This window comes from Salvelinus namaycush, chromosome 26, assembly GCF_016432855.1.
Source record: "Salvelinus namaycush isolate Seneca chromosome 26, SaNama_1.0, whole genome shotgun sequence".
Lineage (NCBI taxonomy): Eukaryota > Metazoa > Chordata > Actinopteri > Salmoniformes > Salmonidae > Salvelinus > Salvelinus namaycush.
Genome location: NC_052332.1, coordinates 1,054,122 through 1,342,479, shown reverse-complemented (window position 1 = coordinate 1,342,479; position 288,358 = coordinate 1,054,122). Strand labels below are relative to the sequence as shown.

The window sequence follows — 288,358 nt, the reverse complement described above, 5'->3', positions numbered from 1 at the left end:
AGACCTGCCTGCTGAGGAGATGAACTTGCCTGCTGAAAATTTGCCTGATGATCGTCCACCAAGTGCCTTTCCTTCATTAACTGATGCTGCTGAACCTGAGGAACCAGCCTACCAGCTGCCACAAAGAGAGACAGCCTCCAAGACGTATCACCTATGATCAGCTTGGTATCCCTTCCTGCTACAGTATCCAGCCACAGTTGTTCCCTGTCTACTCTGCACCAGGACTGGTTCCATGGCTGCCATCACTACAGCAATGTTACTTTCAGCCACTTTACATGTATGGGCTTCAGCAAACATGAGGCTACAGAGTTGACATGTTTGACCATGGACTACTGACTGATTTCACAGACTGTCACGAGACAATTTGCAGACGATGCATTGGGATCATTAAAATTGATGGACTGTTGATCAATAGTATGAGAAAGGACTGTTTATGTTATACAGCTGGTCAACAGATATGGACTGTGAATAACTTGTTAGTTATATTTGAACTGTGACCCTTGACCTCTGCTCAAGTACTACCTTACAGAAGAGGATTTTCGAGGTCCAGTGCATACAGACTGTTGAAGAAGACAATGTTGGTAATGTTGGGACAGCATTTATTTTGTCGGGGAGAGTGTGACAGGTTAAAGAAAATACTAATAGCCTGTTATACATTAAAAAGTATTAGTAAGTTCAAAGTATGTGAGGATCTTAAAACATCTAAGGTTAAGAAGATCATGCATTCAGTATTAGTTGATAGATTGATAACATTTATATAATTGTGTTAAAATCCGTCAAGCATACAAAGGGTACGAATTGTGAGAGGAATGTGTAAACGTTATGTTGATTACTTTATGTTGTCGTGGGTAAAAGTGTTAATCTGTGATGTACTAAATGCTCTTAATCTATGAGCCTGAGATCGATTGCTCTGGTCTCCACTCAAGTTCACGGAGAATTCGCGGTCTTTTTCTCATTGCACTAAAAGTTCTCAATGAGTAAACAGTAACCTATCACTCTCGTGATTCTTTCCCCCTTGTTCAGGGGTGTAACAATAGCCCATCAAGGTTGGATAGAATGATATAATTGTTCAATGAGCGTTTTGTACTCATAAATTCGTATTTCATGAATCTTGGCAAAACAAGTTTGTATAATTCACCATATTACATAACATTCACTCCATAAGCTGCCATGCCATGTCTTTAACATGAAACAATAACACAGTGCACCATCATTTGCTCATTATTCAGTTGATGAATTCATCTTTAATAGATGTTGGAGATGAACGTCACCAAACGCTCCATAAATATGTTTTACATATGACTATGACTGTCAACGTGTAACTGTTCAGCCTACAGGGAGGAAGTCAGAGACCTGGCAGTATGTTGCCAGGGCAACAATCTCTCCCTGTGAGCAAGACAAAGGAGCTGATCGTGGACTACAGGAAAAGGAGGGCCGAACAGGCCCCCATTAACATCGACGGGGCTGAAGTGGAGCGGGTTGAGAATTTCAAGTTCCTTGGTGTCCACACCACTAAGGATCTATCATGGTCCACACACACCAACACAGTTGTGAAGAGAGCACGACAACGGCTCTTCCCCCTCAGGAGGCTGAAAAGATTTGGCAAGTGCCCTCAGATCCTCAAAAAGTTATACAGCTGCACCATTGAGAGCATCTTGACTGGCTGCATCCGACCGCAAGGCGCTAAAGAGGGTACTGCGTACAGCCCAGTAAGTAACTGGGGCCGAGCTGAGCTCCCTGCCATCCAAGACCTCTATACCAGGCGGTGTCAGAGGAAGTCCCTAAAAATCGTCATAGACTCCAGCCACCCAAGTCATAGAATGTTCTCTCTGATACCGCATGGAAAGTCTGGAACCAATAGGACCCTGAACAGTTTCTATCAACTAGCCATAAGATTGATAAATAGTTAGTCCAGGTAGCATTTTGATTAACTATTTAACTATCTGCATTGACCCTTTTGCACTCACTTCTTGGACTCATCAGATACACTGCTGCTACTGTTTATTATCTGTCACTTTATTCCTAGGTATATGTACATATCTACCTCAATTACCTCGTTCCCCTGCACATCGACTCGGTTCTGGTATCCCGTGGATATAGCCAAGCTTCCGTTACTCATTGTGTATTTATTATTACTTTTATTATGTATTTTACTTTTCTACTATTTCTCTTTTCTTTCTCTGCATTGTCGGGAAGGGCCCGTAAGCATTTCACTGTTAGTCTACACTCGTTGTTTACAAAGCATGTGACAAATGCAATTTGATTTGACACTCACTACACCTCCACCGCTTGACTTGACCCTAGATGGCTGCACATTTTCAGCGATGACTTTTCCCCAATTCACAATTTGGATGTATTTCTTACATGAACTGAATAAACAGAATAATGACAGAATAAACCCCAACCCTGGGTGGCACCTCGTCATATTGCACACAGATTAGTTGGATGAGCTCAGCTGAACTCAGTGGCATCCACGGTAGTCCAATAGAACTGATGGGGTGACTTGTTTTAGTCAGGCATGTGGTGGCAGGTGTTGGGTTACATTTCAACAACAGAGGCTTAAAGATTCAAAGTCGAACAACGCAGAACTGCAGTGTTTCAGTTCATACTTTGCAAAACCCAGGAGAGGGGAGCTGACATGTTCCTACAGAACATCCCTGAAAGACAATGACAAAATGTGCCCGCCTATAGACCACGGCAGGGTTTCCCAAAAGCATCTTAAAAAGGCCAAGTTTATTGTCAGAAATGGTTTAAACGATGAACTTTAAGCCTTAAGATGCTTTTGGGAAACGCGGCCCAGGGCTCCTGGGTTTCATCTCTCCAGTAGCGTCTGTTGCTTTTAAGGGGCTTTTGTTAATATCATTCATTACCTAATAAATTGCCACCTTACCCCTCCGACTCCCCAACCCCTCCCTCCTACCCGAACAAACAGCTGTAGTGAGGGCAGCAGGTGTTAGGAAATTCCCTCTCACCCTCATGATACAGACAACATCTGGATGTCGGTCTGGTGCACAGCAAACGAGTTTGTCATGAAAGTGGCTTATCATGCTGTTACCTTACCAACCTGAAAACAATTGGTGTTCAATTATAATGTAAGGTTTGGTATTACTGTAACTGCTGGAGGTTGCTTTAGATTAGAAGGTGGAAAAAGTTTATGGAAAAACTGCTTGGTCCACCCAAGACGGCTACAGGCTCGTGCTGAGGTACAGTGCCATCAGAAAGTATTCACACCCCTCGACTTTTTCCACATTTTGTTGTGTTACAAAGTAGGATTCAAATGGATTTAATTGTCTTTTTTTTTGTCAACAATCTACCCAAAATAGTCTGTAAAAAAACAGTAAAATATCTTGATTTGATAAATGACTCAATGCATGTTAGAATCGCCTTTGGCAGCGATTACAGCCAAGAGTCTTTCTGGATAAGTCTTTAACAGCTTTTCACACCTGAATTGTACAATCTTTGCATATTATTCTTTAAAAAAAATGTTCAATCTTTGTCAAGTTGGTGGTTGATCATTGCTAGACAGCCATTATCTAGTCTTGCTATAGATTTTCAAGAAGATTTAAGTCAAAACTGTAACTAGGCCACTCAGGAACCAGGTTTTTCTCTAGGATTTTGCCTGTGCTTAGCTCTATTCCATTTATTTTTATCATAAAAAACCTAGTCATTGCCGATGACAAGAATTACCATAGCATGATGCAGCCCCACCACTATGCTTGAAAATACAAAGAGTGGTACTCAGTGTTGTGTTGGATTTGCCCCAAACTTAACTTCATGTCCTGAATACAAAGCGTGAACTTGCCACATATTTTATGTTTACTTTAGTGCCTTATTGCAAACAAGATACATGTTTTGGAATATTTTTTATTCTGTACAGCCTTCCTTCCTTTCACTCTACCAATTTGGTTAGTATTGTGAAATAACTGCAATGTTGTTGATCCATCCTCAGTTTTTTCTATCACAGCCATTAAACAGCCATTTCCTTCCTCTCTGGCAACTGAGTTAGGAAGGACGCCTGTATCTTTGTAGTGACTGGGTGTATTGCTACACCATTCAAAGTGTAATTAATAACTTCACCATGCTCAAAGGGATGTTCAATGTCTGTCTTTTATTTTTCCCACCGATAGTTGCCCTTCTTTGCGAGTCATTGGAAAAACTCTGTTTTTGTGGTTGAATCTGTGCTTGAAATTGAAATGGGCCTTACAGATAATTGTTTGTGTGGGGTACAGAGATGAGAGTCATTCAAAAATCATTTTAAACACTATTATTAAAACCATGCAACTTATTATGTGACTTGTTAAAACCTTTCAGTGATACCCATCCCGGATCCGGGATCCTCCTCATCAAAACAGCTGACTAGCATAGCCTAGCCTAACGGGACAGGGATATCATATAATATAATTTTCATGAAATCACAAGTCCAATACAGCAAATGAAAGATAAACAGCTTGTGAATCCAGCCATCATTTCCGATTTTTAAAATGTTTTACAGCGAAAACACTATGTATTTGTATTAGCTAACCACAATAGCCAAACACACAACCGCATATTTTCACCATGTTTCTACCGCATAGGTAGCTTTCACAAAACCGACAAAATAGAGATAAAATTAGTCGCTAACCAAGAAACAACTTCATCAGATGAGTCTTATAACATGTTATACAATACATTTATGTTTTGTTCGAAAATGTGCATATTTGAGGTATAAATCATAGTTTTACATTGCAGCTACCATCAAAAATATCACCAAAGCAGCCAGAATAATTACAGAGCAACGTGAAATACCTAAATACTCATCATAAAACATTTATGAAAAATACATGGTGTACAACAAATGAAAGATAAACATCTTGTGAATCCAGCCAATATTTCAGAATTTTTAAGTGTTTTACAGCGAAAACACAATATAGAATTATATTAGCTTACCACAATAGCCAAACACACAAACGCATTTATTCACCGCAAAAGGTAGCTTTCACAAAAACCAGCAAAAGATATAAAATTAATCACTAACCTTGAACAAATTCATCAGATGACAGTCTTATAACATCATGTTATACAATACAATTATGTTTTGTTCGAAAATGTGCATATTTAGAGCTACAAATCCTGATTATACATTGTGAATACGTAGCATCGATTCACCAGAATCTCCGGAGATATTTTGGACACTCACCTAATCTGACCAAAGAACTCATCATAAACTTTACATAAAAATACTTGTTGTATGGCAAATGAAAGATACGCTGGTTCTTAATGCAACCGCTGTGTTAGATTTTTAAAAATAACTTTACCATAACGGCCGAGAACAGGACTCAACATTTTACACAGAAATACGAAATAACATCATAAATGGTTCTTACTTTTGTTGAGCTTCCATCAGAATGTTGTACAAGGAGTCCTTGGTCCAGAATAAATCGTTGTTTGGTTTTAGAATGTCCATTTCTTCTGTCGAATTAGCAATCTTGGCTAGCCATGTGGCGCGAACATGCCCATCAACTCTTGGCGCAAAGAACGGAAAATTCCAAAAGTCCCAATAAACGTTGAATAAACTGATAAAACTCGGTTGAAAAAACCTACTTTATTATGTTATTATCACATGTATCAAATAAAATCAGAGCCGGAGATATTCGCCGTGTATACGTAACGCTTTTCAGAAGCCAATGTCGAGCCCCGCGGCGCGCCTTGGTAGACAAAGAAAATTCCTGACCTGCCACTCCAAAAGCTCTTGTTCGGCCTCAGATCAAGCTAGACACCCCATTCCACCTTCCACTGCCTGTTGACATCTAGTGGAAGGCGTATGAAGTGCATGCATATCGATAAATATAAGGCAATTGAATAGGCAAGCCCTGAAACAGAGCCTCGTTTTCAGATTTTTCACTTCCTGCATGGAAGTTTGCTGCAAAATGAGTTCTGTTTTACTCACAGACATAATTCAAACAGTTTTAGAAACTTCTGAGTGTTTTCTATCCAATAGTAATAATAATATGCATATTGTATGATCTAGAAAAGAGTACGAGGCCGTTTCATTTGGGCACGATTTTTTCCAAAGTGAAAAAAGTGCCCCCCTATTGACAAGAAGTGTTAAGCACATTTTGACTCCTGAACTTCTTTAGGCTTGCCATAACAAAGGGGATGAATACTTACTGACTCAAGATATTTCAGTTTTAGTTTTTATTATTTTGTAATAAGTTTTAAAAAAACATGACATTATGGGGTATTGTGTGTAGACCAAAACATCTAAATGTAATACATTTTTAATTCAGGCTGTAACAGATGAAAATGTGGAAAAAGTCAAAGGGTGTGAATACTTTCTGAAGGGCGGCAGTTAGCCTAAAGGTTAAGAGCGTTGGGCCAGTAACCAATGTAACCAATGGTTCGAATGCCGAAGCCGACTAGCTGAAAATCTGTTGTGCCCTTGAGCAAGGCACTTAAACTTCTTATGGCTGCAATCCCGTTAACAGGATGATATGACAACAGCCAGTGAAAGTGCAGGACGCCAAATTCAAACAACAGAAATCTCATAATTAAAATTCCTCAAACTTACATGTATCTTATACCATTTTAAAGGTAATCTTGTTGTTAATCCCACCAAAGTGTCCGATTTCAAAAAGGCTTTACAGCGAAAGCACCACAAACGATTCTGTTAGGTCACCGCAAAATCACAGAAAAACACAGCTATTTTTCCAGCCAAAGATAGGAGTCACAAAAAGCAGAAATAGAGATAAAATTAATCACTAACCTTTGATGATCTTCATCAGATGACACTCATAGGACTTCATGTTACACAATACATATATGTTTTGTTCGATTAAGTTCATATTTATATCCAAAAACCTCAGTTTTGGCATAGTTCTGTTATAATCTCCACCCGGCACAGCCAGAAGAGGACTGGCCACCCCTCATAGCCTGGTTCCTCTCTAGGTTTCTTCCTAGGTTTTGGCCTTTCTAGGGAGTTTTTCCTAGCCACCGTGCTTCTACACCTGCATTGCTTGCTGTTTGGGGTTTTAGGCTGGGTTTCTGTACAGCACTTCGAGATATTAGCTGATGTACGAAGGGCTATATAAAATAAACTTGATTGATTGATTGAGTTTACATTGGCGCCATGTTCAGAAATGCCTCCAAAATATCCGGAGAAATTGCAGAGAGCCACATCAAATAACATAAATATTTATCATAAGCTTTGATAAAAGATACATGTTTTACATAGAATTAAAGATTTAATGCAACCGCTGTGTCAGATTTCAAAAATCTTTATGGCAAAAGCACAATATTCAATAATCTGAGAACAGCGTTCAGCCACAAAAGTAAGCCATACAGTTACCCGCCAAATTGTGCAGTCAACAAAACTTACCTTTGCTGATCTTCGTCGGAATGCACTCCCAGGACTCCCACTTCCACAAGAAATGTTTGTTTTGTTCGGTAATGTCCATCATTTATGTCCAAGTAGCTACTTTTGTTAGCGCGTTTAGTACACATATCCAAACGCTCGTGCAGGTCCAGGATAACGTTGGACGAAAACGAAAAGTTATATTACAGGTCGAATAAACTTGTCAAACTAAGTATAGAATCAATCTTTAGGATGTTGTTATCATAAATATTCAATAACGTTCCAACCGAAGAATTCCTTTGTGTCTATAGAAGTAACCAGAACCTGGCTCTCCGCCAGACCAGTGACTCAAACAGCTCCCATCCGGCTCAACATCACAGTAGAAGCTTCATTCAATGTTCTACAGACTGTTGACATCTAGTTGGAAGCCGTAGGAAGTGCAAACAAATCCATATCCTACAGTGTTTTCAATAGACGATGAGTTGAAAATCAACCAACCTCAGATTTCTCACTTCCTGGTTGGATTTCTTCTCAGGTTTTTGCCTGCCATATGAGTTCTGTTATATTCACAGACATAATTCAAACAGTTTTAGTAACTTCAGAGTGTTTTCTATCCAATACTAATAATAATATGCATATATTAGCAACTATGACTGAGGAGCAGGCCGTTTACTCTGGGCACTTCTGTGCACCTTTCATCCAAGCTACTGCCCCTGCAGCCATAAGAAGTTAACTCTATTTGCTCCTGTAAGTCGCTCTGGATAAGAGTGTCTGCTAAAATGTTTAAATGAAGGCACTGACCTTTCATTGCACCCTTTGTGGCTTCCATTCAAATCCATACAGGGAACAGGAATATGTAACATTTACTTTCCTCCCACATACCGAGAACATACTGTACACAGTACAGAGTATTTGAGGCTTCAAATAATATGTGATAAGCACTATCCCCACTAACTCAGGCATCCTTTGGCAGATACAAGTAGGCCACACTTAAGACAAAGAATGTGCATACTGAAGGAAATCCTTCTAGGATCAATATTTATGCACAAAGAGCCCCAGAGATCTGCATTCTGCACACCTTGAGAGGTTGTACACAAACCTAGTAATTACACTGAGAGGAGAAATGGTTTAGCAGGAAGAGGATGCAGACGATGGAAGATGAGAGATAGATGCACCACTGTCAATACCTGCTTTTTACTAATACTAAGCTGCTTTTTAGTGAAGTAATGAATTGTTTGTCATTACAAAGATCTGTGCATTTGGTTTGGGTTCGCTTAAGTCTGTGGATCAAAGAGAACTTTGAAAGAATTCAGGTGGGAAACAAGACCAAAAAGTTTTGGAACAAATGCTGTAGTGTAGATTCATCCCAGGAGTGAACGTTCCAACAGCTTAAGGGAAAATTCCAATATTTTAAGAGCTTATGTTGCCAGACTACTCCAACAAATGGATCTATTTTGTAACCTTGACTTAAGTACGTATCCTGCTGCCAATGGCTTGATTTGTAAACTATATGTAAGTATCTCTTAAAGTGCCTTAAGCTTTAAGGTTCGGAATCTCCCTAATAAGTCTGTTGAAATGTGGAGATCTCTTACCTCTGAAAAATTATGGCATAAGAATGTAGACTTGTTGCCAAGTGCCAAGCTCCAGCAAAGCTCCTCTTAATCTTCAATTATCTGCACAAGCATCTACATGTTCAGATATCACTGATCACTAGATAACACTCTCAAAGTATCTCTCAAAGTGGAGCTGTCAGCGCTGCTTTGAACCATATTTCTTTCTCAATTGACAGGTTTTTTAAGGAGCATCGGCATGCTCCCTTTTCAATATACAGCATGTATGTGGCTTCCCTCTGACCGTTGATCTATGCTTTACCATGGTAACTCTTGTCTGTTTATCATTCAGTTAAAGTCAGCAAAGTCGTTTGAAAAGAAAGTGCAGACTCTTCTGTAGCACGGCTTAGTTGTTGATGAAGACTGCGAAAACTAGTTGGAAAGATAAGTGTCCCTCTCTCGGAGGACCTGAGCCCTAGGACCATGCTTCAGGACCACCTGGCCTGATGACTCTTTGCTGTCCCCAGTCCACCTGGCCGTGCTGCTGCTCCAGTTTCAACTGTTCTGCCTGCAGCTATGGAACCCTGACCTGTACACCGGACGTGCTACCTGTCCCAGACCTGCTGTTTTCAACTCTCTAGAGACAGCAGCAGCGGTAGAGATGCTATGAAAAGCCAACTGACATTTACTCCTGAGGTGCTGACCTGTTGCACCCTCGGCAACCACTGTGATTATTATTATTTGACACTGCTGGTCATCTATGAACATTTGAACACCTTGGCCATGTTCTGTTATAATCTCCACCCGGCACAGCCAGAAGAGGACTAGCCACCCCTCATAACCTGGTTCCTCTCTAGGTTTCTTCCTAGGTTCTGGCCTTTCCAGGGAGTTTTTCCTAGCCACCGTGCTTCTGCAGCTGCATTGCTTGCTGTTTGAGGTTTTAGGCTGGGCTTCTGCACAGCACTTTCTGACATCAGCTTATAAATACATTTGATTGACTATGTCGGAGAAAAATAGAGTCAATTAGTCAAATGAATATATTTAGCAGATGTTGTTGCAGGTGTAGCGAAATGCTTGCATTCCTAGCTCTAACCGTGCAGTAGTATCTAACAATACACACAAATCTTAAAGTAAAAGATTGGAATAAAGAAATATTTAAATATTAGGACGAGCAATGTCGGAGTGGCATTGACTAGAATACAGTATCTACAGTGCATTCTGAAAGTACTTCAGTTCCTGTACGTTATCACAATCACACCATGAGTAGTTAATCATGAAACATACACCTCCACCTTTCTTCTTCCTGGAGAGTTCTTTATTCCTGTCTGCGCAATGTACTGAGAACCCAGCTGGCTGTATGGACAGGGACAGTATATCCAGAGAGAGCCATGATTCTGTGAAACAGAGTATGTAACAGTCCCTGATGTCTCTCTGGAAGGAGATCCTCGCCCTGAGCTCGTCTACTTTATTGTCCAGGGACTGAACATTAGCGAGTAATATACTCGGAAGCGGTGGATGGTGTGCACACCTCGAGTTGGACTCAAAGTCCCCTCCAAATATCTATTTTCCGCCGTCGGCATCTTGTAGCAGCCTCTGGGATAAGTTCAATTGCCTTGGTGGGTACGAACAAAAGATCCAATTCGGATATGTCGTACTTCTGCTCGTAATGCTGGTGAGTTACCCCCGCTTTGATATCCAAAAGTTATTTCCAGCTGTATGTAACACAAACGTTCTGGGCTAATAATGTAAGAAATAACATACACAAAAAAAATAATACTGCGAAGTTGCTTAGGAACTAGACGCATAGTTGCCATGTCTGTCGGCACCATCTTCTTCACCATTGCCCTCTGTTCTGTTGGCGAACATGCAGTCACTGGAGAGCAAACTGGATGAGCTCTGTTCGAGACTATCCAATCAACGGGACCTAAAAAACTGTAATATACTAATATACAATATCTGTTTTTTTCTATGCATCATCAAGACCGGACTGCAGACTTGGGTAAGATGAATGGAGGGGTGTGTCTCTTTGTTAACAATAGCTGATGCACGATCTCTAATGTTAAGGAAGTCTCAAGTTTTTGCTCGCCTGAGTAATAATACCTCATGACAAGCTGCAGACCTTACTATTTATCAAGTTTTCATCTATATTTTTCATAGCTGTCTATTTGCCACCACAAACCGATGCTGGCACTAAGACGACACTCAACGTGCTGTATAGGGCCATAAGCTGACAAGAAAATGTACATTCATAGTCAGCGTTTCTTGTGGCTGGTAAATTTTCATGCAGGGAAACAGGTTGTACCTCATTTATACCAGCATGTCACCTGTGCAAATAGAGGCAAAAAACTCAAATCACCTTTACTACACACACAGAAACGCATACAAGGACCTTTGCTTGCCCTCACTTAACAAATCAGACCATAACTATCCTCCTGCTTCCTGTTTACAAGCAAAACGCACTCAATACAGAAGTGGTCCGATGAATTGAATGCTAAGCTACAGGACTGTTTCGCTAGCACTGGCTAGAATGTTCCGGGATTCCTCCAATAACATTGAGGAGTTTACCACATCCGTCACTGGCTTCATTAGAAAAGGCATCGGCGACGTCTTCCCCACAGTGACCGTACGTACATACCCCAACCAGAAGCCATAGATTACAGGCAACATCCACATTGAACTAAAGGCTAGAGCTGCCACTTTCAAGGAGCATGACACTAATCCAGGTGCTTATAGAAAATCCCGGTACAACCTCCGACGAGCCATCAAACAGGGAAAGCATCAATACAGAACTAAGATCAACTCCTACTACGCCGGCTCTAATGCTCGACGGATGTGGCCGGGCTTGCAAACCATCACAGATTACAAAGGGATACCCAACCGTGAGCTGCCCAGTGATGAGAGCTTACCAGACAATCGAAATGCCTTCTATGCTCGTTTCGAGGCAAGCAACACTGAACCATGCAGGAGAGCACCAGCTGTTCCAGACAACTGTGTGATCTCACTCTCTGTAGCCGATGTGAATAAGATCTTTAACTTCTCTAGGGTAGGGGGCAGCATTCGGACATTTGGATGAAAAGCATGCCCAAATTAAACTGCCTGCTTCTCGGGCCCAGAAGATATGCATATAACTGGTAGATTTGGATAGTAAACATTCTAAAGTTTCCAAAACTGTTAAAATAGTGTCTGTGAGTATAACAGAACTGATTTGGCAGGCGAAAACCTGAGAAAAATCCATTCGGGAAGTAGTTTTTTTTGTTGGTTTTGTAGTTTTCTATTCAATGCCATTACAGTATCCATTGACTTAGGACTCAAATTGCAGTTCCTATGCCTTCCACTAGATGTCAACAGTCTTTAAAAATTGTTTCAGGCTTGTATTCTGAAAAATTAGGAAGTAAGAGCAGTCTGAATGAGTGGACCCTAAAGTGTCACAGAGCTTTTTCATGCGCGCGACCGAGAGTGCCTTTCTTGTTTACCTTTTATATTGACAACGTTATTGCCCGGTTGAAATATTATTGATTATTTAGGCTAAAAACAACATGAGGATTGAATATAAACATCGTTTGACATGTTTCTATGAACTTTACGGATACAATTTGGATTTTTTTTGTCTGCCTGTTTTGACTGCGTTTGAGCCTGTGGATTACTGAAGAAAACGCGAACAAAACTGAGGTTTTTGGATATAAAGAGACTTTATCGAACAAAAGGAACATTTATTGAGTAAATGAATGTCTGCTGAGTGCAACCATATGAAGATCATCAAAGGTAAGGGATTAATTGTATCTCTATTTCTGACTTGTGTAACTCTTCTACTTGGCTGGTTACTGTTTGTAATGATTTGTCTGCTGGGCTATGTTCTCAAATAATCGTAAGGTATGCTTTCGCCGTAAAGCATTTTTAAAATCTGACACCGTGGTTGGATTCACAAGAAGTTAATCTTTAAACCCATGTAAAATATGTTTTGTTTTCGGAATTTTTATAATGAGTATTTCTGTATTTGAATTTGGCGCCCAGCAGTTTCACTGGCTGTTGAAGAGGTGGGACGCTAACGTCTCACGTACCCAAGAGAGGTTAAACAAGTTAACATTCGCAAGGCTGCGGGACCAGACAGAATACCAGGACGCATACTCAGAGCATGCACTGGCAAGTGTCTTCACTGACCTATCCCTGTTCTGGTCACTAATACCAACTTGTTTCAAGCAGACATAGTCCCCATGCCCAAGAACGCCAAGGTAACCTGCCTAAATCACTATTGCCCCGCAGCACTCACATCTATAGTCATGAAATACTTTGAAAGGCTGATCGTGACTCACATCAACACCATCATTCCAGACACCCTGGACCCACTCCATACCGCCCCGACGCAATCTCTATTGCACTCCACACAGCCCTCACACACTTGGACAAAAGGAATACCTATGTAAGAATGCTGTTCATTGACTACAGCTCAGCGTTCAACACCATAGTCCCCTCCAAGTTCATCACCAAGGTCACAACCCTGGAACTGAACACCTCCCTTTGCAACTGGATGCTGGACTTGCTGACGGGCTGCCCCCAGGCAATGAGGGTAAGCAATAACACATCCGCCACACTGGTCATCAACACAAGGGCCCCTCGTGGTTGTGTGCTTATTCCTGTACTCGCTGTTCACCAAGGACTGCATGGCTGTGCACGACTCCAACCCCATCATCAAGTTTGCTGATGACACAAAGGTGGTAGGACTGATCACTGACGACGATGAGGCAGCCTATAGTGGGGAGGTCAATGTGGTGCCAGGACAACAACCTCTCTCTCAACGTCAGCCAGACAAAGGAGCTGATCATGGACTACAGTGTCATGACTGTCCTGATCAGGTCAGGTTACAGGAGACCACAACCCTACAGATTATCTCTCAACCCCAACAGAGGAGGAGAGATCTAGGGGTCTGAAGATGTGGGGGTTTTATGACCCCTCACGCCCATGGTAAATCCTAGGCCACAGACAACATTCCTTTGTCCTCTCCTATGGAGAACCAGCCTCAGAACATTAAACATGCAATAAAGGGACTTTGGAACAATGGTTTCCGTCAGCTACAATGGTGGTCATGACGATAGATGGAATATGAAAATGTATGTCATTTTTGTTTTGTTATTAAAGGTTAATAGATGACGTTATTATGAAAACATTGTAACGTTAAGAGTTTTCCTCGTATATGTTTGATGTTTATACATTGTACGTTGTGTGGAAAATGTCCAAATCAAAGAGAATGTTTTGGTAAAGATGAAATGTGAAGCTAGTTGTCTAAAATTTGATTTGAGTCAAATCTAGACCTTGCCTTTTAACTTGGTACCCCCAGAGAATTGCCCTAAAGGCGGTTACGCCCACTTCTGACCCGAGGGTATAAAACCTGTGAGTGAAGAATTAACAGATCAGACTAAGTGACCCGAGCTGCAGCCAAAGGTCTAAAAAGTCAACAAACCCAAAACGCAACACAAAATAAATATTCTTCTACCCAAGCTACGGATGACTAGCTGTGTCTAAGCGGGTGAATTCAAGCCGAACCACCTAGCCTCCACTCCCCATCGAATCGTGGTATCTACACTGTTTCATTCCTACGCTGTGAGCTCTAAACACCACAGAGCTGTCTGTCCTCAGAAGATCCCTTCCAGAGCCAGGGCAAGGGAACAGGCCAGTAAGCCAAAAAGGACACTGACATCGTGAGGACAACTAGAGAGGTGCGTGCGCCGGAGAAGTGCGTCATTGAGCAGCCTGAACGGTCCACGCGGGAAATCCATGGAGACCTTCCACACGTAATTACATCATTATATTCTGACCCATAAGAGCGGCAGTTTGGGGCAAGATTAGGGTTAGAATGAATAAGCATAGCTGACAAATTCACACAAATGTATATTTCTCTCGTGTACTTTCTCTCTTTCTCTCTCTTTTAAATCCCCATTTTGGGTAACACGCGCCATAGTGTGTTGGCCCGTTATACTAAGTTCTAATCAATAACCTAGAATGTGTTTTTGTGTATGTGTATCTTTTATCATCATTTTAGCTTTCTAGTAAATAAATAATCAACTAAGATTGGTGTGGTACGAACTCATTGGTGAGACCCGGGTCCGTGCAGATTCTCGGATGATGCGACGTTCAGAACGAGACTGTAGAGGTAACTGATTAATTAGCGGCTGTTGTAAAATCGATATTCTTTGAGTTAATTTGGGAAATAGAAACTCAATAAAAACGTATTTTCCCATGGTGCCCCAGGTTAATGAGTTAATAATTGCGTGATTCAGTTAATCACGCAATTAGAAACTTTTAATCATTCGATGAGCAACAGTCGTCACATTAACTAATACAACGTCACGACAACAGGAAGCTTCAAGTTCCTCGGTGTCCACAAAGAACCACACAGTTGTGAATAGGGCACAACAGCGCCTCTTCTCCTTTAGGAGGCGGAAAAGATTTGGCATGGCATCAGATCCTCAAAAAGTTCTACAGCTGCACCATGAGAGCATCTTGACTGGCTGCCTCACCGCTTGGTATGGCAACAGCAAGGCACCTGACCGCAAGGCACTATAGAGAGTGGTAAGTACGGCCCAATACATCACTGAGGCCGAGCTCCCTGCCATCCAGGACCTCTATAACAGAGGAATGCCCAAAAAATTGTCAGACTCCAGCCACCTATGCCATAGACTGTTCTCTCTGCTACCATACGGCAAGCGGTACCAGTGCACCAAGTCTGGAACCAACAGGACCCTGAACAGCTTCTACTCCCAAGACATAAGACTGCTAAACAGCTAATCAAATAGCTATTACCTGCATTGACTCTTTTTTTGCACTAACTCTCTTGCACTGACTGTATGCACACAGACTGGATCTTACCCACACACTCACAAATACTTACACTGACACCCCAACACACACACACACACACACACACACACACACATACTACATGCGCCCACATACACACACACAACATGCGGTCACATGCTTACTGTTAGCAGTTGATGTTATTCTTCAATAACACAGACTCCAAAGCAAATCAGGGGGAGGAAAATAGGTTTATTCAAAGCAGACAAATCATGCTTGGAAGTAGATGGTAGATCATTTCTTCCCTGTCCTCAGTGATTCTCCCCAGTGATTAGCCTCAGTGATTCTCTCCACAGAACAAAGGGACAGGATGTAGTTTTATAACCCAGCCCTAGCCTGTGGTTGACCAATTAGAATTCCTTGCAATAAAACTGGGCCAATGGCCAAATCACAAGTATCCTATTTCAGGTTGGACCAATGAGGACATGCCACACGTAGCTATAAGTTCAGGACTGACATTCCTAACAGATATTGACTGAAAACCAACTATTTCCATTGAGGATTCCCTATTGACCGTTAGTACTGTTGACTTTTAGTACTTTAGACCTCTCGTCCTCTGCGGTGTGTATTTATCTTTGAAATATTCTTACACTCCACCTAGACCATTTTAAAAGAAATATACTTAAAATGTATTTTTAGAAAGCAATAGAAAACATTTTAAAAAAGACAGTATAAAAAACATTAGCAGTAAGCATAAAGTAATTCACATAAAACATCTTGCATTTCTATAAAACACAAAGGGCATATTGTACTTGCTGTTGAAATAAGAAATAGATTTCAAACAAAGTTATAGAAAATAAGTATTAAATAAGTATTAACAGGTGTAATGATGATGTCCCTTACGATTCCTACAACATCCTGTATTAGTAGGAAACTCGCACAAGACAATAATATTCAATATTCCTATTGGCAAGGTAATCATTCACCAAGTCCTTTAAAAGTGACCAGCTCTTCCACACTGGTATCAGTCCCACATAGATAACTATTAGAAATTATGTTCTGACAGTCTGCTGGTAGTGAGGAATTCTTCTTCCGTTCCATTCGTTGATAAGGACTTCTCTAATACACCAATAGAAATTGATAATGGTTTGGTCTGTTTCATATCTGCACCCCCCCCCCCCCCCCCCCCCACCATTTGGCATGCTGACTGCAGGAATGTCCACCAAAGCTGTTGCCAGATCATTTAATGTTAATTTCTCTACCATAAGCCTTTCTCTACATCGTATTAGAGAATTTGGGTGTGTGTCCAACCGGCCTCAAAACCGAAGTTCACATGTAACCACACCAACCCAGGACCTCCACATCTGGCTTCTTCACCTGCGGGATCGTCTGAGACCAGCCACCTAGACAGCTGATGAAACTATGGGTTTGCACAACCGAAAAATGTCTGCACAAACTGTCAGAACTGTCTCAAGGAAGCTCATCTGCGAGCTCGTTGTCCTCACCAGGGTCTTCGGCGTCGTGTGGGCGAGTGGTTTGCTGATGTCAACGTTGTGAACAGAGTGCCCCATGGTGGCGGTGGAGTTATGGTATGGGCAGGCATAAGCTACGGACAACGAACACAATTGGATTTTATTGATGGCAATTTGAATGCACAGAGATACTGTGACAAAATCCTGAGACCCATTGTCATGCCATTCATCCGCCGCAATCACCTTATGTTTCAGCATGATAATGAACTGGCCCATGTCTCAAAGTGCTGTGCACAATTCCTGGAAGCTGAAAATGGCCTGCATACTCACATGTCACCCATTGAGCATGTTTGGGATGCTCTGGATCTAAGTGTACGATAGTGTGTTCCAGTTCCCGCCAATATCCAGCAACTTCGCACAGCCATTGAAGGAGGCCACAATCAACAGCCTTCATATTTTCAAGCATGGTGGTAGCTGCATCATGTTATGGGTATGCTTGCCATAGGCAAGGACTAGGGAGTTTTTTAGGATACAAATAAACAGAATAGAGCTTAACAGAATCCAAGAGGAAAACCTAGTTCAATCTGCTTTCCAACAGACACTGGGAGACAAATTTACCTTTCAGCAGGACAATAACCTAAAACACAAGGCCAAATATATACTGGAGTAGCTTACCAAGAAGACATTGAATGTTCATGAGTGGCCTAGTTACATTTTCAATAAATTTGCTAAAATGACTAAAAACATGTTTTCACTTTGTCATTATGGGGTATTGTGTGTAGATGGGTGAGATTTTTTTTAAATTGCAATCCATTTTGAATTCAGGCTGTAACAAACATTTTTGGAATAAGTCAAGGGGTATGAATAATTTCTGAAGGAACTGTAGCTACCTCAATTACCTTGTACCCCTGCACATCGACTCGGTAGTGGTACTCTGTCACGCCCTGACCTTAGAGAGCCTTTTTATTTCTCTAATTGGTTAGGTCAGGGTGTGATTAAGGTGGGCATTCTAGGTTTTCTGTTTCTATGTTGGTGTGTTTGATTCCCAATTGGAGGCAGCTGTCTATCGTCTCTGATTGGGAATTAGATATAAGTTGTCAGTTTCCTTTTGGGTTTTGTGGGATCTTGTCTTTGTTTGTTGCATGTGTTTGCACTCCGAAGCTTTCCGTTCGTTGTGTTTTTTTGTTTTTTTGGTGGAACATTTAATAAAGAAAATGTACGCCTACCACGCTGCACCTTGGTCTGGTCATTTATCATCCGACGAGGAGCGTAACAGAAGATCCCATCACCAACGGACCAAGCAGCGTGCCCCGGAGTGGAGGACATCATGGACATGGGAGGAGGTAATGGCAGGGCATGAGAGCCTGCCGTGGAAACAGGCGGAAGCAGCGAGTGAGGAACGGCGACAAGACCAGAATTCACGGCTACAACGAAAGCACGAGAGGCAACCGGAGAGATTGGCGGAGTCAGGGTTTAGACCTGAGACAACTCCCCGTGCTTACCGTGGGGAGCGAGTGACCAGTCAGGCACCGTGGTATGCGGTGATGCGCACTGTGTCTCCAATGCGCATTCACAGCCCGGTGCGCTCTGTGCTAGCCTCCAGCGACGGTCCCCAGCTTACAGGGGGGGTTCCTAGCCTGGAGTCCCCGATGACGATCTACAGTCCGGAGGTCCCGGCGACGATCCCTGCACCAGAGGCGCTACCGAAGTGGGGGGAGCCTCAAGCGGATGTCTAGATGTCTAGATGTCAACCGTCTTTAGAAACTTGTTTCAGGCTTCTGCTATAAAAGGAGGGGGGAATGGGAGCTGAATGAGTCATGGGTCTGGCAGAGTGTCTCACGCTTGTGACGCACGCTCCCGACAGAGTTAGCTCTCGTTCCAGTGCTTTGCTACAGACAATGGAATTCTCCGGTTGGAACATTATTGATGATTTATGTTAAAAACATCCTAAAGATTGATTCCATACATCGTTTGATATGTTTCTACGACCTGTAACGGAAATTTTCGAGTTTGTCTGGACGTAGTGCTCATGAGATGGATTACTGGGCTGAATACGCTAACAACTAGTGGCTATTTGGACATAAATTATGGCCTTTATGGAACAAATCAGTAATTTATTGTCGAACTGGGATTCCTGGGAGTGCATTCTGATGAAGATCATCAAAGGTATTGGGATATTTATGTTATTTCTAACTTCTGTTGACTCCAATATGGCGGATATTTCTTTGGCTGGACTGGGCTCTGAGCGCCGTACTCAGATTATGCTTTTTCCGTAAAGTTTTTTTAAAATCTGACACAGCGGTTGCATTAAGGAGAAGTCTATCATTAATTCTGTGAATAACACTTGTATCTTTTATCGATGTTTATTATGAGTATTTCTGGGATTTCTGTGGCTATCTGCAAAAACACTGGATGTTTTTTAATCAAAACATTACTGCACGTAACGCGCCAATGTAAACTGAGATTTTTGGATATAAATATGCACATTATCAAACAAAACATACATGTATTGTGTAACATGATGTCATATGAGTGTAATCTGATGAAGATCATCAAAGGTTAGTGATTCATTTTATCTCTTTCTGCTTTTTGTGACTCCTATCTTTGGCTGGAAAAATGGCTGTGTTTATTTGACTTGGCTCTGAACTAACGTAGTCATATGATATGTATGATATATGATATGAAATCGGACATGATGGGTAGAATAACAAGACGTTTATCTGTCATTTGCTGTATTGGACTTGTTCATGTGTGAAAGTTACATATTTCTAAAAATATTTTTGAATTTCCTGCGCTGCCTTTTCAGCGGAATGTTGTCGAGGGGTTCCGCTAGTGGAACACCTGCGCTAGAAAGGTTAATAGTCTAGATTCTTATTTTGTCTTCTAAACCAATTATTCATTTACATGGTGGTAATTTGTGTGGTCCCTTTTTGAGAAAAATGGTTTTAGGAGCTTGGCAATTTTGAATGACGTGATCATGTGACCTTAATGGCCTTTTAACCTATTGCAAGTTCAAAAAATATATAACGGTCCGTCCAGCGTGATATTTTCTCGAATTCAGTTTTTTTTAAATTTTGCTATGCTGTAGCCCTAAATGCTTAAATATGTCACACCCTGATCTGTTTCACCTGTCTTTGTGATTGTCCCCCCCCCCCCTCCAGGTGTCGCTCATCTTCCCCATTATCCCGTGTATTTATACCTGGGTTCTCTGTCTGTTGCCAGTTCGTCTTGTTTGTCAAGTCAACCAACGTTTGTGTCAGCTCCTGCTTTCGCCAGTCTCTCTTTTCTCGTTCTCCTGGTTTTTGACCGTTGCCTGTCCTGACCCTGTACCTACCCGCCTGACCACTCTGCTTGCCCCTGACCCTGATCCTGCCTGCCGTCCTGTACCTTTGCCCCACCTCTGGATTACCGACCTCTGCCTGACCTGACCCCGAGCCTGCCTGCCGTCCTGTACCTTTGCCCCTGTTGCTGTAATAAACATTGTTACTTTGACACGGTCTGCACCTGGTTCTTGCATTGATTCCTGATAGTATGAACTGGCCATGACTGACCCAGCAGACCCGGGCCAGCTGCGCAACGCCATCTCCACACAGGGAGCCAACATCGGTATGCACAAGGAATTGCTTCGTGGCCTTGAGGAGGGGGTCCAAACGTTGGCTGAACACCATGACCGTGCGTTAGACAGTTTTCTGGAGCAATTCCACGGGTTACCTGGGAGGCCGCCTACCACGGTGGAAACCCCACAGCTCCTCAGCGACTCAGCTGCTAGCAGCGTCGTCTCATCGGTCACTCCACCTTCTCGGGAGCCCCGTTTACCTCCTACGGAACGCTTCAATGGAGAGCCGAGCACCTGTCGGGCGTTCCTAGCTCAGTGTGCCCTCGTCTTCAGCCCTCCTCCTTCCCCTCAGATCGCTGCAAGATAGCCTACCACATCATGCTGATGTCCGTGAGGGCTCTCACCTGGGCTACTGCCGTGTGGGAACAACAGCCTGTCATATGCGCTAGTCTGGAGGGGTTCGTGGGAGAAGTGAGGAAGGTCTTTGAAGCTAATCCAGCTTCGTCAGGACTCCCGCAGTGTAGCTGATCATGCGGTGGATTTCCGCACGTTGGCAGTGGAGAGTGCTTGTTATCAAGAGGCACTGTTCGATATGTTCCTGCATGGCGTCTCTGAGGTGGTCAAGGACGAGCTTGCAGCCCAGGAGTTACCAACCTAGCTCGATTCCCTCATCGCTTTGACCATCCGTATCGATGGGCGATTAAGGGAACGACGGAGGGAGAGGAAATTGGATTTCGCTCGCACGCCCAGGGATGCCACCATGCCGCCGAGTCATCCCGGAAGCTCCCGACGATCTCGTTACCGAGAGAACCCGAGGCTTCCCGACCTGCCCCGAGGGCTGCCGAGTCACCGCTTCCTGAGCCTATGCTACTAGGCAGAGCTGGGCTGTCGCCAGCGGAACGACAATACAGGATCGACACGAAGAGTTTTCTGTATTGCGAGACTCTTGGTCATTTTGTCCTTTAAAGAAACCAGGCTCATCGGTAGGAGCAAGAACTCTGGTGGGCCATATGGAGTAAGTTCCTGCTTCCCCTGCTCACACCCCTTTTCATGCCATTCTGCTGTGCGGAGACCAGTCCAAATCTCTCCGGGTTCTCATTGACTCTGGGGCTAACGAGCTTTTTGGACGCTAACCTGGCGTCCGAGCTGAACATTCCCACTCAGCCCCTCTCAATTCTCATGGACGTTAAAGCGCTGGACAGGCGCTCTGTAGGCAGTCACCCACAACACCCCTCCCATCAACCTACAGATGTCAGGGAACCACAGCGAGGCTATCCAGTTCCTGCTCATCAAGTCCCCTCTGATTCCCGTGGTATTGGGATTTTCCTGGCTCCAACGACATAATCCCCTCATTAACTGGTCTACTGGTGCCATCATGGGCTGGAGCCCATTCTGCCACGCCCGTTGCCTGAAGTAAGCACAACCTGCCAAAGGACGTCTTCCTGGGGGGCGCGGAAGGTGCCCCGGAACTCTCCGCCATTCCTGCGGAGTACCAGGACTTCCGGGAGGTGTTCAGCAAGGCCTGGGCCACGTCACTTCTGCCGCACCAACCCTATGACTTCGGGATTGACCTTCTCCCTAGCACCACGACTGTACTCTCTGTCGGGACCGGAGACCAAGGCTATGGATACCTACATTGGGGAATCCCTAGCTGCTAGATTTATCCATCCCTCTTCCTCCCCCGCCGGTGCAGGGTTCTTCTTCGTGGAGAAAAAGGACAAGATCCTGTGCCGTGCATTGACTACCGGGGACTCAATGACATTACGGTTAAGAACCGTTACCCGCTACCACTCATCTCCTCGGCCATTGAGCCGCTCCAGGGGGCCACTGTTTTCCAAACTGTATTTACGGAACGCCTACCACCTGGTGTGGATACGAGAGGGGGACGAGTGGAAGACAGCCTTCAACCCAGCCAGTGGCCACTACGAGTATCTGGTTATGCCTTTTGGCCTCACCAATGCCCCTGCTGTGTTCCAGGCTCTGGTGAATGATGTTCTCAGTGACATGTTGAACTGGTTTGTCTTAGTCTACATTGATGACATCCTTGTCTTCTCCCGCTCCCCTCAAGAACACGTGCTCCACGTCCGGCAGGTCCTTCAATGCCTCCTGGAGAATCAGCTGTTTGTGAAGGCGGAGAAGTGCGAGTTCCAGCGCTCCACCATCCCCTTTCTGGGTTACATCATCTCTGCTGGGAGTGTCCAGATGGATCCCGGGAAGGTGAGAGCAGTGATGGATTGGCCTCAGCCTACATCCAGGGTGCAGCTGCAATGTTTCCTGGGGTTGCCAACTTCTATTGCCGCTTTATCTGGGGTTACAGCACCCTGGCTTCCCCCCCTGTCAGCACTCACCTCGCCCAAGATTCCGTTCACATCATCTCCAGCTGCTGACCGGGCATTCTGGGACCTCAAACATCGCTTCACCACAGCTCCCATCCTGGTTCATCCTGACCCATCTCGTCAGTTCGTGGTAGAGGCCGATGCTTCGGATGTCGGCGTGGGGGCTGTCCTGTCCCAGTGTTCTGCCCTTGACCTCAAGCTACATCCCTGCGCCTTCTTCTCCCATCACCTCAACACCATGTAAAGGAACTACGATGTGAGGAATTGTGAGCTTCTCGCAGTGAAGATGGCGTTGAAGGAATGGAGGCACTGGCTGGAGGGGGCGGAACATCCATTCATCGTGTGGACTAACCACAAGAACCTGGAGTATTTCCGCACTGCCAAGCTCTTCATCTCCAAGCAAGCCAGATAGGCCCTGCTGTTCACACGATTCATCTTCTGCCTCTCATACCGTCCGGGATCCAAGAATGTTAAGCCGGATGCATTATCCTGCGGCTATAGCCCCACGACTACTACCCCGGTACCCGAGACCATCTTTCCCACTTCATGCCTGGCAACGGCACCCAGGTGGGGAATAGGGAAGCAGGTCCGTGAGGCGCAGCGTTCCCAGCCAAAACCCAGGGGGAGCCCCTCATAACCGGATGTTCGTTCCTGACTCCGTCCGCTCTGCAGTCCTAGAGTGGGCCCACTCCTTCAGGCTTACCTGCCACCCAGGCGCCCGTCGGACCCTGGCCTTTGTGCGACGGTGCTTTTGGTGGCCTACTATGATCCCTGACATGTCCGCATTCATTGCCGCTTGCACGGTGTGTGCACATAACAAGACTCCTCGGCAAGCTCCGACTGGTCTCTTCCAACCTCTGCCTGTCCCCCACCGTCCCTGGTCTCACATCTCCCTGGACTTTGTCACGGGTCTTCCCCCGTCTGATGGCAACACGGCCATCCTGACCGTGGTGGATAAGTTTTCCAAAGCCGCCCACTTCATTCCTCTCACCAAACCACCCTCTGCCAAAGAGACGGCCCAGCTCATGGTGCAGCACGTCTTCCAGATTCATGGACTGGCCGTGGACATGGTCTCTGACCGTGGTCCTCAGTTCCCGTCCCAGTTCTGGAAGGCGTTCTGCACCCTCATTGGGTCATCGGCCAGCCTGTCCTCCGGGTTCAACGGCCAGTCGGAGCGAGCCAACCAGGACCACGAAACTACCCTGCGCTGCCTGGCCATTGGACCCCGGCTCCCCGGTATCGTCTCGCAAAATGCCCCCCCGGTTTATCGTCCCTTTCCCCATCTCCAAGATCATTAACCCCTCTGCTGTCCGCCTTCTGTTGCCCAGTACCCTTCGTATTCATCCTACATTCCATGTGTCTAGAATTAAGCCCGTGTCTCACAGCCCTCAGGTGTGATGATGAGGGTCACTGTATAACTATTGTTTTCTAATATAAAGGGTCATGTTACATATTGGTAAATATTTATGGTTATAATATACGTTCAAGAAACAATCTTCTAACGTCTATTAGCAAAGTCTTAACTGAGCTGAAAAATAAATATTCAACAGAACATTAGTTGGAGTTGATTATAATGTTGCTCCTGATGACTGGATAGATAGGTATCCCACAAGGCATTCAGCCTATTGTTTTTATAACTTAATTCTTCATTTCTGCTCCAACTTTCAACTTTCCGATATTTGGCATTCTCAGAATCCAGCTTTAAAACAATTTTCTTGGTTTAACACTACAACTAGCAACAGACAATTAAAATCTAGAATTTATTATTGGTTGTATCTTCCACATCTTGTCAGTGAATGTAGTATTTCCTCAGTACCTCTGACAGACCATTGTTTCATCATTCTTTCTTTTTGTTTTGATACTGACAAATGTTCTAAAGCATACTGTAAATGTAACTATTTTCTTTTAAAGAATTTGTATTTTTGTTTATAGTCTAAAGATCTTATCAGAGAGACCTGTCGCGAATCTGCTACTAACAAATGAGAAATGATTAAATTCAGAATTCAATGTCATGCCATCACTACAAGTAAAATGTTAGCTTAAAAAATATTCTCCAAGCAGATGGCTATTATTGGTGATATTAACAGGCTGAGCAATAAACTTGATTTAAATGACAGACCTTGCTAAAGACCAAAGTGAACTGGATGACATATACAACGATAAAGCACATGGTGCATTCATCCACTCAAAGTCCAAATGGATTGAAAAAGGGGAAAAAAATACATCGTATTTCTTTAATTTGGAGACAAGTAGGCAGACTAGGAATAGTATTTCATCCATTTATGTTAATGACATATCTGATGATCCTGAAATGTTTAATAAGGATATACATTCTTTCTATAGTACACTGTATCAGTCTCATCTTTCGGAAGGAGACTTGGATTCCTTTTTTGATTCAGTTAATAACTCTGTTAAGCCTATAGAAGAAATGTTTAAGAAACTCTGTGATACTACTGAGTTTTTTAAAGTTACTAGCCCATTAAGCAAATGCCTATAGGTAAATCTCCTGGACCAGATGGCCTGACTCCTGAATTCTATCAACATTTTTGGCCTGATATTAGAGAGTGACTGCTTTGGGTCTACAAAGAGGGTATTGCTAATGCTCTCTGACCTCCTTCTTTGAGACAGGGACTAATAGTTCTTATACCCAAACCAAAGACAAACTCTTTACTTGGGCAGTTGGAGACCAATCATGCTGTTGGCAACTGACTAAGTTACTAGCCCGTGTCTATGCTAATAGGCTGAAAAAAGGCCTTGATGCTATAATCGGTGAAACTCAATCAGCCATTAAAGGAAGGAGTATTCATAACCGTATACGATTGGTATTAGATATTTTAGATTAGTGAGTTCATAGAAGATGGCTTTATATTGTTTTGACACTTTAGAGCACAACTTTTTATTTAGAACTATCTCTACTTTTGGTTAGGGGAGATTTGTATAATGATCAAGCAGTTTGGTGGCTATGAATAATGGAACATCCTCTTGTTTCTCTATTGCTAGAGGAATTAGACAGGGTTGTCAAATGTCCCCTATTTTATTTATTTTATCCACAGATTTATTAGCCGTATTTCATAACAAATCTGAGAATTTAAAAGGGATCCGTATTTTTTGATGATACTGCCATTTTCCTAAAGAATAGAGTGGCTATTCCCTTTGATATTGACAGAATCAAAAGATGTTCTATGGCCTTTGGGTTGACTCTCAACCTTGACAAATGACAATTCATTGCTGTGACTCCGTCAACATTGCCTCCAAATATTTAGGAATTGTTATCACTAAAAACATTTCAGATAGAGAATCTTTAAACATTGATAGTAGAATTAACTCCATGAGAGTTTCTTTAAGACAGTGGCTGCAACGTGATATCTCCATTTTCGGTCGTATTCTTTTGTCCAAGACTGATGGTCTATCTAGAATCATTTACCCAAGTCAGTCCCTTTTTCTTTCTTCTAATAACATCAAAAAAGTCCATTCTGGCCTCCTGAGTGGGGCAGCAGTCTAAGGCACTGCATCGCAGTTGTACGGCATTTCCTCCGTACGGCAGTTCATATTGGGGTTACAGCGATGGGACAAGACTGAAACTACCAATTGGGGAGAAAAAGGGGTAAAATAATTATATATTTAGATTTATTTTGAGAAATAAAACATTATATTTGTAAATCTCAATTAGTGAAAGACTATGATGTGGGGTGGCAGGTAGCCTAGTGGTTAGAGTGTTGGGCCAGTAACCGGAAGGTGGAGGTTTACAGGCTATTGATTTTGAGTCGTTAGTGGGTATTTTTAAGATCAAATGGTTGAAATTGTTTTTTTATCTAATCCTACCTCCTATGTGATATCATATCCCTAACAGTCTGTTTAATTAACTTGGTGGACTTGAATTTCTAATGAAATGGGATTTTGACCCTCAAATTACCTGTGAAATTTTCACCAGCATTTTTTTTCTTTTTCTGGAAAATGATATTTATGCACAATTTTTACACCCATAAAATAGTGATTTGGAATAATAGTTATTAAAATGAATAGGAAATCCATTTCAAAAGGCCTTTGGCTTGACAAGAGTATCAATTTTGTATGTGATTTGTTAGACAACACTGGGGAGTTTCTGTCGTTTGATTAGATCATTGGTACATTTCAGGTTAATATTACTCAGAGAATATATTAAGGTTTACAAAGTAAATCCACTTCCTTTACTTGGATTTATAAAATAATGCTTTGTTGTTTTATGTTGTTCCCACTTTTCCAAGTTTACAAATGAATGACTTGCCTGGTGTTTTATTATTTTGTATTTTTTCATTGTCTACACAGGAATGTCCCCGTGTAATATTGGTATTATTGTTGGAAGTTAAAAAATATATATATAATAATAATAATGAAAGTACAGTTGAAAATTAGGCCTACACATTAAACCTTACCATACACTTACAAAACACGCTCTTCTGCTGAGACTCAATCATAGTTCTTCCCATGCATCCCCAAAACAGTATATCGGTCTATCAACCCAATATTGATGATGGAGTTAGTAGTGCTGCAGTTAGTAGTGATCAAACCATGGTCCATTGATGTCTGCTTCTGTGTTATGAGTTAAAAACCTATACTTGAGTTCCTCAGACTAATATTGGCTTTAAAATCGGTCCTAGACCTTTCAGTAAAGTTTATATTTTTTATTATTATTATTTTATAATATATTAAATAGAAACTTTACTGAAAGGTCTAGGACCGATTTTAAAGCCAATATTAGTCTGAGGAACTCAAGTATAGGTTTTTAACTCATAACACAGAAGCAGACATCAATGGACCATGGTTTGATCACTACTAACTGCAGCACTACTAACTCCATCATCAATACTGCAATTTACTACAGCTACATTCTTTCTTTCATTGGTTTAGCCTGTTTTATCGTATCTGGCATCGGTCGCCATCGGTATCATAGTATATCGGTCTATCAACCCTCAATGAATGAAAGAGACTCAGTTTCTGGAATATAACTGATTGAGGATTTGTACGAAACCAAACACGCTCGTTCTCCCAGCATGTCACATTTTTGTTCCTTTGGCAAAACTGTTTAGGCCTATTGGCCTACTAAATAAGAATCTGATCCCTCAAATATAATGCAATCCTTTTCGATTTTATTATATCATATAATATTTTGAGCATTTTCAGACAAATCACTACGAATAAAGTGTGGAACAGTACAGGCTGGTGGGAGGATCTATAGGAGGACAGGCTCATTATAATACCTGGAATGGAATAAATGGAACAGAGTCATACATGTGGTTTCCATATATTACGGATACAGGTATCCTGTGTGTATGTATCCTGTGTGTGTGTATTTCTTTTCTCTCCTTCTCCCCTCACAGGTGGCAATCATCATTCCCCAATCAGTCATCAATCAGAAGACACACCTCCTGTTTCTATTACCCAATCACAACCCCTTTCCCTTGGTTTAAAAACCCATTCAGTTGTTCTCTCAGGAGCGCAATCTCTCTGTAGATCTCTTGTGTTTGCAACTACATTTCACTTTGTCCATTATCCTGTGAGTATTGGTTTTGTTATGGTGTTTGACTGTTTGTTTGATGGTGGGAAAGGGGGTACCAAGACAGGTTGCCCATGGGCATACACTACCCGTAGGAATACTTTGTCTAAATACACTAGTTAGAACTGGGCGGACCACCCTCTGTATTTTTGGTTAGCTAGCTGTTGTTGAAGCAGGTAGACTAGCTTAGGGGTGTTTTTTGAATGCTTATTATTTATTTCCTTGGGTCCAGCTCAGCCCCTTTTCCCGCTCCCCATTACCGTGTGTTTACAAATAAACCATGAGTGTTTGACGGTAATTTAGTTGTCTGTTTTTTTTCTTTTCACTATTATACTTTGCATGAGTTATGTTACGGGTCTCGTTACCATCCCCCCTAGACTGCCGGGCCAAAGGGATTCGTAACACCATATGTTTGATACCGTTCCAGGTATTCCATTCCAGCCATTACAATGAGCCCATCCTCATATAGCTCCTCCCACCATCCTCCACTGGTGTGGAAGATGTCCAAACTGATGCGTGAAGGCACACAGCTTTCTGTAAGCATGAGCAAGGCCACTTCCACTATTACAAATCATCCGGAATAAAACAAAGAGCATGAGTTGAGCCATTTCCCAACATGTGCAGTGGAGAAGAACGCAAACTGGTATTTCTCAGGCAGAGTTGAGGTGGAAGCTAGCATAGCATTAAAATAGAGGAGACAACATCAACGTCACAAGATAACGATGTCAAAGGTTATTTACAATACAACATTACATTACTATAAAAAGACAACGTATGTAAACCTCCATGCATAAAGATCAACCCTGTCCAGAGACATGTGTTGCACCATTACAGTGGTTCTTCCTTTAACATGTGCATAGTACTGCAGCACAGCTTGCGGGCTGCTGCAGAATTCTATGGCACGTTATTTAAGTGTAAGCCATTGTTGCCATTAATGCTAGTTAGTGCTAGTTTTACCACCAGAGGGCATCTTTGAGAATCATTTGACTGTTTTTAATATTGGCTGTACTAGAAAATGTAAAACCTTTTTTAAGAACATAGAATATGGGATTGATTTTAAATTTAGCTTACTTAATTTGATTAATATAATGGTGTTTCTATTCCAAGAAACTAAACCCTCAGGGTTTCCGTTAGGAAAATATGGCGATGTACAACGTGATCGGTGGGAGTAGGCTACTAAGTGACCGAGTGAAGAGCAAAATAATCCCAACATTTCAACACCCTAATTGTAGGCTAACCAATACCCAAACGGAGATTCAGTGAAAATAAAAATCTCATTGATTTATCAAGACCAGTCCCCATGCTTGTCTCGGAGCAGCGTGAAACGGTGCTGAAATAGTTGACCACAAGCAGGTAAGTTATTAGTACAAATCCTATTATAACATTTGGATGACTTTGGGTGTTCCAGTAAACAACAATTTGTTGCCATCATTAGCTGACTTTATTCCAATGTTTCTGTCATTCAATGATATTTATTCCCATTGTAATTTGTTATGAATCCATCCAGACGGGGCTAGAAAACAATGCATTTGGTGGACTCTGTCACACGAGTTGACGCTGGAGAGACGAAGCAGGTACGGGGAGTAAAACATTTAATAAAGACGGACATGGAATGAGACAGGAACAGCGTCAGCAAACTAATACTAAAGACAAAAACATCACAATGCAGCAGTGGTGAACAGAGCTGGGGAACTGACAAATATAGGGGAGGAAATGAACAGGTGATAAGTGAGTCCAGGTGAGTCTAATAACGCTGATGCGTGTGACGAGGGAAGGCAGGTGTGCGTGATGGACGGCAGGAGTGCGTGATGCAGGGCAACCTGGCGCCCTCAAGCGCCAGGGGGAGGGAATAGCGGGAGCAGACGTGACAGACTCGGTAAGAGTCTATTGTCCTGCTGATAGCCCATCAAGTGTGGATGGCTTATTTTGTATTCTTAAAAGAACTCCAGCACAGAGAAGAGAAAGGAGCCTTGAATAATTAAACATGTCGGTAAAATACTGTTAGACTTGGGGATTATGGTCACGGACAGTGCTATTCGTCTGTGTTACGCCGAACGCGAAGCCCAGGAAAATGAACAGGTACAGTAGGCTACAACACTATAAATAAAAATAAAAACACAGCATCTACAGTGGAACAAATATATTATTGAATTCGATAAAAAAAATAGAAACAAACATCATTTTCAATGTTGTACTAACAAGTGATTGCCATGGTGAATAATCCAATAATAATTGGTATGACACGGCTCTCTGAACTCAAGAGGTCGGCTTCTAAATGAAAATACTTGCAGATCAATAAAATATCCACGTAGATCTAATTCAATTTAGAGGATTGGAGGATTCAAAATTAATATCTAAGTGGCATTTTTTTGTTAGGGCAAATCTGGTCTGTGATATTGATTGAGAAATGTGAAACCTTACAGAGAATATCTAAAGGGCTTTTATATAATTATAATGCAGGGTTAATAATAGTAATCATTGGATAACAGATCGGCTCTTGGAACTCGTTAAAAGGCGGCTTCTGTCTTCAATATAATCATTAATTTAGAAGGTTAAACCCATAGGTTTTAGTCCTGATGTAGGTTATAATAATCCATGCCTTCTGGGAATGTTTAAAAGTGTCACGCCCTGATCTGTGTCACCTGTCCTTGTGCTTGTCTCCACCCCACTCCAGGTGTCGCCCATCTTCCCTATTATCCCCTGTGTATTTATACCTGTGTTCTCTGTCTGTTTGTTGCCAGTTCATCTTGTTCGTTCAAGCTAACCAGCGTTTTTCCTGTCAGCTCCTTTCGTTTCTCAGCCTCTCTTTCCTCGTCCTCCTGGTTTTTGACCTTTGCCTATTCTATTGTCTATTGTCCTGCTAATAACCCATCATGGGTGGATGGCTTCTTTTGTATTCCAATGTGAGGAGTACTGGAAAGGTGTGAATCCAGGATACAACAGATTGCTGATTGTCCTCAATTTGATTATGTAACAACATACTGTAGCACCATGACCAGGATCTCTATTAATTTACGTGAGCAGACTATGGCTTTCAGGAGCAACGGAAGTGCTGCGGATAGCGTGATCACACAGTCGGCCGGAACAGCTGGTGCTCTCATGAATGTTTCAGTGTTATTTGCCTCGAAGCAAGCATAGAAGTAGTTTACCTCGTCTGGTATGCTCGTGTCACTGGGCAGCTCTCAGCTGTGCTTCCCTTTGTAGTCTGTAATGGTTTGCAAGCCCTGCCACATCCGACGAGCGTCAGAGCCGGTGTAGTACGATTCAATCTTAGTCCTGTATTGATGCTTTGTCTGTTTGATGGTTTGTTGGAGGGCATAGCGGGATTTCTTATAAGCTTCCGGGTTAGAGTCCCGCTCCTTGAAAGCGGCAGCGGTCACTGTGGGGACGACGTCATCGATGCACTTATTGATGTGGCCAATGACTGATGTGGTGTACTCCTCAATGCCATCGGAAGAATCCCGGAACATATTTCTGTCTGTGCTAGCAAAACAGTCCTCTAGCTTAATATCTGCTTCATCCGACCACTTTTTTATTGATCTAGTCACTGGTGCTTCCGGCTTTAATCTTTGCTTGTACATAGGAATCAGGAGGATAGAATTATGGTCAGATTTGCCAAATGGAGGGTGAGGGAGAGGTTTGTATGCGTCTCTGTATGTGAAGTAAAGGTGGTCCAGAGTTTTTTTTCTCTCTGGTTGCACATTTAACACGCTGATAGAAATTTAGTAACACGGATTCAAGTTTCCCTGCATTAAAGTCCCTGGCTACTGGGAGCGCCGCCTCTGTGTGAGCGTTTTCTTGTTTGCTTATGGCGGAATACAGCTCATTCAATGCTGTCTTAGACCAGCCTCTGACTGTGGTGGTATGTAAAACAGCTACAAAAAATACAGAGGAAAACTCTCTAGGTAGATAGTGTGGTCTACAGCTTATCATGAGATACTCTACCTCAGGAGAGCAATAGCTCGAGTCTTCCATAGATATCGTGCACCAGCTGTTATTTACAAAAATATAGTCCGCCGCCCCTTGTCTTACTAGACGCCGCTGTTCTATCCTGCAGGTACAGCGTATAACCAGCCAGCTGTATGTTGATAGTGTTGTCGTTCGGCCACGACTCCTTGAAGCATAAGATATTACAGTTTTGAATGTCCTGTTGGTAGTTTAATGTCCTGTAGTTTAATCTTGCACGTAAATCAATTTTATTCTCCAAAGATTGCACGTTTGCTAGCAGAATGGAATGAAGTGGGGGTTTATTCGATCGCCTACGAATTCTCAGCCTGATTACCAACAATGACGAGACAGCCTACAGGGAGGAGGTGAGGGCCCTGGAAGTGTGGTGCCAGGAAAATAACCTCTCACCCAACATCAACAAAACAAAGGAGTATACAGTATTCTACTGTATCTAACTCTGACATTGCTCGCCCAATATTTATATATTCTTAATTCCATTCCTTTAGATGTGTGTATTGTTGTGAAATTGTTCAATATTACTGTTAGATATTACTGCAGTGTTAGAGCTAGAAACACAAGCATTTTGCTACACCCGCAATAACATCTGCTGTGTGACAAATAAAATGTTACTACATTTTTGGGGGGGATTTGACCACACTGCTCACGTCGCGTGCGCAAGCGTTGTAAAATAAATGTACGCATACATGTTATTCAATAATTGCACCCACACTGCTCGCACACGTCTGCATAGCCAGGCGCTAAAATAGAACTCCCCTCTCGCATCTCCTCATTGGCTATTAGGAGCATATACCCACGTAGGTGATTGAAAGATGAACTGAGGTCCACACTCCAACCGGTAGTGGTAATACCGTTGATACCGTTGGTTGCCAACCGCCATATTAAGTCGAAAGAAGAAGAAGAAGCCTGAAGGAGGAAAGATTACTAGAAACAAACTCGGTTTACCCTTTTATCTGTGGATTCATTGTCGAGTAGAGGAGCTTGTGCATTTCAGGTAAAATAACAACCCAATGTTTATATCCCAGGACAAATTAGCTAGCAACAACAAGCTAGCTAGCTAAATTGCCATAAATGGTTAATGCTTTTTGACCTGTCCCCAAATTAATATAGTTGGTTCGGAGTTTGTTGCGATATTTCAACCTGCGTGTCCTAATCGCATCTTGTGTGGGTGGACAAAATCAACACGCGTGCGTGCGGTCTGGCCAGCATGTAAGAAATAGGAGAAGTGACTTGTTCTCCAATTGGCTACAACATAATTCATGTCATACTGCTGGAGGCCTACCCTCATGTTGGGCTCATGCTGAGACACTCTTAATTCTTGCCCCATAAGTAGCAGTGTTCTATTCAGGTTCGACTTCTTCCCCCACATACCACTTTTTTCTACAGGAAGCAGCTCTCTGTCTATCATTGGGTGAAATGCACCTTGTCTAAATCTTGCGCTTAGTAGCGCAATCTTGTCACATACACTGAGTGTACAAAACTTTAGGAACTGCTTCCTAATATTGAGTTGCACCCCCTTTTGCCCTCAGAACAGCCTCAATTTGTCAGAACATGGACTCTACAAGGTGTCAGAAACATTCCATAAGGATGCTGGCCCATGATGACTCCAATGCTTCCCACAGTTGTGTGAAGTTGACTGGATGTCCTTTGGGTGGTGGACCATTCTTGATACACGGGAAACTGTTGAGCTTGAAAATCCCAGCAGCGTTTTAGTAAACACTGAGTTTACAAAATATTAGGAACACTCTTTCCTGCTCTTTCCATGACGTAGACTGACCAGGTGAATCCAGGTGAAAGCTATGATCCCTTATTGATGTCACTTGTTAAATCCACTTCAATCAGTGTAGATGAAGGGGAGGTGACAGGTTAAAGAAGGATTTTTAAGCCTTGAGACAATGGAGACATGGATTGTGTATGTGTGCCATTCAGAGGGTGAATGGGCAAGACCAAATATTTAAGTGCCTTTGAACAGGGTATGGCAGTAGGTACCAGGCACACTGGTTTGAGTGTGTGATACACGGGAAACGTGTATCACACACTCAAACCAGTGTGCCTGGTACCTACTCTTCATCTACACTGATTGAAGTGGATTTAACAAGTGACATCAATAAGGGATCATAGCTTTCACCTGGATTCACCTGGTCAGTCTACGTCATGGAAAGAGCAGGAAAGAGTGTTCCTAATATTTTGTAAACTCAGTGTACATAGTCACCTCCTACAATAGGCAAGCATTAAATTAAATGGAATAAGAAAAGCATTTCTCTTCAGAGTTCAGACCTAAGTATTTTTCCACCTGATTGGCCTGAAGCATTCCAAACCACTCCCACACTCCTTCTGTATAAATAACTCAAGATTCCTTATGTTATCTCTCTCTCAGCGAAGGGCCACTTCATGCTGTCATTAACTGTACACAAAGCCCAGCTCCAATGTGAAATCTGAGAGGCAAGTATTGTGTCTAGGGCTTCTCCTTTGTCATGTCTATCCACCAATTGAAAATATTGAGGGCTATCAAGGTGTAAAGGCTTGACCCAGTTTGTTACCATGTCATTAGTGTGTCACTAATGGTCTGTTACAAATCACTGGGAAAATAGGTTGCATCCTTAATTATTCATACATTGGCATACAATCTCTGTCAACATTCCACCAAGGTCACCCTCAGCTTCCCACACACACACACACACACACACACACACCTGTTCTCCTGAATATCTAAATCAAGCAGTGTAAGAAACCCATGTTTTAAGAGCACATGCATGGCCTTTGCATACTAGCGTTTTTCAGTACCAGTTGATTGACATGTAGCCTATAGCTGCAAATAATTTGAAAAAAATAATTTGCCATGAATACCTGTAAATTGCACAACAAAGTTACTGATTTACTAAAGACCTTCACAAGAAAATGGTGCGTGCATTGTGCACATTTATGCATGTGCTCTCTCTCTCCCTCTCCTTTTCTCTCTCTCCCTCTCAAAACACACACGGAGAGTGATTCTGGACCCACATACAGACTCCATAATATCGACTCATAAAACGCGACTGCTCTGCAAAATGTAAAGAATTCCACATCATCTGCATTTATATCGTAATTTACTCACCGCCACTGCTTTATACCTGTTGCTGGCTCTCCCCTCCAGTACTGGCATAGAATGAATGCAGAGCAAGAGGTGATATGCCAAGACGCTACAGTAAACCCAAGGAAGCAGCATCATCTTTTGATTCGGAGCAGACTCGCAGTTTGACTGGGCTGGAGCACACTTTGGGGGATAGCAAGGGCAGAAGAAATTAATGACGGAGAAGTGTCTCGCAGGGGGATTTTATACTCCCTCATTTCTTTGTTCTCTTTCTTCAAATTACATGTTTTTATGGGCCTAAGTGATAAATTCACAGGCGCCCACGTGATTTAACCCCTTGCCAGCTGCATCCATGTCCTCAAGCGCCTTGTGAACCTTCTCTTTTAAAATTCCTTAAGCGTGTGCTAATGTAGTCTCTAGGCTAACAGACCACTAGAGTTCAACCTGGTCTCAGAGCATTTCATATTATTCTGTACGTAAATCCGAGACACTCCATTTAGTATGATATGTTAGGTTTCGCATGGTATGTATTCATTTGAGACCACCATTTGTATAATATTTTACGAATTTGCAAAATGTACAATATGTTACAAATTTCAATTTGATGTTGCTAACGTTGGCTAGGTGGCTAACTTTAGCTGGCTGACTAACATTAGCTAGGCTAGGAGTTAGGGTTAAAGTTAATGTTAGGAGTTAGGTTAGAGGGTTAGGGGAAGGGTTAGCTAACATGCGAAGTAGTTGCAAAGTAGCTAAAAAGTAGGAAGTAGTTGCTAATTAGCTAAGATGTTGAAGTTGTTTTTGAGGAGATTTGAATATGCAAACTTTGGGCTGCTAGATGTTTGCATTATACACCCCGACAAACCATCATCCTTTTGATTTTGCCTTAAGTAACCTTCTGTCTTTAAGTAATCATAACAAACGTAACTATTCATACTCATTTGATTGTCCCAGATTTACATTTACTATGTTATGTTTAGTCTATGAGACCAGGCTGTAGAGTTTGATCAGTTGGAGACATGTTTTAATAACATGTTTATTACCCTTGATTTATAGATTACTTTGATGGAGATTTGTTTTTATAACTCAAGTTGTTTACTTGCAAAGATACTTTTTCCAGTTTTTAGGGTAGCCTATAAAATGTCCAATGCAGCCATTTTTATCTCAATATTAGATCATTTCTGTGTAACAATGAAGTACAGTACCTTACTGTGATTGAAAACAATTTAAATGGTCAAAAATAAACAAAATTGCTTTTTAGCAAAGCGCAATTTCTCAAGCAAGAACTTTGCTAGGGCTGTCTGAGAGTGGTCTGAGTCGGGAGGGGGAAACTGAAAACTAGTTGTTATTGGTAGAGAGGTATGGGACCCTCTTTCTTATTGGTCGATGAACTGCTTGGTGACATCACCAAGCAGGCTAAAACTCCATCCCTCCAAAACAGGCAGAAATTTCAGGCAGTCTTTTCAAACAACAACTTCTTATGGCTGCAGTCCCGATATCGGGACCAATATGACAACAGCCAGTGAAAGTGCAGGGCGCCAAATTCAAAAACCAGAAATCTCATAATTAAAATTCCTCAAACATACATCTGTCTTATATCATTTTAAAGGTAATCTTGTTGTTAATCCCACCAAAGTGTCCGATTTCAAATAGGCTTTTCAGCGAAAGCACTACAAACGATTATGTTAGGTCACCACAAAACCAAAAATAATCACAGCCATTTTTCCCAGTAAAATATAGCTTCACAAAAACCAGAATAGAGATAAAATGAATCACTAACCTTCGATTATTTTCATCAGATGACACTCATAGGACTTCATGTTACACAATACATGCGTGTTTTGTTTGATTAAATTCATATTTATATCAAAAAATCTGAGTTTACATTGAGGCTACAAGATTCACTAAATGCAAAAACATCAAGTGACTTTGCATAGCCCATCGTTTCAACATGAATACTCATCATAAATATAGATGATAATACAAGTTATACACATTGAATTATAGATAGACCTCTCCTTAATGCAACCGCTGTGTCAGATTTCAAAAAAACTTTACGGAAAAATAATTGCACGCTATAATCTGAGACGGCGCTCAAACTAGCATACCACAGCTGCAAAGATAGCGTCACTATAAACAATAAAATACATGATAAATATTTCATTACCTTTTGTTGATTTAGATCAGAAAGCACAGCAGGAATCCCAGGTCCACAATAAAAGTTTGTTTTGTTCGAAAAAATCCGTTATTTATGTCCAAATACCTTCTTTTGTTAGCGCCTCTGGTTTACATATCCAAACGCTAATTCTGGTCAGCGTTATATCGGACAAAAACTTCAAAAAGTGATATTACCGGTCAAAGAAACATTTCAAACTAAGTACTGAATCAATCATTAGGATGTTTTTAACATATAGCTTCAATAAAGTTCCAACCGAGAGTATCCTTCTTGTCTGCGTGAGCAATGGAACGTCAGTGACTTGCATGAGAAAGTGGCATGATTAGCGCATGGCTGCTTGATGGACACTTGACTGATTCTGCTCTCATTCTCTCCCACAACATCATAGAAGTCTCATTGGAAATTCTATTGATTGCTGACATCTAGTGGAACCCCTAGGTAGTGCAACCTCAGTCATAAGTCAATTGGATTTCTTTAGGGACTCTGGTGAATACAGACAACCTCAGATTTCTGACTTCCTGTTTTGATTTCAACTCAGGATTTTGCCTGCCAATATGAGTTCTGTTAATCTCACAGACATAATTCAAACAGTTTTAGAAACTTTGGAGTGTTTTCTATCCAATACTAATAATAATATGCAAATATTAGGAACTATGACTAAGGAGCAGGCTGTTTGAAATGGGCACCTTTCATCCAAGCTACTCAATACTGCCCCGCAGCCATAAGAAGCTCATCTGCGTGCTCGTCATCCTCACCAGGTTCTTGACCTGACTGCAGTTCGGCGTCGTCAGTAGGCAAATGCTCATCTTCGATGGCCACAGGCACACTGGAGAAGTGTGCTCTTCATGTAAGAATCCCGGGTTTCAACTGTACCGGTGTGAGAGAAAAATGACGTATTTACCTGATTTGTTTAATATTATTAGTTAACAATTATATGCTTACCTATAGTAAGACATTTCTATTCTACCAATAATGTGCTTCTGAGAAAGGATGGTTCCTGTCTTCCATGTTCACTCCCCGCAGCTGGTCTAGGCGTGTTGTCAAGCACATAGGATAAAGATAAACTTGACGAACAGAATAGACCTGCATTGTTTCCAATCTTGTGTTGCCCAATAGCCTGCTGGAATAGGTTACAGAGAATGGGGTTGTGTCACGACTTCCTGCCGAAGTCGGTCCCTCTTTGTTCGGGCGGCGTTCGGCGGTTGACGTCACCGGTCTTCTAGCCATCGCTGATCCACCTTTCATTTTCCATTGGTTTTGTCTTTGTTTTCTACACACCTGGTTTTCATTCCTCAATTACATGTTCATGAATTTAACCCACTGTTTCCCCCATGTTTTCTGTGCGTGATTTTTTCAATGGTCATTTCGTTTCATGAAGGCTGGTATTTCGACGGGTGCTGTTTTCACCCGTGCGTAATATATTTACCGTTTGTATTTGGTCAAGTGTATTTGTTACCTTGTGCCTTTATTTTTGAGTAAAGTACGTTGCTCACTCATTTTGCTCTCCTGCGCCTGACTTCATGCACCAGCTACACTCACCTTCTGACTGGTTGTCACGCCCTGACCTTAGAGATCCTTTTTATGTTTCTATTTTGGTTTGGTCAGGGTGTGAGTTGGGGTGGGTATTCTATGTTCTATTATTTCTATTTCTATGTTTTGGCCGAGTAGGGTTCTCAATCAGGGACAGCTGTCTATCGTTGTCTCTGAGAACCAGACTTAGGTAGCCCTTTTTCCCACTTGTCTTTGTGGGAAGTTGACTTTGTTTATGGCACATAGCCTTTAGCTTCACGGTTTGTTTTGTATTGTTTATTGTTTTGTCGGCGTCATTTCTAATTAAAAAGAAAATGTACCCTCACCACGCTGCACCTTGGTCCTCTTCCTTCAACAGCCGTGACACTGGTTGTAATTAAAATCACTGAATCAAATATTAATAATAATATGGATATGAACTGAATATATAAGCAGAAAGTGAATATCCAACAGAGGTTGGTAATAAAATATAGAATAACACTAATAATGAGAGAATTATCATGTTTGTTTTGTTTTATTTTCTAAACCTTACAAAGTGACAGTGGCAAAGACATTGATAGAGATGGTTGATGTGAACTTTTATGAGTGTTGACAGTATAGGAATGGTAATATGTTATTAGTGGTTTTTGGATAGCACTCAATAATAATGACATGTTTTAGTAAATTGAAGAAGCTGAGGTTTCCATACAAGGTTAAATGATGAATAGAGGGATTGAGCCTTGAGACTGACAAAATAGGTAAGCCGCAAGTGAAAGTGAGTAGTACTCACTGAACTCAAACAGACTGTAAGGGACAAAATGGGACATTTGGAGCAGAAGTATGAATTGATGAGTGGGAGATGAGGTTTTTTACAATTTCCAATTATTACTTCTCAATTTTATAGTTTGGGTAACACCACTGAATTTAAACAAGAAGGTAATGTCATTTAAAACAATCTATTTCCATTACGAGGAACAGTATTTAAAATTAAGGTAGATCCAAGTAAACGTTTTAGTACCGATGTTTTAAGCTGATAAACCAGCACCAAATTTTTTAAGGTTCTAACAGATTTGTTAAACAGGTTTGATTTTTTGACTACATTAATGCAACAGGTAAGAATAAGATTGGTATGATTACCATAAAGGGATTCTCTGATTTGTTTTATTTTTAAAGGTGTTTATTCCACTTGATGGAACACTGCATTATCTGATGTGTCTTAAACTTCTCTAGGATAGGGGGCAGCATTTTCACTTTGGATGAATAGCGTGCCCAGAGTGAACTGCCTCCTACTCTGTCCCAGATGCTAATATATGCATATTATTATTACTATTGGATATAAAACACTCTGAAGTTTCTAAAACTGTTTGAATGATGTCTGTGAGTATAACAGAACTCATATGGCAGGCAAAAACCTGAGAAAATATCCAAACAGGAAGTGAGAATTCTGAGGCTGGTCGATTCAACTCATCGCCTATTGAAATCCCAGTGGGATATGGATCTGTTTGCACTTCTCACGCCTTCCACCAGATGTCAACAGTCTGTAGAACGTTGAATGAAGCTTCTACTGTGATGTGGGGCCGGATGGGAGCTGTTTGAGTCAGTGGTCTGGCAAAGTGCCAGTTCCTGGTCATGTGCATTCCACATTATATCGACTTGCGTTCCATTACTTCTATAGACACAAAGGAATTCTCCGGTTGGAACGTTATTGAATATTTATGATAACAACATCCTAAAGATTGATTCTCTACTATTCTCTTCGACCTGTAATATAACTTTTTAAAGTTTTCGTCCAACGTTCGCCTGGATCTGCGCGAGCGTTTGGATATGTGTACTCTACGTGCTATCAAAAGTAGCTACTTGGACATAAATAATGGACATCATCGAACAAAACAACAATTTATTGTGGAACTAGGATTCCTGGGAGTGCATTCTGATGAAGATCAAAGGTAAGGGAATATTTATGATGTAATTTCGTATTTCTGTTGACTCCAACATGGCGGAGAAATGTTGTTTATATCTGAGCGCCGTCTCAGATTATTGCATGGTTTGCTTTTTCTGTAAAGTTTTTTAAAAATCTGACACAGCGGTTGCATTAAGAACAAGTGTATCTTTAATTCTATGGAAAACATGTATCTTTCATCAAAGTTTATGATGAGTATTTCTGTTATTTGATGTGGCTCTCTGCAATTTCTCCGGATATTTTGGAGGCATTTCTGAACATGGCGCCAATGTAAACTGAGATTTTTGGATATAAATATGCACATTATCGAACAAAACATACATGTATTGTGTAACATGATGTCCTATGAGTGTCACCACAAACGATTATGTTAGGTCACAGCCAAATCACAGAAAAACACAGCCATTTTTCCAGCCAAAGACAGGAGTCACAAAAACCAGAAATAGAGATAAAATGAATCACTAACCTTTGATGATCTTCATCAGATAACACTCATAGGACTTCATGTTACACAATACATGTATGTTTTGTTCGGTAAAGTTCATATTTATATCCAAAAATCTCAGTTTACATTGGCGCGTTGTTCAGTAGTTCCAAAAACATCCAGTGATTTTGCAGAGAGCCACATCAATTTCCATAAATACTCATAATAAACATTGATCAAAGATCAAGTGTTATACATGGAATTTTAGATCCACTTCTCCTTAATGCAACCGCTGTGTCAGATTTCAAAAAAGCTTTACGGAAAAAGCAAACCATGCAATAATCTGAGGTCGGCGCTCAGAGCCCAATCAAGACAAAAATATATCCGCCATATTGTGCAGTCAACAGAAGTCAGAAATAACGTTATAAATATTCACTTACCTTTGATGATCTTCATCAGAATGCACTCCCAGGAGTCCCAGTTCCACAATAAATGTTTGATTTGTTCGGTAATGTCCATAATTTCTGTCCAAATAGCTCGCTCGCTCTCACATGTTCAGCGCATGTTCAGGTCATGGTAGACCTTACTCAATCCCCTCTCATTCGGCCCCACTTCACAGTAGAAGCATCAGACAAGGTTCTAAATACTGTTGACATCTAGTGGAAGCCTTAGGAAGTGCAAAATGACCCATATCCCACTGTGTATTCGATAGGGGCTGAGTTGAAAATCGACTAACCTCAGATTTCCCACTTCCTGGTTGGATTTTTTCTCAGGTTGCCGCCTCCCATATGAGTTCGGTTATACTCAGACATAATTCAATTAGTTTTAGAAACTTCAGAGTGTTTTCTATCCAAATATACTAATAATATGCATATATTAGCAACTGGGACTGAGGAGCAGGCAGTTTACTCTGGGCACCTTTTCATCCAAGCTACTCAATACTGCCCCGCAGCCATAAGAAGTTAAAAGGATCCACCCCTTTTCCCCCTCCATTTTTGCCTAAAATGACATACCCAAATCTAACTGCCTGTAGCTCATGCCCTGAAGCAAGAATATGCATATTCTTGATACCATTTGAAAGGAAACACTTTGAAGTTTGCAGAAATATAAAAGGAATGTAAGATAATATATCACATTAGATTTGGTATAAGATAATACAAAGAAAAAAACAACCATTTTTTAAATATTGTTTTTGTACCATCATCTTTGAAATGCAAGAGAAAGGCCATAATGTATTATTCTAGCCCAGGTGCAATTTAGATTTTGGCCACTAGATGGCAGCAGTGTATGTGCAAAGTTTTAGACTAATCCAATGAACCATTGCATTTCTGTTCAAAATGTTGCATCATGAATGCCCAAATGTGCCTAATTTGTTTATTAATAACTTTTCAAAACAATAGCATGGTATTATTTCACTGTAATAGCTACTGTAAATTGGACATGCAGTTAGATTCACAAGAATTTAAGCTTTCTGCCAATATCAGATATGTCTATGTCCTGGGAAATTTTCTTGTTACTTACAACATCATGCCAATCGCACTAGCCTATGTTAGCTCAACCGTCCCTTGGATAGGACACCGATCCCGAAGAAGTTAACAATAATCATGTAATGCTTGTACCCTTACATTTTTTTATAAGAAACTGGGTTTCTTAAGAGGGGAATGTGAGAGAAAAAATATGTATTTACCTGATTTGTGTAATATTAATAGTTCACAATTATATGCTTAACAATAGTAAGACATTTCTATTCTACCAATGTTGTGCTTCTGAGAAAGGATGGTTTCCTCTCTTCCAAGTTCACTCCCCACAGCATGTAGTCATGAACATGGGATAGAGATTAACCTGAGGAAAAGAATAGACCTGTATTGTTTCCAATCATCTTTGCTTCTGAGTAACTTGGTCACACGGCATAAGACAAAGAGTCTCTGAGAGTGACCACAGTTCTTCAGCCCATCCTGTTCTTTTACTATCTTCCAAGGGAACAGCTGTGTGGAGATATGAAGAGAACAGAGGCTAGCTTGGGTAGGAGAAAGGAGTAACAGAACTGCCAAACTGCACTTGTTTCTGCACTATGACCTCACACACCCGATACTCATAGCCACAAGAAGAAAACAAGGTAGCTTATTATGCCCCGATCTACCGGGGAGGGGTGAAACCAACCAGTTTTTGGGTTTCTATATAAACCCCTTACGTTCTCTGTATTGTTGGGCTCGCCTACAGGGGGGGGGGGGGGGGGGGGGGGGGGCGTTGACCAGCTCCATCGTTGCAATAATGAATCAATATTAAGGTTGATTGTTTCAAGAAATTCGAAGTCTTTTCTCTCTTACTTGATTAGAATTTCCACGACACCGGGCAGATGGCAGACAACTTGTATAGCGTCGTGTGGATGAGCGGTTTGCTGATGTCAACGTTGTGAACAGAGTGGCCCATGGTGGCGGTGGGGTTAAGATATGGGCAGGCATAAGCTACGGACAATGAACACAATTGCATTTTATCGATGGCAATTTGAATGCACAGAGATACTGTGACGAGATCCTGAGGCCGATTCTCATCCCATTCATCCACCTCCATCACCTCATGTGTCAGCATGATAATGCATGGCCCCATGTCACAAGGATCTGTACACAATTCCTGGAAGCTGAAAATGTCCCAGTTTTTGGCCTGCATACTTACCAGACATGTCACCCAGTGAGCATGTTTGGGATTCTCTGGATCGACGTGTACGACAGTGTTTTCCATTTCCCGCCAATATCCAGCAACTTCGCACAGCCATTAAAGAGGAGTGTGACAACATTCCACAGGCCACAATCAACAGGCTGATCAACTCTATGCGAAGGAGAAGTGTCACGCTGCATGAGCAAAATGGTGGTCACACCAGATACTGACTGGTTTTCTGATCCACTCCTCTAACTTTTTTCCCCTGTATCTGTGACCAACAGATGCATATCTGTATTCCCAGTCATGTGAAATCCATAGATTAGGGCCTAATGAATGTATTTCAATTGACTGATTTCCTTTTATGAACTGCAACTAAATAAAATCTTTAAATTGTTGCACATAGTCAAAAGTTTGGACACCTATTTATTCAAGGGTTTTTCTTTATTTTTACTATTTTCTACATTGTAGAATAACAGTGAAGACATCAAAACTATGAAATAACACATATGGAATCATGTAGTAACCACAAAAGTGTAAACAAATTAAAATATATGTTATATTTGAGATTCTTCAAAGTAGCCACCCGTTGCCTTGACAGCTTTGTTGCACACTCTTGGCATTAGATCAAAGCATTCTTCAAAAGCCACAAAATACACCTGAATGGATTTCTGAAAATATGTAAATACCACAGGAGTTCTTATATTTGGGAACTTTACAGTCCTATTGATCAGTTCTACTCTCTCCCTCAGTTGTATATGAACATATAATGTTAGCCAGCGCGAGCCAAGCTAAAATCTAACAAGACAACAGTAGATAAGTCCTTGTAGTTGGCAGCCAAAATTGCACTAATAAACAATGGGGAATAGTAGCCTGCTCATTCTTCTGCAGACTGCCAGTCAATGCATGCTCGTCCCAACCCATGTTTTGACAACTGAATAGGAACTTGCCTGCCCACCCATTTGATAGATGCCAAATACATTTGATTGACAACTAAGATATATCCTAACTGTGGATGAAGTTCAGCATAGCTAGCTAGCAAAGTAATGGACATTTCTTGCTAGCTAACCAAATGACTGCATCTCTAGATGTAGCCACCGAAAAAAAATACGGGGGGGGGGAAAGTTGGCCCCTCACCCACTCATGACATCCACCCAGCAGCTAGCTAACGTTAGGCTCTGTGCTTTTAGGATGCTAAATAGCTACATAAAGATATAAGCTAGTCTATTAGCCACATTATGGCTGACTTGTGATCATTATCCTCGCTAAATTGATGTATTGACATTCCCAGCCTTAGATACATTAACACATTTTTGTCCAATATTAAGTATTTGAGACTGAAACGGTGCATCCCGAATGGCTAGAAACAGAAAACAATGAATGTACCAGGCCAGCTGTGATTTACAACACTGGTAGCAATTTTTTATTTAATTTTTTATTTCACCTTTATTTAACCAGGTAGGCTAGTTGAGTACAAGTTCTCATTTGCAATTGCGACCTGGCCAAGATAAAGCATAGCAATTCGACACATACAACAACACACATGGAATAAACAAAACATACAGTCAATAATACAGTAGAACAAAGAAAACAAAAAGTCTATATATAGTGAGTGCAAATGAGGTAAGATAAGGGAGTTATGGCAATAAATGGGCCATGGTGGCGAAGTAATTACAATATAGCAATTAAACACTGGATTGGTAGATGTGCAGAAGATGAATGTGCAAGTAGAGATACTGGGGTGCAAAGAAGCAAGATAAATAAATAAATACAGTATGGGGATGAGGTAGGTAGATAGATGGGCTGTTTACAGATGGGCTATGTACAGGTGCAGTGATCTGTGAGCTGCTCTGACAGCTGGTGCTTGAAGCTAGTGAGGGAGATATGAGTCTCCAGCTTCAGAGATTTTTGCAGTTCGTTCCAGTCATTGGCAGCAGAGAACTGGAAGGAAAGATGACCAAAGAAGGAATTGGCTTTGGGGGTGACCAGTGACATATACCTGCTGGAGCGCGTGCTACGAGTGGGTGCTGCTATGGTGACCAGTGAGCTGAGATAAGGCGGGGCTTTACCTAGCAGAGACTTGTAGATAACCTGTAGCCAGTGGGTTTGGCGACGAGTATGAAGCGAGGGCCAACCAACGAGAGCGTACAGGTCGCAATGGTGGGTAGTGTATGGGGCTTTGGTGACAAAACAGATGGCACTGTGAGACTGCATCCAGTTTGTTAAGTAGAGTGTTGGAGGCTATTTTATAGATGACATCACCGAAGTCGATATAGGAAGTCGATATAGGAAGCCGATTCTAGATTTAATTTTGGATTGGAGATGCTTAATGTGAGTTTGGAAGGAGAATTTACAATCTAACCAGACACCTAGGTATTTGTAGTTGTCCACGTATTCTAAGTCAGAGCCGTCCAGAGTAGTGATGCTGGACGGGCGAGCAGGTGCAGGCAGTGATCGGTTGAATAGCATGCATTTAGTTTTACTTGCGTTTAAGAGCAGTTGGAGGCCACGGAAGGAGAGTTGTATGGCATTGAAGCTCGTCTGGAGGTAACACAATGTCCAAAGAGAGGCCAGAAGTATACAGAATGGTGTCGTCTGCGTAGAGGTGTATCAGAGAATCACCAGCAGCAAGAGCAACATCATTGATGTATACAGAAAAGAGAGTCGGCCCAAGGATTGAACTCTGTGGCACCCCCATAGAGACTGCCAGAGGTCCGGACAACAGGCCCTCCGATTTGACACACTGAACTCTATCAGATAAGTAGTTGGTAAACCAGGCGAGGCAATAATTTGAGAAACCAAGGCTGTTGAGTCTGCCAATAAGAATGTGGTGATTGACAGAGTCGAAAGCCTTGGCCAGGTCGATGAATACGGTTGCAAAATAATGTCTCTTATCGATGGTGGTTATGATGTCGTTTAGGACCTTGAGCGTGGCTGAGGTGCACCCATGACCAGCTCTGAAACCAGATTGCATAGCGGAGAAGGTATGGTGGGATTCGAAATGGTCGGTAATCTGTTTTGTTAACTTGGCTTTCGAAGACCTTAGAAAGACAGGGTAGGACAGATATAGGTCTGTAGCAGTTTGGGTCTAGAGTGTCACCCCCTTTGAAGAGGGGGATGACCGCGGCAGCTTTCCAATCTTTGGGGATCTCAGCCGATACGAAAGAGAGGTTGAACAGGCTAGTAATAGGGGTTGCAACAATTTTGGCAGATAATTTTAGAAAGAGAGGGTCCAGATTGTCTAGCCTGGCTGATTTGTAGGGGTCCAGATTTTGCAGTTCTTTCAGAACATCAGCTATCTGGATTTGGGTGAAGGAGAAATAGTGGGGGCTTTCGCGGTTTGCTGTGGAGGGTGCCGGGCAGTTGACCGGGGTAGGGGTAGCCAGGTGGAAAGCATGGCCAGCCGTAGAGAAATGCTTATTGAAATTCTCAATTATAGTGGATTTATCGGTGGTGACAGTGTTTCCTAGCCTCAGTGCAGTGGGCAGCTGGGAGCAGGTGCTCTTATTCTCCATGGACTTTACAGTGTCCCAGAACTTTTTTGAGTTAGTACTACAGGATGCAAATTTCTGTTTGAAAAAGCTAGCCTTAGCTTTCCTAACTGCCTGTGTATATTTGTTCCTAACTTCCCTGAAAAGTTGCATATCACAGGGGCTATTCGATGCCAATGCAGAACCCCACAGGATGTTTTTGTGCTGGTCAAGAGCAGACAGGTCTGGAGTGAACCAAGGGCTATATCTATTCCTAGTTCTACATTTTTTTAATGGGGCATGCTTATTTAAGATGGTGAGGAAGGCACTTTTAAAGAATAGCCAGGCATCATCTACGGACGGGATGAGGTCAATGTCATTCCAGGATACCCCGGCCAGGTCAATTAGAAAGGCCTGCTGGCAGAAGTGTTTTATGGAGCGTTTGACAGTGATGAGGGGTGGTCGTTTGGTCGCAGACCCATTACGGATGCAGGCAATGAGGCAGTGATCGCTGAGATTTTGATTGAAAACAGCAGAGGTGTATTTGGAGGGAGAGTTAGTTAGGATGACATCTATGAGGGTGCCCGTGTTTATGGATTTGGAGTTGTACCTGGTAGGTTCATTGATAATTTGTGTGAGATTGAGGGCATCAAGCTTAGATTGTAGGATGGCCGGGGTGTTAAGCATGTCCCAGTTCAGGTCACCTAGTAGCATGAGCTCAGAAGATAGATGGGGGGCAATCAATTCACATATGGTATCGAGGGCACAGCTGGGGGCAGAGGGAGGTCTATAGCAAGCGGCAACAGTGAGAGACTTGTTTCTGGAAAGGTGAATTTTTAGAAGTAGAAGCTCGAATTGTTTGGTTACAGACTTGGATAGAAATACAGAACTCTGCAGGCTATCTTTGCAGTAGATTGCAACACCGCCCCCTTTGGCAGTTCTATCTTGGCGGAAAATGTTATAGTTAGCGATGGAGATTTCAGGGTTTTTGGTGGTTTTCCTAAGCCAGGATTCAGACATGGCTAGGACATCAGGGTTGGCTGAGTGTGCTAAAGCAGTGAGTAAAACAAACTTAGGGAGGAGGCTTCTAATGTTAACATGCATGAAACCAAGGCTTTTACGGTTTCAGAAGTCAACAAATGAGAGCACCTGGGGAGTGGGGCTAGGCACTGCAGGACCTGGATTAACCTCTACATCACCAGAGGAACAGAGGAGAAGTAGGATAAGGGTACGGCTAAATGCTATATGAACTGACCGTCTAGCACGTTCGGGAACCGAGAGTAAAAGGAGCAGGTTTCTGGGCACGATAGCATAGATTCAAGGCATAGTGTACAGACAAAGGTAAGGTAGGATGTGAGTACATTGGAGGTAAACCTAGGCATTGAGTAATGATGAGAGAGATATAGTCTCTAGATACGTTTAAACCAGGTGATGTCATTGCATATGTAGGAGGTGGAACAACATGGTCGGTTAAGGCATATTGAGCAGGGCTAGAGGCTCTACAGTGAAATAAGACAGTAATCACTAACCAGGACAGCAATGGACGAGGCATATTGCTATTAGAGAGAGGCATGAGTAGCCAAGTGAACATATGGGTCCAGTGAGTGGTTGGGCTGACTGGGGACACGGCGATTCAGACAGTTAGCAGGCCGATGCTAACAAGCTAACAGTTAGTAGGCCGGGGCTAAACAAGCTAGCAGTTAGCAGACCGGGGCTGGCAAGCTAGCAGTTAGCAGACCGGGGCTGGCAAGCCAGCAGTTAGCAGGGGCTAGCAGTTAGCAGACCGGGGCAGGCAATATTTGTTGGACTACCTGAGAAATGTAGCCTATTTGTGATTTATATGAATCATGCATTGAACAGCATCCATCTATTTTGCTGACAATTACTTACTTGTCAAGGTGTGGGTGTAGCTGGTGCATTGGAAGTCAGGTGCAGGAGAGCAGAGATGAGTGGACAAGGCACTTTACTGAGGCAATATATGAATAGAACGTAACCGTGACACAAAAACAAATGCTCTCAGAACAAGTGAGGCAGCACATAGTTCAAAAATAACAAAGTACAAAGTACAGGCTGTCAAAACCACGGGTGTAAAATATAACCCGGCGCAAAACAGCCGGAAGAGTGCCAACCTGACAATAAACAATTACACACACAGACATGGGGGGAACAGAGGGTTAAATACATGACAAGTAATGAGGGCAATGTAAACCAGTTGTGTGGGAAAACAAGACAAAACAAATGGAAAACGAAAGGTGGATCGGCGATGGCTAGAAGACCGGTGACGTCGACCGCCGACCGAACAAGGAGAGGAACCGACTTCGGCGGAAGTCGTGACATTACTCTACATCATGTAATTTTGAGTCAAATATAACCTATTTTTAAAACCTCTTATGAAGTTGATATTTTAGCATAATGTGGGAATTTGATATTTTGACTGATATTATGACTGTCTGTTTGTTTCATATCTGCAAAGTAGTTAAAACGCGGTCAGTTCCAATTTGAATGTGCAGTTGAAGTCAGAAGTTTACATACACTTAGGTTGGAGTCATTAAAACTTGTTTTTCAACCACTCCACAAAATTCTTGTTAACAAACTATAGTTTTGGCAAGTCGGTTTTGGCAAGTCGGTTAGGACATCTACTTCGTGCATGACACAAGTAATTTTTCCAACAATTGTTTACAGACAGATTATTTCACTTATACCTCACTGTATCACAATTCCAGTGGTTCAGAAGTTTACATACACTAAGTTGACTGTGCCTTTAAACAGCTTGGACAATTCCAGAAAATGATGTCATGGCTTTAGAAGTCTCTGATAGGCTAATTGACATCATTTGAGTCAATTGGAGGTGTACCTGTGGATTTATTTCAAGGCCTACCTTCAAAGTCAGTGCCTCTTTGCTTGACATCATGGGAATACCAAAAGAAATCAACCAAGACCTCAGAAAAAAGACCTCCACAACTCTGGTTCATCCTTGGGAGCAATTTCCAAACGCCTGAAGGTACCATGTTCATCTGTACAAACTATAGTACACAAGTATAAACACCATGGGCAAGGATGGGCAAGCAATGGAACAGGGATTTTTCAAAATAAAAGGCACTTCCGGGTTGGATTTCCTCAGGTTTTCGCCTGCAAAATCAGTTCTGTTATACTCACAGACAATATTTTGACCGTTTTGGAAACCTTAGATTGTTTTCTATCCTAATCTGTCAATTATATGCATATTCTAGCATCTGGGCCTGAGAAATAGTCCGTTTACCTTGGGAACGTTATTTTTCCAAACATAGAAATAGTGCCCCCTAGCTGAAAGAGGTTAAAAAAGGTATAATCTTTGTAAATTATATCATAAATAGGACTGGTGTAGTTGTCACACATGCAGCTAACAAAAATATATGGAAATATCGGCTCTCCCAAAGTTACAATCAACTAATTGCAGTATTACCGCAAAAATGGAAGAGGCAAGTGGGGGGGGGGGGGGGGGGGGGGGAGTAAGGAACTTGTCTGGCAGGCCCTGCATTAAAGACCAAAATTGGTTAAAGAAAATTGTGATAAATAAAAAAGTATACCAGTTTAATTTAAGGACCAAAACATTAACAGCCGTGCCATATAGACGCCGCACTCAAAATTTATAATTTTTCAATTTAAATGATTATACAAAATTCTTGCAACCAATAGAATGCTATATATTTGTGGGATATAACCATCCCAGCTCTGCAGATTTTGCTGTGAAGACACAGAATCAATATAAAATTTGTTTTGGTACTGTCCATACAGTGCATTCGGAAGGTATTCAGACTTGTTGACTTTTTCCACATTTTGTTACGTTACAGCCTTATTCTAAAATGGTTTAAATCCTCATCAATTTTCACGTAATATCCTATAATGACAAAGTGAGAACAGGTTTTAGACATTTTTGCAAATCCATAATATAAAATACAAAAATCATATTTACATAAGTATTCAGACCCTTTACTCAATACTTTGTTGAAGCACTTTTGGCAGCGAATACAGCCTCGAGTCTTCTTGGGTATGACGCTGCAAGCTTGGCACACCTGTATTTGGGGAGTTTCTCCCATTCTTCTCTGCGGATCCTCTCAAGCTCTGTCAGGTTGGATGGGGTGCGTCGCTGCACAGCTATTTTCAGGTCTCTCCAGAGGTGTTCGATAGGTTTCAAGTCCGGGCTCTGGCTGGGCCCCTCAAGGACATTCAGAGATTTGTTCTGAAACCACTCATGCGTTGTCTTGACTGTGTGCTTAGGGTCGTTGTACTGTTGGAAGGTGAACCTTCGCCCCCAGTCTGAGGTCCGGAGCGCTCTGGAGCAGGTTTTCATCAAGGATCTCTCTGTTTTGTCATACCCATGGTATGCGGTCTCATATACCACGGCTGTCAGCCAATCAGCATTCAGGGCTGGAACCACCCAGTTTCTATATGAATACACTACCGTTCAAAAGTTTGGGGTCACTTAGAAATGTCCTTGTTTTTGAAAGGAAAGCTAAAAATTTTGTCCATTAAAATAACATCAAATTGATCAGAAATACAGTGCAGATATTGTTAATGTTGTAAATGACTATTGTAGCTGGAATCGTCTGATTTTTAATGGAATATCTACATAGGGGTACAGAGGCCTGTTATCAGCAACCATCACTCCTGTGTTCCAATGGCACATTGTGTTAGCTAATCAAGTTTATCATTTTAAAAGGCTAATTGATCATTAGAAACCCCTTTTGCAATTATGTTAGCACAGCTGAAAATTGTTGTTCTGATTAAACACAACACTTCTTAAACTATAAGAAATACTACAGTATTTCATTTGCATATACCTCCCCTCCCCCATATCACCATTTGTGCCACCATTAAGTGAGAAACCTACAGGTAACAGCCAAAATATAGCAAAGACCGATATAACTGGCAGCTTCAATAACTTCTTAGGGCTCCTTTTTTCTCAATTTCCACCTGAATGACGTTCCCAAAGTAAACTGCCTGTTGCTCATGCCAGGATATGCATATAATTGGTACCATTGGAAAGAAAACACTTTGAAGTTTGTAGAAATGTTAAAATAATGTAGGAGACTATAACAGAATAGATATGGTAGGAGAAAATCAAAAGAAAAACCAACCAGAATTTTGTTTTTGAGGCCGTGCTCATACAATGGAAAGTATAGGTGCATTCGGAAGTCTAGCTCCCAGGATGCAATTCCTATGGCTTCCGCAGGGTGTCAGCAGTCTATGTTCAAGGTCAGGCTTGTAACTTCCAAAACAAATAAGAAATATGAGTTTTAGTACAAGGACACAGTCTTGGAAATTCGTGTTTGGGCGTGTGATGAAGACAAGACGCACCTGCTAAAATCGGTTTCCTATTGAACATATGTCTTTCTGTAAGAAATATTATAGTTTAATTACATTTTAGGGTATCTGAGGAGTAAATAGAAATGTATTTTGACATGTTGAAACAAAGTTTAGCGGTAGATTTTGGGATTCCTTTCTCTGCATGTTGAACGAGTGGATTACTCAAATCGATGGTGCCAACTAAATTGACTTTTTGGGATATAAAGGATTTTATCTAACAAAACGACACTACATGTTATAGCTGGGACCCTTTCGATGACAAATCAGAGGAAGATTTTCAAAAAGTAAGTGAATATTTAATCGCTATTTGTGAATTTATGAAACCTGTGCCGGTGGAAAAATATTGTGATGTGGGGCGCCGTCCTCAAACAATCGCATGGCATGGTTTCGCTGTAATGGCAACTGTAAATCGGACAGTGCAGTTAGATTAACAGGAATTTAAGCTTTCAACCGATATAAGACACTTGTATGTACCTAAATGTTTAATATCCATAATTTGTATGATTATTTATTTGAATTGCGCGCCCTCCAGTTTCACCGTAAGTTGTCCCGCTAGCGGGACGTCATTAAATAGTACCCGCAAAACACCAGTCTCAACATCAACAGGAAAGAGGCAACACCGAGATGCTGGCCTTCTAGGCAGAGTTCCTCTGTCCAGTGTTCTTTTGCCCATCTTAATCTTTAATTTTTGGGGGGCCAGTCTGAAATATGGAACTTTGCAACTCTGCCTAGAAGTCTAGCATCCCAGAGTCGCCTCTTCACTGTTGACGTTGAGACTGGTGTTTTGCGGCTACTATTTAATGAAGCTGGCAGTTATGGTGGTCTTTCCTTTATTTTGGCAGTTACCTGTAGGTTTCACACTTAATGGTGGCACAAATTTTGATATGGGGGAGGGGAGGTATATGCAAATAGAATACTGTAGTATTTATTATAGTTAAAAAAGTGTTGTGTTTTTGCAGACATTACTGTAGTATTTACTTCAGTGGTTTTTTTGGATAATAAGGTACTATTTACTCTGGTATTCTACATTAAACTACAAAATTATATAGTAAGTACTACACATGATCGAGGGATACTATACATTATACATTATAATAATAATAATACATATATAATATAATACAAAATGTTACAATATAATTCTATGGGTTTCTATAAACAAGACAAGTTCTCCAGTACTTTTGTAAACTTTTTAGTCAGTAGTTCTGAAAGTAAAAAACATATTTAGTAGTCGCAAAGTTGGGGAACATGTCAGGACATATTAAAGTTGTGCAGTTGAAGTATTCTTGCCACCACGTGCTGATTGTTGACTCGACTGCCTCTGCATGATGATGATATTCCTTTCAATTAAGGTTTTACAGAACTCACAGATTTGTTTAATTGTTTAGTTAATTAGTTGTCTATATAAAAATAAATGATAATTAACAACTGATGGGAGTTATTATATAACAGAAAAACTTTGAAATGTAATCTTCATTCTAATCATAGTTCGATAAATTGCTGAGGGTTGACTTATTTTCTGATGGACTTTCACCGCCATCAAGTGGCCAAAGGCAATACATCAGCGAGTGACCGACAGATATTGGTAGAACATTGTCATATTTTTCTACAATTTATCTGTTGAAATGTTACATGTAGCAAGATACTTTGTTTGTTACGGAATAAAATGTTGACCATTGGCAGTCCAACAGATATTTGGGGACACTGGAACGTCACTGAAAGATTGTCATGCTTGCCATCGTATTAGTCAGAGAAATGTCTAGTAAAACATTTTCATAATCTGTTTACCGTTCTCTAAAACTGATGTCAGTTTTAGAATGAACAAACTACATATTTTGTTTGTTTTGTGATAAAAAAAAACGTACTGAACTTCAGTAAATAGGTAATCGCCTCTACGCATGAGTGAGAATTTACAGGTATGTTTGCGCATGCGCAATCCACACAAGGTCATTGGCACGTGTGCATGCTGTCATACGATCTATTTGCGTTACAAGAGGCTTCAGAAGAGGATAAGACTATCCTGGCAGAAACAGTTTGAAGTTGTAAAGAACATATTATCTGCATAGAAAATGCCTAGAGGAAGTCGCAGTGCCAGTCGTTCTTCGGCACCACCAACTAGGTAATGTGTTTTGAACGATTATGCAACTAGGTCAGATGCCGGTTTATTAAAATGTTAACAGCCTCGTTTGCATAGCAGTTAACTGGTTATAGTGCTCATATGCATAATTGTAATTGAATGACACACGGCTGTTTTAGAAACACAGCCCTAAAACTACTGCCATATGACTGACACTTTTCCTAATAGTTGTCTGCATCACAAAGGTCCTTAGCTAAATTTGTGGGTCATTTTTCAGTTCTTGACCCCAAGGGCAGTGGGTAGAAGGTCAGCATTTGCTAGAAAAGTTAGCATAAACCAAAGAACAAATTATGCCATCAATTTAAATAATTGCTGTTTCTTATTGTCAGTCAGACTGTTTTCCTGCGCATATTCGTTCTTGGTGATAATAATCTATGTGGAGGTATAAGATTTAGAGATCAGCTGTTTACTAACCAATAGAGGCCAAGTCTTTGAATGCATGCATCCTCTGAAGATGGAGAGGGACAATTCATGGCTTGATCAGAGGAAGGTGGTGGTCAGGAAGATGGTTGATGAAGAGTCTGGTGATGATCATGTAGATCAGTGGTTCCCAGGTTTTAAACTTACTCTTGAAAGTTGTCATAGTAGAATGCACAAGGTGCAATTTTTAAATTGGGTAGTGCGTCATCAGTTATTTTTGTCATGTTAGTCATTGCATATCTTAGAGCTATTTATAACTTGTCCGAAATTTCCAGATCAACTAGCCCATGTTAGCTAAACATTTTTGTTTCGTTTTTTTTAGTTTTTAAATTAGACATTGCAAAATGTATAGATTTGCAAGAAAATTTGCTTTAAAACTGCAACATTTTCTTTGCACCCCATGACAAAATGTGTAGAATTGCAGGAAATAAGCTTTAAACCTGCAATACATTTCTCCACCAACAAGAGGGGTGTGAACAGTTTGTGTCATGAACAGTGCTTTCCCCATAGAAATAGACATGTTATGTGTGCGGGGGGCGTAGGATGTTCCCCAATGCTGAAGGGGGGCCCCCGGGTGAAAAAGTTTGGGAACCCCTGATGTAGATAATGTAATGTATCAGGTAATGCAAGGCTGTCTGATTTAACAAAATAACAATTGTAGTCAGTGCAAGTGATGTCAGAGCAAAACTATGTTACATCAGTCTGACCCCCCTCCCCCTTAGGTATGTTGATGTTCCATTTTAGAGGCCATGTTCTCTTCATTGTGTGCTCTTTTATATTTCCAGCTCATCCCCGGCCCATCATGCCCCGGCTGCTCCACCCCCGTCAGCCCTCGCCGCTCCTGCCGCGCCCCAAGGGCCCGGCCTCATGGCCCAGATGGCCACCACCGCAGCAGGGGTTGCAGTGGGCTCTGCCATGGGCCACGTCATGGGCAGTGCCCTCACAGGCGCCTTCAGTGGTGGCAGCAGCGCTGAATCAGCCACACCCGCCGCCAGCACATACCAGGTGAGCAGGGCAGGGGGCCCAGTGAGAGCCTGTGAATGGAAATAGGCCATTTTCCAATACTTCTAAATGGCTTCCTCTTCTTCAAGAACATTGACAGGTGATAGGGATTGATAGATTTTCACCATAGGTTATTCCATTCACCAGAACAGTGGACAAGGTGATTTATGTTGGGCCGTTGTACTGGCAAAGCCTACCTGAACTCCTACCTAAATTCGATTCACCTGACAATGAGTGTCTTGTCTGAAAAGAACAACAGCCAAAGAAAGATAGGTTGTTCTGACAGTACTAAATTGGTGTGGATTGTTGGACAGCAGAGGATGTCTCTGACTTTGGCAGCACTGGAGAGATAAGCTACTGCCCTAAGGGGTTTGACTTCTCAGCTTTCAAATTTACATTTTAGGAAACAGAATTGGACCTAACGACATTGTTTGACACTCAGTATTGTGCCATTGAAAAAGAGAACTCTCTCTGTTATGTGCCCAAAACACAGAGGCAGGGATTTGGGGTATTTACAGATGTGACGTCGCAGTTTGATATATCACAGTTTGATTTCTTGATAGCTTTTCTGAAAATGGAACTAGACCTGTCCTAGAAAGCCCAAACTCCTCCCTTCAGCTAAGTGAGGTCATGCAAGCGACCCATTCACTCACTAAGAAGTGTCACATTATACTCCTTGATGTCAGACATTGACTCTACACGATGACTGAGGCAATTTAATCTAGCGCTGACAGTATTACAACAGCTAGAAAGAGTTCTATTAAAGGATTGTCTGGCCCATGGGATGTCTGAAAAGTGGCATTACTCCAACAAGATTAGTTCTGGTATTTATACAATTATGGTTGATGAATGTGATCACTTAGTATTATATCATGTAAGCATGCCATTTTTGAAAGCAGAAGATCATGTAGCCTAGCCATAGCAATAGAATGCCCTAGATGCAGTAAACAAGGAACATAAAAGATAGCTTGTCGATACTGTTCTATGAAATCTCTGCAGAACTAAATCAAAAGGTGCATTATGCAGAAATGTATCGATAATTTAAATTTGCCATGAATTTCCATGAAAGTATACAGCACGGTACTTGGAATGGCCAAACCAGACATTCGTCAGTAAACAAGCAACATTATGCAACTTTGAAATCTTCTATCAAGAAATTGCACTCCTTTACTACCAGGATATCAACCTCTCCCTCAACGTGATCAAGACAAAGGAGATGATTGTGGACTACAGAAAAAGGAGGGCTGAGAATGCCCCCATTCTCATCAACGGGGTTGTAGTGGAGCAGGTTGAGAGCTTCAAGTTCTTTGGCGTCCACATCACCAACAAACTATCATGGTCCAAACACAACAAGACAGTCGAAGAGGGCACGACAATGCCTATTCCTCCTCAGGAGACTGAAAAGATTTGGCATGGGTCCTCAGATCCTCAAAAAATTCTACAGCTGCACCATCGAGAGCATCCTGACTGGTTGCATCACCGCCTGGTATGGCAACTGCTCGGCCTCTGTGACACAAGGCACTACAGAGGGTAGTGCGTACGACCCAGTACATCACTGGGGCCAAGCTTCCGGCCATCCAGGACCTCTATACCAGGCGGTGTCAGAGGAAGGCCCAAAAAGGACTCCAGCCACCCTAGTCATAGACTGTTCTCTCTGCTACCGCACGGCAAGCGGTACCGGAGCACCAAGTCTAGGTCCAAAAGCTTTCTAAACAGCTTCTAACCCAAAGCCATAAGACTCCTGAACAGTTAATGAAATGGCTACCCGGACTATTTGCATTGTCCCCACCCCCATTTTTACGTTGCTGCTACTCTCCGTTTATTAGCCATGCATAGTCACTTTACTTCTACCTAGATGTACATATTATCTCAATTACCTCGACTAACTGGTGCCCCCGCACATTGACTCTGTACCGGTACCCCCTGTATATAGCCTCGCTATTGTTATTTTATTGTTGCTCCTTAATTCTTAGTTATTTTTCTTCATTTTTATTTCTTTATTTTTTTTTAACTTCAGTTTATTTTAGTAAATACTTTAACGCTTTTTTTCTTAACTGCATTGTTGGTTAAGGGCTTGTAAGTGAACACTTCATTGTAAGGTCTACACCTGTTGTGTTTGGCGCATAGGACATAAAATTTGATTTGTTATGTCAAAGATATAAAGGACAGGTGGGAATGTTGCATAATGTATCTGAGCTAGCATGGAGATAATGACTGTCACACTGAAGTCAAATCAATACTTGTTTACAGTAGTGCAGATGTCTACAGTATATTTGACAAGTGTGTGTGTCTGTGCCATTACAGGAGGCCGCTCGACCTGTCTCCTCCCAGCCGGGCCCATGCATGTTTGAGGTGCGACAGTTCCTGAACTGCGCCACCACTCAGGCAGACCTCAGCTTGTGCGAGGGCTTCAATGAGGCGCTCAAACAGTGCAAAGGCTCACATGGTAAGGTACTCATTAATGATTGGTAGTTATGAACACCCAATTGTATCACTGGGTTAAATTAGTGATGTAGAATAAATAGACCATAGCTGTGTTCGAATACTCGTACTATTTGTGACGGGAATTGAGTATATAGTATGCTTATTGGTCATAGTATGGATATAGTTAGTATGCCAAAAGTTCCCGGATGTCGTACTAAATTTGCCAAAATATGATGTATACACGCAGAGGACACTATTTCTGTACTTTAGGGCCCAAAATGCAATTCTTCAGGAAATGGGAGTGGCTTCACATCTTTTACAGATTTGAAGGAAATGGCGGAAAATATGCAGTCGAAGTACAACTAGAGCAGATACAAATTCATTCCTTTAACTAATTGACAAATGTTAAGAAAATGTTGAGCAATGTAATAAAGTAATGACTTTTCAAATAAGTTACCTTACACGTTATTGGCTGACAATTTGTTAGCTACGCTGTCCTTACGAACCACATAGCGTATCATTACAGCAGTATGTACTGGTATGTTAGCTAGCTACTTATACATCAAACTTGCCAGGATATTAACTATAGGCTATCTAACGAACCACCCAACGTTTATTGACTTGATTATTCTCGCCATTCTTAGCTTAGCTGGACATTCGGGTGCTTTCGTAAATTCGCTCTGGCTATCTACTCCGATTTAAGAGCACTATCGTCTGAGTGTACCAGAGCGCAGAATAATGAATTTACGAGCGCTCAACACCCATTGAATATGGCCGGTATCAGTAAATGTCGTCAAAAAAGCATAATTAAATTGTTGCCAGCAGCAGTTAGTCACCAACGCTCTGGATAACATGAAAACAGCCTAACCAGCTCTGCTAGGGCAAGTAAAATGGTCAGAGTGGTCTCATTTGTGTCTGGAAGTAGCTAGCCAACGTTAGCTTGGGTGCTTGACTGCCGTTGTTAGGTCAGAACGCTCAAATCAACCCTACTCCTCGGCCCGAACGTCCAGTGTGCGCTCCGAGAGCGAAACGCTCTGAATTTACGAGCACACTCTGGCACTCCAGATTGAATTTAAGAACACACCCAACGTCTTAAAATGTCTAACCAGTCATTTGTTATGCTAGCAAGAGGTTGCATAGCAACAGCATCAACTTCCGGAAGACAGGCAAAGAGCTAGTGCGCTCAACTGAAAGCATACTGTTCCTTTACAGTATACTAAAATGAACTAATAGTATGTAGTGTATATACTCATTAAGTATACAGTATGTTAGTATGGGTATTCAAACACAGCTCATGAATGTCTACAAAATTTCTGCTCAAGGGAGTGATCTAGAATTCTGTGGTATAACCAGAAGATATTTACATTTTTGTTCTATTTTTATTATGCTATTGGGAATGCCATTTTGATATTTATCAGATCTAGAAGATTAGGCTTGGTTATGCACATTTACTTGACTTGGCTATGCATATTTCAACACACCACACAATACATGGATGTGCATGCTTTGTTCAGTGTAATGCTTTTTCTCGTTTGTGTATATTCTTTAGTATTTATCCTTTTCCGAGCCCTGACTGTTTTTAGAATATGATTTGCAGATAGTTATTTTATGAATCAATTGACCATGTCTTGTTTTTCCTGCAGGTATAACATCACTGGTTTGATCAAGGATGTTAGGAGTCAAAACAAGACACTGTTTTCAGATAAACACATCAGATGTGCCACTCGGTCATGAAATAAACTCTATTCAACTCTCCACTGTAACAAGAAAGAAATTATGTTTGTTCACTGTTGATATGTCACGAAATGTATGATTATTTTTTTTTTTTTTTGGTAATGTATATGAGATTGTGAAATAAAGAGCTGCTATTTACTTTCTGCTGGATTCCTCTGTTCAGCATTTTTATTGTCTGTCACGTTTAACAACCTAAAGGATGGTTAAATAGTTTGCTTGTCCATCCTCAAAATGACCCTTGGAATGTGTGCTTCAGATGAGAGAAATTAAACATGTAGGTATCCAAGTGAGAATATTGAAAGAAGAGAAATGCGTAATGAATCTTGTGTGCTCTGCTTTACTCTTTCGTGTAGAAAAAATATATTCACTATATTGTCAATTAAACTCTTAATGATCTGACCCTTTTTTTCCATTTCTGCCTAAAATGGACCTGAAGCAAGGATATGCATATTCTTGATACCATTTGAAAGGAAACACTTTGAAGTTTGTGGAAATGTAAAATTAATGTAGGAGAATATAACACATTACATCTGGTAAAAGATGATACAAACAAATGTGTTTTGTTTTTTTTCATCTTTGAAATGCAAGAGAAAGGCCATAATACAATATTGCAGCTTAGGTGACATTTAGATTTTGACCACTAGGTGGCAGCAGTGTTTGCGTAAAGTTTCAGATTGATCCAGTGGAGCATTACAATACTGCACAGTATTTTGTATAAAGTCTGTCAAAATGTGCCGAATTGGTCAATTGATACATTTTCAAGGACATAACTATAGAAAACATACAAAAATGATATGGTAAAACATTTCAGTTTACACACTCCCAGGAATGTCATACATGATGGAACATTAGCTTATACACTAACTTTCACACATCTAGATGGCCGGGCGGGTTGGGTGTGGAGCCAGAGACCGCAGGGGTTCAAACTGTAGAACCCAGTTCCTACATTTGAAAATAAAAATAGATTTTATCAAACAAGACTATGCTACATTTTATCTCTCTAGTCATTTACAACGTCTACACTGTATTTCTGATCAATTTTTGAACAGTAGTGTGAATTTTTTTAAATGACAATTCATAGGACCAATATTGTCCACAATGTTTTTATTTTTTTATCATATGCCATGGGATGCTATCTAATATGATAATGGCCAATCCTCAAATAGTTTTAGTTCTTGAGACACCCCTACCGGAGGTATCTCTAAGGTCACCCATATATGAAATGGATGGTTGTATAAAACCATTTGACTGTAAAAGTGGTTAAGTTAATAGATATTGTGACCCCCCCTTAACTCAAACAGTGTATATCATCTATGAATATTTGTGTTTAACAGACAACTTACCGAGTCAAATGTTCTCTCATTCAGTGCAGTATGGTCATGTCTGACAGAAATACATACAGTAACATGTTTCTTGATGATGTGGCTCTTGCAATTTGCTATATGGAAAACAGAATAATGCCTGGCTGGAGGGAGGGAGGTGGGCCACATACTCATGTAACCCAAAATTGCACTGTCTGATATTACTAAAATGTGGAATACACGTAGTCAGTTGTCTGCTTTACATACACAAACAAACAGCATTAGGATATCTTCATGCATCTTGGAAATATAGACCTGTAAACTCACAGATACAATAGGCAGAAATATCTTCACTTTTTGCTAGCTGTTACATAGATAACTTTCCAAGTCAAATTTGATCTCATTCAGTGCTGTATGGTCCTGCCTGACAAAAATGCATACAGTTACAAGTTTTTTTTAATGTTGTGGCCATTGTAATCAGCTCTAAGGCAACTGGGCTCAGACACTGAAAACTGTAATTTTTTCCAGTCAAAGGTTTCTCTGTGGATTTTATATGTTCAGCCTCTACCGTTGCAATTACTTTACCCCCCCTCCTCCCTAGATTTGACTCCAAATCCAATATGGCTGCCACAGTACAATTAAATGGTGGTTTAATAAACTGTATTATGTACACACTAAGTGAAATACATTTTTCAGATGTGTGTACTGCACTTACGACCTGTACTCAAGGCTATTTTTGTGTACTTCAACTATGTGAGGAATCCAATGTGCTCACCATATACACTAGAACAGTTTTGTCTGGATATATAAAAAGGCAGCAGACTGCTTGGATTGGCAACACCAAGAATTCCAATTCACCCTCTCTCTAGCTCTACAACTTGCCCCCACTGTGGTATAACTTGCGCCTTAAAGATTGGGCTCTTCAGTCACCTCCTTATCAAAGTAAGCTTTGATTCATTGCTAGTCCAATACATCTGCCTGAATCCAATAACCTTCTGCTGGATCACTGTATTTGTGATGCATATTGGGATGTTCCGGTGCACTCTTATCCTATTTGAGTTGAGCTGGCACATTGCTTCTTCCAGACAATCATGTCCACCATCCTGGCTGTCTGCTCCGGAGTTGCCTTATACACTATATATACAAAAGTATGTGGACACCCCTTCAAATTAGTGGATTCTGCTATTTCAGCCACACCCGTTGCTGACAGGTGTATAACATACACAAGCCTAAGATCACCATGCACAAGCGTCAGCTGGGGTTGTGTAAAGCTCGTCCGTCATTTGACTCTGGAGCCGTGGAAACGCTTTCTCTGGTGAGATGAATCACGCTTCACCATCTGGCAGTCTAACGAACAAAGCTGGGTTTGGCGGATGCCAGGAGAACGGTATCTACCCCAATGTATAGTGCCAACTGTAAAGTTTGGTGGAGGAAGAATAATGTTCTGGGGCTGAACTTGACTGGCCTGCACAGAGCCCTGACCTCAACCCCATCGAACACCTTTGGGATTAATTGGAACGCCGACTGCAAGCCAGGCCTAATTGCCCAACATCAGTGCCCGACCTCACTAATGCTTTTGTTGCTGAATGGAAGCAAGTCCCGACAGCAATGTTCCAATATCTAGTGGAAAGCCTTCCCAGAAGAGTGGAAGCTGTTATAGCAGCAAAGGGGGGACCAATTCCATATTAATGCCCATGATTTTGAAATGAGATGTTCGACAAGCAGGTGTCCACATACTTTTCGTCATGTAGTGTATGTTGACTTGGTGACATTATGGTGTATGGGGAGGATGCAACCACACATGACAAGCTGGGGTGACTCATGCATTGGTCTGGGAAATTGTGCTAATACATCCCTATAAGGACATATGCCATTTTGGCAAACAAAAGGCACCTTAGGATGGTAAAACTTGCTGTATGTGATCGTTTATGGTGGCTGGGGATTGACTGTTAGATAGTGGTCTCTGTGCACCATGCTTGATCAGCTCTACCTCCTCTGCAACCCTTTTACTGTCCATCAAAGCCCAAGGATGTGTGTGTCCCTCTATGTCCCTCACAACCAATGCTTCTTAGTCATAGTCTATGACCTAGGTACACTAACTAACCTGAAGTCACCCTCACAGGTTCTGTCACTCTCTACAACTCCTGCATGCGTGCCCCAGTCCATTATCAATGCCAACCACCCACAGTTAATATTGGCCAAATGATCATCCTACCCGACTTCGAAAGGAATATAAAGAAATATGTAGGACGTGACCTGCAGGACTTTTTGCCACATTCAACGTACAAAACATAGCAACAGTCATCAAAATTGTTCAAAGGTTTTAAAAACAATCATAATGAATGCAACAGTTGAACAATGAATGAAGATGCTCTAAACTTTTAGAATTTTTATAATCCATCAGATATTGACTTATAGCACCTAAAAACATTTTACTGGCATGTACAAAATAAGTTCAAGGATTTTGGTGGGAATTCAGGTATTACATTAAAAAAATTCCTAGAATACACTCATATATAAATGTTCTTATTTGATCAGGTATTTTTTAAATGTTTTGTTCAAATAAAGAAAATGATATATGACCTATTTGCATAAATAGGCTGGCTGTATTTGTATACACAGTTGAAGTCGGAAGTTTACATACACTTAGGTTGGAGGCATTAAAACTCGTTTTTCAACCACTCCACAAATTTCTTGTTAACAAACTATAATTTTGGCAAGTCGGTTAGGAAATTTACTTTAGAAGCTTCTGATAGGCTAATTTACATAATTTGAGTCAATTGGAGGTATACCTGTGGATGTATTTCAAGGCTTACCTTCAAACTCAGTTCCTCTTTGCTTGACATCAGAAAAAAAATTGTAGACCTCCACAACTCTGGTTCATCCTTGGGAGCAATTTCCAAACGCCTGAAGGTACCACGTTCATCTGAACAAACAATAGTACGCAAGTATAAACACCATGGGACCACGTAGCCGTCATACCGCTCAGGAAGGAGATGCGTTCTGTCTCCTAGAGATGAACGTACTTTGGTGCGAAAGTGCAAATCAATCCCAGAACAACAGCAAAGGACCTTGTGAAGATGCTGGAGGAAACAGGTACAAAAGTATCTATATCCACAGTAAAACAAGTCCTATATCGACATAACCTGAAAGGCCGCTCAGCAAGGAAGAAGCCACTGCTCCAAAACTGTCAGTTATATTTCCTGTTAAGGCACGGGCTGATTTTAAGGTTTTACTGCTAACCTACAAAGCATTACATGGGCTTTCTCCTACCTATCTTTCCGATTTGGTCCTGCCGTATATACCTACACGTACGCTACGGTCACAAGACGCAGGCCTCCTTACCGTCCCTAGAATTTCTAAGCAAACAGCTGGAGGCAGGGCTTTCTCCTATAGAGCTCCATTTTTATGAAATGGTCTGCCTACCCATGTGAGAGACGCAGACTCGGTCTCAACAAAGTCTTTATTGAAGACTCATCTCTTCAGTAGGTCCTATGATTGAGTGTAGTCTGGCCCAGGAGTGTGAAGGTGAACGGAAAGGCACTGGAGCAACGAACCGCCCTTGCTGTCTCTGCCTGGCCGGTTCCCCTCTCTCCACTGGGATTCTCTGCCTCTAACCATATTACAGGGGCTGAGTCACTGGCTTACTGGTGTTCTTCCATGCCGTCCCTAAGAGGGGTGCGTCACTTGAGTGGGTTGAGTCACTGACGTGATCTTCCTGTCCGGGTTGGCGCCCCCCCTTGGGTTGTGCCGTGGCAGAGATCTTTGTGGACTATACTCTGCCCTGTCTCAGGATGGTAAGTTGGTGGTTGAAGATATCCTTCTAGTGGTGTGGGGGCTGTGCAAAGTGGGTGGGAGTATATCCTGCCTGTTTGACCCTGTCCGGTGGTATCGTCGGATGGGGCCACAGTGTCTCCCGACCCCTCCTGTCTCAGCCTCCAGTATTTATGCTGCAGTAGTTTATGTGTTGGGGTGCTAGGGTCAGTCTGTTATATCTGGAGTATTTCTCCTGTCTTATCCGGTGTCCTGTGTGAATTTAAGTATGCTCTCTCTAATTCTCTCTCTTTCTCTCTTTTTCTCTCTTTCTTTCTCTCCTCTCTTTCTTTCTTTCTTTCTCTCTCTCGGAGGACCTGAGCCCTAGGACCATGCCTCAGGACTACCTGGCCTGATGACTCCTTGCTGTCCCCAGTCCACCTGGCCGTGCTGCTGCTCCAGTTTCAACTGTTCCGCTTGCGGCTATGGAACCCTGACCTGTTCACCGAACGTGCTACCTGTCCCAGACCTGCTGTTTTCAACTCTCTAGAGACAACAGGAGCGGTAGAGATACTCTGAATGATCGGCTATGAAAATCCATCTGACATTTACTCTTGAGGTGCTGACCTGTTGCATCCTCGACAACCACTGTGATTATTATTAGTTGCTGACCCTGCTGGTCATCTATGAACATTTGAACATCTTGGCCATGTTCTGTTATAATCTCCACCCGGCACAGCCAGAAGAGGACGGGCCACCCCTCATAGCCTGGTTCCTCTCTAGGTTTATTCCTAGGTTTTGGCCTTTCTAGGGAGTTTTTCCTAGCCACCGTGCTTCTACACCTGCATTGCTTGCTGTTTGGGGTTTTAGGCTGGGTTTCTGTACAGCACTTTGTGACATCAGCTGATGTAAGAAGGGTTTTATAAATGAAATTTGATTGATAGTCACGTGATTTACATCAAATATGACCAGTCCCTGCTCACTTATTGACGTATGCCTAATTAGTGCGGTCAGATGCCGCCCGCCAACTCCAAGTCGAAGTCACGGTGATGCCAGGCAGGTAGCTAGCTAACTTTGTAGCCAGATTCGTTCTTAAGTTGTTCTTAAGTTGTGTAGTCAATAGCTGCATTAATGAGTGAAGGGAAGGATACAAAAAAAATGAAAATGTATAATTTCCACAAGAAATGGGAGGAGAATTATTTTTTCGTGTCAAACTCAAAATGTGTGTGCCTCATCTGCCATAATAGCATCGCAATCCCAAAGTAACATAGAACAACATTTTAAAACCACACACAAAACCCAGGAAAGAGATTTTCCAGTAAAGACTGAATTACAAAGAAGAAAGGTACAATAACTAAAAAATGTACTGGCAGCGCAGAAGTCAATTTTCACAACATCTGTGACCAAAGGGAATGCGGCAACAATTGCACCTTATTGTGTGAGTCACATTCTTGCTAAGCATAAAAAGTTGTTCAAAGATGGGGAGATGATCAAGGAAGCATTTATTGAGGCTGAACACTCGCTGTTTAAGAATAAGACCGAAATTATGGCTGCCATCAATGACATTCAGTTGTCCAGAAATACGGTGATAAGAAGATGTGAGGGAATAGCGGAGAACCTCGAGGATCAACTGAAAAAGGATATAGACAACTGCAAGTGTTATTCCCTCCAGTTTGACGAGTCCACAGATATGGTAGATGTGGCACAGTTATGCATTTTCATCAGAATGGTATTTGACAACATGAGTACAATGGAGGAACTACTCGCCATTTTGCCACTGTAAGGACATACAAGGGGCAAAGATATTTTTCAAGCTTTTATGGAGTTTGCTAACAAATTCCAATGATCCTTTGTTAAACAAAGGAAGAGCACACAGCTGACCTGCTGCTGCACACGGTATGCGGTGGCTGAGCCGAGGTACATTTTTAGGGAGATTCAGTGAGATGTTGCCTGAAATCAACAGGCTGGCAAATGAAAAAGTAGATCTCACGTCAAAGAAGGTTGGGCACACCTGCTTTAATGGTTCAAACAGCAGACCAACAATCAGCCTGTTATTGGTGCTTAGTAAACTTTTGGAAAAAATTGTGTTAGAACCAAATACAATGTTATTTTACAGAAAACAAATCAACAACAGACTTTCAGCATGCTTATAAGGAAGGGCACTCAACATGCTCGGCACTGACACAAACGACTGATGATTGACTGATGACTCGACTCCTCTGACGTCAAAAACTACAGACCGGTATCCCTTCTTTCTTTTCTTTGCAAAACACTGAGCATGCTGTCTCTGACCAACTCTCTCGCTATCACTCTCAGAGCAACAAGTCAGGCTTCAAGACATGTCACTCAACCAAGACGGCTCGTCTCTGTGTCACGGAGGCTCTCCGCACTGCCAAAGCTAAATCTCATCCTCCTAGATCTATCTGCTGCCTTCGACCTTGTGAACCATCAGAGACCCCCCCCCCCCCCCCCCACACTACCCTCTCAGGGTTGGGAGTCTCAGTCTGTGCACACTCTTGGTATTGCATCCTACTTGGCAGGCCATTCCTACCAGGTGACGTGGAGAGGATCTGTGTCTGCACCACGTACTCTCACTAGTGGTGTCCCCCAGGGCTCGGTTATAGGCCCTCTACTCTTCTCTCTATACACCAAGTGACTTGGCTCCGTCATATCCTCGCATGGTCTCTCCTATCATTGCTATGCGGATGACACTCAACTACTTTTCTCCTTCCCTGTTCTGGCACCCAGGTGGCGACACGTATCTCTGCATCCCTGGCAGATATCTCAGCTTGGATGTAGGCTCAACACCTCAAGCTCAACCTCGACAAGACAGAGCTACTTTTCCTCCCGGGGAAGGCCTGCCCGCTCCAAGACCTCTCCATCACGGTTGACAACGCCACGGTGTGCCCCTACCAGAGTGCAAAAAACCTTGGCGTGACCATAGAAAACACCCTGTCGTTCTCTGCAAACATCAAAGCAGTGACTCACTCCTGCAGGTTAATTCTCTACAACATCCGTAGAGTATGACCCTACCTCACACAGGAAACAACGTAGGTCCTAATCCAGGCACTTGTCATCTCCCTTCTGGACTACTGCAACTCACTGTTGGCTGGGCTCCCAGCTTGTGTCATCAAACCCCTGCAATTTATCCAGAATGCTGCAGCTCGCCTGGTGTTCAACCTTCACAAGTTCTTCCATGTCACCACGCTGTTCCGCACACTCCACTGGCTTCTTGTCGAAGCTCGCACCCACTACAAGACCATGGTACTTGCTTACGGAGCAGCAAGAGGAACTGCCCCTCCCTACCTTCAGACTATACTCAAACCCTACACCCCAACCAGAGCACTCTGTTCTGCCACCTCTGGTCTCTTGGCCCTCCCACCCCTACGGGAGGGCAGCTCCCAAACTCTTCTCTGTTCTGGCACCCCAATGGTGGAACCAACATCCCCCTGAAGCTAGGACAGCAGAGTCCCTGCCCATCCTCCGAAAACATCTAAAACCCTACCTCTTCAAAGAGTATCTTACATAATCCCATTTTTCTGGTAGCTACATCATTGATGAAAAATGTACTTACTATGACTGTGATATGTGGTTGTCCCACCTAGCTATATTAAGATGAATGCACTAACTATAAGTCGCTCTGGATAAGAGCGTCTGCTAAACGACTAAAATGTAAATAGATTAATAAGAAGATTGTGGGAGCTGTTTTGTTAGACTTTAATACAGCCTTTGATATCATTGATCATAACATATTGCTGAAAAAACGTAGGTTTTATGGATTAACTTCCTCTGTCTTATCATGGATTGGCAGTTACCAAAGTCAAAGGAGGGATTGACTGCATCACTATTTGTCTTTGTGCGAGGTGTTGAAGGTACCAAACTGACACTCATCGGTATCACAAAAGGTCCAGAAAAGAGGCTGGGAAACACACAGTATTAAATAGAGCCATGACTTAATGGAACTCTCTGCCACCCTAGGTAACTCAAGCTAGTAATAAAACCAGATAAAATAACACCTTACAACCCAGTGAAGACAGTGAAGAGAAGCACAGATATTTTTGTGCATTTTGCATTGTAGTATGTATGTGATACGTGGTTGGAATACAACTTTGATATGTGGTTGTCTCACCTGGCTATCTTAAGATGAATGCACTAGGCGTGGGTCGCTCTGGATGGCTAAATTGTAATGTAAATGTAGTGTTATGTATTTGTATTTTTATTGACCCTTTATTTAACTAGGCAAGTCAGTTAAGAACAAATTCTTATTTACAATGACGGCCAAGCCCTAACCCGGACAACGCTGGGGCAATTGTGCGCCACCCTATGGGACTCCCAATCACGGTTGTGATACAGCCTGGAATCAAACCAGCGTCTGTAGTGATGCCTCTAGCACTGAGATGCAGTGCCTTAGACCGCTGCGCCACTGGGGAGCCCGAGTGTATGTATGTGTATTTATGTATATTATGTGTTTTATTTATTGTATTGTTTCCTGTTTGGACCCCAGGAGGAGTACCCGCTGCCTCTGCAGCAGCTGATTCGGGATCCTAATAAAATATTAAATACGTCATGATGAGCGTGGGTTTCAAAGTGCAAGGACTGTCTGGTGCGCATCCACGTGGTGGGTTTATACACGGAACAAAAATATGAACGCAACATGTAAAGTTTGGTCCCATGTTTCATGAGCTGAAATAAAAGATCCCAGAAATGTTCCATACTCACAAAAAGCTTATTTCTCTCAAATGTTGTGCTCAAATTTGTTTACATCCCTGTTAGTGAGCATTTCTCCTTTGCCAAGATCATCCATCCACCTGACAAGTGTGGCATATCAAGAAGCTGATTAAACAGCATGACCATTACACATGTGCACCTTGTGCTGGGTACAATAAAAGGCCACTCTAAAATGTGCAGTTTTGTCAGACAACACAACGCCACAGATGTCTCCAGTTTTGAGGGAGCATGCAATTGGCATGCCTTTTTTAAGGTATCTGTGACCAACAGATGCATATCTATATTCCCAGTCATGTGAAATGGATAGATTAGGGCCTAATTTATTTATTTCAATTGACTGATTTCCTTATGAACTGTAACTCAGTAAAATCTTTGAAATTGTTGCAAGTTGCGTTTATATTTTTGATCACTATAGTTAGTTTACAACTGCACATTCATATTAGTACAGCATTTTTCTTTATTTGAACTAACAATAGATAGCTACCAAGCGGCTGGACCAGTTTTCCCCAGTGACTGATGTGTAACGTAAAGTTTTGCTTACTAGCCAGCCACTAACATCAATGCCTCTGTCAGGCCAATACTACTAAGTTTACTTTAATGAAATATATGAAAATGATCATGACTAGATTTAATCTCATTTCCATGTCATGGTTCGTCAGCATGCAAAATACCTGTATACTGTCTATCACTGAGATCAATTATTTGCATTTAAATTAACAAAATCAGATTAACTAGCGAGTCCAGCCTACCCTTTCTCACTCATTTTCAGTGACTGTACTACAAAAAAATGCAGACCAATACAACAATGATCATGCCTAAATACATTGATATGGTATGATATGTGAGTTGTACAGTAGTAGACCTAGCTACAAGCTGTATGTGTGTGAACATCTCTCTCTCCCTATACTTCACAATATGTACTTTTTAGCTACTTTACAACTACATAGCATGTTAGCTAACCCTTCCCCTAACCAGAACCAGAACCCGAACTTTAACCCTAAACATTAGCCTAACTAACATTAGCCACCTAGCTAACGTTAGCGTTAGCCTCCTAGCAACCTAGCTACTGTAGCGTTAGCCACACATTGGAATTCATAACATACCATACGTTTTGAAAATTCGTAACATATTGTATGTTTTGCAAATTCATAACATATTGTACGAATTGCATTTCGTAACATATTGTATGAATTGCAATTCGTAACATATACGAATAATAATTTGTAACATATCATATGAAATTGTCCTTCATAGGCAAATTTTGTCATCAAACTTTGTCATCTAAGTCTGGCATTCTCTGTATTTATGGTGCTTTCAAGACAACAACAAAAAAAGGTTGAATCACGATGACGTCAGTGACCTTCAGGTCAGAGCTCTAGAAAGAATCCCGAGTTCCCGACTTGCAATACCGAGTTGGATGACCGTTCAAAACGTATTTTCCCAGTCGGAGCTCGTTTTTTCGCGAGTTCCCAGTTTTCTTGAACTCACTGAAATCAGATTTCCCAGTTCTGAGTTTCCAGTTGTTTTGAGCGTGGCAGAAGTCATGCTGGATTGACAGCATGGCCAATGTTGAATGTTTATCCTTTAAAGCTTGGAAAAGAGACCCTTAAACCCAGACTTGGAACCACACACCCAGTCCACTGAATAGCAGGCTAGTGATTGCTTTGCAATGCTTGCCGTTAGCCACTGAATCCTTCCAAACCACTCACTGTTGAATTTGCGATTTCCAACTTGTTGTGTAATGTTTATGTCCAATGGCCGATGAGCACCGATACGTTTCATCTATAATTTCTCTTCATTATTTCTCTTCATATGACCAGGAATTAAAGGATTTGCCAGTAGATTGTCGACTTGATTCATGATGATGACTGCTACATAATTTTAGCTGTGGCCAATGACCTTGAGTCTTCTTGGATGGGCACTTCTAACGTAACTCTATGGCAGAATTTTCGAGCTCTACCCTTAGATTTGGCGGTGACTTAGTGTACCCATGAGTGACAGAACACTGAGCCAATCATGGCGCAACTAAAGAACATTACCAATCCTTATGCTCCGTATATTCCACTGGCTGCCCCACCACTGCAGAAAGCACTGAGCTAGGCTGAAGCACATTATGAGGTTAAGAAATGTTTTTTCAACAGAATCGGCAGAATGAATACACCCCTGATCACACGAAAACACAGTTCACTTTCATAACAGTCACATACTAACAGCATGATCCCTTTGATCGTTGTATAATTACTTCTCGTATCTACGCGCTCTCCTCCTCTCACCTTTTCCCTTAGCTTGTGGACTTCCAGCTGTCTGTGATCAGCTGTCTGTGACCAGGCAAAAAAAACTTTCCAACCCAAACTATCATATCATAACCACTAACGGCTACACACAGCCTACATTGTTGTCACCATGTTAATGTCATGGTCAACATACTACTAGAACTAACGCATTAGTAAACTCGCTACAATCATGCAGTATAGTGTACAGTTAACAGCAAGCAGTTTAGCAGTTACACCGGCGGGCACCGGTGGCAATAAATTAATAAAACCAAAAGCTTACCTTTACTAGGAAGAGTTCCCGTGTTGGATAGCCATAGCCAGCTAGCTAACATAGAATCCCTCTCTGTTGAGCCGGGTGTTTGAGTAGGCTAAACTACCTGTCTGCATTCGCTAGCTAAGAATGAAGAAAAAATACAACTAAATATAGCTAACTCTCTCTCTCTCTCTCGCTTGCTTCTCCTTCATTCTTTAAGAAATGTATTTGTTCAAAACTGTTCAACCATTGTCTTTCTCTCTTTGAGTCAGCTACTCACCACATTTTATGCACTGCAGTGCTAGCTACCTGTAGCTTATGCTTTCAGTACAATATTCATTCTCTGATTCTTTGATTGGGTAGACAACATGTCAGTTCATGCTGCAAGAGCTCTGATACGTTTGAGGACGTCGTCCGGAAGTTGTCATAATTACTGTGTAAGTCTATGGAAGGGGGTGAGAACCGCGAGCCTCCTAGGTTTTGTATTGAAGTCAAGGTGCCCAGAGGAGGACGGAAACTAGCTGTCCTCCGGCTAAACCATGGTGCTACCTTACAAAGTGCTGTTGAGAATACTGTAGACCTTCATTGCAAAACACACCCATTGTCATTACTTTGGGTGAATTGATATATCAGAATTTTTAAACAATGTCAAATTTGAATACAAAATCATTGGTTTAGCTTCTATCTATTCTGTGGCTGCATGAAATAGCAAACATAACGTGAATTCAGTGAAGACATTACTTCATCTTTGTGGCTCCCTGATGAAACGGTAACATCCATGACTGTAGTTAGGCCACAGATAAACAATGAACTAGTTAATGGGTTAGTTATAAAAATCTTGAGCAAGTGCTAGGCTCCTTCTCGACGCTGTGTGCGCATATATACACTCTGAAATCTACGCCCATCGTGAAGTAAATCTACGCCCGCCCGTGACAAGAGTGTGTCCCTTGTCACTAGCCTAGCTGAGCAAGGAGTTTTTGTATGGAGGTCAATGAGAGTGTCGAATTTGATCAACAAAAACATTTATGGCTTATCTGCTATGTGAGGTTTATTTGGTCAAATAGAAGTTTTGTAATGCTTAATTAAGTGCTTAGGAGTGCACTGATATAAGTAGGACATGTGACATCCTGGCAACTTTGAGAAAAATAGTTTATATCGGGGTCGCCTCAAGATGGCTATGCATATTCATGGCATGAGGCTAGTAGCATAGCATCTCTATCTATTGAATATAGGCGGTTGACGTCAACAACCCTCATCAAATATTCAAAAAATGATTACAATAATGAGATGTATCCACCAATCCAAAGAAAAGATAGGTGGGAGCTAGACAGCCCGCCGTGCCGCTTTGTGGACAACATATCCCATTGTTAGGGCGTAGAGACATGCATCCTGTCAGTATATTCATAATATTTGGCCAAGAGGATAAAAGGAATTTACTAAGTGGGAACCTGAGGTGTGAACTGTGGGAACCAACAAATCACAGCTTGTGAGATATTAACGTCATGGCAGCAATGTTACTGTCCCGGCAGAAACATCAAGACTTACGGTTTTCAGATTATTATTTAAAAAAAAATTTACCCCCTTTTCTCCCCAATTTTCGTGGTATCCAATCGCTAGTAATTACTATCTTGTCTCATCGCTACAACTCCCGTACGGGCTCGGGAGAGACGAAGGTCGAAAGCCATGCGTCCTCCGAAGCACAACCCAACCAAGCCGCACTGCTTCTTAACACAGCGCGCCTCCAACCCGGAAGCCAGCCGCACCAATGTGTCGGAGGAAACACCGTGCACCCGCCCCCCCTGGTTAGCGCGCAGTGCGCCCGGCCCGCCACAGGAGTCGCTGGAGCGCGATGAGACAAGGATATCCCTACCGGCCAAACCCTCCCTAACCCGGACGACGCTAGGCCAATTGTGCGTCGCCCCACGGACCTCCCGGTCGCGGCCGGCTGCGACAGAGCCTGGGCGCGAACCCAGAGACTCTGATGGCACAGCTAGCGCTGCGATGCAATGCCCTAGACCACTGCGCCTCCCGGGAGGCCCTGGTTTTCAGATTTTACCATCAAAATAAAATGTCTGTGGTAAAACACTATGTGTATGATAAGAAATCAATCATTTTTGCAGCTTTGTCCATAATGCATAATGTTAAAATAATGTTACAAAAAATCTAAACCGTAGTGCCGGAAGACGTGGGTAAAAAGGGCCTCCGCAGTCTGCAGGGCCGTAGGGAGACCGGGCAACGGGAGGAGACGGCAGGATTTCGAAAACCGATCCACAACGACCAGGATCGTGGTGTTCCCCTGAGACGGGGGAAGGTCGGTGAGGAAGTCAACCGACAGATGTGACCAAGGCCGTTGTGGAACGGGGAGGGGCTGTAACTTCCCTCTAGGCAGGTGTCTAGGAGCCTTACTCTGAGCGCACACCAAACAGGAGGAGACATAAAACCTCACGCCACCAGTACCTCCCCCTAAGGCCCCGCACCGTCCTCTCAACTCCCGGATGACCCGAGGAGGGTAGCGTGTGAGCCCACCGGATCAATCTGTCACGAACACCAAGCGGCACATACTTCCGGCCCGCTGGACACTGTGGTGGCGTGGGTTCTAACCGTGACGCCCGCTCGATGTCCGCGTCCACCTCCTATACCACCGGTGCCACCAGACATGAGGCCGGAAGTATGGGAGTAGGATCGATGGACTGCTCCTCGGTATCATAGAGATGGGACAGTGCGTCGGCCTTAGTGTTACGGGAACCTGGTCAAAAAGAGATGGTAAAACGAAATCTGGTGAAAAACATGGCCCAACTTGCCTGGCGAGGATTCAGTCTCCTCGCTGCCCGGATATACTCCAGATTACGGTGGTCAGTCCAGATGAGAAAAGGGTGTTTATCCCCCTCAAGCCAATGTCTCCACACCTTCAGAGCTTTTACCACAGCCAGCAACTCCCGGTCCCCCACGTCATAGTTTCGCTCCGACGGACTGAGCTTCCTCGAAAAAAAAGCGCAGGGGCGAAGCTTCGGTGGCGTGCCCGAGCACTGTGATAGCAAGGCTCCAACCCCAGCCTCGGATGTGTCCACCTCCACCATGAATGCCAAAGAGGGGTCCGGATGAGCCAATACGGGAGCATCGGTAAACAGCGCCTTCAGACGACTAAACGCTCTGCTCGCCTCCGCTGACCACCGCAAACGCACCGCCCCCCCCTTCAGCAGTGAAGTAATGGGAGCAGCCACCTGGCCAAAACCCCGGATAAACCTCCGGTAGTAATTGGCAAACCCTAAGAACCGCTGCACCTCCTTTACCGTGGTCGGAGTCGGCCAATTACACACGGCTGCAACGCGGTCACACTCCATCACCACCCCAGATGTGGAAAGGCGATACCCCAGGAAAGAGACGGCTTGTTTGGAGAACACACATTTCTCAGCCTTGACGTACAGGTCATGCTCCAACAGTTGCCCAAGTACCCTGCGCACCAGAGACACATGCGTGGCGCGTGTGGCGGAATAAATAAGTATGTCATCGATATAAACCACCACACCCTGCCCGCGCAGGTCCCTGAGAATCTCGTCTACAAAGGATTGAAAGACGGCTGGAGCATTCTTCAACCCATACGGCATGACGAGGTACACATAATGGCCAGATGTGGTACTATACGCGGTCTTCCACTCATCTCTCTCCCGGATATGCAGCAAGTTATACGCGCTCCTGAGATCCAGTTTTGTGAAAAAGCGTGCTCCGTGAAATGATTCCACCGCCGTAGCGATGAGAGGTAGCAGGTAACTAAACCCCACTGTGATGGAATTTAGACCTCTATAATCAATGCAAGGACGCAGACCTCCCTCCTTCTTCTTCACAAAAAAGAAATTCGAGGAGACGGGTTGCATGGAGGGCCGAATGTACCCCTGTCCCAGAGATTCAGTGACATATGTCTCCATAGCCACCGTCTCCTCCTGTGACAGCGGGTACACGTGACTCCTGGGAAGTGCTGCGTTTACCTGGAGGTTTATCGCACAATCCCCTCGCCGATGAGGTGGTAATTGGGTCGCCTTCTTTTTACAGGAAGCGACAGCCAAATCGGCATATTCTGAGGGAATGCGCACAGTAGAAACCTGTTCTGGACTCTCCACCGTCGTTGCACCGATGGAAACTCCTATACACCTACCTGAACACTCCTCTGACCACCCCTTTAGAGGCCCCTGTTTCCATGAAATCTTGGGGTTGTGAATAGCCAACCAGGGAATCCCCAGCACCACTGGAAACGCAGGAGAATCAATGAGGAAGAGACTAATCCACTCCTTATGACCCCCCTGCGGTACCATGTCCAGTGGAACCGTGGCCTCCCTGACCAGCCCTAACCCTAACGGTCGACTATCTAGGGCAGGGGTCGGGAACCTTTTTGACTAAGAGAGCCATGAAAGCAAAACATTTGGAAATTTATTTCAGTGAGAGCCATATAATATATTTTAAAAGTGAATTCAACTAAATGTCAGTATAATAAGCCTCTGAATTTATTCTTAAATAATGTTGTTATAATACTCACCATTAATGCGACTTCTGGTGCTGCATGGATTTGCTGATGTCTTTGTAGTCTGGTTGGTACTTGGTGAGGTTAAGCTTCATGCAAGCGTTGAGGCTTTCATCCGTTAAACGTGATCGTAGGTTGGACTTGATGTTTTTAAGATGTGAGAATGACTGCTCACATGCATACGTAAATCCAAACATGGTCAATACAGCAATACTCACACGCTGCAGTGTGTGGTATGTGACAGGAAGCGCGTTCCAAGTTTTGAGAATCAGCTGGTCTTCGGGTTGAAGTTTTTTCATTTCTGTCCACATGTGCTTGCTCGCCAACTCCGCTTTCTGTCGTGTGATTCTTTCCAAATCTTCATTCAGTGACTTGAACTTATTCACCCACATGTCTGAGGCCTTCAGGTCAGCCACTTCTGCTTCAAAATCTCTGACGGAGACACCAGGAATGTAACTCAGGTCGGCTGTGTTCAGTGAACACTCGTTTGGAAGGGTGATGAACTTAAAAAGACGAGTGTGCTCACGAAATTCTCCAAAGCGTGCTTTGAAGGACTGTAGGAGACTGGATGTGCAGCGAGCTAGCTGGTGGAGATCAAAGTTTTGAATAGGCTCACTTGCTGTGCATGCATCTTTAAATTGGCTCAGTTTTTCAAAATGTAGTAAACGACCTGTTTCAAGATCCATGATGAAAAGTTCTAGCTTGTTTTCAAAAGCAAACACAGCTTGTTGAAGGGATAACACTGTATTTCCAATGCCTTGCATTTTCACGTTCAGCTGGTTCAGATGTTCAGTCATATCTACGAGATAGTAAAACTTGAAGAGCCACTCAGTTTCGGCTAGCTCAGGATGCTCGATGCCTTTCATTTCAAGGAAAGTCCGGATTTCTTTCAGGCAAGCCGCAAAACGGCTAAGCACCTTCCCTCTTGACAACCAACGCACATTGCTGTGCAAAAGCAGACCAGGATAGTTATTTCCAACTTCATCCAGCAGTGTTTTAAACTGGCGATCATTTAAGGCTCGAGCAACAATAAAGTTGATCACACGAATGACCAGCGACATCACTTCCCCAAACTGCCTGTCACACATCTGAGCACAAAGTGCCTCCTGGTGTAGAATGCAATGGAAACTTAGGATGGGTCTATTTTCATGTTCACGGAGAAGCGCCACAAATCCTTTTTTATTCCCCACCATACACGGAGCACCATCAGTACACACTGAGAGAAGTTTATCCATAGGTAGATTTTTTTCTTGAGCAAACTCCATGAAAGACTTAAATAAATCCTCACCTCTTGTGGACCCTTTTAATGGCAGAACTGCAAGACTTTCTTCGCGCAGTGTGTCACCAACAGCATATCTTGCAATCACGCTGAACTGCGACAAATGGCTCACGTCTGTTGACTCATCCAAAGCCAGGGAAAAGAACTGCGCTGCATTTATGTCCTTCACTTGCGTTTCCTCCACTTTGTTTGCCATCACGATGGTACGATCATGAACAGTTCTTGCCGACAGAGGCATGTCTTGTATCCGTTTAATTATCTTGTCTTTGTTCGGAAGATCATCAAAAAGTTCATTGGCTACATCCAGCATGAACGTTTTAGCATACTCGCCATCTGTGAATGGTTTTCCGTTCCTCACTATTGCTAAAGATCCAGCAAAGCTAGCGGAATTATAGTCACCTTGCCGGGTCCATACGCGGAGTTGCTGCTGGCTAGCTTGCACCCTGCTCAGTAGCTCTTGGCACGCTTTCTTTCTGCTGTCTCCCGCAGGGTATTTTGATGCAAAGGTAGCATGGCGCGTGTCGAAGTGCCGCTTTACATTCGACCGTTTCATCGATGTAATTTTGTCATTGCAAATTAGACACACCGCAGAACCTGCTCTCTCCACAAAGGCGAATTCTTCGGTCCATTCGTCCTGAAATGTACGATACTCGTCATCTTTTTTTCTTTTCGCCATCTTCTTCGTCGAAGGGTTAGCTTTGAGCTAATGACCGAGCAGACTGATTCAAAGGAGGCGTTTACCTGTTTTACCTAGCAACGGCCAACGTAGGCCAGTATCATTTAATTAAAAATAATGGACAATTGCTCCTGCAGCCCTGAACAGGACATGAGCAGTGAAAAATCGATGGATGGATTAAAACAAGTGAGAATATTTTGTTTTATCTGCGAGCCAGATGCAATCATCAAAAGAGCCACACCTGGCTCGGGAGCCATAGGTTCCCGACCCCTGATCTAGGGAGTGCACGGGGAAGGGTTGGCCTATCTGCACCAACGGAATCCCTAACCTATGCACTAAACCGTGGTCCATAAAACTCCCAGCTGCACCTGAATCGACTAGCGCCTTATGCTGGGAAGAGGGGGAAAACTCAGGAAAAGAGATTAGTACAAACATATGACCAACAGGGAGCTCTGGGTGAGTCTGGTGCTGACTCACCTGGGGTGTCGGAGCAGTGCTATGCCTGCCCTCTCGACTCCCAGACGAGCTCCTCCAGCACCGGTCGGCAGTGTGCCCTCTCCGACCACAACTGGTGCAGGAGGAGGCTCCTCCTCCGGTCGCCATAGATGCAGCACCCCCTAACTCCATGGATGTTGGAGCGGGAGTGCTGGAGGGTGGAACAAACAGAACCCTCTCTGCACGCCCGCGAGCAGCTAGCAGGTTGTCCAGCCGGATTGACATGTCAATCAGTTCGTCTAGTGTGAGGGTGGTGTCCCGACAAGCTAGCTCCCTGCGGACGTCCTCCCGGAGGCTACACCGGTAGTGGTCCTTCAGGGCCCTGTCGTTCCACCCCGCTCCAGCGGCCAGGGTCCGAAACTCCAGCGAGAAGTCCTGCGCGCTCCTCGTCTCCTGCCTAAGGTGGAACAGCCGTTCACCCGCCGCTCGACCCTCCGGTGGGTGGTCGAACACAGCCCGGAAACGGCGGGTGAACTCAGGGTAATGGTCCCTCGCTGAATCTGGACCCTCCCAGACCGCGTTTGCCCACTGCAGGGCTCTGCCCGTCAGGCAGGAGACGAGGACGCTCACACTCTCCTCTCCCGAGGGAGTTGGGCGAACAGTAGCCAAGTAAAGCTCTAGCTGGAGCAAGAACCCCTTGCACCCAGCAGCCGTTCCATCGTACTCCCTCGGGAGCGCGAGCCAAAGAGCGCTGGGTCCGGACGACGCCGTAGAAGTAGGCAGCGCAGGCTGAAGAGGAGCTAGAGACGAAGTAGGGAGGCCGCTCCTCTCCATTCTCTCCATCATCTGATCCATCGCCGTCCCAATCCGGTGTAGGATGGCTGTGTGATGGAGGACACGCTCTTTCATGGAGGGGAGGGGGGGTGCGGCTGCTCCTGCTGACTCCATGTTCTGGTGCGGGCTTCTGTCACGGATTTCTAGGAGTGGTGGGTGTAGAGTCAGGCGCAGAGAGCAATACTTCCAAATGAATGCCTTTATTGTGCTTGGTCTCGCCAACAATCAGGCAATGACCATGAATCCCGTATGTCTCCAAAAACCAGGAAAAGAACATAAAACAAATACGCAGGCGAAAAACAACTTCACCACTGACAGTAAGGATAAGCCCGCACAAAAGCAGGCGGGCACTAGAAGTTTAAATAGACTGTAAATGAACCAAAATAAGCAACAGGTGAACACAATCAAGACAAAACCAACAGAAAAGAAAAAGGGATCGGTGGCAGCTAGTAGACCGGTGACGACAACCGCCGAGCGCCGCCCGAACGGGGAGAGGAGCCACCTTCGGTGGAAGTCGTGATAGTTATAGTGTTATAGTGTTATACCAAAGAAGACTTGAGGCTGTAATAGCTAACAAAGGTGATTCAACAAAGTACTGAGTAAAGGGTCTAAATAGTTATGTAAATGTGATATTTGCATTTTTTAAATATTAAATATTAAATATAAAATTTATAAAAACCTGTTTTTGCTTTGTCATTATGGGTATTGTGTGTAGATTGGTGAGAGGGGGAAACTATTTCATCCACTTTAGAATAAGGATGTAACGTAACAAAATGTGGAAAAATTGAAGGGGTCTGAATACTTTCCGAAGGCACTGTATCTCAACATGACTTTGTCAGATAAAGACAAAGTCACTTCAAACCTCAAAAGGACAGACAGTGTCTGCTCAGTTTTACCACGCTCGCCACTGGGTCTGGGTATCACCAAACAGTGGGCGTCTTAGGGAATCTTCAATTTCATTTGCGTCACCTCAACGCCACCCTATTAATCACTCCTTTCGAAGGCGCCCTGCTCCGTAGAGCAAAGCACGTCACAGGACTTGTCGTGACGAGCAACCCCCTCCCTCTAGGCAGAAGTAACACAGAAAATCCTCACAAGTCCACTTCAAGCTACCTTCACCTATTTAACAGTACCCGCATTTTTACCATTATTTAGCTAGGCAAGTCAGTTAAGAACAAATTCTTATTTACAATGACGGCCTAGGAACAGTGGATTAACTGCCTTGTTCAGGGGCAGAATGACAGATGTTTACCTTGTCAGCTCAGGGATTCAATCTAGCAACCTTTCGGTTACTGGCCCAACGCTCTAACCACTAGGCTACCTGCCGCCCCAGCCAGAGACTACATGTGGGTCAGCTAAAAGGCAGGGATCCACTTTCTCCAAAAATGTCACTCCCACTGGTCCAGAATCATCCTTTGCATGACCATCGGGGTGAGGCTCGGACTCTTCACCGCCATCTCAGGTAATTCATCATCACTCTCGTCGGGTTCAATTTCTTAGCCATCAGAGACAGGAAAGGACAGTTTATACTTGGCGCCATTTTTCCTCAGCACACATATTTCCTCTGCACTCGGCTCTTCTTCTTCCACGCTATCCATAACCACGTCTATCCGTTCACCACGCTCTTGCCACGCATTCTTCCGCTATATTGGTTGCAGAACACGCACTGATGGCCTTTCTCCAATACCCAACTTCTGTTCCGTAGCCCAATTTACTAGTCTGGCTATCTCTGGCCTCAACATGCTTGTAAAAAGTGGGATACTCTTTATCTGAGAGCAGTGTCCTCATCTTGATATATCAAAGTTTGTTGATGTTTTTTGAAGAAACCCGCCATCTGAGATTTCTAAACAACACTTCCACTCTGGCCAGGTCCACAAGTTGAATTACAGCAGTGCAGACACCAAGTTGGACACCCAGCAACAAAGTAATGTAGCGACCCGCACAGACAGCTGTGTGTTATGTGTTAGGCTATTAGTTGGTTGTGTTGTACTTACCAGTACCCAGTGTTCACGGGGTCCGACATGCCAATCAACCTGCTATTGGAAGTTAAGATCAGATTTAGCCATTGTTCTTCCTCATACGTCTGGGTTTCACAATAGAAGGTCACGGCTGGTTTGTGGGGTATCATTCATGCATTTGGCGTGGGCAACGGCCAAACAGTAGCCTGTGTAAAGTTGGGTTAATAAACCGTCAATTCGTAAACTCAAGCCTCTGTCTGGACAATTGTTCCTTTGTGATCTAGCCCGGTAATTACAGTAATAAACCCAGTTTATTAGTAGTCTAACCTTAACCTCACTTCTAACCTTATACCTAACCCTACATTTTTGTTTTCATACATTTTTATGATCTAGACAATTTTGGCTGTTGTAACTAGTGGAAACCGGTAAACACTTCCTCGAGTGGAAATTATGCGATTACTCGTTCTGTCTGGGGCGGAGTTTTTTCCCCCTACTTTCGGAAGGCGCGTTCTGGCAAGGGTGTGTGTGCATGAGCAAAGCCTCTCTTGTTCACGACACGCGCGTTATTCGCACTCTCCACCATTGAAGGTGGAACGTAACTTTTCTCTTTCCCGAGGAGACATCTGAACAACTGGGAATATATATTCTGTCTCAAACATCTAAGGTGTTCGAGAATCATGTCAGCCTCGGCGGCGAAAGTCGGTAGAAAGGAGAACTCGAATCATGATGGAGCGGACGAGACCTCCGGTAAGAAATGGCGGCCTCCTGTAATGTTACAACGCCATTTTCAGTTGTTTTTATCTGGCAATAGCCATGGCGTATTCATTTGTTTTAGCTATCACTCGTTTAGTTAGCCTGAAACGAAATGCTTCTTGATGAAGGTTTTAGCCAAATAATTTTGATTGCTCGCACAGGACTAGTGAGAATGGATCTGCGACCTAACGTTAGCTTACTGACTAGCCCGTTATGCTAACGTTACAACGTTGGAGGCCATGTTGTGCTTTGCACAAGCTCATTGTGCCACGCATGTTTGGGAGGGATTCGCGCGTTTACTTACAAGTTAAAGTAACTAACTTGTTAAGGTTAACTACATTGTACATGTTACATTGTTGTACACGTTTTTTTTGTTATCTAACGTGAGTTGTTTACGAACTAGCCAGTTAATAAACTAACAAATGCGCTGACTAGATAACGTTTGTTTTCGTGAGGCCCAACATTCATTGTTGCTCCGCCATTGCGGTTTGCACACACGAATGGAAATAAATCAAGAAATTTGCAGTATTAGGACGGGCACGGAATCAAAGATAACAGCTAAATATTGCGTTATTAAAATACTAGTATCATCCGCTAGAATGTAACAGGCTGTCGGTGAGGGGCGAAAACAGTCCCAAGCGTGCGGCCCCCCTTCATTCAAACCACGCGGCCTTGAGAAACTGCAGGAAGCTGCATCAGTGCTTTGGCTACCTTAGCTAGCGAGCTAACTTCTTGATAGCTCAAGATACTACGAAATATGTTGGAATGCTTAGCTACTTATCTCATGGGTACCACATGCTGAAGTTTTTATGTACCAGACAGATTGCGTGGTTACACTGTTTATTTACAGCCAGCAATATTTTCTGCACATCCAATTTAGTCATTGTCTTTGAACAAAATTAAGACGGAATTTCATCTCTCTTCAGAAAAAGAGCAACAGGAAGCTATTGAACACATTGACGAAGTACAGAATGAAATTGACAGGTGAGTTCATTATCCTCACACATTTTCAAGACTGCCCTTGTACCGTATGACTATAATCTTAAGTATATTTTTTTGCATGATTTTCTCCCCTTTAGATTGAACGAACAGGCCAGTGAGGAGATTTTAAAAGTAGAGCAGAAGTACAATAAATTACGCCAGCCATTCTTCCAGAAGCGGTCAGAACTCATAGCAAAAATCCCCAACTTCTGGGTCACAACATTTGTTAACCATCCACAAGGTAAATGCCGATATTATACTCTTTTACTACTTCATGTTCTTGACGAATGAAGACTTATTGTACATGGTGGGATTCTGCACACACATTTTTGTTGCCCACCAACCATCATTATCGCAGTCTGATGGTTAAGCTGTTGGTATACAAACTTCTGCTGTCCACTGACAAACGTTCTATGGTTGTATTCGTGTTGTCAGTTTCAGCCCTTCTTGGTGAGGAGGATGAGGAGGCACTTCATTACCTTACCAGGGTGGAGGTGACTGAGTTTGAGGACATCAAGTCGGGTTACAGAATAGATTTTGTGAGTATTTTAAGCTTCGTAGGAATTGTGCATGTTATATAAACAGAACAGTGCATTAGTTAACCAGGTTCTTGGTTTATTTCTCAGTACTTCGATGAGAACCCGTACTTTGAGAACAAAATTCTCTCCAAAGAGTTTCACTTGAATGAAAGTGGGGACCCATCTTCAAAGTCAACTGAAATCAAATGGAAGGCTGGAAAGGTATGTTTACACATCTGCAACCTAAAAAGTAAATGGTCTATAAAACAAAATGTACATTTCAATTGCTGTATGTCATGCTGCAGGAAATCAAAGCAAAATGTATGGTGTTGCTGCTTGTGATTATTTTGTGTTTTCCTTTGATCTCAGGACTTGACGAAGCGTGCCAGCCAAACGCCAAACAAAGCGGGTAAGAAGAGGCAACACGAAGAACCAGAGAGCTTCTTTACCTGGTTCACAGATCACTCCGACGCAGGGGCAGACGAACTAGGAGAGGTCGTCAAGGATGACATCTGGCCCAACCCGTTACAGTATTACCTGGTATGATTCCATGCTATTGTCTATAGTTCTTTGTTGACTCCCATGGTGTCAACCTAGTCTTGCTCTGGTAGGCCAGGTAGAGTATTCACTGTTTCTTAGTTATCCAAAATATATTTGCATTAGGGCCATGGAATTAGACAAAAGGGTGATCTGTAATAGGTGAAATTTGATTTTTTTTTAATAAATGGTGTTGAGGGTCATTTCAGAAATGTAGTGTATAGAATGACCATAGATAATAAAATCGGGTTCAAATGAACATGACTGACAACCATATCCAGCCACCTAGACATCTCAACTGGATGCCTCAATTCCAAACTGAAGATCAGCTCATGCCTACATCGTTGTTAGTTTGTGCTGTGTTTGGAACTCATTAATATCATCTCTCAACTCTACCAGGTCCCTGACATGGATGACGAGGAAGGGGAAGGCGACGACGATGATGATGACGAAGAGGGCTTGGAAGACATCGATGAGGAAGGAGATGAGGATGAAGGCGAGGAAGATGATGAAGAGGATGGAGAGGTATGGTAGATTTCAGTCACCCCCTTAAACATTTTTTCCACAATTGTAAAACTGTCCCTGCCTTTTTTATAAATGTTTATGTAGTGGAAGACTGCCACTTGTAATGTAAGGTGTGTCTGCCACTTGTTTGGAATGTTAGTATTTATAGGTTATGCGAGTAAATGTGTGTCTCTTCTACAGGATGACGGCGAGGATGATTAAGGTTGAAAGGAACATTCCAACCTACACCTTTCCCTGTTCTATCCTTTCAATCATCCTTCAACCCTTGGGAGCAAGAATATTTGTTTTCATTTTATTTTTGTATTTTGTGCTCTCCTGTTCTACAAGTGTCCGCCTGTCCATACCATGTCTATAGATGCGTTAATTTCCAGGCCATGCCCACATCAGAAAGCTAGTGGCAATCTCTGTCATAACTACTACACGTGTCTCCGAAGACAAATAAAATAAAAGTACTGGCATTCTGCACGTCGTCATATAGACAAATAATTTCTAATAGCAATTTATATATGTATGATATATAAATAAGGTTTCTGTTAAAGTTGTGAGTTGAATAAAGAGGAGTCATGGTGCAGTGATAATAGCATCTCTAGACACTTTTTAAAAAATATATATACATTTTCTTTAACGCAGCGTTTGGGGGGCCTCCTGGAGTTGACAGCTTTTTTGTTTCGTCATGTGTTGTACTAATGGAAAGCATCAGCTTCTTCCTGTCAACTGTTGTAAATGTTTTGGGGTCGATATCTTGGTATGACAGTTATTGTAGACAGTTAAATGGGGTTTGGTGGGTCGAGTGGGCATTTGACACATTTGGGTTTGTTGATTGACTTTTCATTGTAATGTTTTACAGACACCCATGCGGTTTGAAAAATACTACGATAAATTTTTTTAATAAAAACAAAACAAAATTTCCTCTTGTAATTTTGAGCTTGGCTAATTAACAGGTTATTTATAGAGAAAATAAAGACCATGTATAATCTCATATGGAATCTACACTGGTGTTCTTCTCCACCTTTTCTACTGGAAAACTTCATGTTAACATTTAAGTGTACCAATTGCTTTGTAACTATAAATAAATGTAATACATTCATGCGTAGGGTAGTGTCTGAGCTTATCGACAATTTGTGTTGTGTAGGAGTAAAATATCAACTTTACGCTCATCGGTAAAGAATTGGGTGGTAGGTAGCCTAGTGGCTAAGAACGTTGGACCTGTGGCTTAAAGTTGGCCGGTTTGAATCCCGGGCCAGGCGTAATTGATCTGGCAACTAGAGGGCTACTAGGTTCACTTAGGACATTCACCTACCGTTTGGGCCCTTGAGCCAGGTCCTTAAATGGGAAGTTCACTATTACAACTTGATGTTGGATGGTTCCTCACCCAGTTTTCTTTTAAAATGCCATTACAAACTTCATCTAACATTAGCTACCACTAGCAAAAAAATGTATGGAGGTGATGTGGGGCATGTGAGCATGTATAAAATAAAACGTTTTAAATCAACTTCAGATTTGGTTTGTTAAAGGTCATCTGGCCATTTTAACCAAAAATTATTAGCATGCCCCCATCACTTCCACTGATTTTTTTGTGTTGCTAGCGGCTGCTGAAGTTATCAATGGCTGTTTAAAGAACTGTACTATGGATTACAGTTTTCATGGCTCTTTCATGGCTCAGACTATTTTCAGGGTGAGGAACCATCTAACATCAAGTTGTAACATGGTGAACTTTAACCCAACAACATATTCTCCATAGAGGGGCAGCTTGTCTCAACTAATGTGTTGTATTATGTGACTGACTGTCCAGAACCTTCTACTGATAATCATATATTTTCAAGATCATTCTAACAATGAAAATGCAATTTCAAGCATTATTTTATAGTTAAGAGACAGCCAGTTTGTCCACTTCAAAGGGTACCTTTAATACTGGGTTTGAATGGGGGATCATTCGTTTTCAAAAGGATCTTTGTCTACTAAAAAATATTTACTGGGGGGGTCCAGAATAGAGGGTTAAACTTATTTTATTTATTTTTTGCTTTGAGGGGGTGTGTTTTCTGGGGGGACACGAGGGTATTGTGTTTTTTCCCTGGTTTACGTTTGCTCTTCTGCTCGTATTTTCCCTATAAACAATGGCTTGACTTACTTTTTATATTACCCTAATAAAGTTTAGAAAAGTTTGTGAGGGTATGGTGTGGCTATTATTAAGCTTTAGCTAATGCAGCCTATGATATGAAGGCATTGTGCCCCAGTGCTCCAACTGACTCCGACAGTTGAGCTTGAGGTGAGGAAGACTGTTTCTAGCCTATCAGAGTTACTCCTATAATCTAACAATATTATGCTTATCTTTGTACAAAATATTCAGATAGAAAATTTATGAATTTACCCTCCTTCTGTACGTCTATATCTGTATAGTAGACGCAGTAGCCATCTGACAAAGAAATGCATGTTGGAGTCATAGCATGCCACCGGCATATATCTATCTCTGGGGTTAGCCCTAAGCTTCTCTCCCTTTATATAGGATATATGTACTGAATTAAAATATAAACACAACATGCAACAATTATGCTGAGTTACAGTTCATAAACTCAGCAAAAAAAAGAAACCTCTCAGTCAACTGTTTATTTACACTTAACGTGTAAATATTTGTATGAACATAAGATTCAACAACAGACAAACTGAACAAGTTCCATAGACGTGACTAACAGAAATTGAATAATGTGTCAAAATCAAAAGTAACAGTCAGTATCTGGTGTGGCCACCAGCTGCATTAAGTATTGCAGTGCATCTCCTCCTCATGGACTGCACCAGATTTGCCAGTTCTTGCTATGAGATGTTACCCCACTCTTCCACCAAGGCACCTGCAAGTTCCCAGACATTTCTGTCCGATCCAACAGGTCCCAGACGTGCTCAATGGGATTGAGATCCAGGCTCTGCTGGCCATGGCAGAACACTGACATTCCTGTCTTGCAGGAAATCACACACAGAACAAGCAGTATGGCTGGTAGCATTGTCATGCTGGAGGGTCATGTCAGGATGAGCCTGCAGGAAGGGTACCACATGAGGGAGGAGGATGTCTTCCCTGTAACGCACAGCGCTGAGATTGCCTGCAATGACAACAAGCTAAGTCCGATGATGCTGTGACCCTCCACCTCCAAATCGATCCCGTTTCAGAGTACAGGCCTCGGTGTAACGCTCTTTCCTTTGACGATAAACGTGATTCCGACCATCACCCCTGGTGAGACAAAACCGTGACTCGTCAGTGAAGAGCACTTTTTGCCAGTCCTGTCTGGTCCAGCGACTGTGTTTGTGCCCATAGGTGACTTTGTTACCGGTGATGTCTGGTGAGGACCTGCCTTACAACAGGCCTACAAGCCCTCGGTCCAGCCTTCCCAGCCTATTGCGGACAGTCTGAGCACTGATGGAGGGATTGTGCGTTCCTGGTGTAACTCGGGCAGTTGTTGGTTAAAGTGAACGTATTGTGGTATCCCAGGAGGTCTACCCCGGGGGATGGTAATAGAGGGGAGGTACGTGAGGCGACGTTGGCTCCCTCTGCTGGGAATACGGGAGCTGGGCACCCCGAAACGGACAACTAAGTGGAGGTAATTAGAGGAAAGTGCCCCTGGAGGCCATATAAAAGGAGCACGGTGGCACACCGCGGGAAAGAACAGGGAGAGACCGACACCAAGCCACAGCAGAGGAGAAGGACCGAGCTAAACCTAAGTGATTTTATTTGTTATGTTTATTTTCTGTCTTAGTAAAGTTGTTTTTGCGGACTAAAACCTCCCTGTCTCTGTGTCAATCTCTGCACGCTCAACCCAACACCCCACGGTTCACCACAGTATATAACGATGTCCCTGTAGTCGGCTGCTACAGACTGCACTCGGCTTCGGGAGATGCACTTAACTCGCTGATGTCCTGCACAAGCTAAATTACTCTGAATTCATTCGATTAGGAGGCAAATGGCATCTTAAAAGCAGCATTGTGCTGCTCTATTTGTTGTTTTATCAAATGCATTTGATTCAATTGACCATGAATGGTTGCTAGCTAGACTCAGTAACATTGGTCTCAGTGAAGGGTCAGTAAATTGGCCTAGGAGATCTCTTTCTGACAGAACACAATGTGTATATGCTGACAATCGTAAATCTAGTTTTCTTGAGATTAATAGAGGTGTGCCCCAGGGTTCCATTTTAGCTCCTGTGTTCTCAATTTTTATTACGGATCAGGGAAATGGGATACAACCGTCAAAGTTGCATCTATGTACAGCTGGTAGTCATATATTCTCCTTCTCTGGTTCAGGCTGTTGAAGAGCTCCAGACTGCTTTTCAGTCACTGCAGGCCTCCCTTTATGGTCTCAAACTGGTCTTGAATGTAAAAAACTAAAATTCATGACCTTTACCAGAGCTCGCACTCAGCCAGAGAAGGTTAGCATTGTCACATCTGATGGCTTATCCATTGAAAAAGTGTCATCCTATAAATACCTAGGTGTACGGTTGGATGACAAGTTGTCCTTTAAAGTTCATATGGATAATCTTGTGAAGAAGCTTAAATTGAATTTGGGTTTTTATTTTCGTAATAAGGCTTGCTTCCCACTTATGACTAGGAAGCTTGTTCGGGCCACTTTTCTCTCTAATTGAATATGGTGACTTGTTGTATATGCAGGTGGGCTGTCTTACAGAGACTGGACTGTTTATCATGCATCCTTGCGCTTTATTACAAATGCCAAGTCACTCACCCACCATTGCACCTTGTACCAAGTGGTGGGTTGGACTTCACTTTATATGCGCAGAAAGCTACATTTGTACACGTTCATCTACAAAACCCTTTTGGGTAAACTCCCTCGGTGGTCTGGTCTCCTTCACCACCAGCAGTTACCATACCCGGTTTGCTAGCTGGTTGCTTATATTCCCCAGGACATTTACAGTATTAGGCAAGACTGCGTTCACGTCTTGTGCACCAGAGGCATGGAATAGTCTACAACTAGATATGTTAGTGCCACTGAATGAATACATTTTTTTGATGGAATAGTGTAAATGTTTTTTTTTAGGCTGGATCATGTTTGATTGTTTCTGCCTTCTTGGCCAGGTCTCCCTTGAAAAATAGACTCTGGGTCTCAATGGGCTTTTCCTGGTTAAATGAGTTAAAATGCTTTTGAGATGGTGAAACATCAAATGTGTATTTATTTATTACTTCATAGGTACTGAAGACTGGTTATTCAGATCTCCATTGATTGTTACACTGAACTAAAACAAAAGTGAATTCATGTTGTAATAAAGAGGTACAGAGAAGACGTTTCCAGTTCTAACCAGTAGCGTTTATTAAGCACACAACAGTCCTTATTGTGATGTTACAGCAGACCATCTATGGGTTATTAAATCCAGCGAAAGCACTAAAACATTCAAATGCAGACAGATTCACTAGGCAGCGAAGCACAAAGAGTGAGAGCTATAACTATGGAGTATTCTAGTGTCAGAATCATGCCGTTTCAGACGTGTATTTGTGTGTGTGCGGCAAACGCATCCCGATTGGTTACTGGCAGGCAAGGGATCAGTTGACGAAAAGCGAGCGGGTGAATTCAACAAAGTCGAAGGCAGAGGGCATTTCCCGGCCCTTGCTGTCTAGGTAGGGCTTCATGTGCGAGATGCAGTAGTCTGCCTGTTCCTTGCTCAGGTTCTAAAAAAAGGGGAGCAACAAGAAGAGATTGTAAGTTAGGAGATGGGCAGGTATTTCTTCACTCAGAGGTTTTATGCACTTTTAAGTTATTTAAGAGCCATTTATAAATGCACAACTTTTATGGCTGCAGCTCATATTCATAATGATTATTCTGGTCCTATTCAATAGCCTCTTTTCCATAGCCACTGTGACTGAGAAACAGCCTGGAGTCAGAATGTGGTGTAAGGAAGGTCGGCGTATAAGTACCTGGTAGAGCTCCTCCTTGGTGACGTAGGGCTTGGCATCGACGCTGAGGGCTCGGAAGGCGCTCTCAATCTCCTCGCTGGACTTTACGTTCTCTGTTTCGCGGCTGATCATGAAAGCCATGTACTCCTGCAAGGACACGTTGCCATCCCTGGAACACACACACAAAACCAGTTAGCCATAATAAAGCAGCTGAAGAAAGGAAGCCATAACCCAAAGAATCAAAGAAATATAAACATCAAAACCACTAACACACCCATTCTGAGTAATAATAAAGTAACATTCTTGGGAAGGTTGAACTTTTTTAGGATAGGGGGCAGCATTTGGAATTTTGGATGAAAAGCGTGCCCAAATTAACTGCCTGCTACTCAGGCCCAGAAGCTAGGATATGCATATCATTTGTAGATTTGGATAGAAAACACTCTAAAGTTTCTAAAACTGTTAGAAATATGTCTGTGAGTATAACAGAACTTTTTTGGCAGGCGAAACCCAGAGCACAAACCATCCAGGATTATTTTGTTTGTTGATGTGGATCTAGATTTCTAAGGCACTTGCTTGCAGTTCCTATAGCTTCCACTGGATATCAACAGTCTTTAGAAATTGGTTGATGTTTTTCTTTTGAGTAATGAAGAAGTACGGCTGTTCAGAACGAGGGTCGAGTCTAGTGTACTGTTGTGGTTGGGGCGCACGACCTGAAAGCTCGCTCCACTTTGTTTTCGTCCGGTATTGAACACAGTTTATCCCGTCTTAAATTTGATTGATTATTTATGTAAAAAAATACCTAAAGTTGTATTAGGAAAGTTGTTTGAAATGTTTGGATCAAGATTACAGGTAACTTAGATATTTTGTAATCATGTTGCGCGAGTTGGAACCGGTGTTTTTCTGAATCAAACGCGCCAAATAAATGGACATTTTGGAGCTATAACGACGGAATTTATCAAACAAAATAACCATTTATGATGTTTATGGGACATATTGGAGTGCCAACAGAAGAAGATCTTCAAAGGTAAGGCATGAATTATATCGCTATTTCTGAGTTTTGTGTAGCGCATGGCGGGTTGAATTATGACCGTCATGTGTTTGTTTGATGGCGTGGTGTCCTCAGATAATAGCATGGTTTGCTTTCGCTGTAAAGCCTTTTTGAAATCTGACACGGTGGCTAGATTAACAAGAAGTTAAGCTTTAATTTGGTGTATTGCACTTGTGAATGTATGAAAGTTAAATATTTCTTTTTTTTGTTGTTGAATTTAGCGCTCTGCCATTTCACCGGATGTTGTCGAACCCCTAGCCGTAAAAGGTTAATTGTTTTTCAAATAGTATTCCAACAAGTGATTGGCTTGATGAAAACCCCCAAGTAAAGTTGACTGAATCTGCATAGAGCTCGGGTTCCTGACCTGTTGGGATCGACCGTGTCGAGGATGGACTCAAACTCGGGGTCTGGTTCTCCCTCTTCCACCATTGGCAGGTCGTAACCCAGCGAGCGCAGACACGACTTGAACTCCTGATGGTTTAAACGGCCAGACTTCTCTTTGTCAAAATGCCTGGGGAGCAAAGGGAAAGAGAAAATGGTTGAGGTTATTAAGTTCCTTCACCTAACTAAGCGCAAAGGGAGAGCTTCTGTGCATTTCAGCCTTGCAAGCTCCCCCCCTCCCCCCCCCCCCCCCTACACTGTCCTGTTCCTTCACCTAAGCTACTTGGTATGACCAAAAGGTACAGTGAAAATGGCCACCACTCACTTGAACATCATGCTGAACTCCTTCAGGGCATCCTCTGTCACTCCAGTGGTGTTCCTGCAGTGAACAGATATGACCAGATTAGGAATGAAGGAACGCTTGGGCCAAAATAGGTTTACTGATTGAACATCTATAAGGGCTATCAACATGGGAGTGTAGTGTGTAAGAATGTTTTTGTGTGTGTCTCCCTCTCTCTGACCTAGCCTGGATCTGCTGCTCCAGGTTGTGCTGCATCCTCATGCCTAGTTGGTCTAGCTGGTCCCACTGCTGGGCCAGGCCCACCGTGCTGTGTTCTGTGTACTTGTTGTCCAGGATCAATGCTTCCTCCATGGCCGCTCCCAAGTCCTCTATCTTCTTCAGCTGGCTGCGCATGGCCCGGATCTCCTGGTGCTTACGCTACAGAGTGCGAGAGTGACACAGGTGAGGCTATGCAATGAAATAGCCAAAATGGTTGTCTACAGCATAAATGACAAGGGTTTCTTTCTTACCTTGGTTGCCTCAAGCTGTGATTCCAAGGTTCCGGACTCTTCTACCATACAGGACCTAGATGTATATACACAAGTGTCAGGGGAGAGGAGAATTCTAGGCTGATGAAATATTGGGATAAACAACATGCCATAGCCATCAAGATCAGGTGATCCAGTCAGTCACACACGCAGTCTCAGACAAATTCAGACAAATGCACACGCACCAATTTGGTAGTAGGAACCAGTAGTGTAAAGTACTTAAGTAAAAATAAAGTACTACTTAAGTAGTTATTTTGGGTATCTGTACTTTACTTTACTACATTCCAAAATAAAAAATAATGTACTTTTCCCTCCATACATTTTCCCCTGACACCCAAAAGTACTTGTGAATTGGACCATTTTCCTGTCAAAATGTAACAAGAGAACATCCCTGGTCATCCCTACTGCCTCTGATCTGGCGGACTCACTAAACACAAATGCTTGGTTTGTAAATTATGTCTGAGTGTTTGAGTGTGCCCCTGGCTATTCGTCAAAAAAATTACATTTGTGTCGTCTGGATTGCTTAATATAAGGAATTTGAAATGGTTCATACTTTTACTTTTGATACTTAAGTATATTTAGCAATTTAATTTACTTCTGATACTTAAGTATATTTAAAACAACACTTTTAGACTTTTACTCAAGTCGTATTTTACTGGGTGACTTTCAGTTGAGTCATTTTCTATAAAAAAGGTATCTTTACTTTTACTCAAGTATGACAATTGAGTACTTTTCCCACCACTGGTAGGAACCCTTGGATTCTTAACCACAGATCCAACTTCATTCCTACTCTATGATTCATTCTCATTTTGATAATAAGATCAAATTCCTACATTTGAATATACCAGTGGCGTTTCAAGAGATTCCAAACAAATCTTGTAATTTACTAATTGAAACAAATAACCGGTGACTTTTGTAAAGAAGCAAAGTAAATGTTTTTATGAAACCATCTTCAAATTTCAGAGAACATAAGGCTGGAAACATTTGGTAAATTAAAAAAAGTAGGGAAACAGAAGTACAAAACAGGAGTACAAAGAACAACCGTTTCCTTACACTCAAAATGTTCAAAGCCATCCATTTCCCTAGAAATGTCACTGGACTTACCTCAAATGGTGGGAAAATGACTCAAAAAGTACAAAGAAAAACTACAAGAAATTCCAAAATACACTGGCCTTTGCACAAAGCCAATCAATCCATGCCAAAGAAGCCAACTGATAGCTGTGGTAATCTATACCATGGAGGTTAGGGCTACAGTGCACAGGGCTGGAAACGACATTTTACTCTGAATCTGTTGCGAATGAAGTAACAAATTCAGCTCAGAAAGAAATTACAATGTTTCAAGTACAGTGTCCAACAACACGTTTTGCCGTTTCCACCCCTGAATTTGGTGAAATAAAAAAAAAAATCCCCAAAAGATGGTGAAAGTCACTCCTTTAAAAACAGTGCTCAATGTAGTCAGACTTGAAAAGAGTATGCAGACCAATGAGGTTGATCTTCGTTTCAGCGAGCTACATTGCAGTCAAGTTAGTAGAGATGAAACTGAGCACACCGAGCCCAAATGGTGGGTTTTAAAAGAGCATGAAGACACGCAATCCAGAGTGCATGATGGAAGTAATGATAGGAGAAAAAGGAGAAAGGAAAAGACCTTCCGGAAAGATCATCACTGACTTCATACTGAAAGACACGGACAACCCGTCGATAAGCTATGCTATTCAGAGAAGGAGGATATAAAAAGAGAGTAAATAATAATAGATAAGAAAAGGGAGCACCATACACAAGGAAATTATACAAAGATGAAAACATTTTACAAAAAAGGACAAGGCATACACAAAATATAGATTCCCTAAAGTGAAAGTGGTCCAGTTTTACCTTCAATTTCTTCACGTTGTGACAGTTACCTGGTGGTTCTATGTAAACAACATGTATGATGCAACATTTTGCCACCGACTTGATACCAAACCTGCAGTGGCTCATCAACAAACCTGATTTGTGAAAAGCGCCATCACTCCAATCTACCCATCTTTCAGATCTTGATTTCATCATCTTCGCATTATATTGATTTGACCCCACACACACACACACACACACGAGACAATAAAATGTGATATTAACCCATCCAGAAGATATGTCCTGATAAGCGAAGTGATTCCCAAGCATCAGCGAGGTAGCAGCAAGAGAGGGAAAAAGTGGGAAAGGGGTGTGGGGGGAGAGAGAAAGAGACAATGGTTAGAAACACTAGGCAGGGGCACAATGGTCATTGCGTGATTGCCCTCTAACACACACAGAAATACAGTGTGAGCACAGGTACATCCTCAGTACGATCCGTTTTCAGTTTGAAACATTCACAGATCACTTGTGTGGTTGTGTAGAAGTCGTAACAGTGCTCCCCATCCACCCACAACCCAAAATACACAAATAATGCTTTGCCTGTGGCCTATTCAGTGAGAAAAAACATTCAGAGCATTGCAGACAGAAGTGTGTTGTGTACAATAGACAAAAAAACTGTCTCTGGTGGAGTAGAGCATCACGTCAGTTTCATACAAATCTATCTGCAACTGTTCACTCGTCGCTCCGATGAATAGCACCATGTTCTCTATGGCCAGAGAACAACAGTGGTAGAGAAAGACAGGACATACATTTCGGAGCAGCATGCACATTTAAAGTCCAGGTAGCTCCATTGATTTCTTATTGGGTAAGGTGATGCATGTACATTTATTTGGATTTTAAAATGGAATGATATTAACAGTCTCCCATCCTATTCCTAGAATATACCAATATATCAAATAGCGAGTGCACTGCCTTCCTAGCACAACAGATCCAGACCCTACCTGGTCTCCTGCAGCCACTGGTGGAATGCGTTGGCATGCTGCGCAAACTCCTGCCGCAGCTTGTCGTTCTCCTCCTGCCTCCTCTGCTCCTTCTGCAACTCTAGCTCTCGTTCCTATATAGATGGATGGATGGATGGATGAAGTGCTTCCCAGACAAAATGCAGATTCCCCCCTGTATTAAAATAAAAGTCCCGCCAAAGTGGCTACTGAAAATCTACCTACATTTGACAAGTGTTAATTTCCCACCCTGTTGGAGATACAGCACAAACAGATCTGGGACCAGGCTACCTCCCACCCCTCTCCCCTCATCACCTTGATGATCTTCTGCAGGTTTCTCCAGGTCTCCTCCAGGGCCTCCATGGTGAACCAGGTGTAGGGGTTGGACACCACCTGGTAACTCTTAATCTGCCGGTCCAGCTCAGCCAGCTGGTTGAAGTCGGCCTGCGCCGAGCTCAGCGACGAGCGGAAGGCCTCGTGGGCATCGCGCAGAGCCCGGATCTCCTCCAGCGAGTTGCAGCGCACCGGGTCCGTCAGGTCCTCCTCTGCATTCTCAAACCAGCTATTGAAGGCCGATGCCTTCTTGGCAAAGGTCAGGAACAGGTCTTCCACCTGGGGGGGGGGGGCTCGATTCAGTGAGGTTTGATGGACCATAATATGAACACCAATGATAAAAATCTATGAATTGTAGTCATTAAGATATCCTACCTTCCTGAAGTGATCCTGGGCCTCCAGCAGCTTCTTCTTGCGAGCCTGTGAGTTGTCTAGCAGCTGGTTCCAGCGCTTCATGAGGGCGGCGTGGCGGGCCTCAATGGCCTTGGACTGGACGTGCTTGGCCGCCAGCAGCTGGTCCTTGAGGGCCGTGATGTTGGTTATGCCCTCCTGCTGGAAGGCCTGAAGACCAGCGTCAAACGTCTCCTGTAGACCCGCGGAGGGAAGAAGGAACATGAGGCACGGGAGAATGTGTCTAGCTGATGCGTGGTGAGCTTTCTGGCAGAAAATGGCGGCCGTGGCATCACTCATTTGGGAGATACACATTGCTACACCGTACCTGCTTAGTGAGCAACGTCTGCACAGAGGAGAGATCTCGTCCGTAGTCATCAGTCTTCAGGCTGTTCTCCTTCTCACCTGCACAAACAACCAGACCGTACAGATTGAATAATGCACTCAAACACACATCCTTTCATCTTTTGTGAAAACTTCTGAGTTAGTTCACCCTCAAGAAACTGATGAGTTTAAAGACTCAACACAACAGTATTGTTGAGAACCCCCCCTCGCGTACCGATCCAGGACTCCACCACGTCGGCCTTCCAGTTGAACTGCAGGAAGGCAGAGTTCTCGTCCAGCTTGGCTTTCCTCATGGCAGCGGCCCTCTCCAGCTCAGACACCTTGCCCCGCAGGGACGTCATCTTGGCTGAGATGCTGTCCACGTGGTGGTTGTTCTAATTGAGGGACAGGGACACAGACACACACAATATGCATTTAAAATCAGTCTGGGACAACAGCCAGTCTAGTGAAAGTGTAAATTGTAAAAAATAAATAAAAGTGTCAACACGTTCAGTTGGTACCTGGTCTCTTAGTCATAACATATCATTTGTACGGTCCGTGTTTGGCTGAGACGTACCTTGTTGATGAGCTCGTCTCCGTTGGAACACACATCATTCACTCTGTCCCTGTGCACGGTGAAGTCAGTCTCAAACGCCTCATGCTTCTTCAACAGGCCCTGCACGGCGGCCAGGGTATCCCCGTAGTCTTCGCTTCCCACCAGATTCAGCTTCTCGTTAATCCAGGCTTCCTCCTCTTCAACATTCGCAACAAACTGCTGGTATTCCAGCGACTCCTCCAGCCTCTGTCCCCTGATCACACGTACAAAAAAAAAACATCAATGAATGCCTAAGATAATGGTGTTTCACCTGTGTGTGGTGTGCATGTTCATTTGTGTTTGTATCAGATTGTGCTGGGACGATACCAGTATTGCGATAGTATCAGAATGTGTGTGTCAGAATGTGTGCGCGTTAGTCAGAATGTGTGTGTGTTAGTGTATGTGTATCAAAATGTACCTGTGTGTGTGTGTCCAGTCTCACCTTGCTGCAGCCAGGTCCTTCAGCTCCGTCCAGTGCTCCTCAAACTGGCCCAGCCTCTGCTCAATCTCCTCCTGGCCGATGGTGTTGTCATCAGACAGCTTCTTCCCAGTGTCCTGCACAGACTGGATGGCTGGCTCGTGGGCCCCCAGCTCAGCCTCCAGCCTCTTGTGTTTCTTCCTCAGATTCTGCACTCCTGTCAAATCACGTCCATAGTCTTCCGAACTCACTAGCAATTTCTTTTCTCTGAATGGAGATTAAAAAGACGAAGAGAGAAAGAAAAAAGAGAGCGAGTGTGTTAGTAATTTACCTCAATGTCTCAACACCTCCAAGACATTGTCTTGCATCCATTCCTCCACAACTCCAGGGGGCGCTCTTACTTTATCCAAGACTCCTCATCGTCCAGGTCCCTGAAGAACTGGTGCAGGCGGTGAGACTCGTTGAGCTTGGCGCGGCGGCCGGCAGCCATGCTCTTGATCTTGGCGAAGCGTCCGTTGACGGCGTTGCGCTTGTCCTTGACCTGGGTGGGGTCGAAGGCTGTGCTGGCCGTTAGGCTGTCGGCCTGGCCGTTCAGGTCCTTCAGGCGATCCTGTAGACAGACGGAAATACATTCAACGCAAAGCACAAGCCCGTACTGGTGGATATCGTTAGTGATTTGTACAAAAAACATTAAAAGACAGACGTTATGTAAGAATGATAAGTTCAATAGGCGACGCTTGACCAAAGGTTTCAATGTCAAACCAAACTGAGGCAGTGTCACCTTCAGCCAGTTATCATTTAACACGGAAGTGTATAGATAACGGATTTCACATATAGCATTTCTCACATTAAGTACATCAAGGACCCCAGCTGAGGCCAGACTATCATTCAGCCATTTTCAGACGAGGCCTTCCCCTGGTCCAACTGAAGAAGCTCAGTCCCATGATGGTGGTGGCTGTAGTTCAACAGTGAGATATGTGGACATAGGATACATTACCTCATGAGCAGAGATGTCGGCTTCCAGAAGCTGGTGTTTCTTCAGCAGGTTGTTGACTGAGGCCAGGTCTTTGCCATAGTCCTCAGACGCAAGAAGGGCCTCGACCTGCAGAGAAAAACAAGAGGAAACAAAAATAATTTAATGAACGGTAGTTCATCGTCTTTGTTTTCAGAGAGCATTTCCCCCAAAATGATTTCTCAGCATCTTTTATTTTTTCAATAGCACAGGTAGGTGAACGAGTTAACGTGTCAAATCCAACTATTTTAAGCACATTTAAAATCTGTTTAACATTAACTAAATGGCTGGAAACAAACTCAAGAGGTGATGTCTTTTTGGGTGTCTGTTCAGCAAATCAAACCTCTCCTTTTCTAATCTTACTGACTATCTGTGCAGGTCTCAGATAAATCCTATTAAACATCAGGGTTTTCAGTACATGATTTCTCATGATAAACCAAATATCAGCATCTTTAACTTCTGAGAATTGTGTGGTGGATGGGAACCTTTCACGAAAGTGATCTAATTTTTACATCTAGATTTTTAAATAATTTTATTGTCATTTGTTTTTACCTCAGATAGCCAGAAGTCAAAGTCCTTGATGCCAGTGTTGAAGTTCTGCTGCTTGTTGGCTTCCTTGAGCTTCTGGCTCTTCTCTGCTGACTTGTTCACCAGGAACTGCCACTGCTCATCCAGGGCACCGAGACGCGACTAAAGAACACATGCACAGGTTTGATACCCTGTTTTGAACTACTGACAAAAACAGTAGATGTTGAACTAGGCAATAATCAGTTCACGTTGCTTGAATGGCATAGAAAGATAATGTATTTAACATTTGTTTGCAATGTGATCCCCGTGTTTTTCTCAAAGGCTTTTGTCCTTGAAGTGGCTTTGTATGTAAAGAACATTTTTATACTTACAATTATAAGGTGTGTGTATAGGACAAGTAAGATGTTTAAAAACTGTGTGGGTACCTGAACTGCGTCCTCACTGCCGGCGCAGGCCCCTCTCTGGATGAGGGCGTTTCCTGTGTCGATGACCCCACGGATGCGGTCTGCGTTGGCGTGCAGCTCCGCCTCAAAGGCCTGGTGCTTCTGGTGCTTACTCTGTGAGCGCAGGCAGGGGAAGGAGGGAAGAGACGGGGGAGAACGAGGGAGTGAGAACCATGGCGTATAGAGAGCCAGTGGGTTGGTGCTGGATGGGTGACATCTTCCCTTGGATTGTGTGAAAACACAATCCGGTAGGCTACTTAGATACGTGTTGGTAAGGGTTGATGTACAATTGAAAAGGCAATTTAGTCATTTAGCAGATGCTCTTCTATAGAATAAGTGCATTCAAATAAAGAGGCAAAGTATACAGTGAATTTGGAAAGTATTCAGACACCTTGACTTTTACCACTGTTACGTTACAGCCTTATTCTACAATGGATTCAAATGTTTTTTCCCCCCCGCTCATCAATCTACACACAACACCCCATAATGACAAAACAAAAATAGCTGACCTTTTTTCATTTAAAAAAATATATATATTTTAAACATTTACATAAGTATTCAGACCCTTTATTCAGTACTTTGATGAAGCACCTTTGGCAGCAATTACAACCTTGAGTCTTCTTGGGTATGACACCACAAGCTTGGCACACCTGTATTTAGGGAGTTTCTCCCATTTTTCTCTGCAGATCCTCTCAAGTTCTGTCAGGTTGGATGGGGAGCGTTACTGCACAGCTATTTTCAGGTCTCTCCAGAGATGTTCGATCGGGTTCAAGTCCGGGCTCTGGCCGGGCCACTCAAGGACATTCAGAGACTTGTCCCGGAGCCAGTCGTGCGTTGTCTTGGATGTGTGCTTAGGGTTGTTGTCCTGTTGGAATGTTAACTTTCGCCCCAGTCTGAGGTCCTGAGCGCTCCGTAGCAGGTTTTCATCAAGGATCTCTCTGTACTTTGTTCCGTTCACCTTTGCCTCGATCCTGACTAGTCTCACAGTCCTTGCGTCTGGCCACTCTACCATAAAGGCCTGATTGGTAGCGTGCTGCAGAAATGGTTGTCCTTCTGGAAGGTTCTCCCATCTCCACAGAGGAACTCTAGAGCTATGTCAGAGTGACCATCGGGTTCTTGGTCACCTCCCTGACCAAGGCCTTTCTCCCCGATCGCTCAGTTTGGCCGGCTCTAGGAAGAGTCTTGGTGGTTCCAAACTTCTTCAATTTAAGAATGATTAAGGCCACTGTGTTCTTGGGGACCTTCGATGCTGCAGAAATGCTTTGGTACGCTTCCCCAGATCTGTGCCTCGACACAATCCTGTCTCAGAGCTCTACGGACAATTACTTTGAATTGGTTTTTGCTCTGACAACTGTGGGACCTTATATAGACAGGTGTGTGCCTTTCCAAATCATGTCCAATCAATTGAATTTACCACAGGTGGACTCAAATCAAGTTGCAGAAACATCAAGGATACATGCACCTGAGTTCAATTTTGAGTCTGTTAGCAGAGGGTCTGAATACAGGGCCTGTTGTATTTTATTTGTAATAAATTTGCAAACATTTCTAAAAACCTATTTCACTTCATCATTATGGGGTATTGTGTGTAGATTGCTGAGGATTATATATATATTTTTTAATTCATTTTATAATAAGGCTGTAAAGTAACAATGTGGAGAAAGTCAAGGGGTCTGAATACTTTCCGACGGCACTGTATATATTAGAATGGCACTTTTTACAAGATGCTTCATAAGTGTCAGTCCTTTTTCACACATGTTTATGTTTGTGACTGGAGAGTGAATATCTCCTATTTGGGGCTATTGATTATGCAGGGCTCGACATTAACGCTTGTCCGCTTGCCTGGGGCAAGTAAAATAAAATGTTGGACTAGCAGATTATAGATTTCAGTTTGAACAAGTATAAAAAAATACAGAAAAAATAAATTAAAAAAGTCACAATATCAAACAATTAGGCTACTCCGATCATAACTGGATGCGATGTTTTGCTCATTGTCCTCCCAATCTCTGCAGATCGCATTGGAGTATAATTATTGTAGGCCTGCATTGACAGGCACGAGCAGTCTTTCAATCAAGCATTCACGAGATATGTTTTTGAGATCAAAGCGAGCTTAGCTGCGTTTGCACATTTGTTGATAATAATAGCTAGTGAGTTATTTGCCCAGTTACAGATAATTTTTGGTCAGCAATGAAAATCATGAAAAAGTAATGGTGTGTGCCAGTGGGCCGTTGCCACAGGAGAGAAAAAGCGCGCTAGAGAGTAAATTGCTCAGCAGGTAAAACAGACTAACTAGATAGCCAGTTCAAAAAACTGTGTGGTTTTGACTGGTTATCTCGTTAGTTAACTATTAGCATGCATTAATGTCATTGTCATGTATGATGTCCTAAAGTAACTTTCCACCAGCAAATGGCCAAAACGCAGTTGATACGTGTATGCAGTTGATGAAACCAATGCTACATTTTCCAGTTGTAAAAAGTCTCTCAAGGACTCAAAATTGGCTATGATTCTCCTCTATTCAATACTGGCCATGTAATTCTGACAAGGTAAAAAAAAAAAAAGTTCAAACACCACCAAACGAGGACAGACAATGTGTCGGACTGACTTCTACAGGACAAGACACACCAAGGTGACAAACAAAATGGAGATGGAACGGATCCACAACGGGGCCGCGACAAAATATGTTTTTGAAGATACCTACCAGATGAGGGTCTTTTAAAAACTAATTCCACACTTTGTTTTTACATAACCGGAGATTGAGAGAGGTAGAGAGCAGACAAACACTTATGCGAGGTGTCGGCGCTATCCTCGATGTCACTGTTTGCGGCTAAAGTGTGGTTTTTGGTTACAACCATGAATGCGGCGAGCTTACAAAAAGGCAAGGCACATCAATCTCTCTCTCTCTCATGTTTAAATACATTTGGCAAGATTTATAGGACAATTTTTTTTTTTTTAAGCAACAATATGTGGAGCAAGTTTGAAGATGACCTAACCGCAGACAAACAAACAAAAAATATAGAAGCCACAACCAGCAACAAAAAGAAGTAACATTTGCTAAAATGGAAACAACTGCAGTCATATACAAACATGTGCATTGATGGCACAAGATGGGGTAAAATGAAGACATGTATGAAACCCATACAACAACAAAAAAAAGCGGGCACTTGCAAGTGCAGATGAACACGTAAAATACGGGATGGCATTCTACACACGTGTCTACAACAGACAAGGCGACAGAAAACCTACTTTGGGTGTTAGTTTAGCAGACACACTACTCAACTTACCAGCAGCTTGGACAACTATAAACAAGACAAAAACAGAGGAGAGATTCAGTCCCATATAGACACACATGGGGGTTGGTTCAGTAGGTACAGGTAAGGGGGCATTGTAGTCATTAACAGGGAGCAACAATACATTTACACAGTATTAAACTGCAGTATTGAAACCACTGACAAGTTAGATGTAATTTAACTTATATTAAAAAAACTCACCCACCCTCCCCCAAAATCGGTTTACCATCTTTTGAAACCAAAATAAAATGCCTTATAGGCCAGGTTGTGGAGGAATTACAGTGGGGTTGCCAACATAAAAAAAAAAATAATTACAGTACAGAATTATGGCAACATACAAATGTTTGAGAAAGATCATTTGAAAAAAAAAAAAATTATTAGAGTAAATGTATTTATTGGTTTTAATTATGAATTCAAGGTTATTCGTTGATGTAAAAATCGACATTTATCAATTTTAAGGTTAAACCGTTAGATTTGGGGTGGGGTCACCAGAAATTCTGAAAAAAGGGTGTTTCAAGTCATTATTTGATCATGACCTTTGATCAAGTCAAAGTATTTCATCTGACAAGAATTTTAAAAAGTTGCCCCTAACCACTGACAGAGGATCAGATATTTGTTATCCTACTAATAGTTATGGGGTAGGGTAAACTGAGCCTAGATCAGTGGTTAGGGGGCTTAGGGGAAGCCCATAGAGATGGTTAGAGGGTGTACGTCCCATGCTGAATGCCCTCCATGGCGCTACCGATTGCTATCTGTCTTTTGTGGCAAGTGTGCCCACAATCCATATCTATGGTTCAGCCTTGAAACTCCAAGGATAGAGCCTGTCATTGTGATATTCTTAGCCAATCCTGTACCTGGATGTTGGTGGGGTCCTTGTAGGACTCGTCGGTGGCCGTCTGCAGCTTCTCGCTGATCCAGGCCTCAATCTCATCCACGTCACGGCTGAACTGCTGCAGGGTCTGGGACTCGCCCAGCTTGGAACGCTTGTCAATCATCTGGGCCTTCAGACGGCGCCACCTACAGACCGGGAGGACAAACGCAGGCAGGCACAGTTACACTAGGGCAGGCAGTTACACTATGGCAATTCCATGGTAACGGAATTACGCTGAGACTTTAAAAAGTATGCCAAACAAAAACAATTGTTTTCAAAGTTTAACAAACCATATATTTTAAAGTCTCAGTGGCCAACTCCATGGTAACGGAATAACGCTAACAGATACGCACATGCAAAGTTGCACAGATGGTCATCTAAAGAGAAAGCTAGAGTGACCTGTCCAGGACTTCGTTGCGACGTTTGAAGATCTCAGGCTTGGCGTAGTGGTCAGCGCCGACCAGCTGGTCAGCAAAGGACTGCAGGGCAGCGATCTTCTCCTCCTGCACATTGATGGCCTTGTCAAAGTCCTCGTGTTTCTTGATGAGGGCCTCCACGCTGTCCAGGGAGTCGCCCTTGTCGTCGCTGGCCAGGAAGGCCTCGCGCGCTGCCATCCAGTTCTCAGCCTGCTCACAGTCACGGTTGAACAGCTGAGGGAGGAGAGGAGAGATTACTCACTAGGATAAGTTGTATACTGGCTAGGCTAGTAATTGACGTCGTCTCGAGGTTGTGTGTAGTATAATTATTACACTTTTATTCCATGGGTTGGCAGCACACAAACTAGATTAGGCCTAGTTCATCAAAGGCACACTGTCAAGTCTGGAGCAAAGGAACCTAAACTAACGTAGACACACCAACATGTCCTTAAGTTTAAATAACCAAAAGCCACTGAGACGAGGTGTTTGTTTTTGCAAGGCTTAAGGAATGATCTGCCACCCTTTCGTGCCCCAGAAGGTAAGCAAACAGGGGGGTTTCTAAGACTGCATCGTTTAAAAAATATATTTTTATTGAGGTTTTATGCTGTGTAATTTCATTTACTTAAATTAAGTTATAGTTCAATTACGGTCAAACATTGCCGATTTGCGAGCTTGGTGTGTGTGCTGTGTCCCTGTATGGAGCCAAGCACCATTTCATAGCTTGTTCTACAGTGTTAATGATTGAATGAATGTGTCTGTCTGTGTCTGTGTGCGCGCATGTTTGTCTCCAACCTGGAGCTCCAGGCACTGGTCGAGCATCATGCGTCTCTGGACCCAGGCCTTCTCCAGGTCGGCCCTCTCGTGGTCCAGGGCCTCCAGCTTCTGCTGGATCTCCGGACTGGCGTAGTGGCCACGTGCCAACAGCTGCTGGCCAAACTGCTCAAAGGCCTGGAAGGTGCCCGCACGGGCGTCGATCTCAGTACGGTGCTCCTGGAAAGAGGGAGAGAGGATGGTAAGATTACAGGTGTATATTGGATGGACTAGATGTTTGTGTGTGTCCATATGTGGAATCGGGTTCACCTGGTGTGTCCACAAGATACAGGGGATGGATGGTACAAGTGCTTGTGTGTGCATCTATGTGTGCTCATATACCAGTACCTGGTGTCTCTCCAGCAGGGCCTCAGCCCCGGTCACATCTTTGGCCAGTTCCTCTGAGGAGACCAAGCTTCGGATGCCGTTAATCCAGGACATCAGGTCCCTGAAGTCGGAGAGGAAGCGCTGCAGGTCGTGGGAGTTGCCCAGCTTGTCCTTGCGCTGGTCGGCACGCGCCACTAGGCTGCTCCAGGCCGTGTTGAGCTCTGTGCACTTCTCCTGGATGTCGTCCACAGCCTCCGGGTGGGACTGGATCAGACGCTCCGCCGTCTCCCCCAGAGACTTCACCTGGAACAGGAAGGCAAAGATCCGCTAAGGGTTATTACATTCTTCAACCTTTTTTCAGTCCCTGTGTGTTTGGATGGTCCTGCTCTTACTGAGACGCAGTATCTTCTTGAAGAAGGACGATCGACACAGTAGATAAATGCATGCACGTGTGTTTCTGCTCACCTCATCTTCAAGACTTTGATCAATACTGACCATCCGCTGATCTAAATGGCAACTGAAAGTGTGTGTGTGTGTGTGTGTGTGTGTGTTTCCGCTCACCTTGTCTCCCAAGGCGGCCAGGTCTCTCTCAAAGCCCTCATGTTTGCGCTGCAGAGCCTGAACGCTAGCTAGGTCGTGGCCGTAGTTTTCTGTGTTCAGGGCCTGGTTCTTCTCCTCGATCCACTCCTTGGTCTCATCCGCATCCCTGAGGAAAACAAGCAGCCATTTCGTTTTTCATTTCACACCAGCCATTTTGTTCAGTGTGTTAAAATATTAATGTCCACCAACTTTCTCTTTGAGGTGTTCTTGGTCTTCATCAGGAACCTACATGGGCTAATACATGTGTCACCTTAAACACAGATGTGTGTGTGCAGACTTTAATGTGCAGGTTTTTTCTGCATCTGTTTGAACATAGTGTGTATGTGCACTTCATATGCCTTCTGTGGATGTGTGTTGTGTGTACCTGTGGAACCTCTGCACCTCATGGGCACTCCCCAGCATGTTGCTTCTCTCCTCAGCCAGCTGCTGCAGGGACCTCCAGCGGTTGTTCAGCTCCTACAAACACACCACCGTTATCACCCAATCACAGAGCTAGACAGAGCTTCTCCGGGATACAATTAACTCCCATGAGGCCTTTGCCAAGGTTTCTTGAACCCAGTGCTCCAATTTAGCCGATTTAAATTAAAAATGTTTTAATGAATTGATAAATGACTTATTTTCAGGATATTATTTGATATATAGACTCTTGGTTGCATATCCTTCCAGGTTGGGATAAATTCCATTTCAACTCAATGAATCAAAACAAATTCATCTAATAAATTAACTCTTCTCTGAATTGACTGAGTTACAATGGAGTCCAGTGGAATGGAGCCCAATCCTGGTAATCTTGAGCAATGAGGGTCTTAAACTGATATCAGTTGTGAATATAAATTGTGAATCAGTAAAGTGCTCATTGATTCAGGTTGTGCTCCATGTGTGTTTGACAGACAGACTGGTGTAAAAGGAGGCGGTTGGATAAAAGGGGTTGGTAATGAGGAACATGGAAAGTCAGACTGGGAGATGGATGAATGTCAATGACGATACACAGGATGGAGAAACAATGGAGAAAGAAATGGCAAAACGCTAGGGTAACAAAATATGGTGTTGAGGCATATTTCAATGCCTTTTGTACCAGCCATCCTTAATTTCGAAAACAAATAATGGTTAAAGGAGAGCGGGATGAGACAAATGAAAATAGGAATGAGGGACAAGGCCATCCAATGACATCGGCGACATGATGAGAACAAAAATAAAACGTAAGGACTGTAGACAGAGAGTCCAGACCGATGATGGACAAGACAATGGAACCACAGGATGACCACGTTGATGAAAGGGTTAGTCTCCAGAACGAACACGATGCAGGTATGAGACAAGCCAGGAGGACATAAATGCGAGGGAGGAGGAGGGCGGGATTTGGGGGGGCTAGTCTTTAAAAAGCTTACCTTGATAGTATTAAAGTTAGCTGTCGTTTGAACAGCCACGCGTACATTCTACAATCAAAGGTGAAAAAAGAGCAGAAAGGGAGGACAGGAAAAGGGAGGAGGAAGGGAGGGGGATTGGGACAAAAACACCACACCAGTCAAGAGAGGAACTATATTAGCACAGCAGGGGGTAAAGACAGACCATGTCTTTACACTGTTGCCCAAAAGACATCAACATGGCGATAGAAGACCAGCAGGCCAAAAACCACCAAAAGGACCACCATCACCGTACATGCAGTGGAGACGGAAACTTAAGCGCTGACTAAGTTACTACAGCTCAAGGCAAAAGTTAATAATTGGGTTTATGTGTAGGCTGCGTCAACAAAGATGCATATAATACCGTCTTCTAGCTAAATCCATCTATGGGTGTGTCAACATGTGTCTGATATGTGTTTTCACCTGTTTTAGCAGTAATGAGAAAGGTCAAAATTACCTTTAACATTTTTGTTTACCCAATGAAACTAATACCTTATAAACAAGTAGCTAGAGTAAACAAGTAAACAGGTTCACTAGAGTAGCTAGTGAACAGTAGGGTACTTAGAATATATTGAATGGTAAGTGCCAGGTCTTCCATTCATTTGTTTATCTCTTGTTTGTTAACAAGTACGTCTTACATTAACTGATGTAAGGTCCTATGAACAAGGCTGAACTAGTGTACATGAATCCAAGATTCAAATTCATTCAAATATTTTTGACAGTGTCAAAACCCCAATGCAGTTCAATCATGCTCAGGTTCAAATGACGACAAGTCCAGATTGACAGGCTACATGCTGTCCAATCTTATATGGAGGAAGAAAGAAAAAAAAAAGACATGGTCAGACTAAAAGGATATAGTTTGGGAGACAAAATGCTTTGTTTGGATATCCATGAGACTATGTTGATTGGTCAAGACTTTCTTACCTTCCATGGTGAAGCATTTTTGGAGTCGGTATCATCCTGTTGGAACAAAGAGGGGAATTTGGGTTACATACGTGACAGAAATAAACATTCTAGATACATTATACTGTTAATGAAATCAAAATGTATTGAAACTCAGGAGTCGTCTTTACCTTGCCAGGAATGGAACCCACCATTACTTGTTCCTGGAGAAAAAAGAAAAGTAAAGTTGTGCTAAAAATGTTTTACACTGGTATCCCTGGAAAGTGAATACCTTTGCTATATTTCAAACAATGTAAAATACTTTCACACAAATACTCACGCAATAACAATTGCTTCATAGGCTTTCATCTTTGACAAATGAAATATCTCTGCATTAGCGGGCTACATTACCTGAGCTTGGACCATGTGTGCCTCCTCTGCCATTAGGCCCTCAGACTCCAGCTCAGATGCCACCTTGTTGATGTCCCTCAGACGAGACTCGTTGGCCTTCAGGTCCTGGTGGACACGCAAGGAGAAGAAAGACCGTCACTACACAACTCACACACCACCAAGGTTCACCAAGGTACTGGTCGAGATGGGTATGGTATAAACTAAGAAGGACTGCAGTGCACGTCACATTCCCATGTGTTCTAGTATGCACACGTTATTAATGGCTCTGCAACCGGAATATGGAAGCTAATTGGAGTCAAATCAAATTTTATTTGTCACGTGCGCCAAATACAACAGGTGTACAGTGAAATGCTTACTGGCAAGCCCTTAACACTTATTTTTCTTAAAACTGCATTGTTGGTTAAGAAAGTATTTACTCAAATAAACAAAAACAAATAATTAAAGAGCTACAATAAAATAACAATAGCGAGGCTCAATACAGGGGGTACCGGTACAGAGTCAATGTGCGGGTGCACAGGCTAGTCGAGGTAATTTCGGTAATATGTACACTACCGTTCAAAAGTTCGGGGTCACTTAGAATGTCCTTGTTTTTGAAAGAAAAGCAACATTTTTGTCCATTAAAATAACATCAAATTGATCAGAAATACAGTGTAGACATTGTTAATGTTGTAAATGACTATTGTAGCTGGAAACAGCTAATCCAAGTTTATCATTTTAAAAAGGCTAATTGATCATAAGAGAACTCTTTTGCAATTATGTTAGCACAGCTGAAAGTCGAGGAAGGCCAGTTTATTTGAGTATCTGGGGCATCAGCATTTGTGGGTTCGATTACAGGCTCAAAATGGCCCAGAAACAAAGAACTTTCTTCTGAAACTCGTCAGTCTATTATTGTTCTGAGAAATGAAGGCTATTCCATGCGAGAAATTTCCAAGAAACTGAATATCTCGTACAGCGCTGTGTACTACTCCCTTCACAGAACAGCGCAAACTGGCTCTAACCAGAATAGAAAAGGTGGGAGGCCTCGGTGTACAACTGAGCAAGAGGACAAGTGCATTAGTGTCTAGTTTGAGAAAGAGATGCCTCACAAATTCTCAACTGGCAGCTTCATTAAATAGTACTCGCAAAACACCAGTCTCAACATCAACAGTGAACAGGCTCAGGGAAGATTGACCCCAAACTTGTGAAAGGTAGTGTACATGTAGGTAAAGTGACTATGCATAGATAATAAACACAGAGTAGCAGCAGCATAATGCAAATAGTCTGAGAAGCCATTTGATTAGCTGTTCAGGAGTCTTATGGCTTGGGAGTAGAAGCTGTTTAGAAGAATCTTGGACCTAGACTTGGCGTTCCGGTACCACTTGCTGTGCGGTAGCAGAGAGAACAGTCTGACTAGGGTGGCTGGAGTCTGACAATTTTGGTACCCCCCTCTTGCATCACCTGGTTTAGAAGTCTTGGATGGCAGGAAGTTTGGCCCCAGTGATGTACTGGGCCATACGCACTACCCTCTGTAGTAGCTTGCGGTCGTAGGTCGAGCAGTTGTCATACCAGGCAGTGATGCGACCAGTCAGGATGCTCGATGGTGCAGCTGTATAACTTTTTGAGGCTCTCAGGACCCATGCCAAATCTTTTCAGTCTCCTGAGGGGGAATAGGCGTAGTCATGCCCTCTTCAAGATTGTCTTGGTGTGTTTGGACCATGATAGTTTGTTGGTGATGTGGACACCAAGGAACTTGATGCTCTCAACCTGCTCCACTACAATCCCGTCAATGAGAATGGGGGCGTGTTCAGTCCTCCTTTTCCTGTAGTACACGATCATCTTTGTCTTGATCACATTGAGGGGGAGGTTGTTATACTGGCACCACAGTGCCAGATCTCTGACCTCCTCCCTATAGGCTGTCTCATCGTTGTTGGTGATCAGGCCTACCACTGTTGTGTCGTCAGAAACTTGGTGTTGAAGTCGTACTTGGCCATGGGTGAACGGAGTACAGGAGGAGACTGAGCACGCACCACCGAGGGGCCCCCGTGTTGAGAAACAGCGTGACAGATGTGTTGTTGCCTACCCTTACCACCTGGGGGCGGCCCGTCAGGAAGTCCAGGAACCAGTTGCAGAGGGAGGTGTTTAGTCCCAGGGTCCTTAGCTTAGTGATGAGCTTTGAGGGAACTATGGTGTTGAACGCTGAGCTGTAGTCAACAAATAGCATTCTCACATAGGTGTTCCTTTTGACAAGGTGGGAAAGGGAAGTTGAGTGCAAAAGGGATAATGGTGTTGAAGTGAGCCATGACCAGCCTTTCAAAGCACTTCATGGCTACAGATGTGAGTGCTACGGGTCAGTAGTCATTTAGGCAGGTTACCTTGATGTTCTTGGGCACGGAGACTATGGTGGTTTGAAACATGTTGGTATTACAGACTCGGTCAGGGACAGGTTGAAAATGTCAATGAAGACACTTGATCAGCGCATGCTCGGAGTACACGTCCTGGTAATCCGTCTGGCCCTGCGGCCTTTTGAATGTTGATCTGTATAATATTAGACTTCGTGCACCAGCTGTTATTTACAAATAGACACAAACCGCCACCCCTTGTCTTACCAGAGGCAGCTGTTCTATCTTGCCGATGCACGGAAAACTCAGCCAGCTGTATGTTATCCATGTCGTCGTTCAGCCACGACTCGGTGAAACGTAAGATATTATAGTTTAATGTCCCGTTGGTTGGGTAGTCTTGATCGGAGTGCATCCATTTTAATATCCAATGGTTGCACGTTGGCTAATAGGACTGATGGTAGAAACGGATTACCGACTCGCCATCGGATCCTTACAAAGCACCCCGACCAACATCCCCGATATCTCTCTTATTCATGTCAATTATGGGGATGTGGGCCTTGTCCAGTGTCTGAAGTTAATTTTTCGCGTCCGACTCGTTAAAGAAAAATCTTCTTCCAGATCGAGGTGAGTAATCACGGTACTGATATCCAGAAGCTCTTTTCGGTCATAAGAGACAGTGGCAGAAACAGTATGTACAAAATAAGTTACAAATAATGTGAAAAAACACCAATAGCACAATTGGTTAGGAGCCCATAAAAAGTCAGCCATCTCCTCCGGCGGCATTCAGCTCCCATACATAACATTTTAGTTTTTATGATTGACCGGCACAAATACTCACAGATCAGCAGTCTAACGGTTGCTAGGAACTACCAGGCATGGATGGGATTCTTATGCGAAAATACCTCATACTGTCTAAAATATAGTACAGTGCGTTCAGAAAGTATTCAGACACCTTGAATTTTTCCAAATTTGTTACGTTACAGCCTTATTCTGTTGGGATGTTTTTCAGTGGCAGGGACTAGGAGACTAGTCAGGATCGATGCAAAGATGAACGGAGTAAAGTACAGAGAGATCCTTGATTAAAACCTGCTCCAGAGCGCTCAGGACATCAGACTGGGGGCGAAGGTTCACCTTCCAACAGGACAACAACCCTAAGCACACATCCAAGACAACGCAGGAATGGCTTCGGGACAAGTCTCTGAATGTCCTTGAGTGGCCCAGCCAGAGCCCGGACTTGAACCCGATTGAACATCTCTGGAGAGACCTGAAAATAGCTGTGCAGCGATGATCTCCATCCAACCTGAGCTTGAGATTATCTGAAGAGAAGAATGGGAGAAACTCCCCAAATACAGGTGTGCCAAGCTTGTAGCGTAATACCCAAGACTCAAGGCTGTAAAAGCTTCCAAAGGTGCTTCAAAGTACTTAGTAAAGGGTCTGAATATTTATGTAAATGTCGTATCAGTTTTCAAAATTTGCAATACATTGGCAAAAAAAAAAGTTTTGCTTTGTCATTATGGGGTATTATGTGTCGATTGATAAGGGAAAAAAACGATTTAAATACATTTAAGACTAAGGCTGTAACATAACAAAATATGGAAAAAGCCTAGGTGTCTAAATACTTTCCAAATGCACTGTATATCCTACAACCACTAACTTGTCTCTTACAAGTGGAGTGCACTTTAAACAGAGTTCAACTAACAGGCTTTTTGGTTCACTAAAGCCTAGGGCTAGGAATTGCCAGGGTCCCCACAATAGGATATTATCACAATACTTAGTTGAAGTCGTAAGTTTACATACACCTTAGCCAAATACATTTAAACTCAGTTTCACAATTCCTAAAATTTAATCAGAGTAAAAATTCCCTGTCTTAGGTCAGTTAGGATCACCACTTTATTTAAAGAGAATGTGAAATGTCAGAATAATAGTTGAGAATGATTTATTTCAGCTTTTATTTCTTTCATCACATTCCCAGTGGGTCAGAAGTTTACATACACTCAGAAGTTGGTAGCATTGCCTTTAAATTGTTTAACTTGGGTCAAATATTTTTGGGTAGCCTTCCACAAGCTTCCCACAATAACCTGGGTGAATTTTGGCCCATTCCTCCTGACAGCTGGTGTAACTGAGTCAGGTTTTTAGGCCTCCTTGCTCGCACACGCTTATTCAGTTCTGCCCACAAATTTTCTATGGGATTGAGGTCAGGGTTTTATGATGGCCACTCCAATACCATGACTTTGTTGTCCTGAAGCCATTTTGCCACAACTTTGTAAGTATGCTTGGGGTCATTGTCCATTTGGAAGACCCATTTGCCACCAAGCTTTAACTTCCTGACTGATGTCTCGAGTTGTTGCTTCAATATATCCACATAATTTTCCCTCCTCATGATGCCATCTATTTTTTTAAGCGCACCAGTCCTTCCTGCAGCAAAGCAGGAGAGATGGTGAGATGGTATTCTTCGGCTTGCAAGCATCCCCCCTTTTCCTCCAAACATAACGATGGTCATTATGGCCAAACAGTTCTATTTTTGTTTCATCAGACCAGAGGACATTTCTCCAAAAAGTACAATCTTTGTCCCCATGTGCAGTTGCAAACCGTAGTCTGGCTTTTTTATGGCGGTTTTGGAGCAGTGGCTTCTTCCTTGCTGAGCAGCCTTTCAGGTTATGTCGATATAGAGGTGTTGCAATTTTTTATTTTTTATTATATTTTTGTCTTTTGAGCTTCTAGTCATGAAATTTATGCAGCCTACTCAATACCTTTTTATAGCTAATGTTTAAAAGGCCTCCTGGGCCATATACAGCATTCCTCACTGAGTTCCCTGAATTCCTATCGGACCTTGTAGTCATAGCAGATAATATTCTATTTTTTGGTGACTTTAATATTCACATGGAAAAGTCCACAGACCCACTCCAAAAGGCTTTCGGAGCCATCATCGACTGTGTGGGTTTTGACCAACATGTCTCCGGACATACTCACTACCACAGTCAGTCATACTCTGGACCTAGTTTTGTCCCATGGAATAAATGTTGTGGATCTTCATGTTTTTCCTCATAATCCTGAACTATTGTACCACAATTTTATTACGTTTGCAATCGCAGCAAATAATCTGCTCAGACCCCAACCAAGGATCATCAAAAGTCGTGCTATAAATTCTCAGACAACCCAAAGGTTCCTTGATGCCCTTCCAGACTACCTCTACCTACCCAAGGACGTCAGAGGACAAAAATCAGTTAACCACCTAACTGAGGAACTCAATTTAATCTTTCGCAATACCCTAGATGCAGTCGCACCCCTAAAAACATTTGTCATAACTAGCTCCCTGGTATAGAGAAAATACCCGAGCTCTGAAGCAAGCTTCCAGAAAATTGGAACGGAAATGGCGCCACACCAAACTGGAAGTCTTCCGACTAGCTTGGAAAGACAGTACCGAGCAGTATCAAAGAGCCCTCACTGCTGCTCAATCATCCTATTTTTCCAACTTAATTGAGGAAAATAAGAACAATCCAAAATGTATTTTTGATACTGTCGCAAAGTTAACTAAAAAGCAGCATTCCTCAAGAGAGGATGGCTTTCACTTCAGCAGTGATAAATTCATGAACTTCTTTGAGGAAAAGACCATGATCATTTGAAAGCAAATTACGGACTCCTATTTAAATCTGCGTATTCCTCCAAAGCTCAGTTGTCCTGAGTCTGCACAACTCTGCCAGGACCTAGGGAGACACTCAAGTGTTTTAGTACTATATCTCTTGACACAATGATGAAAATAATCATGACCTCTAAACCTTCAAGCTGCATACTGGACCCTAATCCAACTAAACTACTGAAAGAGCTGCTTCCTGTGCTTGACCCTCCTATGTTGAACATAATAAAACTGCTCTCTATCCACCAAATGTGTACCAAACTCACTAAAAGTGGCAGTAATAAAGCCTCTCTTGAATAAGCCAAACCTTGACCCAGAAAATATTTAAAAAACTATCAGCCTATATCGAATCTCCCATTCCTCTCAAAAAAAAATGAAAAAGCTGCAGCAACTCACTGCCTTCCTGAAGACAAACAATGTATACGAAATGCTTCAGTCTGGTTTTAGACCCCATCATAGCACTGAGACTGCACTTGTGAAGGTGGTAAATTACCTTTTAATGGCGTCAGACCGAGGCTGTGCATCTGTCCTCGTGCTCCTAGACGTTAGTGCTGCTTTTGATACCATCGATCACCACATTCTTTTGCAGAGATTGGAAACCCAAATTGGTCTACACGGACAAGTTCTGGCCTGGTTTAGATCTTATCTGTCGGAAAGATATCAGTTTGTCTCTGTGGATGGTTTGTCCTCTGACAAATCAACTGTACATTTCGGTGTTCCTCAAGGTTCCGTTTTAGGACCACTATTGTTTTCACTATATACATTTTACCTCTTGGGGATGTAATTCGAAAACAATGTTAACTTTCACTGCTATGCGGATGACACACAGCTGTGCATTTCAATGAAACATGGTGAAGCACAAAATTGCCCTCGCTGGAATGGAAGCATGTTTTTCAAACATAAGGAGGTGGATGGCTGCAAACGTTCTACTTTTAAACTCAGACAAAACAGAGATGCTTGTTGGGCTTGCTCCTAACCATCTTTCCGATGTGGTCCTGCCGTACATACCTACACGTACGCTACGGTCACAAGACGCAGGCCTCCTAATTGTCCCTAGAATTTCAAAGCAAAAAGTTGGAGGCAGGGCTTTCTCCTATAGAGCTCCATTTTTATGGAATGGTCTGCCTACCCATGTGAGAGACGCAGACTCGGTCTCAACAAAGTCTTTATTGAAGACTCACAGGTCCTATGATTGAGTGTAGTCTGTCCCAGGAGTGTGAAGGTGAACGGAAAGGCACTGGAGCAACGAACCGCCCTTGCTGTCTCTGCCTGGCCGGTTCCCCTCTCTCCACTGGGATTCTCTGCCTCTAACCCTATTACAGGGGCTGAGTCACTGGCTTAATGGTGCTCTTCCATGCCGTCCCTAGGAGGGGTGCGTCACTTGAGTGGGTTGAGTCACTGACGTGGTCTTCTTGTCTGGGTTGGCGCCCCCCCATGAGTTATGCCGTGGTGGAGATCTTTGTGGGCTATACTTGGCCTTGTCTCAGGATGGTAAGTTGGTGGTTGAAGATATCCCTCTAGTGATGTGGGGGCTGTGCTTTGGCAAAGTGGGTGGGGTTATATCCTGCCTGTTTGGCCCTGTCAAGGGGGTATCATCGGATGGGGCCACAGTGTCTCCTGACCCCTCCTGTCTCAGCCTCCAGTATTTATGCTGCAGTAGTTTATGTGTCGGGGGGCTAGGGGTCAGTCTGTTATATCTGGAGTATTTCTCCTGTCTTATCCGGTGTCCTGTGTGAATTTAAGTATGCTCTCTCTAATTCTCTCTTTCTCTCTCTCTGAGGACCTGAGCCCTAGGACCATGCCTCAGGACTACTTGGCATGATGACTTCTTGCTGTCCCCAGCCCACCTGGCCGTGCTGCTGCTCCAGTTTCAACTGTTCTGCTTGCGGCTATGGAACCCTGAACTGTTCACCGGACGTGCTACCTGTCCCAGACCTGCTGTTTTCAACTCTCTAGAGACAGCAGGAGCGGTAGAGATACTCTCAATGATCGGCTATGAAAATCCATCTGACATTTACTCTTGAGGTGCTGACCTGTTGCACCCTCAACAACTACTGTGGTTATTATTATTTGACCATGCTGGTCATCTATGAACATTTGAATATCTTGGCCATGTTCTGTTATAATCTCCACAAAGCACAGCCAGAAGGGTTGTGGTTCCTATGTTTCTTCCTAGGTTCTGGCCTTTCTAGGGAGTTTTTCCTAGCCACCGTGCTTCTACACCTGCGTTTGGGGTTTTAGGCTGGGTTTCTGTACAGCACTTTGAGATATCAGCTGATCTAAGGGCTATATAAATACATTTGATTTGATATAGGACTCGTTTTACTGTGGATATAGATACTTTTGTACCCGTTTCCTCCAGCATCTTCACGAGGGCATTTGCTGTTGTTCTGGGATTGATTGCACTTTTCACACCAAAGTACGTTAATCTCTAGGAGACAGAACGTGTCTCCTTCCTGGGCGGTATGGCGGCTGCATGGTCCCATGGTGTTGCATACTATTGTTTGTACAGATAAACGTGGTACCTTCAGGCGTTTGGAAATTGCTCCTAAGGATGAACCAGTCTTGTGGAGGTCTTTGCTGATTTATTTAGATTTTCCCATGATGTCAAGCAAAGAGGCACTGAGTTTGAAGGTAGGCCTTGAAATACATCCACAGGTACACCTCCAATTGACTCAAATGATGTCAATTAGCCTGTCAGCTGTTTAAAGGCACAGTCAACTTAGTGTATGTAAACTTCTGACCCACTGGAATTGTGATACAATGAATTATAAGTGACAATCTGTCTGTAAACAATTGTTGGAAAAATTGTGTCATGCTCAAAGTAGATGTCCTAACCGACTTGCCAAAACTATAGTTTGTTAACAAGAAATTTGTGGAGTGGTTGAAAAACGAGTTTTAATGACTCTTCCGAACTTCAACTATAGGTCCCGATACGATATGTATTGTGATTCTGTATGCATCACGATTTATCACAATTCTATATTTATTGCGATTTCGATACTGCTACAAAGGGGAAAGAGCCATGACAAAACGAGTTTTGATCAGTCATAATGAAAACATGTCGGCTCACCAAGATTGAGGCCAAGCCCCAGAAATACCAGAGTTTTGACAGCCGACTAGCGCAAGCTGATATTACCCATCTAGCAGAGAATCGATACTTGCAATAATATTTTTGACGATATATTCTGATACTCTACTGTATCGATTTTTCCCCTCATCACTACTAAAGCCTAAAAGGATGACGTACAGTAAGTCAGCTAGTGCCCTCTCCTACTCCCCGGCAGCCACGTTGTGTGCGGCGTACCTTCTGGAAGTCGTCAAACTTCTTCTGCAGCACCTCCACCTGCTCCAGGTCGGAGCCCACCTCCTCGTTGGTGAGGGCGCCCTCCTTCTCGTTGATCCACTGCTGCAGTTCGTTAGCCTCGCGGAACAGCATGAACTTCTTGCAGCTCTTTCCTAGCATGTCCTTGCGCTTCTCGCCCAGCTCCAGGAGAGTGCCGTACCTAAAATTACATGATGGAGATTTTAGAATCCCCTTTGTGTTGAGAGAGAGAGAGCGAGCACTGGAACCAGTCACAAGGACCACGACATTGAAATGGGTACTGATTGAGGGAGTGGCAGGAATGGCAATGGCTGCGTTGCTCGTGGGAATGCGTGGTGGCTTCAAACACGACACCTAGAGGGACACTCTGGTCCTACTCACAGTTCCTCCACCTGCTTCATGCGTACAGACACACTGCACGTCTCCTTTGCCCCCGGCCTACTCAGTCACAAACATGACATGCGCAGGCAGGCATTAGCAGTTAGGGAGGGAAATAGAGAAACAGACAGAGAGAGAGACAAAGGCAAGGCCGTTAGTGACAGAAAAGCTTAAGTGCTACTGGCTCACTGGACTGTTATGATAAGGAAGAGACTAAAGGGAGACTAAGAAAAACAGACTGAAAATTTGAGGGAGGGGGAGAGAGAGAGAGAGAGACTGGGACATTGAAGAGGTTAATTGCTAATTAGCTAGGCTAAGATAGGAACGTACATTTGTTTTTAAAAAACAGTTAATCAAACCAGTCGGGTCAACAGGTTAAGTTCTAAGTTAGAGGTAAAAAGGTGGTAAAGAACTACAGGAGTGTACTGAAGATGAGTACTAGGGCATGTAAGAGCAGAAGTCAGAAATTACAGTGGGAAAGGGATGGTAATTTGGAAGTGGGTTAGGTAGAAAGTGGGTTAGGTAGAAGGAGGCCCTTACTGGTTCTCGATCTGGTCCTGGCGGAGGCCGATGCTGCCCTGCTCGTCCAGCAGGTTCTCCCTGGAGGAGGACTGGGTGGGGTCTAGCTTCTTGACGTAGGCTGCGGGCACAAAGCCCTGGCGGTCGTTCACCTCCACCTTCCACCAGTCCTTCAGCAGGCAAGAGAGGTCAGGAGAGAAGACACACAAGACAAACATGTTATTTTTGTCCCCCATAAGGGATGAACATGCATCCCATTCAGTTCATACTATCTTACTTATACCTATCAAATTATTTCCGTTCTACATCAGGTGCCTGATCATGGGTATGGGCTAGCAGCAGTTATTTGTGGACCTGGCCCTGCTTGGAGCAAGGCTTTTGTTCATCTCGCTAAGATGGTAACTTTCTTTTGTTATACAATTTGTGTGCACACACACACACACACACACACACACACACACACACACACACACCTTGTTGGTGCTGTTGAGCAGGGTGAGGATGTCTCCCTTCTTCATGGTGACCTCACGGGGGCTCTTCTCCTGGTAGTCATAGAGGGCCAGCACCAGCTCCTTGCCAGTCTCATCATCGGTGGGCGCAACTTGTTGCTGCAGGTGGAAAGGAAAAAAAGTCTTAAAAAGGTGCAATCTAGACAATAGCAACATGAAAATATCCGTTTGTGTCTATAATAGACCAGGAGTAGTAAAGAAATTACTGATTTGTTGGTACTCTGGTTCTCAGATGTTTGCAAAGACGGGAAAATAGTTGAATTGTTCATAGAATGTTAGCTAGCTAGTTTAGGCATTTATAAAAGTTGTAAAATGGTGCACATTCATTTGACGATAAGACTAAAGATGCAATGTGGGTTCGAGACTTACCCTGCAGGATTGGGCCTGCTCCTTCAAAGCCTGGATGCTGCTGCCATAAGCACTCAGGTCAGACATCAGGGCTTCGTGCTTCTTCAGCAGGGCCTCAGCCGAATCCTCATCCTTGCCGTAGTCGGGACTGCTCACGATGGGCTCTTTCTCCCTCATCCAGGACTCTGCCTCGTTGGCGTCGGCGAAGTACTGCTGTGCCTGCAGTGAGTCCTCCAGGTCCTGCCTGCGCTGCCCGGCCTTGCCTTTAAGGGTGTCCCAGCGGCCGTTCAGCTCCCCCAGCTTCACCTTAACCTCCTCCCCAGCAAAGTGGCCTGGTGAGGACCACAGGGAGAGGGGGGGTTGTTTATTTGCAGCGACTTCAGAAAGTATTCACACCCCTAGATCTTTTCCACATTTTGTTGTGTTACAAAGTGGGATTAAAATGGATTGGTCATTTTTTTGGTCAACAACTAACATTTGAAAAACATTTATGAAAAATAAAACATCTTTGTTAGATAAGTATTCACAGCCCTGAGTCAATACCTTTGGCAGCGTTTATAGCCGTGAGTCTTTCTGGGTACATTTCCAAAAGAGCTTTTCACACCTGGATTGTACAACATTTGCCCATGAATCTTTTCAAAATTCTTCAAGCTCGGTTAAATTGGTTGTTGATCATTGTTAGACAACCCTTTCCAGGTCTTGCCATTGGTGGCAACCCACCTGTTTTAAGCCCCACCTGTTTAGCAAACAAATAATAATAAATAAATACATCTTTGAGTCAATAAAGACGCATACAAACATGGTCTCTTTTTTGCTTTCTTGAGTAAGGCAGCTCCAAAATGCAGGTGTTTCAGCCTAGCTCAGGGCTTTCTGTGGTGGTGGGGCAGCCAGTGGAATATACGGAGTGTAGGGATTGGTCATGTTCTCCAGTTGTGCCACTCATGAGGACACTACATCACCACAAAATCTACTGGGAGAGCTTGATAATTCAAGCCACTTGGGTGCTGCCTGCCATATATTTACATTAGAAGTGCCCATCCAGGGCCTCCCGGGTGGCGCAGTGGTCTAGGGCACTGCATCGCAGTGCTAGCTGCGCCACCAGAGTCTCTGGGTTCGCGCCCAGGCTCTGTCGCAGCCGGCCGCGACCGGGAGGTCCGTGGGGCGACGCACAATTGGCATAGCGTCGTCCGGGTTAGGGAGGGTTTGGCCGGTAGGGATATCCTTGTCTCATCGCGCTCCAACGACTCCTGTGGTGGGCCGGGTGCAGTGCGCGCTAACCAAGTGGGCCAGGTACACAGTGTTTCCTCCGACACATTGGTGCGGCTGGCTTCCGGGTTGGAGGCGCGCTGTGTTAAGAAGCAGTGCGGCTTGGTTGGGTTGTGCTTCGGAGGACGCGTGGCTTTCGACCTTCGTCTCTCCCGAGCCCGTACGGGAGTTGTAGCGATGAGACAAGATAGTAATTACTAGCGATTGGATACCACGAAAATTGGGGAGAAAATGGGATAAAATGTATTTAAAAAAAATAAAAAAAAGAAGTGCCCATCCAAGAAGGCTTAAGGTCATTGGCCACAGATCAAATGGACGTCAAATCATGTTATATCTACCGTAGCTTTGATTGGACTGATCATGTGAACGTCATACTTTCAAAATCTTAGCTAGCAAGCTAGACACGCAGTCATCATGAATCAAGTTGGCAATCTTCTGGCAAATTCTTTTGAATCCCTGTAATATTACATAAAACGTATCGGTGCTCATCAGCCATTATACATAAACATTACACTAAGTAACTAGAGAGTGTTTTCTATCCAATAGTAATAATAATATGCATATTGTACGAGCAAGAATTGAGTACGAGGCCGTTTGAAATGGGCACCTTTTATCCAGGTTACTCAATACTGCCCCTGCAGCCCAAACAGGTTAATGAGTAGGTGTGTCCAAACTTCTGACTGCTACTGTAGTTATATAGACTGTTTGTCCTAGCACGCTCATTAATATGTCTTAATCAAAATTAGGGACTCCCTCTTATCAGCTCATTGTTCCCTTATGACATAGCTTGTACATCTCAATTGTCAGTAGAAACCACATTTGTTTAAGTCAGGCATAAGCTATGTTTTTTTAAAGGCAATAAATGAGGTTGAATGAAAGGCTTCGCTGATAGCCAGGTGTAGCAGTGGTAAGGATTCACTGCATGGTGCTGAAAAGAAAGCTCTGCTGTTGGGACAGCTTTATGTAGGCCTTAACATATTGTGGGCACCGTTTGTCACCGTTATAGTGCAATTAATGTATTGTTTAGTGGCTTTGCTGGCATGCATCTAAAAAATGTTTTTTATGTTTGCCCCATCAAGATTTACATGCTAAAATCGCCACTGCTTGCCATAGATTTTCAAGCAGATTTAAGTCAAAACTGTAACTCGGTCACTCAGGAACATTCACTGTCTTCTTGGTAAGCAACTCCAGTGTAGATTTACCCTTGTGTTTTAGGGTTTTGTCCTGCTAAAAGGCGAATTCCTCTCCCAGTGTCTCCATGAAAGCAGACTGAACCAGGTTCTCCTCCAGAATTTCGCCAGTGCTTTGTTCTGTTCAGTTTCTTTTTTATCCTGAAAAACTCCCCAGTCCTTAACAATTACAAGCATACCCATAACATTATACTGCCACCACTATGCTTAAAAATATGAACAGTGGTACTCAGTAATGTTTTGTATTGGATTTTCCACAAACCTAACAAATGTTTGGCTGTATTACTTTAGTGCCTTGTTGCAAACAGGATAATTTTTTTTGGACAGGCTTCCTTCTTTTCACTCTGTCAATTCGGTTAGTATTGTGGAGTAACTACAATGTTGTTCAACCATCCTGTTTTCTCCTATCACAGCCATTAAACTCTAACTGTTTTAAAGTCACCATTGGCATCATGGTGAAAGGGCTTGGACAATTCATTTCAATTCAGTCAATTCAGGAAGTAAACTATAATTAACTGAATTGAAATTGACCCAAACCTGCTAGATAGTGAAAAGGTGAACAGTTGAAAAAAGGTGACAGTAGGACCTATTCACGTTTCTACGAAACAACTCACCTTCCTCCACCATAGCCTCTCCTTTCTGGGTGACGGCCTTGATGCGGGGCTCATGGCCGGCGATCTCCGCCTGCAGGGCCTGGTGCTTCTTCAGCAAGTTCTGGACGCCGATCAGGTCTTTTCCCCGGTTGGTGGAGGCGGCGATTGGCTCCTTCTCCCGGACCCAGGTCTCCTCGTCCTCCACGTCCCTGAAGAGCTGCTGCAACCGCAGGGAGTCTGACAGCTTCTGCTTGCGGGCGGCCATGGGGTCGCGGAGGGCATCGTAGCGCGCCACCAGCGCCTCCTGCTTGCGCTTGATGTTGTCGCCGTCAAAGTGACCGGCTTCCTGGAACTGACGCGCCTGAATGGTGATGCCGTCGATGCGGTCCTGGAGAGAGAGGGAAAGTCAGTCAGTCAGTCAGCCAACTAACTTCCTGGTGGCAGTTAAGGCTTCGGATCTGAAACAGTTCATGCATATAGTATGACGACATTGTGACTTTTTTGTTCGTTTTGGTCTTCGGCAAGGGTTTTCTCAGCTGTTCTCGCACACTACATTTTTTTCTTGAGGGATGCCGAAGTATGTAGCAGAAGTCTACATCCCTTCGTCGGTGATTGGTCAACAGTAGGGATACTTCAATGAAGTGTGTTGACATTCAACGATAGACTAATCGTTCTCATGCAACTGTTTTCAATTTAGAAATACTATACCCATCATAGCTGTAAAATTGTGCGACAAAGATCTCCTCTCCAAAAACGTCAATGAATGAGACGCTATGGCGTCTCAAGACGAAGAAACAGTACTATTGACGCTTTTCTCGTTTTTAAAGGGAAGGTAATTTTAAGGGAGTTTGCGAGCACACTAGTTCAGTCCGCCTAGGTGTCAGCCGAACCAAATCATGCCGACGCCTTAAGTCAGTCAGCCAGTCTTACCTTGTGCGCAGCCAGACCGCTTAAGTCAACACAACTATTTGAATGCCTGAATATTATAGACCATAATGATGTCACTGCAACCAGGCTATGGAGACTACTTGGAGTGGCAGCTCCCATGCATAGAATCTGAGTTTATTTGTGCCTGTCAATCAAAGACACACAGATCAGCTGTCGCTTGAAACCACCAGGCATGGATGGGATTCTTATGAGGAGATACACTGTCTAGCAGCTGGTCCCAGAGGTAAATGCAACAGTGTCTAAGTAGTTCACTTTATGGGTCTGAAAACATCTGACCTGGAGGCTACTAGTGATGTTGTTCTCCAGTTACCTGGTAGCTGTCAGTCAGTTATCTTGTGGTGATATGGAAGTCACTGAGCGCGTTCGAGCAGATCAAAACTGTGGTGCATCGTGGGTAAATTGTGACTTACTGACCTACAAATTATAATAAGTAGCTATATATGATGCAAGGCGACTTGTAGATCAGTCAGCAGTTGCCTGCACTGTCGACTGCAATGTCAAACAAGCCCTTTACCTGGTGGGCAGCCACGTCAGCCTCCAGCAGGGCGTGCTTCTTCTGCAGGTTCTGGACGCTGGTCAGATCCTTGCCGTAGTCATCTGACGCCAGGTGGCCCTCAACCTCATACAGCCACAGCTCAATGTCCTCCACGTTTCTGTTGAACTGCTGCTGCTGGTTGGCCTCGCGCAGCTTGATGCCTGGGGGAGAGGAGAGCATGGTGAGGAGAGGTTTAGGAGTGGTTGAAATTAAGATAGAAATACCCTTCCTCCTTAAAAAAAGGTTCAAAGATTTTGTTTCAAATCTTGGGGCGCCAAAATTACCTTGTCTAGTAACTAACAGCTAGTCAAATTACAAGATAACAAAAGCACCTTCACTTTGAAACGTTACTCTCCAATAGATGCGGTAGAAGTCAATGAAGCTCATCCAAAATAATGTAAATGCCATGGAAATGTGTGTGGGAAAGATCCCAAATCTCCTCATTGCCCCCACAGAAAAATGAGCCTACATATAGGCTATTGTTAATATGTGTATTTCACACTATGAGGTAACAATCGGAGTATAATGCTTGTATGGATGTCAACCCCAATACATGTTCATGTCATCGTCACCAATCAACTGCATTAGTTAAAAGCGACTTACCACCACCGATTTCTCTAAGCTAGCTAGTTGCACAACTGAATGCATTCAACCAAAAATGGGTCTCCTGCATTTAACCCAACCGCTCTGAATCAGAGAGGTGCGGGGGGCTGCCTTAAATCGACATCCACGTCACCGGCACCCGGGGAGCAGTTGTTAATGGAGGTTAACTGCCTTGCTCAAGGGAAGAATGGCAGATTTTTCCACCTTGCCAGCTCGGGGATTCGAACCAGCAAACGTTCGGTTACTGGCCGAACACTCTTAAGAGCTTAGCTACCTACACGAACGAGTGTTAGCATTTAGCAGTCACTTCTTCTAAACCTGAAAAGTGACTACTTTTAAAATGTTATGCAGAAAAACCAGCCAAATATATCCAAACCAGATTTTAGTAACCACATTGTGGGCGTGTTACAAGGCATCAATCACGACGGATTTGACGAATAACCACTTTGTTAGATCAGACTTGTTGAATGTGCACCAATCTGGCGTCCTTCATATATCCTCCACGATCTGCATTCCATTGACCTTTTTACCGCGTCTATTCACTAGCATTGCCGCCATTTTGTACTACTTCCACTTGAGGGAAACACAAAATGGCGATCGCTATAATAATAGCCACACACTTCATCCGAACTTCACCTCTCCTCCACTCTCGTCGTCTCACCTTTGAGTTCGGTGGCCTCCAGCAGCTTCTTCCACTGGGAGCTGACCTCGTCCATGCGTACAGACACCTCGTCGGCGGCGTAGTGCTTCCCGTCTAGGAGCTCCTGGCCAGACTTCTGCAGAGCATCGATGCGGCTCTGGTTGGCTGACAGCTCCGCCTCGAAGGCCTGGTGCTTCTGGACCTTGCCCTGCAGGTTGGACGGGTCCTGGGGACAACAGAGAGAGCAGAGAGATGGTGTAAGGAACGTGTTGCTATTTGGCCAGAGTACTGTGAATAAGAATCTGTGTGGTTCACGGTGGTACTGCATCCTAATGGGATCTCGTAGCAGTCTAGGAGAAAGCCATGTTGAGCATTGAAACTCCATTATAAAAGTAGCTAGCTAACTAGCTAAAGTATACCACTATAAAGTAGCTAGCTAAAGTAGCTAGCTAAGAAACATTGGTTCCAACCGTACCTTGTAGGCTTCGTCGGTGGCCGTCTTCATCTTCTCATTGATCCAGCTCTTGAGTTCGTCCGAGTCACGGAAGAACTGCTGCAGGTGGAAGGAGTCCTCCAGAGCGGCGCGGCGTGACTGAGCACGCTCGTGCAGGGCGTTGCGGCGGCTCAGCAGCTACAGGGGGAAACACAGATGTGTATAAAATGTCATCCCTAACACCCAGAATATGATATAAACAGACAGTGCTGCAAAGTGCTGCAAACATAGGACACATTACGGTCCTTATCGTATTCATGTGTATGTGCAGATTGTTTCCTGTCTGTACTTACAGCATCTCTACGAGTAGCAACATCCTCCTTGGCATAGTGGTTGTTCTGGATCAGTTTGGTGGCAAATTCATCCAGGGCCTAAAGAGAAAGAGGTCAGTGGTTAAGTTTAAGATTTGAGGAATGAAAGCGGATTCTAGATCTATGGTTATGGCTAGGACAGGTACTCACAGTGATCTTCTCCTCCTGGGCGCTGAGGGACTTCTCAAAGTCCTCGTGTTTCTTAAGCAAGGCCTCCACGCTGTCCAGAGAGTCACCAAGGTCCTCGTTCAGAAGGAAAGCCTGGACATACACAAAAAAAGCATACTTACTTATTAGGATCACACACCCCACCATTTGAGAATAATATTTGGGTGAGTATATTGTTTATTATTATTGTGTGTGGATGGATATACCTCTTGCTTGCTCATCCAGTTGTCGACCTGCTCTGTGTCCCTGTAGAAGAGCTGCAGGTCCATGCACTGCTCGTACTGCTGCCTGCGCACCTCCCACAGCTCCAGCAGAGACTCCTTCTCTTCAGTCAGGACACCCAGCTACACATAAAAATAAACAAGGTAAAAGGAGGATCAATGAATCTGTGTGGAAATCCATGTTAAAAGTATGAAGCCAAAACCAAGGACAGAAACAACGGGAGACAGAAAGACCAGTCCTACCTTCTCCTTGACCTCCTCTAAGGCGTAGTGTCCGGTGTTGAGCAGGGCCTGACCGGCTTCGTCCGTGGCTTTGAAGCTGTCCTCATGGGCATCAATCTCACCCTAAGGACCACACACAGTAAACATCAGCAACACTGGAGGAAAAACGAGCATCACCGATTGAAGATCTAAGAAAATGTACTTTTCAACTGCTAAAATAAAGTTAATTAATTTCAGTGTGTTTCTGTACCTTGTGCTCCTGGTGGCGGTCGAGGAGAGCCTCGGCTCCGGCCACGTCATTGGCCAGCTCGTCAGCGTTGATCAGGGCCTTCATCTCCGTCACCCAGCTGGTCAGGTCACGGAAGTCTGCAGTGTAGCGCTGCAGCCTGCAGGGGGCCAAACACACAGACAGTCAGAGAGGGTTCTACATACTTTCAACTAAACAGGGCCCAAATGGCTGATATAGGAGTTGTTTGACCATGCTATTGTTGGGTGGTCGCTGTGTAGAGCACAGTGGTGTTACAATAACGGTATGGTAGTGACATAGTAACGTTACGGTGTTGACACAGTAAAGCTACAGTGTTCGCTGTTAGGGCAGCCAGAGTGGTACCAACCTGTAGGAGTCGTTGAGGTGGGCGTGGCGCTCAGCGGCCAGCGTGCGGATCTGCTCCCAGTTGGTGATGAGCTCGTCCCTCTTCAGGTGGATCTGGGAAGCGTTCTGGGGGTGGGTCTGCTGCAGACGTTCAGCCTCTCCCCCCAGAGTGTTGACCTTGTCCTCCAGGGCAGCCAGGTCTCTCTCCAGGCCCTCGTGCTTGCGCAGCAGGGCCTGAACGCTGGCCAGGTCCCGGCCAAAGTCATCGGACGCCATGAGCTGCTCCTTCTCCTTGATCCAGCTGATGGTCTCGTCCACATCCCTGGAGGCCACATAACACATACACCCAGTCAGAAATCAACATTTCTTGATTCTCTCAGGTCTTTTGTGGCTTCTCTATCACAGACACCCACACTCCAAAAAACTCACACAACAGTCAGTCCTGGACATACCTGTTGAAGCGCTGCACCTCGGCGGCTCCAAACAGCCTGCCCTGCCTCTGCTGCGCCAGGCCCTTGAGCCTCTGCCAGGCGGCGTTCACCTCCTCCTGCTTGCGGACGATGAGCTCCGCCTCGGGGTGAGACTCCTGGCTCAGCTTGCCCGCTAGCTGGTTCACTTCGTTCACACGCTCCTCGTGAGCCGCCAGGTCCGTCTGGAACTCCTCAAACTTCTTCTGGAGCACCTCCACATGCTCCAAGTCCTGGCCCAGCTCCTCCGAGGTGGCCATGGCCTCCTGTTAAACACGGCTTTGGATTAGGATAGGTTATCTAGTAGGATCCTGTACACATGGTTTAGGGAGGCTAATGTTTAGGATAGGTTGTCTTTAGGGTCCTATGGCAATGGTCTCCTGTTGGACATGATTTAGGGTAAGGCCATGTTGTCTATTAGGGTCCTGTAGACATGGTTTAGGCCATGGCCTCCAGTAGATATGTGTGTGTGTGACTACAGGTTGAGACACTGACCTTGTCACAAATCCAGTCCAGGGCATCCTCACACTCGCGCAGGTACTGCACCAGCTTCTGGGCCTGCAGCAGACGAACACCTTTCTCCTTGGTCTTCTGCAGCAGAAGGTCCCAAAGACGGTGCAGCTCCTCCAGACGAGTCTGTTTGGGCAGAAAGGGAGACAATTTGCACCATGGAATGGAAGCTGATCCAAGACCAATAATCAGCCTCTCAGAGTAGGCCGTGCTGATCTAGGATCAGGTCCCCTCTGTCAATATAACCTTATACATTATGGGAAATCAGGGCCTGTGTTCATAACGCATCTCACGGAAGGAGTGCTGACCTAGGATCAGGCCACCCTGTCAAAGTGATCTTGTTCAATATGATCCAAAAGTTCAAACTGATCCTAAATCAGCACTCCTACTCTTTATGAATATGGGCCAAGTACTTGCTGAGGTTGTAGTTTGAGACCAAGATAAGTGCTTATCAATGGAACAAAATGTTCCTTTTAGGTCACACAAATCATGCACTTTTCATTAGGTATTCTTAAATATCGCATAACCACACAACAAACAGAACAGAACAATGGATCTGACAGAAGTGGAGTGGAACCTAAAAGTGAGAGAAACAGAAGAGCCAGGAGGTCGACAGCACTCAAGCACCTACTTTTATATACTCCGCCATATTGAAACTTGAGACTATGGGTCTCTGGAAAGTCCGGTAGGGCGTGAAGGACTGAACCAGACATGATTGGGTTAAAAAGGGTAGATTGTGTAGTTCCATCTTGGTTAAGCATATAGCTCAGCGGACTGTGTGTATGTGTGTGTCTTACGCGGATGGTTTCAGAGGCAAAGTGACCCTCGGAGATCATGAGGTTGCCAGTCTCGTCAAGCTTGATGATGGCCCCAGCGTTGGCCTGCACCTCCGCCTCGAAGGCCTGGTGTTTCTGGAGCTTGCCCTGTGGGGGAGGAGGCAAGTTAGCGTGGCACAAAGACTAGTGGACAGGACAGACATACCTGGCCAAGGGTCACAGCAAAGAGGGTTTTATGACGACTGATAATTCTGTGTGTGTGGTTTTATGGCCACGCTGTTTCGTTTTGAATGGCCACTGGCAAGCCTTAAAGCCAGTAAATTCACAACAAGTGGCTTGTGCATCATAAAGGTCAATCAAATCAGGATCTTAACTTCAGTATTCACTTTTTTTCTATGCCCTGTTTACAGCTCCACCCAAGTCCAAGTCATAATTTATTTTATTAGCCTCAACTGGCTTCCTATCCATCAGCACTGACCTGGAGGTTGGTGGGGTCCTTGTAGTTCTCATCGGAGGCGATCTGCAGCTTCTCCTGGATCCACTTCTCCAGCTCATCGGCATCGCGGCGGAAGAACTGGAAACGGTAGGAGTCCTCCAGCTTCTGCCGGCGCACACCCGACAGCTCCTTGAAGCGCCGGTAGCGGTCCAACACCTGCTGCCGACGCTCCTGGATGTCATCGGCAGACTCCAGCACTTTCCCACCACTGGTATCCATTCTCTGATGACACAGAAAGGGGGAAATTAGGATTTAGAACTTTTTATAATATTACAGGAGTAGCCCATTGTTATCCATATAAAATAGAATTACTGATGGGCTTTGCCTGTTCTAGTAATTATATTTCCGTTGTAGGCTAATCATTAATACTACTTTCTATTTGCAACAATGTTTCAGCTGCAACTTTTGTTTTCTAGTTGTCAACATTAATAGTTCCTACAATTGGGATGAGTGGATGAGAATGTTAAGATGGCTGCCACCATTTGTCCATCCCTTTGAATAGAACAAAAATAAAATGGTCCAACTGAGCCTGCCATGGTTACGCTAGCTTGATCACATTGAGTATTAGTTATTTTATTTACCCCTTTTTCCACCCCAATTTTGTGGTATCCAATTGGTAGTTACAGTCGTCCCATCTCTGCAACTACTGAACGGACTCAGGAGAGGCGAAGGTCGAGAGCCGTGCGTCCTCAGAAACTCAACCCAGCCTGCTTCTTGACACAATGCCCGCTTAACCCGGAAGCCAGCTGCACCAATGTGTCAGAGGAAACACTGGCGACCGAAGTCAGCATGCACTGTGCCTGGCCCGCCACAGGAGTCGCTAGAGCGCGTTGGGACAAGAACATCCCTGCCAGCAAACCCTCCCCTAACCCGGACGACGCTGGGCCAATTGTGCGCCGCCCCATGGGTCTCCCGGTCGCGGCCGGCTGCAACAGAGACTGGACCCGAACCAGGATCTCTAGTGGCACAGCTAGCACTGCGCCACTCAGGAGGCCCACATTGAGTATTTCTACTTGCCTGATTTCTCTCATCTTTAGGCTTTTAAAAACACAAGAGATCGTAGAAACACAATAGCTGTGGAGGACTTCCAAAAGGAGTTCCAAATATCACACAGTGCAGTTCATTCTTTTCTCTTTCCCTGGGGGCATTTGAACACAGTGCAGCACTTTATGGATCGCTACTCACCACACAAGAACGGATCTAGAGGAAATGCCACGTAACTTTGTGGAAGAGAACCAGACAAGGGTAACTATGCTATGAATTGACAAAAACTCCCCAGTGAAGTAGCCAGCTCCTCTCCAGTCAAGCAGCTAAGATGGCAAGAATGTCATGGGGGGAGGGGAAATAGGCAGAAATTTCACACAGCTCTGAACAAACAGTAACCAGGCCCCCATGCACAATAGGACTGTGGCTGTCAGCCCACACAGTGGCCCTCACCCCCTCTCACACCCTGCCTATACACCCCAAACCCCACCCATCCAACCATACACCAGGGGAGAGTGGAGGCCTGTAGGGAGATGAGTAGGGTGAGGTCAACAGACAAGGTCAGTGTCACCCACCCTGTATTCTTGTCCCCCAGCCTGGATAGCAGAGGGGCTGTTAGAGGACCACACTCTGGGTGGCTGTTACTCAGTCGCTGCAAGGCAGGCACACCCCAAATGCTTCCTCTCACACATTAATGGGAATGTGGGGGGTGGGCTACACATGTGGTGCTATTTAAGGAGTGTGTGTGTAACACCACAAATTATTACCATCCAACGATTTAGGCCTTTGAGGCTGATGTAACAGTGAACTGTATCAGCTACATTGCATTCAAAATGGCAAGTTGGACCATTTTCCATCACTGAATATTTTAAATAGACAACATTTTGTTTTAGCACGTGAGGCCTCAAACCATGAGAACGAGAAGCATGAGAAGCAAAAATATACAGTACCAGTCAAAAGTTGACACACTTTCTCATTCAAGGTCTTCTTTTTTTTAAACTATTCTCTACATTGTAGAATAATAGCGAAGACATCAAAACAATGAAATAACACATGGAATCATGTAGTAAACAAAATAGTTATTTAAAGTAGCCACCCTTTGCTTTGCACACTCTTGGCATTCTCTCAACCAGCTTCATGACAGTCACCTGAAAGGCTTTTCCAACAATCTTGAAGAAGTTCCCACATATGCTGAGCATTTGCATCTGCTATTCCTTCACTATGCGGTTCAAATCATTCAACCCATCTCAATTGGGTTGAGGTCAGGTGATTGTGGAGGCCAGATCATCTGATGCAGCACTCCATCACTCTCCTTCTTGGTCAAATAGCCCTTACACAGCCTGGAGGTGTGTTGGGTCATTGTCTTGTTGAAAAATAAATGATAGTCCTACTAAGCCCAAACCAGATGGGATGACGTATCGCTGCAGAATGTGGTAGTAGCCATGCTGGTTAAGTGTGCCTTGAATTCTAAATAAATCACTGACAGTGTCACCAGCAAAGCACCCCCACAGCTCTTCCTCCATGCTTCAGTGGGAACCACACATGCGGAGATCATCCGTTCACCTTCTCTGCGTCTCACAAAGACACGGCGGTTGGAACCTAAAATCTTACATTTGGACCAAAGGACAGATTTCCACCGGTCTAATGTCCATTGCTCGTGTTTCTTGGCCCAAGGAAGTCTCTTCTTCTTGATGTCCTTTAGTAGTGGCTTCTTTGCAGCAATTCGACCATGAAGGCCTGATTGATGCAGTCTCCTCTGAACAGTTGACGTTGAGATGTGTCTGTTACTTGATCCCTGCGAAGCATTTATTTGGGCTGCAATTTCTGAGGCTGGCAACTCTAATGAACTTATCCTCAGCAGCAGAAGTAACTCTGGGTCTTCCTTTCCTGTGGCGGTCCTCATGAGAGCCAGTTTCATCATAGTGCTTGATGGTTTTTGTGACTGCACTTGAAGAAACTTCTTGACGTTCTTGACATTTTCCAGATTGACTGACCTTCATGTCTTAAAGTAATGATGGACTGTCATTTCTGCTTTTTTGAGCTTTTTTTTTTTGCATAATATGGACTTGGTCTTTTACCAAATAGGACTATATTCTGTATACCAACCCTACCTTGTCACAACACAACTGATTGGATCAAACGCATTAAGGAAAAAAATCCACAAATTAACTTTTAAGAAGGCACACCTGTTAATTGAAACGCATTTCAGGTGACTATGTCATGAAGCTGGTTGAGAGAATGCCAAGAGTGTGCAAAGCTGTCAAAGGCAAAGAGTGGCTACTTTGAAGAATCTCAAATATATTTAGATTTTTTTAATTATTTTTTTACTTCTTAGGGATAGGGGGCAGTATTTTCACTTCCGGATGAAAAGCGTGCCCAAAGTAAACTGCCTGTTACTCAGGCCCAGAAGCTAGGATATGCATATAATTATAGCAAGGTAGCATTGGATAGAAAACACTCTGAAGTTTCTAAAACTGTTACAATAATGTCTGTGAGTATAACAGAACTGATTTGGCAGGCAAAACCCCGAGGACAAACCATCCAGGGGGGAAAGAAATTGAGGTCATAGTATTTCCTAATGGTTTTCTATAAGAAGCCCTATTTAATAGGAACCTGGTTGCAGTTCCTATGGCTTCCACTAGATATCAACAGTAGTTAGTAATTGGTTGATGTTTTTCTTTTGAGAAATGAAGAAGCATGGCTGTTCTTTGTAAGTGTCACTCCATGTGGACTCTACTGTTTGGTGCGTGTGAACTGGAACGCGCTTCACGTTGTTTTTATCCGGTATTGGAAACAGTTTACCCCGTCTTAAATTGTATCGATTATTTTTGTTTTAGGATACCCGAGGTTGGATTAGGAACGTTGTTTGAAATGTTTGGACCAAGTTTACAAGTAACTTATTAGATACTTTGTAGTCATGTTGGGCGAGTTGGAACCGGTTTATTTCTGAATCAAACGTGCCAAATAAACGGATATTTTGGGGATATAAAGAAGGACATTATCGAACAAAAGGACCATTTGTGATGTTTCTGGGACATTTTGGAGTGCCAACAGAAGATCTTCAAAGGTAAGGCATTTATTATATCGTTATTTCTGACTTTTGTGTCGCCACCTGCCTGGTTGAAAATTATTTTCATGTGTTTGTATGCGGGGCGCTGTTGTCAGATAATCGCATGGTCTGCTTTCGCCATAAAGCCTTTTTGAAATCTGACACTGCGGCTGGATTAACAAGAAGTGAAGCTTTATTTTGATGTATTACACTTATATTTTCGTGAATCTTGAATATTGATATTTCTGTAGTTTGAATTTGGCGCTCTGCAATTTCACTGGATGTTGTCAAATCGATCCCGCTAAAGGGATTGGCGCGCGAAGGGATCACTAACAGGTAACACTTTTTTTACGTCATCACTATTCTACAATGTAGAAATGTTTACTATTTAAGGAAAACCCTTGAATAAGTAGGTGTCTCTAAACTTTTGACTGGTACTGTAAATTCAAATTAATTCTATGTCGCCCCAGCCCTACATCTGGAGTCTTTCTCAGGGCGGCGTTACCTACACTGTGGCTTATCAGGTCACTGTGACCTCTGATACACCCTGACCAGGCCATGGTGGAGGGAGGCCAGGCCAGCTGAACACCATAGCTAGAAAACTCACAGCCCCCTTCATCTCAGGTCAGGACTGTGTGAGCATGAGTCTCTCACCCAGTTCCAATAGACCATCTCATACCGCTTTCATACACTGGCTTAAGACATTCTCAAAATAAATAGTCTTAACCATTTTACTTCCAGCTTGTTATCAACTGCTTCCATAATTAAAGATACAGATATGGTGTCTCACAACAGACATGAATAAGACAATGAAAGTAATTAGGATTCACGTTTCACTGAATTCTGTTTATTGTCAACATATCACATTAAGGAGGGACAGAACATTGATCTGTCAGTGAACACCATGAGTAAAGGGGAACACACAGAGAGACAAAGACAAAATATCACTGACAGTCAATCAGTCAAATGGGGACGGGGGACGACTGCTAGACCAGATGAGAGGCCCACTGTTAGAGCACAGCCAGCACAGCTCCCATTCAGACCGAGAGAAAGAGTGATGAGAAATAGATGGAAGGTGAAAGAGTGAAATGGTCCATATCTGACAGTAGGATTAGTGGTGTCAGCAGTATGGTGGCTTTCCATTCAGCAGATCCAGGAAAAACTGCCTGGTCCACAAAGGGGCTTCTGGGCTGGCTGGCTCTCCTCAACACGCAACAGACCAGTTTGTTGCCCGATTCCATTTCTCCCAAAACAACCTCCATCCATCCATCACACCATTAAGCTAACCCACGGAGGAGACACCACCAGCGCTAACATAGGAAACTGGTCATTGTTCTGAATAGCTCTTGGGAGTACATGGCCACTGCCATCGAAACAAATACAGCTACATAGAGATAGAAATGGCAGAAATAACTGACTAGATTGTGAAAAACAACAGGAGTCAGGCTGTCTGACTAAGCTTATTACTAGCCTCTCTACACTGGCCCATTTTCTGTAAAAAGCAACCGACTAGTTAATATCCCCCCCCCCCCCCCCCCCCCCCACATCCCCTAACACCAGTCCCAATTCACTGATGGCTTAAATCATCCCAGAATTTAGCTAACCGCGACCCGTTCTGCTCTGATATCTGCCCGAGAGTATAAATGCACACACTTCTTGACTAGTCTGCTAACTGTGCTGAGGGACAGCTCTCTGGACCAATGAGAAAACAGTCTTTGGAACATGTGTCTTTGGGGCACCGGCCTCTCCTGGAAGAGACTGTGCTGCTCTTTGACACAATGCGCCAACGTTATTGTAGAAGGAGTGACGCAAAACAATATCTGTAAAATTCACTGCTTTGGTGTAAACTTGAAAACACACAACCTGCAAAGAGTTTGGCCTCTTGACGAGTGGCTTAAAAGTCAATTGAATCTGTGTGCAGTTCCAGGTGTCAAGTAAATGGTTACATTACAGACCAAAATACATTTGGTAGTATTTATCAATTTACATGAATTAACTTGTGGAGGGAGGAGGCCATTTCATAGTACAGGTTGTATCTTCGACCGCCAGAAGGCCCTCTAGCACAGTGCTTCTGCAATAGCAGATAGCACTCGATTCCAAATGGTGCGAATGGTGTGAATGGTAGATAACACCAACCACCTCCATCTACCACCACCCTCTCTATGACACTTTCCCTCCTCCACTCCCTCAACCACCTCCCACACACCACTACTAAACAGCAGAGCGGAAGACTTCCTAGAAGCTCACTGTTTATGTAACCCTTGCTCTCTCTCCAACAAGCACATTCAATTTTAGTGTTAAGAGGAGGAGACTATGAGAAACACCATGCACAAATTCCATCCGCATGGCGATAGGTTAGTCAAAGTCCAACCACCTGATTTCTAAACCGTGCAAGCAGCAATTTATTTTAAAAATGCTCCATGGTGGTTAAGACTTCAAACTAACAGTGTTTAGGACTGGCCTACTGTACACATAGAGAGGTTGTTTATTGAGGTGGTGGACCCACATCCTGTTGTGGTGAGGCCACTAAACACACAGTACTAGACCACATGAAGGACGGATCGTCTTGCTAACTATAGGCCTAGATACCAGGAGAGATGTATGGGTTAAATACTGACACTGGTAGCTAGGCTAAATTGCCACTTCAGTACCAAGTTCATAAGACATCTTTTGAAAAACAAAGACATTGTCAGTACTCAAGCACAGGCCGGCACACTTGAAGCGTTATGTAATCTTAGCTGTTTCAAGGTTCTCTAGAAGCCTCTTCGTTTCCTCAGTCCTCCCCTTCAGTCATTTAGCTGTGTTTTTCATTGCAAATCAAATTTTATTTGTCACATGCGCCGAATACAACAGGTGTAGGTAGACCTTAGAGTGAAATGCTTACAAGCCCAATGCAGTTAAGAAAATAGAGTTAAGAAAACATTTACTAAATTAAAAGTTTTTTTTTAAAGTTACAATGAAATAACAATAACGAGGCTATATACAGGGGGTACCGGTACCGAGTAAATATGCAGGGGTACAGATTAGTCGAGGTAATTTGTACATTTAGGTAGGGGTAAAGTGACTATGCATAGATATTAACAGTGAGAAGCAGCAGTGTAAAAACAATACAAATACTTCAGATGGCAATTTGATTAATTGTCCAGCAGTCTTATGACTTGGGGTGGGTAGAAGCTGTTAAGGAGCCTTTTGGACCTAGACTTGGCGCTCCGGTACCGCTTGCCGAGCAGTAGCAGAGAGAAAAGTCTGACTTGGGTGACTGGAGTCTTTGACAATTTTTTGGGCCTTCCATTGACACCTCCTAGTATAGAGATCTTACTGGGAGGAAGCTTAGCCCCAGTGATGTACTGGGCTGTACACACTACCCTACACAGCGCATTACGGTCAGATGCCAAACAGTTGCCATACCAAGCGGTGATGCAACCAGTCAGAATGCTCTCGATGGTGCAGCTGTAGCACTTTGAGGATCTTGGGACCCATGCCAAATCTTTTCCGTCTCCTCGTGCCCTCTAAATGACTGTCTTGGTGTGTTTGGACCATGATAGTTTGTTGGACACCAAGGAACTTGAAACTCTCGACCCGCTCCACTACAGCCCCGTCAATGTGAATGGGAGCGTGTCCGGCCCTCCTTTTCCTGTAGTCCACGATCAACTCCTTCGTTTTGCTCACGTTGAGGGAGAGGTTGTTGTCCAGGCACCACACTGCCAGGTCTCTGACCTCCTCCCTATAGGCCGTCTTATCGTTGACGGTGATCAGGCCTACCACCGTTGTGTCGTCAGCAAACTTGACGGTGTTGGAGTCGTGCTTGGTCACGCAGTCATGGGTGAACAGGGAGTACAGGAGGGGACTGAGCACGCACACCTGAGGGGCCCCCATGTTGAGGATCAGCGTGGTGGATGTGTTGTTGCCTACCCTTACCACCTGGGGGCAGCCCGTCAGGAAGTCCAGGATCCAGTGCAGAGGGAGGTGTTTAGGCCCAGGGTCCTTAGATTAGTGATTAGCTTTGTGGGCACTATCGTGTTGAACGCTGAGCTGTAGTCAATGAACAGCATTCTCACGTAGGAGTTCCTTTTATCCAGGTGGGAAAGGGCAGTGTGGAGTGCGATTGAAATTGAGTCATCTGTGGATCTGTTGGGGCAGTATGCGAATTGGAGTGGGTCTAGGGTTTCCGGCATTATGGTGTTGTGAGCCATGAACAGCCTTCAAAGCACTTTATGGCTACCGACCTGAGTGCTTCGGGGCAGTAGTCATTTAAGCAGGTTAGGCGTTCTTGGGAACAGGGACTATGGTGGTCTGCTTGAAACATGTAGGTATTACAGACTTGGTCAGGTAGAGGTTGAAAATGTCAGTGAAGACACTTGCCAGTTGGTCCGTGCATGCTCTGAGTACACGTCCTGGTAATCCGTCTGGCCCCGCTGCCTTGTTGACCTGTTTAAAGGTCTTGCTCACATCGGCTACGGAGAGCATGATCACAGTCATCCGGAACAGCTGGTGCTCTCATGCATGCTTTAGTGTTGCTTGCCTCGAAGCGAGCATAAAAAAGGTATTTACCCTGTCTGGTAGGCTCGTGTCACTGAGCAGCTCGCGGCTGGGTTTCCCTTTGTAGTCAGTAATAGTTTGCAAGTCCTGCCACATCCGACGAGCATCAGAGCCGGTGTAGTAGGATTCAATCTTAGTCCTGTATTGATGCTTTGCCTGTTTGGTGGTTCATTTGAGGGCATAGCGGGATTTCTTATAAGTGTCCGGATTAGTCCCCCACTCCTTGAGAGGCAGCTCTAGCCTTTAGCTCAGTGCAGATGTTGCCTGTAATCCATGGCTTCTAGTTGGGATGTGTACATATGGTCACCGTGGGGACATCGTCGTCAATGTACTTCTTGATGAAGCCGGTGACTGAGGTGGTATACTCCTCAATGCAATTGGATGAATCCCGGAACATATTCCAGTCTGTGCAAGCAAAACAGTTCTGTAGCGTAGCATCAGCGTCATCTGACCACTTCCGTATTGAGGGAGTCACTGGTACGTCCTGCTTTAGTTTTTGCTTGTAAGCAGGAATCAGGAGGATAGAATTATGGTCAGATATGCCAAATGGAGGGCTAGGGAGAGCTTTGTATGCGTCTCTGTGTGTGGAATAAGTTTTAACGGAGGTTGCCGTTCTGTCTTGCTGATACACGAAAAACCCAACCAACTGCATATTATCCGTGTCGTCCTTCAGCCACGACTCGGTGAAACACAGTTTTTAATGTCCCGTTGGTAGGATAGTCTCAAACAGAGCTCATCCAGTTTATTCTCCACTGATTGCACATTGCGGCCCCTGTATCTCCGTCTTTTCTTAATGCAAATGACGGGGATTTGTGCCTGGTCCGGGAGCAACAGTATATCCTTCACGTCAGACTTATTAAAGAAAGCTTTGTCCAGTTCGAGGTGAGTAATTGCTGTTCTGATATCCAGAAGCTATTTTCAGTCATAAGAGACGGTAGCAGAAACACAAAATAAGTTAAAGAATACGGAAAAAATATATAAAAATAGCACAATTGGTTAGGAGCCCGTGAAACGGCAGCCATTCACTCCGGCGCCTGAATGAAGGGAATCAGCATTATCCTAAACGAATAGCCTATTATTTTGCTATTCCTCATAACATTAACTCAAAAGCAAATATTTTCACATAGTTACTGTCTGCCATAGCTCTTCGTCACTGAAGTAACCACCACACACACTACCTTTTCAGACATAGCTAATGTTATGAAGGCATATTATATAAAAGATATGATCGGGCAGGCTTAAACAGCTTGCTGAAAAGGGGTTGGGGTGAGGACAAGATGGTGGAATGGGCTATATCTGGTCTAGAGTGATATGATCTTTCTCCTAGTAATGGAGGACAGGAGACAAGGAAGGAGCAAGTCTCCAAATGAGGTTTGGCTATTATCTCTGTATTATAGAGATGTCTGAGCCTCTCGAGTGGCGCAGCGGTCTAAGGCACTGCATTGCAGTGCTAGAGGCGTCACTACAGACCCGGGTTTGATCCCAGGCTTTGTCGCAGCCGGCCGCGGCCAGGAGACCCATGAGGCGGCGCACAATTGGCCCAGCATCGTCCGGGTCCGGGGAGGGTTTGGCCGGCCGAGATGTCCTTGTCCCATCGCGCTCTAGCAAATCCTTGTGGCGGGCCGGGCGCATGCACACTGACTTCGGTCGCTAGGATGTACGGTGTTTCCTCCGAGACATTGGTGCGGCTGGCTTCCGGGTTAAGCGAGCAATGTGTCAAGAAGCAGTGTTTCGGATGATGCATGACTCTCGACCTTCTCCTCTCCCGAATCTGTACGAGAGTTGCAGCGATTAGACAAGTCTAACTACTAATTGGATATCACAAAATTGGGGAGAAAAAAAAAAAAATTGAGTCTCATATTCCCACCACGGCAGCGATGCTTTGACAATACAGTATCTATTCCCACCCTCTCAACATTTTAAAATCAGATCTTCCTCATAAAAGACATGCCACAGATTCCATTTGAGGAGGCCAGAGATATTTTTAGAGCCCTGTGTGGCTCCCATCGCTGCCCAAGTATGCAGAGAGAAATCGCTCTACGGAGAGAGAATGCAAAAAAGTGAGTGAATGAGAAGGAGGGGAGGCGAGGTGTATCGATTTGCTCCATTAGAATTACTGCCACGCATAGTACCACGACCTAGATAATGAATTTGAGCGCTGCGAAGTCCTCGCTGGCTTCCTGGCATAAATGTATTAATTTTGATGGAGAACAAATAAGAATTCTACCGAGGAGAAAAAAATGTTTTCACAGTTTCACTTTGACATCCCTACCTTATATATTCGAATTTCCACTCGAGGTCCAGGTTATGGAAAATCTTTTTTTTTCTTAATTCTTGACAATGTAGGCCTGACTTGTCCAAATGATTTGATTACAGAATGAGGAATGAAGTTAAGCTTGGGTGTAACGTTGAGAATAAACAGTCCAACACAAGAACCCTTGCCAAATGAACTCAGAAAAGCACCATTCGGTAGAGTAGTAGAGCACTCTATCCTAAAGGCCCAGTCTCATTCCAAGGGAATCCTGAGAGACAGTGGAAAACCGATGAAGTCACATAACAGCCCCTTCCTGGTTCCCATGGAAACATAGCTTCTCACTAACATATGCCAAACTGGGAGGATGCTGGCCGGAAGAATTTACAGGAAACGGTAGGGCGCTCCCACAGTACAGGCAGAGTTTCTAAACCCAGAGGTGCAACATCGCGAGACTTCCAGGAATGCTTGCAAAGCAGACTCGGCAGACTTGGGGTTTTGCAAGCCAATGGGAGAAGTGAAAAATGTGTCCTTAGGTTTTGTATTTAGATGTTGAGAAAGTTAACTAAAAATTGGAACCAATGTCTTAAGTAGCTGAAACTGTCATTACTACAACCTTGTGAAAGTGACCAACACGTTTTCATCAAAAACAACTTTATGTCAAAGGAGTGCCTTTGATTTGAAGGCTTTCAAATGCGGAGTTCAGCATGACACGGTCGTTAGATCTGATAACATGTTTCTGCGAATGAGCTAACATTGCCATGACATCACCTACAAGCGTGATCAGGGATTTCGATTGGAGAAGCAGATTCTGCCCATCTTCATACTGTGTCATCTTTGGTACATAGGTCGTTCCATATGTAGTCAATTAACTGCACCCCTCTTAAATTTGAACGAAACCTTGCATACATGTTTGCCCATGTTAGAAGTGGTCAGAAGGGACTTTTTGGACCTGAATGCCAAAACAAGGTGCTCAAAGTAAACCCATTTTGCATACCGCAGCCTAACACGAGACAGCCATGTCTTCATCACTGAAAAAGATAAAAAGTTTAATGTAATTTGAAAGCTTACAAAGGTTGTCAAACTGATGTTTGCTTGAAAAATATTTTTTGCTTAGACCCTATTTTACATCATCTGAGGTGTTTGTGTTGTGCCTGCCATTGGTTGAGACACCGGATACTTCAATACAGGGTGTCATGTTTTGGCTGATAAATATTTTCATTTTAGTCATTCAGCAATGTTATCCAGAGCGACTTACAATTAGTGCATTTATCTTAAGATCGCTAGGTGAGATAACGTCACAATCATATGTACATTTTATTTCGTTGGAGGCGCCGTGAGAGTTATTTAAGTTAATCAAATCGGTAAGGTTTCAGACGTTTTCGAAAGATGGGCAGGGACTCCGCTGTCCTGACTTTAACTTTAAGGGGAAAGTTTGTTCCACCACTGTAGTAAAATGTGAATAAAGTTGAAATTTCAACTTTCAAAATGGTACCAAAAAGATGGTTGGAGGTCCACACAAACAATGTTGACTTGAGTGGGAATATCCACTGTTATAAAGGGAACTGTCAAATAGGAAACCTATTGAATCATAGAAATACAGATAATAGAATAGACATACCCATTCAAGTTGACATTCGAGGGTGGGTGGACCGGCGGCCATTTTACTGGTAGTAATTGCATGTTGACGATTCAACTAAATGTAAACGTCAAAATGGTGTAACCAGCTACATTGCAGGGTTCTGAAGGGTTAAGTCCATTGTACGAATTATATTTCTATGATTTAAATGACACCCTGCATTTTTAGATAGACATTAAAACTTAATGTCAATTTCTTCATGAACTTTTCAAGAAATTATAGAATAGTTTGACAACCATGTTTGTAAGCTTTCAAATGATATCAAACTCAACCGTTTATCTTTCTCAGTGATGAACACATTGGAAGTCTCATGGAAGGGTGGGGTACGCAAAATTGGTCAACTTTGAGCACCTCTATCTCCTGAATGCTTCATGAAATGTAACTCCGTGACCACTTTTACTATGGGCAAACATGTTTGAAAGGTGTTATTCAAATCAAAAGGGGTGCAGTCAGAAAGTGATTGAAATCATATAGAACGATACACATTCCAGCTGGGGGTGCAAAGAGGAAAAGCAGAGCAGCAGAAAGGAAAAGGATATGGGCCCAACAATGCTTCAGTTCCCTTCCCTCTTGAGTGAACCTTGACCTCTTACAGCTCCCTCAGAGTCCTGGCCGATCGACAGCATGCCCAAGGGGGGATTCGAGTTCATTCGCAAACCAACCATCCACTGTTAAAACTATCTACAAGACTGAGATTAGGCTACATGACAAAATATTGAGCTCTATTGTTAATCTTTTTTTCACAAATCATCACACAACAGTCATACAAGTCCCAAATCCTACTCTGGAACATTACCAAAACAATCATGTCTGGATTAGGCTAAATCAAAATGGCTGTCATCCAGTCAATGACGCATTGGAAAGCCTGTGTCAAAAAATTTGATATCTGTGGAGGTTTACCATGCCAAATGCAAACCTGATTCTCTTGCATGTATTATTTTTCATAAATAACGGTCAGTGACATTAATTTAATCCAGCTCAGTTCAAGTAACACAAACCCTCGGTTTCATGAACGCAACCACACAAATCCAGTCGCACAACGCAAGCAGTACACAGGCCTGAATTCAGTGATTCAATTACCATGGAGTCCAGTTAAAACCAATCAAATTACCAAATTAACCCAGTCCTTCAAGACAAGAAAACATTTTCTTAAACACAAACAACGCATGCAGTAAACGCATGCCGGAATTCAGTGACTAATTACCATGAAAATAAACTAAAACCAATCAACTAACCAGAGTTAGATTAACAGTCCACCATATCCAGCTACTCAATTAGAAACTCTCAAAATGACAGGACATAGGCTAACCAGCAAACTGAAACCCAACGTTAGTTATAATCAGCGAGTCAAGGTATTCTAGGCTCCTTATCCAGAGCCTTGTTCTGTCCAACTGTCTTTGCTATGTCCTATCAGTACCTGAGGAGAGGTGGTGGCCATCGTCTCCCTAGGCAGACGCTGTTGCCCTAGGTCTTGGATTTCCATGGTGGCCATGAAGCCAGCAGCAGTCACTGCGGTCTAGGCTCCAGATACAAATCTCAACTGATAAAGGAAGAATGAGAAACTGACCGCCTCTTATTCTCTCTCTCTCTCTCTCTCTCTCTCTCTCACTCTTCCGCTCTCTGCAGAGCAGACAGACGCATTGCCCCTGCAGTGGCTCGGCCGTGTCGGGAGCAAGCCAAGATAACGCCCAGCCCTTGCGTCTTTCCCTCTCCCTCCCGCCCTCGCTCCTCATGGCCTCCTTTCTCTCAAACAGTCCCCCTGACTACTCTCAGCATTCTAGAAACTTCGATGAACACCCCAGCACACCCTTCTGATAGGAAAACAAACAGCAATGCGCACACCATGCACACACACATAGTAGTGACACACGTTAACTTCAGTTTTGTTTTAATAAACTGGGACATGATGACAGGTGTCTGTGCTAAAGTACACAACAGTGAGCATACACCACAGTTTCATGTCAGATCAATGGGTTACTTTCAAATCATTCAAAAATAGATCATTCAATTAACATAACTTGACATTATGATAAAAGACAATTGTGATGCATTAGAAGAATATAAATTCAGTCACATGACAAAGTGTCCGTTATTTGCTTTGTGTCGAGTGTGCATGCCCAAAGTGTAAGGTGAGTTAGGACAGTCAGCCAGCAGCCTGACAGGACAGAGGCCAGGGTAACAGCATTGTCATGACAACCAGAAAAGGGAGACTCCTCAGTGTGTCGACCTTTAATTAACATCTCCAGGCCTCCATGCATACAAGCCACTGATGCGCACCTTTGGAACATCTACATTTAACAGTCTAATAAATCAATGTAATATACATCACAAGACATCCATTATTTATTTATGTCAGGTCTAAAGAAACATGATATGAAGAAAATGTATTTCCGAATAACAGAATGTGTTGGCCTACCGTATGTTATCTAGCTATGTTCCATGCCATAGGCTGTAGGCTTGTTCATTTAGCAGACAAGATATGCTTATAAGTCCTGTGCCATTATTTTATATACATTTCATAGTTAGAAGAATAGAACTAAACTTTGCTGAATGAAATAGAAAGGATATTTTTACCTTAGTGCGCATATGAAGTGGCTACGCTGAGCATAATATGTATCATTTGAAACGGGTCCCATTTACTATATTTAAGAGTTATTTGGCAACTTTAGTTGTGAATGATACAAACCTTAGAATGTCTTAGAAATCAAAACATATAATGGGCTAAATGATGCGACTATATGCTATTGAGGAGTTGAAAAAGTCGTAATAAAAGCTCGCCTCAGGCTGCACAGCTGTTCTCTCATCAAGTGATCATATTTTCACGCATCAGACTATTGTTCTTCCTCTGTCAATCATGGTTACCTGCAAGGAAACACGTGCCGTCATCATTGCTTTGCACAAAAAGGGCTTCACAGGCAAGGATATTGCTGCCAGTAAGATTGCACCTAAATCAACCATTTATCGGATCATCAAGAACTTCAAGGAGAGCGGTTCAATTGTTGTGAAGGCGGCTTCAGGGCGCCCAAGAAAGTCCAGCAAGCGCCAGGACCGTCTCCTAAAGTTGATTCAGCTGCAGGATTGGGGCACCACCAGTACAGAGCTTGCTCAGGAATAGCAGCAGGTAGGTGTGAGTGCATCTGCACGCACAGTGAGGTGAAGACTTTTGGAGGATGGCCTGGTGTCAAGAAGGGCAGCAAAGAAGCCACTTCTCTCCAGGAAAAACATCAGGAACAGACTGATATTCTGCAAAAGGTACAGGAATTGGACTGCTGAGGACTGGGGTAAAGTCATTTTCTCTGATGAATCCCCTTTCCGATTGTTTGGGGCATCCGGGAAAAAGCTTGTCCGGAGAAGACAAGGTGAGCGCTACCATCAGTCCTGTGTCATGCCAACAGTAAAGCATCCTGAGACCATTCATGTGTGGGGTTGCTTCTCAGCCAAGGGAGTGGGCTCACTCACAATTTTGCCTAAGAACACAGCCATGAATAAAGAATGGTACCAACACATCCCCCGAGAGCAACTTCTCCCAACCATCCAGGAACAGTTTGGTGATGAACAATGCCTTTTCCAGCATGATGGAGCCCCTTGCCATAAGGTGAAAGTGATAACTAAGTGGCTCTGGGAACAAAATATCGATATTTTGGGTCCATGGCCAGGAAACTCCCCAGACCTTAATCCCATTGAGAACTTGTGGTCAATCCTCAAGAGGCGGGTGGACAAACAAAAACACACAAATTATGACAAACTCAAAGCATTGATTATGCAAGAATGGGCTGCCATCAGTCAGGATGTGGCCCAGAAGTTAATTGACAGCATGCCAGGGCACATTGCAGAGGTCTTGAAAAAGAAGGGTCAAACCTGCAAATATTGACTCTTTGCATCAACGTCATGTAATTGTCAATAAAAGCCTTTGACACTTATGAAATGCTTGTAATTATACTTCAGTATTCCATAGTAACATCTGACAAAAATATCTAAAGACACTGAAGCAGCAAACTTTGTGGAAATTAATATTTGTGTCATTCTCAAAACTTTTGGCCACGATTATATTGTACAAGGCAGAGTCATAATTACATTTATCCCCCCCCCCCCCCCCTCCCAGGGTAAGGCTCATAAGCCTATGCATTAGCTCTAATATGTGTATGGTGTTTTGAACTAATCACCACCTTAGAAATCGCTCTCCGTTGTGTTAGGCTTTGAAACATCCACAATGACCATGTTTTACACTCAGTTTCAACCTGCTGTTGAACTTCTTTCTTCAAATTGATCATCACATTGAGGTGAGTTTTAAAAGCAGGATACTGTTTCGATGATAAGTGTTTCATGTAATTATCTATTTCCTTTGCATTGATGTTAGAGTGGTTAGAGGGACAATAGAGTCCTGTGAGTACCAGGCCATTAAGGGCCTGATGGTCATTAGCAAGTTGGGTACTACCAAAGCATGTCCAGAGTGCATAAAAGGAGATTACCATGACTCAACGGTCACGTGGAGTTTTACTGAGGTCATGACTCATGACTGCCGGTGTGGTGGTAATACAGTCACCGCAACAGCCCTACTCCTTCCCTCTGGTGACACCAGTGATGACCTCAACCTTGTTTTTGATCCCATCAAGAATGCAAAACATAAACACACACACCAGCAATAATGTAAAACACAGACATGCCAGGAGGAACGTCGGTGTTTAAAAGTCTTATGGTTGGAGCAGTTTGATGTCGAGCCACACCCAAACTGTCAACCATCAGTAGAAACACAATGTGCAACAGCTATGAAGGGAAGTGGGTGGTGGTGGGTCGATGGGCTTAGAAAATACAAATTTCTGTGCATTAAAGCCCAACCGATTTATCAGTTGACCGATATTAAAAATATATATAGTTAAAAAAATAAAAATAAAAAAAATTACTAAAAATAAATTGAAAAAACTAAATACATTTAAAAAATAATTCGCCAGATATTAGCCTTTTAAGAATGTATTTGCGTCATCATTTAATCCACCGAAAAGGACCAATATAAGATGCGGGGAAAACGCTCTGAAAAAAATGTGTTCAATGAATTTGACATTTTTTGGGGCATTTCATTATTTGTCTGAAGAGGGCGCTCTTTACATGGCTATTAGCCTATTTTGCCTTGGCGCTATAGCAAGACTGGACACGATCACCCAACGCAACTACACCAGTCGGAGAGGAAAGAACTACTATGAACTAAAGTGTTACTGCTTCTACGGGGAGTGTTGAGTAGATAAAAGCTTGCCAGCTCAAACAATGGATGCTATGCCCAAATGTAAAGCAAGTGGCATTCAACTCTGTGGTTACGGTAACGTTACAGCCTATTAGTGAAGCCCGCGAAATCTGGTGTGTTAAATTTGCTCTTTGCGAAGTCTATTCCTCAACCTCTGTCATTCAAATGTTTTCAGAGACATAAAAAAAAATAGCAGGTTAAAAAGTAGCGCTTTGTAGCTACGTTTTTATTCATTTATTTAACCTTAATTTAACTATGCAAGTCAGTTAAGAACAAATTCTTATTTTACAATGACAGCCTACCCCGGCCAAACCCTAACGACACTGAGCCAATTGTGCGCCGCCCTATGGGACTCCCAATCACGGCCAGTTGTGATACAGCCCGGGATCAAACCAGGGTCTGTAGTGATGCCTCTAGCACTGAGATGCAGTGCCTTAGACTGCTGCACCACTCGGGAGCCCAATAATTTTGATGTATGGCTTGTCACTAGTCAGTGACTGGTCCAAATTCACATTTTGCCACCCTCATTTCCATCACGAGTGCTAGCTAGCTAACCTTAACCTAACCCAAACCTTAACCCTCACCATTTAAAATGTAAACGGGGTAGGGACGTCCCAAGGATTCCGGATAGTAAGAACCATTCACTTTCAAGTGACAACTATCAGAATTCAGTGGCTACAGTCCTACAATTGATGAAAATATAGCTAAATACCAATACATTTTTTAAATGTTTTATTCCAGCTACAAAAATAACAAATAATCAGCAAATATTGGTTATTGGTGAATATTTCCACTCCAAAATCGGATCCAAAAATCCCATATCGGTCAGACTAAGGATGGTGGATGAACTACCTTGACATATGCACACAGTGCTAATGAAATGAGTTCATTTTGGTTCCTTCCTGACCCCTTCCAATAGCTATATGTCCAGTGACTACATAATTGAAGAGATAGAGACAGACAGAAGCATTGGGATTGCTCCACCAGAAGCATTGAGCTTCCTTCCGCCATGTTGCTCTTCTACAATCCTTTCAGATCTGTGCATAGGGTCTGTAGTGATGCCTCTAGCACTGAGATGCAGTGCCTTAGACCGCTGCGCCACTCGGGAGCCCAAATGCAACAATGCACATGCAACAATGTTGATTTTCACTTTGCTTCTTAATATAAATCCACTAGCGTTCTATAACTACACTATTAGTTTGTGTTTCTTACATCTGCAAACAGCTAGTTGGTATTTTATTAGCAAGTTGGGCCTAAATCTTGTTAGCCGCTAATGCGGCCTCGTTTCCTACCCTCTCACAATAACTCCTCCCTGACATTTTTAATTTGTTGTCATGTCAAACACTGTATTCAAAGTGCCCACTATCATATTCTAACTAAAAAATTTGAATAATCATTCTATTTCCATGATTCCAACAATTCACCCAAGTGTTTTGCTCTAAATCGCAAGTCAAATCGCAATTGCAACATTTGGTTAAAAATAAGGCCTAGATTGTTTGCCCATTGAAGTTGAATAGAACAGTATACAACAGAATGGATAAAGCAAATTTAGAACATTTCTTATTCAAAAACCCAAAATACCGTCAAATAACTTTTTTGCATACCGTGATACTTAACTGAAAAACACATGTAATTTTAGAGAGAAAAAACATCTGATTTTATAAGGCTCCCCTTAGAGTTGTTTATTAACCATTATTTTACCAGGTATATTGGCAGAAACCTTGTGTAAAAGAGAAAGTAGTGCACGAAGGACCTGGGAAAGAGTTGCAGGAGAAGAGAATGTGCCTATTTGAAAGCTAGGGAAAAAATGAGTAGCTCACGACATGTTATTTTTTTTTTTTTTAAATAGCTCTCATGCTAGAAAAGGTTGGAGAACACTGCCCTAGCAACTCCAGACTCCACAGACACAGCGTGCTTCAGAGCCTGTACTGTTCTTCCTTCAGCAGAATGTGCCAAAACTTTGTTCATTTGCACGTGTCTGATTCACATTCGCTTGTAAATGTCTAAACTCATCCAAAATAAAATTCGGAAGCTTCTATCTATATATGTAGAATTTTATGAGCTGAATTGCCTGTCTTTGCAATTTCTTTATTAATACTGTATATGCCAGGTTGATTGTCTGAAAATCTGGATACTGCCCAACTCTAGTCTCCAACTGTTTGAACAACATGCCAGCCTGTCCACACGTTGAAATCAAGTGGACTAGCTTATTTCTCAGAATGAGAACGAGTTGCCAATTCCTTATATAAATTGTGGTTTATGGTTATTGCACATTTATAAAGCAAAGAGTTGCAACATTAAGCTCACCAGTCAACCTGTGTATTGAACATTCATATTGCAATGTACAGCCTAACCTATGGATTCTGTGTACACATTATAAGACACTAATATTTGTGTAAACTATTCGCAGTTGTGTTCTGTGAGTGTCACGGAGTAGGCTGATACCCCATTTCATGGGTGCACAATCCATAGGTTAGGCTATACAGTAAGGGATGTGACAAATTGACAATTTTGCTTAACGTTTAAACTGCATTTTTTTTTTTCATTGGTTTTTCCCGTTAAAAGAAATTACAGCAGATTAAAAACTGTTCGTGAATTGCAGTTTATTTATTGTTTAGGCTAATTGTTCAAAGCTCCCTTTTATGTAATTTGACAACTAAAATGCTTGATTACATTTCAAAGCATGAATGTCTCGTATGCTGTGTGATGGCATGAACGAATGCATGACTGCTTGATTGATACAGTAGCCTATATATTGAAATAGAAGCCTAAATAAGTTACGATATTAAAACTAAACAGGATGTGCTCTTAGGCCTACAGCTCGATGGTGGTTATACAAGGATACTATACAAAGCCTCCTAATGATAACGACATCACTTATTATAAAGATAATCATAATAATAACAAGATAATAACAAGATCAAGACAAAGGAGGGAATAGGAGCGAGAGCTGCGCGCATATTAGGCTGTGTGAGACAAACAGGTGCTGTTAGATTACAATAATATTTTACTGCCTTGCCTGTTTGGAACAGTGTAAACGACATTAAATGAATGATAAGTAATAACTGTCTGTTCTAACGAAAAACAATTGTAAAGCCTTTATTACAGCATAGCAAAGATTAAAAACAGCCAAATCTGTGAAATTGCTTTATCTGACATTTTGCCGTTGCATGAGGCTTGGTGCTCACGGAATCAGTAGGCTACTAATAAACCAATTAGGCACATTTGGGCAGACTTGATACAACATTTTGAATAGAAACGCAATGGTTCATTGGATCAGTCTAAAACTTTGCACATACACTGCTGCCATCTAATGGTCAAAATCTAAATTGCGCCTAAACTGTACAATACAGTGTGGCCTTTCTCTTGCATTTCAAAGATAGAACAAAAAAAACGCATGTTTCTTCTTTGTATTATCTTTTAGCAGATTTAATGTTTTATATTCTCCTACATTAATTTCACATTTCCATTTCCTTTCAAATGGTATGAAGAATATGCATATCCTTGCTTCAGGTCTTGAGCTACAGGCAGTTAGATTTGGGCATGTCATTTTAGGCGAAAATTGAAAAAAAGGGTCCGATCCTTAAGAGGTTTTAAACAAACACTCAAACAGGCAACAGAAGCAAGATCTGTTTTGTTTCTGTAGACATATGGATGATTTATAAAGCCAGGCACATGTAACAGTTAGGCTATGGATTATAGATCTAATGAAGTTGAGGTTTGACAATTTGGCTAAGGGACTAGGATTACTAGAGAACGTTGGTTATGTAATTATTACCCCAGAATGTCCGTTATTCCAGAGGACGATTCAGACGGGAGTACTTTTTATTTTTTTTAACTGCCCCGTCATACTTCATTTTTTTACAATAAATGAACAGTTATGACGGAAGCCTGGATGTTGAAATATCTCCACGCCTAGAAAAAAACAAGTCCAGGCGATAACAGGGCTACACTGATAACTCGAGCTTGGCTTAGAGGTCGTCAATCGGCATGGCCGATTATTTAGGGCCGACTTAAAGTTTTCATAATCGTTAATCGCCTTTTTGGATGCCGATTATAGCCGATTACATTGCAATCCACGAGGAAACTGCGTGGCAGGCTGACCACCTGTTATGCGAGTGCAGCGTCAAAAGGACCTTGTGGCTGCAAGGAGCCAAGATAAGTTTAATGCTAGCTTGCGATTTATCTTATAAAAAACAATCAATCTTCACATAGTCACCTAGCAATATTATTTTTTTATATATTTTTTTACCTTTAATATCATCAACCATGTGTAGTTAACTAGCTTTTCATGCGTTCCATATAATCAACGCGGTGCCTGTTAATTTATCATCGAATCACATCCTACTTCAACTTTGCCAAACGGATGATGATTTAACAAAAGCGCATTGCCGGAAAAAGCACAATCTTTGCACAAATGTACCTAACCATAAACATTAATGCCTTCATTAAAATCAATACACAGAAGTATATATTTTTTCAACCTGCATATTTAGTTAAAAGAAATTCATGTTAGCAGGCAATATTAACTAGGGTAATTGTGTCACTTCTCTTGCGTTCAGTGCAAGCAGAGTCAGGGAATATGCTACAGTTTGGGCCGCCTGGCTCGTTGTGAACTGTGAACTAATTTGCCAGAATTTTACATAATTATGACATAACATTGAAGGTTGTGCAATGTAACAGCAATATTTAGACTTAGGGTTGCCACCCGTTCTATAAAATACGGAACGTTTCCGTATTTCCCGGAAAGAATAAATGTTTTGTTTTCGAAATTATAGTTTCCAGATTTGACCATATTAATGACCAAAGGCTCGTATTTCTGTGTTTATTATATTATAATTAAGTATTTGATATTTGATAAAGCAGTCTGACTGAGCGGTGGTAGGCAGCAGCAGGCTCGTAAGCATTCATTCAAACAGCACTTTACTGCGTTTGCCAGCAGCTCTTAGCAATTGCTTGATGCGCAGCTCTGTTTATGACTTCAAGCCTATCAACTCCCGAGATTAGGCTGGAAATACTAAAGTGCCTATAAGAACATCCTATAGTCAAAGGTATATGAAATACAAATGGTATAGAGAGAAATAGTCCTATAATTCCGATAATAACTACAACCTAAAACGTCTTATATTGAAGAAGACATCCGCCGCATTGTTCTCAATCCCAATATGCTGGTTAATTTTGCTATTATGCACATTGCAACATAGGGAAAGGCGCCAATTCTACGGCGCACCGAAGATTGTTTCAGAACCATGGACAGCAACCATATCCAACGCGGGAGAAAGCGCATTTGTTATAAAATAATATTTGATTTATTAGTGTTGCACAATTATTTTCCCGTAATATAACCATATACAATTTCAGTATCACATGTCTTAGAGTGATGGACTGTGCCATCCCCGTGGCCTACGCAATGGATTAGTCCACTGAGACTGTCACGAAACAGACAGGTGTCTTGTACACCATGAAAAATAAATAAATACGGCTGCTCAACTAAAGAAATCTCGGCCGACCAACAGCCTATCGACCAAACAATCGACCAGTTGACTAAATGGAGTCAGCCCTACACATTATCTAGTCCAATTGTGGCACGTTTTCCATTAGCATCAGTTTCAATGGGGACCCTTATTTTGAAGGCGAACCATCAGTTCACTATTGTTGCTAATGTTGTTCACAACACACTGGTAATTTAATCAATGGCATTCCACCAAAATATATTTAAGCAATAAGGCCCTAGATGGCAAAAGGCTGTTCTTATGCACGAAGCAACTCGTAATGCCTGGACACAGCCCATAGCCGTGGTATATCGACCATATATCACAAACCCCGAGGTGTCTTATTGCTATTATAAACTGGTTACCAACATAATTAGTGCCGTAAAAATAAATGGTTTGGCATACCCATGGTATATGGTCTGATATTGACATACCCATGGTATATGGTCTGATATACCACGGCTGTCAGCCAATCAGCATTCAGGGCTCAACCCTCCCAGTTTATAATGGTGGTTCGAGCCTTGAATGCTGATTGGCTGACAGTTGTGGTATATCACGGGTATGACAAAACATGTATTTTTACTGCTCTAATTAAGTTGGTATCCAGTTTATAATATCAATACGGGACCTTGGAGGGGTAAATGGCCAATATACTCACCGTTGCCTCGTGCTTAAGAAAAGCCCTTAGCCGTGGTTTATTGGCCATATACCACACCACCTCAGGGGTACTATTGATTCAATAACTAACCCTTCTTACCAGTTCTGTCTGTGATTCCACTATCATATTGCCGTGATGCCGGGCGGGTCCTTCGGCTATGGCCGACAACATATGGCTGGCGTCGACAGAATATACTACCATGTATTAAAATGTGCCATTGATTTATAAAGATTTAATAGCTGCACATTTTGCTGTTGAATGGGTGGTTGTGTGACCTCACGCTGTCAATGTCAGCGCAAGAAAGCTTGTTGACTTAGCCAGAGATGCTACAATGAGTCAGGGGTTAATAACACTGATACCTAAGCCTAAAAAAATAAGTGCTGCTCATCGATAACTGGCGTCCAACTTGTCTTCTTAATAATGACTATAAGATATTAGCCTTGCTACTTGCAAAAATAATTAAAGAAGTCCTGGATGCAATCATTGATGAAAAAAAATAAAAATAAAAAGACAGCCAGAGATGGTTTATGGCTCAGCGAATGTAGCTAGTTAACTAGCCTCCTCCAATAATAAGGTTTTGGCTCAATAAGATATGCAAGCTTGTTTTCAAACGGGGATGAGATGACGGTGCCCTGACAGTTATGTTGTCGATGCAAGTAGCTACGATGCAAGTAGCTTGCTAGTTAGCAGGGGGATGGTGAGGCTAGCTGTGAGTGACGAAATGCTAGCTAGTAGACCCTACACAAGTTACTTTAAAAGCAGAAAGTGCAAGTTAGTAAAGCCGTTTTTATTCAAACCCACCATGTGCAAAATAACTGTTCTAAATAGCACGCTTACCTCTACTGTGCGGTGAGCTTGGGTAGCTTTCTAGAACTGGATCGAAAACGGAGCCAACCTCCCGGAATGAAATAGCTGTCGCGCTTTTTCAACCATCGTCTCGTCAGCAACACTAAGACAGATCACGGAATTTCGAAAATGTTAAAAAATAAAAGTTTCCCACGTAATAGTAGAAGTATCATTACCTGTATTTATTCATGATATGGAAAATTGTGTAAACATTAACAATGATTCATATTTGTTCATATTTAATTGACATTTACATTAAATGTGGGTTTTAAAACATGTTCCAAGGTAAAATATATGCCCCCAATACAATACACTATATGAAAACACTGGATATACCAAACATTATGAACACCTTCATAATATTGAGTTGCTCTATGCTTCAAACAGCTGTCTCAAGTTGGTTGGATGTCCTTGGGGTGATGGACCATTGAAATCAAATTTTATTTGATTCACCACGGACTAGCAGAATCCTTTTTCTTCTTTCACGACTCTGACGAGCCCATCGTGGAGGATATACGGCTCCCTTGGGAACAGGCCCTGACCCCAGTGATTTGCGTGAAGAGCAGGCAGAGAAAGAGAGGCCGACAGGCAGGCTGCCTTCTGAGGAGTAGGAGGCGATCGAATAAACCCCATCTCCCCTCAATTCTGCTCGCAAACATGCAATCTTTGGACAATAAAATGGCCAAGTTATTGGGAAGATTAAACTCCCAACGGGGCATTAAAAACTGTAACATCTTATGCTTCACGGAGTTGTGGCTGAACGACGACAATATCAACATACAGCTGGCTGGTTATACGATGTACCGTCAGGATAGAACAGCGGCGTCTGGTAAGACAAGGGGCGGCGGTCTACGTATTTTTGTAAACAGCAGCTGGTGAACGATATCTAAGGAAGTCTCGAGCTATTGCTCGCCTGAGGTAGAGTTTCTCATGATGAGCTGCAGACCACATTACCTACCAAGAGAGTTTTCATCTATATTCGTTGTAGATGTTTATATACCACCACAGTCAGAGGCTGGCACTAAGATAACATTGAATGAGCTGTATTCCCCCATAAGCAAACAAGAAAACACTCACCCAGAGGCGGTGCTCCTAGTAGCCGGGGACTTTAATGCAGGGAAACTTAAATCAGTTTTACCTAATTTCTATCAACATGTTAAATGTGCAACCAGAGGGTAAAGAACTCTGGACCACCTTTACTCCACACACAGAGATGCATACAAAGCTCTCCCTCACCCTCCATTTGGCAAATCTGACCATAATTCTATCAACCTGATTCTTACAAGTACAAATTAAATCAGGAAGCACCAGTGACTAGATCAATAAAAAAGTGGTCAGATGAAGCAGATGCTAAGCTACAGGACTGTTTTGCTAGCACACACTGGAATATGTTCCGGGATTCTTCCAATGGCATTGAGGAGTTCACCACATCTGTCATTGACTTCATCAATAAGTGCATCGATGACGTCGTCCAAACAGTGACTGTACGTACATACCCCAACCAGATACCATGGATTACAGGCAGCATCCGCACTGAGCTAAAGGCTAGAGCTGCCGCTTTCAAGGAGCGGGACTCGAACCCGGAAGCTTACAAGAAATCCTGCTATGCCATCCGACGAACAATCAAACAGGCAAAATGTCAATACAGGACTAAGATCGAGTCGTACTACACTGGCTCTGATGCTCAACAGGTGTGGCAGGGCCTACAAACCATTACAGACTACAAAGGGAAGCACAGCCGAGAGCTGCCCAGTGACACGAGCCTACCGGATGAGCTAAACTACTTCTATGCTCGCTTCGAGGCAAATAACACTGAAACATGCATGAGAGCATCAGCTGTACTGGAAGACTCTGTGATCACGCTCTCCGCAGCCGATGTGAGTAAGACCTTGAGACAGGTCAACATTCACAAGGGCCAGACGGATTACTAGGATGTGTACTGCGTGCATGCTCTGACCAACTAGCAAGTGTCTTCACTGACATTTTTAACCTCTCCCTGTCCGAGTCTGTAATATCAACATGTTTTAAGCAGACCACCATAATGCCTGTGCCCAAAAACACTAAGGTAACCTGCCTAAATGACTACCGACCCGTAGTACTCACGTCTGTAGCCATGAAGTGTTTTGAAAGGCTGGTCATGGCTCACATCAACACCATCATCCCAGAAACCCTAGACCCACTCCAATTTGCATACCGCCCCAACAGATCCACAGATGATGCAGTCTATTGCACTTCACACTGCCCTTTCCCACCTGGACAAAAGGAACACCTATGTGAGAATGCTATTCATTGACTACAGCTCAGCGTTCAACACCATAGTGCCCTCAAAGCTCATCAATAAGCTCAGGACCCTGGGACTAAACACCTCCCTCTGCAACTGGATCCTGGACTTCCTGATGGGCCGCCCCCAGGTGGTAAGGGTAGGTAACAACACATCCACCACGCTGATCCTCAACACAGGGACCCCTCAGGGGTGCATGCTCAGTCCCCTCCTGTACTCCCTGTTCACTCATGACTGCACGGCCAGGCACGACTCCAACACCATCATTACATTTGCAGATGACACAACAGTGGTAGGCCTGATCACCGACAACAACGAGACAGCCTATAGGGAGGAGGTCAGAGACTTGGCCGTGTGGTGCCAGGACAACAACCTCTCCTTCAACGTGATCAAGACAAAGGAGATGATTGTGGACTACAGGAAAAAGAGGACTGAGCACGCCCCCATTCTCATCGACGGGGCTGCAGTGGAGCAGGTTGAGAGCTTCAAGTTCCTTGGTGTCTACATCACCAACAAATTAACATGGTCCAAGCACACCATGACAGTCGTGAAAAGGGCACGACAAAACCTATTCCCCCTCAGGAGACAAAAGATTTGTCATGGGTCCTCAGATCCTCAAAAGGTTCTACAGCTGCACCATCGCGCGCATCCTGACTGGTTGCATCACTGCCTGGTATGGCAACTGCTCGGCCTCCGACCGCAAGGCACTACAGAGAGGGGCCAAGCTTGTGGGGCCAGGCTTCCTGCCATCCAGGACTTCTAAACCAGGCGGTGGTTCACTGGAAGGCCTTAGAAATTGTCAAAGACTCCAGTCTCCCTAGTTCTCTCTGCTAGCGCACAGCAAGCGGTACCGGAGCGCCAAGTCTAGGTCCAAGAGGCTTCTAAACAGCTTCTACCCCCAAGCCATAAGACTCCTGAACATCTACTCCTGAACAAATGACTACCCAGACTATTCATATTGACCCCCCTCCACACCACTGCCACTCTCTGTTGTAATCTATGCATAGTCACTTTAATTAACTCTACCTACATGTACATAAACTCATCAAAAAAAGAAACATCCCTTTTTCAGTACCCTGTCTTTCAAAGATAATTCGTAAAAATCCAAATAACTTCACAGATCTTCATTGTATAGGGTTTAAAAACTATTTCCAATGCATGTTCAAAGAACCATAAACAATTAATGAACATGAACCTGTGGAAGGCTCGTTAGACACTAACAGCTTACAGACGGTAGGCAATTAAGGTCACAGTTATGAAAACTTAGGACACTAAAGAGGCCTTTCTACTGACTCTGAAAAATACCAAAAGAAAGATGCCCAGTGTCCCTGCTCATCTGCCTGAAGTGCCTTAGGCATGCTGCAAGGAGGCATGAGGACTGCAGATGTGGCCAGGGCAATAAAATGCAATGTCCGTACTGTGATGTCCGTACTGCCGAAGACAGCGCTACAGGGAGACAGGACGGACAGCTGATTGTCCTCGCAGTGGCAGACCACGTGTAACAACACCTGCACAGGATTGGTACATCCGAACATCACACCTGCGGGACAGGTACAGGATGGCAACAACAACCGCCCGGGTTACACCAGGAATGCACAATCCCTCCATCAGTGCTCACACTGTCCGCAATAGGCTGAGAGAGGCTGGACTGAGGGCTTGTAGGCAGGTCCTCACCAGACATCACTGGCAACAACGTCTCCTATGGGCACAAACCCACCATCGCTGGACCAGACAGGACTGGCAAAAAGTGCTCTTCACTGACGAGTTACGGTTTTGACTCACCAGGGACGATGGTCGGATTCGTGTTTATCGTAGAAGGAATGAGCGTTACACTGAGGCCTGTACTCTGGAGCGGGATCGATTTGGAGGTTGACTCTGCACATTGACTCTGTACCGGCACGCCCCTGTATATATATATATATATATATATATACACTGCTCAAAAAATAAAGGGAACACTAAAATAACACATCCTAGATCTGAATGAATGAAATATTCTTATTAAATACTTTTTTCTTTACATAGTTGAATGTGCTGACAACAAAATCACACAAAAATTATCAATGGAAATCAAATTTATCAACCCATGGAGGTCTGGATTTGGAGTCACACTCAAAATTAAAGTGGAAAACCACACTACAGGCTGATCCAACTTTGATGTAATGTCCTTAAAACAAGTCAGTAGTGTGTGTGGCCTCCACGTGCCTGTATGACCTCCCTACAACGCCTGGGCATGCTCCTGATGAGGTGGCGGATGGTCTCCTGAGGGATCTCCTCCCAGACCTGGACTAAAGCATCCGCTTTGTGCAACGTGGCGTTGGTGGATGGAGAGAGACATGATGTCCCAGATGTGCTCAATTGGATTCAGGTCTGGGGAACGGGCGGGCCAGTCCATAGCATCAATGCCTTCCTCTTGCAGGAACTGCTGACACACTCCAGCCACATGAGGTCTAGCATTGTCTTGCATTAGGAGGAACCCAGGGCCAACCGCACCAGCATATGGTCTCACAAGGGGTCTGAGGATCTCATCTCGGTACCTAATGGCAGTCAGGCTACCTCTAGCGAGCACATGGAGGGCTGTGCGGCCCCCCAAAGAAATGCCACCCCACACCATGACTGACCCACCGCCAAACCGGTCATGCTGGAGGATGTTGCAGGCAGCAGAACGTTCTCCACGGCGTCTCCAGACTCTGTCACATCTGTCACATGTGCTCAGTGTGAACCTGCTTTCATCTGTGAAGAGCACAGGGCGCCAGTGGCGAATTTGCCAATCTTGGTGTTCTCTGGCAAATGCCAAACGTCCTGCACGGTGTTGGGCTGTAAGCACAACCCCCACCTGTGGACGTCGGGCCCTCATACCACCCTCATGGAGTCTGTTTCTGACCGTTTGAGCAGACACATGCACATTTGTGGCCTGCTGGAGGTCATTTTGCAGGGCTCTGGCAGTGCTCCTCCTGCTCCTCCTTGCACAAAGGTGGAGGTAGCGGTCCTGCTGCTGGGTTGTTGCCCTCCTACGGCCTCCTCCACGTCTCCTGATGTACTGGCCTGTCTCCTGGTAGCGCCTCCATGCTCTGGACACTACGCTGACAGACACAGCAAACCTTCTTGCCACAGCTCGCATTGATGTGCCATCCTGGATGAGCTGCACTACCTGAGCCACTTGTGTGGGTTGTAGACTCCGTCTCATACTACCACTAGAGTGAAAGCACCGCCAGCATTCAAAAGTGACCAAAACATCAGCCAGGAAGCATAGGAACTGAGAAGTGGTCTGTGGTCACCACCTGCAGAACCACTCCTTTATTGGGGGTGTCTTGCTAATTGCCTATAATTTCCACCTGTTGTCTATTCCATTTGCACAACAGCATGTGAAATTTATTGTCAATCAGTGTTGCTTCCTAAGTGGACAGTTTGATTTCACAGAAGTGTGATTGACTTGGAGTTACATTGTGTTGTTTAAGTGTTCCCTTTATTTTTTTGAGCAGTGTATATATCTTTTTTCTGCTCCTCTTTAAGTACTTGTTACTTTTATCTCTTATTCTTATCTGTAATTTTGAAACTGCACTGTCGATTAGTGGCTCGTAAGTAAGAATTTCACTAAGGTCTACACCTGTTGTATTCGGCGCATGTGACTAATAAAATTTGATTTGATTTGATTTAGACATGCACTGAATACAACAAATGTAGACTTTACCGTGTACTGGGCCGCATGCACTACCCTCTGTAGCACTTTGCGGTCGGATGCCAAGCAGTTGCCATACCTTGCCATATTCTTGATACACACAGGAAACTGTTGAGTGTGAAAAACCCAGCAGCATTGGAGTTCTTGACACAAACCGGTGCCATACCCTGTTCAAAGGCTCTTAAATATTTTGTCTTGCCCTTTCACCTTCTGAATGGCACACAAACTATGTCTCAATTGTCTCCTCCCCTTCATCTATACTGATTGAAGTGGATGTAACAAGTGACATCAATAAGGGATCATAGCTTTCACCTAGATTCACCTGGTTAGTCTGTATTTAAAGTTTCCATTTTTTATGTTACATGCACATTTACAGTGAAATGCCTTTCTTGCAAACTCAAAGCCCAACAATGCAATAATCTATAACAATGTATTACTAGGAAAAAAATGAGAAATAAGAATAAGAAATATGAAATACACAATAAAGTATTTACAGTAAGTAAGCATACTATATACAGCAAATATTGAAAAAGTCCGTTCCAATACCATATCTACATGTGCAAGGATACTGGAGTGATGAAGGTAGATATGTATAGGGGTAAGGTGACTAGGCAACAGGATATAAGATAAACAGAGTAGCAGCAGCTTGCATGTGCGTGGGTGTGTGGGTGTGTAGAGTCAGTGTAAATGTGTGTGCATATTATGTGTGAGTGAGCAATTTATGGAGTGAGTGTGTGTTGGAGTGACAGTGTGTGTGTGAGTGTGCATAGAGACAGTGCAAATACTGAAATAAAAGGTCAATAAAGGTACAAGGTCAACTCAGTCCGTGTAGCAATGTCATGGAAAGAGCAGGTGTTCTTAATGTTTTGTATACTCAGTGTACATATTGGTTTACAGAGAGAAAACTATTCCAGGTGTCGAAGTAAAAGTTGGGGTTGGGATTACTCACTACGGTCTGTAGAATCTATATATGGTGTTATTTCATTATAGCCTATATAGTAATGATTTAACAACAATATAATGGAATAAAATAGAATCAATTAGGGAAGGGAGTTGGTCACAGAGGTCTGGTGTTGGTGGAGGGACTTGTAAAGGGTGGACCTAGTGCTATGGTGGGAGTTGTCTGTGGTGATAGAGTTAACTGTGGTGTTGACCTACTAATAAATGCATAGAACACAATAATTTGACACAACCGCTGATAAATGAAAAATAATGCTGCTGAACAACCAAATCTGAAGCATAAATTGGATGGGAGTGGCGGGAATAATGGGGATAATCATGCTATTTTAATGACAATACATTCCGTTATGCAGCATAATGAACATTTTTATTTCCAATTTTGGGAGGAAGTTGACAAAACTTTGTAATGGCCAATTGGAAAACCCATTGTCACTAAACGTAGTGTCCAAAATCTTATGAATATGAGGGACAAGAATAGAGATAACATTATTGTTAATCAGCTTGAGGAACAGGTTGAGTTGACCAGCCCCCAACCCATATGCAATGGGATGGGAGATGAGGATGACACCACAAACTTAAATCAGTGCAACACAGTCAATAAACAAATGTAAACAAATTCACCAATCAAAGACAGAGTGGGTAGGGGAAATGCAGTGAAACGTAAATGGTGAGGAATGGGTCACACAGCCCAAGAAACCCGAAACACTCTTTCCTTTCTGTAAATGACCAAATAACATTGAACAAGCAATGCTAGCATGTGATATCTGTGCAAAATGGTATCACTTTCATTGTGTTGGCCTATCTCCAGATAGTCAAACGGATGTAGAATATGCTACGTTTCTATGCAACGCAGAATTATGTTGAGTTCAAGTACAGCCATTGCAAAACTGATTTAGTCTTAAAAGAGGACTTTGACACATTGATACAGTACATTCTACTGCTAGTGACAACATGGTTAAATGAAACAAAATGGTACAAACAGAGAATGTAAATGAGGCTCAGGTACAAAACCTATTGCCTGTGGAGTGTTTAAATGAGGGAATGTCAACTGCTCAGAGAAGACCTTCAGACTGCCAACTTAATTTGATAAACGTACAAACCTTTGAGGATAAAGAACCTGTTTCTGATATTCATCCTGATGTAGCCAAAAGTTCATATGATGGAGTGTCGATGGTGCAGCCCAATCAAATCTCAGACACCCAAGATATTGGGAATTAATACTACCACTTAGAGACAGAAAGTTGTGTGTAGAGGTTTATCAGATGAGGAATTCGTAATCTCTATGAAAACTGAATCAGATGAACAGCATGTAACTGGAGAGGTTGACATCAAAATTCGCAATTCGCATACACTGAAGTGTGTTTAGTCAGATGAGGCAATTAGGGTGTTTACGTTGTCTCATGACGAATGGGAGAGGGTCCATTCAGAAAGAAGTGGTAGATATTTAAAAAACGTTCTCATGGGTCGGCCTATTTGCACCTCCGAGAAGAGGGGTCCTGAAAAGTTGGATCCACAGCCTCTGCCTTTTAGAAAACAGGTAGCAGTTGTGGTGTTTATGTGTGCTTGTTCTCTGATGCAGTCTTTTTATTTTTAGTGTACCGTTATTTAACCAGGTAGGCTAGTTGAGAACAAGTTCTCATTTACAACTGCGACCTGGCCAAGATAAAGCAAAGCAGTGCGACACAAACAACAACACAGAGTTACACATGGAATAAACAAACATACAGTCAATAATACAATATAAGAAAAAAGTAAATATACAATGTGTGCAAATGAGGTAGGATAAGGGAGGTAAAGGCCATAGTGGTGAAATAATTACAAATATAGCAATTAAACACTGGAGTGATAGATGTGCAGAAGATGAGTGTGCAAGTAGAGATACTGGGGTGCAATAACAGTATGGGGATGAGGTAGTTGGATGGGCTATTTACAGATGATCTATGTACAGGTGCAGTGATCTGTGAGCTGCTCTGACAGCTGGTGCTTAAAGCTAGTGAGGGAGATATGAGTCTCCAGCTTTAGTGATTTTTGCAGTTCGTTCCAGTCATTGGCAGCAGAGAACTGGAAGGAAAGGCGGCCGAAGGAGGAATTGGCTTTGGGGGTGACCAGTGAAATAGACCTGCTGGAGCGCGTGCTACGGGTGGGTGCTGCTATGGTGACCAGTGCGCTGAGATAAATAAAATAAAATAAAATGTATTTATATAGCCCTTCTTACATCAGCTGATATCTCAAAGTGCTGTACAGAAACCCAGCCTAAAACCCCAAACAGCAAGCAATGCAGATGTAGAAGCACGGTGGCTAGCAAAAACTCCCTAGAAAGGCCAAAACCTAGGAAGAAACCTAGAGAGGAAACAGGCTATGAGGGGTGGCCATAAAGCGGGGCTTTACCTAGCAAAGACTTACAGATGACCTGGTGGGTTTGGCGTCGAATATGAAGCGAGGGCCAACCAACGAGAGCATACAGGTCGCAGTGGTGGGTAGTATATGGGGTTTTGGTGACAAAACGGGTGGCACTGTGATAGACTGCATCCAATTTGCTGAGTAGAGTGTTGGAGGCTATTTTGTAAATGACATCGCCAAAGTCAAGGATCGGCAGGATAGTCAGTTTTACGAGGGTATGTTTGGCAGCATGAGTGAAGGATGCTTTGTTGCGAAATAGGAAGCCGATTCTAGATTTAATTTCGGATTGGAGATGCTTAATGTGAGTCTGGAATGAGAGTTTACAGTCTAACCAGACACCTAGGTATTTGTAGTTGTCCACATATTCTAAGTCAGAACCGTCCAGAGTAGTGATGCTGGACGGGCGGGCAGGTGCGGGCAGCGATCGGTTGAAGAGCATGCATTTAGTTTTACTTGCATTTAAGAGCAGTTGGACGCCACGGAAGGAGAGTTGTATGGCATTGAAGCTCGCCTGGAGGTTAGTTAACACAGTGTCCAAAGAAGGGCCAAAAGTATACAGAATGGTGTCGTCTGCGTAGAGGTGGATCAGAGAATCACCAGCAGCAAGAGCGACATCATTGATGTATACAGAGAAAAGAGTTGGCCCGAGAATTGAACCCTGTGGCTCCCCCATAGAGACTGCCAGAGGTCCGGACAACAGGCAAACTGATTTGACATACTGAACTCTGAGAAGTAGTTAGTGAACCAGGCGAGGCAGTCATTTGAGAAAGCAAGGCTGTTGAGTCTGCCAATAAGAATGTGGTCATTGACAGAGTCGAAAGCCTTGGCCAGGTCGATGAATACAGCTGCACAGTATTGTCTCTTGTCGATGGTGGTTATGATATCGTTTAGGACCTTGAGCGTGGCTGAGGTGCACCCATGACCACCTCGGAAACCAGATTGCATAGCGGAGAAGGTACGGTGGGACTCGAAATGGTCAGTGATCTGTTTGTTAACTTGACTTTCAAAGACCTTAGAAAGGCAGGGTAGGATAGATATAGGTCTGTAGCAGTTTGGGTCTAGAGTGTCTCCCCCTTTGAAGAGGGGGATGACCGCGGCAGCTTTCCAATCTTTGGGGATCTCAGACGATATGAAAGAGAGGATGAACAGGCTAGTAATAGGGGTTGCAACAATTTCGGCGGATAATTTTAGAAAGAGAGGGTCCAGATTGTCTAGCCCGGCTGATTTGTAGGGGTCCAGATTTTGCAGTTCTTTCAGAACATCAGCTATCTGGATTTGGGTGAAGGAGAAATGGGGGAAGCTTGGGCAAGTTGCTGTGGGGGGTGCAGGGCTGTTGACCGGGGTAGGTGTAGCCAGGTGGAAAACATGGTCAGCCGTAGAAAATTGCTTATTGAAATTCTCAATTATCGCGGATTTATCGGTGGTGACAGTGTTTCCTAGCCTCAGTGCAGTGGGCAGCTGGGAGGAGGTGCTCTTATTCTCCATGGACTTTACAGTGTCCCAGAACTTTTTGAAGCTTGTGCTACAGGATGCAAATTTCTGTTTGAAAAAGCTAGCCATTGCTTTCCTAACTGCCTGTGTATATTGTTTCCTAACTTCCCTAAAAAGTTGTATATCACGGGGGCTATTCGATGCTAATGCAGTACGCCACAGGATGTTTTTGTGCTGGTCAAGGGCAGTCAGGTCTGGAGTGAACCAAGGGCTATATCTGTTACTGGATTAAATTTTTTGAATGGGGCATGCTTATTTAAGATTGTGAGGAAAGCACTTTTAAAGAATAACCAGGCATCCTCTACTGACGGAATGAGGCCAATATCCTTCCTGTCGATTAGAAAGGCCTGCTCGCTGAAGTGTTTTAGGGAGCGTTTGACAGTGATGAGGGGTGGTCATTTGACCGCAGACCCATTACAGACGCAGGCAATGAGGCAGTGATCGCTGAGATCCTGGTTGAAGACAGCAGAGGTGTATTTGGAGGGCAGGTTGGTTAGGATGATATCTATGAGGGTGCCAGTGTTTACGGATTTGGGGTTGTACCTGGTAGGTTCATTGATAATTTGTGTGAGATTGAGGGCATCTAGCTTAGATTGTAGGACAGCCGGGGTGTTAAGCATGTCCCAGTTTAGGTCACTTAACAGCACAAGCTCTGAAAATAGACGGCGGGCAATCAATTCACATATGCTGTCCAGGGCACAGCTGGGGGCAGAAGGTGGTCTATAGCAAGCGGTAACGGTGAGAGACTTGTTTCTGGAAAGGTGGATTTTTAAAAGTAGAAGCTCGAATTGTTTGGGCACAGACCTGGATAGTAAGACAGAACTCTGCAGGCTATCTCTGCAGTAGATTGCAACTCCGCCCCCTTTGGTAGTTCTATCTTGTCCGAAAATGTTATAGTTAGGGATGGAAATTTCTGGGTTTTTGGTGGTCTTCCTAAGCCAGGATTCAGACATGGCTAGGACATCCGGATTGGCAGAGTGTGCTAAGGGAGTGAATAAAACAAACTTAGGGAGGAGGCTTCTAATGTTAACGTGCATTAAACCAAGACTTTTACGGTTACAGAAGTCAACAAATGAGAGTGCCTGGGGAGTGGGAGTGGAGCTAGGCACTACAGGGCCTGGATTAACCTCTACATCACCAGAGGAACAGAGGAGGAGTAGGATAAGGGTATGGTTAAAGGCTATAAGAACTGGTCGTCTAGTACGTTCGGAACAGAGAGTAAAAGGAGCAGGTTTCTGGGCACGGTAGAATAGATTCAAGGCATAATGTACAGACAAAGGTATGGTAGGATGGGAATACAGTTGAAGTAAACCTATGCATTGAGTGACGATGAAAGAGATATTGTCTCTAGAAACATCATTTAAACCAGGTGAGGTCACTGCATGTGTGGGAGGTGGAACTAAAGGGTTATCTAAGGCGTATTGAGCAGGGCTAGATGCGCTACAGTGAAATAAGGCAATAATTACTAACCAAAACAGCAATGGACAAGGCATATTGACATTAGGGAGAGGCATGCGTAGCCGAGTGATCATAGGGGTCCAGTGAGTGGCTCAGGCGGGCCGGAGACACGGTGATTCAGGCAGCTAGCGGGCCGGGGATAGAAAGCTAGCAGAAAGGCCTTAGAGGGACGTCGCGACGGAAGAAGTCAGTAGTAGCCCCCTCGTGCTGTAACGTCGGCAGACCAGTCGTTGTGGATCAGCTGGGCTCCGTGTGGTGAAAGGGTCCAGGCCAATTGAAAAAATAGATATAGTGGCCAAAGAATTTGTCCGATGGGCCTCTTAAGCTAATGCTCTAGACAGCTAGCGGGCCGCGGCTAGCAGGCTAGCAGATGGGCATTCAGGGGACGTTGCAACGGAGGAGCCAGTTGAAAAAACCCTCGGTCGAATTACGTCGGTAGTTCAGTCATGATGGGTCGGTGGGGGGTCCAGGCCAATTGGCAAAATGGGTATTGTAGCCCAAGGAGTGGCTGATGGACCTCTTCGGGTAGCCGGGAGATGGGCCTCGCAAAGGCTAGCTTCAGGCTAATTGGTTCTTGCTTCGGCACAGAGACATTAGCCAGGAGTGGCCACTCGGATAGCAGCTAGCTAGCTGCAATGATCCAGGTGAAAAGGTTGAGGTAGGAATCCGGAGATATGGAGAAAAATCTGCCGATTTGCTCTGGTTTGAGTCGCGCTGTGCAAACTGGCGAGAGTTGTCCGGGCTAAAGATGACCACTAGCAGTGGCTAGCTGACTACTAGCTTGTTAGCTGGCTAGCTTCTGTTGGGGGTTCCGGTTCAAAGTAAATAAAATAGCAGATCCATACCACATTGGGTGAGACGAATTGCAGGAGAGTATGTTGAAGTTGGGGTTAAGAAAAATATATGCGAAGAAAAAAGATATATACACAATTTATACACGGGACACGACTGTCACGGCCGTCGTTGAAGGAAGAACTGGACCAAAGCGCAGCGTGGTAAGCGTACATGACTTTTTATTTCAAAATGTCACCAACAAAACAACAAACGAAAAACAACCGACCGTGAAGCTTAAGGGCTATAGCGCCACAAACAAAGACAACTACCCACAACGAAAGGAGGGAAAAAGGGATACCTAAGTATGGTTCCCAATCAGAGACAACGATAGACAGCTGTCCCTGATTGAGAACCATACCCGGCCAAAACATAGAAACACAAAATCATAGAAAACAAAACATAGAATGCCCACCCCAAATCACACCCTGACCAAACCAAATAGAGACTTAAAAAGGCTCTCTAAGGTCAGGGCGTGACAACGACAAGATGAGGACAAAAAGGATCTGACTGCTACGCTATCTTGGATCTAATGTGAGGGCAATGTGAATACGCTTTTTCACAATGGCATGCAAGACTATGTTTGACATGAGTTATCAAAGAGGAAATTACTTAGTTGAAAGAAGTTAAGGTTTTAAGCTTGAATGATACAGCAGATTGATGAAATTAGGCTATATGCTTAATAATTAAATTATATTTAAATAAACAGCGCCAGTCAAAGGTTTGGACACACCTACTCATTCAAGGATTCTTCTTTATTTTTACTATTTTCTACATTGTAGAATAATAGTGAAGACATCAAAACTATGAAATAACACATATGGAATCATGTAGTAACCAAAAAAGTGTTAAACAAATCAAAATATATTTCAGAATTTAGATTCTTCAAAGTAGCCACACTTTGCCTTGATGACCACTTTGCACACTCTTGCACACTCTTGACTCTCCTTGGTCAAATTTACACATTTACACACCCTTACACAGCCTGGAGGTGTGTTTGTGTCATTGTCCTGTTGAAAAACAAATGATAGTCCCACTAAGTGCAAACCAAATGGGATGGCGTATCACTGCAGAATGCTGTGGCGGCCATGCTGGTTAAGTGTGCCTTGAATTCTAAATAACTCACCAACAGTGTCACCAGCAAAGCACCCCCACACCATCACACCTACTCCTGCTTCACGGTAGGAACAACACATGCGGAGATCATCCGTTCACCTACTCTGTGTCTCACAAAGACACAGCGGTTGGAACCAAAAATCTAAAATTTGGACTCATCAGACCAAAGTACAGATTTCCACCGGTCTAATGTCCATTAATCGTGTTTCTTGACCCAAGCCAGTCTCTTCTTCTTATTGGTGTCCTTTAGTAGTGGTTTCTTTCTTTGCAGCAATTTGACCAGGCCTGATTCACGCAGTCTCGTCTTAACAGTTGATGTTGAGATGTGTCTGTTACTTGAACTCTGTAACGTTTATTTGGGCTGCAATTTCTGAGACTGGTAACTTTAATGAACTTATCCTCTGCTGCAGAGGTAACTCTGCGTCTTACTTTCCTTTTGTGGTCCTCATGAGAGCCAATTTCATCATAGTGCTTGATGGTTTTTGGGACTCACTTGAAGACACTTTTAAAGTTCTTGAAATTTTCCGGATTGACTGACTTTCATGTCTTAAAACAGTGGTCGCCAACCAGTCGATCGCGATCGTCAAGGCATTCCTAGTCGATCACCAAATATTTCTGTAGAAAAGCCAACGAACGATAAAGGTTTACGCTCCTTTTTTAAAATCGCGTTGAGCTGTTGCCGGTAGGTGCACTTGATTCAAAAGTCCTGCGCACCAGGTAAGCAAAGTGTTCCCATGAAACAAACTCCGCCTACCCTGCAGACAAGGCAAATCTGTGACTAAATCGAGAGCACCTACTGCGCTGCCCAATCGGATATCTCAAATCACCGTGGCTACAGAGCTTCGATGACCCTGGCCACAGCCAAGTTTAATAGATTGAATGACTTTTAAAACCATGACCACAGAGAGACTGTCAACGAATACAGCAAATAGATGCTGTTATTATGAGTGAGTTCATGTTTATATTCAGCACTGTCACTGTTTGTATTCAACACTATTACAAAACGTGCTTCTTCGTAACGTTACTTCTGCTCGGGCTGATGCTGCAATGAATGAGTAGCCAAGTATCGATAGCCCTGCGTTTTATTATTATTAGCAGCTAGTCGTGTCGATTTTAATATGAAGGAATATTTAACTTTATCTGGTCATAGGAACAACATGAATTTGTGCATGAGGCAGATGCTCGAGTTTCGCCGTCAGGTGGAAGACGGTGTCCCCTCTCTGGTCAGTCTCACCGGAGAAAAGGAAGGAGAGAGCAGGGACCGTGAGAGGCGGTTGGGAAAAATTGTTTTGAACGGTCATCCAACTCGGAATTCCAAGTCGGAAACTGGCATCTTCTAGAGCTCCGACTTTTCGACCTGAAGATCACTGACGTCGTGAATTGACCTCGTTGACCATCAGATGCAGGTACCATCAGTCCAGTAAAATAAAAATGCTAATTATTTCAATTCATTCTCCACAGTGTCGCAAAGTACTAAACCAACTGATCTATTTTGTTATCAAAGCTCGAGTTTTGAAATATGATATGGTCTGATTAACAATATTGGCAGGCCAATCATATAGCCAATATGCTGTGATAATGTACTGGCCAAACCTCATTCCTACAAAACTGTTTGTGTGAGGGTAATTCATGTAAAAAAAAAAATCTGAGCAGTAGATCTCAGCTTGCTTTTTGACTGATCTTAACTCAGAAAAGGTTGGTGACCACTGTCTTAAAGTAATGATGGATTGTCGTTTCTTTTTGTTTATTTGCGCTGTTCTTGCCATAATATGGACTTGGTCTTTTACCAAATAGGGCTATCTTCTGTATACAACCCCCACCTTGTCACAACACAACTGATTAGCTCAAATGCATTAAGAAGGAAAGAAATTCCATAAATACATTTTTAACAAGGCACACCTGTTAATTGAAATGTATTCCAAGTGACTACCTCATGAAGCTGGTTGAGAGAATGCCAAGAGTTTGCAAAGCTGTCATTAAGGCAAAGGGTGTCTACTTTGAAGAATCTTAAATGATTCCATGTGTTATTTCATAGTTTTGATGTCTTCACTATTATTCTACAATGTAGAAAATAGTAAAAAATAAAGAAAAACCCTTGAATGAGTAGGTGTGTCCAAACTTTTGACTGGTACTGTAAATGTGTTATTCATTTAATGTAGTGGTGGGCACCAATATTGATCATTTGATATGATATCGATACCGTTTGATATTGATACGAGCAAGGTATATTGTGGTTTTGGTTTATTCTTCCCGTTAACCTACACTATTCTGTAAAAAAGCTTACATTACTGTTACATTGAATTCTGATTTGCCACTAATAAACACTGACAACAAAAATATTGTGTTGTTGTTATTTTTATGCTGATTATTAATAATTATAATAATAATAATTAAAGATTAACCCCGAAAAGATATTTGAGGAACCATTAAAGGGGGTTCTTTGAAGAACTTATAGAGGTTCCCCAACACACTCTAAAAATCAAAGGTTCCTGGAGTATCCATTAGGGGTTCTTCAAATTGAAACTGCAGGGGAACCCCTATAAATTCTTTGAAGAACCCCTTTTAATGCATCCTCGAATAACCTTTTATAGAAACTTTTGGACTAATCCCTTTCTCTTTTTTCCCCTTTAAAAAAAATCTTAAACAACTTTGTCGCCTACAGCAGACAATTACAGGTAGGTCTACATGTTCTTGCTGGATTAGGCTGTGTAGGTAGGGCTGTATTTTTTGTGCAGTTACTGAAAGCTAAAGGCAAATGCAGTGAACATTCCTTGTGGAAGAAAGGCCAGATTTATATGTCAATCATTTGTGTTGAAATTAGATGCAGAACTTTTTTTATGCTTTTCACGCAGGAACTGCGTGAACAGGCTAGAACAACTGCATGAATAGAACAACTGCATGAACAGGCTAGAATGCCTATCCTGAGAAGAACTGTTTGTGAATCTCAGAACAATGCTATGCCAGGCCATGGTGACACTGCTCTTGTTGGCCAACCTATTGCCCCCATCAGCATTCGCCTATGAGATGCCGGCAAAAATGGAAAAACAGCTTTCTTAGGCAGTTGGCGACGATAACACAGCAACGTGACAAGTACAAGAACAAAGCGAGAAAAGACAAAGCTACGGCATTGGCCGTGCAGCATTTAGAGTGATACTGCCTCTGTAGAAGGCAGGGCATTTATACTACTTTCGCTTGGCGGAGCAACGCAGAGCTGTTGTTAAGGAAGTTGTCAAGGAAGTGAGTTTGTGTTTATACATGACCTCCCGCCCCCACCTACCGTCAACCAATCATGTCAATGCGGAGCCATACGGAGTCCTGCGCATTGTGACATAATTTGAGAGGCGCTCGGCGATACTGTTCAGGGCTTGATTTGGCCTCTGCATGCCCCCGTAGGCTCCGCAATTGCATCACATTTTCAGATCAAGAACAAATGATCCTTAATAAGAGACATCGGAGTTACCGTAATCTCGGCAATCCAGAAGAACCAAATACCGTGTGACCTCAGGCCAGCTACTTGATTTGGGTCTGAAACTGGAGGATGTGATGTTGGGACTAGTGTGTGGCAAGAAAAGGGTAGTTATTTTATGCCAGGTGATTTGTAGTTGACTGCTATGCAGTCGATGTTGAACAGGTCCACAGTCTTATGACAAGCGTCTGTCATAATGAAAATATTCATTCAATTCCATGCATAACAAATACCATGCAAAATACTCTTCTATACCATAGACAATATTTCATAAAGAAATGATACATTTCTTTGCCTTTTATCAATATTAAAGTGGATGATGATACTACAAGAGTGTAGGAGGCTATAACCAGAAAGAAATACATATTCTTGATGAAATTGCTTTATTGCAACTCAATACACATTCAAGGTATATAAAATGGCCATTACAAATATATATCTCCTATTTCATAATTAAAGCAGAAATATTTAAATTATTGACAAGAGCACAACTCCTTCAATGTTGATTATTCTCATGGGTATCACATTTTAGACAAATACTGACACAAATAAACAGCAAACAACCCAAACGAAATAATTGGATTCATTGATATGGCTTTGTTTAGCAGACAGCACCAATCAGTAGCCTGGGTACCAGTCTGTTTGTGCCATCATGCCACTCCTTGTCATTCCAAACAGGAGTTGACATGATAGCGCAAACAGATCTGGGACTAGGCTAACCAATCATAGCACCATTGGAACAATTCCCGTAATATGATAAGATGAAAAATAGACAAGATAACACTAATATGATAAGTCCCAGATCTGTTGGACAGCTATGTTTTGGTAGATTACATTTTTTAGGTGGTGGCTACATGCTGTTGTACAGTAAGGTACAGAATGATACAGTATGCCGAGACATCATTAACAGTAGAACTGAAAACATAATGAAGTCAGAAGGACGTGAACAACTATAGGACAACTGTAATTAATGCAGACAAGCCTGAAGTAAAGTCTGTGTAAACTATTGATGTCTTATATTGTAACCTTATTGATATTGTATAATTGGAACCATATTGATATCATGTATAATTGGAACATATACACCCACAAAATCAACATTGAATATAGATGAAAAGAGCACTGAGTATAGACCTGGATAATGATGTGTGTGATCAGAGAGAATCTTTAGGGAAGACTTCCCTCAAATGGGGTGTGTGTATTTGTGTGTGTGTGTGTATGTGCGCATGCGTGCATAATTGTAGGTGTGTGTTTTCTGAGAGAATCTTTGGGGAGAGTCCCCTCAGATGGGAGAAGGGGCCCGCAGAGTGCTGGTGAGGGCGGAGTCTCCGAACACGTTGGCATAAGAGGCTTTGAGGAACTGGACGTAGTTCTGCAGACTCCTGTTGGTGCTGTCCGACTGCTCCAGACGATCCTTCACATCCTGAAGACGGGACTGGTACCGCCGCTCCGCCTGAGGGTGGCGGAGGTGCACACACGCAGACAGATAGACACACACCACAGCAATTCTATTATTAAAATGAAATATTCTTTGATTTCTAAAGTGTGTGTGCCAAGATGTGTATTGTTATGATTCACTATGTCTTTGACCGCAATAGTTTTAGAGATGATGAGAGATTTATAATCAGAGTTGACGCTAGAGATGTGTATTTCTAAAACACTCTCCCTCACCTCTTCTTTGCTGCGGCGGAGGGTGGTGAGTTCTGTGGTGGTCCTGCTTAGCTGGGTCTCCAGGTCCACCACCTTGGACTGGGTGGAGCGCTCTTTGGTGATCGCACGTTCCCGGGTCTGGGACACCTAATATAATAATAATATATGCCATTTAGCAGACACTTTTATCCAAAGTGACTTACAGTCATGCGTGCATACATTTTATGTATGGGTGGTCCAGGGAATTGATCCCACTATCCAGGAGTTGCAAGCGCCATGCTCTACCAACTGAGCTACAGAGGACCACCTATACACCAGGACCGTGATACTCCATCAGACAGAGCAACTGACTTGTTACAACAAGCATAAATCAAAATGGCTGTGCACCCCAGGGAAGAAAATTACAAAGTCAGTGTAAACTAATGTTGTTCTGTGAGTATTCACAATGCTAAAACGTAAAACAACCAAATCACTCAATTCAATACTTGCATCTCAATTTTACAATGTCCATGCAAAAAACAGTAATAATTTTTGCGACTTTTAAATGACCAGTGATTGGTTCAGATTTCTAAACTTTAAATATTGTTAATCATCAGTTATACTAGAGACATGAGGAGTGCCATAGTCTGGTTTTTAAACCAGGAGTTAATGGGTATCTGTAGGAGGAATGTATATGGTGGAGGCATTTAAGCTTGGAATGTACTGAGTGAAGGAAAGACGATCACATCTTGGCAGGCACTGCTAAGGGTGGAGAGAAGTGGTTTAGTGAGGAAGGGGGCCGAGGTCAGGTCAGGTCATGTTAAGGGAGAAGGAACAGTTTATTGCCCGCGTCACTTAATTTCCTGCCTAGCAACAAAGATGTAATGTTTAGAGAGAAGGAGGAGATTCCACCCCAAATTGGGGTGTATATATACTACCACTTGTGGAACCATGTATTTGTCTTATGCAGCTGTATGACCCAATGGGGGAATACACTTGGTTTAAGCTTTACTAATCATCCGTGAGTTTTAATAGGTTCATTTAGAACCTAACACCAGTGAACATAATCTGATGCACATATTGATCTCAAGCTGCAATGCTCCCTCCCACCACCTATTCCCCTACCCAGTTATTCCCCAAGTAGCCAATGCCCAGGTGCTCCAGACAGACCTGGCGTCGGGCATCATCCAAGGCCTCCTCCAGCTGGCAGGTCAGGTGCGTGCACTCGCGGGACTTCTCCTCCAGCCGGAGCTGATTGCCATGGATGGTCTCCTCCCGCTTGGCGATCACCCCCACCAGGTCTCTGTTCTGACAAGTGGCCTCCTCTAGCTTCCTGTAAGGGAGAGATGGGATGGGAAAGATGGATGGGCTCTCAATCCCAGGTATGTTCACACATATACACACACCATACAAACACGGTATACATAAACACACACACACACACAGGGGGTCACATGTATCTGCCAGGTCACAAACTAACAACGTACTAAAAGTTGGATAAAAGCGTCGGTATATATTATGTATCATACTACGCACGTACACACACACACACACTCTCTGTTCAGCGCGTTATGATATTGGCTCTGGATTGGCCGTGACCGTCTGACCTCTCCAGACTCTCCACACGGTGCTGCAGCTGTTTGTTCTCCTCCAACAGGACAGACTTTTTCTGTCTCAGCAGCTCCACCTGGCTGCCCTGCTGCTCCACCTAGACACAAAACATTAACAATTATACTATTATTATCATATTATTAAATTGATAAAGCCACAGTTTGGAAGATGTGCATACCATCACATTGTGTACAGCACACATACACCACCCTCCCCACCACACACAAGCACGTCCCACCCCACACAAACTTCCCCCCCAACCCCCACACCTTCATGCGCAGGTCAGCCAGGACGGTACTCAGCTCAGTGCTACGTCTCTCCTGGGCGTGTTCTCTGTCCTGAGCTTCTTCCAGTAGGACCTCAGAGCGCCGCAGTGCCTCAGGAAGAGGCTCCAGCTCCGTCAGCCGGCCCAGCAGCTCCCTGCGCACCACCTCCACTTCGCTCTCCAGCTGGTCCCGGACCTCCCGCGCCTCTCGCTCTGCTTGTCCCAGCCTGGCACAGTACTCGTCTGCCTCCGCCCGTGTCTTCACCACCTGGGTGGTGGGTAGCGTTACACAGAAGCACAGAAAACACATGAGGCACGCACGAACAACATACACACACATTGTAATTTATGGACTATAATTCTCCTTTTCATTTAGCCTATTATTGCATGTTTGCTTTCAGCACATTAAGAGTCTGTATGTGGGTACAGCGTGTGTGCATACCTGTGTGTGTGTGTGTGTGTGTGTGTGTGTGTGTGTGTGTGTGTGTGTGTGTGTGTGTGTGTGTGTGTGTGTATTTACCTGGGTCTTGTAGCTGTCCACTAGGCTCTCGTATTGCTTCACAGAGGCTTTGACCTGTTGTACCTCTGACTGGGACAGAGTCAGCTTCTCCTCCACTGCAGACAACATGGCCTGAAAGAGGGGAACGTATGCCTGTCAGCCTACAGTACAGAACTGTGTCCAGAATAATCTGACCACAAGACCATGTTATGATGCAATAAAGCAATCCAATATCTGGTCGGCTAAATCTATGTATATTGAATTACTTTCAAATCTTTGTAATGTACTAGAACCAGAACCACCTACTATTTGGTACTGGGTACAGATGTAATTCTTGTAAATGACAAAAGACCACATAATTGGATTATTTCCCAGGCACAGATTAAGCCTACTGCATGATTTAAAAAGTATGCTCAATGAAGAATATCCATTCAAAGTGATTTTTTTGTCCAACTAAAATTAATCTGTCTGGGAAAACTGGCCTAATAATTCCAAGAGTTAGTCCATTGTCATCACTGACCTTGAGGCTCTGGTTCTCTAGCTTGGCGTGGGTGCCCTCTGTGGTGAGGCTGTGCAGGCGGTCCAGGAGCCCCTCTCTCTCAGCCCGGGCCTTGTCCTCTGTCCCATGGAGTTTCTCTGTCAGGTCTGACACTCGGCTGCACGCACAGGGTATGGTCAGGATTATAAAGGTTTTTAGGTCAGCTGGGCTTTATGTTAGACCATAAATGTACAACTTGACCATATTCATGATTGCTCATGATGCTGTGTTCCCTATTATTCTGAGAAAAACTGAAGCAACTCTCTCACCTGTTGAGGACTGAGACCTCCATATCTAGCTGAGTCTTGTCCTTCATTTCCTGGGCGTGGCGACCACGCCAATTCTCTGCTGCTGATAGGGCCTCTGCCATCTGGTTCTCCTGTGTAGGTAGCAACATCATCCAATAGATGTGAAAAGTATTTAAACCTGGTCCTGGTGAGCTACATGGTACATCTGGCTATTGTTCTAGCCCATTACTAACAAACGTAATTCGACTAAGCATCAAGAAGTTCTTCATTGGAACATCTTGTTCCTAAGCATTGATGAGATGTTCCATGTCATTTCAGCAAGCCATGACAACCACCATCTCAGATTGTTCTGAAATTGTTTCTGTAGTTAGACTGAACAAAAATATAAATGCAACAATTTCAAAATGTTTACTGAGTTACAGTTCATAAGGTTATCAGTCAATTAAAATAAATGCATTAGTCCCTAATCTATGGATTTCACATGACTGGGCATACAGATATGCATCTGTTGGTCACAGATACCGTAAACAAAAGGTAGGGGTGTGGATCAGAAAACCAGTCAGTATCTGGTGTGACCACCATTTGCCTCATGCAGCGCGACACATCTCCTTCGAATAGAGTTGATCAGGCTGTTGATTGTGGAATGTTGTCCCACTCCTCTTCAATGGCTGTGCAAAGTTGCTGGATATTGGCGGGAACTGGAACACGCTGTTCAATCCAGAGCATCCCAAACATGCTCAATGGGTGACATGTCTGAGAATGCAGGCCACGGAAGAACTAGGACATTTTCAGTTTCCAGGAATTGTGTACAGATCGACGTCTGCCATCTGCCCGGTACAGTTGAAACCGGAATTCATCCGTGAGGAGCACACTTCTCCAGCCTGCCAGTGGCCATCAAAGGTGAGCATTTACCCAGTGAAGTCATTTACGACACCGAACTGCAGTCAGATCAAGACTCTGGTGAGGACGACGAACACGCAGATGAGCTTCCCTGAGATGCTTTCTGACGGTTTTAGCGGAAATTCTTTGGTTGTGCAAACCCACAGTTTCATCAGCTGTCTGGGTGGTTGGTCTCAGACGATCCCACAGGTGAAGAAGCTAGATGTGGAGGTCCTGGGCTGGCGTGGTTACACGTGGCCTGCGGTAGTGAGGCCGGTTGCACGTACTGCCAAATTCACTAAAACGACGTTGGAGGTGGCTTATGGAAGAAAAATTTACATTAAATTTACATTATTCTCTGGCAACAGCTCTGGTGGGCATTTCTTCAGTCAGCATGCCAATTGCACGCTCCCTCAAAACTTGAGACATCTGTGGCATTGTGTTGTGTGACAAAACTGCAGATTTTAGAGTGGCTTTTTATTGTCCCCAGCACAAGGTGCTCCTGTGTAATGATCATGCTGTTTAATCAGCTTCTTTATATGCCACACCTGTCAGGTGGATGGATTATCTTGGCAAAAAAGAAATGCTCACTACCAGGGATGTAAAAAATAAAATTGTGCACAAAATTTGAAAGAAATAAGCTTTTGGAACATGGGCTCTTTTATTTCAGCTCATGAAACATGGGACCAACACTTTACATGTTGCATTTATATTTTTGTTCAGTGTAAAAACTGATAAGATTAGCATTCCTGCAACATTATTTTGTTTAAATATAATTTGATCCAAGCTAAATTAAGCTAATTGATTTGCATCCAAATTGGCCATATTAATGTATAGGATAACATTCAATAAATATAATACCCAACATCCAATTTTGGACCAAAGAAATTGTAAAAAGCCACCCACGGAACCTCCACGCCAATCCAAACCTAACAACGAGTATACAGTATCAGTTCTCTATGTCTGACAAGTAGTATGGAGCTGCGGTTTGGAGTATTGTTTCTTCATCCTATGTAATGAATTCTCAGTTAATTTAGTGATTTCTTTCCTCTGTTCAGTGAAATTAGTCATTCAAGTTGATGTCCCAGTCGACATCCTGATATTACCAGATTCTGACCACTTCATGGTGTTGTTCCTGCCATTAAGTGATAAAAATATATAATCCCCCACCTTCCCCCAAGCATTACAAGCATTTCGCTACAACAGCAATAACATCTTCTAAATATGTGTATGTGACCAATTACATTTGAGTTGATCGGGGCGGCAGGTAGCCTAGTGATTACAGCGTTGGGCCAGTAACCGAAAGGTTGCTAGATCGAATCCCCGAGCTGACAAGGTAAAAATCTGTCGTTCTGCCCCTGAACAAGGCAGTAACCCACTGTTCCTAGGCCGTCATTGTAAATTAGAATTTCTTCTTATCTGACTTGCCTGGTTAAATATACCCATTTTAATTAAATAAACCAGTTAAAAGGATAATTCACTCAAATTACAAAATTACTCTGTAAACAGTCTATGGACAAGATGACAGCAACCCATGCAAATCCAATTCAAGTCAATGGTACCTATATTACCATTTTTGCGCTTCATTTCCAAATCATTCACAAGTAACATTGAGTTAAACAATACATTTTTTGATAATTTAAGATGATTTGAAAATGAAGCGTAATAATGCTAATATGACTTGCAATGGATTTGTACAAAAATGCAAAAAAGAAAGCAATTGAAACAGTGGCCAACAAAACGAAAGCATGGGTTACTGTCATACCTTGTCAATAGACGGCTTATAGGGTAAGGAAACCAATGTAATTTTGTAATTTGGGCGAAGTATCCCTTGAACAATCTTCCAACTTTTTTCACCTAATGACAGGAACAGCAACATCTCGTGGTCAGAACCTGGTAAATTCAGAATGCAGGATGAGGCATGAAGCTAACAACTTCAATGACTAATTTCTCTGAACAGGGAAAACACCATCACCAAATTCACTGGCAATACAATACAAAGGATGAAGAATCAATATTTTCAAGCCGCAACGCCATAGTACATGTCAAACATAGAGGACTGATACTATACAGTGCATTCGGAAAGTATTCAGACCCCTTCCCTTTTTCCACATTTTGTTACGTTACAGCCTATTTCTAAACTTCATTCAAATCAATTTTTCCTCATCAATCTACACACAATACCACATAATGACAAAGCAAAATACGTTAAAAAAAATTTGGGGTGCAAATGTATAAAAAATTAAAAACAGAAATACCTTATTTACATAAGTATTCAGACCCTTTGCTATGAGACTTGAAACTGAGCTCAAGTGCATCCTGTTTCCATTGACCATCCTTGAGATGTTTCTAGAACTTGACTGGAGTCCACATGTGGTAAATTCAATTGCTTAGACATGATTTGGAAAGGCACCCACCTGTCTATATAAGGTCCCACAGTTGACAGTGCATGTTAAGAGCAAAAACTAAGCCATGAGGTTGATTGAAGGTCCCCAACAACATAGTGGCCTCCATCATTCTTAAATGGAAGAAGTTTGAAACCACAAACTCTTCCGATAGCTGGCCGACCAGCCAAACTCAGCAATCGGGGGAGAAGGGCCTTGGTCAGGGAGGTGACCAAGAACCCGATGGTCACTCTGACAGAGGTCCAGAGTTCCTCTGTGGAGATGGGAAAACTTTCCAGATGGACAACCATCTCTGTAGCACTCCACCAATCAGGCCTTTATGGTAGAGTGGTCAAACAACGACACTCCTCAGTAAAAGGCACATGACAGCCGGCTTGGATTTAGCCAAAAGCGACCTAAAGGACTCTCAGACCATGAGAAACAAGATTCTCTCTTCTGATGAAAACAAGTTTGCACTCTTTGGCCTGAATGCCAAGCATCAGATCTGGACAAAACCTGGTACCAGGATTGAATAAAGGGTTCGAATACTTATGTAAACGTTGTAATAAAACCTGTTTTTGTTTTGTCATTATGGGGTATTGTGTGTAGATTGATGAAAAACAATTTAATCAATTTTAGAATAAGGCTGTAACATAACAAAATGTGGAAAAAGTCGAGGTCTGAATACTTCCCAAATGCACTGCAAATGTATTGAATATTATATGAATCCTATACACTAAATTGCCAATTTGGATGCAATCAATTATCTTAATTTCTCAGAGATAAATTATATTTCAACAAAATAATGTTGCAAGAATGCTAATCTTATCTGTTTCTAGCAATAGAAAAGATTTCAGAATAATCTGAGATGCTGGGTGTCAAAATTCTCTTTCTTGTCCTTTTTGAGTTGAAACGAGGATTAGACAGAACTGGTCCTAGACCTGTTCTAAGAGGTAGGGCACCATCTCCCTTCTTCCACCTACCATGTCCAGTAGCTGAGCTCTGAGCTGACCGGCGATGTCTTCACTGCGCTCTGCCCGGTGTTTCTGGGCCCGCGTAGCCCTCTTCAGGGCCTCTTTGTTGGACTCTGCCTGAAGTTTCAGACCCCGCAGCTGCTCCAGCAGGTGATCCATCTCTCCCTGCTGCTGGTTAGCCGCACGCTCCAAGTTCTGGACCAATCAGAAAGGAGTGGATAACAAACAGGAATATCTTTTTTTTGCAGAGCCTAAAACTAACAATACATTTTGTATGCAAAGAAAGAGAAAAAAAATAAGTGAGCCTCCACCACCAATCTCCTTCCCCATTCCCCCAACCCCACGTCTCCCTACAACCACCCACCTCCTGCCCCCCTCTTGGAAACCATGTTTTCAACTCCTTCCCATCCCCCCAGTACCCCTTACCCTTGGGCCTGAAAGCAAAAATATATATAATAATGAAAATAGGTAAATACTGTATATTTTGTTTATATGTTTGGGCTTTATAGATTGTTTATTTGTATGTGTTGGGCTTTAGCTGAGATTATTCTTTACATAGTCAAGTGTACTTTTTCAGGCCTCAATTCTTTTTTGACATTCATTCTCGCTGTCGATAATTCTAAAGTTATAACTTCTAATAGTAACTGTATTCACTGGCGAATTGGGAGAGAGTGAGATGATCGCCATCTAAGAGCCAACATATTTTTTTGCGGCAGTGCTACCTGGCAGCAGTAATCGTCTCTCTGATTTATTGTGAGATTCAAGGAGCTATCATCGTTAAGTAACATAGTAGATGCAAAGAATTGAATATTTACATTCATGCACTTCTAAATTATTTGTCCCAGAAGCATTTAACTGAAGGGCACTCCTACATCATATGAAACAGGATGCACCGGAGCTCAATTTTGAGACTCATAGCAAAGGGTCGGAATACTTACAGTACCAGTCAAAAGTTTGGACATGAGTTCATTAGAGTTACCAGCCTCAGAAATTGCAGCCCAAATAAATGCTTCACAGAGTTCAAGTAACCAGACACATCTCAACATCAACTGCTCAGAGACTGCGTGAATCAGGCTTTCATGGTCGAATTGCTGCAAAGAAACCACTACTAAAGGACACCAAGATGAAGAGACTTGCTTGGGCCAACTTTGTTACAAAGAGTAGGTGAACGGACTATCTCTGCATGAGTGTTTCCCACCGTGAAGCATGGAGGACGAGTTGTGATGGTGCTTTGCTGGTGACACTGTTGGGGATTTATTTAGAATTCAAGGCACACTTAACCAGCATGGCTACCACAGCATTCTGCAGCGATACGCCATCCCATTTGGTTTGCGCTCAGTGGGACTATCATTTGTTTATCAACAGAACCAGAACCCAACACAAGAAAGAGAGTGACGGAGTGCTGCATCAGATGACCTGGCCTCCACAATCACCCGACCTCAACCCAATTGATATGGTTTGAGATGAGTTGGACCACAGAGTGAAGGAAAAGCAGCCAACAAGTACTCAGCATATGTGGGAAGTCCTTCAAGACTGTTGGAAAAGCATTCCTCATGAAGCTGGTTGAAAGAATGCCAAGAGTGTGCAAAGCTGTCATCAAGGCAAAGGGTGGCTACTTTGAAGAATCTAAAATATATTTTGATCTGTTTAACCGTTTTTTGGTAACTACATGATTCCATATGCGGTATTTCACAGTTTATGTCTTCACTACTATTATACAATGTAGAAAATAGTAAAAATCCTTGATTGAGTAGGTGTGTCCAAACTTGTGACTGGTACTGTACGTAAATAAGGTATTTCTGTTATTTATTTTTAATACATTTGCAAAGAATTCTAAAACCTTTTTTTGATTTCTCATTATGGGGTATTGTGTGTAGATTGATGAGGATTTTTTAAATGTATTTAATCCATTTTAGAATAAGGCTCTAATGTAAAAATGTGGAAAACGTCGAGGGGTCTGAATACTTTCTGAATGCACTGTATAAGTTGGTCTGCTTCATTGGTCTGCTATATGTGCAAAAGTGCTATCTGACAACTCAATAAAACCTTCACTCTTGCGCAGACATTTAGAAACAAAACATGCCAATTTGAAAAATTTCCAAAGGAGTTTTTGGAGCAAGAATTAAGACGACTTTCGAGTAGTAAGACATGTATAAAAGCAACAGATACCATTTATAAGAAGGGGCTAGAAGCGTCATATGGTGAGCTAATGAGTGGCTAGGACAGGCAAGCCCCACACTATTGTGGAGGACTTAATTCTTCCTGCTGCCGTGGATATGGCTGGGACAATGCTTGGGGAAAAGGCCAAAAAATTTATACAAACAACACTGTTTCATGAATTATCAGTGACATGGCAGGAGATGTTTTGAAAAAATTACTGCTTCGCATACAAGCCAGTGAATTCTATGCGTTACAGCTGGATGAGTCAACAGACGTGGCGGGCCTGGTGCAGCTCCTGGTATATGTCCGTTATGTTTATGGGGGTTCAATTAAGGAAGACATCATCTTCTGCAAACCACTGGAAATCAGGACAACAGGAGAGGATATTTTTAAAGTACTGGACAGCATTGTGACATCAAATGGACTTTGGTGGTCAAGATGTGTTGGTATCTGTACTGATGGCGCAAAAGCTATGACAGGGAGACATAGTGTGGCGGTAACGCGCTTGCAAGCAGTTGCTCCCGACGTCACTTGTGTACACTGCAGCATCCACCGAGAGGCTCTTGCTGCCAAGGGAATGCCTGACAGCTTGAAAGACACTACAGTGAAAATGGTTAACTTTGTTAAAGCAAGGCCCCTGAACTCTCGTGTATTTTCTGCACTATGCAATGATATGGGCAGCGACCATGTAACGCTTTTACAACATACAGAAGTGCGCTGGTTATCAAGGTGCAAAGTATTAACACAAGCTTAAAGTTTCCTTTACTGACCATCATTTTCACTTGTCTGACTGCTTGCACGATGATGAGTTTCTCACACGACTGGCCTATCTGGGTGATGTTTCCTCTCGCCTGACTGATCTGAATCTAGGAATTTTTTTCTCTCCCACTTTTATTTAACCAGGTAAGCTAGTTGAGAACAAGTTCTCATTTACAACTGCGACCTGGCCAAGATAAAGCAAAGCAGTGCGACAGAAACAACACAGAGTTACATGGAATAAACAAGCGTGTACAGTCAACACAATAGAAAAAAAAAAAAGTCTAAATATAGTGTGTGCAAATGGCATGAGGAGGTATGGCAATAAATAGGCCATAGTAGCAAAGTAATTACAATTTAGCAGATTAACACTGGAGTGATAGATGAGCATATGATGGTGTGTAAGTAGTGCTACTGGTGTGCAAAAGAGCAGCAAAGTAAATAAAAACAATATGGGGATGAGGTAGGTAGATTGGGTGGGCTATTTACAGATGGACTATGTACAGCTGCAGCGATCGGTTAGCTGCTCAGATAACTGATGTTTAAAGTTAGTGAGGGAAATGTAAGTCTCCAGCTTCAGCGATTTTTGCAATTCGTTCCAGTCACTGGCAGCAGAGAACTGGAAGGAAAGGCGGCCAAAGGAGGTGTTGGCTTTGGGGATGACCAGTGAGATATACCTGCTGGAACGCGTGCTACGGGTGGGTGTTGTTATCGTGACCAGTGAGCTGAGATAAGGCAGAGCTTTACCTAGCATAGACTTGTAGATGACCTGGCGACAAATATGTAGCGAGGGCCAGCCGACTAGAGCATACAGGTCGCAGTGGTGGGTGGTATAAGGTGCTTTGGTAACAAAACGGATGGCACTGTGATAAACTGCATCCAATTTGCTGAGTAGAGTATTGGAAGCTACTTTGTAGATGACATCGCCGAAGTCGAGGATCGGTAGGATAGTCAGTTTTACTAGGGTAAGTTTGGTGGCGTGAGTGAAGGAGGCTTTGTTGCGAAATAGAAAGCCGATCCTAGATTTGATTTTGGATTGGAGATGTTTGATATGAGTCTGGAAAGAGAGTTTACAGGGACTCTGCAACTATATTCAAAGTGCGGAACAAAATTGAGGCTATGATTAAGAAGTTGGAGCTCTTCTCGGTCTGCATTAACAAGGACAACACAGGTCTTTCCACCATTGTATGATTTTTTTGTGTGCAAATGAACTCAAGCTTACGAACAATGTCAAATGTGATACAGCAAAGCACCTGAGTGAGTTGGGTGTGCAATTACGCAGATACTTTCCCAAAAACGGATGAAACAAACAACTGGATTCATTATCCCTTTCATGCCCTGCCTCCAGTCCACTTACCAATATCTGAACAAGAGAGACTCATTGAAATTGCAACAAGCGGTTCTGTGAAAATTGAATTTAAATCAGAAGCCACTACCAGATTTCTGGATTGGGCTGCGCTCAGAGTATCCTGCCTTGACAAATCGCGCTGTTAAGACACTAATGCCCTTTGCAACCACGTACCTATGTGAGAGTGGATTCTCGGCCCTCACTAGCATGAGAACTAAATACAGGCACAGACTGTGTGTGGGAAATGATTTAAGACTGAGACTCCAATACAACCCAACATTGCAGAGTTATGTGCATCCTTTCAAGCACACCCTTCTCATTAACCTGTGGTGAGGTATTCACAGTTTTCGAAGAACAAATAAGGTTTTATATGTAAGATGGTTAAACAAAGAGCAAGATTATTGATTATTATTTGTGCCCTAGTCCTATAAGAGCTCTTTGTTACTTCCCACGAGCCAGGTTGTGACGACAACTCACACTCATTCTTATGTTTAATAAATGTATCTTATAGTGTGTGTGTGGCACGCTTTCATTCTTATGTTTAATAAATGTATCGTACAGTGTGTGTGTGGCAGGCTTACAATGATGACAAAAAACAACATTTGAGAGTGCGCTGACCCTAGTGCTAGAGGGGGTACGCAGCTGGAGGTTGAATGTTTGAAGGGGTACTAAGGCCAAGTCCCATATGTTCCAAAACCGACAAAAGATATGACCATTCTAGTCTATCAAAAGCTGTTCCTGCATCGAGAGATAAACCTGTCAAGGAGCTTTGTTTTATGATAAAGCAAGTAAGATATGTACTGTAATAGACGACAGAAGTTATAGGTTATATGAGGATAATAATTTAACAAACCCGCTTTGGTCCAGATGTACTAATTTGGGTAAGTAAGTTTCGAGACTGTATGACAGAATCTTAGAAAATTGTTTAATATCTGTTACCTTTTTTAAATAAAAATGTTAACAGTGCTGTATTTACTTGCATCCCTTCCAAATTGACCTTTGTGAATGGATGTGTTAATCATTTCAAGTAACAGTGGCCCTAATTGGTTCCAACATTTTAAATAGACCTCAGGAGGAATACCGTCACAACCAATTAATTAGCCTTTCTTCATGTTATCCAATGACCTTTTGAGTTCATGGAGAGAGATTTGGGCTCCCAGCAAGCCAGCTTCCTCAGTTGCAAGAGAAGGAGTTTAAAAAGGACTCAATCTGGCTTTCTGTGGATTTACAATCAGAGGTGTACAATTCTTTATAGAAACGGGAGAATCTTTGGTTCATGACCTGATTCAGATTCAATAGTCACTAATTGATCATTACTGCGAAGCTTGTTGGCCAGTAGACAACTGGGTCGATTACCATGGAAGTAATGGTTGAGTCCAACTGGATGGATGGCAAATTCTGCTCTCTGTCGTATTAATAGATTTTGTTCTATCTTGACTTTGAAGAGAGTAGTCATTACCTGGTCTGAAAACAGTGTTTGTTGGGAGCGCTCTAATGTTGTTAACAAATTTTCCAATTCTGATATCTTCTTTAATTGTAATTTATTCAGCCCAGATGCAAATGCAGTTGCATTGATTTGAATAAAACTTTTGATGGCATCATCGACTGCATTTTTGTTAATCATTATGAATTCATTAAATTCAGTTTCAAATCGTTCACATAAAGTAGGATTTTGTAGTAAGGAAACAAAGCGCCATCTTGTGGATATTGAGATTCAGACATTTGCATCTGGCAGTAATAAGCACGATGATCAGATAGGCTTATATGTCAAATTTCTCTTTTCTTGATTAAAGAAAATAGAGTAGATAATACTACGAAATCGATTCAGGAGAATGTTTTGTGCCCGTTTTAATAGAAAGTGTACTCTTTAGCTTTAGGGTTATGAGCTCGCCAGGCATCAATGAGGTTGTAATCATGGAGAATATGTTGCAGTCTTGGTAGCCTGTGGACTGTAGTTGGTCTTATTAGATTTGTCCTGCATGTGTGTCCCAATAACCAGTTGGAATTCAGTTAATTCTAACAATATGCTGTCCAGAGAATCAAAAAACGTACGATTAGTGATGCACCAATTTGACATTTTGACCCAATATTTTCTTTGCCAAAAAAACCTTTACCGATTTAAAATAAAAATCCAGCTTTTTAAGCATTCTACTACAGTTAAATAGTTAACACACACACACACACATGGACGCAGCGGTCTAAGGCACTGCATCTCAGTGCACGAGGCGTCAATACAGTCCCTGGTTCGAATCTAGGCTGTATCACATCCGGCCCTGATTGGGAGTCCCATAGGGCGGCACACAATTGGCCCAGCGTCGTCTGGGTTTGGCCGTCATTGTAAATAAGAATTTGTTCTTAACTGACTTGCCTAGTTAAATAAAGGTTACACACACACACAAAAGTATTTTGTTGCCATTTACGTATGTCCCCATTACCAGTAAAACATCATCAAAACCTATTTCTTTCACTTACTGGTTGTGCTGTTTTGTTGTTAATTTGTTCAGTCTCAACCAGGATTTCATTATACATGTCAAGCAGTGAAGTTTCAGCTGTCTGTCTGTCCGTGGCCTCTCTTCCTCAGTGCGCACTGTCACTGTGTCCGTTTCCATCTTGTCCAGCTGTGTATGTAACATTTCACGTAAACCCTGTTTCTTGTCTGCATCGAAGTAGCGGTCCTTGTACATAGCATTGAGCATGGTGGTGAAACAGTAAAGAGAGAATACCACCGAATCGCTTGTTCACAGCCTGTGTCGGCAGTTTTGTTGAGCAGGTGTTTCAATGCCATGACAGAGGGTATCACGTCTGCTGCAGGCGCAGTTGATGAGCTTATTTCTCGAGTCAGTTGTTCGAATGGAGCTGGCTGGTGTGTTCATGTTTCCAAATTTCAAACATGTTCTCAAATGCCATTGAAATGGCAGCAGCGGTATGACAACCAGCACATTCATGAGCATGCAATACGACTTTCCTCACTACGACATCCTCCTGTGCTATCAGAATCAGCATGCTCATGGGGCTGATATTGCTGGTCCACATGTCAGTCGTGAAGCTAATAGCAGTGACGCTATTACTGTGCAACTCTGAAAAACAGCGCACTTGGTAATGTTAACCGGTGCTCGACCAGTCGGCGAAAGCCAACATCACCCACGACAGAGAACGGTTGATTATCAAGGGCAATGAATTCCATTATCTTTGCGTTAATGGATTTCGCCTTTGAGTTGTCTTGCTAAAATGTTGTTACTCTTTCAAATGACTGCTCGACTTATCGACTGCTTGATCCACACAGCAGACATTGTGGGCTAGGTTAGGAATGCTGTGTTGCACGTGTAGCGCTATATTTTATGTGGCATCATTACGTCATGTACCTGCGTTATGTAGGTATGCACGGTAGCATTGACATCGGCGTTAAACTAGACATCGGGCCAATGCCGATGTTGGCATTTTTCGCTAATATCGTCCGATTACGATATGTTCACCGATATATCATGCATCCCTACTTACGATCATATGAATTTGGAGCATAAACATTAATAATTTTCTTTCCATTATGGATACGTTTAAGGAAAGTGTTTCTGCCTTCTTGGTCTTCGCCTTTACCAAAGATGGTGATTGAGTTTCTTATGTATCATTACGATTACACCCTTAGTTTTGTTTGGGGCTGATGAAAAATCTGCCAGTTTGTACAAATGGTTCTCTATTCTATGTGTGTCCTTTATATCAATATGGTTTCTTGCTAGAATATCTAGACAGCTGGAACGCTTGACAGGAATATTAAGGCCTTTCAAATTTCACGAGAGAATAGCTAGAGTTGCCATTGTTTTTCTAAAATGTAATTGTTATGTTTATTGTTGAAGCCCAAGGATGTCAAATAAAAAGCAGGTTCCCACAGCGAAACCAACCCCATTGGTCATTCCCCATTCAAAAGACCCTCTCTATAAATTGTTCCCCCTTCCCCCCACTTAACTGTTAATAGGAGGATAGCTGTAGGATCCAATTATTGTCCATTATTCCTTAATTGGCATGTTGTCATCACTGTGTAAATGTCCTGGACCATAGGTAATATAATTATAACAAGTTCAATGCTCAGCAATAATAGTAATATTGCTTCTTGTACCCAAACATGAGGGGTGTCCTCACTGTCTCATGCTGAGGGCAGCATCATAGCCATAGGCTATTGATAGCATACCTGAATAATGAGCCAGTTATGGGGGTTCCATCTGTCAGCTTGTCCCCTTGTGTGTTTGGTTTGATGTGCTTCTGCAATAAGTCTTGAGCTTCCTTGGTAGTGGATGTGTTGTATTCTGGATGTGTTGTATTCTGGAAGATCAAGATTCGTTTTTACGGGTGGATGAAGCCGCATCTCAGGTTTAGCTTGCATAGCTGGGTTCTCACTTCGTTGTATGTCTACCTCTGTTTTAGCAGTTGGGCACTCAGATCTAGGTCGATGCTGATCCAATTCCCTGCATAGGTTACACCCCCGGATTCCGCTGCAAGGCGAACAATTCGCTACTTGACTTCAAAGCTGTGGATCTGTACAATCCTACAGCGAGAGCCATTGCGGAGTTGACCCGTGCGGTGTGCAATGTTAATCAGCAGAATGGGACCCAGCTTCTCCTGCCCAAACAGTTCATACAAAAGATTGCTCATGAAGGAAGTTGGATTTCCCACTTCCACACCAGTTTCAAGTCCTATGACTCACACATTGAATTTACGGGAATGATTTTCCAGTGATTCCGTTTGATCTTTTAGGAGTTTGATTATCCCTTCCAACTTAGCTTGTGCTGTTTCCAGGCCATGGAGTCACACCTCTGTCGCATTGGCTGTCTTCTCCAGACTTTCCACTTCGGTTGAATATGTATCCATTTTAGCAGCGAGCCCTGTCAATTATTCATTTACCGGTTTTAATTGTAAATCAAGGGCAGAAGTAATCTCCTCATGAACAATCTCTCGTATAGTAGCGGCCAGCTCTTTCTGTTGTCTGGTGTTGACAGCCGCCATGTTCCCACAGTTCAATTGTGGAAGGACAAATTCTAGCAGCTGGAGCGTAATAAAGCAACTAATTATTTATTGTCACACAATGAATGTCTCACATCTTAATATTAAGGATCGGTATTGAAAAGTTTTAGGAAAATAAGTATTTTACTTCATAGTCATTTGCAAAAGAAAGGCACGAAAAGGCCACACGTGTCAATGCATGCCACCTCAACCGTAGCTCCCCCTTACCTATATTTGTCATAATATTTATAGCAGGAATGATCTAATAACTATTTTACTATAAGGCACAGGCAAAGTACATAAGTATAGCGACATTAAGCTGCAAGTTGAATTGTGTCCAAATGGAAGCCATATAACATGTCACTTTACCTTGATTTGCACAGCAAGGCGGTTGTTGTCAGCCTCTTTGCTGCGTAACTGGCTCTGCAAATGGGCCCGAGTAGACTCCAGTACTTTAGACAGCTCTCCTGTGGTCTTAGCATTCTCCTGGAACAACAACAGAAAGCAAATAAATGATTTGAATCATTCAAATAATGATACATTTGTTGAACACGCTGTTAGAGTGTGGGATGTAAAATACTATAGTTCACCTTCTCAGTGTCCATAAGTGTAGTCAGTTGATTAACCTCCCTCTCTTTCTCTTGAAGTTTCAAAACAAGATGCTGTGTGAGGAATGACACAGAAATGTACTTCAGTACAACCTTCTTCTATTCATCAGCCGTCCAATAAGCACAAGGACATTTAGGGGATTCATGATTCACCGAATATTTTGTTGACCGACAGTGGCTTATTTAAAGAAACACACCGAGTTTTCTGCCTCTGTGTTCGTCAGCCTCTTCAGAAGTACATCTTTCTGCTCTGAAATCCTCATGGATTCCATCTGTTCAAAAATAACAAAAAAACTGCCACCACCACAACAGGTAAAAGTGTAGCTATAAGAGGCCCGTATTTCAGGCCCACAACATGATTAGATTGTGAGTTCTAATTGGCTTGCTGCCTCATCCTACTTCCGAACGTCCATGGTTATTCATCATGTCAGCACTTTCACCATGCTGGAAGTTTTTGAAACTTATGGGTTCAAGCAGGGTTAGGGTTCAAGATAAGAAAATTCGCTTACTTCGCTAATCATGTTGTGGCCCCAAATCAAGGCCGGTGTTATAGATTAAAGTGAGTTGCTCTACTCTGCTGTAGGTTAGTCTGCCCTCTACTGGCATGGAGGGTGTACCGGTACCTCACGTCCATGCTGTTCCCTCAGTAGGTGGCGGAGAGTGAGGTTGGTGGACTCAAATGTTTCCAGTTTTTGGAGCAGCAGCTCCTTCTGACGCGCCAGGAATGAAGACTCAGACCCCGACATTCTCTTTTCCAATCAAAATAAAGCATTTCAGATATCAACACCTACTCTATATCCTTGAGGTTACACCTACCATATGTATTTTGAAAGCCTATATTGGTATCTTTGCATGGTTGGGGTCAATTCCAGTTCAATTCAGTCAACTCAGGAAGTTAATTGATAAATGGTCTGTGATTTGGCATTTTAATCCATCCCCTGAATAGAAATGGTATTGACCCCAACCATGTCTCTGCTGACACTCACACTGGTGCTGGAGCTCCTCATCTTGGTGACGGTCTCTCTCAGGGCTGACACCTGCCTGGCAGCGGCCATCCCATCCATCTCTGCCTCCATCAGCTTCCTGAGCAGGGTGTCCTTCTCCAGCTGCATCGACTCCATGGACCTCTCCACTCTGTACATACAGGGGGGGTTATGGCAGACACAACAGGAGAGAGGCAAAGGGACGGAAGATTTTGAATAAGGGGTACAGGAAAGATAATGTTTTATAGTTTCACATTTATTTAGCACCGCTGTATATTATTAAGTAGCAGAATTATATTATTTTGCGTGAGTCACTGGGGCCTGTTGACAACTTGTATTTTGCAACTTCTGACAATCAGATTTGATGAAAAACTACCAAATAGGCCATAGTGTGATAGCCTGCTAGGACTGTTGTTGGGTTAAAGGCATCTGAGAATCAAGGTTCATTACAGTCATGAGAAGTTTTACTGGAGTCTGGTCTAGTGGTAGCGCTGCAGACTGCTGACTACACTTACCTGCTGGCGACGGGGTTATGAATCCCACCTAGGCCCTTCCTTTCTGTCTGCCACTCTGTATCTGTCGCCCTCTCTACTTTCTGACTAAGACAATTAAATACAATTTGAATGAACTATGGCTTCAAGTGTGTCTGTCTGGGCCATACCTGCTGGTGCAGTCTGTCTCCTCCAACATCTTCTCCATGGAGTGGCGCAGGCGGGAGTTTTCCCTCTCCGTGACCTCTAGCTCCTTGGACACCTCGGCTAGCTCCTCCTCCTGTTCCTCGATGACCCGCTGGGAGGCGCTCAGCTTCTCCGACTGGCGCTCCAACAGCTGCTCCTTCCTCCGCAGCTCCACCTGCACACATACACAGGCATGTACATACACACACGCACAAACGCACACATTTAGAAGATAAATACATTTATCAATGGGTGAGGGACTAGGGGAACATGTGGAACCGGTCCTAAGGAGAATTAAATGGGAGGGACAGACCTCACTCTTCAACGAGCTGACCTCAGTCATCAGGCTGTCAATCTTCCTCTCGTACTGGTTGATTCGTCCATGCAGCACTTCCTCCTCTGACGACGACAGGTCGGCCAATCGCAGGGGAGAGTGGGAGGTCTCGGGCTCAGGTAATGGTGTGATCTCCAGGCGATGAGTCGGCCCCTAAGACATGGACAGGTTCAGTGACCACAGACTATATGGCTTCTTTTGATCCATTTTATACCATATTAATGAAAGTGTTGATAGGAAAGTATTGATATGAGTGCTTCCATAAGATACTGCTTCAATAGGTGCAGTATGAATACATTGCATTAGTGGAGATGAGATAAAAGGAATGAATAGCATGTCAGACCTCCCATTTGTAAGAGGCATCCCGCACTGAGGCTTTCCCAGGCGGTATCCATGGCACCCGTGTCTTCACCTTTGCAGTAGGTCGCAGGTTCCCTCCATCACCCTTGGTCTTACCCTGCAAAGCAGACAGCATGAAACTCAAGGGAGACACATTTAGGCCTACATGCATTGCATTCATGTGCAGGTAAATCCAGCAGTTTTCACACAAGCAGGGTATACAGTATTAGATAGCATAAGAAAAAGGAGTATACATTCAGAAACCTTTGGAAGGTATTCTCCGCTCTTTTTGTATCAGTTCAGCACCTTAGACCCTGAATCAGAACTGCATTGATATGAAATGTAATTAACATTTAATTAACTGTTTCAAATGTGTTTCCCTGAAAAGGGTTTTCCAACCTGTGGTGTCCTGGAAGGGCTCCTGCTCTTCTTCACGTGCACGTGCACAGGCGTAGTCTCATTCACATGCACATGTAGGGGCGGTGAGATTGACCGGGTCCTCATTGCTTTTTTCTGTAAAACAGCAGTGAGTCAACTAGGCAAAAGCCACAATATAGGCCCCCTTTTCTCCCTTATCATATTAGCCTTTATACTGTTGCCCATCACTACCACACCATCAAACAAACTCGACCAAAGTTATATCAAAGGAGACTTTTTCAAAGGGAGTCTGAATCATATGCACTGTTAGGAACAGAGTAAATGGTGCAAAGCAGGACTTGACAGGGACAGATTCCATGGTTCGATCATCAACACAAACATAGACGTGAAAGGGGGAGGAATTGTCAACAAACAGGTTGGTTGACTGTCAGATGTGAACTGGCAGCTGATATGTAGTGATCATTCAAGTCAGTCCTTGTTTACAGTGTAGACAACACATGGCTGGTGTATCATTTTACCTGGGTGATGTACAATTTCTAGATCAAGGGCGGACTGGCTGGTTACATTTTTTGCCTAATGGGCCTGTCTAACTTGTTAATTTTGCGCAAAATTATAATTATCAGGCTAATAGTGCGGGCCGGTGGGAAAATGTGCCTGTGTGGGGGCCTCGAGGAAGAAAATGGGCTGGTGTGTTAGAAATACCAGAGACAGGTGGCGCAGTGGTCTAAGGCACTGCATCGCAGTGCTAGCTGTGCCACCAGAGATTCTGGGTTCGAGCCCAGGCTCTGCCGCAGCCGGCCGCAACCGGGAGATCCATGGGGCGACGCACAATTGGCTCAGCGTCGTCTGGGTTAGGGAGGGTTTGGCCGGCAGGGATATCCTTGTCTCATCGCGCACTAGCGACTCCTGTTGCAGGCCGGGCGCAGTGCACGCTGACCAGGTCGCCAGGTGTAAGGTGTTTCCTCCGACACATTGGTGCAGCTGGCTTCCAGGTTGGATGTGCGTTGTGTCAAGAAGCAGTGCGGCTAGGTTGGGTTGTGTATCGGAGGACGCGTGGCTCTCGACCTTCGCCTCTCCCGAGTCCGTACGGGAATTGCAGCGATGAGACAAGACTGTAACGACTATCCCTGACTAGGATCATATGTCAGAGCAGTAGCAAAAAATATATAGCGACTTTTAGCGAATGAAGGCACGGCAGGAGCATACCTTCTGAAGTTAAGAAGGGTTGGTCCTGGTCGGTCCCTGGATAGGAGACCAGATGTTACTGGAAGTGGTGTTGGGGGGCCAGTAGGAGGCACTCTTTCCTCTGGTCAAATAAAAAAATATCCTAATGCCCCAGTGCATTGATTGGGGACATTGCCCTGTGTAGGGTGCAATCTTTCGGATTGGACATTAAACGGGTGTCCTGGCTCACGGTGGTCACTAAAGATCCCATGGCACTTATCGTAGGGGTGTTAACCCCGGTGTCCTGGCTAAATTCCTAATCTGGGCCTCATATCATCATGGCCACCTAATCATCCCCAGCTTCCAATTGGCTCATTCCTCTCCCCTGTAACTATTCCCCAGGTCGTTGCTGTAAATGAGAAAGTGTTCATCTCAGTCAACTTACCTGGTTAAATGAGTGTGGTGAACGGAGAGTGGCGAGGAAGGAGAAGAGGATTCTTTGTAAAGAGTGATTACTGTGGTGGCGTTAAGTGTTGAGGTGGAGCAACTGAAATGTAAGATTCCCTGTGTCTGTGACACCCGCTGACCCAGTGGCGAGCGTGGTGAAACTGAGAAGATAAAGTCTTTATCTGACAAAGTCATGGTAGGATATGTCAGTTATCCCATGAGAGCTTTTGTGCCGATCCACTAAGGTATTTTAGATGCCAAGCGTATGGTCATGTTGCAGCAGTGTGTGGGTGGGAAATTCCAAGATGTGAGAAGTGTGCAGGAGGGCATGGAAAAAAGGAATGTGTAGTATCGGTGGAAAAAACTGCCCATGTTACTGGGGATCAGAAGTGCCGGTGCAAGAGAGATAGGTTGATGTTGCAAAGGTCAGAGTAGAACAGAAGGTCACAAAATGTCATCATAATATATGCACAAACTCACCAAAACTGTTTTGGCTGGGAAGCATGCGGACGCCTTAACACCATTATTAAGTTTGCCGACGACACGACGGTGGTAGGCCTGATCACCGATGACGATGAGACAGCCTATAGGGAGGAGGTCAGAGACCTGGAAGTGTGGTGCAAGAACAACAACCTCTCCTTCAACGTCAGCAAGACAAAGGAGCTGATTGTGGACGACAGAAAATGTAGGGCCCGAGCACACCCCAACTCACATAGATGAGGCTGTAGTGGAGTGGGTCGAGAGCTTCAAGTTCATCGGTGGATATCACTAAGGATCAATCATGGTCCACACACACCAACAGTCTTGAAGAGGGCACGACAACAGCTCTACCCCCTCAGGAGGCTGAAAGTATTTGGCATGGGCCCTTAGATCCTCAAAAAGTTATACAGCTGCACCATTGCCAGCATCTTCGATGGCTGCATCACTGTTTGGTATGGCAACTGCTTGGCATCCAAACGCTACAGAGGGTAGTTTGTACGGCCAATTACATCACTAGAACCGAGCTCCCTGCTATCCAGGACCTCCATACTGAGGTCGGATGTCTTAGTCGTGTCTGAATCCTGGCTTATGAAAACCACCAAAAACCCTGACATGTTCATTCCTAACTATAACATTTTCCGCCAAGATAGAACTGCCAAAGGGGGCGGTGTTGCAATCTACTGCAGAGATAGCCTGCAGAGTTCTGTCTTACTATCCAGGTCTGTACCAAAACAATTCGAGCTTCTACTTCTAAAAATTCACCTTTCGAGAAACAAGTCTCTCACTGTTGCCACTTGCTATAGACCACCCTCTGCCCCCAGCTGTGCCCTGGACACCATATGTGAATTGATTGCTCCCCATTTATCTTCTGAGCTCGTGCTGCTAGGTGACCTAAACTGGGACATGCTTAACACACAAATTATCAATGAACCTACCAGGTTCAGCCCCAAATCCGTAAACACGGGCACCCTCATAGATGTTATCCTAACTAACCCGCCCTCCAAATACACCTCTGCTGTTTTCAACCAATATCTCAGCGATCACTGCCTCATTGCCTGCATCCGTAATGGGTCTGCGGTCAAACGACCACCCCTCATCACTGTCAAACGCTCCCTAAAAGAATTCTGCGAAACGGCCTTTCAAATTGACCTGGCCGGGGTATCCTGGAATGACATTGACCTCATCCCATCAGTAGAGGATGCCTGGTTATTCTTTAAAAGTGCCTTCCTCACCATCTTATATAAGCACGCCCCATTCAAAAAAAATGTAGAACTAGGAATAGATATAGCCCTTGGTTCACTCCAGACCTGTCTGCCCTTGACCAGCACAAAAACATCCTGTGGCGTTCTGCATTAGCATCGAATAGCCGCCGTGATATGCATCTTTTTAGGGAATTTAGGAACCAATATACACAGGCAGTTAGGAAAGTTAAGGCTAGCTTTTTCAAAAAGAAATTTGGATCCTGTAGCAAAAACTCCAAAAAGTTCTGGGACACTGTAAAGTCCATGGAGAATAAGAGCACCTCCTCCCAGCTGCCCACTGCACTGAGGCTAGGAAACACTGTCACTACCGATAAATCCACAATAATTGAGAATTTCAATAAGCATTTTTCTACGGCTGGCCATGCTTTCCACCTGGCTACCCCTACCCCGGTCAACAGCCCTGCGCTCCCCACAGCAACTCGCCCAAACCTCCCCCACTTCTCCTTCACCCAAATCCAGATAGCTGATGTTCTGAAAGAGCGGCAAAACCTGGACCCCTACAAATCAGCCGGGCTAGACAATCTGGACTCTCTCCTTCTAAAATGATCTGCCGAAATTATTGCAACCCCTATCACTAACCTGTTCAACCTCTCTTTCGTATCGTCTGAGATTCCCATAGATTGGAAAGCTGCCGCGGTCATCCCCATCTTCAAAGAGGGAGACACTCTAGACCCAAACTGCTACAGACCTATATCTATCCTACCCTGCCTTTCTAAGGTCGTTCAAAGCCAAGTTAACAAACAGATTACTGACCATTTCGAATCTCACCATACCTTCTCCGCTATGCAATCTGGTTTCAGAGCTGGTCATGGATGCACCTCAGCCACGCTCAAGGTCCTAAACGATATCATAACCGCCATCGATAAGAGACATTACTGTGCAGCCGTATTCATCGACCTGGCTAATGCTTTCGACTCTGTCAATCACAACATTCTTATTGGCAGACTCAACAGCCTTGGTTTCTCAAATGATTGCCTCGCTTGGTTCACCAACTACTTCTCCGATAGAGTTCAGTATGTCAAATCGGAGGGCCTGTTGTCCGGACCTCTGGCAGTCACTATGGGGGTGCCACAGGGTTCAATTCTCGGGCCAACTCTCTTCTCTGTATACATCAATGATGTCGCTCTTGCTGTTGGTGATTCTCTGATCCACCTCTACACAGACGACACCATTCTGTATACTTCTGGCCCTTCTTTGGACACTGTGTTAACTAACCTCCAGACGAGCTTCAATGCCATACAACTCTCCTTCCGTGGCCTCCAACTGCTCTTAAATGCAAGTAAAACTAAATGCATGCTCTTCAACCGATCGCTGCCCGCACCTGCCCGCCCATCCAGCATCACTACTCTGGACGGTTCTGACTTAGAATATGTGGACAACTACAAATACTTAGTCTGGTTAGACTGTAAAACTCTCCTTCCAGACATCTCCAATCCAAAATGTATTTCCTATTTCGCAACAAAGCATCATTCACTCATGCTGCCAAACATACCCTCGTAAAACTGACCATTCTACCAATCCTCGACGATGTCATTTACAAAATAGCCTCAAACACTCTACTCAACAAATTGGATGCAGTCTATCACAGTGCCATCCGTTTTGTCACTAAAGCCCCATATACTACCCACCACTGCGACCTGTATATTCTCGTTGGCTGGCCCTCGCTTCATACTCATCGCCACACCCACTGGCTCCAGGTCATCTACAAGTCTCTGCTAGGTAAAGCCCAGCCTTATCTTAGCTCGCTGGTCACCATAGCAGCACCCACCTGTAGCACGCGCTCCAGCAGGTATATCTCTCTGGTCACCCCCAAAGCCAATTCCTTCTTTGGCCGCCTTTCCTTCCAGTTCTCTGCTGCCAATGACTGGAACGAACTACAAAAATCTCTGAAACGGGAGACTCTTACCTCCCTCACTAGCTTTAAGCACCAGCTGTCGGAGCAGCTCACAGATCACTGCACCTGTACATAGCTCATCTGTAAATAGCCCATCCAATCTACCTCATCCCCATACTGTATTTATCTTGCTCCTTTGCACCCCAGTATCTCAACTTGCACATTCATCTTCTGCACATCCTATCATTCCAGTGTTTTACTTGCTATATTGTATTTACTTCACCACCATGGCCTTGTTTTGCCTTTACCTCCCTTATCTCACCTCATTTGCTCACATTGTATATAGACTTATTTTTCTACTTTATTATTGACTGTATGTTTGTTTTACTCCATGTGTAACTCTGTGTTGTTGTATGTGTCGAACTGCTTTGCTTTATCTTGGCCAGGTTGCAATTGTAAATGAGAACTTGTTCTCAACTAGAATACCTGGTGAAATAAAATAAATAGAAATAATGGCCATCGTTATGTTTGGAGGAAAATGGGGGAGGCTTGCAAGCCAAAGAACGCCATCCCAACCATGAAGCACGGGGGTGGCAGCATCATGTTGTGGGGGTGCTTTGCTGCAGGAGGGACTGGTGCACTTCATAAAATAGATGGCATCATGGGGGAGTAAAATTATGTGGATATATTGAAGCAACATCTCAAGACATCAGTCAGGAAGTTAAAGCTTGTTTGCAAAATGGACAATGACCCTAAGCATACTTCCAAAGTTGTGGCAAAATGGGTTCAGGACAACAAAGTCAAGGTATTGGAGTGGCCATCACAAAGTCCTGACCTCAATCCCATAGAAAATTTGTGGGAAGAACTGAAAAAGCATGTGCGAGAAAGGAGGCCTGACTCCGTTACACCAGCTCTGTCAGTAGGAATGGTCAAAAATTCACCCAACTTATTGTGGGAAGCTTATGGAAGGCAACCCGAAATGTTTGAGTTAAACAATTTAAAAGGCAATGCTACCAAATACTAATTGAGCGTATGTAAACGTCTGACTCACTGGGAATGTCATGAAAGAAATAAAAGCTGAAATAAATCAATCATTCTCTCTACTATTATTCAGACATTTCACATTCTTAAAATCTCTGATTAAATGTCAGGAATTGTGAAAAATATTTGACTAAGGTGTATGTAAACTTCCGACTTCAACTGTATATACAGTGCCTTCGGAAAGTATTCAGACCCATTGACTTTTTCCACATTTTGTGAGGTTACAGCCTTATTCTAAAATAGATGAAATCCCCCCCCCCCCCTCATCAATCTACACACAGTACCCAAATAATGACAAGGCAAAAACAGGTTTTCAAATGTTTTTGCAAATTTATTTTAAAAAATCAAAAACTGAAGTATCACATTTACATAAGTATTCAGACCCTTTACTCAGTACTTTGTTGAAGCACGTTTGGCAGCGTTTACAGGCTTGTGTCTTCTTGGGTTTGACGCTACAAGCTTGGAACACCTGTATTTGGGGAGTTTTTCCCATTCTTCTCAGCAGATCCTCTCAAGCTCTGTCAGGTTGGATGTGGAGTTGCTGCACAGCTATTTTCAGGTCTCACCAGAGATGTTCAATCAGGTTCGGGCTCAGGGTAGGTTGGGCCACACAAGGACATTCAGAGACTTGTCCTGAAGCCACTCCTGTGTTCTCTTGGCTGTGTGCTTAGGATCGTTGTCCTGTTGGAAGGTGAACCTTTGCCCCAGTCTGAGGTGCTGAGTACTCTGGAGCAGATTTTCATCAAGCATCTCCCTGTACTTTGCTACGTTCATCTTTGCCTCGATCCTGACTAGCCTCCCAGTCCTGCCGCTGAAAAACTTCCCCACAGCATGATGCTGCTGTAACAGTATAACTTTAGACCGTCCCCTCGCCCCGACCCGGGCGCGAACCAGGGACCCTCTGCACACATCAACAACAGTTACCCACGAAGCGTCGTTACCCATAGCTCCACAAAAGCCGCGGCCCTTGCAGAGCAAGGGGAACCACTACTTCTAGGTTTCAGAGCAAGTGACGTAACCGACTGAAAGGCTGCTAGCGCGCACCACCGCTAACTAGCTAGCCATTTCACATCCGTTACACTGCCACCACCATGCTTCACCGTAGGGATGGTGCCAGGTCTCCTCCAGACGTGACGCTTGGCATTCAGGCCAAAGAGTTCAATCTTGGGTTCATCAGACCAGAGAATCTTGTTTCTCATGGTCTGAGTGTCTTTAGGTGCCTTTTGGCAAACTCCAAGCCATCTGTCATGCTGCAGAGATGGTCATCCTTCTGGAAGATTCTCCCATCTCCACAGAGGAACTCTAGAGCTCTGTCAGAGTGACCATCGGGTTCTTGGTCATCTCCCTGACCAAGACCCTTGTCCCCCGATTGCTCAGTTTGGCCACGTGGCCAGCTCCAGGAAGAGTCTTGGTGGTTCCAAACTTCTTCCATTTAAGAATGATGGAGGCCACTGTGTTCTTGGGGACCTTCAATGCTGCAGAAATGTTTTGGTACCCTTCCCCAGATCTGTGTCTCAACACAATCCTGTCTCAGAGCTCTACGGACAATTCCTTCGACCTCATGGCTTGGGTTTTGCTAGGGCATACACGGTCAACTGTGGGACCTTATATAGACAGTTGTGTAACTTTCCAAATCATCCCGGAGTCGCCTCTTCACTGTTGACGTTGAGACTAAAGGTCGACCGATTAATCGGCACGGCTGATTAGTTATGGCCGAAGTTTTCATAACAAATCTGTAATCTGCCCTTTTGGATGCCGATTATGGCCGATTACATTGCAATCCACGAGGAGACTGCGTGGCAGGCTGACCACCTGTTACGCGAGTGCAGCATCAAAAGGACCTTGTGGCTGCAAGGAGCCATGGTAAGTTGCTAGCTAGCAATAAACTTGTCTTATAAAAAACAATCAATCTTCACATAATCACTACTTAACTACACATGATTGATGATATTACTAGGTTAACAAGCTTGTCCTGCGTTGCATATAATCAAAGCGGTGCCTGTTAATTTGCCATCAAATCACAGCCTACTTCAAATTCGCCAAACGGGTGATGATTTAACAAAAGCACATTTGCGAAAAAAGCACAATCGTTGCACAAATGTACCTAACCACAAACATCAACGCCTTTCTTAAAATTAATACACAGAAGTATATATTTTTTTAAACCTGCATATTTAGTTAAAATAAATGCATGTTAGCAGGCAATATTAACAACGGAAATTGTGCCACTTCCCTTCGTTCAGTGCAAGCAAAGTCAGGGTATGTGCAGCAGTTTGGGCCACCTGGCTCGTTGCGAACTGTGTGAAGACCATTTCCTAACAAAGACCGTAATTAATTTGCCAGAATATTACATAATTATGACATAACATTGAAGGTTGTGCAATGTAACAGCAACATTTAGACTTAGGGTTGCCACCCGTTCAATAAAAAAGAAAAAGGTTCCGTATTTCACTGAAAGAGTAAACATTTTGTTTTCGAAATGAAGGTTTCCGGATTTGACCATATTAATGACCAAAGGCTCGTATTTCTGTGTATTTATTATAATTAAGTCTATGATTTGATATAGCAGTCTGACTGAGCGGTGGTAGGCAGGAGCAGGCTCGTAAGCATTCATTCAAACAGCATTTTACTGCGTTTGCCAGCAGCTCTTAGCAATGCTGTAGGCACAGTGCTGTTTATGACTTCAAGCCTATCAACTCCCGAGATTAGGCTGGCAATACTAAAGTGCCTATAAGAACATCCAATAGTCAAAGGTACATGAAATGCAAATGGTATAGAGAGAAATAGTTGACGCGTCATAATTCCTATAATAACTACAACCTAAAACTTCTTAACTGGGAATATTGAAGACTCATGTTAAAAGGAACCACCAGCTTTCATATGTTCTCATGTTCTGAGCAAGGAACTTAAACGTTAGCCTTTTTACATGGCACATTTTTACTTTCTTCTCCAACACTGTATTTTTACATTATTTAAACCAAATTGAACATGTTTATTTATTTGAGACTAAATAGATTTTTATTTATGTATTATGTTGAAATAAAAGTGTTCATTCAGTATTGTAATTGTCATTATTACAAATATATATATATATATACACTGCTCAAAAAAATAAAGGGAACACTTAAACAACACAATGTAACTCCAAGTCAATCACACTTCTGTGAAATCAAACTGTCCACTTAGGAAGCAACACTGATTGACAATAAATTTCACATGCTGTTGTGCAAATGGAATAGACAAAAGGTGGAAATTATAGGCAATTAGCAAGACACCCCCAATAAAGGAGTGATTCTGCAGGTGGTGACCACAGACCACTTCTCAGTTCCTATGCTTCCTGGCTGATGTTTTGGTCACTTTTGAATGCTGGCGGTGCTCTCACTCTAGTGGTAGCATGAGACGGAGTCTACAACCCACACAAGTGGCTCAGGTAGTGCAGCTCATCCAGGATGGCACATCAATGCGAGCTGTGGCAAGAAGGTTTGCTGTGTCTGTCAGCGTAGTGTCCAGAGCATGGAGGTGCTACCAGGAGACAGGCCAGTACATCAGGAGACGTGGAGGAGGCCGTAGGAGGGCAACAACCCAGCAGCAGGACCGCTACCTCCGCCTTTGTGCAAGGAGGAGCACTACCAGAGCCCTGCAAAATGACCTCCAGCAGGCCACAAATGCGCATGTGTCAGCATATGGTCTCACAAGGGCTCTCAGGATCTCATCTCGGTACCTAATGGCAGTCAGGCTACCTCTGGCGAGCACATGGAGGGCTGTGCGGCCCCACAAAGAAATGCCACCCCACACCATGACTGACCCACCGCCAAACCGGTCATGCTGGAGGATGGTGCAGGCAGCAGAACGTTCTCCACGGCGTCTCCAGACTCTGTCATGTCTGTCACATGTGCTCATGTGCTCAGTGTGAACCTGCTCTCATCTGTGAAGAGCACAGGGCGCCAAAGGCGAATTTGCCAATATTGGTGTTCTCTGGCAAATGCCAAACGTCCTGCACGGTGTTGGGCTGTAAGCACAACCCCCAACTGTGGACGTCGGGCCCTCATACCACCCTCATGGAGTCTGTTTCTGACCGTTTGAGCAGACACATGCACATTTGTGGCCTGCTGGAGGTCATTTTGCAGGGCTCTGGTAGTGCTCCTCCTTGCACAAAGGCGGAGGTAGCGGTCCTGCTGCTGGGTTGTTGCCCTCCTACGGCCTCCTCCACGTCTCCTGATGTACTGGCCTGTCTCCTGGTAGCGCCTCCATGCTCTGGACACTACGCTGACAGACACAGCAAACCTTCTTGCCACAGCTCGCATTGATGTGCCATCCTGGATGAGCTGCACTACCTGAGCCACTTGTGTGGGTTGTAGACTCCGTCTCATGCTACCACTAGAGTGAGAGCACCGCCAGCATTCAAAAGTGACCAAAACATCAGCCAGGAAGCATAGGAACTGAGAAGTGGTCTGTGGTCACCACCTGCAGAATCACTCCTTTATTGGGGGTGTCTTGCTAATTGCCTATAATTTCCACCTTTTGTCTATTCCATTTGCACAACAGCATGTGAAATTTATTGTCAATCAGTGTTGCTTCCAAAGTGGACAGTTTGATTTCACAGAAGTGTGATTGACTTGGAGTTACATTGTGTTGTTTAAGTGTTCCCTTTATTTTTTTGAGCAGTGTATATATATATATGAAAATCACCCGATTAATTGGTATCAGCTTTTTTTGGTCCTCCAATAATCGGTATCGGCGTTGAAAAATCATAATCAGTCGACCTCTAGAATCTAGTACTGAAAGCATAAGCTACAGCTAGCTAGCACAGCAGTGCATAACATGTGGTGAGTAGTTGACTCAAAGAGAGAGAAAGACAATAGTTGAACAGTTTTTAACAAATTCACCTCTTCCAAAATGAAGAAGAGAGATTGTCTTCTTTTTAAACTTTCCGTTTCAATTATGTAGCTAGTAAATGCAGCTAGTTAGTTTTGCCTATTCAAACAGAGGGATGCTATGTTAGCTTGCTGGTTATGACTATCCAACACAACACTGGAACTATTCCAATTCAAGGTAAGCTTTTGGTTTGACTAATTTATTGCCACCGGGGCCTCCTGGTTTAAGTGCTAAACTGCTTACTGACTGTACACTAACATTACTGCATTATTGTAGCAGGTTTACTAACCTGTTAGTTCTATTAGCTATGTTGATTGATGTTACTTTAGCTAATGTGGTGACAACAATGTAGGCTGTCTGTAGCAGTTATGATATGGCTTGGAAAGTTTTTTTGCCTGGTTAAATGCAGCTGATGTGTTGTACATTGAAGTCCAGAAGTGAAGGGAAAAGGTGAGAGGAAGAGAGCGCATAGATGCGAGAAGGAACACAATGTGGCTGCTATGAAAGTGCACTGTGTTTACGCGTTATCAGGGGAGTATTCATTCCTTCCGATTCTGTTGAAAAATGTTTCTTAAACGAATGCAAACGGAACGAAACTGAGATAAACATACCTGAATTTGTCCAATGGAAACTCTTGTTTGCAACTGTTGGACTAATGATTACACTCTAGATCAGCTAGATGCAGGCAAGAGTGTGCAAGGCAGTAGTGAATGTGTCACCGTCTGTCCATGTGTCACTGTCTGTCAACTCAAATGTTTCTCTCGACCTTTGTTTACCTACGTTGTAAACTTTCATTCATAGGCTAGGTTGTAGCAACCTCATGATGGGTAAAGGCATCATTTCAGTATCATGTAGTAGCCTAAACCTTTTACATTGAACTGGGTGAATGGGATATGAATGCCAGTCATCCAATATGCTGTAATATAAATAAGGCCATGCTCATAAAATATGTTTTGTTCTCCCTCATCTTAAACGCCCCTGACCGCTACTGTACCTGTCTCCTGTTATGTTGACTCAAGAAGGTGAGGAGAGTTGTAGCTAATACAACCTAGCAGTTTATAAAGAATGTGGATAGTCTTGTTCTTTCTACATAACAGTATTCTCTCTTGAACGGAGTTCCTCGAGTTTCCCTGCCCTAGCCTGCATAGGCCATATGCCTGTGCTCGATATCGACATACATTTATTGCTTTAAAATATGTATTATTGGGACTGGCAGCTAAACTTATCAACACTAAATAGACACTTCTTAAATATACATGTCACAATTCCAGACATAACAATGCACAATGTATATTTTCTGACCATTTATCCGCTCACTTTGCCTGCATTGCTTCACGTTGACGCGAGAGAAATAGGCTTGCTTTCTAATTTGAAGTAACGTTACATGGCGGCGTTGACGCTCGCGGCCCGTCTGTTCTCTCTCATTTCTGTTCTCTCTCATTCAGTTCGGTACATTCTAATTCCAGCGTATACACGCTCGTAAAAATAAACACTTTTCGTTTGATTTTGGCTTTAGAGTAAACTGAAGCTAGTGTGCTAACGTTACTGTAGTTCCACCTCTTCCTTCCCAATACAATCCAATTTGTCAGACTGAAGCTCCAACTTGTTGAGCAGGCGCTTGTAACTGCCAATCAAAATATAAGTAGTTAGTAAGATAGCCACTATCTAGTAAGCTAGACAGATATAAATAGCTAAAGAAATGCAGTAATGTGTGGTAACTAGCTAACGTTAGATTGCAAGCTTAACCACGGGCTTTGGCTGAACAGAGTTTATGCTAAGGAGACTGCGATGTGTACACATTTATTAGCTAAAATAACCAATTGTTTAAGTACCGTTAAGAACACCAGAAGTAACTCACCATGTGACAATCCAAATATTCGTCAAAATTGTGGTTTATGGATATTGTGACATTTATTTTACGTAGCTAGCTACCATTTCATTCAAAAGGCAAAGCAAAGACAGTGGGCAAAGCGTCCTCCAAAACACCATTCTTCCGGTAGACTAGCGTTCCGGTAGGTGATTGGCTCATTCAAAACTTTGCTGGTCTGTGAATGGAGCAAAGAGCTGACCTTTGGTGGAGTTCTGTTCCACGTTGTCGGTAGCAACGGGTCCCTACAAATCAAATCAAATCACATTTTATTTTTCAAACGCGCCGAATACCGCAGGTGTAGACCTTACCGTGAATTGCTTACTTACAAGGCCTTAACCAACAATGCAGTGTTAAGAATAAGACTTAAGAAAATATTTACAAAAATAAATAAATAAAAGAGCAACAATAAAATAACGCTATGTACATCTTTACAGTCCACTTTTCCTAAATATCTAGCTGTTCAATGTCACATTTTACTGCACCTTGTATTATTTTAAAACCCTTCCACTCTTCCTGTTGAGTGTAAAGAAATATTGGCAAGACATTAAATCCAGTAAATAATTTAGTCATGCAGGACACAATAATTTAAGTACTTTTACTTCTAGTATGACTAAATGTACAGCAAAGCCTTCACAACATTTACTTGATACTTATATATTAAAAGGACTGAAATTGAAAGGAATACATTATATGTAAATTTACTAAAGCACAGTCCTTCACAAATACAGAGTGCATGTTAGTCCAATGCAACACGTATGTCCTTATCTACTTCTATACTCTTAACAAATGCATAGAATGGTGTTTCACAGCTGCCATTGACATTTACCTGAATTCCATTGCACAGTACGTACTTTAAATTAAAAATTAAAAAAGATTTACTGTTAATACTAGTCTATCATCTATGCTAGTCATTGTGGTTCTTACTAACAAAACATAGCAGGAAAAAAATCTCAACCACATTATCAGATGGTTGAGATATGAAATGAATAGGTGAAATTACATAGTAATAGCTTTGAATAAAGGTCCATTGGTTTACATTTCCTCTAATCAAACATGAATATATTCTTATATCATCTAGCTTGTCAAATGTGTGGTTCTGGTTTACTATTCATGCATTTCCAGGGCATGGATTCATGGGCTCAAATACCAAAGTGATCAAATTTAATACAGGTCTTTGTCATATGGTATGTCATGTCCAATTGAGTGGTGGAAACCCACTGCCAGGGTTTGTTCTCTCCGATGGTATCTGTTGTGGAACAGATGTGTGAAGTCATTCTGGCGCAGAAAGTTCCTCCTACAGGTAACTCATAACAGTTCCTTACTTTCCAACCTGATGTGGCTCCAGTGCGTAGAACCTGATCATGACCCTGTGGAATACAAGTTAACCTACAATTAGATTCATGTATTGAAAACCATATACAGAAGGCCATGTGGCTATAATTTAAAATCTACTAAATGCAATATTCTATTTATGCAATATAAAGTCAATACATACTTTGAATGCTATATGGTGTTGCAAGATCTCCTGTGCAACCCCTTACAGGCATAGGTAGTTAGGCTATAATCAATACCTCATGGTAGTAATAACCTAGACATATGAACTGTCCAAAAAATGCAGACACACCATGGCATAATAGATAACTGCAATTTTTCATCTGTTTGAGTCAAAGTTGAGTTGGGCTCTAAAGAGTCTGCAGGCAAGCTGGGTACAGGAACTTGCAGTGTACAGGAACTGACATACAGAGACACTCCATCTTTCAATCTGAGATAAGGCATCATGACATACTGCCCTTTATCCACACCAATGCAGAAATGCAAAATCCTCTTAACTTATGCATAAAACATATTTTTCTGTCATTAGAACAGAGCCAAAGCTCTGCAGTAGAGGATAGTACTAAGCTAAAAAATAAATGAATGATTTGTAGCATAATCAGCTTCTAACCGGTCTTCAGTAAGTCCAAGTTCTCCTGTAAGGAAAGGGAAGATATTGGCACTGTGTTCCTTGTTCTTCTCAGCAGTGTCAGTGACATCGATGGCGGACACGGACAGTATCACAAGTTCCACCCATGAGCATTGGCAGTCCTGGTTTCACCACCAACATCATTCTCTGCATGGGAAACAGACAACATAAAATACACACAAGCACCATTTTTGAATAGAATTAGCTAGCTAGGCTATATCTAAGTATTTAAATATGGACACTGGAGTTAAAACCTTCATAGCCGCCAACTACAGTGCCTTCAGAAAGTATTCACACCCTTGACTTTTTCCACATTTTGTGGTGTTACAGCCTGAAATTAAAATGGATTAAGTTGAGATTTTGTGCCACTGGCCTTCACACAATACCCCATGATGTCAAAGTGGAATTATGTTTTTAGAAATGTTTCCAAATGGAACACTGAAATGTCTTGAGTCAATTGCCAGGTCGCAATTGTAAATGAGAACTTGTTCTCAACTTGCCTACCTGGTTAAATAAAGGTGAAAAAAATAAATAAGTATTCAACCCCTTTGTTAAGGCATGCCTAAATAAGTACAGGAGTAAAAATGTGTTTAACGCCTCCCGGGTGGCGCAGTGGTCTAGGGCACTGCATCGCAGTGCTAACTGCGCCACCAGAGTCTCTGGGTTCGCGCCCAGGCTCTGTCGCAGCCGGCCGCGACCGGGAGGTCCGTGGGGCGACGCACAATTGGCATAGCGTCGTCCGGGTTAGGGAGGGTTTGGCCGGTAGGGATATCCTTGTCTCATCGCGCTCCAGCGACTCCTGTGGCGGGCCGGGCGCAGTGCGCGCTAACCAAGGGGGCCAGGTACACGGTGTTTCCTCCGACACATTGGTGCGGCTGGCTTCCGGGTTGGAGGCGCGCTGTGTTAAGAAGCAGTGCGGCTTGGTTGGGTTGTGCTTCGGAGGACGCATGGCTTTCGACCTTCGTCTCTCCCGAGCCCGTACGGGAGTTGTAGCGATGAGACAAGATAGTAATTACTAGCGATTGGATACCACGAAAATTGGGGAGAAAATGGGATAAAAAAAATAAAAAATGTGTTTAACAAGTCATATAATAACTTGCACTGTGTGCAGTAAGTGTTTAAAATGATTTTTGAATGACTACCTTATCTCTGTACCCCACAATTATCTAAGGTCCCTCAGTCAGGCAGTGAATTTCAAACACAGTTTCAACCACAAAGACCAGGGAGTTTTTCCAATGGCTCGCAAAGAAGGCCACGGTGAAGCTATTAATTACACTTTGGATGGTGTATCAATACACCCAGTCACATACAAAGATACATGCGTCCTTCCTAACTCACTTGCCGGAGAGGAAGGAAACCGCTCAGAGATTTCACCATGAGGCCAATGGTGACTTTAAAACAGTTAGAGTTTAATGGCTGTGATAGGAGAAAACTGAGGATGGATCAACAACATTGTAGTTACTCCACAATACTAACCTAAATGACAGTGTGAAAAGAACAAAGCCTGTACAGAATACAAATATTCCAAAACTTGCATCCTGTTTGCAATAAGGCACTAGGGCTGTCTCTGACAAAAAAAAAAATCTTAGTCGACCAATCGATTGGTTGAAATTTTAAAACGTGTATTTTTCCATATATACACACACCCTGTATTTGAATAAAATCAACTATATAATCAAGGAGCTTGTCTGATGCTTTAATGAGTGCACTGTTTGATGAAATAAAACAAAATCTCTGACAAAGGCTGTGAGACCGATACGTAAAGCTTACTAAAGAGCAGTGATACTATCAAGAGCAGTGTGCGGGTTTCTTCTTTTTCTGATGAAATAAGACACAAATGAATCAGAGAGCCAGAGACCAAGAAAACCTGTCCCGACAATCCTCCTCCGGCTTTCGCAGATTCTACCGTTAGTCTACTGCAGTTGCCTGTAATACGAAGACTTTAAGAAATGAAGTAGCCTATCTCAAAATCATTGTCATGTGGTTAATCAAAATTCTATCCAAAGCTAAATGAAAATGACAAACCTAAAAAGTTACTTCTATTGCCAACTATGTAAAAATAGCCTATAAAGCCAACAGTTAGACCGCAGAGTGAAGGAAAAGCAGCCAACAAGTGCTCAGCATTTGTGGGAACTCCAAGACTGAACTCTGAAGAATTTATTTGGGCTACAATTTCTGAGGCTGGTAACTCTAATGAACTTATCCTCTGCAGCAGAGGTAACTCTGGGTCTTCCTTTCCTGTGGCGGTCCTCATGAGAGCTAGATTAATCATAGCGCTTGATGGTTTTTGCGACTGCACTTGAAGAAACGTTCAAAGTTCTTGAAATTTTCCAGATAGACTCACCTTAATGTCTGAAAGTAATGATGGACTGTCATTTCTCTTTGCTTATTTGAGCTGTTCCATAATACAGACTTGGTCTTTTACCAAATAGGGCTATCTTCTGTATACCACCCCTACCTTGTCGTAACACAACTGATTGGCTCAAACGCATTAAGGAAATTCCACAATTTAACAAGGCACACCTGTTAATTGAAATGCATTCCAGGTGACTACCTCATGAAGCTGATTGAGAGAATGCCAAGCGTGTGAAAAACTGTCATCAAGGCTAAGGGTGGCTACTTTGAAGAATAATATACAGTTGAAGTCAGAAGTTTACATACACCTTAGCCAAACACATTTAAAAACTCAGTTTTTCACAATTCCTGACATTTAATCCAGTCTTAGTTCAGTTAGGATCACCAGTTCATTTTAAGAATGTGAAATGTCAGAATAATAGTAGAGAATTATTTATTTAAGCTTTTATTTCTTTCATCACATTTCCAGTGGGTCAGAAGTTTTCATACACTGAATTAGTAGTTGGTAACATTGCCTTTTAAATTGTTTAACTTGGGTCAAACATTTCAGGTAGCCTTCCACAAGCTTCCCACAATAAGTTGGGTGACATTTTGGCCCATTCCTCCTGACAGAGCTGGTGTATCTGAGTCAGGTTTCTAGAACTCCTTGCTCGCACACGCCTTTTCAGTTCTAGCCACAAATTTTCGTTAGGATTGAGGTCAGGGCTTTGTGATGGCCACCCCAATACCTTGACTTTGTTGTCCTGAAGCCATTTTGCCACAACTTTGGAAGTATGCTTAGGGTCATTGTCCATTTGGAAGACCCATTTGCGACCAAGCTTTAACTTCCTGACTGATGTCTTGAGATGTTGCTTCAATATATCCACATCATTTTACTCCCTCATGATGCCATCTATTTTGTGAAGTGCACCAGTCCCTCCTGCAGCAAAGCACCCCCACAACATGATGCTGCCACCCCCGTGCTTCACGATTGAGATGGTGTTCTTCGGCTTGCAAGCCTCCCCCTTTTTCCTCCAAACATAACAATGGTCATTATGGCCAAACAGTTCTATTCTTGTTTCATCAGACCAGAGGACATTTCTCCAAAAAGTACGATCTTTGTTCCCATGTGCAGTTTCAAACCGTAGTCTCGCTTTTTTTATGGTGGTTTTGGAGCAGTGGCTTCTTCCTTGCTGAGCGGCCTTTCAGGTTATGTCGATATAGGACTTGTTTTACTGTGGATATAGATACTTTTGTACCCGTTTCCTCCAGCATCTTCACAAGGTCCTTTGCTGTTGTTCTGGGATTGATTTGCACTTTTCGCACCATAGTACATTCATCTCTAGGAGACCGAACACATCTCCTTCCTGAGCGGTATGACGGCTGCGTGGTCCCATGGTGTTTAAACTTGCTTGTTTGTACAGATAAAACGTGGTACCTTCAGGCATTTGGAAATTGCTCCCAAGGATGAACCAGACTTGTGGAGGTCTACAATTTTTTTGCTGAGGTCTTGGCTGATTTATTTTGATTTTCCCATGATGTCAAGCAAAGAGGCACTGGGTTTGAAGGTAGGCCTTGAAATACATCCACAGGTACACCTCCAATTTACTCAAATTATGTCAATTAGCCTATCAGGAGCTTCTAATGCCATGAAATCATTTTCTGGAATTTTCCAAGCTGTTTAAAAGGCACAGTCAACTTAGTGTATGTAAACATCTGACCCACTGGAATTGTGATACAGTGAATTACAAGTGAAATAATCTGTCAGTAAACAATTGTTGGAAAAATTACCTGTGTCATGCATAAAGTAGATGTCCTAAACGAAATGCCAAAACTATAGTTTGTTAACAAGAAATTTGTGGAGTGGTTGAAAAATGGGTTTTAATGACTCCAACCTAAGTGTATGTAAACTTCCGACTTCAACTGTATGTGTGTGTGTGTGTTATATATATTTTTTGTAACACAACAATGTAGAAAATAGTAAAAATAAAGAAAAACCCTGGAATGAGTAGGTGTGTCAACTTTTGACTGGTGCTGTATATTTTACACATACTTTTGTATGTGGACACCCCTTCAAATGAGTGGATTCTGCTACTTCAGCCACACCCGTTGCTGACAGGTGTAAAAAAATAAAAAATAAATTGCGCACACAGCCATGCAATCCCTATAGACAAACATTGGCATTAGAATGGCCTTACTGAAGAGCTCAGTGACTTTCAATGTGCCTGAATGCATAGTGCCAACTATAAAGTTTGTTGGAGGAGGAATAATGGTCTTGAGCTGTTTTTCATGGTTCGGGCACATTGACTGGTACAATGACAGTCTAGACCAGGGGTTCTTAACTTTTTTATCATGGTATCCAAATGAGAAATTCTGTGTTAAGCAGAAAGTGCACTGAACAGAGAGCACAGATGCACATGGCCAAATCAATTCCAGTAATTAATGAAACAATTATAAAATGTACACTGACACGTCGCGACCCACCATTAACGGGTCCCATACTTTAAGAAAGGCGGGTCTAGATGATTCTGTGCTTACAACTTTGTGGCAACATGGGGGGGGGGGGGGGGGGGGGAGATCTTTTCCTGTTTCAGCATGACTGACAATGCCCCCTGTGCACAAAGCGAGGTCCATACAGAAATGGTTTGTCAAGATCAGTGTGGAAGAACTTGACTGGCCTGCACAGAGCCCTGACCTCAACCCTATCGAACACCTTTGGGATGAATTGGAACGCCAACTGCGAGCCAGGCGTAATCGCCCAACATCAGTGCCCAACCTTACTAATGCTCGTGGCTGAATGGAAGCAAGTCCCTGCAGCAATGTTCCAACATTAGTGGAAAGCCTTCCCAGAAGAGTAGAGGCTGTTATAGCAGAAAATAGGGGGACCAATTCCATATTAATGCCAATGATTTTAGAATGAGATGTTTGAAGAGCAGATGTCCACATACTTTTGTTAATGTAGTATATATGCTACTGCTCAATTAACAAAATATCTTGGTTGACCAACAGCCTATCGACTAATTGGTGTCAGCACTAAAAGGAACTAAAGAAAAACGACAATAAATTGGGAAAACAAATTAACTTCATGTCCTCAATACAACACGTGTTTGGGGAAAATCCAACACAATGACTACCACTCTTCATATTTTCAAGCATGGTGGTGGCTGCGTCATGTTATGGGTATGCTTGTCATCGGCAAGGACTAGGGAGTTTTTTAGGATAAAAATAAATGGAAAAGAGCTAAGCACAGGCAAAATCCTAGAGGAAAACTTGGTTCAGTCATCTTTCCAACAGACACTGGGAGACATTCACCTTTCAGCAGGACAATTACCGAAAATACAAGGTCAAATATACAGTTGGTTACCAAGATGACTTTGAATGTTCCTGAGTGGCCTAGTTACAGTTTGGACTTAAATCAGCTTGAAAATCTATGGCAAGACTTAAAATGGCTGTCGAGCAATGATGAAAAACCAACTTGACAGGGCTTGAAGAATTTTTTAAAGAATAATGTGCAAATATTGTAAAACCCAGATGTGCAAAGCTCTTAGAGACTTACCCAGAAAGACTCAAAAGGTGATTCTAACTTGTCACATTGACTCAGGGGATGAATACTTATGTAAACATGAGTGTTATTTTTCATAATTATTTAACGAATGTTTGAATTCGAGTATATCGTTTTGATTTTTTTTTTCTTCAATTAAAACAATTTTAATCCCACCTTGTAACACAATAAAATGTGTTATGTCAAGGGGGTGTGATTATTTAAGAGCCCCGACGCTCAGTGTTGCCAACTTAGGGACTTTGTCGCTATATTTAGCGAGTATTCAGACCCCTCTAGCAACACATTTTCAAAAATATCGACTAGCGACAAATCTAGCAACTTTTTCTGGTGTTATTGGAGACTTTTGGAGACTCTGACGTGAAAGCACGTATCGTTCTTATTCTTCTCAACGAGCAGCAGGTGCTGCCGTGGGCCCCACCAGTCCCTCCCAGCTGCAGTCAGAGCAGGAGATGTTCACCCCTCCACGTCCAGACTGCAACTGAATCGCGCATGCGGGAAGCCGCCGCTGGCTGATCCCACCCATGTAAATGTAAAATGTTCTTTGTCTAAAATAAATCACTGCACAAAGATAAATCACTGCATTTGACTAACACAGCCTCAGTCACTTACTCACCTTGTCCACTGTGTGTGTGCCTCTCTGTGACATAAGCTAAACATCTAGCTGGCTAGCTCATCATGTCTCAGTCTAAACTGTACACTCAAAAATACAGAAAGGAGTGGGAATCAAACCCTGAATTCAAAGGCTGGTTGAAGCCGTTTATTGGAGATGATTCACGGGCATACTGCCTGTATTGTAAGGCTGATTTCTACACCAAACAGTGATGTAAAAAAATGACAACTCAAAAACATACTCAAAAGGCAAAGCCTTATAACAGTTCCACCCAAAACAAGCTGCCATTTATGGTTTAAAAAAATTGACTGCAAAAAAGGCTGAGGCCACCATGGCATTAGCTATCGCTGAACACTGTTCCATGCTGGCATGTGATCACATTGGAGAAGCATGTAGAGCTGCTTTTCAGACTCCACTGCTGCTACCCACTTCAAAGTGCACAGAAATTATTAATGGTGTTCTAGCACCATACTTTCTGAAAAAGTTGGTCGCAGATGTGGGTGACCAGCGTTTCAGCCTTCTCCTCGATGAGTCCACGGATGTAAGTGTTTCCAAGTACCTGGGGGTTGTGATAAGGTACTTTAGTGACACCAAGCAGACAATTGTATCAACATTTCTGGGGCTTGAAGAGTTGGAGGGAGGAGATGCCAAATCTATAGCCCGTGCTGTTGTGGCTTTCCTCGAGAAGTGTTGTCTTAAAAAAGAGAAACTCCTGGGGATAGGGACTGACAATGCCTCTGTTATGACGGGGATTAACAATGCGGTCCATAAAGTGCTGAAGGAGGAGTATGGCCTCAAATATCTGGTTCTTATTCGCTGTGTGTGCCACTCTCTGCAGCTTGCTGTAAGTCATGCTTCCAATGACACCATCCCCTGTAGTGTGGAGTACTTGGTACGAGAGACTTATAACTGGTTTTCAGTGTCTCCAAAGCGCAGGGAGGCCTACAAGGCCATATATGAGACCAACTGTGGGGAGAAACCTTTACAGATAATCAAGGTGTGTGCCAACAACCTGAATTAGGGCCAGACTAGTTACCATAATTTTCTCACATTGCCATTGACAGTTTTTTCTATTGTCTCTTTTTGGTCCATTTAGATTGTATACAAAAAAATGTAAAAAAATGTTATGGTTAAAAATGTTCATGTTTTACTGTGACTTGTTGTAGGCTCCTAAGTGGACCATATGGTTAAAACCAAACCAAATTTAGAAAAATAAAATAAAAAACAAAGTAACTCCGCCAGTGTCTCTTTTGGGTCACTTTTGCCGGTCCCAAGCCCGGATAAAGGAGGAGGGTTGGAATTGTGACATAAAAAAAACAAGAATCAACAGAAAAAAGTTCATTTGTAGTTCTAAACATATTTAGGGTGTTTTTACTCACTTTTTGTCTCTCCCACGACGTTATTTCTCTCTCCTACAGCGCCCATCACAATTACATGCACATGGCTAATTATGCAAATTAGGCGATGACGTCATTTAGGACAGCCAATAGCTACTTTCTTTATTGAGGAGTTGGCAACATTGCCAACGCTCAGGCTGAAAGTTAACACGCATTGCTTGCGATACGGTTTTGGCAATATAAGGAACATATCGGCGAGAAATAACTTTCTAAAAACAAAAAAAAGGTTCAAATGCACACCTTTATAGAGTTAGTGTTCGCACACGGACATCTATTTTACAGCGCTTGTTGACGGAAGACTGACAAGACAGAGGCGACCACCTGTGCTAATAAGCTATCTTGCGTGATCGAACAGCTGTGTGTAAGTGTAACTATGGAGGAAGTGTAGCAGAATCCTTGTTCATCAGCTCGATGCACACAGCCGTATGGATCTGTGCAAACCTGCTACACAGTAAGTGTTTTTTTAAGATTCTTTCTCGCTTATATGAAAGACAAGTTCCATGTTTCGAGGAAAGTATTGCACGCAATTATTATTTACGTTTCCAAATGTTAAAACAGAGCGTCGGGATTGTAGTTCACATGGTCCCACTGGTAAGCGGTGCTTATAGCTGAGAACCCTTGGGATAAGGTAGAATGCCTTAAGTTCTCGTGAGTAAGGCTACAGCTAGCCCATTCAATACTGTAGACGGCAAGGCTTGAGTTCGACAACTAGGCTACAGCTAGCTAACAGTAATCAAAACAATGCAATGTATCAAAGGCAGACATATGGAGTGAGGCTAAACTTAACTTCACTCAGTAAAATTCTTGATGCAGTAGCCTACTCACCTCTTCGGGTTTCCCTAGAACAGCGGCTGTTTTGGAGCATAGCTTTTTCAAGAAATCCTCAGAAAACGTACTCTCAGGTAAATTACTTTCTAAATCAATGAACGGCATGATGATTTTGTAAAGAGGCCGTTCTTTCAGATGAGAAGGCTAGCGAGGTCAATTTGCAGCAAATTTGACTTTGCTCCGGAAAGTACGTCTCTTCATTGGGGGGAGAAAAGTACTTCCGTGTCACGGAATTTCGGAAATGTTCCAAATAAAAGTCCCCCACTAATAGCAAAAAGTCTCAGTAACTTGAATTTATTCATGATATAGGAAAACATGTTGTCTAAACATTAACAATGATTCATACTTTTTCATATTTAAGTGACATTTGCATACATTTGAATTTTAAGATGTTCTAAGGTCTAATATGGTAAGTGGAAATGGCTCCAATATGAATCACTGTATATTAGGCATAAGGTTAGTGGTGTGGTTAAGGGTAGTGGTACCATATGATTGTGATATAACCAATTAGATCCCAGGAACCTTCTACTGCATTTTTCAAAATGTTTGATTAGTCAAGAGACAAATCAAATATATATATATTTGTTGTATATATATTTTAAGCCAGTCTGATTGGGTGGGGCCTCTGCCCAGCCTTGCCCTGCCATGGCGTGGCTTCGTCTCTGGTAACATGATTCAGTTTCCAGTACAGTAGCCTACTGTTACACTTTATTGTTGTTGGTATGTTCAACTCATATTTCTGATTTGGAAGTTTTATAATAAACAGCATTGGAGCTATTTTAGATAGCCCATAAATGCTGAACGACTTTCCCAGTCAGTGTTCTGAAATTCTGAGAGCACATGAACACAGCAAAAATATGTACACAATGATGTCATACATTACATGTACCACGTGAATGCAATGACCAATAGAATTAACGTATCCGAAGGAACGCCAGCAACCCTGGACAATAATATTGCAGCCCTTCAGAGACGTTCTGATGATAGTTATTAGAGCGAAAATGATTGAATGCTATTTTGGTGACTAGGAATAAATGTAGCTAGCACATTCGTTTGAAGGTTGTATGTGTCTAACCAGCAAGCTTGGTATGTTAATTTTGGAGTTTAGTTAATGTTAGACCATTCCAGTCGCCATTTGGAGAGAAACCTCGAGCTGTTGGGCTAGTTGGCAAGATAACTGGATACAGTAACGCTGACCGCTAGCTACGGTTATGTGGGACGATGGTGATAAAGGCTAGTTAGCTAAATGCAGTTTTGTTAGCTAACTATAGTAGGCCAGTTCTCCTAACCTGATGCATACCGGTACCAGTCTATTGCTACGTGTTGAAAAATGCTAGGATGTTCAAAAATGTGTTCGGGTCAGGATTTATTGTAAGAACCGCGCACGTTATCCTGACATGGGTAATAACACTGATACTCTTCCTACATGATACAGGTAAGTGAACTTAATTTAAATTCATTTTCAGATGCCAGTATCCGTTGCACGGCTGTAATGCATAGATGACATATGCATTATTACACTGTAATGCATACCATCAAACCACACTTCCACTTATCACCAAATATGGTCTTGTGAGGAAGTCCAGTGCCATTGCGTGGAGGAAAGTGGGAGAAGATGGAGCTAGATGAAACTTGGCTGACAATCTGCTATATTTTCTCATCAATGAAATTTGATTTCAGTACAGTTTTCTGTTCCCAAAACTAGAATCTGTTAAATCAAATCAAATGTGATTTGTCACATGCGCCAAATACAACAAGCCCTTAACCAACAAATCAGTTGTAAGAAAAATAAGTGTTAAGTAAAAAATGCATAAATAAGAAATAAATGTAACAAATAATTAAAGGTACCGGTAGAGTCAATCAATGTGCGGGGGAACCGGTTAGTCGAGGTAATATGTACATGCAGGTAGAGTTAAAGTGACTATGCATGGGGGGGGGAGTCTGGGTAGCCATTTGATAAGCTGTTCGGTAGTCTTATGGCTTGGGGTTGGAATCTGTTAAGACTTTTGGACCTAGACTTGGTGCTCCGGTACCGCTTGCCTTGTAGTAGCAGAGAGAACAGTCTATGACTAGGGTGACTGGAGTCTTTTTGACAATTTCTACCACTGTGTGTCATCAGCAAACTTAATGATGGTGTTGGAGTCGTGCCTGGCCATGCAGTCATGAGTGAACAGGGAGTACAGGAGGGGGCTGAGCACGCACCACTGAGGGGCCCCCGTGTTGGGGATCAGTGTGGCAAATGTGTTGTTACCTACCCTTACCACCAGGGGGCGGCCTGACAGGAAGTTCAGGATCCAGTTGCAGAGGGAGGTGTTTAGTCCCAGGGTCCTTAGCTTAGTGATGAGCTTTGAGGGCACTACGGTGTTGAACGCTGAGCTGTAGTCAATGAATAGAATCCTCACCTAGGTGTTCCTTTTGTCCACGTGGGAAAGGGCAGTTACGAACAGAGTGCGCGCTAAGTTTTGTAGACTTAACCCTTTGCCAAATTTGCGTTGTGTAGAAGGAGTGCGACAGCGAAATTAGTTATTGCACAAGCGCACTTTTCAGAGTATCTGTTCCCTAAGTACATGCTAAAATGCGCCAATTGGATCTTGCTAGCTTGTGCGTGGCTCTGCCCAACTCCTTGCTTGTTCTGCCCGCTGTGCTTTATTTACTCCCTTTGGAAAAGATTATGATAAATCTTAGGTTAGTTATTTACCAGTATCTTTGATCCCAGTGCCACCAACATGATCAACAAAGCAGCCAATTAGGTAGCTGATAAAAGTAGCTAGGGTCCTTATTGGTCAAAACAGTTGGACTAATCTCATAAGCCACAGTCTGTGTAAGATAAGGCTATACTCCAATTAGGGTAATATACTCATTTTTATTTTTTTTTACCTTTATTTAATTAGGCAAGTCTGTTAAGAACAAATTCTTATATTCAATGACGGCCTAGGAACAGTGGGTTAACGGCCTTGTTCAGGGGCAGAACGACAGATTTTTACCTTGTTAGCTCGGCGATTCGATCTTGCGACCTTTCGGTTACATTGATTTGAATGAATAGTCTTATTACTTATAAATTAGATAAATACAACTGCCTTATCTTATCTTAGGACCTATTACTCTCTGCTGGCATAGACTTAGTAAGCCTTTGCGTGATCGTGTATAGCTTGGTATGTCATTCCTAGAGCACTTCATGCAGTGTCACAGAAAGCAGTTGCTATTTGCAAGTGAAAATGTCATGGGATGCATAGGCTCCATTATTATCCTTTTGGTGGCCATTTATTTGTTCGTATTTCATTATCCAATATTTTAGTAGTAGCTACTAGTTAGTAAACATTGCTAATTTATTCTTGTTTTGCAGACCTGAGGAAGCAAGAGGAGAGGGGAGAGCTCATCCAACCTGTGCTCTTTGTCTTGCTGGTCCTTGTGTCGGTGTTGCTGTACTTTGCTGTCTCACTGATGGATCCTGGCTTTGTCCTATCTGACGGTAGTGACTTACAGGTGCGTCAAACCAAGTTTTGCTTACTTCACAACACATGAACACAGTAATGCATATCAATGCTCAGGAAATGCATTACAGCTTTAAAAAAACTATGCACTTGTACTGCATTTTTAGTTCACCCTTGGCATCACTGAGGAGACGCAGGACATGATTCCACCAACAACCAAGTCTCTGCGACAGCGGCGCTGTGGTCATTGTCTGCTCCAGGTATGGAGTGGGCTACTGTAGTATTTTTTTTTTGTCTTTAACCTTAATTTATCCAGTGGAAACCTGTTGAGACCAGCGTCTCATTTACAAGGGTGCCCTGGGAACAATACATTAACATGATCAGTCTCAATACAATAACTATAAATGTACAATTGCACATTACAACAAATCAAATTCAAAAGCGACAGATAACATGTATATGCGCTAGGGGCACAATAACTAAAAGCAATCTTCCTGGACTCTGGAGACCCGCGGAACCTCTAGAAACTTGAGAGCAAGTCTGATGGTGGCTTGCTTTCCAATTAAGAAGTGAGGTAGTATGGGAGTTTCTGGAGAGCTGCTTTATATACAAATAGTAGCTGATGTTGGGCCCTTCTGGTAGTCACAGACTCCCAGCTGACATAATTACATAAAAGGCAATGATGTGTACTAAAATTGTCTCCAGTGATAAAATGCAGGCTGACTCTAAAGGTTTTTAAAACAGAGGCTGCTGCATGCATGTAGATTACATCACCATAGTCAAGTACTGGCAGGAGTGATGCTTGAACAATTTTCCTCCTGTTTTCAAAAGTAAGGCAGCATTTTTTTTCTACAAAGGAAACTGATTGTAATTCTCAGCTTCTTTGTTAGTTTTTCAATGTGTGTTTTAAAAGACAGCTTTATCATCAATCCAAATACTTAAATACTTATAATGAGGGACTTGTTCAATTTGGCATCCCTTCAAGGTGCAGATGTTCTCCAACATTTAGCACTAATTTAATATTGGTGAGCGATTCTTGAATTTAATCAAAGCCAAGCTGACGGTTGTTAATGGCCTGCTGCACTGAGGGGGCACAGGAATAAATAACTGTGTCATCTGCATAGATATACTTAGGCCCCAGTTACTATTATTCAGAGACAAACCAACATTATTCATGTAAATAGTGAACAGTAAAGGGCCTAGTAGTGAGCCTTGTACACCTGTTTACATGTATATTTACTGTGTATGTATTCCTGAGGTGACATTAGGAGGGATGATGTAATCCTAGGATGCTGACAGACACACCATCTGCTCTCACTCTGTTAAGAGATTCTCTCACTCAATTATGGTCATGGCAAGATAAGCTGCTGGCATATGATATGAGTACAGGTCAGTGGACTAGTTTATGACCAGAAAGAGCTTTCTGTAACTCCTCCTTCCCCCCTTTCCCATTCATGTGCCCAAGCAGCAGCCAATGAGATCGAAGCACTGTCAGACCTGTCAGCACTGCGTGCGTCGCTACGACCACCACTGCCCCTGGATCGAGAACTGCGTGGGCGAGAGGAACCACCGCTGGTTCGTGCTCTACCTGGCTGTCCAGCTGTTGGTGCTGCTGTGGGGCCTCCACATGGCCTGGTAAGTGGAGATGGGTCTGCAGAGCCCATTCATACATGGTTGTGGTGACCCACAGGGGATGCAGGGTTTACAAAAACATTTGCACACCCTGTGGGTCACCACAACCAGGATCGAAGATCTTGATAAATTGAAGCAAAAATCATCTGTATTATCATATGATGCACTGTTGTTTCAGAAGTGTGGCCAATCTCACTTGTTTTCTGTGACGCAGGTCGGGCTTCACCACGGCACCCACCTGGCAGCTGTGGCTGCGCGGCAATGGCGTGCTGCTGGGTACGGCGGCGGTGGTGGCGGTGCTCTCCCTCACCGTGCTCCTGCTCCTGGGCTCCCACCTCTACCTGGTCTCCCTCAACACCACCACCTGGGAGTTCATGTCGCGCCACCGCATCTCCTACCTCAAGCACTGCGGCGCCGACGAGAACCCGTTTGACCGTGGTGCGCTGCGCAACCTCTGGGGCTTCTTCTGCGACTGGGGCGCCATAGTGTGGGAGCAAGTGTACTTCAGAGAGGGCAACGACCCCATCTGATTAGCAAACAAGCTAACTAACTCGCCGTCTACTCAAGTTCTTCATTCCTTCCCTAGAATTCCTCCAATTGTGTTTACATCCTCCTTTCTAGAAGTATCTTTATATGAGACAGACATCCAAATGAACTATGAACTCCTCTCATTACTTCAGTTGGTCACTGAACTTTGCAAGTTTAGTATGTATGTGGATTTCAATGGAATTTAGCCCAGTCCTGGTATATATTTCAGTTGACTAGTGACATAATAAAAAAACATATTTGTCAGGAAGACAGGAAAGGTTTTACTGAAACAAATAGGTCAGATATTCAATCTTGGTAAGAAAGGTAATTGCAGTGAGCCTGTGAATAGTAGTGCTATTCTTAGTGTTATGTTTATTTCCTATCCTTCCAACTTACCATTGCCTTTGACAACCACTACACTCCCACCCACTCCAATACCTTCTTCTGTCCAAAGAATAATTTCTAAGAGTGAAGAGTAAAAAAATATCACTGAAGTATTAGGAATTTGAGCTAAGGGAACTCTTATGTGTTGAAAGACATTTACAGAATAGATCAATATATCACATAATTCCTTGACAGATAGATTAACAGAAAGGCAATTCACGTATGGCCTGTTTTTCTATTCCCTGAGTTTACTAAGCTATAACAAGCTATAAGCTAACTGTTGTTATATACAGGATAAAGGTACTTTCATATACTGTTGTTGATGTAAAACTGTCTATACTTGAGAGCATGATTTGATTCCTTGTTGGTGTATTTTCCCCAATATCGACTCGGCATTGACAGAGGCTCTGTAGCCACCAAGTGGCTGATTGACTCAGTTAATCAAGTCTTTAGGCTGTGTTTACACATGCAGTCTAATTCTGATCTGTTGCCCAATTATGGACCAATGATATAATCTGATAGGGCAGAATACCAATTATTGGCAAAAGATCAGAATTGGGCTACCTGTGTTTTACACAGCCTTAGATTTCCAGAAGCACATTCCTCTTAACCATTTGAGTATTTTTGCATATTGAAATATTGTTACGAATATCACATTTTCAATGCCTGGTTTACTGTAATAGTTAAGTTTTATTGAATCTGTACAAAAAGGCATGTCAGGTTTTAAGGCTGCACTACAGCTCAAAGCTTCCTGGCAACAGGGTTAATATGAAAGCAAAGGTCAGCCATGTGTTGGCAAATTAATAAGTAACTAAAATTGTAATTCAGTTATATCAAGATATTTTTGGTAGTACCATGATCCATCGACAAATTATTGCACCTCTTATAAAATGGTAGTACTGCGTTTATTTGCGATTGTATTATCTATTACTATAAAGTACAGTAAATGTGAGAAGCACACAATTTGCACCATCACCAGAGGTGGTTTGAAAAATGATCTGATCTTGGGTGAAACTCCATACTTGTTTAATCATTTACTTAAATCATTTATCATCTCACTTTTTCAATTGACAGAATGTCATACTATTTTTGTAAACAAGGTTTATCGCTCCTGATGCAAATCAACCTTTTTGAACGTCCATTTTGGAACGTAAAACGTTTGCATGAGATTTTTACATCTAGTTTTTGTAACTTTAGGAATAATCGTAGAGAACTTATTTAAAGGAGTGCAATGTTGTGTGTGTTCCCTAACTTAATCGTTAGCTTATTCTCTGTGCAATAGGAGAGCATAGAAAAACATGACAGAAATTAGCAATAATGGTAATATTGTCATCTTTTTATAGTATCGGAAAATCTTTCTGGCTCTTCCAGTAGAATTTAAAGATAAGTGATGTGATTTTATATACATTTATGTTTGGTCTTGTAAGTGCTGATTTCAGTGTGAACTGTTTATGAACAAAGTAATTTATGCAATATTTTATTTTTTAAGAAATTGTTTGAAATGCAGTAGACCTATCAATAAATTGAAATGTTTATTTCAGAAAAATGCTTCATGAGTCCAGTAGATATATTTATTAATTTACATTTCCTTCATGTTGTGTCAAGAAAAACATGCATGTCTCATCTCTAGAAACAATAGTATTTGTTCCCCATTGTATTTCACAGCATATTTATTTTAGTAGCAAAGCATGTACATTCATATTACATACAATATATAGATGGCAACATATTCATGACTGGAATGGGATGAAAATGACTCCCTAGGAATACTTACAAACTGTCTAATTCTTAAAGTTTACTTACAATTTCTAGTCTTTTAGAAAAGGTACTTCAGGAACATGTCAGTTTCAACATTACATTCAAATGTTTAAGTAGCCCAAAGCAGCCCAAGATGGACCCATGGAATACGTTGATTACACAGTAGCACAATGCACATCAAAGGGTTTTAAAAAATCTTCAGGGACTGTTTCCTCCATGAAGATGAAATTCCTGTATTCCTAGGCTAGTGTATGGGAATTTGGATTCCCAGGCTAAATATACAAACATCAGTAGCTATAATCTGTGTTAGTAATTGGATAGATCCAAGACCGTAATAGGGTTACAATAAATGTAAAAACATAATTTACAGCAAAGGTTCTTATGATTGGAAGTGTAGTGTTATGAAGCGCTGGTCTGTTCAATATCCTTTGGATTAGAACTAATTTAAAAGCTCATTATTGCACTGGTGCCAATGTTTGAAACAAAGCACTCTTAGTTTCACAAATGAATAAGAAAGTGCAGCAAATGACCTAATTCGTGTTGTCACAGTAACAAAACAGTGGCATGTCAAGTATTAATTTGGCAATATCAATATGGAGTTGACAAATACACAAAAACAAGACAAAAGTAAAATAGTCAATATTGACCACCAACATACAAATACAGACACTGACATACAAATACAGATTTGAACAAGGCAGAGAGAAACAGAAGACCGTTTATAGAGTGGCTGACACTCCCATGGATGAGGAGTCCCCTTTCTACAGCTCAGTGTAACTGACTGGGGTCTCATCATCGGCAGGCCGAGCTCCGAGTTCTGATAGGCTGTAGAGGTTCAGGTGGAGTGCTCATCATCACCCACAGAACATTAATGGCCCAGAGGAGAGATGACATGCCCAAGAGGACGTCACAGTGGCCTATCTGGTCAGTACTTATTCAGCCACAGGTAGCTGTTTGCCACAGTGAAGGAAAGGAACCAGCTTCAGTGGAGCAGCAACCATTTTGGATTTTAGTCCTGTCCGTCCGTTCGTCTATCTGGCCGTCATTGTATACTTATGTTTAAGGTCAGGGCAGCGAGGAGAAGTCAGTCGGCAGAGATCTGTTGGTTGGCAGTGAGGAAGTAGGGTGTCTGTGGGGGGGGTGAGGACTGGCTTGACCTTTGTGAACTCCTCGTCAAAGTTACTGATCCGTGGGAAGAACGGGGGAACCACTTTTTTGTGAAGCAAAGCCTTCCAGTCCCTGGGATGAACAAAAGTATACATCAAATTATTATACATTTCATTGGATGATTGCCTTCGTTTCAACATTGTAGGAAAGTTGGCAAAGGCGCTACAACAAAAATCTTGGTCATGCTCAAGTGAAATGAAAATTACCCACAGGCCACAAATAAGGCCAGTTTTTACCTGGAAGAACCTGTGTTTCTTGACCTCGTTGGTTCCGGTCTCCTGATCCCAGCCTCCTTTCAGGGTTTTTCTGTAGTAGCTGCAGCACAATAGGAAAGTCTGGCTCAGTATTCATCCCACTATCTATCTTTGTATATTTTTTCCCCACAGTTTTCATTTTGTGTATTTGCAATGCAGCTTGTTGTTGATTCCGACTGTGTAAGGAGAAGGCAGTATTCTGTACAAGGCAGTATACCGAGAGGATGGCCCACATACCTTTTTTGCCCACATACCTTTTGGATGATGGAGACAGACTCTGGGGACAGGAACTTCGGATAGCGCACTTCATCATTTACTATGCTGTCAAACACCTCCTCCTCATCGTCACCAGGGAAGGGAGACTGCCACAGATGAGAAGAGAGAGAGACGCCATTGTAATGAAAGTCCAAACAACCTCATTCCTATCATGATACCAGCCGAAAACATCTTAATTTATACAAGACCAAAAATCCTTATTCAACCAAGAACAAACATACGAATAAAACGTAATGGGTTCACCATATGAGGGGATATTGTGAGCCAACTGACCAGAAAGATCATTTATGTTTCTCGATTCATTTCTCTGGTCCAAACATCTAAATTCAACCAAGACCTACAACTCAAAATACTTGGTTGGTTCACCATAGGAGTGGACCTTGTGAGCCTACTAATTGGAGACATCCTCTAGGTATTTCTATTCTACTGACCTCCCAGCATCTCATAGAAGACGATGCACCACAGAGCTAGGACAGGACACATATGGCCCGCGCACCACCAGTTTGAGATCTCTGCTATAAGTTATTTTATTAATCTCTGTGCTACCAACCTCTCCCACCAGCATCTCGTAGATGAGGACACCCAGGCCCCACCAGTCCACACAGCGGGTGTAGTTGTTGTCCGTCAGCACATCCGGGGCCAGGAACTCTGGTGTGCCACAGAATGTGGAGGTGAGATCTCCGTGACCCATACCTGCAGATACACACACAGGAGGGGAAAATATAACTTTTTAGACGGATGGAAGTGTGTACCCAGGGATTTTTCTGCCATTGAAATCCTTGGGTGGGCCACCTAAGCATTTTTTTGGGGGGGTTGCCTAAGTCCAATAAAATAATTGAGAACTAACAATCACAAAAAAATCTATAAAACTGCAATATTTTCTCTCAGCTCCATGGCAGAATATGTAGAATTGCAGGAAATTAGCTTAAAAACTACACGCCAAGATGGGATTCTCTAAAATGTTCTCATATTCAGCCGGACTGACCGCACCCCCTGCCACGCCCATCACCTAAGCCTCTCTTTTGGTATCAAGACCTTACTTCGTGCAGCAAGCTTGACACTGTTGTCCCACTTTCAATAATGAGGCGTTCCTTAGCCCAGGGCTAAAAGTGAATAACTTTAAATTAAAGAGCAACATAAATCATTGATTAATAACACTGAATGTTCATTTAATAAACCAAGTGAGTGGGTGGGACAGTGGGTCTCAAAGGGAATGTCCCAGAAGCCATAACCATAATGTACCGTACCTTTCTTGCACAATCCAAAGTCTGCTATCCTCACATAGCCATCTGCTTCCATCAACAGGCTGTCTAGCTTCAGATCCCTGAGAGAGAGAAAGAGGAAAAAAAGAGACAGGATGAAATTAGAAAAAGAATGACTGAAAGGCAGATTATTAGGTGTGTGAAGGCAGAGCGCTGGAAAGCAGTACTGAGATTTCTTACTTACCGGTAAACTATCTTGTTCTGGTGCAGAAACTCTAGTCCCAGCAGCACGCACGAGGCATAGAACCTAAACAGGGCACAAAATGGCACCCAGCAGAACCTAAACAGGGCACAAAATGGCACACATATAATGGTGAGTTTTGATGTATCACCAACTCTAAAGCTTGAAGGAGAATTAGACAAGCCTCCATTAACCATTTGTAGTCACTCACTGGTACATGTTTAAGGTGCCTGTAGATAGTATACACAACCCTTGCATTATTTGCATATTTTGTTGCCTTACAGCCTGGAATTGCAATGCTTCACACTAAGTTCGCTCTCACGCTGTCATAATGGAGCCTGTGTGTGTTGTGTAAGGCTTACTGAGCTCTGTCTCTCAGCGAAGATGTTGATGTGTATGTGGGTCATGAGGTCTCCCCCGGGGGAGTACTCCATCATAAAGCACACATGGTCCGCCGTCTGGAAGCAGCCATGCGTATTCACCAGGAAGGGATGGTGGGAGGAGTTGATCGACTCAAACTAAAATCACAGAAGTGCACACGAACAAACACACACGACAGAACAAACACACACATACATGAAAAAATAAAAAACACACTACAAATAACAATAATAGTATGTTTCAGGTGGAATACAACTGCTAGCATCTTTCAAACCAGTTCCCTCAACCTGTGTTATGTCTAAATTCACTCACTGTTCGCTCTCACCTGGCCATTTCATCGCGTGTCACGTCTCCTTTCTTCAAGGCCTTGATGGCATACAATTTCAAAATCAAATAACATTTTATTTGTCACATGCGCCAAATACAACAGGTGTAGACCTTACAGTGAAATGCTTACTTACAAGCCCTTAACCAACAATGTAGTTTTAAGAAAAGACCAACAAAAAAATAATAGATAAAAATAACTATTAAAGAGCAGTAGTAAAATAACAATAGTGGGGCTATATACAGGGGGTACCGGTACAGAGTCAATGTGGAGGCTATATACAGGGTGTTACGGTACAGAGTCAATGTGGAGGCTATATACAGGGTGTTACGGTACAGAGTCAATGTGGAGGCTATATACAGGGGGTACTGGTACAGAGTCAATGTGGAGGCTATATACAGGGGGTACCGGTACAGAGTCAATGTGGAGGCTATATACAGGGGGTACCGGTACAGAGTCAATGTGGAGGCTATATACAGGGGGTACTGGTACAGAGTCAATGTGGAGGCTATATACAGGGGGTACCGGTACAGAGTCAATGTGGAGGCTATATACAGGGGGTACCGGTACAGAGTCAATGTGTGGGGGCACCACTGTCGAGGTAATTGGGGTAATATGTACATGTAGGTAGAGTTATTAAAGTGGCTATGCGTAGATAATAACAGGGAGTAGCAGCAGTGTAGAAGAGGGGGGGGGGGGGCAATGCAAATAGTCTGGGTAGCCATTTGATTAGATGTTCAGGGGTCTTATGGCTTGGGGGTAGAAGCTGTTTAAAGCCTTTTGGACCTAGACTTGGTGCTCCGGGTACTGCTTGCCGTGCAGTAGCAGAGAGAACAGTCTATGACTAGGGTGGCTGGAGTCTTTGGCAATTTTTAGGGCCTTCCTCTGACACTGCCTTGTATAGAGGTCCTGGATGGCAGGAAGCTTGGCCCCGGTGATGTACTGGGCCGCACGCACTACCCACTGTAGTGCCTTGCGGTCCGAGGCCGAGCAGTTGCCATACCAGGCAGTGATGCAACCCGTAAGGATGCTCTCAATGGTGCAGCTGTAAAACATTTTGAGGATCTGAGAACCTATGCCAAATATTTTCAGTCTCCTGAGGGGGAATAGGTTTTGTCGTGCCCTCTTCACGACTGTCTTGGTGTGCTTGGACCATGTTAGTTTGTTGGTGATGTGGACGCTGAGGAACTTGAAGCTCTGAACCTGCTCCACTACAGCCCCGTCGATTAGAATGGGGGCGTGCTCGGTCCTCCTTTTCCTGTAGTCTACAATCATCTCCTTTGTCTTGATCACGTTGAGGGAGAGGTTGTTGTCCTTGCACCAGGTCAGGTCTCTGACCTCCTCCCTATAGGCTGTCTCATCGTTGTAGGTGATCAGGCCTACCACTGTTGTGTCATCGGCAAACTTAATGATGGTGTTGGAGTCGTGCCTGGCAGTGCAGTCATTAGTGAACAGGGAGTACAGGAGGGGACTGAGCACGCACCCCTAAGGGGCCCCCCATGTTGAGGATCAGCGTGGCGGATGTGTTGTTACCTATCCTTACCACCTGGGGGTGGACCGTCAGGAAGTCCAGGATTCAGTTGCAGAGGGAGGTGTTTAGTCCCAGGGTCCTTAGCTTATTGATGAGCTTAGAGGGCACTATGGTGTTGAACGCTGAGCTGTAGTTAATGAATAGCATTCTCACATAGGTGATCCTTTTGTCCAGGTGGGAAAGGGCAGTGTGGAGTGCAATAGAGATTGCATCATCTGTGGATCTGTTGGGGCGGTATGCAAATTGGAGTGGGTCTAGGGTTTCTGGGATAATGGTGTTGATGTGAGCCATGACCAGCCTTTCAACGCATTTCATGGCTATAGACGTGAGTGCTACGGGTCGGTAGTCATTTAGGCAGGTTACCTTAGTGTTCTTGGGCACAGGGACTATGGTGGTCTGTTTGAAACATGTTGGTATTACAGACTCAGACAGAGAGAGGTTGAAAATGTCAGTGAAGACACTTGCCAGTTGGTCAGCGCATGCTCGGAGTACACGTCCTGGTAATTCATTTGGCCATGAGGCCTTGTGAATGTTGACCTGTTTAAAGGTCTTACTCACATCGGCTGCGGAGAGCGTGATCACACAGTCGTCCTGAACAGCTGATGCTCTCATGCATGTTTCAGTGTTACTTGCCTCGAAGCGGCCATAGAAGTTATTTAGCTTGTGTGGTAGGCTTGTGTCACTGGGCAGCTCGCGGCTGTGCTTCTCTTTTTAGTCTGTGATAGTTTGCAAGCCCTGCCACATCCAACAAGCGTCGGAGCTGGTGTAGTACGATTCAATCTTAGTCCTGGATTGACACTTTGCCTGTTTGATGGTTCGTCAGACGGCATAGCGGGATTTCTTATAAGCTTCCAGGTTAAAGTCCCGCTCCTTGAAAGCGGCAGCTCTACCCTTTAGCTCAGTGCGGCTGTTGCCTGTAATCCATGGCTTCTGGTTGGGGTACAGTCACTTTGGGACAACGTTTTCGATGCACTTATTGATGAAGCCAGTGAATGTGGTGGTGTTCTCCTCAATGAACATATTCCAGTCTGCGCTAGCAAAACAGTTCTGTAGTTTAGCATCCGCTTCATCTGACCACTTTTTTATAGACCGATTCACTGGTGCTTCCTGCTTGAATTTTTGCTTGTAATCAGGAGGATAGAATTATGGTCAGATTTGCCAAATGGAGGGTGAGGGAGAGCTTTGTGCGTGTCTCTGTGTGTGGAGTAAAGGTGGTCTAGAGTTTTTTTCCCCTCTGGTTGCATTTGACTGACCTCTTGAGGGGTGGAGGGAAGGCTTTAGGTGCAACACAGTAAACAGGGTCGTGTTCATTAGGCACCGAACAGAAGAAAGCAGATGTTTGTTTTTTTTAATTGCAAAGCGTTTTTAATGATTACGACCCAGTGTTATGAAAAAAAAGGTTCTGTCCTGTGGTATGAGGGCCTTAGATCGGGAGTGTGACAGTACCTTTCCAAATTGCCCTCGTCCCAGAACAGAGATGCAGTTGAAATCTCCCATTTGCATCCCACCATTCGCTTTCGTCCTGATCAAAGAGCGAAGAAGGAGGGAATGTGAAAGACGAGGGAGGGGGAGGTTAGATACCTAGGTAACAAACACCATTTCCAGTCCTGAGGGTGCTTAAATAATACGTTGTGGATTTCAGTTACTGGTGTGTGTGTGTGTATGTGTGTGTGTGTGTGTGCGTGCGTGCGTGCGTGCGTGCGTGAGTGCGTGCGTGCATGATTGCGTATAGGAGGTGGTTATAGTGGGTGAGAGGAACATACTTAGGAGTTGGCTTGGGTGTTGACCTGTTATCCTCCGCTGAAGTAACTTTGGAGGACTGAGTTAGGGAAAGGAGAGAGAACAAAAATAACCATGAAGACAGACATTTGACGAGCCCCTAAACATTGTGCAACTTCACTGGGAAAGTGAGACCACAGAAATAAAATGGCTAGAACCAAATCCTAATTTTAGGAGTGAAACTATGAGCGGAGACTTTGTAATGATTAGAAAAACAACAGGAACAATTTCGGAAACTCATGAACCATAGTACAGTGTGTTAGGAATGTATTCAGACCCTTTGACCTTTTTCCACATTTCGTTACATTACAGCCTTATTCTAAAATGGATGAAATATATATATTTTTTAATCAATCTACACACAATGCATCCTGTTTCCATTGATCATCCTTGAGATGTTTCTACAACTTGGTTGGAGTCCACCTGTGGTAAATTTAATTGATTGGACTTGATTTGGAAAGACACACACCTGTGTGTGTCTGTCTATATAAAGTCTATATAAAGGTCCCACAGTTGACAGTGCATGTCAGAGCAAAAACCAAGCCATGAGGTAGAAGGTATTGTCCGTAGAGCTCCGAGACCAGTTTGTGTCGAGGCACAGATCTGGGGAAGTGTACAAAAACATTTCTGCAGCATTGAAGATCCCCAAGAACACAGTGGTCTCCATCGTTCTTAGATGGAAGAAGTTTGGAACCAACAAGACTCTTCCTAGAGCTGGCCGCCCGGTCAAACTGAGCAACTGGGGGAGAAGGGCATTGGTCAGGGAGGTGACTCCGATGGTCACTCTGACAGAGCTCTGGAGTTCCTCTGTGGAGATGGGAGAACTTTCCAGAAGGACAACCATCTCTGCAGCATTCCACCAATCAGGCCGTTATGGTAGAGTGGCCAGACAGAAGCCACTCCTCAGTAAAAGGCACATGATAGCCTGCTTGGAGTTTGCCAAAAGGCACCTAAAAACTCAGACCATGTGAATCAAGATTATTTGGTCTGATGAAACCAAGATTGAACTCTTTGGCCTGAATGCCAAGCGTCACGTCTGGAGGAAACCTGCCACCATCCCTATGGTGAAGCATGGGGGTGGCAGCATCATGCGGTGAGGATGTTTTTCAGTGACAGGGACTGAGAGACTAGTCAGGATAGAGGGAAAGATGAACGGAGCAAAGTACAAAGAGATCCTTGATGATAACCTGCTCCAGAGCGCTCAAGATCTCAGACTATGGCGAAGGTTCACCTTCCAACAGGACAACGATCCTAAGCACACAACCAAGACAACGCAGGAGTGGCTTCGGGACAGGTCTCTGAATGTCCTTGAGTGGCAAAGCCAGAGCCCGGACTTGAACCCGATCGAACATCTCTGGAGAGACCTGAAAATAGCTTTGCAGCGACGCTCCCCATCCAACCTGACAGAGCTTGAGAGGATCTCAAATCAAATCAAATTGTATTTTCACATACACATGGTTAGCAGATGTTAATGCGAGTGTAGCGAAATGCTTGTGCTTCTAGTTCCGACAATGCAGTAATAACCAACGAGTAATCTAACCTAACAATTTCACAACAGCTACCTTATACACACAAGTGTAAAGGGGTGAAGAATATGTACATAAAGATAAATGAATGAGTGATGTTACAGAACGGCATGGGCAAGATGCAGTAGATGGTATCGAGTACAGTATATACATATGAGATGAGTAATGTAGGGTATGTAAACATTATATTAAGTGGCATTGTTTAAAGTGGCTAGTGATACATGTATTGCATAAAGATGGCAAGATGCAGTAGATGGTATAGAGTACAGTATATACATATGAGATGCGTAATGTAGGGTATGTAAACATTATATTAAGTGGCATTGTTTAAATTGGCTAGTGATACATTTTTTACATGTATGGTGAGAAGAATGGGAGAAACTCCCCAAGTACAGGTGTGCCAAGCTTGTAGCGTCATACATGAAAAGACTCAAGGCTGTAATCGCTTCGAAAGGAGCTTCAACAATATTTCAGTTTTTTAATATTTTATACATTTGCTTTGTCATTATGGGGTAATGTGTGTAGATTGATGAGGAAAAAAAAGATTGAATCAATTTTCGAATAAGGCTGTAATATAAGAAAATGTGGAAAAAGTCAAGGGGTCTGAATACTTTCCGAATGCACTGTATGCACTATATGATCTGACAGCCAGTGTGTGTATGTGGAGGTGTACTGACTGATTTATCTGTCCCACTGTATGTTGTCCACAGCGGAGATCAGTGCAGTGCTAAAAGTGGACAACAGGATGGTGGGCCGGACACACTGGAGAGTTCTGAGCAAGGACGCCTGGGACCAGAGCTTCAGTATCGAGCTGGAACGGGTTAGTGTTCTCTTTCGCACCAGTAGGAGCAGTTCAAGCATTACATTTCTTTTCTCAGATAACATCCTGGAGTTGCCAGGAGTCATGTTAAACTGTGTAAAAATGCTAAATGTTTACCCCCCCGTCTCATCAATGCTTAAATCTTCAGTTGGAAGACAATTTTTCACCCCATATTAATAGTAAATATTCAAGAGGGGTAGGATTTAAGTGTCTGCTGTTGGAAAGCAGTCTGCTACGGACATGACCATCTCTCCCCCTCACGCACACGTGCCAGCAGCTTTCCTCCTTGATCATCTCCAGATAGACTAGTAATGATCTTCAGCTGCAACCATCAAGCTCCAGCGTGCTCTGACAGAAACTCTCACCGTGGCCATCCAGAGTCTCTGCTGTTGGGTAGCAGAGACAAATCACCCGTCTCTCACGCCTCCACTCCCACTCTGCAGATGTAATCCCACTGCTAATCCTAACATTTTCCACTAATCTCAATCCTTGCCTCCAAAAACCCTAACATGGGGCTATGATTCAGCTCCAAGACTACGTTCAGCTGAGCTGCTGCTCCTAGCGCGAGTGCACACACTGCTTTCAGTTCCAAGCTCTCAGCCTAGGTCTTAAAAGGTCACAGCTGAGTCGTGCTGCACTGTTCTTTGGGGTTGTGGGGCTGAAAGCCTCTGGGTGGGACTATTTCAAGGGAAGTGAGATAAACAGTTTCTTGTAGAGGAAGATAAGGGAAGACCGTGTTGCAATCTGTTCAAGATGGTCCATCTTTTTACATTTCTTCCCCTGGCATTCTAAAAATCACTAATATGTGTGTACGTGTCCAGTCCTGGGAGCTGGAGATTGGGGTGTACTGGCGGGACTGGAGGGCTCTGTGCGCATTCAAATTTCTGCGTCTAGAGGATGATTTGGACAACCAGCGCCACTGCATGTGTCTCTACCTGGAGCCCCAGGGCATGCTCTTCGCTGAGGTCAGTAGCACCCGTATTTCACAATCACCCTTAATTTCACAATCACCATTAAACATGTTACAATCACTAATATCAACAATCACCATTAGACATTCAGCCCCACAACCCCAAAGAATTTGTCATTGGCTTTGATACTCTGATTGGTTAGAGATGATCCAAATAGCTGATGACTTTTATACAACACCCCTCATTTTGACGTCACCACAAATTACTTCAACGATGGCAGTCTTACTGAAGTATATATCAAATATAGAGCAGTGGGAGAAATCAGACTGAAATCAAAGCAAGGTGGTGGAACCTATCCAATTCTTCCATGGTCATGAATGGGGAAAGGAAGTGGTGTAATAACTAGTGATGAAACAAATAAAAAAAATTGTTACATATTTTGGATGATTAGTATATTGATACTAAAATAAAATTGTTCTAGGTAGAGTTAGCTAGCACTAGTAGGCTGTACCGCCGCTAAAACTCATGTTCATGTTCATCTTAGAGCTTGTTCTCCATCTTCTTTAGAAAATAGTGAGCCAACATGTTTTCAGCACTTTCATTTCCATGACTGAACCAAACTACATTTTTTATGCTCTCATATACAGAGCAATGTATTTGGAACATCAAATCGCAATATCGAATCGTAATTCATATAGAATCGTGAGAATCACAATAGATATCATATGGGTGTCACGGCCGTCGAAAGAAGTGGACCAAAGTGCAGCGTGGTGAGCGTACATTTCCTTTTATTATAGAATGTCGCCAACAAAACAAGAAACAAAATAAACGACCGTGAAGCTTCCGAGGGCTATAGTGCCACTAACAAAGTCAACTACCCACAATCACAGGTGGGAAAAAGGGTTGCCTAAGTATGATTCCCAATCAGAGACAACGATAGACAGCTGTCCCTGATTGAGAACCATACCCGGCCAAAACATAGAAACACAAATCATAGAAATAAAGGACATAGAATGCCCACCCAAATCACACCCTGACCAAACCAAAAAGAGACATAAAAAAGGCTCTCTAAGGTCAGGGCGTGACAATGGGCACCTAAGTATTGTGATAAGTGTTTTCCATAAGCATTAGTCGGTTACAGAGTGATTTTCACCCGGTTACATTTTCCAGGTCATATTAACTAGGCTACTTTTAATTTCAAAGTTTCAATTGGCTGGTCCGTTGAGCCCTCTCCCGCTAGATATGCATCTTCTAGCGATCTATTGATAGGATCGGCGCCTGTCAGTCATAAAGCGTGCGATGACAGGGAAAATCAGCAGAGGTGAAGAAGCGAAGTGAGAGGTTTCACTCTCACCAAAACCTGTCCAAAATAAGCACAATGCGCTTCTACGGGCTTATTTAGGACCTAAGCTTGTCATCTGCCTTCCACCGTTGGGACAACGACTCCCATTGTTAAGCCGGAAACATGAGCATCTCGTCATTATAGTCCTACAGATCTCGGGTTTCAATCGGTTCTCTTTACACGGAGGGGAGAGATCATGATGCTCATGAATTTACATGTCCCATGGTAACGCTGAGTCTAATGACTTAGCCTAATGATTGTTTTCTGACACATTCATTTATTTTCTTTTGTGTATTTCACAAAGCCAGCCACGCGAAGTCGTGACGCATAGACTATTTACTGTGCGTTGATTGACAACTGAACAGAAAGTGTTGACCGGTTTATAAAAAGGTGTCAACCTGACTCTATAAAGTCGATCTCCTATATCCCTTTGCAATTGATAAATCACGCAACCTGGTTATACACCAGTTTAGCAGGTACACCAATCTACACTGAACAAAAATATAAAAACGCAACATGCAACAATTTTGATCGAGTTACAGTTCATATAAGGAAATCAGTTGATTGAAATAAATGAATTAGACACTAATCTATGGATTTCACATGACTGGAAATACAGATAGGCATCTGTTGGTCAGACACCTTAAAAAAAAGTAGGGGCGTGGATCAGAAAACCAGTCAGTATCTGGTGTGACCACCATTTGCCTCATGCAGTACAACACTCACCTTTGCATGGAGTTGATCAGGCTGTTGATTGTGGAATGTTGTCCCACTCTTCTTCAATGGATGTGCGAAGTTGCTGGATATTGGCGGGAACTGGAACACACTGTCGTACACGTTGATCCAGAGCATCCCAAACTGCTAAATGGGTGACATGTCTGGTGTGTATGGAGGCCATGAAAGAACTGGGACATTTTCAGCTTTCAGGAATTGTGTACAGATCCTTGTGACATAGGGCCATGCATTATCATGCTGAAACACGAGGTGATGGTGGTGGATGAATGGCACGACAATGGGCCTAAGGATCTCGTCACAGTATCTCTGTGTATTTAAATTGCCATTGATAAAATGCAATTGTGTTCGTTGTCCGTAGCTTATGCCTGCCCATTCAATAACCCCACCACTACCACCATGGGGCACTATGTTCACAATGTTGACATCAGCAAACCACTCGGCCACACAAACGCCATACACGCCATCTGCCCGGTACAATTGAAACTGGGATTCATCCGTGAAGAGCACACTTCTCCAGCCTGGCAGTGGCCATCGAAGGTGAGCATTTGCTCACTGAAGTCGGTTACGACGCCGAACTGCAGTCAGGTCAAGACTGTGGTGAGGACGACGACCACGCAGATGAGCTTCCCAATACGGTTTCTGAACAAGTTATGCAGAAATTCTTCGGTTGTGCAAACCCACAGTTTCATCAGCTGTCCAATTGGCTGGTCTCAGACGATCCTGCAGGTGAAGAAGCCGGATGTGGAGAACCTGGGATGGTGTGGTTACACGTAATCTGCGGCTGTGAGGCCAGTTGATCGTACTGCCAAATTCTCTTCAACAACGAAGCCGGCTTATGGTAGAGAAATGAACATTAAATTGTCTGGCAACAGCTCTGGAGGACATTCTTGCAGTCAGCATGCCAATTGCACTCTCCCTCAAAACTTGAGACATCTGTGGCATTGTGTTGTGTGACAAAACTGCACATTTTAGAGTGACATTTTGTCCCTAGCACAATGTGCACCTGTGTAATGTAGAGGCAAAAGAAACACACACCTATTTAGGCGAGCTGCTGGCTAGCGGAGTAGAACACTTGAAAAATTTAAGGAGAGCCGCACACTCTAGGAGCTCAGATGCAATCATTTTATAACCTAATATCCAACTGTGTGGTGACTAGTTTATATTGTGTCAAAGGACACACACAGGTGTCTGTAATCATGGCCAGATGTGGCCTGATATCATTGGTTCATTCGCAAATATATAAAAAATAACATACCCAAAGGAGGGTCTGAAAACACATTATCAATACTGTCATCGGATCTTAGAATGTGCCAATGTTTGTGAACGATTCCCTTAATTTGTTCAGAGCACTTTGAATAGCGGGTAGTTAGAAGGCAAGAATGCTTCTTTTTGCGAGACTGTCCTTGAAAACGATCATGTCTCGTTTTGTTTAGAATTTTCTCAATGGCAGTATTAATCTGATAATTTTTGTACCCCCTCTCCTTGAATTTTCTTTGCGTCTCAGCCATATTTCTGTCGAAATCTGATTGTTTTTTGCAAATTCTTTTGATTTCGACAGAATTGGCTATAGGGCAAACTGTTTTTCAAGGGAAGCGGGTGACAACTATCAGCCCTCAAACTGTTACGATCAGTAGGTTTCCTGTAAAGATCAGTGTATAGAAACCAGAAGTTATCCTCACACTCAGAACAAGAGTTAAGAAAAGCATGGAATTCCTGGAGCTGTTTTGCATCACCCCTCCAAAGAACAAAAATGTAATCAATATACCGTTTCCAAATAATGATGTTAGGCAAGATTTTTTGTTGTTGAGAGGATTGAAAATGGACTGTTTCTCCATGTAACCCACATTCAAATTAGCATAGTTAGGAGCCATGGGGGATCCCATAGCAGTACCCTTTGTCTGAAAAAATAAATCATTTAGAAACATGAAGTAGTTGTGTGTGAGTACTATTTCAGCCAATATAATGCATGCACTGGAAGGTAGTTCATCAGTGTCACGTTGCAGAAGAAAATGTTCCATAGCTTCAATACCGCCCTCGTGTGGAATATTTGTGTACAACGACTCAACATCAAAAGTAACTAACAAAGTATTCTCAGAGAGAGGATCAAGAGATTCAATAATAGAGATCATACTGCTGGTGTCCTTTACAATGACGTATCGGATAGTAAATCAAGCAAAGCTTGTTTTTCCTCCTTAGGTAAATTATGGAAAGATATGTACTCCTGTTTGTTCTTAAGGAGATGAACAACATCATTCAGAAATAAGCTTTTTGTGTGTATGGAAAATCTATTATTTCAGCTCATGAAACATGGGATATTTGCATCCAGGACAGCTTGAATTCTTTGAGGCATGGATTCTACAAGGTGTAGAGTTTAAACATTGCTCAATTGGTATGAAGGGACCTAACGTATGCCAGGAAAACATTCCCCACGCCTATACACCACCAAACTGTACTGTTGACCCCAGGCAGGACTCATGCTGCTTATGCCAAATCCTGACTCTACAGGAACCGGGATTTGTCGGATCAGGCTATGTTTTTTCACTCCATTGTCCAGTGTTGGTGATCGCGTTCCCACTGGAGCCGCTTTTTCTTGTTTTTAGCTGATAGGAGTGGAACCCGGTGTGGTCGTGTGCTGCAATAGCCCATCCGTGGCAAGGACCGACAAGTTGTGCGTTCCGAGATGCCATTCTGAACACCACTGTTGTACTGCGCTGTTATTAGCTTTATATTCAACATATTTTATTGCCTAGACACTGTCGTGCATGAAAAGCCAAGGAGGCCGACTGTTTCTGAGATACTGGAACCGGCGCACCTGGCACCGACGATCATACCACGCTCGAAGTCGCTTAGGTCACTCATTTTGCCCATTCTAACGTTCAAATTGAACAGTAACTGAATGCCTTGACGCCTGTCTGCCTGCTTTATATAGCAAGCCATGGCCACATAACTCACTGTCTGTAGGAGCGAACCATTTTCATGAACGGAGTGGTGTAAATAATAAACTGGCCACTAAGTATATGTCCATGGTATCGCATCGGGACATGTAAACCAAAGGATTTTCTAGGTTTCCTTTCCTAGGATGTTGGGGCTTGCTAAACAGTGACGCTAAAGTGAGTGACTCTCGTCTCATCAGTCAGTGTAGCCTACCGAATCGCATCAGTGAGAGACGTTTATTTGGCTGTCTAATTTTCATAGGCTACCGGTAGGCCTAGGATTTTGGGCTATTATCTGCAGATAAATTATGTAAACATTCAATGAAGACTTTGAATCATAACTGCAGGAACAATAGGTAGTGGAGAGCCTCATTCTGGTCCAAATATGATAATCATGGATACATTTAATCAGTGATTCGTATTTCTGAAGAAGCAACGAGAATGCCCGTCTGTGTGTGTGCGGTGTGCGCGCCTTGCACTTTGTGTAGCTGTTAGCGATATTGCTAATGAAAACAGTCTTCTGGTAGATGGAAAGGCTTTCCCCAAAAACTTCTCAATTAAATGTTGAAGCTGCAATATGTAACTTTTTGGGCGACCTGACCAAATTCACATAGAATGTGTTATAGATCTGTCACTCATTGAAGGCAAGTCTAAGAAGCAGTAGATATGTTCTATATGCGCCATTTCTATCCTTCCCGTTCTTAAGTTTCAGTTTTGCATCTTTTACTTTTGCACACAAGCTTCAAACAGCTGAAAATATAATATTTTTGGTTATGGAAAAGATTTCACAGCTGTTTAGACGGTAGAATGATTATTTACACTATACTTGCTTGTTTTGTCACATAAACTGAAATTAGGCCAAAGTAGCCTCTGCTTAGATGGCAGATATCATGATTATTTTAATAAATCCACTGGGTATTTGTTTTGAATCTAACATCATGTGTGCCACAAAAACACAGCTAAAGAACAGCCTCTTGCTAGGTGCACACTTGAATTAAAGGGTAACTATACCCAGAAATCTAAATTTCACAGATTTTTCCCAGACCTCAAAAGTGGTCTCCTGATGTGGTTTAAGCAATTGTTGGGAATTAGAATATATCTATATATATATTTATATTAAAACATCAACCTTACCATTACTCGTTCCTACTGCTAATAGTATGTTTTAGATGTTTTTATCCAAAAGCACATGGAGTAGCCAGCAAAATCGAAAAAGTAGGCAGCCAGGCTCCCCCCGGCTCGGGGGTGTTAAGATTTTGGTGGCCCCTATCAGGAAATAACAATGCTCAAATTTTTCACACTTTTACAGTTTTTTCTACTGACTGTTACTGAACTTTTGGACATTTCGTCAACTTTTAGGGAACGCGCTTCGTGACTTTGGATTTGTTTACCAAACGCACTAACAAAAGTAGCTAATTGGACATACATAACGGACATTATCGAACAAATCAAGCATTTATTGTGGACCTGGGATTCCTGGGAGTGCATTCTGATGAAGATCATCAAAGGTAAGGGAATATTTATCATGTCATTTCTGGTTTCTGTTGACTCCAACATGGCGGCTAATTTGACTATTGTTCTGAGCGCCGTCTCAGATTATTGCATGGTTTGCTTTTTCCGTAAAGTTTTTTTGAAATCTGACACAGCGGTTGCATTAAGGAGAGGTATATCTATTATTCCATGTGTATAACTTGTATTATCATCTACATTTATGATGAGTATTTCTGTTGAATCGATGTGGCTATGCAAAATCACTGGATGTTTTTGGAACTAGTGAACGTAACATGCCAATGTAAACTCAGATTTTTTTATATAAATATGAACTTTATCAAACAAAACATACATGTATTGTGTAACATGAAGTCCTATGAGTGTCATCTGATGAAGATCATCAAAGGTTAGTGATTCATTTTATATCTATTTGTGCTTTTTGTGACTCCTATCTTTGGCTGGAAAAATGACTGTGTTTGTCTGTGATTTGGCGGTGACCTAACATAATCGTTTGTGGTGCTTTCGCTGAAAATCCTATTTGAAACCGGACACTTTGGTGGGATTAACAACAAGATTACATTTAAAATGGTATACGATACATGTATGTATGAGGAATTTTAATTATGAGATTTCTGTTGTTTGAATTTGGCGCCATGCAAATTGGCCGTTGTCATATCGATCCCGTTACTGGGATCTCAGCCATAAGAAGTTTTTAAACATGCTACACAGAAAGCAGAAGTTGACTACTCCATTGTCAACACTGATTAAATCAGTAGACCTATACCAATATCTTTGAAAATACCATATAAGTATCATTAGCTTAAAAAAAAAAAGGTTATTTTATCATATTTTGGACCAGAGTGAGACGATCTCTCCACTAGCCTACCTATTTTTCCTGCACTGAGGAGGATTCACCATCTTCATCGAATGTTTTCATAATTGATATGCAGATAATAGCCAACAAGGCTACCAGTAAGCAAACTAGTCAAGCTTGCTGTACGCCAATCAAAGCACAGTAAATAGCCCATGTGCCACCACACGCTGCCCCTTTTAAGACAAACGTTCCAAAAGAGATTGACATGGCTACAGTTGGCTAGCCAAGACTAATGCTTCGGAGTCTTTTGGTAGCTTTCTTTTTGCAGACTATCAACAGTAGTCAGCATATTGCTAGTATGTTCACTATTGAAGGTTTACCTCTATAAATCACTTTCCCTAAAATAAGCTCAGCGAGTAGATTGATGTGCGGTTCTTTTTGCTCTGGAAGGCATCAACTCTTGTACTGTTTGAGTTGTGACTCGCAGGAGCGTGGTGGTGCTTGAATGAACGGTCAATCATATTGAATACAAATATCATGACATTTACGCGTGTTGTCTTCAATTGTTGACCACTGTAGGGAAAATGTTGAACAGGAATGCAAAAATGCGTTGAAAGTTACTGACGTGTTTACTGGCCCAGGTGTGCCATTAATGTCGGACTCTGCACGCAAAAGAAAATACATTCAAAGGTGCCAGAAAACAATAGGCTAAGGGGATTTTGACTCATCATTACCACATTATATGGGACTTGCAAATTCATGCACTTCTCCCTCTGTGTAGAAATTCGATAGCAACCACAGCGCACAGAACACACACGCACTCAGGTACCGAGAGGCAGAGCCGTCAGCAGACTGTCAAGCCAGCAGTGTTTCCCTGTCATCGCTCACTTTGTGACTGACAGGCGCCTGTCAATATATCAATATATCAATATATCCTATCAATATATTGCATATAGTTCATTCTAGCGGGAGAGGGCTTGGCAGACCTTTTTTCTGACTAGCGAATTGAGAAGTAACATAGTTAATTTAGGAGGAAAAAGTACTGACAGCCGGCGCTAGTGGAAAACACTGGTAGAGTGGGCATCATTTGTAAGAAATGTCATATTGTCATCAAGATGATCGTCATCATGATTAATACTAGCCTGTTTGTGCTGTAAAGCCAACTCCTATGTCCATAGTCATTGTCATGTTTGGTATGACCATAGAAGTTGGCTTTACAACACAGACAAGTCTGAGACCAGTCATGATTATCACCTGGGAGGCGATGTTGCTGAGCACCTGCAGCTTTCAACAAGTACCCTGACTGCAGTGTGCAATTCGGGGGCGGGGTGCAATGTGCTCGGAGTCAAAACGTTTGACCCCGCTCACCGTTTTTTTTTTTTGTCCATCTGAGGTTTGACAGTCACACTGAATACAAACACACACGTTTGTGCAAGGCACGCGTTGAAGACAAAACATATTTCATTTTTGAAGATCGTAAGAAATATTATATAAAGTGGTACCAGCACATGTGTTGAATCACCTTTTGCTTCATGCTATATTTGAGAAAAGCCACTGATATTGTTGCAGTGAACAACATACATGTTATGTATGTCACTTACTGTTAAAATTGTGTTGATAAATGTTATAACTTTGTAATTATATTATTTAATTGAGCATATATATACAGTTACTACCTATCCTGATTTATAATGCTATTTACTTTCCTCATGAGAATGGAGACAGACTATACCATATAGAGATACTGACAAGCTGAATGTGCTTTGTACATTAAGTTATACCAGCTCCAGTAAAGAGATCAGAGACTCAGGTGACTTCTACGTCATCTTTACTAAACAACACAACACAATTAACAATTGAAACAATTAACACAGCAGAGAAAAACAAGGTTTGACCACTCCTCAAAAATGGCTTCACTCTTGCTCCTCAAAAGAGGCAAAGACAGTAATATTCTTGTTGTCAACTGCCTCCACATAGAACATCTCATAATCTCTCTTTAACTGGAACATGAATGGTTCCTTGAGGAGAATATTTCTACATCATCCTGAAATATATTGGAGAGAGGGGGGGTTAAGTCTTTAAACATTGGTTTAAGACTATACCACTCATCCTACGACACCTCCTACCTGTAGTGTGTTTTGTGTTCGCCGCCATTTTCGATCTTTCAACGTCTCTTCTTCAGACCTTAGTGAGTGAATGACATACATTCATATCGCAAATATATTCAGGTCAGTTTGGCTACAGTGAAACAAGTGATTTTAAGGATTCAAATGAATTTTTAAAATAATGTTCAAGACTTACAGCATGGGAAAGTTCTGCAGGAGAACTAGGCACCGACATTGCCTAATTTGCTGCATGTTTTCCTTTGAAAAAGAAAATCATACAATCGGAAGGGTATCCCAAAAATACATTATATCAAGTAATGATGAGAATTTCATAATTTATATATACCTCAGTGAAATCACACTGCTTCCATTGCAATGTACAGAGTGTACTGTAAGTCAAGAAAGAGTAGGTTGTTAAGTTTGATAGATATGATAACACTAAATAATAATAATGCCACCCCCCCACCAGGAATATATTTCAGGATGTAGAAGACATACTAAGACAGACTCCCAAGAAGTCACAGCATGTCACATCAGCATCCAGCTCTGCAGGAGTTTGATGTATTTAAAAAACAAATTTTCACCTTTATTAAACCAGGTAGGCAAGTTGAGAACACGTTCTCATTTACAATTGCGACCTGGCCAAGATAAAGCAAAGCAGTTCGACACATACAACAACACAGAGTTACACATGGAGTAAAACAAACATACAGTCAATAATACAGTAGAAGAATAAGTCTATATACAATGTGAGCAAGTGAGGTGAGATAAGGGAGGTGAAGGCAAAAAAAGGCCATGGTGGCGAAGTAAATACAATATAGCAAGTAAAACACTGGAATGGTTGATTTGCAGTGGAAGAATGTGCAAAGTAGAGATAGAAATAATGGGGTGCAAAGGAGCAAAATAAATAAATAAATACAGTAGGGAAAGAGGTAGTTGTTTGGGCTAAATTATAGATGGGCAATGTACAGGTGCAGTAATCTATGAGCTGCTCTGACAGCTGGTGCTTAAAGCTAGTGAGGGAGATAAGTGTTTCCAGTTTCAGAGATTTTTGTAGTTCGTTCCAGTCATTGGCAGCAGAGAACTGGAAGGAGAGGCGGCCAAAGGAAGAGTTGGTTTTGGGGGTGCCCAGAGAGATATACCTGCTGGAGCGCGTGCTACAGGTGGGTGCTGCTATGGTGACCAGCGAGCTGAGATAAGGGGGGACTTTACCTAGCAGGGTCTTGTAGATGTATGAATTGTGTATGTAGTGTAAAAACTGTAGGAAATAGGTCCCAAAAAGTGTCAAGAATAATAAACAAGAAAAAGTATGAGCAATAACAAGTGTGCTTTGCATGATGCAAGCACAGAAATAATAATAACGTTTCATATGTTATAACAGAAAATAGGACTAATATAATATACTGAATAGCCAGCATCTTACCATCAAAACAAACATCCCACAGTTGTTTGAGAAACCTTGCTTTGGAAGGCCCTGTGGTGTGAACAAGTCTAAGGGGTGTTTAACTGGCGGCAGAGAAGTCAGACGCATGAGAGAAATAACTGTTTCCAACGGCGCAGTTTATTACAAAAACCCCCACCGGAAAACAGCATAATAAAAATCAACGGGTAACATAACCCGACGCACACCAGTACAGACGTTCACAAACACTTACAATAAACAATCTCCGACAAGGACATGAGGGGAAACAGAGAGTTAAATACACAACATGTAATTGATGGGATTGGAACCAGGTGTGAAGGAAGACAAGACAAAACTAATGGAAAATTAAAAATGGATCAGTGATGGCTAGAAGGTCGGTGACGTCGACAGCCGAACATCGCCCGAACAAGGAGAGGGACCGACTTCGGTGGAAGACGTGACAGTGTTGAGGGGCACTCTTACGGTTTGGTGACGGCCCGCCGCAGCCTCTCAGCTGCCTCCTTGATCTTGAGCTCCCGCTAGATCTCCTGCCTCAGCAGGATGGGCGCATCCTCCAGCCGCTGCTGGAACTCCGGGTTCAGGATGTCACCCTCGGTGATTGTCAAGAAAATAACTGCTGGTCTCACGGCCAATGACCGTTAATTAACAGACACATGGTCTGCATCAGTGGCTTGTAGGCTTTTGGAACATCTACATTTTAAACAGTCTAATAAACCCATGTAATATAGCCTACATCTTCACAATAAATCCATTATTTATTTTAGACAGGCTAAAGAAACATGATATGAAGAAAATGTAGTCTATTTCAGAAGAACATACTCTGAGTTGTCTTCATGTTAGGTCCTAGGTCCTCATCTAGCTTTGCAATATGGCTGTGGGCTATACTAGTTAATTTAGCGGACAAGATTTGCATAGAATTCCGTGGCATTATTTTGTAGTATGAAGAATACAATTGAACAAAGTTGAATAAAATAGAAAGGTGTCACGTTCTGACCATAGTTCTTGTGTGTTTTGCTTGTTTTAGTGTTGGTCAGGACGTGAGCTGGGTGGGCATTCTATGTTGTGTGTCTAGGTTGTCTGTTTCTATGTTTGGCCTAATATGGTTCCCAATCAGAGGCAGGTGTTTTGTGTTGTCTCTGATTGGGAATCATATTTAGGTGGCTTGTTGTGTGTTGGGATTTTGTGGGTGGTTGTTTCCTGTCTTTGTGTTTTCTCTGCACCAGATAGGGCTGTATCGGTTTGCCACATCTGTTATTGTTGTAAGTGTTCACGTTATTCGTCATTAAACATGTTGAGCACTGGCTACGCTGCGTGTTGGTCCGATCCCTGCTACAACTTCTCTTCTCGTGAAGAGGAGGAAGGCTGCCGTGACAAAAGGATGATTTGTGTTTGTAAGGGTGCGTGCTGGTGGCAGGGAAGTCAGGCGCATGAGATCGAACTTGGTATAAAACGGAGCAGTTTAATAAGTGCTCAAAAACTCAGACAACCAAAATATACAAAATAATACACGTGGGTACAAAACCCGTCGCACACCAGAACATATCTTGCACAATGCTTACAAACAAACAATCACCAACAAGGACAATGAGGGGGAACAGAGGGTTAAATACACAACATGTAATTGATGGGATTGGAACCAGGTGTGATACAAGACAAGACAAAACCAAAGGAAAATGAAAAGAGGATCAGCGATGGCTAGAAGGTCAGCGACCTCGACCGCCGAACGCCGCCCGAACAAGGAGAGGGACCAACTTCGGCGGAAGTCGTGACAGTGTTGAGCGGTTAACAAAGAAATAGATACTCCTATATGCTTAATTTAGTTATTCATGTAACTTTAGTTGTTCTACAAACATCTGGCTGTATGTTTTGATTCTTAATACATTGTAAGGCTGCATGATGCGACTAATGATGATTTGAAAAACGTTGCTTGAAAGGCATAAGCTCTGCTTAGTTATTTGCACAGGCTGTACACAGTTCATCAGTTTCTCATTCAGAATTTGACAAGGACTTGATAATGTCTCCGGGCCGTAATGCCCCCTAAAAAAATGCATGCCTTTTGCAACCAGTGGCCGTTGTGCCCTTGGGCTAAAAATAATAATAATAATTCCCTTCTCCCTGACAGCTGCATGCTCCGAAGCACCTCTCACTCACATGGCTCTCCATCACGTGATCGGGTCTTTCTCACAGGCTACAAGTGAAGACAGACACATTGGGGGCGCAAATGTGCGCGTCCTTATCCAATTCCGAGGTGCATATTGAAGATATTGTAAGAACTGTTCACCTTTAGTTTTCGTCAGCCAACAAGATGAGTACGTAGGCCTAACGAACAGCAAAAGCACCAGGCTATGTCTACTATCGTCCACAGTACAAAAGTTGACCAATTCTATTCTGTGCGAGAAATAAATATTCCAAATATAGTCTGGGACAGTTGTGGGATGCAATAGATCCCAAATTAATTCCACCACTAGCAACAAAAAACTTGTTTTACGCAATGAAGCTGACACAACAGATCAGAACATTATCTTCCCAAAACTTGAAACTCACTTACTGCTTATGTATGCCAGTTAGGCTCTACAACCCTTGTAAAGGGGATTAATGTGCTTCATTTTAAGAAGTTATTTGGCCACTTTAGTTGTGATGCAAACCTTATCAAAACATATAGGTCTATGGGCTAGGCTACATGAGGTGTGACACTATGATTAGAAAAAGTCGCAAAAAAAGGGCATTGCTTCTTACCTTATGCTGGGCATCATTCACAATTAATAATAAATCATTCACAAGTGATAGGTTAATATTGTCACCCATCAGACTATTATTGATTTAATCTTGTCTTTACATACAGTAAATAACATATGTGTGGAATTTGTTTTGATTTAGAATGGACCATTATCATGCACCTGTCTAGAAACAGGGGCAGGGTAAAAAAAGACATGTCATCTATGCACTTAAAATAGCGAATGGAGGATGCTTTTCCTGTGGTTCATTTTCATGCCAGCCAGGTAGGCTATACTCCTGTTGTAAAGAGAAGCAATGTGCTTAATATTAGGAAAGTTGAGAAATAAATATAGTAGGCCTAGCCTATAGAAAGCTGATGGGATCCTCCTCTTTTTAACAGAGGCCCTCACACTGTTTTCTCATGCAATTGCATAGCCTAAAGAAATGTTGCCCAACATGAGCTCATGGGCTCTCATGAAGTATTTTATTTTTGATAACAGGACTCGCTGCCAAAGAGGAATCTAATATACATTGACTCAGGGGTGTGAATATTTATGTAAATTTGATATTTCTGTATTTCATTTTCAATAAATGTGCATGTTTTCACTTTGTCATTATGGGCTATTGTGTGTAGAATGGTGCAAATGTTTTATTAATTAAATGCATTTCGAATTTAGACTGTAACACAACAAAATGTGGAATAAGTCAAGGGGTATGAATATTTTCTGAAGGCACTGTATTCTGAATCGGGGAGGATGGACAATTTTTAAATTTTTTAAATGTTGATTAAAAAAAATTGGGGGGGGCTTTCAATCTTCAATAGCTCTTACACAAAGCGTGCCGTGACTATGAAAATGTAATATTCAGAACAGTGGCGGTCAGTGCCGTTTATGATGAGGGAGGACAATTTTATTTGTTCATGAGCATGGCCTTATTTCTAATACAGCATGTTGGATGACTGTCATTCATATTCCATTCACCCAGTTCAATGTAACAGGTTTAGGCTACTACATGATACTGAAATTATCCCTATACCCATCACGAGGGTATCACCTAGTCTAAGAATGAAAGTTTACAACGTAGGTGCACACAGGTCGAGAGACAAATTTGAGATGACAGAGTGACACATGGACAGACAGTGACACATTCAATACCGCCTTGCATCTAGCTTATCTAGGGTGTAATCATTAGTCCAACAGTTGCAAACAAGAGTTTCTATTGGACAAATTCTGTTTTTTTATCCCTGTTTCGTTTGCTTCCAAGTCATTTGCTAGCGAAGTAAGTGAAACTGAAAAAAATGAAACTCTTGCTTCTCCATTTTTGAATAAATTAATTTGTTGAAAACTGTTGAACTATTGTCTTTCTCTGAGTCAACTACTCACCACATGTTATGCACTGCAGTGCTAGCTAGCTGTAGTTTATGATTTTAGTACTAGATTCATCCTCTGATCATTTAATTGGGTGGAGAACATGTCAGTTCATGCTGCAAGAGCCCTGATAGGATGGAGGACGTCCTCCGGAAGTATCCATAATTACTGTGTAAGTCTATGGAAGGGGGTGAGAACCAAAAGCCTCCTAGGTTTTGTATTGAAGTCAGTGTACCAAGAGGAGGATGGAAGCTAGCTGTCCTCCGGCTACACCATGGTGCTACCCTACAGAGTGCTTTTGAGGCTACTACAGACAATTGCAAAACAGTGTGTTTTAATCAATTATTTGGTGAATATGTGTGAATATATTTAGTATAGTTTTACCTAAAAAGGATAACTTTTTCAATGTTTTTAAATTAAAAAAAAAATGAAATTCATTGAGGGGGAGGGTCCTCCCCTTCCTGCTCGTCGGACATCTCATTCCAAAATCATGGGCATTAATATGGAGTTGGTTCCCCCCCTTGCTGCTATAACAGCCTCCACTCTTCTGGGAAGGCTTTCCACTAGATGTTGGAACATTGCTGCGGGACTTGCTTCATTCAGCCACAAGAGTATTAGTGAGGTCAGGCACTGATGTTGGGCGATTCGCCCTGGCTCGCATTCAGTGTTCTAATTCATCCCCAAGGTGTTCGATGGGGTTGAGGTCAGGGCTCTGTGCAGGCCAGTCAAGGTCTTCCACATCAATCTCGACAAACCATTTCTGTATGGACCTCGCTTTGTACACAGGGGCATTGTCATGCTGAAATAGTAAAGGGCCTTCCCCATGTTGCTACAAAGTTTGAAGCACAGGGTCTTCTAGAATGTCAGTGTATGCTGTAGGGTTAAGATTTCCCTTCACTGGAACTAAGTGGCCTAGCAGGAACCATGAAAAGCAGCCCCAGATCATTATTCCTCCTCCAAACTTTACAGTTGGCACTATGCATTGGGGCAGGTAGCATTCTCCTGGCCAAACCCCAATTCATTCGTCGGACTGCCAGATGGTGAAGCGTGATTCATCACTGTAGAGAAGGCTTTTCCACTACTCCAGAGTCCAATGGCGGTGAGCTTTTCACCACTTCAGCAGATGCTTGGCATTATGCATGGTGATCTTAGGCTTGTGTGCGGCTGCTCGGCCATGAAAACCCATTTCATGAAGCTCCAGACGAACAGTGATTGTGCTGAAGTTGCTTCCAGAGGCAGTTTGGAACTAGGTAGTGAGTGTTACAACCAAGGACAGATGATTTTGACGCGCTATGCGCTTCAGCACTCGGCAGTCCCGTTCTGTGAGCTTGTGTGGCCTACCACTTCGCGGCTGAGCCGTTGTTGCTCCTAGACGTTTTCACTTCACAATAAGAGGACTTACAGTTAACCGGGGCAGCTGTAGCAGGGCCGACATTTAACTAACTGACTTGTTGGAAAGGTGGCATCCTACTGTATGACGGTGCCACATTTAAAGTCACCGAGCTCTTCCGTAAGGCCATTCATTTGCCAATATTTGTTTATGGAGATTATAAGGCTGTGTGCTCGATTTTATACACCTGTATAACGGGTGTGGCTGAAATAGCTAAAGCCACTCACTTGAAAGGGTGTCCACATACTTTTGGCCATGTGTATATACACTGTGCCTTCGGAAAGTATTCAGACGCCTTTGACTTTTTCCACATTTTGTTAAGTTACAGCCTTATTCTAAAATGGATTACATTTTTTTTTGTTCCTCATCAATCTACACCCAATACCCCATAATGATATAGCAAAAAACAGTATAAAATTTTTGCTAATTTATAAAAATAAAAAATTAAGATTTGTATGACATTTACATAAGTATTCAGACCCTTTACTCAGTACTTTGTTGATGCAACTTTGAATCCGATTACAGACTCGAGACTTCTTGGGTATGACGCTACAAGCTTGGCACACCGGTATTTGGGGAGTTTCTCCCATTCTTCTCTGCAGATCCTCTCAAGCTCTGTCAGGTTGTATGGGGAGCATTGCTGCACAGCTATTTTCAGGTCTCTCCACTGTCATGAAGTGCCCCTTTTGGGTGAGGATCATAGCCCCCTCTCTCTCTCTCTCTCTCACCACAAGTTTATGACGGTCGTAAATACCGAAACTCCTTTCTCCACTCTGCCAAAAGGAAAATTGAGAATCCCTTTGTTGCCACAGAGAAAGACTTTGCAGTACGGTAACCTCAAAAGGTTGAATAATGTAGCAATATTTCTGTATTCAAACCAGTTGAAATTGTCCTTGGGTATTTAAAGAACAATCCTGTTGAATTTGTTAATAATTTGTAATGTAACTAAAGATGGTAGAACAACATAACTGTATCTCTTAATGTATATATTTCCCAGATGTCAGGTTCACATCCAAATGTGTGGTAACATATATGATTAAATATGAAACTATTTGTGAGAAGATGAAATGTGATGTTATTCTTCTAAATGAGAAAATGTTTTTTTCATGTAAAGTTTATCCAGTCAGTGGCCACGCCCCCATCAGAACAGACATTATACCCAAACGTCATGGAACGCCTCTTTCCACAGAGTTAATAAAAGGACTTGTGACAATGTACATTCAGTCAAGATAACACAGGGACGGGGTCCCTACGTTGAAATGGCTAAGAAATCTACAAACTAAAGACCAATTATTTAGTCTGCAGCTGTTTAAATACTTTAGTCTGGTAAATGCATCCAATCTCGGAACAATGGTACTCTGAAAGATCCATTCTCAAGAACATTTCCCGAATGATACGCCTGACGTATCCATTATAACAAGCTACAACTACGAAATACCTCTGGTGATCTCTGGTGGACAAACCAGAGACTTTCTGTCGACAATCTATCCAGCAGATGGACCCGCGACCACAGAGAGAGAGACAACAAAGGTATACACTCGTAAATATGTAAATTGCAATTTATTTTCGAATGAGCGGCTGTCCATGCTCAAAGTATTAGCATTTCCATGAGTGTAGTCAACTGTATGTCCGTGGGTCCACTCTGAGTTTCCCACTCTTGAGCTGTCCCTACCCCTTTTCTTTGTCTACCAAGCCATCATAGCGGTTTCCTCCACTAGGGACTTTTCTTTGTGTCATGTTAGTAACCAATATATGACCTACATTGGTTACTATGTAATGACCTACGTATGACCTATGTGTGTTTATGTAATTCTGTGATTGATTAGTTAGTAAATAAATAAGCCAATTTGTATATCGCTGATTCATGATTTATGTTAGGGTTCGTGCAGATATCCAAGGGTTTGCGACGTTCAGGAATGAGACTGGTGAGGTAGTAATACACAAATAGAAGACTGTAATCTATAAGATATGAAAATATCTGAAGAGTTAATTCGGGAAATAGAGACTCTTTAAACATTTTCCCGTGGTGCCCCGACTTCCTAGTTAATGAACGTTTACATGATTAGTTTAAACATGTAAGGAATAATTACACATAGAGAATTGATTTGATAATATAACAGTGTTCACATTTAATGATAGTCACGTTACGACACCAGAGATGTTCGATCGGGTTCAAGTCCTGGCTCTGGCTGGGCCACTCAAGGACATTCAGAGTCCCAAAGCCACATCTGCGTTGTCTTGGCTGTCTGCTTAGGATCGTTGTTCTGTTGGAAGGGAACCGTCGCCCCAGTCTGAAGTCCTGAGCGCTCTGGAGCAGGTTTTCATCAAGGACCTTTCTGTACTTTGCTCCGTTCATCTTTCCCTTGATCCTGAATAGTTACCCTGTCCCTGCCACTGAAAAACATCCCCACAGCATGATGCTGCCATCACCATGCTTCATCGTAGGGAGAGTGCCAGGTTTCCTCCAGACATGACGCTTGGCATTCAGGCCAAAGAATTCAATCTTGGTTTCAACAGACCAGAGAATATTGTTTCTCATGATCAGAGTTCTTTAGGTGCCTTTTGGCAAACTCCAAGTGGGCTGTCATGTGCCTTACTGAGGAGTGGCTTCCGCCTGGCGACTCTACCATAAAGGCCTGATTGGTGGAGTGCTACAGAGATGGTTGTCCTACTGGAAGGTTCTCCAATCTCCACAGAGAAACTCTGGAGGTCTGTCAGAGTGCCCATTGGGTTCTTGGTCACCTCCCTGACCAAGGCCTTTCTCCCCCGATTGCGCAGTTTGGCCGGGCGGCTAGCTCTAGTAAGAGTCTTGGTGGTTTCAAACTTCTTCCATTTAAGAATATTGGAGGCCAGTGTTCTGGGGGACCTTCAATGCTGCAGAAATATATTTGGTACCCTTACCCAGATCTGTGCCTCAACACAATCCTGTCTCGGAGCTCTATGGACAATTCCTTCAACCTCATGGTTTGGTTTTTGCTCTGACATGCACTGTCTACTGTGGGAGCTCAATTCCGAGTCACATAAGAAAGGGTCTAAATACTTAAGTAAATAATATATTTGGTTTTCATTGTTAATACATTTGCAAAAATGTCAAAAAAACAGTTTTTGCTTTTTCATTATGGGCTATTTTGTATTTATTTATGGATCCCCATTAGCTTGGCAGCTACTCTTCCTGGGGTCCGGCAAAATGAAGGCAGTTATACAATTAAAAAAAACATTACAATACATTCATTAAAGAATTCACAACACATTAAGTGTTTGCCTTCAGGCCCATACTCCACTACCACATATCTACAATACATGTGTACGTGTGTATATAGTGCGTATGTTATGTGTGTGTATGCATGTGTCTGTGCCTATATTTGTGTTGCTTCACAGTCCCCGCTGTTCCATAATTTTTATCTGCTTTTTAAATCTGATTCTACTGCTTGCATCAGTTACCTGATGTGGAATAGAGTTCCATGTAGTCATGGCTCTATGTAGTACTGTGCACCTCCCATGCATGTCATTAATGTTAGCTCTCCGTGTACTTTTAAGGCCCAGCCGTGCTGCTCTGTTCTGAGCCAACTGCAATTTTCCCAATTCCCACTTTATGGCACCTGACCACACTACTGAACAGTAGTCTAGGTGCGACAAAACCAGGGCCTGTAGGACCTGCCTTGTTGATAGTGTTGTTAAGAAGGTAGAGCAACACTTTATTATGAACAGACTTCCCATCTTAGCTGCTGTTGTATCAATATGTATTGACCACGACAGTTTACAATCCAGGGTTACTCCAAGCAGTTTAGTCACCTCAACTTGCTCAATTTCCACATTATTCATTACGAGATGTAGTTGAGGTTTAGGGTTTAGGGAATGATTTGTACCAAATACTATGCTTTAAATTTTGGAAATATTTAGGACTAAGTTATTCCTTGCTACCAATTCCGAAACTAACTTCAGCTCTTTGTTGAGTGTTGCAGTCATTTCAGTCACTGTAGTAGTTGACGTGTATAGTGTTGAGTCACCTCAGCTACCCTTCCTGATTCTACCTGGATTATGTTTGAGAGGCTTCCATTGAAGAGCACCCTCTGTGTTCTGTTAGACAAGTAACGCTTTATCCACATTAGTGTCTAGATTGATGAGGATTTTTTATTTATTTAATCAATTTTAGAGTAAGTCTAACGTAACAAACTGTGGAAAAGTCTTTCCAAGTGCATTGTATATGAGTGGAACACATTCTATTTCAGTGCCAGCAATATGGGAGGGAAAGGGAGAGATTGTTATTAGATTTAAGGAGTAATGGTGTTGAAGAGCCAAGCTTAAATTAACTGCTGGTAAAATCTTCAGGGGATGTAGTATTTAATTATCAATTTATTTTTCAAGAATAATGGATAGGATTTACACCTTCCCTATCGGTCCACACTCCCAGTCCAGTTGGTGGTGGTAATGCACCTTACAGTTTGTAGCTAACTGTAATATAAAATCCACAGTAGAATCCATTGCGCCTGTTTCCGGACTGATACATACCGACCGACCACATGACAGAGGAATGTACACAACGACAAGAGGCATAGAGACATTTTGTGAGGTAGCTCTAACCGATTGATAGTTGTAGTAGTAATTAGCATTCTTAAAAGTGTACCATATCACAATTATTTTTTTCGGTTTCAATTTACACTTTACAAAATATAAAACGCAACTTGTAAAGTGTTGGTCCGTGTTTCATGAGCTGAAATACAATATCCCAGAAATGTTCCATACGCACAAAAAGCTTATTTCTCAAAAATGTTGTGCACAAATTTGTTTACATTCCTTTTAGTGAGCATTTCTCCTTTGCCAAGATAACCCACCCACCTGACAGGTGTGGTATATCAAGAAGCTGATTAAACAGCAGGATCATTACACAGGTGCACCTTGTGCTGAGGACAATAAAAGGCCTCTAAAATGTGCAGTTTTGTAAATTTACACTTTACAAAATATAAAACGCAACTTGTAAAGTGTTGGTCCGTGTTTCATGAGCTGAAATACAATATCCCAGAAATGTTCCATACGCACAAAAAGCTTATTTCTCAAAAATTTTGTGCACAAATTTGTTTACATTCCTTTTAGTGAGCATTTCTCCTTTGCCAAGATAACCCACCCACCTGACAGGTGTGGTATATCAAGAAGCTGATTAAACAGCAGGATCATTACACAGGTGCACCTTGTGCTGAGGACAATAAAAGGCCACTAAAATGTGCAGTTTTGTCACACAACACAATGCCACAGATGTCTCAAGTTTTGAGGGAGTGTGCAATTGGCATGCTGACTGCAGGAATGTCCACCAGAGCTGTCATAAGCTGCCTCCAACGTTGTTTTAGCGAATTTGGCAATACGTCCTACCTGCCTCACAACCACAGACCACATGTAAGGTGTTGTGTGGGCGAGCGGTTTTTGATGTCAACGTTGTGAACAGAGTGCCCCATGGTGGCGATGAGGTTGTTATGGGCAGGCATAAGCGACGGACAAAGAACAATTACTTTTTATCCATGGCAATTTGAATGCACAGAGATACTGTGAAAAGATCCTGAGGCCCATTGTCGTACCAATCATTCGCCGCCATCACCTCATGTTTCAGCATGATAATGCATGGATGGCCCCATGTCACAAAGAGCTGTACACAATTCCTGGAAGCTGAAAATGTCCCAGTTCTTCCATGGCCTGCATACTCACCAAACGTCTCCATGTTTGGGATGCTCTGGATCAAACAGTGTGTTCCAGTTCCAGCCAATATTTAGCAACTTCGCACGGTCATTGATGAAGAGTGGGACAACATTCCACAGGTCACAATCAACAGCCTGATCAACTCTATATGAAGGAGACACGCTGCATGAGGCAAATGGTGGTCACACGAAAATATAAACACAACATCCAACAATTTCAAAGATTTTACTAATGGAAATTAATTAGGCCCTAATCTATGGATTTCACATGGCTGGGAATACAGATATGCATATTTTGGTCACAAATACCTTAAAAAAAAGGTAGGGGCGTGGATCAGAACCAGTAAGTATCTGGTATTGAAATTGTTGCATGTTGTGTTTACATTTTTTCCCTTATGCAAAACACCTTTGGAGATTGTATTTTTTAGTCTACATTGCATTTTTCCTTAAAATGTTGTGTGAAGTTTGTGGGGGTTAATTTGGTAGCCTTTCACAGGCCAGATAGATTGACCAATACTGCCACCCATATGATATTAGTACTACAGGGTGAAGGCTCACTCTTTTCATAGTTATACATGCTCTGCCGGTTGCTTTTGTCAACTGCCATCCCAGTGCAACAGTGACAAAAGCAGAGTTAAAATATAGTTTGACTAATTTTCACTATGGTCTGAGACAAGTTTCATGTTTGGTCATGTTTTATTTGCTTTACAATCTAACTCCCTCTCCAACTATGTCAATGAGGCCTGATTGGCAGAGGCTGGGACAGACATTGATCCACCATTTGCTTTGAAATATTAGTACATAGTGCTCAAGATGAAGAGATTCAGATGTGGGCAATTTAAACCATGACTCAATACAAAAGTATAATATTGAGTTACTTTATTAACAGTTGTTCCCATATAAGCATAAATACATTTAGCTTTACATTCATTCAATAGATGCATTCTTCTACAAAGGACAACAATGGTTCATTTACATAGTTTTCAATACATTCAATAATTTTCTAAATGCATTGAGCACCAAAAGTATTGGGACAGTGACAAATTGTTTTGTTGTTTTGGCTCTGTACTCCAGCACTTTGGTAAATAATGTATTGAGACTTTTTGGAGTCACTTATTGTAAATAAGAATATATTATTATTTCTAAACACTTCTACATGATTACGGATAGTCCTGAATGTATCGTAAATAATGATGAGTGAGGAAGTTACACAAATATCATACCCCTAAGACATGTTAACATCTCACCATTCAAATAACGGGAGGGGAGGTTAGTATTTTTGGGGGGGGGGTGTCATGTGTGTGTCTAACTTTCTCACTCATCATTATTCACGATTCAGGATTATCTGTAATCATGGTAGCATCCACAAGAATGTAGAAGTGTTTAGAAACATTCTATTCTTATTTACAATAAAAGCGACTCCAAAATGACCTAATACATTAATTACCATTAACTTCTATTGGGCACAAAATAATCTGAAACAACAAAAACCAACAGCAAATGCATCCAACAAGTTTGTAGAGTAACAAGCTTGATGTAATCATTGTGTGCTAGGAATATGGGACCATATACTATACTAAACTTTTGACTCCCTAAAATGGAGGGATTATGTACAAATGCTGTAATTTCTAAACGATCACCCAATATGGACCGTTTAGAATATGGACGAAAATACCCTAAGATTAAAGCTAACAGTCTGCACTTTAATCCCATAGTATCATTAGGAATCCAAAGTGCTGGAGTACGAACCAAAACAATGTCACTGTCCCAATACTTTTGTAGCTCACTGTAAATCAGGATTTTTAGTCTGGATGTTTTGCAAAATATTTCAATACCGTGAATGAGCTGTTTTGATTCAAGAGACCACCTAAAGACTCTACTGAATATACCAAACATTAGGAACACCTTCCCAATATTGAGTTGGCTGGATGTCCTTTGGGTGGTGGACCATTCTTTATACACGCAGGAAACTGTTGAGAATGAAAATCCCAGCAGCGTTGGAGTTCTAAAACACAAACTGGTGCGCTTGGAACCTGCTAACAAACCCCGTTCAAAGGCACTTAAATCTTTTGTCTTTCCAATTTACCCTCTGAATGGCACACATACACAATCCATGACTCAATTGTCTCAAGGCTTAAAAATCCTTCTTTAACCTTTCTCCTCCCCTTCATCTACACCGACTGATGTGGATTTAACAAGTGACATCAACAAGGGATCATAGCTTTCACCCGGATTCACCTGGTCAGTCTACGTCATGGAAAAATAATGTGTTCTTAATGTTTTGTATAGTGTATAGATATACTATACATTTTAGCCTTCAGCGATATATATGAATTTCAAGTTTACAAAAGCGATGAGTCAAATTTCCTGCTCGTCAATGCAGGAAATAAGGCGCTATATTTCAAGCAGTATGGAGTGGTATCCTTAGGTGGGGTACAATAATACAGACGCAGCCTTTTCCATCTTGTGGAGAGAATATATGGATTCAGGTATTTGCTCTAAAGCAAAAGTACAAAAGATAACTACATATTTTTGTGGAGCTGCACCAACTAGAAAAAGCTGCACCAACTAGAAAAAGCATTTAGCCAAATAGTGACAACCGACTAAACTCAAGACAACAAGTCCCAAACTCAAGAAATACTAGCTCAAAGACCGTCAGATTATGATATTGAGTCATTTCATTTTACCGTCCAAAGAAAATCTATGCAGGCGGCTTTATACTCGTATCCCCGTGGACCGGTTTGTACATAAAACATTCTCCATTCAGGCTGCAAAGGCGTCGATTCCTTCCTTAACTCGATTTAATGGAGAGAAGACCAAAAAAAACAGGGAAAATGTCTGTGCTTTCTTTATGAAACACCATTGTCTACCATCATGCTACCGCACTAACTGTACTATTTGTGACGTGAATTGAGTATATAGTATGCTTATTGGTAATAGTATGGATATAGTTAGTATGCCAAAAGTTTACCAAAATACGAAGTATACATGCAGTGGATACTTTCCGTGCTTTTAGGGCCCATAATGCAATTCAGAAAATGGGTGTGGCTTCAACTTTTCAGATTTAAAGAAAATGGCGTAAAATATGCATCCGAAGTCCGACGAGAGTTGATACAAATTCATTGCTTTAACTAATTTTGACAAATGTTGAGCAATGTAATGACTTTTCAAATAACTTAACACTATTCTTACGAACCATATAGCATTACAGCAGTATGTACAGGTTTGTTAACTAGTTCCTAAAACATCAAACTTTCCAGACAGTATATTAGCTATCTGCTATCTAACTAACTACCCAACGTTTAGTGACATGATTATTTACATCATTCTTAGCTAAGTGGTATAGTCTTGCGTTTCAATGGCTATCTACTCCCATTTCAGAGCCCTCTCCCACAGAATAACTGATGAATTTACAAACGCTCAACACCTGTTGAATATGGCCGGTGTGTCAGTAAACGCTGGCCAAAAAAGGCGTAGTTAAATTGTTGCCAACGCTCTGGATAACATGAAAACAGCCTAACCAGTTCTGCTACGGTGAGTAAAATGGTCAAAGTGAAGTGTTCTCTCATCATTTGTGTCTGGAAGTAGCTAGCCAACGTTAGCCAGTTAGCTTGGGTGCTTGACTGCCGTTGAACGCTCGGATCAACCCTACTCCTCGACCAGAGCTTCCAGTGTGCGCTCTTGAACACTCCGAGAGCGAAACGCTCTGAATTTGCAAATGGACAACACTCTGGATTTACAAATGCCCAGAGCGCACTCTATCACTCCAGATTGAATTTACAAACACACCTGAAATCGTAAAATGTTTAGCTAGTCATTTGTTACGCTAACAAGCTAGCAAGAGGTTCCATAGCAACAGCATCAACTTCCGGGCACAGGTGATGCTCTAGTACGCTCAACTGAAACGATGCCGTTTGTTTACTGTATACTAAAATTCACTAATAGTATATAGTATGTTAGTATGGGCATTCAAAAACCGCTAGAGTTTCAAAATGCTACTGTGGACCGGGGCTAGAATTAGCCACTGTAGCATGGTGGTGGAAAATGGTCTTTCATAATGAAAACATGCACATTTTCCCTGTTTCCCCCCCCCCCCCCAGAAACGACTCAATATCGCCATCTTCCTGTCCGAAATGTTACACAGGAAGTGACAGCGTAACGTCTCAAACCTTAAATCAGTAGGTAGGTAATCATTATGTGTTGCATTGTATCTTGGAAAACAATATATTAACAGTTTCTGAATATGTTATAGTATAGTAACTAAACATCTGCTAACAGTATCTATTCTTTGAGCGCTGCATGTCTTGGACCATATTTATTTAAATATCTGGCTACAATACAAAAATGTATTAGCATCAAGACATACACACTTCTTACCAGCTGTTTTAAGACTAAGTGGACAATAATACACTATGGGCATCCAACCTGCATTGCCCTTTCTGTTCAAATCAGTTGTTTAACATTCTCATCAAGCTATACAATGAGAAAAAGGAGAATTATGGAATTAACCAGATAAATCAAAATTGTGAGTTGAGGTTTTGCTCCCTCCAGACAAATTCATAACAGCTAATGCCCTAATAGTTCCAGCCTCTTACATTTTAATGAATGCTGCATTAAGGCGGATACATATTACATAGGACAACTTTAGATGACAATTAGAAAATCAGTCTTTCACAAGCCAGATAGGTTGACTAATACTGCCACCTATAGGATAGTACTATTGAGTGAACATAACAGTAGCCGCCAGTGCAACGGACAAACAAAAGCAGATTTTTGGTCCCTAAATACATTTCCGTTAACAAATTTCAAGCAGGTTGGAGAATACTGGAGTTCCAGTGAAGAGATTGCTTTTCAGTTAACCTGGGTCTTCAAATTTGATAACAAAAAGCCAACAGTGGACTCATGTTGAAGGATTTTATCTGGATTGATAAAATAACTCCTTACATAATGATACTTTAAGATTACAGCTATGTGAGAGGATCTCCATCCCCACCTCCCTTCCAGTCATAGTGTCTGTTCCCATCTCTCCATTGCTTTTTTTGTCCTTAGTGTTGTAATATGTCTCTTCCCTCCCTCCATGTACATCTCCCCATCTGTCTTCATAACATTTACAGAATGAGATGGTCTCTAACAACCCCAGCTCTGTCTGCTGAGATTCCTCCCTTTTTTCCAAGTCACCCGCACCGTTGCTTGGCAAAGCAAAAATGAACAACTTGGTCTTAAGGGGAGGTGCTACCTCCCTCTGCCCCCAGGCCTCAACGTGACACCACCCCCAGACTCATCTTGAGGTTCTCGTAGACCACATAGCTGATGCTGACCGCTGGAATGACCTTCATGAAGTTTGGGGCCAGGCCTCGGTAGAGTCCAAATGCACCCTCAGTCTTCACAATGTGTTGGAACAGCCCCGACATGGTCATCTGGGGACCGCCCTCGATGGTGGCTGAGGGGAAAAAACATAAGACGAGCGACATGAAATACACATCAACACTAGGGATGCACCACTCTGGAAACTGGGTCAATGTTGATATTATTAGACATGCTGGTCAATGCTGATGTGGCAACTATATACACAGTGCATTCGGAAACTATTCAGACCCCTCGACTTTCCCACAATTTGTTACGGTACAGCCTTATTCTAAAATGTATTAAAATAGTGTTTTCCCCCTCATCAATCTACACACAATACCCCATAATCACAAAGCAAAAATAAACTGAAATATCACATTTACATTAGTCAGACCCTTTACTCAGTACTTTGTTGAAGCACCTTTGGCAGGGATCACAGTCTTGAGTCTTCTTGTGTATGACGCTTCAAGCGTGGCACACCTTTATTTGGGGAGATTCTCCCATTCATCTCTACGGATCTCCTCAAGCTCTGTCAGGTTGGATGGGGAGCGTTGCGACACAGCTATTTTCAGGTCTCTCCAGAGATGTTCGATCGGGTTCAAGTCCGGGCTCTGGCTGGGCCACAAGGACATTCAGAGACGTGTCCCCGAAGCCACTCCTGCATTGTCTTGGGTGTGCGCCTAGGGTCGTTGTCCTGCTCAAGGATCTCTGTACTTTGCTTCGTTCATCTTTCCCTCAATCCTAACTAGTCTCCCAGTCCCTGCCACTGAAAAACATCCCCACAGCCTGATTCTACCACCACGATGTGTCATTGTAGGGATGGTGCCAGGTTTCCTCCAGATGTGACACTTGGCATTCAGGCCAAAGAATTCAATCTTGGTTTCATCAGACCAGAGAATATTGTTTCTCATGGTCAGAGTTCTTTAGCTGCCTGTTGGCAAACTCCAAGTGGGCTATCATGTGCCTTTTACTGAGGAGTGGCTTCCGCCTGGCGACTCTACCATAAAGGCCTGATTGGTGGACTGCTGCAGAGATGGTTGTCCTTCTGAAAGGTTCTCCCATCTCCACAGAGAAACTCTGGAGGTCTGTCAGAGTGCTCAATGGGTTCTTGTTCACCTCCCTGACCAAGGCATTTCTCCCCCGATTGCGCAGTTTGGCCGGGCAGCCAGCTCTAAGAAGAGTCTTGGTGGTTCCAAACGTCTTCGATTTAAGAATGATGGAGGTCAGTGTGTTCTTGGAGACCTTCTGCAGAAATGTTTTGGTATACCCTTCCCCAAATCTGTGCCTTGACACAATCCTGTCTCGGAGCTCTACGGGCAAATCCTTCGACTTCATGGCTTGGGTTTTGCTCTGACATGCACTGTCAACTGTGGGACCTTATATAGACAGGTGTGTGCCTTTCCTAATCATGTCCAATCAAATGAATTTACCACAGGTGGACTCCAATCAAGTTGTAGAAATATCTCAAGGATGATCAATGGAAAATGGATGCACTTGAGCTCAAATTTTGAGTCTCATCGCAAAGGGTCTGAATCCTTATGTAATTAAGGTATGTTTATTTTTATAAATTTGCAAAATGCTTAAAATATATATGTTTTCGCTTTGGCATTATAGGGTATTGTGTGTAGATTGATATAAAAAAAAATCTAAATTTAGAATAAACGTGGAAAAGTCAAGGGGTCTGAATACTTTCTGAATGCACTGTATACAGTACCAAAAGTTTGAACTCTTTCAAGGTTTTATTTTTTACTATTTTCTACATTGTTGAATTATAGTGAAGACATCTAAACTACGACATAACACATATGAAATCATGTATTAACCAGAAAGTGTTACCCAAAATACATTTTACATTTGAGATTCTTCAAATTGCCACCCTTTGCCTTTATGACAGCTTTGCACACTCTTGGCATTCTCTCAACCAGCTTCATGAGGTAGTCACTTGGAATGCATTTCAATTAACAGGTGTGCCTTGTTAATTTGTGGAATTTATTTCCTTCTTAATGCATTTGAGCCAATCAGTTGTGTTGTGACAAGGTAGGGGTGGTATACAGAAGAAAGACCTATTTGGTAAAAAAGTCGATATGTGAAAAAAGTCTATATTATGTGATTGAGTGCTGCATCAGATGACCTGGCATCCACAATCACACGACCGTAACACAATTGAGTTGGATTGGGATGAGTTGGACCGCAGAGTGAAGGAAAAACAGCCAACAAGTGCTCAGCATATTTTTTGCAACTCTTTCAAGATTGTTGGAAAAGCATTCCAGGTGAAGCTGGTTGAGAGAATGCCAAGAGTTTGCAAAGCTGCAAAGGGTGGCTACTTTGAAGAATCTAAAATATAACAAATATTTTTGATTTTTGAACACTTTTTTGGTTACTACATGATTTCATGTGTGTTATTTCATAGTTTTGATGTCTTCACTATTATTCTACAATGTAGAAAATAGTAAAAGAAAGAAAAACCCTTGAATGAGTAGGTGTGTCCAAACTTTTGACTGGTACTGTATGTGTGATATTTGTTTTGATTTAGAATGGACCATTATCATGCACCTGTATCAAAACAGGAGCAAATGGGAAAAATACATCTTATTTATGAACTTAAATAGCAAATAGAGAACACTTTTCCCCGTGGTTTATTTTCATGCCAGCCAGGTAGGCTATACTCCTGTTGTAAATATAACCAATGTAATTAATATTAGGAAAGTTGAAAAATAAATATAGTAGGCAAATTTACACTGTTATACAAGCTGTACACTCACTACTTTACATTGTAGCAAAGTGTCATTTCTTCAGTGTTGTCACATGAAAAGATATACTCAAAAATGAGAGGGGTGTACTCACTTTTGTGATATACTGTATATACTACCTCAATAAGCCTGACTAACCGGTGTCTGTATATAGCCTTGCTACTCTTATTTTCAAATGTATTTTTACTGTTGTTTTATTTCTTTACTTACCTACACACACACACCTTTTTTTCCGCACTATTGGTTAGAGCCTGGAAGTAAGCATTTCACTGTAAGGTCTACACCTGTTGTATTCGGCGCACGTGACAAATAAACTTTGATTTGAAATAGGTTTTGGCAGTGGGTGTGGTGTACCTTGAGCCTGCATTCGGGTCCTGACCAGGGCCAGGGGGTAGCTGGCCAGCTGTCCACAGGTGCTGGAGGTGGTACCGCAGGCTAACAGGACGAACACCCCCGGGTCAGCACTGTCTGTGGCATAGCGCTGCAGCCATGAGTTCTTCAGAGTCTGGATGGAGGGAGACAAGAGTGGGGAAAAAGAAAGATAGACAAAATGGTTAGCTGAAGAGAGAAAATGTGTGGTCCTGAGAGATAAGAACACCAGAGAGGAGACTGGATGTCCTAATAGTATTACAAAGCCTCTTAGCAACACACACACACGGTTTCCGTTAGACAGTAATTGCTGGCTTTTGGCCCCAAAAAAATTAATAATTTGCTGGCCAAATCGATTCAAGTGGAAATACCAGTCGAGTGTGTGTTTTCATTAGTCATCATGCATCTTATTTACCTAACAACTATCACATGCGCACAGCACAGGACTACAAAGCCGATTTTCAGCGTCTCCCCAGTTGGTTGCTGCTGGAAAACGTGCTTTTATAAGCCCAGTCATTGGGCAACAATTCTAAATGCTTTGATGGCCACGATAAAAAAATGTATACTATTTTTTATTTGGTAATTGAAGATAGGCCTACTGCTGCATTGGCCTAGGCTTTAACTTCCATTGTCAACCAAAAGTAAAAATACCTTTTCAACATTTTGTTACATTACAGCCTTATTCTAAAATTGATTAAATAACTTTTTCCCCCTCATCAATCTACACACAATGCCCCATAATGACAAGTGAAAACAGGCTTTTAGAATTTTAGAAAATGTATTAAAAATAAATACATGCCTAATTTACTTAGGTATTCAGACGCTTTGCTATGAGACTCGAAATAGAGCTCAGGGGCATCCTGTTCCCATTGATCATCCTTGAAATGTTTCTACAACTTGGAGTCCACCTGTGGTAAATTCAATTGATTGGACATGATTTGGAAAGGCACAAACCTGTCTATACAAAGTCCTACAGTTGACAGTGCAGGACAGAGCAAAAACCAAGAGGTCGAAGGAATTGTCTGTAAAGCTCAGAAACAGGATTGTGTCGAGGCACAGATCTGGGGAAGGGTACCAAAACATTTCTGCAGCATTGAAGGTCCCAAGAACACAGTGGCCTCCATCATTCTGAAATGGAAGAAGTTTGGATCCACCAAGACTCTTCCTAAAGCTGGGCTCCCGAGTGGCACAATGGTCTAAGGCACTGCATCTCAGTGCTTGAGGCGTCACTACAGACCCTGGTTCGATTCCAGGCTGTATCACAACCGGCCGTGATTGGGAGTGCCATAGAGCAGCGCACAATTGGCTACCCGGGCAAACTGAGTAATCGGGGGAGAAAGGCCTTGGTCTGGGAGGTGACCAAGAACCCGACGGTCACTCTGACAGCGCTCTAGAGTTCCTCTGTGGAGATGGGAGAACCTTCCAGAAGGACAACCATCTCTGCAGCAGTCCACCAATCAGGCCTTTATGGTAGAGTGGCAAGACAGAAGCTCCTCAGTAAAAGGCACACGACAGCCCGCTTGGAGTTTTCCATAAGGCACCTAAAGACTCTCAGACCATGATTAACAAGATTCTCTGATCAGATGAAACTAAAATTGAACTCTTTGGCCTGAATGCCAAACCTGGCACTATCCCTACGGTGAAGCATGGTGGGGGCATCATCATACTGTGGGGATGTTTTTCAGCGGCAGGGAAAGGGAAAGATGAACAAAGCAAAGTAGAGATCCTTGTTGAAAACCTGTTCCAGTCCTCAGACTGGGGCGAAGCCCGGACTTAAACCCGATTGAACATCTCTGGAGAGACCTGAAAATAGCTGTGCAGCGACGCTGCAGGGAAAAGAAGAATGGAAGAAAATCCCAAATACAGGTGTGCCAAGCTTGTAGCGTCATACCAAGAAGACTCAAGGCTGTAATCGCTGCCAAAGGTGCTTCAACAAAGTACTGAGTAAAGGGTCTGAATAGGTTAGGTTAATTCAGGTTATTTCTATCGCTTTCATCTCTCTACTCAGCCGGTTTGCCTCCCTTTTTCTCTTTTTTGACTTGGACTATTGCTAGTGAAGTGCAACATTGTATCATATCAATCAACTGGGTTGGCTGAAGTTGTCACTAGCGAACTTGCGGGTTGATCACAAACAGTATATCGCTCTTATGCGGGGGAATACTTTGGAACATGAGCTCAATTGCTGGTGTTAAGGTATTTAAGTTCTTTATTTTTAAACCTATTTTCGCTTTGTCATTTTGGGGTATTATGTGTAGATGGATTAAATAAAACACTCATCAATTTTAGAATAAGGCTAATAACGTAACAAAATGTGGAAAAAGAGAAGGGGTCTGAATACCTTCCGAATGTACCGTATATACAGACACTTAGGCGGCCAAATAAAATCCCCCGCGGGCCAAATTCGATAGGCAGCAACGACGAGTGAGAAAGTTAGTGGCATAAATATCATACCCCCCAAAAAATGTTTTACCTCCCTTGTTATTGTAATTGTGAGAGGTTAGCATGTCTTGGGGGTATGATATTTGTGCTTCCATCTTCCCCACTCATCATTATTATTCCCAATTCTTTAATCATGGAAGCAACCACATTAATGTAGAAGTGTTTAGAAACATTCTATTCTAATAAAAAATAAATAAAAAAAGTGACACCAAAATGACAGTACATTATTTACCATTAATTTATATTGGGCACAAGATAATCTGAAACACAACCAAAACAAATGCATCCAACAAGTTTGTCACAAGCTTGAAGTAATCATTGCATGTTAAGAATATGGGACCAAATACTAAACTTTTACCACATTAACACACAAGTCAATTTGTCCCAATACATTTGGTCCCCTAAAATGGAGGGATTACACACAAAAAGTGCTGTAATTTCTAAACGGTTCACCCAATATAGATGAAAATACCCTCAAATTAAAGTTCAGTCTGAACTTCAACCTCACAGTCATCGTATCACTTCAAATCCAAAGTGCTGGAGTACAGAACAAAAACATAATTGTCACTGTCCCAATACTTTGAGCTTACTGTACATATACGTAATGGGGAATTTATACAAATAAACTATCAAAGGGGAAAACCAATTCACACAATGAATGCGCAAGAATTGGCGAGAGACAGCTAAGTGCATTCTGGAGAGCAGAGCGCATTCTGGAGAGGGACGTCCCTATATCTTCGCCACACATCACCCCCCTTCTTGTCTAAACATTTTAAATTATACTCAAGATAATGTATCTTCACACATATTTTAGATGCTTTTCACTTGGCCAATTGCCACGCGTTTTGCCCATATTGGCATAAGCCTATACAAGCTTGTGATTTGAAACAATCCACAGCAAAAAACATTTAAGAAGCTAATGATCCTTGATTCTTATGTTGCTAAGTCATGCTCTCTGGTGAAGTATTTTTGAATAGACAGGAATAATTAAAAATGTTGGGCTAATTTATTTCAATTTACTTTAGGGGAAGCTTTGAAAGACTTCCTCATATGCCATTTCTCTTCTGTTCTATTGGTTTTCATATCAACTTTCTTTCGTTGTCCAGAAGCACAGTCATATTAGCAACCCGTTTGTAACAGATTTTCATCTGTCACATAGGCTCATGGAACCGCTCGCATCAGGTGCGCTGTTTAGAATGTTGTTTTCCCACGAATTGCATTTTGGCAAATGTTTGAAAAATATGTTTAATTGGCGGCTTCTTTACAGGAGTTGCATGTTCTGTTATGATGCATTACCCATAATCTAAATGTGATTTCTGTCATTCTGAGCACTGTGGTAAACACGCTAATGGGTTACACACCTAATGCATATGGGTCCCGTAAATTTCCCATAACGGACGGTTAATTTAAATCTACCCGGTCACCTTGTCCGGCGTCACATTTTCCTAACGTAAACCTTGACACACACACACACCTCGTAGACAGCCAGGTCAATGCCAGCGTAGGGGATGATGCCTATCAAGTTGGGAATGTATCCCTTGTAGAAGGCGGCCATGCCCTCCTTCCGGAAGATGTGTTTGGCGCAGTCAGCGATGCCAGAGAACTGGCCCGTCTTCCTCAGGGCTAGGCGGGTCTTCAACACCTCCATGGGGTAAATACTGCTCTGGGCAATGGCTCCAGCCAGAGATCCCGCCACAAACCTCTCCAGGATGCCCAGTGTCTCCTGGTTGCTGCCTATCAAACGTTTGATCTGCACAACACAACTCTGGTTAGTGACAGTCCTCAAAAGCATTTGAGTTCAACTGTGAGAGGCCATGAGAGGAAGTAGTCAAGGCCAACTTGGTAAGTGACAGGAGCTTATAGTAGTATTTCCTCTGAGTATGTTCCTAGACAAAGTCTGAAGGAAATATTTTTTTGCCGAAGGACAGTAAACTACAGAGCGGTTAATACCAAAACGTTCATTGACTTCAACTTGACAGCACTAGAAAGGGTCTCGCCATATTAAAGTAAAGGTGCTGAACAATAGGGTTACCTGCTCGTAAGCCATGAACTTGATGGCTGACTCAGGGGCGATCTTGATGACGTTCATGCCATTGCCTCGCCATAGTGACCTCATACCGCCCTCGCGTATCATGTGGGTGAAGCCGCCGGCAATGCACATGCTGTTGGTACGGGAGGCGTGGACCTGGCAATGAGACCGTAAGACAGATCGTTACATCATTCAATCGCCATGTTGGCAGGTGAACTCAAGTTTTTTAACTGACTTGAAACAAGGAGGAACCGTAAGCCACTTTTTCTCCTCTCTATGATGTTGGTGGAATGTGTCAACACATTGTTCATGTTTTCATGTCATTTTACTGTTATAGTGCTCCGTTTCCATCTATCCGCTCATTAAAAAAAACACTGGGAATGAGTGGACACCGATAGATGGAGCATGGGATGAAAAGATAAAGAAAGAAGAACGAACTCTGAGTTATCTATCCCAGTGGGCTTCTGCTGACACGAGTGCTTCTGTTCTGTGCGTCTCAATCATTGCGGGTGCTATGAGTGGAATTGCACTCACTAGCAGAAAGTGTCCTATGGACTTATGCAATTGTCTCTCTGCAATAGGATATATACATAGGTTTTATTAATAGTGTATAAGCTAAAGGTGGGGTGAGGTTTTAAGCTTGTTTTTAATGTGAGCCAAATATCCTGACTGGCTGTTTAAAGTTCAAGTGAACTAAGAATGGTTGCATTAAAGAGGATCAGGGTTGTGTGAACACAAAAAGAACTGGAGTTTTTGTCCTTTTTCATTCTTAACTGAACTGAGGTCAGTTAAAAAAAAAAAAAAACTCTCTCCATGGGAGTGTCCTTACCTGCATGAGCACTTTGAGCCGGTCCAGGGGTGCGGTGCAGGTTCGAGACACGGCGCCGGCTGCCCCTCCAGCCACTAAGTGTCGCCACCACATCCCAGTCTTCTTTTCCTCGGCTGTAAACTCATCTGGCACCATCAAACTCTCCCCTACATCGAATATCTACAGAAAGACAGGAGCAGGGTACCACGATTGACATATGAAGTTGGACTGGTGGGTCAATTTTCCTGATTCTAACCTGTGACCAACAGTATTATGAAATCAGAAGCCAACACATATAGGCATCCCATTGGGATATAATTGAAAGCTTTGTTTTGACAACTGTAGAGGGGGGTCCAATAAGGCAGAGAAGCATCACAGGTTTTCAGTATGTAAACCGGTATTACAAAACAGTTCCACCTCCTGCAGGGGATCAGCCAGTCGGTGCCCCACGATAATTTAAACAGGAATGTCTCTTGACATTAACTGTGAGCTCTTAGAAGGGGGTTTGGGGGTCACGACAAATCGTGAGAGCACCAACTGTATTTCAGCTGCGAGAGACGCTTTTAACCCATTCAAATTCCCTTAAGTTCAAGTCCACTTAGAGAGTGGTAGTCTCCCAATTCAAACAGGTCCCCCTGTGTCACACGGAAACGTACCGTGATAGCTGGTCGAACCGATGAGGATATAACATTCACCGGGGGAATCAAATAAAAAGGCATCCTGCTCCAAAACTCTAATTCATGAAAGCGACAGTACTTCTTATGTCACTCCAATATAAAAATGGACCTTTATGAACACGACGAGTGTGTGAACTGAATCTCCACTATGATCTACAGGAACGGCTGTCTGCCCTCCTGGCCTAACAGGTAGTGGAAAAGCTTGCTGATTGACGTCAGCGGAAGGTGGTTAGTTGATCTCTTCAAGGGGATTAAGCAGGATCACATTGACCCGTTTGGCTCCTTTAGGGAGTATTTCCGGGAACCCTAGTCAGGGCCTAGACGGCTAATATGGCTGGGGCATGGAGAGCGTCTGTGGGACCATTAACAATATATGAACACAACTATGCTTTTCTATAAAGAAAAAAAGGACAAACAGCCCTTAAATTCCTTCCTTTGTTTACAGTATTTGTCATTCAAAGCTTTAATAGCTGAAGACAGTTATACAAACGTGTTTCATACTATCCTGGTAAATTTTACTTGATGAAAAACAACCAAAGCTTGTTATTTTGAACAACCCTGAGAGAGAAAAAGGGCTGTTTTTCTTTCTAACTTAGTCTTACCGTTGAGTGTTTCCAGTGCAGGATGATCTCGGGAATGTTATTGGCGGGGTGCAGTAGGTGGTAGTCTCTCCACTCGTTCCAGTTGATGGTCATCGTGCCATTCTTGTCCATGCTGTTGACAGAGAAACAGAAAAAGACCAGAACCATTACAATGTAGCTTTTTACAGCGCATATTCTCTTTTGTTTTACCAGACCACCTATGTGTGTGTGTGCCTGAATTCAGAAGCAGTATGCTCACACATACACACCTTTTGGATAAAAGGATCAAAGCCTTTAAGTGCTGCTTTTTTCCCTTTCCAAATTGAAGCATGAAATGGGCATTTTGTGTGTTGGGAATCATTCAGTACTCTTCTTAATTTGGACTTTTCACAAGTAATTGAAGGGATGCAGCTTTTTTCTGTCGCTTTCTTTGTAATAATGAAGGAAAAAAAACTTGGAGGGCAGAAACACAGAATAAGAAGCGAAGACGATGCATTGTCTTGTGACAGGTAGGGCAAGCAGACGTTGAGGATTCCATTACTTACTACATTATTCTGAGACCAGCAAGAGGTTGAAAGAGAAAGAGAAAAGGGAGAGGGGAGGCACAGAAAATGAGAGGACAGGGAGAAGCACACACACACATTTAGAACTAAAAAGAAAGAAGGGGGATATCATGGAATCTTAGTGATTCAGTGATTCCATATTGGACATGGTAAATGGCTAAATATGTAACAAACAAAAAAATAGATCTACATATTGGTATTAAAACAAAGATGCAACACTTCACTTCAGTCAGAGAAGAAAATAAAGCTAGGTTTATATTAACCAGAGTAAATTATAATTTCCTCCTCTAACCAATATGCCTAAAAAGTGTGCTTCCTTATATCTATAAAAACGCCAAGCCCCAAAAAAGCCATGACAGCATAGGAGTGGCAGCTCTGACCAGGGCTAGCAGGCAGTATCCCAGTGCTTGGAGGGAAACACTTCTGTGGAAGGTTCTGGTGGACTCGGGATACCCAGATGATCCAAACATCTAGCTAACCGGTTCGCCAGTCAGGAATTAGAGGTGAAATGGAGAAAGGGGGCAAAAAAGTAGAGAGAGTAAGAAGTAGAGGGAGTATGAGGTAGAGAAGAGACAAAATGCATGCTGGACTGACTAACACAAACAGACACTTAGAGCTAATGGTTTAGACAAGAGTGTTGGGTGAGACACGTCAGCCCAGGTTGACAGCCTTACCTTTTGAGGATCTTCTCTGCCTGCTGCTCGGAGATGTTAACCCCCAGGTCTCGAAGGGACTGCATGATTTCCTGCTTGTCAATACGACCTGCGGGGCAAAAGAGTAAACATCAACATCAGCCACTCGTAAGGGGCTGACCGGATCTCACTGACCGGATATTATATCAAAGTTTTTACTACCAGCTTATAAAAGAGTATCTTAATGTATTAGACCTAAAGGCTGAATTTCCTCAGTTAATGTCATTGTGTATGCACAGCTAAAACCAATGCATCATTTCCCCCCAAGTGAATAGTACAGCATAGCACTTTGTAGGCTAAACCGTGGTTTAAGATAAACATAGTGAAAGCATTCAGTGGTTGTGTGGCTCCGGCCTATGCGGCCCCTCTCTGTGTTCTTACCATCGTTCTTCTTGTCCAGGCTTTTGAAGACCAGCCGGAGCTTCTTTTCGTGGTCTCTCAGATAGTGGACAAACTCCTCAAAGTCCAGCTGGCCGTCCAGGTCCTTATCTCCCGCTTTAACTATTTTCTGTCAGAAAATAAGGAGGAGAGGATTTTTACACTTCAATGAGAATTCAAATATGAATTTACATACAGGCTGAAGAGTAGCAAGGATAGAACTGTAAGTTTAAAAAGAAAATTGACGATTCTCAAGGCAAGTGGAAATTGAAGCCTATGTTTAGTTAAAACTATGACAAAGGGTGAGCCTGCTACATTTGGATAAGGAGACCAAGACAAAGACATGGACTGAGTGATTTGAGAACAGGAGTGTAGATCAGTGAGTGGAAGGTTACAACCACAAGCCACCTGGGTCTTGTTTGCTCCAGAGTGGTCACATAGTTGACATCACCTGGTCCACCTGCTCCATTAGTGTGGAGTGTTTAGACCAGGGCTGCCTAAATTTCAGTTTGTTTCTACCTGGTAGTTAATTGCACTCACCTGGTGTCCCAGGTTTTAATTAATCCCTGATTAGAAGGAGAGGATGAAAACCCTCCAGGACCGGAATTGGGCAGCCCTGGTTTAGACCATCACAGGCACGTTGAACTCTAGCTCAGGCCTAGCTAAAGGAGCACACAGGCTGTTCAAGCCATTTAATTTAGTTTATTAATTCGACCATAAAAAAACAAACAAAAAAAACACAGTTAAAACATGAAAAAGCCACATGAGTAAAATCATGGAGGATAACACATAATAATGCCTGGGACTTATTTCCATTGTGGTCCTCTTGAGACAAGATGGCTAGGCAAGATCGAACACAGTTAAACACAGTATGGCATTGAGATAAAACATAAAAACAACATCTCTCTCATTGCAGTTATATCGTAGGGGTTATTCACATGGGCACAGAAGACAAACATATTTTTACTTTATTTTTTAAAGCTGCCCAGAGGACATTGTTTTTATAGGCAGAGGCAACTCATTCCATTCTGAGGCTCCAGTATACAAGAAAGTACCCTTTCCCAGCATTACTCCTGAACCTGCATAAGCACACATCAGCAACACCTGATCTGGTGCTGTGATTGTGTGCATCCCTAACACGAGGAAAATAAATAAGATTTGATTTAATTAGTTAGATATCTGGGCGCAGAACCATAAATACTCCTGTAAACCAAACAGTCTAATCTTGGGCACCCTAGCCTCAACAGGCAGCCAGTTTAGTTCCCGAAAGCAGCTCCTGCCTATGTGGGTACGTGGACTCACCTTCAATACTACCCTGATCAGCTTATTCTGGGCTATCTGGAGCTTCCCCATCACAAGTTTAGATAAGCCCCCAAACCAGGAAGTACTAGCGTAGTCAAAATGGCATTGAATGAGGGCTGTGGCTAGCACTTTCATGGAGTCCTTATCAAGCAGTTTGGACTTTCTAGCCAAAAACTTAGTCCTGGCATTAACCTTCCCTATAACTTTATTGGCCATGCTCACACCTCAACTTCCATCAAGGATACATCCCAGGCAGCTAACAGAGGTTTTAGTAGTCAGCACCTCAGCACCTAACTCCACTCTGATTTCAGAGGAACTACTCAATGTAGGTCTGGATCCCAAAATAATTGCCTCAGTTTTACCTAAATGCAGAGATAGCTTATTATCTCCAAGCCATTTGCTAATGTTAGTAAGCTCTGTGCTAAGTATGCTCTCCAACATAGTTTACTTTTGTGAAACACCAGAAGTGTAGTCATCCGCATAAAGGAAAAGACAGCAAGAACAAGCATCTTTCATATCGTTAATATACAGTAAAAACATTAGAGGCCCAAGCACGCTCCCCTGCGGAACGCCACAACTCATTGGTTTTGCCTGAGACAGTGACGCACTAACCTCTACTACTTGCTTTCTACCTGATAAATAAGACTTTACCCAGCCTAAATTGATGGTGCTTAACCCCAGTGCCTCCATTTTGGAGATTAGGAGACAGTGGTTAACTGTATCAAAGGCCTTTGTAGTAGAGGTCAACCGATTAAATCGGAATGGCCGATTAATTAGGGCCGATTTCAAGTTTTCATAACAATCGGAAATCGGCATTTTTGGACACCATTTAAAAAAAAAAAAAAATTTTACACCTTTATTTAACTAGGCAAGTCAGTTAAGAACACGTTTTATTTTCAATGACGGCCTAGGAACAGTGGGTTAACTGCCTTGTTCAGGGGCAGAACGACAGATTTTTATCTTGTCAGCTCGGGGATTCAATCTTGCAACCTTACAGTTAACTAGTCCAACGCTCTAACCACCTGCCTCATTGCACTCCGAGAGGAGCCTACCTGTTACGCGAATGCAGTAAGAAGCCAAGGTAAGTTGCTAGCTAGCATTAAACTTACCTTATAAAAAACAATCAATCAATCATAATCACTAGTTAACTACACATGGTTGACGATATTACTAGTTTATCTAGCGTGTCCTGCGTTGCATATAATCGATGCGGTGCGCATTCGCGGAAAAAGGACTGTCGTTGCTCCAACGTGTACCTAACCATAAACATCAATGCCTTTCTTAAAATCAATACACAGAAGTATATATTTTTTAAACCTGCATATTTCGCTAAAAGAAATCCAGGTTAGCAGGCAATATTAACCAGGTGAAATTGTGTCACTTCTCTTGCGTTCATTGCACGCAGTCAGGGTATATGCGATAATAATAGACTTTGTTTTCGAAATGATAGTTTCCGGATTCGACCATATTAATGACCAAAACCTCGTATTTCTGTGTGTTATGTTATAATTAAGTCTATAATTTGATATTTGATAGAGCAGTCTGACTGAATGATGGTAGGCAACAGCAGGCTCGTAAGCATTCATTCAAACAGCACTTTCGTGCATTTGACAGCAGCTCTTCGCAATGCTTCAAGCATTGCACTGTTTATGACTTCAAGCCTATCAACTCCCGAGATTAGGCTGGTGTAACCGATGTGAAATGGCTAGCTAGTTAGCGGGGTGCGCGCTAATAGCGTTTCAAACGTCACTCGCTCTGAGACTTGGAGTAGTTGTTCCCCTTGCTCTGCATGGGTAACACTGCTTCGAGGGTGGCTGTTGTCGATGTGTTCCTGGTTCGAGCCCAGGTAGGAGCGAGGAGAGGGACGGAAGCTATACTGTTACACTGGCAATACTAAAGTGCCTATAAGAACATCCAATAGTCAAAGGTATATGGAATACAAATGGTAGAGAGAGAAATAGTCCTATAAATACTATATTAACTAAAACCTAAAACCTCTTACCTTGGAATATTGAAGTCTCATGTTAAAAGGAACCACCAGCTTTCATATGTTCTCATGTTCTGAGCAAGGAACTTAAACGTTAGCTTTTTTTACATGGCACATATTGCACTTTTACTTTCTTCTCCAACACTTTGTTTTTGCATTATTTAAACCAAATCGAACATGTTTCATTATTTATTTGAGGCTAAATTGATTTTTATTTATGTATTATATTAAGGTAAAATAAGTGTTCATTCAGTATTGTTGTAATTGTCATTTATATAAATCGGTATCGGCATTGAAAAATCACAATCGGTCGACCTCCACTTTGTAGGTCAATTAGTACTATTCCACAGATTTCACTCATTAATCTCTTTCCTGATGAAGTCAGTGAAGTAAAGAAGACATGAATCAGTGGAGTATGTTTTTCTAAAACCCGACTGAAAATCATACATTAGACTTTGTTTGTTTTTCTCTCCAGGATCTTTGATGTTACACTGAAGATAGATACAGGCCTATAATTCCCAGGGTCAGACTTTATCCCCTTCTTATACAGAGGTATAACTTTAGCTTGCTTCATGTCTCTGGGAAAGAAGCCCTGTTCAATAGAGATTAACGATATCTGTAATACAAAGGCCAATTTGCTCAGCAGAATCTGAGAAACCTTGCAGGAATATTATCCAGGCCTGTGGCTTTGGGGCATTTAAGCTCTGCTAGCATACTGACTATTTTGGCTGATGCTACCTTTGAAATAGAAAAAGAGTATGGCTGAACCCCTAACTCTGCATAATACTTTTTCACTTGTTTGTTTCCATACAAACCAGAACTGGTGGGTAGCTTGCTAACCAGCTTGCTGGCAACAGAATTTTAAAAAAGAAAGAAAGAAAAAGAGTTGAATTCATTGGCAACCTCTGCTTTTTCATATACCATCTCCATGTTCAGTCCAATACTGATTAGTTTTTTGTTGTTGTTAATACTACCTAGTTCCTTAAATGATTTCCAAAGCTTTTTAGGGGTCATTTTTTCTCTCATATTTTCTCAGTAAAGTAATCCCTCTTAGCTTCATCCATCCTGCTCTGTGATGTTTATATAGGACAAAATCAGGCTGCTCTTGAGAGTTCTTACATTTCTTAACGGCCTCATTCCTTGCTTGGATAGATTCTAGAATCTCATGATTAAACCAAGAGCTAGATCTCTGCTTTACCTTGACCCGTCCAATCGGAGCAATCACATTCACCACATCAAGGAATCTACATTTAAAGGCTTCCCAGGCACTGCCTACCCCTACACTATCCAGCACAGGTGACCAGTCAATTTTACCCACTTCCTCCCTAAACATTTCAACACAGTATTTTGAGTCCTCTGATTCTAACTGTTTTGTGACACTTAAATATATATTTAAAAATCATCCTTGAGAAATGGATGGGATGCTGAGTGCCATGTGCACTTCAATCATTAACCCCTACCACAATGGGCTCTGAGCCAAGGAAGGGGAAGACCCTCTATTGATAGGGAAAGCTAGGCCTCAGATCTGCTCAGGGATTTGAGTATTGTATCTTGTAGTCAATCTTCACTTACAGTTACGAATGTTGGGTGAGGAGTTTATCAGTGGGCGTAGGCAAGCTCAATTAGGCAATATCTGAACTACTGACCTTTAGGGAACATGTTAGTGGACAGATAAAAGAGTAACCCTTAGTTACCTTAGAGGCTTTTCTGATTGATGAAAATTCAAGGAGAAGCAATTTACATAATATGTACAGTACCAGTCAAAAGTTTGGACACACACACACCCATTTTTTTTTTTTTTTTTTTTTTTTTTAACCATTTTCTTAATTGAAGAATAATAGTGAACCAAAAAAGTGTTAAAATCAAAATAGATTTTATATTTGAGATTCTTCAAAGCCACCCTTTGCCTTGGGTGTAGCACCTTTAAAAATGGTTTGTTTACCCTCAGAAAGAAGGAGACACCTTTGACTGAACATAAGATAAACTCATCCATGTGCACAAGTTGGCTATTATTTCTGCAAGCGAAAACGTTGGGGCAGATTGGAAAGGAAAAGTGGACCGATGTCCACCAGTTGTTTATAAAAGAGAGAATTTTCCAGGTAAAGGCCAAATTATTGAGGAAGTACAGAAGTCCTAGCGATTAAGGAAATTAGTTCGAAGTCCAGTAGTTGACACTTCGATTAACTATTGCGCCATTTTCTTACACATTCCTCAGAATTCATTCAAGTTAAGTTATTTTGACCACAAGCAAATATCAAGCAATGCATTAATCCTGTCTGTTTCTAGAAGTTTTTTTTAGACACCTCGTTCCACAGGAAGTGTCTGTGCATGGTAATTCGCTGATGGATACCTGCCAAACCCCTGATCTAGCCTGGAATAATTTAATACTCTTAACTTCTCTAGGATATGTGGGACGCTAACGTCCCACTTGGCCAAAAGCCAGTAAAAATGCAGTGACAAATTCAAAAATATTACTAAAAAAAATCTAACTTTCATGAAATCACACATGAAAGACACCAAATTAAAGCTACACTTGTTGTGAATCCAGCCAACATGTCTGATTTCAAAAAGGATTTACGGCGAAAGCACACCAAACGATTATGTTAGGTCAGTACATAGCCACAGAAAAACACAGCCATTTTTCCAGCCAAAGAGAGGAGAAATAGAGATAAAATTAATCACTAACCTTTGATGATCTTCATCAGATGACACTCATAGGACTTCATGTTACACAATACATGTATGTTTTGTTCGGTAAAGTTCATATTTATATCCAAAAATCTGAGTTTAGACGGGACGCTACTGTCTCACTTGGCAAAAAGCCAGAGAAAATGCAGAGTGCCAAATTCAAATTAATTACTATAAAAATTACTATAAAAATCTAACTTTCATTAAATCACACATGAAAGATACCAAATTAAAGCTACACTGGTTGTGAATCCAGCCAACAAGTCAGAATTCAAATAGGCTTTTCGGCGAAAGAAAACGATGCTATTATCTGAGTTAGCACCATTGTAAACAAAGAGAGATAAGCATATTTCAACCCTGCAGGCGCGACACAAAACGCATAAATAAAATTATTATTTATGCCTTACCTTTGACGAGCTTCTGTTGTTGGCACTCCAATATGTACCATAAACATCACAAATGGTCCCTTTGTTCGATTAATTCCGTCGATATATATCCAAAATGTCCATTTATTTGGCGCGTTTGATCCAGAAAAACACCGGTTCCAACTTGCTCAAACGTGACTACAAAATATCTCAAAGGTTACCTGTAAACTTTGCCCAAAAAAATTCAAACTACTTTTGTAATACAACTTTAGGTATTTTTTAACGTTAATAATCGATAAAATTGAAGACGGGATGATCTGTGTTCAATACAGGATTAAAACCAACTATAGCTAGCTTTCTGGTCACGCGCTTCTATCTAACAGGACACTTCAAGTGACTCGTTCAAGATGGCCCTACTTCTTCATTACACAAAGGAATAACAACCAATTGCTCAAGACTGTTGACCTCCAGTGGAAGCGGTAGGAACTGCAAGCAGGTCCCTTAGAAATCTGGTTTCCCAATGAAAACTCTGAAAAGAGTGACCTCAAAAACAAAAAAAATCTGAATGGTTTGTCCTCGGGGTTTCGCCTGCTAAATAAGTTCTGTTATACTCACAGACATGATTAAAACAGTTTTAGAAACTTCAGAGTGTTTTCTATACAAATCTACTAACAATATGAATATATTATCTTCTGGGGATGAGTAGCTGGCAGTTGAATTTGGGTATGCTTTTCATCCAAACGTGAAAATGCTGCCCCCTATCCTAGAGAAGTTAAGAACCAGTTCAGTGTCAAGAGTATGAACAAAGTCTAGCCTCTCGCTCATGTACCAAATCCTGTGGCAGAGTTTACTGAAGTCTGACATCATTGCCATTGGATTAAGTTACAAAGCACTTAAATGAATGTCAAACTCATGGTTATCAAAATAATTGGTTTAGATACTTTGTTGGCAGTGATCATTATGGTCATATTTGACCCCTATGAAAGACCAATTGACCAAGTAAGGACAGTGGATGAAGCACATTCAAATTTCAAGGAGGTTCTGGGGTTCTGAGGATAATGCATTGCTGACTGTTATTTAACCAGATATCATATGATATCTGGTTAAATAACAAAAAATTATGAATAAAAATTATGAATTTACAATTATTTCAAAGTTATTATTTGGTGCAATTGGAAGACCAGATTAAATTAAACAAAATAACTTGCACAAGTATAGTCTACGATAGAGGTGGACATTTTTTGTAATAGCGGTCAGATTATTAGTGCAATATTACTCAGAAGATAATGGTTAGCTGTAGGAGCCAGATGGCTTTGGAATGTGCTGGTTAGACTGGAGGAAGTCACAGGATTGCTATAAGGGATACGAGTGGACATTTTTGGATTAGGAAAATGAGGTGTTGAGGTCAGATCCCCTTAAGGGAGAAATTATGGTTTATTACCCTATTACTTCATCTTCCTATCGAAGAGAAAGAGTGCCTAAATTGGAGTATATACAGTTGAAGTCGGAAGTTTACATACACCTTCGCAAAATACATTGAAACTCAGTTTTTCACAATTCCTGACATTTAATCCTAGTAAAAACTCCCTGTTTTAGGTCAGTTAGGATCACCATTTTACTTTAAGAATGTGAAATGTCAGAATAATAGTAGAGAGAATGATTTCAGCTTTTATTTCTTTCATCACAATCCCAGTGGGTCAGAAGTTTACATACACTCAATTAGTATTTGGTAGCATTGCCTTTAAATTGTTAAACTTGGGTCAAATGTTTCAGGTAGCCTTCCACAAGCTTCCCACAACAGGTTGGGTGAATTTTGGCCCATTCCTCCTGACAGAGCTAGTGCAACCGAGTCAGGTTTGTAGGCCTCCTTGCTCGCACATACTTTTTCAGTTCTGCCCACAGATTTTCTATGTGATTGAGGTCAGGGCTTTGTGATGGCCACTCCAATACCTTGACTTTGTTGTCCTTAAGCCATTTTGACACAACTTTGGAAGTATGCTTGGGATCATTGTCCATTTGGAAGACCCAATTGCGACCAAGCTTTAACTTCCTGACTGATGTCTTGAGATGTTGCTTACATATATCCACATAATTTTCCTCCCTCATGATGCCATCTATTTTGTGAAGTGCACAAGTCCCTCCTGCAGCAAAGCACCCCCACAACATGATGCTGCCACCCCCGTGCTTCACGGTTGGGAAGGAATTCTTCGGCTTGCAAGCCTCCCCCTTTTCCCTCCAAACATAACGATGGTCATTATGGCCAAACAGTTCAATTTTGGTTTCATCAGACCAGAGGACATTTCTCCAAAAAGTACAATCTTTGTCCCCATGTGCAGTTGCAAACCGTAGTCTGGCTTTTTTATGGCCGTTTTGGAGCAGTGGCTTCTTCCTTGCTGAGAGGCCTTTCAGGTTATGTCGATATAGGACTCTTTTTACTGTGGATATAGATACTTTTGTACTGGTTTCCTTCAGGATCTTCACAAGGTCCTTTGCTGTGGTTCTGGGATCATTTGCACTTTTCGCACCAAAGTATGTTAATCTCTAGGATACAGAACGCGTCTCCTTCCTGAGCGGTATGACGGCTGCGTGGTCCCATGGTGTTTATACTTGTGTGCTATTGTTTGTACAGATGAACGTGATACCTTCAGGCGTTTGGAAATTGCTCCCATGGATGAACCAGACTTGTGGAGGGAGGTCTACCATTTTTTTCCTGAGGTCTTGGCTGATTTCTTTTGATTTTCCCATGATGTCAAGCAAAGAGGCAGAGTTTGAAGGTAGGCCTTGAAATACATCCACAGGTACACCTCCAATTGACTCAAATGATGTCAATTAGCCTATCAGAAGCTTCTAAAGCCATGACATCATTTTCTGGAATTTTCCAAGCTGTTTAAAAGGCACAGTCAACTGAGTGTATGTAAACTTCTGACCCACTGGAATTGTGATACAGTGAATTATGAGTGAAATAATCTGTAGTAGTCTGTAAACAATTGTTGGAAAACTTATGTCATGCACAAAGTAGATGTCCTAACCGACTTGCCAAAACCATAGTTTGTTAACAAGAAATTTGTGGAGTGGTTGAAAAACGAGTTTTAACCTCTCTAGGGTACGTGAGACGTTAGCGTCCCACCTCGTCAACAGCCAGTGAAACTGCAGGGCGCCAAATTCAAATACAGAAATAACCATAAAAATTCAGAAAACAAAACATATTTTACATAGGTTTAAAGATTAACTTCTTGTGAATCCAACCACGGTGTCAGATTTAAAAAATGCTTTACGGTGAAAGCATACGATTATTTGAGAACATAGCCCAGCAGACAAATCATTACAAACAGTAACCAGCCAAGTAGATGAGTTACACAAGTCAGAAATAGAGATAAAATTAATCCCTTACCTTTGATCATCTTCATATGGGTGCACTCAGAAGACATTAATTGACTCAATAAATGTTCCTTTTGTTCGATAAAGTCTCTTTATATCCAAAAACCTCAGTTTTGTTTGATCGTTTTCATCAATAATCCACAGGCTGAAACGCAGTCAAAACAGGCAGACAAAATACAAATTGATTCCGTAAAGTTCATAGAAACATGTTGAACGATGTTTATATTCAATCCTCAGGATGTTATTAGCCTAAATAATCGATAATATTTCAACCGGACAATAACGTCGTCAATATAAAAGGTAAACAAGAAAGGCACTCTCTGGTCGCGCGCATGAAAAATCTCTGACACTGCAGGTCCAGTCATTCAGACTGCTCTTATTCCCTCATTTTTCAGAATACAAGCCTGAAACAATTTCTAAAGACTGTTGACATCTAGTGGAAGGCATAGGAACTGCAATTTGAGTCCTAAGTCAATGGATACTGTAATGGCATTAAATAGAAAACTATAAAATCAAAAAACAACTACTTCCTGAATGGATTTCTCAGGTTTTCGCCTGCCAAATCAGTTCTGTTATACTCAGACACTATTTTAACAGGTTTGGAAACTTGAGTGTTTTCTATCCAAATCTACCAGTTATATGCATATCATATCTTCTGGGCCTGAGTAGCAGGCAGTTTAATTTGGGCATGCTTTTCATCCAAAATTCCGAATGCTGCCCCCTACCCTAGAGAAGTTAAATTACTCCAACCTAAGTGTATGTTAACTTCTGACTTCAACTGTAGGTATTAGACTCATTCAGGAACAGGTTGAAACTGTCAGTGAAGGCACTTGCCAGTTGGTCAGTGCATGCTCCGAGTACACATCCTGGTAATGCGTCTGGTCCTGTGGCCTTGTGAATACTGACCTGTTTAAAAAGGTCTTACTCACATCGGCTATGGAGAGCGTGATCACACAGTCATCCGGAACAGCTGGTGCTCACATGCATACTTCAGTGTAGCTTGCATTGAAGCGCGCATAGAGGTAATTTAGCTCGTCTGGTAGGCTCGTGTCACTGAGCAGCTTGCGGCTGGGCTTCCCTTTGTAGTCCGTAATAGTTTGCAAGCCCTGCCACATCCGACAACCCTCAGAGCCGCTGTAGCAGGATTCAATCTTAGTCCTGTATTGAAGCTTTGCCTGTTTGAGGGTTTATAGGAGGGCATAGCGTGATTTCTTATAAGCGTCCAGATTAGTGTCCCGCTCCTTGAAAGAGGTAGCTCTACCCTTTAGCTCAGTGCGGATGTTGCCTGTAATCCATGGCTTCTGGTTTGGTTATTTACGTACGGTCACTGTGGGGACAACGTCATCGATGCACTTATTGATGAAGTCGGTGACTGAGTGGTACACTCCTCAATGCCATCGGATGAATCCGGAACATATTCCAGCCTGTGCTAGCAAAACAGTCCTGTAGCTTAGCATCTGCGTCATCTGACCACTTCAGTATAGAACGAGTCACTGGTACTTTCTACTTCAGTTTTTGCTTGTAAGCAGGAACCAGAAGGAGATAATTTAGGTCAGATTTGCCAAATGGAGTGTGAGGGAGAGCTTTATACGCATCTCTGTGTGCAGAGTAAAAGGTGGTCTAGAGTTTTTCCCCCTCTGATTGCACATGTGACATGCTGGTAGAAAATTAGGTAAAACGGATGAGTTTTCCTGCATTACATTCCTGGACACTAGAAGCATTGTCTTGTTTGCTTATGGCTTTTACAGCTCGTTGAGTATGGTCTTAGCTCCAGCATCGGTTTGTGGTGGTAAATAGACAGCTATGAACAATATAGATAAACTCTTGGTAAATAGTGTTTTCTACAGCTTATGATGAGATACTACCTCAGGCGAGCAAAACCTCAAGACTTCTTTAACAATTTGATTTTGTGTACCAGCTGTTATTGAGAAAGACACAGACCACCACCCCTTGTCTTACCGGAGGTAGATGTTCTGGCTTGCCAATGCACAGAAAACCCAGCCAACTGTATATTATCCATATTGTTGTTCAGCCACGACTCAGTGAAACAAGAGATCACAGTTTAATGTCCTGTTGGTAGGATAGTCTTGAACGGAGCTCATATAGTTTATTCTCCAATGATTGCATGTTGGCCAATAGGACGGATGGTAGAGGCGGGTTACCCACTCAACGACAAATTATCACAAGGCACCCGGATCTCCGTCCCCTGTATTGGCGGCTTCTTCATGCAAATTACGGGGATTTTGGCCTGGTCTGGTATCAGCAGTAAATTTTTCATGTCTGACTCATTAAAGAAAAAACCTTTGTCCAGTTCAAGGTAATTGCTGTTCTGATATCCAAAGTCAGAAACATTATGTACAAAATAAGTTTAACGCAAAAAAACTAAATAGCACAATTGGTTAGGAGCCCATAAAACGTCATCCATTCACTCCAGCGCCATCTTATTGGGTTAGCCTATTTGAACTGTAGCCTATTCTCGAAATGTATGCAAGTGGGCCTACAAATGGGCCCTTAAAGCATAAAAGTAAAGTAAAAAGCAGCATGAAAGTGCCCATTCTAAAGAAACAGGTCATGTACCTTTCGGATCAAGACTAAATGAGTCTGTTTGTGTGTCAAGTATGGATAACACCATTGACGTAACAGTCTGCTCAATTAAAGTGTCCTGTATCAATGATAGAGGTGGTGACACTGACCGAGGAGTGATTCAATTACAGGCACAGGAGAATGGAGAGTACCAGAGACTGCAGGATGCCTGACTGCAGCAAGCCTCTAGCAGCTATGCACTTGTCCACTGTCTTTTATAATAACCTAGCTGTAAAGCTATCCCATCGAGGGGGTGTGGGGAGAGCAGGTGTGTGTGAGAAGAGGGGGCCAAGCACCTCTTGGGGGACCCCTAGGTATCGTGCCATCAGGCTCCCCTTTCACTTGGCCAGCTATTTCAAGGGTGAAGGGTGAAGGGTTCAAGGGTGAAGGGGGAA

At 42.7% G+C, this 288,358-nt stretch overlaps 6 protein-coding genes and 1 pseudogene across 10 annotated transcripts; 3 read left to right on the top strand and 4 right to left on the bottom strand.

Annotated features, from left to right (window-relative positions):
- The first annotated feature begins 55,094 nt into the window (after positions 1-55,094).
- Positions 55,095-61,258, top strand: LOC120021384 (coiled-coil-helix-coiled-coil-helix domain-containing protein 10, mitochondrial-like). Its single transcript, XM_038965135.1, has 4 exons — positions 55,095-55,261; positions 56,485-56,704; positions 59,006-59,147; positions 60,769-61,258. The coding sequence occupies exons 1-4, from the start codon at positions 55,212-55,214 to the stop codon at positions 60,786-60,788; spliced, it is 432 nt and encodes a 143-aa protein (XP_038821063.1). The 5' UTR covers positions 55,095-55,211; the 3' UTR covers positions 60,789-61,258.
- Positions 61,259-83,375: 22,117 nt separating this feature from the next.
- Positions 83,376-88,338, top strand: LOC120021332 (protein SET-like). The gene is made up of 8 exons (XM_038965041.1): positions 83,376-83,609; positions 84,542-84,599; positions 84,695-84,837; positions 85,032-85,135; positions 85,223-85,336; positions 85,484-85,654; positions 86,051-86,176; positions 86,357-88,338. The coding sequence occupies exons 1-8, from the start codon at positions 83,540-83,542 to the stop codon at positions 86,375-86,377; spliced, it is 807 nt and encodes a 268-aa protein (XP_038820969.1). The 5' UTR covers positions 83,376-83,539; the 3' UTR covers positions 86,378-88,338.
- Positions 88,339-91,414: 3,076 nt separating this feature from the next.
- LOC120020896 (spectrin alpha chain, non-erythrocytic 1-like) lies at positions 91,415-156,024 on the bottom strand. Of its 4 annotated transcripts, none has more exons than XM_038964520.1 (48): positions 155,927-156,024; positions 131,224-131,463; positions 130,767-130,892; positions 129,955-130,095; positions 129,445-129,725; positions 129,015-129,314; positions 128,651-128,786; positions 128,422-128,523; positions 128,164-128,301; positions 127,940-128,050; positions 127,772-127,849; positions 127,461-127,616; positions 127,007-127,211; positions 125,722-125,903; positions 124,281-124,647; positions 121,232-121,542; positions 120,827-120,961; positions 120,375-120,523; positions 119,439-119,637; positions 110,180-110,284; positions 109,960-109,992; positions 109,811-109,846; positions 108,872-108,919; positions 107,854-107,945; positions 107,451-107,595; positions 106,911-107,192; positions 106,545-106,742; positions 105,736-105,986; positions 105,320-105,482; positions 104,460-104,474; positions 101,164-101,295; positions 100,763-100,900; positions 100,196-100,300; positions 99,600-99,808; positions 99,223-99,465; positions 98,763-98,994; positions 98,421-98,580; positions 98,190-98,266; positions 97,847-98,056; positions 97,454-97,750; positions 97,142-97,254; positions 96,426-96,443; positions 94,296-94,350; positions 94,007-94,203; positions 93,811-93,864; positions 93,469-93,615; positions 92,078-92,225; positions 91,415-91,831 (listed from the first exon to the last, which is right to left on the bottom strand). In XM_038964520.1, exons 2-48 carry the CDS (start codon positions 131,458-131,460, stop codon positions 91,706-91,708), a joined length of 7,383 nt encoding a protein of 2,460 aa, XP_038820448.1. In that variant the 5' UTR covers positions 131,461-131,463; positions 155,927-156,024; the 3' UTR covers positions 91,415-91,705. The 4 variants fall into 4 exon arrangements, with proteins under 4 accessions (XP_038820448.1, XP_038820444.1, XP_038820446.1 ...); XM_038964516.1 differs by lacking the exon at positions 155,927-156,024 and adding an exon at positions 145,121-145,298; XM_038964518.1 differs by lacking the exons at positions 104,460-104,474; positions 155,927-156,024 and adding an exon at positions 145,121-145,298.
- A 17,965-nt stretch (positions 156,025-173,989) lies between these two features.
- LOC120021573 (outer dense fiber protein 2-like) lies at positions 173,990-208,503 on the bottom strand. 2 transcript variants are annotated; one of them, XM_038965368.1, is made up of 19 exons: positions 208,181-208,503; positions 195,241-195,354; positions 194,846-194,959; positions 194,482-194,655; positions 194,153-194,343; positions 193,495-193,642; positions 193,132-193,257; positions 192,706-192,780; positions 192,491-192,562; positions 192,270-192,386; positions 182,654-182,839; positions 178,429-178,538; positions 178,142-178,277; positions 177,643-177,753; positions 177,127-177,390; positions 176,854-176,954; positions 176,417-176,579; positions 175,289-175,414; positions 173,990-175,070 (listed from the first exon to the last, which is right to left on the bottom strand). In XM_038965368.1, the coding sequence occupies exons 1-19, from the start codon at positions 208,181-208,183 to the stop codon at positions 174,900-174,902; spliced, it is 2,502 nt and encodes an 833-aa protein (XP_038821296.1). In that variant the 5' UTR covers positions 208,184-208,503; the 3' UTR covers positions 173,990-174,899. The 2 variants fall into 2 exon arrangements, with proteins under 2 accessions (XP_038821296.1, XP_038821297.1); XM_038965369.1 differs by having other exon boundaries at positions 194,503-194,655.
- A 21-nt stretch (positions 208,504-208,524) lies between these two features.
- LOC120021574 lies at positions 208,525-219,057 on the bottom strand (annotated as a pseudogene).
- A 784-nt stretch (positions 219,058-219,841) lies between these two features.
- On the top strand, positions 219,842-226,406 carry LOC120021783 (palmitoyltransferase ZDHHC12-B). The gene is made up of 5 exons (XM_038965635.1): positions 219,842-220,318; positions 222,227-222,366; positions 222,482-222,574; positions 223,783-223,949; positions 224,161-226,406. Exons 1-5 carry the CDS (start codon positions 220,222-220,224, stop codon positions 224,474-224,476), a joined length of 813 nt encoding a protein of 270 aa, XP_038821563.1. The 5' UTR covers positions 219,842-220,221; the 3' UTR covers positions 224,477-226,406.
- A 36,893-nt stretch (positions 226,407-263,299) lies between these two features.
- On the bottom strand, positions 263,300-276,129 carry LOC120021832 (calcium-binding mitochondrial carrier protein SCaMC-2-B-like). Its single transcript, XM_038965683.1, has 9 exons — positions 276,112-276,129; positions 275,664-275,790; positions 275,265-275,352; positions 274,049-274,160; positions 272,791-272,949; positions 271,965-272,117; positions 271,407-271,682; positions 267,479-267,629; positions 263,300-264,468 (listed from the first exon to the last, which is right to left on the bottom strand). The coding sequence occupies exons 1-9, from the start codon at positions 276,127-276,129 to the stop codon at positions 264,284-264,286; spliced, it is 1,269 nt and encodes a 422-aa protein (XP_038821611.1). The 3' UTR covers positions 263,300-264,283.
- Positions 276,130-288,358: the final 12,229 nt, after the last annotated feature.

Coding starts and splice junctions, on each gene's coding strand:
- LOC120021384 (XM_038965135.1), top strand. CDS start 55,212: ATGCCTAGAGGAAGTCGCAGTGCCAGTCGTTCTTCGGCACCACCAACT. Junction 55,262..56,484: donor TCTTCGGCACCACCAACTAG/GTAATGTGTTTT, acceptor TTATATTTCCAG/CTCATCCCCGGCCCATCATG. Junction 59,148..60,768: donor ACAGTGCAAAGGCTCACATG/GTAAGGTACTCA, acceptor TTTTTCCTGCAG/GTATAACATCACTGGTTTGA.
- LOC120021332 (XM_038965041.1), top strand. CDS start 83,540: ATGTCAGCCTCGGCGGCGAAAGTCGGTAGAAAGGAGAACTCGAATCAT. Junction 84,600..84,694: donor GTACAGAATGAAATTGACAG/GTGAGTTCATTA, acceptor TCTCCCCTTTAG/ATTGAACGAACAGGCCAGTG. Junction 85,136..85,222: donor CGGGTTACAGAATAGATTTT/GTGAGTATTTTA, acceptor TTTATTTCTCAG/TACTTCGATGAGAACCCGTA.
- LOC120020896 (XM_038964516.1), bottom strand. CDS start 145,195: ATGGCCACCATGGAAATCCAAGACCTAGGGCAACAGCGTCTGCCTAGG. Junction 109,847..109,959: donor TGGGTTCCATTCCTGGCAAG/GTAAAGACGACT, acceptor TTGTTCCAACAG/GATGATACCGACTCCAAAAA. Junction 98,995..99,222: donor AAGGACCTGGCTGCAGCAAG/GTGAGACTGGAC, acceptor ACGTGTGATCAG/GGGACAGAGGCTGGAGGAGT.
- LOC120021573 (XM_038965368.1), bottom strand. Junction 194,656..194,845: donor ATGCCTCTTACAAATGGGAG/GTCTGACATGCT, acceptor TCCATGTCTTAG/GGGCCGACTCATCGCCTGGA. Junction 194,344..194,481: donor TCAGCTCGTTGAAGAGTGAG/GTCTGTCCCTCC, acceptor GTATGTGTGCAG/GTGGAGCTGCGGAGGAAGGA.
- LOC120021783 (XM_038965635.1), top strand. CDS start 220,222: ATGTTCAAAAATGTGTTCGGGTCAGGATTTATTGTAAGAACCGCGCAC. Junction 220,319..222,226: donor ACTCTTCCTACATGATACAG/GTAAGTGAACTT, acceptor CTTGTTTTGCAG/ACCTGAGGAAGCAAGAGGAG. Junction 222,367..222,481: donor CTGACGGTAGTGACTTACAG/GTGCGTCAAACC, acceptor CTGCATTTTTAG/TTCACCCTTGGCATCACTGA.
- LOC120021832 (XM_038965683.1), bottom strand. Junction 275,353..275,663: donor CCTGGACAAGAAGAACGATG/GTAAGAACACAG, acceptor TTTGCCCCGCAG/GTCGTATTGACAAGCAGGAA. Junction 267,630..271,406: donor TTGACCTGGCTGTCTACGAG/GTGTGTGTGTGT, acceptor CCCTCCATCCAG/ACTCTGAAGAACTCATGGCT.